The sequence below is a fragment of the Mustelus asterias genome, chromosome 19 (genome assembly GCF_964213995.1).
Source record: "Mustelus asterias chromosome 19, sMusAst1.hap1.1, whole genome shotgun sequence".
Taxonomy (NCBI): domain Eukaryota; kingdom Metazoa; phylum Chordata; class Chondrichthyes; order Carcharhiniformes; family Triakidae; genus Mustelus; species Mustelus asterias.
Window position 1 is genome coordinate 59,326,371 of NC_135819.1, and position 249,913 is coordinate 59,576,283.

The 249,913-nt window shown below is 42.1% G+C and overlaps 5 protein-coding genes across 17 annotated transcripts; 3 read left to right on the forward strand and 2 right to left on the reverse strand.

The window, feature by feature from the left end:
* The first annotated feature begins 62,342 nt into the window (after positions 1-62,342).
* Positions 62,343-143,772, forward strand: armc10 (armadillo repeat containing 10). Of its 4 annotated transcripts, XM_078235647.1 has the most exons (7): positions 62,372-62,755; positions 70,531-70,676; positions 71,266-71,400; positions 78,267-78,443; positions 84,550-84,621; positions 122,789-122,987; positions 143,606-143,772. In XM_078235647.1, exons 1-6 carry the CDS (start codon positions 62,527-62,529, stop codon positions 122,954-122,956), a joined length of 927 nt encoding a protein of 308 aa, XP_078091773.1. In that variant the 5' UTR covers positions 62,372-62,526; the 3' UTR covers positions 122,957-122,987; positions 143,606-143,772. The 4 variants fall into 4 exon arrangements, with proteins under 4 accessions (XP_078091772.1, XP_078091775.1, XP_078091773.1 ...); XM_078235646.1 differs by lacking the exons at positions 122,789-122,987; positions 143,606-143,772 and adding an exon at positions 91,752-93,643 and having other exon boundaries at positions 62,343-62,755; XM_078235649.1 differs by lacking the exons at positions 122,789-122,987; positions 143,606-143,772 and adding an exon at positions 91,784-93,643 and having other exon boundaries at positions 62,343-62,755.
* Positions 93,960-148,382, reverse strand: napepld (N-acyl phosphatidylethanolamine phospholipase D). 8 transcript variants are annotated; one of them, XM_078235639.1, is made up of 5 exons: positions 146,776-148,382; positions 143,929-144,244; positions 138,661-139,307; positions 132,120-132,234; positions 93,960-95,278 (listed from the first exon to the last, which is right to left on the reverse strand). In XM_078235639.1, exons 1-5 carry the CDS (start codon positions 146,946-146,948, stop codon positions 95,153-95,155), a joined length of 1,377 nt encoding a protein of 458 aa, XP_078091765.1. In that variant the 5' UTR covers positions 146,949-148,382; the 3' UTR covers positions 93,960-95,152. The 8 variants fall into 8 exon arrangements, with proteins under 8 accessions (XP_078091765.1, XP_078091763.1, XP_078091769.1 ...); XM_078235637.1 differs by having other exon boundaries at positions 147,078-147,220; XM_078235643.1 differs by lacking the exon at positions 146,776-148,382 and adding an exon at positions 145,961-146,354.
* Positions 148,383-148,433: 51 nt separating this feature from the next.
* pmpcb (peptidase, mitochondrial processing subunit beta) lies at positions 148,434-170,597 on the forward strand. 2 transcript variants are annotated; one of them, XM_078235634.1, is made up of 13 exons: positions 148,434-148,577; positions 155,457-155,597; positions 162,705-162,791; positions 163,854-163,983; positions 164,325-164,523; positions 164,603-164,682; positions 166,184-166,299; positions 167,087-167,230; positions 167,825-167,985; positions 169,936-170,021; positions 170,106-170,194; positions 170,312-170,387; positions 170,467-170,597. In XM_078235634.1, the coding sequence occupies exons 1-13, from the start codon at positions 148,476-148,478 to the stop codon at positions 170,529-170,531; spliced, it is 1,476 nt and encodes a 491-aa protein (XP_078091760.1). In that variant the 5' UTR covers positions 148,434-148,475; the 3' UTR covers positions 170,532-170,597. The 2 variants fall into 2 exon arrangements, with proteins under 2 accessions (XP_078091760.1, XP_078091761.1); XM_078235635.1 differs by lacking the exons at positions 148,434-148,577; positions 155,457-155,597 and adding an exon at positions 159,137-159,304.
* Positions 170,592-217,174, reverse strand: dnajc2 (DnaJ (Hsp40) homolog, subfamily C, member 2). Of its 2 annotated transcripts, XM_078235633.1 has the most exons (18): positions 216,914-217,174; positions 212,102-212,182; positions 211,012-211,202; positions 202,130-202,205; positions 199,716-199,814; positions 199,312-199,453; positions 193,702-193,782; positions 190,847-190,912; positions 189,577-189,668; positions 184,519-184,640; positions 181,958-182,107; positions 176,521-176,609; positions 175,607-175,676; positions 174,537-174,718; positions 173,789-173,889; positions 173,214-173,324; positions 171,054-171,208; positions 170,592-170,728 (listed from the first exon to the last, which is right to left on the reverse strand). In XM_078235633.1, the coding sequence occupies exons 5-18, from the start codon at positions 199,804-199,806 to the stop codon at positions 170,657-170,659; spliced, it is 1,524 nt and encodes a 507-aa protein (XP_078091759.1). In that variant the 5' UTR covers positions 199,807-199,814; positions 202,130-202,205; positions 211,012-211,202; positions 212,102-212,182; positions 216,914-217,174; the 3' UTR covers positions 170,592-170,656. The 2 variants fall into 2 exon arrangements, with proteins under 2 accessions (XP_078091759.1, XP_078091758.1); XM_078235632.1 differs by lacking the exon at positions 212,102-212,182 and having other exon boundaries at positions 216,914-217,151.
* A 2,275-nt stretch (positions 217,175-219,449) lies between these two features.
* Positions 219,450-242,122, forward strand: psmc2 (proteasome 26S subunit, ATPase 2). Its single transcript, XM_078235636.1, has 12 exons — positions 219,450-219,609; positions 224,812-224,849; positions 227,671-227,752; positions 231,904-232,003; positions 233,476-233,607; positions 236,352-236,424; positions 237,872-237,967; positions 238,208-238,372; positions 238,707-238,794; positions 240,389-240,591; positions 240,984-241,080; positions 241,840-242,122. The coding sequence occupies exons 1-12, from the start codon at positions 219,537-219,539 to the stop codon at positions 241,995-241,997; spliced, it is 1,305 nt and encodes a 434-aa protein (XP_078091762.1). The 5' UTR covers positions 219,450-219,536; the 3' UTR covers positions 241,998-242,122.
* The last annotated feature ends 7,791 nt before the right edge of the window (positions 242,123-249,913 follow it).

Sequence of the window (249,913 nt, forward strand, 5' to 3'; positions counted from 1 at the left end):
TCTCTTCTCCCGAGTTAATACTCTAACTCTCTACAGTTTAAAAATCCAACAGACAGTAAATTTCCATTGAAAGGAACCTCAGGTGCAAAAATCATCAACTTCTGGAAAAGATAGATTATGTTTTTAAAAAGAAATTGTCTCTGACATTTGCAGTTTTACATGGGCTTCAATTCAACACGTGGGATCTAAATGTAAACCTGCAAAAATTTCTGCTGCAGCCACAGATACCAGCAAAGAACTCATAAACAGAGAGCAGTGGGACAAGGGATCAAATTTGGAAAGATGTGGTAAATCAAAAAGTAAGGCAAAAGAAAAAGATATTTTTGGAACCAAAGAACCATAGAATCCCTACAGTGCAGAAAGAATCCCATCGAGTCTGCACTGACTCTTCAAAAGAGCACCGCACCCAGTCCTTCCCCTCCGTCCTATCCCCATAACCCTGCGAATTTACCATAGATAATCCACTTAACCTACACACCTTTAGACTTCTTATGGGAAATGAAAATCAGACCATGACAGTAAGGGATAGGGCATACAAATATAACAGCACAGCAATAGATGTGACTAGACATTATGAAAAGAATAAAAGGATGAAACTATGAATGCAAGAAGTATTTGAAATGCTGCCTTAAATAAAAACAAATGAAACTCAAACATCAAACTAAAACATTATTAAGAGGATCAATAATGCACTTTAGTCCCACAGTGCCCACTGTGAACGGAAGGCCTCAACGTTGCCAGTGGACACCGTGTGTTCCCTCTCTACGGACACCCACCCATGAATTTAGCCACGGTAGAGGGACAGACAGTTGTAGTGGATGACCACCTTGGTCGCCAGCTGTCTGGACCTATTGATTGCAAGTTTAATCAGGCCCAGGATCAGCTTCATGAGAAGGTCCATCTCCTTGACCGCCCAGGTGCCTGTAACTTGTTTTAGCAGTCAAACATCCTAACATGACCAGCCCAACAGAGTTGGTTTCAGATGATCATGGCCTCGATGCTGGTATTCCTATCTCCTTCAAGGATGCTGGTGTTTGTACCCCTGTCCTCCCAGCTGATGCGAATAATCTATTTCAGACAGCGTTGATGGTATCTTTCCAGGGCCTTGAGGTGGCACCTATATGTGGATCAAATTTCTGAGCTGCATAGAAGAGTTGGGTAGATGATTGCTTTGTACACGAGGATCTTGGTGTTGGTGTGAATGTCCCAGTTGTCAAAGACTCTTGTCCTTAAGTGTCCAAAGATGGCGCTCATGGATTGGATACAATGCTGGATCTCCCCATCGATGTCAGCCTTAGATGAGAGGTGGCTCCCGAAGTGGGAATGTTCCACTGATTGATCTCCATTGATCTCGATGGAAGGAGAGACCGGATCTTGCCCTGAGTGGGTTGGCAAAGGCCTTGAGTCTTCTTGACCTTGAGACTGAGACCAATTCTTCGATATGCTTCCATGAAGGTGGCAAGCATGGCTTGGAGATTCTCTTTTGAGAGAGCAGAAATGGCAATGTTATCTGCATACTGAAGTTCCACGAGCAATATCAATGTCATTGAGGTTGAAAAGTTTTCCCTCCATCCTGTGGATGGTGTCCACTCCACTGGGAAGGTCTTGACAAGGTAAAGGATGGTGGCGATGAAGAAGAAAAGTGTGGGGACGATGACACATCCCTGCTTGACTCCAGTCTTGACCTCAAAGGTTTCTGTCTTATTTCCATTGGTGAGGACTTTGCTGCATCTTGTCATGGAGGAGTCAGAGGATGTTTCTCTGGACAGCTGGCCTTTGACAGGATCTTCAATAGCAATTCCCGATGGACTGATTCAAAACCCTTGGTCAGATCGATGAAGGCCATGTAGAGTGGTTGATGTTGCTCCCAGCATTTCTCTTGAAGTTGTTCAGCAGTGAAAATCATGTCTGCTGTTCTACAGTTTGGTTGGCAGCCACACTGGCTTTCCGGAAGAATTACTTCAGATACTGGGAGAAGGCCGCTAAGCGAGGATTTGGACAATGACTTTCCAAGCAATAGAGAGTAGGGAGATTCCTCGGTTCCCAATCTGCTTTGTCTCCTTTCTTGAAAATGGTGGCAATGACCGCATCCCTGAGGTCAACAGGAATTTCTTGTCTGTCCCAGATTTTCAGGAACAACTGATGGAGATGATGAGTGATCTCTTCTTCCCTTCAAGTTTGAAAATCTCCATTGGAAGAGACTACTAGGCCATAGAAGGAAACCACTTGCATAATAACATTCCTAAGCCTTCTTTGACGAGTCAATTATGCCCATTAAGTCAGTATTGTAATGGATAATTCTGCCACTGATTGGTGCCCACTAGTTAACCCTTTGGGAGGGAAGCCCCCAAGTATTAAACTCCATAGCTTGCACTCAGCTTTCAATAACAGAGAGATGACACAGGTTTAGCCCCCAATAAAAGGGGAAAAGATTATAGACTTCAGCAAGCAGCCCTAATGTGGCAAGTGTTGTGGCAGTAATCTCCCCACTCCACCCAGAATGTCAGCCCACAGGGCCAGTCAATGATTGCATGTGCCCTCAGTCCTCACCCTTGAAGGGTTCTGCGGGCCACTAAGGCTATCCAAGGTAGCTGCCCATCTGTCACGTGGAGTTGGGACCCCTCTGTGGGGTCAGAGCCATTGTGTGAAAGTAAGGGAATGAAGTTCATTGGAAAAATGCCTACATAAGGGAATGTCCATGGCGTATGTTCCATGTCTTGATAGGGCAGGGCATTGACAGGACTCCTCATTCCTCATAAATCTGTTTCCTCCCTTTCAGTTCTTGTAGTGTGATGATCATGGAGCCAGTGGAGTTGGCTGTACTGATTGCCATGGATCAAGAGAGACAATGTCAACGTGCAACGGTACGCCAACAGGACCTGCAGCCTTCAGAGGAGTGGGTGGCAGGACGCGCTGAGTTACCAGAGCAGGACCTCACATGGAGCTGGTTCAGAGGTGATACTACAGGGCATGGTCTACTGCAGGAAAATGACCTACCTCCAGATGAGGGGGAACCAGTGCTGGTGAACCAGGAATTGGAGCCACATCGGCTGGGAGGTCACCCACTGCCTGAGACCCTGAAGATTACAGCCATGCTAAACCTTTACACTAAAAGGTTCATTTCAGGGCAGCACGGTGACCTCTGCGACATCTCCCAATTTGCTGCACATAAGTGTATATGGGAGGTGACCGATAAGCTCTTCGCAAGGGCTCACAACTACATCAACTTTCACCAGGATCAGACTAGCCAGGATGCTAGAGTCATGGGGTTCTCCCACATAGCTGTCATGACCCAAGTTCAGGGTATCGTTGACAGCATGCACATAGCTTTGTATTCCATGGCGATCTGGGGCACCTTTCATCAACCACAAGGGATTCTATTCCCTCAATGTGAGGATCGTCTGCAACAATGACAAGCACATCCTGCAGGTGTCTGCTTGCTTTCTAGTCAGCATCCACGATAGCTGCATTCTGGCCACTCGCAGATCCCAGCAGTCTTCGAGGGTGACCAGTGGCTGGAGAGATGGCTCCTCGGGGGCAAGAGGTACCCCTTCAGGAGTAGGCTGATGAGGTCAGTGCGGACACTACAAACGCGGCTGAGACTCATTGTGATAAGGTTCATGCTGCTACACATGCACTGGTGGAGCAGATGATCAGCCTGCTGAAGATGTGGTTCTAATGCCTGGGCCAGTCAGGGGAGTCCTCCAGTACAGCCACCAGTGGGTCTATCAAGGTATGCCATGTACTCCACAACCTGGCACTGGAACGGGGCAAGGACCCGGCAGAGGAGATGGAAGACCATCACATTTCCTCAGATGAGGACGTCCAGGAGAAATTCCTGGAGGAGGTTGAGGAAGGAGCTTGGGCAATGGCCAGGGCCAAATGGGGTGCAAGGGTAGGAACACCCTGATAGCCTCTTGTTTTGAGGGCTATAGTAGGCAGATATGTAATAACCAAAGCAGTAACTTTCTTAGTATGCTGCCAGCAAGACGTTTCCTCACAGATTGCTCCTTTCATGGAATGGGCGCAGAAGCCCAATAACCAAATGATGCTGGAGAATGATGATGACTTGCAGTGAGGACAGAACAATGCTCCTCATGTCTCCTGCGAATGTCTGACTCCTGTTTGACAGAAACCGGAGCGTGACCTACCACTGAACAAGGTAATCTGTGAGCGATGAGACACTGATTGATCCATCTCTGTTGATGCTGCCTCTTCTGAGATTAGGGATGCTGGTTTGGCTCTGCACTCATGGTGCAAGTGGACAGACTCAGACAAGCTTTCAGCTGATGGCTTCTCATACTGAAGAATGCTTTCACAGATGAAAAACCTCTACGTTGGCCTGGGGGTTTTGGGGCACCATTGGTTTGCAGGACCAGAATTCCTTCTAGTGCCGGAACCCTGGGACGTTTCTGCCTCCGCCTCTTATAGATCATCAGCAGTGGGACGCTCACCAATGAGTGACCCAGAGCCTGCCTGCTACATATTCCCACTAAGGTTAAAGTTAAAAGTTAAAGTTAAAGTTTATTCATTAGTCACAAGTAAGGCTTACATTAACACTGCAATGAAGTTACTGTGAAATTCTATGAGTATCTGTGCTGGTTCTTTCCAGGGGCCAAAAGTATAGGCTGGTTTGTCGACGGTTTGACCTGCAAGGGAAGTGAGATGTCATTACTGCATGACAGGGGTATACGGTAACTTAACTCATGTGAGGGTGGTGCCATGACTGGATTTGTAAGGGGTTTTCACTTTTGTCTCTTGCCCCCAACCCGCCCTCAGCACAGGTGCAGTCCTGCTTTTTACCTGGACATCTCAAGGGCTCTCTCCTCAAAATGAGTGAGGGGCTTCAACTTGGGCATCATTCTGGCCGGCTATGCTCAAGCTCAATGAGACAGATGGTGAGAATGTCGGTAGGATGCATGCCAGGTCAGATGGTAATGATGCCTGGCATGCATTGTAGGTGATTGGGAGCAGGGCTGTGAGGAGGAAAGGAGCCACTGGGGGGATGAAGGGGGTGCCGGAGGGTGAGTGGTGGGACCCCATGAGATGACTGTGAGTGAGCTCCCTGTGTGAGTGGGTGCATGGTGGCAAATGAGGAGAGTGACTTATCTTGGCTGCACAAGGAAAGTCATTCATCTTTTTCCTGCACTCAATCTCATTCTCTTATGTAACGAGCTAGCGCTCACTAGCACTGCCACCGCCTCCCATGTGGGGTTGGTGATCTTGCTGGCAGGTTGCCTGCCTGTCCAATGGTACAGGAAATCACACCTCTGCTCCATCCCACCCAGCATTTTGGTCAGGGCTCCCTCTGAGAATCAAACTGGCTGCCATCCCCCTGATTGAACTTGGAACAAAGTGTTGGGGAGTACTGTGGAGGTGTTTAATAGATGCCCCCACCTGATTGTTCAGATTAAGTAATGTCAGGGCGCGTGAATCAAAGGTAGGCTGCCACAAGCGCAGCATAAAACTCGTGAAATTCGTTTTGAAGTGGCTGAAGAGACGGTGACTTTTCTCACCAGCAACATCAGTGGGTTCTCTCTGGTTTTCTCGCTGAAACTGACATATTCCATCTTTGGTTCAAAAATAAAAAAATTCCGCCCTCTACTTCCAGTCGCTCAGCCAGTTTCAGATACATGTTTCTACTGTCCCTTTTATTCCATGGGCATCAACTTTGTTGATAAGCCTGTTATGTGGCAAATGCATTTTCAAAGTCCTCATTACTCCTCTCTCTGTTATGTCATCAAAAAATTCAAGCAGGTTAGTTGAACAAAATTTGTCCTTAACAAATCAGCACACCTTGGGACCAGGAAAGGAAAATGGGTGGTCAATAGAGCAGAAGGAATAGGGTCAAGGGAGCATCAGCTTCATTGCATTGCCTAGATAAGCTCTGAGAGGGCATGAGGGAAAATACCTGAGAAATAAGAAAAGATGCAATTCAGGGAAAAGACATCAGGGCAAATATGGCCCAGTAAATGAGTGAAAGGGAGGGAAACTTGGATAGAAATTGTCCAATTAGGCAAATGCAGCATGGATTCATGAAAGGCAGGTCATGTTTAACTAATTTACTGGAATTCTTTGAGGACATTACGAGCGTGATGGACAATGGGAAGCCAGTGGATGTAGTGTATCTGGATTTCCAGAAGACATTCAACAGGGTGCCGCACAAAAGGCTGCTGCATAAGATAATGGTGCACAGCATTACGGATAATGTATTAGCATGGATAGAGGATTGGTTAACTAACTGAAAGCAAAGGGTGGAGATAAATGGATGTTTCTCCGGTTGGCAATCAGTGACTAATGGAGTGCCTCAGGGATCAGTGTTGGGACCACAATTGTTTACAATTTACATAGATGATTTGGAGTTGGCAACCAAATATAGTGTGTCAAAGTTCGCAGATGACACTGAGATGAGTGGTAGAGCAAAGTGTGCAGAGGACATTGAAAATCTGCAGAGGGATATAGATAGTTTGAGTGGGCAAGGGTCTGGCAGATGGAGTACAATGTTGGTAAATGTGAGGTCATCCATTTTGGCAGGAATAACAGCAAAATAGCCTATTATTTAAATGGTAAAAAATTGCAGCACATTGCTGTGCAGAGGGACCTCGGTGTCCTTGTGCATGAATTGCAAAAAGTTGGTTTGCAGGTGCAGCAGGTAACTAAGAAGGCAAATGGAATTTTGTCCTTCATTGCTAGAGGGATGGAGTTTAAAAACAGGGAGGTTATGTTGCAGCTATATAAGGTGCTGGTGAGGCCCCACCTGGAGTATTGTGTACAGTTTTGGTCTCCTTACTTGAGAAAGAATGTGTTGGCACTGGAAGGGATGCAGAGGAGATTCACTGGGTTGATTTTGGAGTTGAGAGGGTTGGCTTAAGAGGAGAGACGGAGTAGACTGGGACTATGTTAATTGGAATTTAGAAAAATGAGGGGGGATACATTTTTAAACAGTAAAGGAATGAATGGTTATGGTGAGCGGGTGGGTAAGTGGAGCTGCGTCCACGAAAAGGTCAGCCATGATCTTACTGAATGGCGAAGCAGACTCAAGGGGCCTGATGGCCTACTCCTGCTCCTAGTTCTTATGTTCTTATGAAACGGAAGAGGCAAATGATCAAATTGTCCCAATCTTAGCAACATGCAAGATTTCAAGTCTAAAAATCACTGACTTGAAATTGACAAACTCTAAGAAACTAGCTGTTGTAGTTATTTTGACCCATCCCTGGACGAGGGCCTCAGTATTATGATTCCAGCTGGGATACCCCCAAATTGTTATGATCCTGGGCAAGAAGGAATAAACTGTCTCCCTGCCTTTATTCAAACTCTTTGGTTGGTAACAACAAGATTAGTTTTTAAGAAAGGATTTAGAATCATAGAATCCCTACAGTGCAGAAGGAGGCTATTCAACCCATAGAGTCTGCACCGACAACAATCCCATTCAGACCCTAGCCCCATAACCCCACTTGCTTACCCTGATACTAAGGAGCAATTTAGCATGGTCGATCAACCTAACCCACACATTTTTGGTTGTGGGAGGAAACCAGAGCAGCCAGAGGAAACCCACACAGACACAGAGAGAATGTGCAAACTCCACAGTCACCGAGGGCCGGAATTGAACTCGGGTCTCTGCAGTTGTGAGGTAGCCGTGCTAACCACTGTCCTGCCTTCCCTTGCAGATATATTTTTCCAGTTGGAATGTATTTATGTTTAAAAACCAGCCAATTTAACCAGGGCTTTCTTGAGTTGACGAAAGAATGAGTGTATTTGTTACTAAAACGAGAGAAAAAAATAACAAAACACAACATACATACCCACAGATTAGAAGTGAGTCCAAAGATACAAATTAAAAAGATTAACAAATCTGTCTTTGACTTGTCGGTGAGCAACACTACGGCCATTAAATTGAGTGATTCCAGTAGCGTTGACTTTGGCAGTTGAGTGTTAATTTGGATATTTTTGGTTCTGTTTCTTAGCTGAAGGATGTGTCCTGTTTCCTTTTTGACTGTGGTTTTGCTAATTTGCTTCCAGCAATCAGAGAGAGTGAGTTAGCAAGACTTCTCACCTGCAAGAGCAGGGGTGCTTAGGTATTCTTTAGCTGTGACCCTCACAGCACACACTAGCACAGTAGAACTGGAACACCACACAGCAGGCAGAGAATAGAGTTGCAGTTGTTTTTTCTTGTGCATTCCTGGAAGAGGAAAAACACAAACATGTGTGGGATATAACCCACAGGAGATCGTTCCTGCTGAGATGGTAATCAGCTTCCATTATCTCCACAGTTTAGTTTGCATTGAATCTTTTCCTTTGAAATGTCTATCTGAAAAAGGGTGCAACATTTTGTCAACTCTCTTGGGACTGACTATAAGCCACATAGAAATTCCAGCAAGTGCTTACTTTACAGTTACTACTCGGTGGTTCTGAGCCTTTTTTGCAGAGATTGGCTCACAATATTTATTTCAGCCAGGTGGTTCAGCAAGGAAGTCACACCAGCCAGATTCATGACAGTAAATGAAGAGATAAAAACCTTCATATCTGACAAAGGAAAAGACACGAGTTTCATGAGCGATAATGAATGGCTTAATGATTTAACATTCTTAGTTGGCATCACTAAGCTTTTTGCAAACTTGAATGAGAAACTGCAAGGAAAGAATTAGCTTGTCAACAGACTGTATGAGCATGTCCATGTGCTCATTCAGAAGTTAGAATTGCTTCAGAAACAATTGGCTTTGAATAAAGTTGTCTCAAAGCCCTCATCAAGGCTTGCTGAGGCAGTGGACCATGAAAAGTATGCTGCACTGATTGTTGGCTTGAGAGATGAATTCATGCACATCTTTGTATATTTCAGAGGGCACTGCGATGAGATGAAATTCATTTGGAACTGGTGCTCCTTAAGTGTTCCAGATGGCACAAATTAAGATGCAGAATGGCAGTGTCCTGAAGAGAGCTTTTGCAAAAATGACCCTCTGGCATTTTACAGACATTATGTTGCCTCAGATTCATAACCAAGCCTGTTAAGACATGCCCATTGTTTCACTGCATTATTTGGCAGCACATATTGCTGCAGGCAGCTTTTTTCACAAATGAAAGCATCAAGTCAAAATCAAGATCACTGTTGACAGGCAAGCATTTATCTGAAATACTCCACATTAGCACCTCAAGTGTGCAGGCAGACATTAACTTCTTGTGCAAATAAAAGCAATGCATAATGTTTCACTGAGCCCATGTTCACTGTGCTGTGGAGAAGGTGAGCTCATGTAGATCTTAATCATAAAGATGCAAATTTCTGTTGCTTGAGGTAAATTTCTAATCTGGTTGTTTCCCTTTTCTCCCAGAACTTCAACATGGGGAGCCACTGCAGGCAAGGGAAGAGTGGAAATGTGATCCCTCAAATAAAGAATACCATCAAGATCATTACTGACAGATGGGCATCAGATCTGGGATATGCCATGGCGCTACATCAAGTAGTCATGATGTGGAGATGCCGGCGTTGGACTGGGGTGAACACTGTAAGAGTTTTAACAACACCAGGTTAAAGTCCAACTGGTTTATTTGGTAGCAAATACCATTAGCTTTCGGAGCGCTGCTCCTTTGTCAGATGGAGTGGAAATCTGCTCTCAAACAGGGCACAGAGATCAAGTTACAGAATACTGATTAGAATGCGAATCCCTACAGCCAACCAGATCTTAAAGATACAGACAATGTGAATGGAGGGAGCATTAAGCACAGGTTAAAGAGATGTGTATTGTCTCCAGACAGGACAGCCAGCAAGTCCAGGAGGCAGGTTGTGGGGGTTACTGATAATGTGACATAAATCCAACATCCCGGTTTAGGCCGTCCTCATGTGTGCGGAACTTGGCTATCAGTTTCTGCTCAGCGACTCTGCGCTGTCGTGTGTCGTGAAGGCCGCCCTGGAGAAAGCTTACCCGAAGATCAGAGGCTGAATGCCCGTGACTGCTGAAGTGCTCCCCCACAGGAAGAGAACAGTTTTGCCTGGTGATTGTCGAGCGGTGTGCATTCATCCGTTGTCGTAGCATCTGCATGGTTTCCCCAATGTACCATGCCTCGGGACATCCTTTCCTGCAGCGTATCAGGTAGACAACGTTGGCCGAGTTGCAAGAGTAGGTACCATGTACCTGGTAGATGGTGTTCCCACGTGAGATGATGGCATCCGTGTCGATGATCCGGCATGTCTTGCAGAGGTTGCTGTGGCAGGGTTGTGTGGTGCCGTGGTCACTGTTCTCCTGAAGGCTGGGTAGTTTGCTGCGGACAATGGTCTGTCTGAGGTTGTGCGGTTGTTTGAAGGCAAGAAGTGGGGGTGTGGGGATGGCCTTGGCGGGATGTTCGTCTTCATCAATGACATGTTGAAGGCTTCGGAGGAGATGCCATAGCTTCTCCGCTCCGGGGAAGTACTGGACGACGAAGGGTACTCTGTCCACCGTGTCCCGTGTTTGTCTTCTGAGGAGGTCGGTGCGGTTTTTCGCTGTGGCGCGTCGGAACTGTTGATCGATGAGTCGAGTGCCATATCCTGTTCTTATGAGGGCATCTTTCAGCGTCTGGAGGTGTCTGTTGCGATCCTCCTCATCCGAGCAGATCCTGTGTATACGGAGGGCTTGTCCGTAGGGGATGGCTTCTTTAACGTGTTTAGGGTGGAAGTTGGAGAAGCTCCACTTCTCCAGCTCCACTTCTCCAGCTTCCACCCTAAACAGCTACGGCATCTCCTCCAGAGCCTTCAACATGTCATTGATGAAGACGAACATCTCACCAAGGCCATCCCCACACCCCCACTTCTTGCCTTCAAACAACCGCGCAACCTCAAACAGACCATTGTCCGCAGCAAACTACCCAGCCTTCAGGAGAACAGTGACCACGGCACCACACAACCTTGCCACAGCAACCTCTGCAAGACGTGCCGGATTCAGCCTCTGATCTTCGGGTAAGCTTTCTCCAGGCGGCCTTCACAGCGCAGAGTCGCTGAGCAGAAACTGATAGCCAAGTTCCGCACACATGAGGACGGCCTAAACTGGGATGTTGGATTTATGTCACATTATCAGTAACCCCCACAACTTGCCTCCTGGACTTGCTGGCTGTCCTGTCTGGAGACAATACACATCTCTTTAACCTGTGCTTAATGCTCCCTCCACTCACATTGTCTGTATCTTTAAGATCTGGTTGGTTGTAGGGATTCGCATTCTAATCAGTATTTTGTAACTTGATTTTGTGTCTCTGTGCCCTGTTTGAGTGCAGATTTCCACTCCATCTGACGAAGGAGCAGCGCTCCGAAAGCTAATGGTATTTGCTACCAAATAAACCTGTTGGACTTTAACCTGGTGTTGTTAAAACTCTTACTGAGTACATCAAGTACACAGGCTGGCACTGGCTTCTTGTAGCAGACAAAAACAAGGGTAGATGTCTGACTGAATGAGAAGGAAAATGATAAGTTAGTTTTCTCAACTGAAGCCTATTTGTAAAGGTGCAGATTTTTATGTGGACACATGGGAGGATAAATTTCCACTTATTTGATTCGGTTCCCTTTTCTTCCCAAAACACACATGCACATGTACATACTTTTAGGTAAATTAAGATTCAACAAGAAAAAGCAAATGGAGTTGGAATGTGTGTTGATTTTTTAAAGATATTTTAACACCTGACCTGTAGTAGCTTTTGGCACAATAAAAAACATCTTCTTACTTGTTAAAACTCCAGAAAGCCCATCTGAGTTCTTTACAACCAGCACGTAAATACTTAAATACATACATTGAATTAGCACATTCATCCTCGGTTGCTTAAGGTGGTGAATGGGGTGCCCATCAAGTGGGCTGTTTTGACCTGGATGGATGACCTATAGAGTATTGTTGGCACTGTACTCATCCAGGCAAGTGGAGAATATTCCATCACATGCCTGACTTGCACATTGGAGATAGTGGACAGGCTTGGGGAGTCAGGAGGTGAGTTACTCTGACCTCCTGCCTCTGACTTGCTCTTGAGGCAAGGACTGAACTGGACCAGCATATGGCTGGTCCAGTTCAGGTTCTGATCAGTAGTAACCTCCTCCAGGATGCTGATGGTGGGAATTCACTGAGGGTGATGTAATTAAATGTTATGGGGAGATGGTTATATCCTTTCTTATTGGAGATCATCATTGCCTAGCACTTGTGTGGTGCATATATTCTCTGCAATTAATCAGCTCAAGCTTGAATATTGTCAGGTCTTGCTGCATATGAACATAAACTGCTTCAGTTCTGAGGAGTTACAAATGGTAATTATAATAACTAGAGGCGACTCAATGTGGCTCCAACAACAATAAGCGTTTAGTAAACTATGACAACTATTTACACTCTCAGGGTCTGACAGGAGCATCACACAGGTCTGTTCCCTTCTCCCTGGCTTCAACTGAACTCCTCCAAGTCACCAGGATGCATGCCCTTGCTCCCGAGTGGCTTGGCATCCCCCACTTCCATTCCATAGGGTTCGGCCCAATCACATGGCCCTCAAAGATCACCCTTTAAAGGGACCACATTACCACACTCCTGCCCTCTCACACTTGCGTACACCTCTGAACAAAAACAAAAGCGAATACACCATTACACATAGGCATACAGATACAACATCACATTAACATCATATTAAGGAAAGTCCATGCACAGAATCAGTCTGTCTGGAGATTTCTGGACGCTTGGGGAACGCCGCAACTCTGAAAACGGTCCTCCAGCAGCCAATGATCTCTGTCTGACAGAAACAAAAGGCTAGCTAATCAGCTCCTCAATGCCTTCTTCCTCCTTGGTTACCAAAGTTGGAGACTTCCTTGGCTCCACAATGGCCACAGGTAACCCTGGTTCCATGGTTGGTACACATGAATCCACAAGCAGGACACAATTATTGGTCCCCAGTGTCAGGCCCAGATCTCTTCTTCAGATGATCCACATGCTTCTCCACATGGCAATTTTGTACTTCCAACATGTACAAAATTAGTTCTATTCTTTCTACAATTTTTCCTGGTACCCAGGCTGATCCACTGTCAAAGTTTCTAGCCATGACTTAATTGTCGACCTCGAACACTTTGGGTGTGATCTTATGAAAAAAATTCGAAGTGCTGAATGAGCAAGAAAATGAAAGTGAATGGCACTGGTTTTTCAGCAAGCCAAACTTATGGCACTTAGTGCAATAAAAGGGCCTCAATGCAATTCTCACCACCATTAACCCTCTGGGCACATAACTTGCCCAAAGTGGCTGCATTGTACTCCATTAACAACAGAGGACTGAATATAAGCACTAACGATAGGCACACAGGCAGTCATAACAGTAAGATGGCACCTAGACAAACAGCATTCCCTCCCCCCCCCCACCGCTGCTCCCCACTGAGACACTCCACGGTAACTCAGAGGAAACCTCCAAGGCCAGCACCAGTCAACCAACACAGGCTTCCACCACACAATCCACCAGTGCAGATACTATCACTACGGTGGGACAAGTTAGTGGTGAGGCTTCTGGGTCACTCTCTGGTGCGCATGGCACAGCAGTTGATGTACATCGGGTGGGGGTGGAAATGTTCAAGGCCTCAGGTGCACGGAGGCCTGCTGGAGGCAAGGAATCAGTTGCCTCCAAGCCAGGTGCCGGGCCACAGCAATTAGTTCTCCCTAAGCTGCGGGAGATGCAGCAGCAGAGCCGGGGAGTGCAGGAGGGGCTGTCAGCAACACTGCAGAAGCTGCAAGGTTATTGGGAGGAATACCACAGACCACAGGTGCAGGAGATATTGCTGGCATTGCATGGTACCCAAGCCAACACTGCAAGGGTGACAGTGGAAAGCCTGGGTCAGGAAATGATCGCCATGGGTTGCAAAGTCCAAGGAATGTCTGAGCAACAGAGGGCCATTCCCAAAACACAGCAGGTATAGCTTAGGGGCTCAGGTGCACTCTTCAGATCTAGTGGGTCATGGCTGTGGTCTTCAAGAGCATGGCCCAGTTTCAGGTTGCACTTGCTGCGGGCATGGAGAGCTTGGCCCAGACTCAGAGGACCATCATCAAGGGCCTGCACACTATGGGCGAACACATTTGGGCCTCCAGGATTGGCAGGGCCAGGTGACGCTCGGACTTCTGGAGCTAAGTCCAATTGCTCTGCCATCCCATGGAATGACCCAGAGGAACATTGGCACGCCGAAGGAGGAGGAAGCGCTGGAGCCCATGCTGAGGCCTTCCACCCAGTTGACTCTGGCCGACACTAGGTCTTCCAAATCTGACCTTCCCGACACCTTTCAAGCGAATGAGGTTACATATCTGAGTTTCAAGGTAGATGCCAAGGGGTTGCATCCCCTCAAGGACGTGATGAAAGAAGTACCACGGCCTAGGAAAGTGAGAGAGTTGAAGTCCTTCCTAGAGATGGTAATTATTATGGGCGATTCCTGCAAAAATGTGTTCATGATTCTGGCCCCATTACACCAGTTTCTGAAGAAGCATCAGTGATGGAAATGGGGAGAGGCTCAAAATGAGGCATTTGCTAAAGTAAAGCAAGCCTTACTTTAATTAACACTACGCATACATTTTGATCCAACCAAATTGTTGGTATTTAACTCTGACGCATTGCCACATTGAGTGGGAGCAGTCCTTTCCCACTAGATGTCAGATGGAATAGAAAGGCCTGCTGTATTCGAATAAAGAACCTTATCCATTGCTGAACAGAAATATTTTCAAATTGCTAGAAAGCCATGCAGTTATCTATGCTGTGAAGAAGTTTCACCAATATATATATGGTAGGTCCTTCACAATTGTACAAGATCACAAGCTACTGTTGTGGTTAACTCTGAGGACCATCATCGAGGGCCTGCACACAGCGGGATGAACAGGGTGGCATGGATACGTCAGTGACATCAATAAGTTGGAAGGGGCCCTGCAGGTCCTGACCCTCCAAGAAATTACCCGCCAAGAACATCACAATGGAACGCAGAACACAGCTGACCGTCTCCACCTCTGATGTACATCCTGGGGAAACATCTTGACGTAACAGTAGTTCACGTATGATTAAGAAGCTGTAGGATCACCAAAAAGGCACAGTTGAAGGATTGCACTAGTTAGGTTTAGGGAAGTAGCACTGTTTAGAATCAAGCACACCTGCTTTATTGCGCTGTTAAATATCACCACCTAATGCTATTGTTCTGTTAGTTTCACCAATAAATGCTATTGCATCCCACAGCTGTGACTAATCTGTTTGTGATTCGCCTCCCACAGGGGTGACCATGCCCCGACCATACCCAGAGAGGCTCAGAGCGTCGTTCTGCAAGAGAGAGGCCCTTTGGCCCACCGAGTATGCAATCCCCATTTCCCAATCCCTGTGCTAGATCCCTGACTGGTGTGGAACTCCAAGCGCTCATTCCAAGCTGTCCCAGCAGTGGATGCCCTATGGGCCCAGCACCCACCGGATCTGGGAATGCCCCCTACACCCCAAAACCGGACACCATCCCCCACACACCCCGGGCATTGAACCCTCAACCCTCATTCAGAAAGGGCAGCAGGCGCCAGTGTGCGGTCATAGAATAGGTAGGGGTCAGACTTGTGTGGCACCGGGGCTGCATCACAGTGTGTCGCATACTGAGTCACCATCACCCTCTTGCCTGGACCAGTAACTCAATAACAAGGCCAACCGATGCCCTGTTGTGATGTCAATGGGATCTATGGCGGGAGGCATAGACAGGGGTTGGACCAGGATGGAAAAGATCTGCTGCAACCTGTCGATGATGGCTTGATAGACTTAATTAGCCAAAAATATAGCCATTTTGAATATGCATCAACCATATATGTCCCATGAAGAGTCCAGTAAAATCTATGTGCTAATGCAATCATGGCCGCCTGGCCACTCCCACAGATGCATATTTGCTGATAGCAGTAATGATAATTCTTGCACTGGCTGACCATTTTTTAAATCCCCTTGTCTATATCAGGCTATCAGGCATAGCTTTGGGCCAGTTCCTTCATCCTGCTCTGTCCAGGGTATACATCATGCAGCTCCTGTAGTAAAGGCTGTCGTTACCCCTGGGGTGGCACTATAACACAAACGGCAATCTGCAGCGGCACTGGTCTATCCGCTCGGAATAACCCCAACAGTAGCTTGTGATCTTGTACAATTGTGAAGGGCCTACCATATATATATTGGTGAAACTTCTTCACAGCATAGATAACTGCATGGCTCTCTAGCAATTTGAAAATATTTCTGTTCAGCATTGGACAAGGTTCTTTATTCGAATACAGCAGGCCTTTCTATTCCATCTGACATCTAGTGGGAAAGGACTGCTCCCACTCAATGTGGCGATGCGTCAGAGTTAAATACCAACAATTTGGTTGGATCAAAATGTATGCGTAGTGTTAATTAAAGTAAGGCTTGCTTTACTTTAGCAAATGCCTCATTTTGAGCCTCTCCCCATTTTCATCACTGATGCTTCTTCAGAAACTGGTGTAATGGGGCCAGAGTCATGGACACATTTTTGCAGGAATCGCCCATAATAATTACCATCTCTAGGAAGGACTTCAACTCTCTCACTTTCCTAGGCCATGGTACTTCTTTCATCTTGTCCTCGAGGAGATGCAACAGCTTGGCATCGACCTTGAAACTCAGATATGTAACGTCATCTGTTTGAAAGGTGCATTTCACACGTCTTAAGCAGACACCCACTTCTTTAAACCTTTTTAGGACCTTTTCCAGGTTTGCCACGTTCTCCTCGAGGGATGCACTTGTAACTAGGATGTCATCCAAGCATACCACCACTTTGAGGATTCCTTGTAATAAGCTTTTCATCACGCATTTAAAGATGGTACAGGCTGATGAGGCACCAAATGATAATCGAGTGTACTAACATAATCCTTTGTGGGTATTAATGATGACCAGTCTTCATCCAGCTCAAGCTGTTGATATGCCTGAATCAAATCTAACTAGATGTACTTAAGGCCTGTGCTAGTTGGAGGAACTGGATCCGGTGCTGAAACGTCGCAACAGACCCATGAGGGGCAGGAAACATCGAGCTTCCTTGGATTTAATGGGTAATGAGCTCAATGAGGCCCATGAGGTGGCCTCTTGGGAGTATGTACTCCCTGATTGGGGTAATGATGCACTTCAGTCCCACGCTCCTGATCTACGGACACCTGGTGAAGGGGGCGGAGAAGGAGGAGGAGGACCTCCTCATGAACCTGCTCCTGGGCCTGGCGAGGTGTGTCATCTACAGGTCCAGGCAGCGGGCGATCGAGGGGGTCTTTCAACCTGACTGTCTGCCCCTTTACCGCACCTATATTCGCGGCTGGGTGTCCCTGGAGAGGGAGCATGCAGTGTCCAAGGGCACAGTTGATGTCTTCTGTGCCCGCTGGGCACCGCAGGGACTGGGTTGTATTATTGAGCCCTTTAATCACATTTTAGTTTAATGTTTTAAGTTTCTTTTCCGCTTTGTCTTTTGTTTCGGGCGGTTCCCCTCCCTTTAGGGAGCTGTCCCTTTTGAGTTGTCTCTAAGTTAAGTTGATTTTGTTTATTTGGTTGGACATGAAAAGGACCCGATTGAGGTAATGATTGCTTGTCCAATCAGGGATTCTCACCTTTGTATATAACGAGAAGTGTCAGGTCTGCTGGTACTCCGGATCCTGACTTTGTACCTGAAGCACTCTTAGGAATGGAAATAAATTTGTAAGTAAAGGGAATTTCATCAAGGGACATTGGCCTCTGAGGGGTTATTTCAGTATCACCTTTCGTTTTTGCTCCATAGTGATTTGGTACCATGAAGAAATAAGCTTTTAAGTTTATTTATTAGTGTTACAAGTCAGCTTACATTAACACTGCAATGAAGTTACTGTGAAAATCCCCTAGTCGCCATACTCTGGCACCTGTTCAGGTACACTGAGGGAGAATTTAGCATGACCAATGCACCTAACCAGCACCTCTTTTGGTCTGTGGGAGGAAACCCATGATGTGGAGATGCCGGCGTTGGACTGGGGTGAACACAGTAAGAGTTTTAACAACACCAGGTTAAAGTCCAACAGGTTTATTTGGTAGCAAATACCATTAGCTTTCGGAGCGCTGCTCCTTCGTCAGATGGAGTGGAAATCTGCTCTCAAACAGGGCACAGAGACACAAAATCAAGTTACAGAATACTGATTAGAATGCGAATCCCTACAGCCAACCAGATCCTAAAGATACAGACAATGTGGGTGGAGGGAGCATTAAGCACAGGTTAAAGAGATGTGTATTGTCTCCAGACAGGATAGCCTGCTACGACAATGGATGAATGAACACCGCTCAGCAAGGCAAGACTGTTCTCTTCCTGTGGGGGAGCACTTCAGCAGTCACGGGCATTCGGCCTCTGATCTTCAGGTAAGCGTTCTCCAAGGCGGCCTTCACGACACGCGACAGCACAGAGTCGCTGAGCAGAAACTGATAGCCAAGTTCCGCACACATGAGGATGGCCTAAACTGGGATGTTGGATTTATGTCACGTTATCAGTAACCCCCACAGCTTGCCTCCTGGACTTGCGGGCTATCCTGTCTGGAGACAATACACATCTCTTTAACCTGTGCTTAATGCTCCCTCCACCCACATTGTCTGTATCTTTGGGATCTGGTTGGCTGTAGGGATTCGCATTCTAATCAGTATTCTGTAACTTGATTTTGTGTCTCTGTGCTCTGTTTGAGAGCAGATTTCCACTCCATCTGACGAAGGAGCAGCGCTCCGAAAGCTAATGGTATTTGCTACCAAATAAACCTGTTGGACTTTAACCTGGTGTTGTTAAAACTCTTACTGGGGAGGAAACCCACACAGACAAGGGGAGAACGTGCAGGCTCTGCACAGACAGTGACCCAAATCGGGTCCCTGGAGGCAGCAGTGCTAACCACTTTGCCACCAGTCAAACCTTCAATATATTGCCCCAGCTGTTAACTCTGGGTCAAAGAGCTCTAGCTTCCCAATCAGAGGCATATTTAGGGTGTTTATACCTTTTTTCTTCTTAGTCTCTGCGATCACTTTCTCCCCTTTCTAACTACCCACTGCGATCTCCCAATGATTGCCATAGCTTTTCCTTGTCATCAGGAGGTGACTCGATGTGGCTCCAATATCAAAACAAGTTTATTAAACAAAGATAACTATTTACACTCTCTGACAGAAACATCGCTCAGATCTGCTGTCTTTTCCTCCCTGGCTACAACTGAACTCCTCCCAGTCACCAGGACACACGTCCTCATTTCCAATTGGCCTGGTTTCCTGTGCTTCCATTCCATGGGGGTCCAGCCCTATCACACGGCCTGCAAAGGATCGCCACTTAAAGGGGCCATGTTCCCACAGTAATGAACATTGTGCAATCATCAGTCATCAATCAAACCATCACCATTTCTGATCTTATGATGGAGGGAAGGTCATTGATGAAGCAGCTGAAGATGTTTGGGCCTAGAACACCATCTGGGACCTTACCTCCATATGTAAAAAGACCAAGGCCTTTTTCACGTACTCAGGCTTGGACCCTCAACACCTGTTTCCTTGCCTATAATAATGTGGTGGAACAGGAACTTCCAGTTCAAAATGAACATTCATTTCCTTACCTGTTATATTGGAGGATTAGGAGTCCATTTAGCACTTGACAAACAAGGACTGCACAGTTAAATTTCTAGGTTGTGATGTTCACTGCATGGTTTACAAATTGCTCTGCTTATGTTAATTAACGTCCATGTTTAGATAATGTAAACAATAATTTTAATCAGTTAAGACTTGCAGATATTTTGGATACAGATTTGAATATAATATAAATATATGCAATAATTGGAGATTAATTACCTCAAAGTACTCTTGGGTACTTCTAGTATCTCTTGCCAAAGTACTCCACTCTTTTAAAATGATCTTGCACAAAAGCTGGTCACTGACATGCTGTAAATGTTTCACTGCCACTAGAACAAGAATAAATTATGTTATATATTTATTTGTGCAATATTTTAACCTACAATAAGATTGCGCCATCATAGAATACTTTAACTGATTTGACCCAAAACGATGTGTGTTTGCAGGGTTTTTAATACCACATATATGCAAGATCGCACTTATGGTAAGTTACAGGTCTCTAATTACATAAGTATCATTTTAGGAGCAGGCAAATTGTAACTGCTCTCCAAACTATAATTTTGGGGTGCAGGTATCTCAATCCGATAACTGCCTCCTTTGAAGATGCCTATTGCATGGCAGAGCATTTAGGGGTCATTTTCAACAATAAAAATAGTCTTCCCTTCAATCACAATCAGATACTAAGATAATACCCACCACCCAATAGATAATGGTGATCGACGTTCTCATATTTGATTATGCACATTGTGGGAAATTGAAGAAAGTGTAACATAAATTTAAAGATGAGAGCTTGTTTTGCTGAATACAATATAGCAGAATACTTAGCAAATTAACCAACAAAGAGTGCCAAGCAATGATGGTAGAAAACAGGAGCTAAAAGAACCATAAACCTCATAACAACAAGAGGAAGCAAATAGACATAGGTACCCCTTCACCTCCCTCCCAGAGCATGATTTAGGGTCCCTCTTGTCCTCACTTTCCACTCCATCAGCCTCTGCAGATAAAGGATCCTTCTTCACCACTTCTGCCAACTCGAACATTATGCCACCACGAAATACATCTTCCCCTCACCTCCACTGCCAACATTTCACAGGCACCACTCCCTCCATGACATCCTGATCAACTCCTACATCACCGCTAATTCGTCATCCTTCTCCCATGACATCTTCCCTTACAACTGCAGAAGGTGCAACACCAGCCCCTTTACCCCCTCGCACGCTCACTCCAGGCAACAGGTTGCATAGTAGTTAGCACTACTGTCTCACAGCTCAGGGACCTGGGTTCAATTTCAGCCTTGGGTGACTGTGAGGAGTTTGCATGTTCTCCCCATGTTTGTGTGGGTTTCCTTTGGGTGTTCCAGCTTCCTCCCACAGTCCAAAGATGTGCAGGTTAGGTGGATTGGCCATGCTAAATTGACCCTTAGTGTCCCAAAATGTGTAGGTTAGATGGAAAGTCAATGTTTGGGGTTGCAGGAATGGAGTGGGGGAGACAGCCTGGGTAAGATACTCTGTCAGAGAGTCGGTGCAAACCCAATGGGCAGAATGACCTCTTCTGCACTGTAGGGATTCAATGATTAATCATAAGGCCCCAAACACTCCTTTATGGTGAAGCAACATTTCATTTGCTCCTCCTTCAATTTGGTCTACTGTATTCACTGCACCCAATACAGCTTCCTCTATATTGGGGAGACTAAATGCCGACATCTTAGCTCAACCCACAATCATAACCCCAACCTTCCTGTCGCCTGCCATTTCAACTCAGCATCTTGCTTTAATGCCCACATGTCTGTCCTTGACCTGCTGCAATGCTCCAGTGAAGTCCAATGAAAACTGCAGGATCAGTATTTTATCTTTTGATTAGATATGTTACAGCCCTCAGGGCGCAACACTGACTTCAACAACTTTAGACTGTGACCTTTCTCCTCCATCTTGACCATTTTTTAAAAAAGAATTTATATCCAAAACATCTTTTGATCCAATGCAAAAAACCCAACCTCCTCCCAAAAAGGCCATCTGTCACCTGTTCTTTAATTTTATATTCACTGAGCATTGACCTTTATTTTCCCATTAACACATTCTAATATCTTACCTTTATTCAACCACTAGCACCTTGTCCTGCCACTAACGCTTCCTTTGACTTCTGACCTGCACATCTTTGCTGCTATCTCTCTTAGCTCCCACCAATCACTTACCTTCTACTCTCCTGCAGCTGCTATACCCCCTCTTATAGAAACATAAAATCCCTACAGTGCATAAGGACGCCATACAGCCCATTGAGTCAGCACTGACTCTCCGACAAAGCATCCCACCCAGGCCCTAACCCCACATATTTAACTTGTTAATCCCCCTAAACTATACACCTTGGGACACTAAGAAGCAATTTAGTATGACCAATTCGCCTAACCTGCACATCTTGGACTATGGGAGGAATCTGGAACACCCTCAGGAACAGTACATAATCCATCACATTTCTACCTCTAATTCAGAAGATATCAAGAAACTGCTGATGGCACTGGATATTGCAAAGGCTATGAGCCCTGACAATATTCAGCAAAAGTCCTGAAGACTTGTGATCCAGAACTTGCTGTGCCCCTAGCCAAGCTATTCCAGGAATGCTACACCACTGGCATCTACCCAGCAATGGGAAAATTGCCCAGATATATCCTGTACGCAAGAAAAGCCAATTATCGTCCCATCAGTCTACCCTCGAATGTCAGCAAAATGTTGGAAGGAGTCATCAACACAACAATTAAGCGGCACTTTTGCACAAACACCTGCTCATGGACAACCACTTTCGGTTCTGCCAGGCTCACTCAGCTCCTGACCTCATTACAGTCTTGGTTCAAACATGAAAAAAGGGCTGACTGCCCTTGACATCAAGGCAACATTTGAGCAAGTATGGCACCAAGGAGCCTTAGCAAAACTGGAGTCAACGGGGATCAGGGGAACACCCTTCGCTGGTTGGAGTCTTACCTGACACAAAGGAAGATGGTTCTGGTGATTGGAGGTCCAAGACATCACTGCAGGAGGTTCTCAGTGTAGTGTCCCAGCCCCAACCATCTTCAGTTGTCTTATCTATGACCTTCTACCATCATAAGGTCAGAAGTGAAGATGTTTGCAGATGACTGCACAATGTTCAGCACCATTCGCGGCTCCTCAGATACTGAAGCAGGTCATGTCCAATGCAGCAAAACATGGACAATATCCAGGCTTGGGCTGACAAGTGGCAAGCATGGTGGCACAGTGGTTAGCACTGCTGCCTCACAGCACCAGGGACCCGGGTTCGATTTCCAGCTTGGATCACTGTCTGTGTGGAGTTTGCACATTCTCCCCGCGTCTGCGTGGATTTCCTTCGGGTGCTCTGGTTTCCTCCCACAGTCCAAAGATGTGTGGGTTAAGTGGAGTGGCCATGCTGAATTTCCCCTTAGTGTCATGGAGACTTGTTAGGGTAAATGCATGGGGTTATGGAGATAGGGCCTGGGTGGAACTGTGGTCGGTGCAGACTCGATGGGCTGAATGGCCTCCTACCGCACTGTAGGATTCTATGATTCTCTGAAGTCCCAGGCAATGACCATCTCCAACAAGAGAGGATCCAACCATTGCTCCCTGACATTCAATGGCATTACCATTGCTGAATCCCCCACTATTAACATCCTGGGGGTTTACCATTGATCAGAAACTGAATTGGACTAGCCATATAAATACTGTGGCTACCAAAACAGAACAAAGGTTAGGAATTCTGCAATGAGTAACTCACTTCTTGACTCCACAAAGCCTTTCCACCACCTACAAGGCACAAGTCAGAAGTGTAATGGAATATTCTTCACTTGTCTGGATGAGTGCAGGTCCAACAGCACTCAAAAAGCTTGACACCATCCAGGGCAAAGCAGCCTGCTTGATGGTTACCCCTTCCACAAAATCCCTCCACCACCGACAAACAGTGGCAGCTACAATCTACAAGATACTCTGCAGGAATTCACCAAGTTTCCTTAGGCGGCACCTTCCAGACCCACAATCACTACCATCTAGAAGGACAAATGCTGCAGATACCTGGAAACACCACCCTGGAGATTCCCCTCCCCATCGATCCCCATGCAGAGTGGCAGTGGACCCCCAACCGTCCCCATTGATTGCCTCATGATGGCAGTGCCAAGATGCCCCCCCTGGGCATTGGCATTTTGCCCTTGGGTAGTGCTAGGGGCACAGGCTGGGGGCACATGTCAAGGGGGCACCACCACCCCTGCCGCCCGACCCCTGGGGGTCCCAATTGCCCCCCTTCACTCCATCAGGGTCGTCCCAATAGTTCCCCTAAAGTGAGGACTTTCTGTAAACCTGCTGGAGTGAAATACTCTGGTGGGGTGGGAGAGGCTAGCGGGCCTGGAGAATTCAGTCCTTGGCCCGCTGATCACTAATTACTTACCTGGTGTTCACACCGGTTTCCAGCATCGATCTGACGGCGCCAGAAATCCGGCGCTGGGAGATGAGCGCATGCAGCGGGAATGCATGCGTGAATCCCGCGCATGCCTGGACGTGAGATTCTCCCACCACGCTGCACTAGAAAATTAGTGCGGCATTGTGGGAGAATCGCCCCCTATGTTTCAATCTGCATCGGGTACACACAATGAAGGACCAGATATAACCATTAACAGCAACAGTCTCAAGGTTGTAGAAAAATTCTCATATTTTGACAGAATGCTCTCTAAGGATGCCACTATTGATGAAGATATCAACACACATCCAGAAAGAAATTTCTGCCTATGGCAACTTTGTGATCATGTCTGGAAGCAACATGTCATTAAGCTGAAGACTAAAATCAAACTTTACGAGGTCATTATCCTTACCACTTAGCCAAATGATGCAGAATCACATTAAAGCTCTGAAACACTTTCACCAATGATACCCAAGGTCCATCATGAAAATTCGATTGTAGGACAAAATCACAATGAGTCCCTTCTTCATGTTGGACTCAACAGCAAGAATACTATCCTACTAAAAATTCTCCATGACTCCAGCATGAATAATTGCAGAATCCCCAAACAGATCTTCTATGGGGATGTTGTAGGGAATTTTCAGTCAGGGAACATGGTTCCTTGGCTGTGTGGTAGTCCCCCTCTGACATTAGCTAGACAAACAAGCAAAGAACAAAGAACAATACAGCACAGAAACAGGCCCTTCGGCCCTCCAAGCCTGCGCCACTCATGTGCCCAACTAGACCATTCGTTTGTATCCCTCTATTCCCAGTCTGTTCATGTGGCTATCTAGGTAAGTCTTAAACGATCCTAGCGTGTCCGCCTCAATCACCTTGCTTGGCAGTGCATTCCAGGCACCCACCACCCTCTGTGTAAAATACGTCCCCCTGACATCTGTGTTGAACCTTGCCCCCCTCACCTTGAACCCGTGACCCCTTGTGTTCGTCACCTCCGACCTGGAAAAAAGCTTCCCACTGTTCACCCTATCTATGCCCTTCATAATTTTATACACCTCTATTAGGTCGCCCCTCATCCTCCGTCTTTCCAGGGAGAACAACCCCAGTTTACCCAATCTCTCCTCATAGCTAAGACCCTCCATACCAGGCAACATCCTGGTAAACCTTCTCTGTACTCTCTCCAAAGCCTCCACGTCCTTCTGGTAGTGTGGCGACCAGAACTGGGCGCAGTATTCCAAATGTGGCCTAACCAACGTTCTATACAGCTGCAACATCATATGCCAACTTTTATATTCTATGCCCCGTCCAATAAAGGCAAGCATGCCATATGCCTTCTTCACCACCCTCTCCACCTGTGCTGCTACCTTTAAGGATCTGTCGACTTGTACACCCAGGTCCCTCTGTGTGTCTATACTCCTGATGGTTCTGCCATTTATTGTATAGCTCCCCCTTACATTAGATCTACCAAAATGCATCACTTCGCATTTATCTGGATTAAATTCCATCTGCCATTTCTCTGCCCAATGTTCCAGCCCATCTATATCCTGCTGTATTCTCTGACAATGTTCATCACTATCCGCAACTCCAGCAATCTTTGTGTCGTCCGCAAACTTACTGATCACACCAGCTACATCTTCCTCCAAATCATTTATATATATCACAAACAGCAGAGGTCCCAGTACAGAGCCCTGCAGAACACCACGAGTCACAGACCTCCAACCGGAAAAAGACTCCTCCACTGTTACCCTCTGCCTTCTATGGCTAAGCCAGTTCTCTACCCATCTAGCTAACTTACCTTTTATCCCATGAGATTTAACCTTTTGCACCAGCCTGCCATGATGAAAGGTATGTAGTTCTTCCCTGAGCCACAATATTGGCAACTTTTGAAAAGCTCTTTGAGAAGCTCATCAAATTCACCGAGATATTCAAGGCAGCTTAAAAAAAACCTCTTCGAGTTGGCAATGATAACTCATCATTAGAGATAGTCCCAAAGAAGACAGCAGTTTGTCTGTGGCAACAACATGTCTCAGCACTTTCCTCCAATAAGAATACTCCTTTTTAAACTGAGTCGATAATGCAGAATCAATTCATCCAGATAATTTACATCTTTGAATGAACACACATGTAGCTTTAATATGAACTTTAGAAGTTTCATGATCAGCAAGATCTCTTGCAACATTTCTCCAGTTAGAGTACCATTCAACAAATGTGTGTTTCCCTTTACCAGGGTCAGGGAATACTTTTCAAACATAACAGTGGACTGCCTTAGAGGTTTCCAAAAAAAATCAACCAATTTCTAGCTTCCGTCATATCATTTCTCTTCACCCTCAGAAAATAGGATTTAAGAAGACTTCTGCTGTACTTTCAGCCTCCAAAGTCAAATTATTTTCTCAAATTTTCCATATATTTTCTGGTTTATTTAAAACCTATGTTTTCTGGTTTATTTAGCATAAAAGATTCATACCCAATGTGACGGATTTTGGCCATAAGGCATTGTCTTCAGGGTAGGTTTCTTCCCTCACTTCAACAGAAGAAATATCTTGTAGCTACATTGTCATTTCAGATGCCACTATTTGTTCAACTTTTTCAGGCAATGTGGTTTCTCCAGAAATCAGCAAGACTAAGTTATCAGATAATTCACCCATACTTTTGGTAGATGAGGATGAATGTGCAGTTTCGGCACTGTTCAATAGTTCAAACATTTTAAAGTGAAATGACAAACTGTCTAGCTTCGTCCTCTTGCCTCGCTTTCAATTTTCTGCGTTTTTGACTGCCAAATTGATAGTGCGCTTCATATTAACTAATGTTTCTTGATTCTAATGAATGTGAATTTTCTGAAGCAACAGGCTTTTCTTGACCTCCTCCAAACTGGAGGTTGACTCGACGATGTTACCCTGAGTCCCAACCAGCTAGCTGGCTTATCACCCTTATGGCTTTTTTCACCAGTTTGCCCAGCCCTGGAGGTGCCCCGCACCTCAACTCGGCAACCTTACTTCATTGCTGGCTGCCTGGCTGTGCCCTTCCCAGGCCTCCTCAGCCCTGGCCTGGGCATCGAGTTGCCCCTGCTCCCCTCAATGACGGCTTGCTCGCCAACTCACAAAAAAGTTAGTTAAGTAAATACAGGAGATCTTGGCATGATTGCTGCCTCTCTCCCTCCTATTCACTTCAACGTTCAACAGTGTTTTCTGAATTCAGGGCTAGCAGTCTTTGCATTGTCCCCACAGACACTGGCCAGTCTGCCACTGCCACCGCCCCCGCCCCCCTTCCCCCCCTCCAACCACCATTGGTCGGGGACTATGAGTAGAGATTGCACAGGGTCATCTAGATTCTAGGCAATGTGGTTTCTCCAGAAATCAGCAAGACTAAGTTATCAGATAATTCACCCATACTTTTGGTAGATGAGGATGAATGTGCAGTTTCGGCACTGTTCAATAGTTCAAACATTTTAAAGTGAAATGACAAACTGTCCTTTGGTTCTATTCTCTCCCCACAGATGCTGTCAGACCTGCTGAGATTTTCCAGCGTTTTCTGTTTTTGTTTCAGATTCCAGCATCCACAGTATCTTGCTTTTATCATGACTAGTTATCTCTGTGCTGCACACCATCTGTAGAGTTGCTGAAGGTGTTTTGTAATTTGGCATCTTTTACTGTTTCCATCTGGAGTCTGGATGAGGCGTCTGGTCTGCTGTCAGCGTTGCTGGATCACCCAGCCGCATCAATGATGCAGTGAAGTCACAGCCCAGAATGAGCGGCCTGGAAATGGCCAGCAACAGTGGAAGCTGCTAAAGGACATCCAGCTGCTCACTGTTTTGAGCCGGGCATACACGTTAATTAACTGGAGTGGAGGATTCTTGTATGTAAGTAATGAGGGGGCAACCGCCCACCACCTCCTTAACTTTGGAGATGATGAAGTTGACCCCCCGCCCCAGTAGCAGACTACCCAGGCCGGGGGAATGCAAGTCATTTCCAGATTAATGGTCCCAATGCGACCACTGCCTGTAGGAGCTGAGATGCAATATCTCATACTCCTGCAGGAACAGCAGGTTGGCTTTAACCTTGGAAAGGTAATCCACCTGGCAAAACATCATACAGTGGATTTAACACTATGCACGTTAGTGGAAGCAATCTTTATCCCCATTTTAACATGTAGCCTCACGCTATTCAAGGATACAATATGTGCAGGACAGGGGTGTGCAAACATCCCTCATCAGCCTGAACCAGGAGAAGGTCTTTGACAGAATATTGCACACCTACATGATGGATGTGCTCTCCAAAATGAGGTTTGGGGACAGAATCCGCAAGTGAATTCAACTGCCCTGCACAAACATCGTTAACACAGTTTCAATCAACGGATGGGAATTGGAAAGCTTTCAAATTAAATCTGGACTCAGGTAGAATTGCCCTCTCTCGTCTGTCCTGTTCGTGTATTGCATAGAACCCTTTGCTGAGCCCCTCAGGAAAGATAAAATACAGATGGAGCGTGAGAAGGTAAAATCCAATACTGCTTAAACAAAGGAGCTACAAATTGATGAGAAAGGCGTTAGCTAAGATAGATTGGGAGCAAAACCTTTATGGTGGGACAACTGAGGAACAGTGGAGGACTTTGCCTGTGCAAAGAAGGTCTGGAGAGAGATGAGGTGGTTCTAGTCGAGGTTCATCCTGAGCAACTCTGTGACTCAGATCTCTGTGCTCTATGGGTTGTTCCCAGGGACGCACTCTGAGACAAACATCAGCTGTTGCTGGAGGATCATCAACTCAGTGAAAGAGGTTCTTTGGTCTACCTGAAACTTGTTGATCTTCCAGTGCAAGGAGTTGTCTCCAACCAAGTGTTGCACACTGGCATATTCCAAAGCCCTGGACTACGTGCTGAGGCACACGTGCTGAGACACACAAGCAACTTGGGGTAGTTGCTGCGGAGGCACAATGGGAAAGGTCACTGTCTAAGACCTTTCAGCCATTCAGAACTGAGGACAGTGGAATTGGAACAGAAACCCTCGGGCTGTATGTCTCATAGAATGTATACAGTGAATATTACATGTATCACAATTGTATGAAAGCACCTCAAAGTGCAACTTGCTCTAGCTGACAACTTAAGCATCTTTGCACCATTTGCAATGACCATTTTGAAATGCCTGTAACATTTTTTTGAGTGTACTGAAGCACCTCAGGATTGCAACATGATGTGATGGCCATTTTGAAATATGCATAATGTTCTTTCAGATATTTTATCAATAATGTATAATTTTGAAATCAAAATAAAAAGTTTGAGGTCTGAGCACCCATGTAGGAGGTCGGCAAAAGATCTCTGAACTGACAGGGAAGGATAAAATTAAAAGAGGAGAAATATAGGGGGATTAGGATACAGAATATAGGATTCTCCCATTCTGACCTGCTCATTTTTTGGTGGATCAGGCCGGGAGATTCGTGCATGTGCCGATTCGCGGGATTCGCACTGGGGGCTTGGGGGCAGGGCCAGCTGGGGGCGATCGATGGGGATGGGGTGCCACTCTGCAGACAGGATCGGTTGGGGCTGGAGGGAGGACAGCGATCGGGATGGGCTGGGTGAGCAGTCTGCCGGTGGTCTGCCTCCTGTGTGTGTGTGTGTGTGTGTGTGTGTGTGGGGGGGGGGGGGGGGGGGGGGGGGGGGGTCTCAGGGGAAAGGATCTGCCGGGGTGGAGGGGGGAAGAAGGGGGCTGAAGATCAGGGTGCTCCGAGACGGGAGAGGGTCGGGGCTGGCTCGGGAAAGGCCGTGGGGCCGCGATCGTGCCGTGGGGGGGGGGTCCTGGGCTGGTCGGCGATCGAGTTGGCCAGCAAATTGCAGGCTGACAGTTCAGGGCCACTGTGCATGCGCAGAGTTCCGGGACTGTCACACTCTGGCGTGAATAGGCCCCATCCCCCCGAGCTTTTAATGACAATCACAATTGTGACCTCTGCATTGCACAGAGTGAGGAGATTCGAGTCTGAACTCCCACTGAAAAAAACAATTGTGATTTACACCACTTTTCTGTGAATTCAGCACTTAGAGCTTTTTTGGGAGAATCGCCCCTTAGGTTTTTCCTGATTTCACACCACCAAGGAATGCCTTGCTTCCATCAAATATACTTCTCACCTAAGATCAATCATAATTTTCATTTAAGAATTTACTTTAAGTAAATGAGCAAGTAACTGACCATAAAACTAGTCTTTAAACAAAACCTTTAGCACATATGAGCAGAGAAATATTAATTCCAGTTCTTTATTATATAAAATGGATTTCAACTCACAAGCTTGTTGCCTCTTTTGGAACTGCACCCATTTCATCCATGTATCAAATGCCCCTTTTAATTTGTTAGTTCTATCAAAATGTTCAGCCTTTATTGCATATTGGAGCATTTTCATCTGCCACCGTTTTATGTTTCTGATATACAACTGCCATCCACTGAAGAAAAAAAGGCAGAAAAATAAAGAAAAAATTATTGCTTGTAACGAAGAAGAGCAAACATATAAAACACAGTACAGTAACCCTGGACATAGCATGTTGTAATCTCTGTTCCTTAACTATTTTCAGCTAAACTCCACCAAAAATTCTCATTGGTTTTGCCATCCTATTAAGCTGTAAACACTGAAAACATTAATTAAAACACAATGCGATATACTGTAGTGGACATCACCAGAAAACAAAGAAAAATCAACAAGTGTCTAATGCAAAAGTATTCCTTTTCTTCCTTTAGTACACAGATGTTTACTGTGGGTTTGACATATCTTCAGATTAGAAATCGCCTTGAGAAAAAACATTAATGAGTTTTCCCAATGATTCATCAAATTTCTGGACAGGATTTTCCTGTAGGTTTCAGGACTTGTTCAAATGGGATTCAGAAGCCTGCACTGTGTGGGAATGCCACTCACCTGTGACTTTCCTGAATTAGTCAATTAATGGTCAGACCGTAAGCTTGCTGTCCAATTAAATCTGACGTTCTCCTGCTTGCATGCAGCAGGTGGACTCCATGGCAAGTAAGTAAGAAAGAGGGTATCTCTAAATGAGGCCAGGCAGGTAAAGAGGACTTTAAAACCTACCTTGTGCACTAGCTCCCTTGGTCTGCTGCCAGGTGACTGACTTAAGTTTGCATTGGGAAACCTGCAAGCCAAACTTGCAAACTTCCAGTCAGCTTTTGCCAGTAGATCTTGGCAGGACTTAAAAAAAACTTTCATGGGATCTGGGCATTGACTACGCCTTTATTTATTGCCCATCCCTAGTTGCTGTTGCCCAGGAGAAGGGTGGCAGTGAGCTTAATTCTTGAACCACCACAGGTCCACGTGGTGTAGGTATACCCACAGTGCTGTTAGGAAAAGAAGTCCAAGATTTTGGCCCAGTGACACTGAAGGAACGGTCATATACTTCCAAGTCAGGATGGTGTGCGGCTCAGAGGGGAACTTGCAGGTGCTAGTGTTCCCATGTACCTGCTGCAATTGTCCATCCATATGATAGAAGTCACATGTTTAAACTTTTTGATCAAAGGAGCTTTGATAAATCACTGCAGTGCCTCATGTGGCTGGTAAACATTGCTGCTACTGTGTGTCAATGGCGGAGGGAGTGAATGTTTGTGGATGGGGTGTCAGTTAAGCAGGCTGCTTTGCCCTGGATGGTTTGTGCTATCTGAATGTTGTTGGAGCTACAGTTATACAAGCAAATGCAGAATATGCCATCAGTCGCCTGAGTTGTACCTTATTGGTGATGGACAGGTTTTGGAGTGTAAAGAGGTGAGTTACTCGCCACAGAATCCGCTGCCACGGACCTGCTCTTGTAGCCACAGTTTTTTATATGGTGGTCCAGTTCAGTTTCTGGTCAATGGGAACCCCAGGATGTTGATAGTGGGGGATTCAGTGAGGTTAAGGCCATTGAACATCAAAGGGAAATAAATGGTTGAATTCTCTCTTGTTGGAGGTGGTTATTACTTGGCACTTGTATGGTGTGAATGTTACTTACCACTTGTTAGCCCAAGCTGGAGGTTGTTTAGATCTTTTTTGCATTTGGGGATGGACTGCTTCAGTATCTAATTATCGTTAATTGGCTTTGTGTGGGTGGGTGGGCTTTGTGTGGGTTGCCCTACCTACTTCATATGCTGGAGGCCAGATGGATGCAGCCTGCCAACTAATATACCAGTGCTAATTTCTGTGCCCTTTCACCTCCACACTACCCCACTGGGGCCTAAAATTCCTGCTTCAAGTCTTTGACATGGAACTTGAAACCACAGTCTTCTAACTCAGAGGTGAGAGTGCTATCACTAAATCATCACCGACACACACCAACATGCTGTGAATAATTAAGTGGCACTGCAACAGCTGGTGTAAGAAATGCAAACTTTCAAAAATATTATAGAATTATTACAGAATTAGTAGGCATTGTTGTTACGCGTTTCGTTAAAGGACAAAGAAAAGTACAGCACAGAAACAGGCCCTTCAGCCCTCCAAGCCCGTGCCAATCATGATGCCTTAAATAAACAAAAAAAAACCTTCTGCCCTTACTCAGACTATATGCCTCTATTCCCTCCCTATTCATGTACCCATCCAGATGCCCCTTCAATGTTGCTAATATGCCTGCTTTCACCACCTCCTCTGACAGCGCATTCCAAGCACTCACCCACCATTCTCTACGTGAAAAACTTCCCCAAAACATAGAAGCATAGAATCCCGACAGTGCAGAAGGAGGCCATTTGGCCCATCAAGGTTGCACTGATAGCAATCCCACCAAGGCCCTATCCTTATAAGCCCATATATTTACCCTGCTAATCCCCCTGACACGAAGGATCAATTTAGCATGGTCAATCCAGCTGACTCACATATCTTTGGACTGTGGGAGGAAATCTGAGCACCTGGAGAAAACCCCGCAGACAAGGGGAGAATGTGGAAACTCCACACAGACAGTCATCCGAGGCCAGAATTGAACCCGGGATCTTGGCGTTGTGAGGCAGCGGTGTTAATCACTGTGCCACCATGCCACATCTCCCTTAAACTTTCCCCCTCTCACCTTAAACCTGTGCCCCTTGTAATTGACATTTCCATCCTAGGAAGAAGCCTCTAATAATTTTGTAGACCTGTATTATGTATCCCCTCAACCTCCGTCTTTCCAGTGAAAACAATCCCAGTCTATTCAACCTCTCTTCATAGCCAACACCCTCAAGACCAGGCAACATCCTGGTGAACCTTCTTTGCACTCTCTCCAAACCTTCCACATCCTTCTGGTAGTGTGGTGATCAGACTGTATGCAATACTCCAAATGTGGCCTAACCAAGGTTTTATATAGCTGCAACATGATTTGCCAACTCTTGTACTCAATGCCCCGACCGATGAAGGCAAGCCTTCTTAATTACCTTGGGGTACCTTTGTTGCCACTTTTAGGGAACTGTGGACCTGCACGTCCAGATTCCTTTGCATGTTAATGTTCCTAAGGGTTCTGCCATTTACAGTATAATTCACACCTAAATTTGATCCTCCAAATGCATCACCTTGCATTTGTCCAGGTTAAACTCCATCTGCCATTTCTGTGCTCAAGTCTCCAATCTATCTATATCCTGTTGTATCTTCTGACAATCTCTGACACTGTCAGCAATTCCACCAATCTTTGTGTCATCCGCAAACTTACTAATCAGGCCACCCACATTTTCCTCCGGATCATTTATATATACCACAAACAACAGAGATCCCAGCACTGATCCCTGCGGAACACCACTAGCTACAGACTTCCATTCTGAAAATCACCCTTCCACTCTCTATCTTCTATCACCAAGCCAGTTCTGTATCCATCTAGCCAGCACACCCTGAATCCCATCTGATTTTAGTTTTTGTACCAGTCTGCCATGTGGGAAGCTTGTCAAACGCCTCACTAAAGTCCATATAAACTACATCCATAGCCCTTCTCTCATCAATTATTTTGTCACCTCTTCAAAAAACTCAGTCAAGTTGGTAGGACATGACCATCCCCATACAAAACCATGTTGCCTGTCACTAACTATTCAAGGTACAATTTAAATATTACAAGTGAACCCTGTACGCAATTGTCCAGGCCCACTTGCCTCTGTGGCCTCTCCGATGAAGGTTCTCAATGGTGAGGATCACATATGGTCCTCCTCAACGCGGACCAGACACGATAGCCTCTCCGATATGACCGGAGGGTGTCCCCCCCGGAGGTCGGGTGCAGAGGGTTGCTCCTTGGGCAGTGCCAGCCTGGCACTCTGGCACTGCTCGCCAGGCGCCTTGCACTACCAGCAGGCACCAGGCAGTGCCAAGGGTGTAGGGCATGAGAGGGGGGCCCAACTGGAGGAGCCTGGTTTGAAGGGCCCAGACCGATCAGGGGTGGACACACTGCGCACTCTGCAATCGGAGGGGGGGGGTGGTTGGCAATGCTGCGCGCTCTGCAACCGCGATCATCTGGTCCATGCACAGGGATTGGGGGGATTGGACAGTCCGTGCACAGGGTGGGGGATCAGCTGTGAAGGCCCACTATAGCCACTATAGCTGGAGGAGGCAGTGAATGACAGATCCCTGTGTTCACAAAACACAGAGATCTGCACATGTGCAATGGCGCCCTCTGCTGCTATTTGGCAGCATTTGGCAGGCTTAGGCCACGCCCCCTCCCCATGCTGGGTGTAAACAGATTTTGCTTCATTGTTTTCACAGAGGTAAGATTCGATTTTCAACTCGCCCAAAAAAACAGTGCAATTCTCTCTTGTTTTCAGATTCATTTGGCACTTAAGATTTTTTTGGTAAGATCGCCCCAGCATTTTCTGTTTTTGTTATGGCCAACCACGCCTGGATAGTGCTGTCCAAAGCCAGGCTTGACCTGGAGATGCCGGCGTTGGACTGGGGTAAATACAGTAAGAAGTTTAACAACACCAGGTTAAAGTCCAACAGGTTTATTTGGTAGCCAGGCCTCCAGGGCCAGGAATTGTTCAAGGTCGTCCTACAAGGGTACTTGCAGTCTCCTTCACTGAAATTAGGCAGATGTTTACCAACCAGGCTGCAGGCACTTCAAAATCACAACATTGGAACTCTAAGGCAGGCTAGTTGACATTTTTACACAATTTGACATGATTTAATTTATAAACTTGGTTTGGAATGTTTCTTTTGTGCTGACTTTCATGTCTGCATTGTGGCCAAGAGGACACTCTCATAGGCAATAACGGAGGGAAGATAAGGTCTGCAACGGTTGGTGAATGGGGAACTGGGTAGTAATTTTGGGTATCATATTCAAATGAGCTCTTCACAGACAGCCCACATGGATAGGGGCTGTCTTAGTTGCTTCATTCCCCTCATCCTCTTCCACATGCTCCCAATCCTCAGTATATGTCATAAGGTTGGTGGTAAGGGCTGTTCCCTCATGATGGCAAGGTTGCCCAATACGCAGAAGATCATCATGAATCTTTATATCCTCTCCACAGACAGGGCCTTCAGAGTAGACCAGCCAGTTAAGTTTCCCAAGTTCATTTTTATTTTGGGTGTCAGGATGATATTCAGGTCTGCACCCAACTGTTGGGAGTATCAAGTCTTTCAGTTGCTCTTTGTCAGAGCAAACCAGAATGGAGCTCCCCTCTGTATACCTTGATCAATTATTCATGATGACACGGATATTTTGTTAAAGGAAGGATTTCTAATTAAACTAACCCTGGCTTGCTTCAAAGAACTTCACTAGGACTTGGAATTTTTTAGACTGTAGCACCCACAGAAATGTTGCGGAGACCTGGGAAGGCTAGCCCCTGTCACTCCCATCTTACCTGGAGTGTACTTCAGGGATCTGAGGAGCTGCAGCAGTGTGAGTTTTCTTGAGGGCAGGAGATAGAAGGCACCTGCTTGAACCAATCAGGCAGAGCAGCAGCATTGTGATCCCTTTAACCTGGAGACATTAGAACAGGAGGATCCAGGATTTGAAAAGTACAAGACAGGGAAAGCTGCATGTTTGTTCCACCTACTTCTCTCCAGCAAAAGAGAATGAAATGTTGAGGACCTGAGTGATCTCCCTTAGATAACAGTGGACAAAAAAGTGAAATGTCACAAGGAGCCAGATGAATAAGACTTCAAAGCCGGCCATGGCCATTTTCACAGCCACTGGCACTGCAGCTTTTGCCGTGTTCTGAGATTGCAATTATGGCTGTAGCAAGTGGAAAATTTCAGTAAAGATGTCATTACTGAAGCATGTATGTGTGACACATTGTGCCTTGCCATGGTTCAGGTAACAGAACTGCATAACCTTCTGATTCAGAGGTGCGAATGCTACTGCTAAATTGTGGCTGACATCTAAAATTTAAAATGTTCATCCTGTCATTTAAACTCCTCTATTGCCTTAGCCTTCCCTGTTTCTCCAGATTGCAAATCCTCCCTCTGGAAATCTCCACACCGCTGATTCAAACCTTTTGTGATCTCCCTCTCCTTTCTCCTCACCATTAGTTCAGTTGCCGAAGTCCTACTCTTTGGAATTCTATCCACAAACTCCTTCAACTCTCTTGGCTCATTTCAGACCTTCCTTAAACCTCTTTGACTCATGCCTTTATTGTCCTCCCCCAATCTTTCCTTCTTTGTCTGAGGGCAGAATTTTCTCAAAAAAAGATAAAGTGGCGCTTTAGGTGGGAAAATGACAAAGAAGCTGCCAGCTACAAAGATGGCTTTCCCTGCCATACTGTTTGGCACATAGCTGAAAAAAAATGAAAGAGCATATCTGACCAGATCACATTGGTGGGGCAGGCTCTCATTGAGCCCATGCCGTCAGCAATTTCAGTTGTAAAAGATCGGGGTCCATTTTTAAAAGGTGTCCCAATACAAGAAGTTAAAAATGTAAACTTACCCGTCCCACCCCAGTCCCATGGAACACCATCCCTCTCCCCCTTGAGCCAAACGCTCACCTGATCTCCTCTGGCTCACCAGGTGCAGGGTGTGGGAGACAAAAACAAAAAATGCTGGAAAATCTTAGCAGGTCTGACAGCATCTGTGGAAAGGGAATAGAGCCAACATTTCAAGTCTGGAGGACCCTTTGTCAGTGATGCTCCACAGATGCTGTCAGACATGCTGAGATTTTCCAGCATTTTCCGTTTTTGTTTCAGATTCCAGCTTCCGCAGTATTTTGCCTTTATTATATTGCATGATATCTTTGATTTGATTTATTATTCCCACATGTCATACAGTCAGAGCATACCGTTCAAAGAGAAGGAAACAAGAGAGTGCAGAATGTAATATTACAGTCATAGCTAGGGTGTTGAGAAAGATCAACTTAATGCAAGGTAGGTCCATTCAAAAATCTGACGGCAGCAGGGAAGAAACTGTTCTTGAGTCGGTTGGTACGTGACCTCAGACTTTTGTATCTTTTTCCAGACGGAAGAAGATGGAAGAGAGAATGTCTGGGATGCGTGGGGTCCTTAATTATGCTGGCTGCTTTGCTGAGGCAGCGGGAAGTGTAGACAGAGTCAATGGATGGGAAGCTGGTTTGCATGATGGATTGGGCTACATTCACAACCTTTTGCAGTTTCTTGCGGTCATGGGCAGAGCAGGAGGCATACCAAGCTGTGATACAGCCAGAAAGAATGCTTTCTTTGGTGAGAGTTGTAGCTGACATGCCAAATTTCTTTGTCTTCTGAGAAAGTAGAGGCGTTGGTGGGTTTTCTTAACTATAACGTCAGCATGGGGGGACCAGGACAGCTTGTTGGTGATCTGGACACCTAAAAACATGAAGCTCTCAACCCTTTCCACATCGTCCCCTTTGATATAGATGGGAGAATGTTCTGCTCTATGCTTCCTGAAGTCAATGACAATCTCCTTCGTTTTGTTGACATTGAGGGAGAGATTATTGTTGCCACACCAGTTCACCAGATTCTCTATCTCATTCCAGTACTCTGTCTTGTCATTGTTTGAGATCCGACCCACTATGGTAATGTCGTCAGCAAACTTGAAAATCGAGTTGGAAGGGAATTTGGCCGCACAGTCATAGATGTATGCTTCACGCCAGTGTCCTCACACCGATTTGAACGCCAAATCTTATGGGAGTGGACCATCGGGCGTAAAGGCCTGATAATTATATTTAAATATAGTCAAGTGGGGATCCCAACATTCAACGTTGGGATTTTCGTTGAATTATTGGTGTGGGGCAGGGCCAATTGGATTGGAAAATCCTGCTGGAGCAAATCACGTTTTGGGACTCTTGCAGGATTTCCTGCTCCCACCCCCAATTGCACTGCTCAAAAATGGGGGCACAAAATCTCCCCCCTTTGTTCCTCCTCAGGTCTAGAGAAGCAACTTGGATTGCTTCTCGATATTATAGAAACATAGAAAAACTACAGCACAAACAGGCCCTTCGGCCCACAAGTTGTGCCGAACACATCCCTACCTTCTAGACCTACCTATAACCCTCCATCCTATTAAGCTCCATGTAGGTGCTAAGTAAATGCAGGCTCTTCTCCTTTACACCAACTAATAATGAATATTTTATCTGCACGTGCAGTTGCCAATAGAATATTCATTGTCACCACACTTTCTTCTAAACATGGATGGGAAAAACAATGCTGGTTAGATAAATGAAATTGAAGACTGCTAAAATATAACAAGTATAATTAATAAAGCTGAGTGATTTGTTTTGTTGTCCTCATCAACAAATGTAACCATATGGAACTACAATAAAGGAATGCCACACAGACAAGTCAGTCTTTATAATGTACTAAAAGGAGAATCATATCAACTCTATCAAGGTCAAAATCTTTATTAAGCAAGGATATTCATGATGATTCTCTGTTGGCAATCTGGCGGTATCACTGAAGAATTATGCTCAATAAGGAAGAGATTTATATTTTCTAGTGATTTTGTTTTCAGTTATAAGAACCAGAAATCAAGTCTGATGATTTTCTTCATTTCTATTAAATAGTTCCTTCAAAAATACTCACCAAAAGCACTTCCTCAATAAACTGTATGAATGAAAGAAATGTGCTCTCTCATACAATTCTGGAGCAAGCTGCAAAAATAATTTGCAAGGTTAAATAATTATTTTTTTTAGTCTGACCCTAAAACATTCTACTTTATGAAAATGCATAGCTCTAATTTTAACTAGGAATGCCAGGTAAGTGTGAGGCTTACAGGGCTAGTGGCAGGCTTATGTTAAATTGCTGCATGAGACCCAAGCCATTTTAACAAATACTTCATTAACATAATGCATAATAGAAATGGCATGCGACTGGTGAGCAGAGAAAACAATGGCCACCAGCAGGGACTCACAGGAACGGTCACCTGCTGATGGATTGATAGAAGGCAACAGATCAGGCTACACACCAGGTGCCAGAAGATGGGATTAGAATGGGCAGCTACCTTCTTTTCAACTGGTGCAGACACAATGGGCTGAATGTTAGAAACCCTACAGTGCAGAAGGAGGCCATTGGGCCCATCAAGTCTGCACCGACAACAAGCCCACCCAGGCCCAATCCCCGTAACCCCAGATATTTATCCCACTAATCCCTCCAAATGAATGATTTCATTCTGTGCTATAGCTTTACTAAGGTTTCTATAGTCTCAGATACTGAATGAGAAAGAAACCCATATTTCCACAATGATTTTGCTATAAAAACCAAAAGTCTAGTACAAGAGATGGTTACACTAGAAGGAAACCTGGAACAGAGAAGGTCCAAGGGTTACTTTTGGAGTCTGGGATGAGATTCCTTGTTTCTCCTGGTTTACATGAAAGTCTTTTAAAAATGTCTTACTTATCTTTTATGCCAACTTTCCTGGGTGTAATTAGTACTGCACTTGAGTCCTGTGACCTGTGATTTTGTCTCAAATCATGACTTTTGCACTTTAATGTGACCCTCACTACCTGAGCCAATGGGGTAGAAGCTACTTATAACTTGTCTATTAAAATGGCTCGGGATATGAAATTGATGGGAAGTAGGTGAGTTGCACACTATTGTGATTTTTACTTCTAATTCCCCTGCATCCCCAGATTTTGCTGTCATTTGGCGCAGGGGTTAGAATTAGAGTTTATCAAAACCTGAATAATACACATCTTGAAAATTACACAATTGTGTACTTTAAATTAAGATACATTATGGCTTTTACAGTTCAGACTGGTTAAGAAGGCTGTATAAAAGTCTAATTATGTCATCTTAAGGAGGAGAGACAAAAAATATGAATATGAATCTAGGACAACAAAGGATTAACGTAACAGCACAAAGAGAAAGCCAGAGGTGGACAAAGATAAGGAATGATACACATGCATAGTGGTTTATATTCACTTAATCGTGCACAAAAAATATTATAACTGGCAAGTGTGAAATATTTCTCAACATTTTAATGATAAGGTTTATGTATACAACTGACTTGTAATTTCAATACTTATAAATTAAAAATTTTAATTACTACTGAGTCGTAAATAGTCATTTGACACTCACCCTATTTTTCTATGTACAGGTCTAGGGAATAGAAAACTGATCAGCTGCTTACCACCTCACCTGACTCCAGATCAAAGAGATAACTTAGATAACTGCCTATCATTTTGGCCATACGTTGCTTGAATTCGTCATTGATAAACATATCCCTAAATAATAAAAGAGTAAAATATTAAAAGTCCAATTAATAGAATAACAATCTGCACAAAAAGAATGCAAGTTGTAAGATGCAGACCTGGGTGTAAAACTAATGTTAAGGAATTAAACATTATTTTCATCCAAAATTTTACTCTTTTACAAGATTTCATCACCATGTATCCTCCAGCTAATGAACTTAAGAAAACCTGAGGTATTGCCTGCTCTATGTTCCACAACTACAAAATTAACTCGTATAACTTTACTGAGGTGAAATGGCAGTGTCAAAATAACACAATAATGCATTTCATTGAAACACCAATACAAAGCACCAGAAAGGTTCCGGTGAGGTACCTTCTCTGAGGTAAAATTAGTTCAAACTCACTCTGAAGAGATTGTGGATCCACTGGTTATGATTTTGAAAACTTCCCTACTTTCTAGCATGATTAGCAAATGTAGATTCTACTATTTGTAAGAGGAGGGAAAGAAAAACAGGGCACCACAGATCAGTGAGCCTGTCATCAGTCATCGGGAAAAACTTGGAATCTGTTATTAAGGAAGTCTTAACAATGCACTTAGAAAATCATAGTTTGATCAGACAAAGTCAATATGGAATTGACAAATTTATTAGAGGGTCATAAGAGGGAAGATTGACAAGTAGGAGGGTCAGTTAAAGAAGATATAAATGGGACAGTCAGCAAGCATGAAGATTGGTGAATGGATGGGAGCCAGTGAGCAGGAAGGTCGGAGATTGGGAGAGCCAACTAGCAGAAAGGAGGAGATAGACAGGAAGTATGTTACTCAGAGATACTAAGTTATTAAGAGTTAGATTATTTTTATCCATTCGTGGGACGTGGTTATAGTGCTCATTCCTAATTGTCCTTGAACTGAGTAGCATTTCAGAGGGTATTTAAGAGTCAACCACATTGCTGTGGGTGTGGAGTAACATATAGGCCAGACCAGATAAGGATGGCAGATTTCCTTCCCTAAAAGACGTTAGGCTCCACAAATGCTGCCTCACCTGCTCAGTTTGAACAACACTTTTTGTTTTTTAATTTTTTAATTTTGCATTATCCATAGTATTTTGTTCCAGATAATGTCATTAGTCTGAGGCATTATAAATTTGAAGTTATGACACCTTTTTAATGAATAGATTTGTAATGTATGGAATAAACACTATGAGATATGGCAAAATCTAAACTATTTTATACTAACTGTAATTCTGAAAATACTGTTTTCAACATCTTGCAATTAAATTTTGTAAAACATAGTGTAAATTTTACACCTTGTTCATAGTTAAATTATAAATTGGAGCATTGTTGAAAGTTAACTGTCCTCAATTTGCAATTAGATATTGTAATGATGATTTAAAGCACCCACCAGTTCAACTCCAGGTGTCTTTCCTTTGTCCTGTACCAAAACATAAGTATTATATGAAATAAATATAAATGTCCAATAAAGCTAATGAGCACCGTTATCTCTCAATTTTGTGATACTGTTACATTCATTCACAAGCTAAAAAAAACCAAAACAAAGTGCACTGCAGTGCAGTGAGAAAAGACATTGGTCAGAATTTTACGCTTCCCCCACTAGCGGATTCTCAAACTGAGGGACAAGTCTGGGGAGTTGAAATTGCATGGATGTGATTCCCTCAGAGTTCCCTCTCTCGTCAACCAAGTAGCAATTTTAGGCTTGGGCAGGTAGGGCCTCAGATGGGAAGCCAACCCTTACCCCAGTTAAGGCCCTTAAGTGGCCACTTAATGGCCACATAAGAGCCATATTCTGCCAGTCTCAAATTTTAGGTTGGTGGATAGATGACAGCTCAGAGGTAGAAATGCGTAAATAAAGATAGTTGCATCTGAGACAGTAAGGGGCAGGAGAGGGGGAGTGTCTCCATCAGAAGCCCCGTTCTGACTGGGGGACACTCTTCTCTTAAGGTACAGTGACCTCCAGACCTCCCTACCCCATCCAGCCTCTGCTCAATATTCCAATCGCTTCCCCTGCAGCATGGTGCCTGGAAGTACTGGAGGGCTGCCGACTAATCAGATAGGCTGGCAGTTCTCCAAGGCGGGACTTTGTTTGAAGTGAGGAGTGGAAGTCTCACCTTATGCCACTTAACGCTCATTGGAGCATAATATAGCATCAGAGATGCTTTTGTCATGGCAGGGGGGTATATTCTCGCTGCCAACTCTTTGCAAAATTCAGTTCATTGATAATTTTTTAAGGGCCTGATTTCTTTTTCAGTATGCAGAAAAATATCTGTCAAATAAAATTTCGAATTATTTTGGTAAATGCATCAATGTCAAAGGCTTCCTAGAATAGTCAGCAACAAATTGAGTGCATCTAATGGAATTTAGTTACACACCAGGACCAAATTGCCCTCTATTAATAGCATGGATAATAAAATGTCTTAAGGTTTGACTTTATATTTGTTATATATTTAAAAGGGTTGCATTAATGCTTTAAGACCGGATCATATGATTTGATGGTGATGTCATTAGGCTGTTGCCACAGATTGCTGTTTTACTTTCAGTTTGTACTCTATACAGGCAAGACCTCCTGGAATAAATCTGTTGATGTTAGTTTGAATCTACGTGTGCAAACCATTATTTTTCTTTCTGTTTAAACACACAGCCTCTAACATAGTTAGGACTACAGAAAGAAAACTGGCAATGAGTCAGGATTTTGTTTCACAAAAACATCGAGAAAAGATCCTAGAAAGAAGAAAATAATCATGTGGCTCCTCACATTTCGAATGTTAGAAGGCTGGGGAAAAGTCAACAACAGGATTAAAGATTCAAGTGCCAGTGAAGGAAGACCAAGTAAGAAAAAAGCTCTCTGTGTGGTTTTAAAAGAGGGGTTTTTCTTTTCCCAATCAAAGAAGGGTGAGATTCCAGGCAATATCTGGCATATTTGAAAAAAAGAAATGCTATGCTGTACAGCTGGGTTCATTTGGAAAAAAAAATTAAGTCAACAGTCTCCACGGTATATAAAGGAAGTGCTGGAAGACAGTAAAAAATATACTGAGTAGTCTTGAGTTGCTAGTGCCTGCAAAAGAAACGGCACGTAACTCAGGATCCATAGGGCCTTTCATGAGGAAAATGAATCATGGAATTCTTATGTACAGCATTTTCAGTACTTTGTACAAGTGAATAAAATTGCATACAAGTTGCTCGTACCAGCTTTTCTTAGTACAATAGGAAGTAAAACCTTTAATTTGCTCCAGAATTTAGTTCATGCAGCAAAGCCAGGAACCAAAACTTATGACGACTTGACAAAAATCCTCGAACAGCATTACTCTCTGGAGGAATCAAGTGGAAGGTGAACACATTGCTCAGTTTGTGACAACATTAAAAAGGCTGGCACAACATTGTGAGTTTGGTGAGTCATTATAATATACTCTTTGAGATTGTCCAATTTGTGGTCTCCAAAATGAGGCCATCCAAAGATTGCTTACTGAACATGCTCTGACTTTAAAGACAGCAGTAGAAATTGTAGTGCTGATAGAACTGGCTGCTAAAGAGGCTTCACAATTTGGTGCAGGAATGAAGATCCACAAGTTAGGAACTGCCCATTAGAAGTAAAAACAGCAACAACATGTCACTGATGTGCCAAAAGAGGCCTTTTAGCGAGTGAATGCTGGAACAAGGATAGCCAATGCAAGAATTTGGCAAAATGAGTCATATTGCAAAAGCTTGTTGGGCTAGACCAGCTTCCTTTGAAAAGAATATTCAGAAGAAGAATCTGGATACCTTCAAGAAGAACGAGTTGAATTCTCAAAAATAATTTGCAACATGGAAGAATTATGACTGTGAAGAAGAGAATATCCAGAAATATGATGAAGAGCTCTAACTGAATGATTAGTCCATACAGGGTGAATCACATAGATTCTGGGTGATTCCAAAATTAAGTGGACAATCTATTAGAATGGAGGTTGATACTGGTGCTATTATGTCTTTAATTCCTGAAACTACATACCAACAAAGGTTGAAGCAACGGGCGGCACAGTGGTTAGCACTGCTGCTTCACAGCTCCAGGGTCCCGGGTTCGATTCCCAGCTCAGGTCACTGTCTGTGTGGAGTTTGCACATTCTCCTCGTGTCTGCGTGGGTTTCCTCCGGGTGCTCCGGTTTCCTCCCACAGTCCAAAGATGTGCGGGTTAGGTTGATTGGCCAGGTTAAAAATTGCCCCTTAGAGTCCTGAGATGCGTAGGTTAGAGGGATTAGCGGGTAAATATGTGGGGGTAGGGCCTGGGTGGGATTGTGGTCGGTGCAGACTCGATGGGCCGAATGGCCTCCTTCTGCACTGTAGGGTTTCTATGATTTCCTTCTATGATCTTCCTTTAAAATCAGTTGATGTGATTTTAAGAATATAACACGGTAAAGATTGTATATTCAAAAGCTTACATCATGGTCAATATAAAGTGAGTGGGAAAACAGTGAGGTTGCCTCTCCAAGTAGTTCCTGGTAATTTTCCAGTTCTACTTGGAAGATCATGGTTGGAGAAGATCAATTTGGATGATGCCAAAGAGAGCTACCTGGATAAATACAAGGTTGTTTTTGAGTAGACATTTAGCTCAATGGAAGGAGTTCAAATGAAACTCAAGATAAAGTCTAATAGTCTACCAAAAAGTCTCAAAGCAGGAATGGTGCCATATGCAATTCACCCCAAGATCGAAGAAGAATTAATATGACTTGTTAACATTGGTGTATTTGAGTCGGTTACAATGAGTGACTGGGCTACCCCCATTTTACCTGTCAAGAAACCAGATGGCTAACTTTGTAACTGTGATGTTTTTAAAACATCCATAAAGCCGCTGCTGTGCATTGATCAATATCCACTTCCTTTAATTGAAGATTTGGTTGCTGGGTTATCAGGTGGGCAAGATTGATATTTAACAAGCATATTTACAGATGCATGTAGCCACTGAATCGCAACCATTGCTTACCATTGTTACTCATAAAAGTCATTTTCATTATAAAAGATTGCCTTTTGGAATAACATCTACACCAGCCCTATTCCAGAGATCGATGGATCAGATTTTAAAGTGGTCTCTCCAGTGTACAATGTTACCTAGATGATATTCTAATTACAGGCTCCAGTGAATAAAAGCTCACTTGTCTAAACAGCTTGCTGGTGGAGGTCCTCACTGGTGAGGATCACGTATAGTCCCCAACAACAGGGACAAGAAGTGATGGTCTCACCTGTGGATCGGAAGCCATTTAGGCCCCCTGGGTGGTTGGGGGCAAGGGCAGGCTGTGCCCCTATTAAGGATTATACAATATCATGGTTTTTATTTTCTTGTTTGTAACTGATAAAAGTTACTGCTAATTTTCTTTCTATGTGTTACAAGTATTCTTAAATAAACTTTGTTTGATAAAAGCTCCCTAGTGGCTCATTTGAATCATACCTGGAGTGAAACATCTTATACTTATCCAAAATTCAAAGTGCAAAACTTATGGTCTGGGCTGTCTTCATAAAACATCTTGGAGCTTCTGACTTGGATTATAACATCTTGAAACATTCTTTCAAAACTTCAAGAGAGCAAGGTTTGTTATCACATCGTGTGAATAGCTTTTTGGCAGCTTATAAAAATGCTACTCACGCAACTACCCAAAGTTCACCTGCATTACTTCTCTTATAGAAAAAGTTGAGAACTATGTTTGATTTGTTATTAGCTCCAGAAACGTCAGAGATAGTAGATCGTCAACAACAATCTCAAGTTGTTAGATGAGTAGTGAGGGCAAAACAACGCTCATTTCAAAAAGGAGATCCAGTGTAAGCACAAAATTATGCCATGAGTAAGAAATGGGTACCAGCCATAGTTTTAGCAAAAACAGGTTCAATTTCTTGCACAGTTCAAACTAGTAAGGTGAACTAGTTTGGTGATGCCATGCTGATCAATTGTTGTCATCCTGAAATCATTTCTGAGAATCATCTCCAGAAGTATCAATTTCTTTAGTTCCTGGTGTTGTGAATACTACTGCAGAAGACTTAGTTCAATTTGAGTTACCTGATGATTTGCTACCATACCATGTGAGAATGATGTAGAATTGTTCCAAGAGAAGAGGTGTCTACTGAAATTGCAAATCATACTTTTAGGGTCAAGACAGCCAATTTTCAGAATGTCATATACAACCAAAGAGGAATAGATGTCCTCCTGATCGACTTTCTTATTGATTGTGTATAATGATTAATGATCCATAGTACTAGAGTATTAATGGTCCCATGTATAACATTGTAGTAATTTGTTGTCATGATCACAGATGTAAAGAGGGAGGGATGTCATATATTTAAAAGGGTTGTAATAATGCCTTAAGACTTGATTTGATGGTGACGTCATTAGGATGTTGCTAAACTTTCAGTTTGTACTCTGTACAAGACCTCCTGGAATAAATCTTTTGTTGTTAGTTTGAATCTACATGTGCAAGGCACATTCTCTTTTTGTTAAAACCCACAACCTCTAACATAGTTAGGACATTACAATACTCACGGAAGCAAAGATTGATATTTCATTTGGTTTTGTAGTTCTTTAATTTTCTCTTCCAAAAATAGTAATGGATCATCAGGACACTGAATAAATAATCCAATCAGCAATGCCTATTAAAAGACAAAAATATTAAATAAATAACAAATTAAGATGAGTCATGCAGCTTTTCTGTAATTAATGTGCTTATTACACTTTTGGGTGGGCTTTGTTTGGCCTTGCAGTGGGGAATGTTTTCTGTTCAGAGAATCTCAAATTATTTATATCCACACAAAGAACTGAGCACAAATCCAAGCATTTAGTGACTTTACAAGGTCACTGCACAATATTTGGCATCACCAAGCTCGATTTGCAGCATGATTTTGAAAATATTCCTTTTTTAAATTCATATAAATGCATTTTAATTAAAAAACAAAGGAACCCTGGAAATGTATCGCTTCTGAAAGAAAGTAAGCAGGTCAGGGCTGCACCTTCATTAGTGAAGTTTCGCAAACTGTGACCGAGCTAACTCAAGTTTGAATTTGGCAAACCTTTTTTGTTAAACAAAAATCCATACTGTGTATTATTTTCATCACAATAAGGCAACATACGATGCTAGGATTTTTGAAAATTGTCACCATGTGTTGGTAGCAAATCAAGTTTCCACATAAAACATGCTTGGGATTAAATTTTTTTCAAATACAATTCTCTGATCCAAGAAGCACTTGAAATTCTTTCACGAAGCAATTCCAATCAACTAGCAGTTATATCAGATAACTGCAAAAAGATGGGTCTCCGGTGGTGGATCAAGATGCCTAACTGAAATATTCTGACCACCACTGTTAATTAGAAATGGACTCTGATTGGTAGAGGTGTTGCCATGGAGAATGCATGAAGTAACTGATAACCATCAGTTAACTGCCAAGTTTTGTTTAAATTCAAACCAGGCAAATTGCCTGAGATTGGTCAAGGCATTATTCTGAGGCATGACTAGAGAATGGCTGCCGCTGATTTTGTTTAGTTGAAACAGGTGCACTGTTTCAGCTAAACAAAGTAAGCAACAGCCATTGCCTGGTTCATTCCCCAGGGCAAATGCCTGGACCGATCTGAGACATCTTGCTAGGTTTAAATTGAAACAAAGATTGGCAGGTAATTGTCAGTCGCCAGCTGACTAGTGCATTCTCCATGGCAATGCCTCTATCAATCAGAGTCCACTTGCCAACCAATTAGCATTCTGATCTCATGAAGCATAAATTGTTGTTCCTTTTACATTGGCTGAGTGCAAGACGAAAAGTTTTGACGTGTCGTTTTCAGCAATAGCCAAGTTCTGTTCTACCAAACAACTATTAAATGTTTATTTAATTACTGCTTTAGAATTGCTGCGAGGTAAACACTTTAATCCAAAAGAGATTATTTTAATTTAAAAATTGAAGGTTGAAATCCAACCCCAAAGAGGTGAGCACCAAATCTAGACTTTACTCATGCAAGTGTATTACTGAGTGCACAGCATTATCAAAGGCTGTCTTTCAGATGATACATTAAATAAAAGCCCCATTTGTCCTCTCAGGTGAAACATTCCATTCGAAGAAGAGCTGGAATTGCTTCTGCTTCTCTGGCCAACATTTATCCCTCAACCAACATCACCAAGAAAAAAATGGTTAGCTGGTTATTATAACAATGCTATTTGTGGGATCTTGCAATTTGCCAACAGTCTGCTCTTGTCTTGCCAGTACAACAGTGGCTACATTTCAAAAGTACTTTGTGTAGACCAAGTGGTCACATGATGATGTGGCTACTTAAAGTTGGAAGCACGGGAGTTCTCCCAGGATCACAGGTAGAATGGAAGCATGTAAGAGCTGCTGAGAGTACTTAATAAACTATCGTTGTTAGAAGTCCTTGGTTGCCAGTGATTGGAACCCAACATTTTTACATGGTATGAGGAGTTGGCAGTATGGCACAAGGACTTGACCGCATAGGCCTGGCAGACAACTGGGCCAAGTTTGAAAAAGAGTGATATATCCACTGTGGTGAGGGATTATTGGAAAAATCTAAAAAGGTACAAGCATACATATTCATCCGGCAGTAAGAATCCTGCAATAGCAAGCAAGAATAAACAAAAAAAACTTTTCAAAGTAAAGATGTAATAAAGATCCTTCGTTACACAACCACTTGGGCCACACCCTCAGCCACAAATGCCCCCACCAATCCCTATCTGCTTCCAATTTCTACTGGGTCAGCTAACCACCACAGCATGTTGCCATTGATTACATTGTAACAGATTCCCCTTTCTCTCTCTTCAAATTAATTTTATGTAACCATCCTCCAATATCTCAACAATTTATCGGTACCCGCACCTCCATTAGTAAAACAATCGGATGATTGGAGATTTGCACTAACCCAGTTTAGCTTTGAAACCTCCTTGTTTTCCAGCATTTATTTAATGCTGGCCAAATCAATTCTCAGTTGCTTTTCTGTTACATTTTTTGTAGAGTGAACATTATCCCACAAGACCGATTGTCGACATAACACTCAATTGATACTTTCTTTCAATACGTTGCAGAATCACAGAATCCTACAGTGCAGAAGTGGCCTTTCAGCCCATCGAGTCTGCATTGATGCATGAAAGGCCCTGACCTGCCCACCTAATCCCAGTTGCCAGCATCTGGCCCATAGCCTTGAACGTTATGGCGTGCCAAGTACTCATCCAAGTACTTTTTAAAGGACGTGAAGCATCCCGCCTCCACCACCCTCCCAGGCAGTGCATTCCAGACCGTTACCATTCTCTGAGTAAAACGATTTTTCCTCAAATCCCCCCTAAACCTCCCACCCTTCACATTTAACTTGTGTCCACTCGTAACTGACCCCTCAACTAAGGGGAACAGCTGCTCCCTATCCACCCTGTCCATGCCCTGCATGATCTTGAACATCTCAATCAGATTGCCTCTCATTCTTCTCTGCTCCAGAGAAAACAACCTCTCTTTATAACAGGCAACATCCTGGTGAATCGCCTCTGCACCCCCTCCACTGCGTTCACATCCTTTCTATAATGTGGCGACCAGATCTGCACACAGTACTCAAGCTGAGGCCTCACCAAAGTTCTGTACAACTCCATCATGATGTCTCTGTTTTTGTAATCTATAACCCGATTGATAAAGGCGAGTGTGCCATATGCCTTTTCATCACACTATTAACCTGCCTTTCCGCCTTCAGAGATCTATGGACAAACACGCCAAGATCCCTTTGTTCTTCGGAACTTCCCAGCATCATACCTAGTATACTTCTTTGTCAAATTACTCTTTCCAAAGTGTATCACCTCACACTTTTCAGGGTTAAATTCCATCTGCCACTTATCCGCTCATTTGACCATCTCGTCTATATCTTCCTGACACATATCTTCCTTGGATTATCTTCCTATAACCCGAGACACTCAACCTCACTGTTAACCACCTGGCCAATATTTGTGTCATTGGCAAACTTACTGATCCAACACCCCCCCCCCCCCAACAAAGTCATCTATGTCATTTATATAAATGAAGAACAATATGGTCCCACCTGTGGTACGCCACTGGTCACTGGCCTCCAGTTACTAAAGCAGCCGTCTATCACCACCCTCTGTGTTCTGCCACTAAACCAATTATGAATCCACCTTATCAGATCACCCTGTATCCCATGTGCAATAGCCTTCTTAATAAATCTCCCATGTGGGACTTTGTCAAAGGCTTTGCTGAAATTCATGTAAACTACATCAACCGCAATGCCCTCATCCACACACTTTATTACATGCTCAAAAATTCAATCAAATTTGTTAGGCATTACCTCCCTCTGACAAAACCATGCTGACTATCCTTGATCAAACCTTGCCTCTCCAAATGGAGATAGGTTCTCTCCTTTAGAATCTTCTCCAGTAGTTTCCCAACCACAAACGTGAGACTCATTGGTCTGAAGTTCCTTGGCTTGTCTCTACAACCTTTCTTAAACAGTGAGACCACATTAGCTGTTCTCCAGTCCTCTGGTACCTCCCCGGTGAACACAGTAAGAAGACTTACAACACCAGGTTAAAGTCCAACAGGTTTATTTGGTAGCAAAAGCCACTAGCTTTCGGAGCGCTGCTCCTTCGTCAGGTAAGTGGGAGTTCTGTTCACAAACAGGCATATAAAGACACAAACTCAATTTACAAAATAATGGTTGGAACGCGAGTCTTTATAGGTAATCAAGTCTTAAAGGTACAGACAATGTGAGTGGAGACAGCGTTAAGCACAGGTTAAAGGGATGTGTATTGTCTCCAGAAAGGACAGTTCGTGAGATTTTGCAAGCCCAGGCAAGTCATGGGGGTTACAGGTAGTGTGACATGAACCCAAGATCCCGGTTGAGGTCGTCCTCATGTGTGCGGAACTTGGCTATCAGTCTCTGCTCAGCGACTCTGCGTTGTCGTGTGTCATGAAGGCCGCCTTGGAGAACACTTACCCAAAGATCAAAGGCCGAATGACCGTGACCGCTGAAGTGTTCCCCAACAGGAAGAGAACATTCTTGCCTGGTGATTGTCAAGCGGTGTTCATTCATCCGTTGTCGTAGCGTCTGCATGGTCTCCCCAATGTACCATGCCTCGGGACATCCTTTCCTGCAGCGTATCAGGTAGTCAACGTTGGCTGAGTTGCAAGTGTATGTACCGTGTACCTGGTGGATGGTGTTCTCACGTGAGATGATGGCATCCGTGTCGATGATCTGGCACGTCTTACAGAGGTTGCTGTGGCAGGGTTGTGTGGTGTCGTGGTCACTGTTCTCCTGAAGGCTGGGTAGTTTGCTGCGGACAATGGTCTGTTTGAGGTTGTGCGGTTGTTTGAAGGCAAGAAGTAGGGGTGTGGGGATGGCCTTGGCGAGATGTTCGTCTTCATCAATGACATGTTGAAGGCTCCGGATAAGATGTCATAGCTTCTCCGCTCCGGGGAAGTACTGGTTAACGAAGGGTACTCTGTCCGCCGTGTCCCGTGTTTGTTTTCGGAGGAGGTCGGTGCGATTTTTCACTGTGGCGCGTCGGAACTGTCGATCGATGGGTCGAGCGCCATATCCTGTTCTTATGAGGGCATCTTTCAGCGTCTGGAGGTGTCTGTTGCGATTCTCCTCATCCGAGCAGACCCTGTGTATACAGAGGGCTTGTCCGTAGGGGATGGCTTCTTGAACGTGTTTAGGGTGGAAGCTGGAGAAGTGGAGCATCGTGAGTTTATCCGTGGGCTTGCGGTACAGTGAAGTGCTGAGGTGACCGTCCTTGATGGAGATGCATGTGTCCAAGAATGCAACCGATTCCGGAGAGTAGTCCATGGTGAGTCAGATGGTGGGATGGAACTTGTTGATGTCATCATATAGTTGTTTCAGTGATTGTTCACCATTAGTCCAAAGGAAGAAAATTTCATCGATGTATCTAGTGTATAGCATCGGTTGAAGGTCCTGTGCGGTGAAGAGGTCTTGTTCAGTCCTGTGCGGTGAAGAGGTCTTGTTCAAATCTGTGCATGAAGATGTTGGCATACTGAGGTGCAAATTTGGTCCCCATGGCTGTTCCGTGTGTCTGGATGAAGAACTGGTTGTTGAAGGTCAAGATTCTTCTGAGGAGGTCGGTGCGGTTTTTCGCTGTGGCGCGTCAGAACTTGAGATTTGAGAACGTGAGATTTTGCAAGCCCAGGCAAGTCATGGGGGTTACAGATAGTGTGACATGTTGTGAGACTTCTTACTGTGCCTACCCCAGTCCAATGCCGGCATCTCCACATCCAGGCTGTTGTGGGAGGCAAGGGAGGAAATTGCAGGGGCTCTGACCCTAATTTTTAATTCCTCCTGGCCACCGGGTAGGCCGCACCGACCTCTTCAGAAGGCAAACACGGGACACGGCGGACAGAGTACCCTTCGTCGTCCAGTACTTCCCTGGAGCGGAGAAGCTACAACATCTTCTCTGGAGCCTTCAACATGTCATTGATGAAGACAAACATCTCGCCAAGGACATCCCCACACCCCTACTTCTTGCTTTCAAACAACTGCACAACCTCAAACAGACCATTGTCCGCAGCAAACTACCCAGCCTTCAGGAGAACAGTGACCACGACACCACACAACCCTGCCACAGCAACCTCTGCAAGACGTGATAAGACTTGATTACCTGTAAAGACTCGCATTCCAACCATTATTTTGTAAATTGAGTTTGTGTCTTTATATGCCCTGTTTGTGAACAGAACTCCCACTTACCTGATGAAGGAGCAGCGCTCCGAAAGCTAGTGGCTTTTGCTACCAAATAAACCTGTTGGACTTTAACTTGATGTTGTGAGACTTCTTACTGTGTTTACCCCAGTCCAACGCCAGCATCTCCACATCATGACCTCCCCGGTGGCCAGGAAGGAATTAAAAATTTGGGTCAGAGCCCCTGCAATTTCCTCCCTTGCCTCCCACAACAGCCTGGATGTGGAGATGCCGGCGTTGGACTGGGGTGGGCACAGTAAGAAGTCTCACAACATGCCACACTATCTGTAACCCCCACAACTTGCCTGGGCTTGCAAAATCTCACTAACTGTCCTGGCTTGATTACCTGTTAAGAATTGCATTTCAACCATTATCTTGTAATTGATTTTGTGTCTACATGTGTCCTGTTTGTGAACCCAACTCCCACTTACCTGATGAAGAAGCTGCATTCCGAAAGCTCGTGCTACCAAATAAACCTGTTGGACTTTAACCTGGTGTTGTGAGACTTCTTACTGTTACAATAGCCTGGGACACAATTCATCCAGACCTGGAGATTTGTCCATTTTTAAGCCCGCCAATACCTCCAATACCTTGTCATTCCCCATGATAATTTTCTCTAGAGCCTCACAGTCTCTCGCCCCGAGTTCCATAACTACCTCCTCGTTCACATGGGTAAAGACAGATGTGAAATTTTCATTTAACACTCTACCAATGTCCTTGCCTCCACCCACAGATTACCCCCTTGGTCCCTAATGGGCCCTACTCTTTCCCTGGCTATACTCTTCCCATTGATATACTTATAGAATATCTTAGAATTTTCCCTACTTTTACCAGCCAGAGCTTTCTTATATCCCCTCTTTGCTCTCCTAATTGATTTCTTAAGCTTCATCCTGCACTTTCTGTACTCCACTAATGCTTTCGATTTTTAAAAAGCCTTAAAAAATTCTGTTAATGTGTCAGACAGATATATCCCCATATCTACTGCCTCCACTAATGTTAGGGTTTTGGCTGCCAATGTACTTTTGACCACTGTGATGTTAGTGTACCTTTAAGAGTTTTTAAAAATTCATGTTCTCAGCCTTAGGTGTTGTCATTGCTGGGAGGAGAAAAAAAACTGTGGGCAGCTCAGGTGACAGGGATTTCATTTTGGAAATCGGTTTGGAGCTGCAGGTTTGAGTTTTTAGTTTTAGAAGGGACAGCAAGCTAAAAAGAAGTGTTTTCCCTCGCTTCCTGTTGTTTTGAAAATTCTGTTGATCAGCTGAAGACAAGATTTTGTTTTCCTGAAGGGTGAAAACCTGCTATTGTGGGGGGCTGGACCAGAGTCTCTCTGGAGTTTTGGGAAGCTGTCTTGTCTTCAGACTGTTCTGAGTCTCAAGAGCATTTGACTGCAGAATTCAACTAACAGCCTCGAATGTCTTCTCAGAAAGTAGAGGCATTGGTGGGCTTTCTTAACTATAGTGTCGGCATGGGGGGACCAGGACAGGTTGTTGGTGATTTGGATACCTAAAAACTTGAAGCTTTCAACCATCTGTACTTCATCCCCATTGCTGTAGACAGGGGCATGTCCTCCACTTCCTGAAGTCGATGACTATCTCCTTCATTTTGTTGACATTGAGGGAGAGATTATTGTCGTTGCACCAGTTCACCAGATGTTCTCTTTCCTGTACTCTGTCTTGTCATTGTTTGAGATCCGACCCACTACGATGGTGTCATCAGCAAACTTGAAAATCAAGTTGGAGAGGAATTTCGGCACACAATCATAGGTGTATAAGGAGTACAGTAAGGGGCTGAGGACACAGCCTTGTGGGGCACCGATCGCAGAGGGAGGAGCCAAATCCCAGACCACAGAGTTTGGAGATGGGGTTCGTAGGAATAATGGTGTTGAAGGCTGAGCTGTAATCTTCCTGCATCAGCTCAGTTGTTTGACTTTCCACTGGCCTTTCAACCACAGTAGGCATCACTCCCACCTGTGATCCAGCTATATGGTTACCCAAGATTACCTGTACCCCTGAAGAAGGTAATTTCTCTATTACTCCTATCACCACTTCACCACTTTTCACCAGACTCTCCAACCTTACCTTACATGATGGAACATCATTCCCTCCACCACTAATTCCACTTTTCTGGCAATACTCCTTCCCAACTATATATCTCCTCATCTCTCACCATTAAAGATTGACTTGCTCCTGTATTCCCTCCAACATACCAACCGTCAGTAGCATAAAGCTGAATTTTAAATATTCCTCTTAAATATATGTATATTTATATCAATTGCACTACTATCATCACACTTAGTACACACATGGGACTTCCAGCTTTTTACAATCAGTCCCCTATACCCACAGTCCAATGACCTGGCGGAATGAGCGGCATGCTCAGCAAAACATCTACTAGAAAAATGTGCTTGAGATCTTACAAGTTACTCTGCTGCACTCCTTAGCCTGCAAAACTTGCCAAGGCAGCGTCTCTGTCCTCATCAGCTCAGCTACTGTTCTCCAGACACACCAGGACCACAACTCCTACTGGCAAGGCTCTCTTGCAACCCAATGTCAAAACCAATGTGAGTGGTGTCCTGATGGAATGCCAATTAAGAGGGAAAAGCTTGTAATGGCAACAAACTCGGCCCCCGAACATCTAGTCAAACGGTCCGGATCCCGACCACATGTGGCCATGACCAGTTGGCAATATACACCGCCATGCCCTGCATCCAAAAAGCTACATGGTAACCTTGGACGATGCCCATAATGCACACAGTTACTTTTAGCGCACAGTGTTAAATCTCAGTACCATCAGTTGTCTCATTAAACGGGGAAGATGTAGACTGGTCATGCGATGACACTAAAGGGTTACATTGTCAGAAGCCCCAGGGTTTTCCCTAGAGTGTGGGGCAGAGTGGAAGCATATAAGAGCTGCTCACTGTACCTAATAAACCATTATTGCTTGCAAGTCCTTGGTCATTAGTGATTGCAACCCAGCACTTCTACAGGTCAAGGTGGTTCTGCGGCCGTGGACGGCACAATATAAATGCAAGTCCTTTATTTTAAGTGCGCAAGTTTGAAACTAATAACAATTATAATTAAACTTGCCAGAATGGCAGAAACGAGAACTGCGGACGGGAAAATGGAGGCAACATAATTTGAACGTTTGTTTAACGGTTTGGACAAACTTTCTTGCAGTGATTTCATTCCGTTTGCTTTGGCTTTATTGAGGTTCCAGCGTGTTTTCTGTCCGTCTAAACGCAAGAGAAACAAACGGATTTCTTGTAGGGAAAAAAAATAGCAACGAATTACCTCATAAATCTGTGGAAGTGAGTGTGATTTGATGTAGTGTTTTAACGCAGGATCTGCGAACGGTAAGAAGACCACCATGTCTGCGGCTGGAGCTTCCCCACTGAGGCCGAGGCGCTGGGGGTGAGCACGCGCCTGTTTACTGTCGCTATGGCAACAAGCTTTGAACAGCGAAAACCAACTGTCATCGCCACAATTCGGGGCCAAGAGATTTCCCGTCTGATCACCGGCCTTGTTTCACTTTTTATTGAGACTTTGGTGTAAAAACAGTGCACAATTTATTTTCATCAGAAACACATCCTGTAAGTATATACGGGGAAGTGATGGCCGAGTGGTATTATCGCCGGACTACTAATCCAGAAACTCAGCTCATGTTCTGGGGACTTGGGTTCGAATCTCGCCACGGCTGATGGTGGAATTTGAAATCAATAAAAAAATATCTGGAAATACCATTGTCCGGAAAAACCCATCTGCTTCACTAATGTCCTTTAGGAAGGAAATCTGTCGTCCTTACCTACATGTGACTCCAGAGCCACAGCAATGTGGTTGACTCTCAACTACCCTTGGGCAACTAGAGATGGGCAATAAATAAATGCTGGCCAGCTAGCGACACCCATGTCCCACAAATGAATATTTTTAAAAACACACCAAAAAATGTGGCAGTTGAAGGACAGTTTATTTGATAAGTTAGAGGAGACTTGGTTCAGACGTGCGAACACGCAAATAGGATCATACCAATTAGCAACAGTATCTAGCTATCCATTCAATAAGATTATGGCAGATCTAATTGTAGCCTCACTATCCTGTCTATCCACAAAAATTCTCTTTGTTAGTCAAAAATCTGTCTACCCTGCCTTAAAGAAATTCACTGACCATGCCTTTGAACAAAAGAACATGAGAACTTGTAGGCCATCTGGCTCCTCGAGCCTGCCCCACCATTCAATAAGATCATGGCTGATCTTTTCGTGGACTCAGCTCCACTTACCCGCCCACTCAACCCTTAATTCCTTTACTGTTCAAAAAATTATCTATCCTGGCCCTAAAAACATTCAATGAGGTAGCCTCAACTGCTTCACTGGGCAGGGAATTCCACAGATTCACAACCCTTCCACCAGTTTTTGAGGAAGAGTTCCAAAGACTCCCAGCCATTTGAGAGAAGTAAATTCTCCTCATCTCAGTCCTAAATGGACGACTCCTAATTTTTAAACAGTGACCATTAGTTCCAGATTCTCCCACAAGAGGAAACATCCTTTCCACGTTCGCTTTGTCAAGACCCTTCAGGATTTTAGATGTTTCAATCAACTCACCTCTTAATCTTCTAAACTCCAGTGGATACAAGCCTAGTCTGACCAACCCTTTGGACGTTCATTTAATTCACTAACCAATTTAAATCACCATAGCAGCATATCTACAATTGGCTGTCATCATTCTATTCAAATAAATTAAAGAGTGTCATGATTAAACCAAGACCAGCTACTCCCCAAAAATAAAATCAGAAGCACTGCATAAAGCAGCTCCATCTATTCTAAAGATGCGCAGGTTGAGTTGATTGACCATGCTAAATCGACCCTTGGTGTCAGGGGGCCTAGCAGGGTAAATACGTGGAGTTACGGGGATGGGGCCAGGGTGGGATTGTTGTGGGTGCTGGCTCAATGGGCCAAATGGCCTCCTTCAGCACTGTAGGAATTCTATAATTCTACGTTGAGAAAAAGGTTACATTTCAAATTGATCCATTCATCACAGCTGAGCTGATGAGCTCTCAGTCCAAAGGACCATCTGTATGTTCTGTTGTTGGTGGTGACAGAACTTTGGCATTTTCAGGCTACAAAAAGATATAGATAGGTTAAATGAGTAAGCAGAAGTCTGGCAGAGGGAAATGTAGAGAAAAAGTTAAATTGTCAATTTTGGCAAGGAGAATAAAAAAGCATGTTATCTAAATGGTGAGAGATTGCAAAGCTCGGTGTTCTAGTGCATGAATCACAAAAGATTAGTATGCAGATACAGCAAGTAATTAGGAAAGCTAATAGAATGTTATCATTTATTGCAAGTGAAATTGAATACAAAAGTGGAGATGTTACTTCAGTTGTACAGGGCACTAGTGAGTCCACATTTGGACTGTTATGTACAGTCACCTTATTAAAGTAAGGATGTAAATACATTGGAAGCAGTTCAGAGAAGGTTAATCAGATAAATACCAGGAATGGGCAGGTTGTCTTATGGAAAAGTTGGTCAAACTAGGCTTGTATCCACTAGAGTTTAAAAGAGTAAGAGGTGACTTGATTGAAACATCTAAGATCCTGAAGGGTCTTGACAACGTGAACGTGGAAAGGATGTTTCCTCTTGTGGGAGAATCTGTAACTGGTGGTCACTGTTTAAAAATTAGGAGTCACCCATTTAGGACAGAGATGAGGAGAATTTACTTCTCTCAAACGGTTGTGAGTCTTTGGAACTCTTCCTCAAAAGCTGGTGGAAGCAGAGTCTTTGAACAGATTTAAAACAATCTTTACTTTTGAGACAAGTAATCCTCCAGTAAGAAAAATTCCTCCTTTTGGTAAACTTGAACCCAACGATACACGCATAGAAGACTAGGCCCAATAGATAGAGTGCATGTGTTACTTTTTTCAGGCCACCAATATTGACGGTGACGAGAAGCAGAAGTGATTCTGTCGGAAGCATGTGAGGTCCCAACCTTCAGTGCAATTAAAAGCCTGGATGCCACTTACTCAAAAACCTTTAATGAATTGGCGGATTTGGTTAAAGGCTATTGTGACACAAAACCCTCCATAATCTTCCAGCGATACCACTTTAACACGGCAGGACGAACCCCTGGGGAATCTGTCACTGAATTTCTGAATCAGGTTATGAAAATTTGAAGAGTACTGTGAATTTGGGCCACCCTTGAACAACATGTTGTGAGATAGACTGGTCTGTGGAATTAACAATATGACAGTCTATGATGTTAGTGTACCTTTAAGAGTTTTTTAAAATTCATGCGCACACCCTTAGGGATGTCATGGGGGGGGGGGCAGAAAAAAAACTGTGGGCAGGTCAGGTGACAGGGATTTCATTTTCAGTTTCAGTTTGGAGCTGCAGGTTTGAGTTTTTAGTTTTAGAAGGGATAGCAAGCTAAAAAGAAATGTTTTCCCTCTCTCCCTGTTGTTTTGAAAATTCTGTTGGTTAGCTGAAGACAAGATCTTGTTTTCCTGAAGGGTGAAAACCTGCTGTTGTTAGGCGCTGGACCAGAGTCTCTCTTGGGAAGCTGTCTTGTTCTGAGTCTCAAGAGCATTTGACTGCAGAATTCAACTAACAGCCTCAATCCCAGTATCACGTGAGCATTAGTCTGCGCTGTGTTAAACACATGAGAAGGGTCTTTTGTCTATGGAGGTTGGTTTTGATTGGAACAGCTTATACATATTCATTACAGGTTATACATTATCATGATTGTTTGTAATTGATAAAAGTTCTTGCTAATTTTCTTACTATACATGTTAACTATATTCTTAAATAAACTGTTTGATAAAAGCTCCTAGTGGGTCATTTGAATCATACCTGAAGTGAAAAATTTCATGCTTACCCTAGCCAAATTCAAAATGCAAAACTTATGATTCAGGTGGGCTTCATAAAACACTTTGGAGTTTCTAACCTGAACCTTAATAAGTCCAAAAATAATTATTGGCATAACCTAATTTGGATCTAAAGAAGGAAGGCCCTCATGCAATGTCCATTCCTCAACTGAGAACGATGGGATCAGTAAAATATCACAGAATGCCGTACAGCGGTAGAGCCCTAGTCACATCATCAGGCAGTCATGGAAGGGCAGGGACAGCCTTCAGACTGCTAGGGAGCATATTCTAGAAGGTTGTAAATGCCAGTCGATGGGCTATTACAAATACTTCAGAAGACCATAACTGAGGCAAAGATATAAGGACAGTTAAAACACATGACTATTTTGCAAAAAGGCCAAGGCCAGTACCTGACTGTACCTTGCAGGCATGCCTGCAACCAGGAACAATGCAATTAAAATAGAGTATGAAAGGAAGCTAGCGGGGAAAGTAAAAACTGACTGTAAAAGTTTATTTCAGTATGTAAAGAGAAGATTGACAAAAACAAATGAAGATCCTTTACAGTCAGAAACAGGAGAATTCATAATGGGGAAATAAAGAAAAGGCCAAAGAATTAAATTTGTACTTTGTTTCAGTCTTCACAAATGAAAACATGAATAATGTACCAGAAGTTCTGAGAGAAACAAGTTTTAGTGAGGAGCTGAAGGAAATCAGCATTAGTAGAGAAATGGATTGGGAGAAATTAATGGGATTGAAGGTGGATAACTCTCCAGAGCCTGATAATCTTCATCCCGGAGTACGTAAGGAAGTGCCCCTGGAAATAGTAGATCCATTGGTGGTTATTTTCCAAAATTCCTTTGGACTCTGGACTGGTTCCTACAGATTGGAGGGTAGCTAATGTAAGCTCACTATGCAAAAAGAGAGGTAGAGAGAAAACAGGGAATTATAGACCAGTGAGTCTAACATTGGTACTGGAGAAGTTGCTTGAATCCACTATCAAGCATTTCATAACTCAGCATTTGGAAAGCAATGGTATAATCAGACAAAGTCAGCAGGAATTTACAACAGGTAAATCATGCTTGACGAATCTATTAGAATTCTTTGAGGATGTAACTAGTAGAGTTGACCGAGGAGAACAAGTAGGTTATTTAGACTTTCAGAAGGCTTTGGACAAGGTCTCACATAACAGACTACTATGTAAAGTTAAAGTGCATGGGATTACAGGTAATGTCTTGAGATGGATAGAAAGCTGATTAGCAGATAGGAAGCAGAGAGTTGACATAAATAGTTCTTTTTCTGATTGGCAGGCAGTGACTAGTGGGGTACCGCAGGGATCTGTGCTAGGACTCTAACTGTTCACATTATATATTAATGATTTAGAAGGGGAAAGTAAATGTATGATCTCCAAATTTGCAAATGATACAAGGTTGGGTGGGAGGGTGCGCTGTGAGGAGGATGCAGAGATGCCTCAGCATGATTTGGACAGGCTGAGTTTGTGGGCATCTGCATGGCAGATGCAGTACAATGTGGAAAAATGTGAGGTTATCCACTTTGGTAGCAAAATAGGAAGACAGATTATTACTCGAATGGGTGTAAACTGAGAGAGGTGGATGCTCAGCGAAATCTTGGTGTCCTTGCGCATCAGTCCGGCCAAAGGGCATCTTGGTGTGCTGCAAAACCCTATGGCTCTATAGAAGGACAGTAAGAAGTTTAACAACACCAGGTTAAAGTCCAACAGGTTTATTTGGTAGCAAAAGCCACACAAGCTTTCGGAGCTCCAAGCCCCTTCTTCAGGTGAGTGAGAATTCCCACTCACCTGAAGAAGGGGCTTGGAGCTCCGAAAGCTTGTGTGGCTTTTGCTACCAAATAAACCTGTTGGACTTTAACCTGGTGTTGTTAAACTTCTTACTGTGTTTACCCCAGTCCAACGCCGGCATCTCCACATCATGACTTCTATGGAAGGATCCAGAAACAAACTCCAGAACTGGGGTCAACAACAAAAACAGAAAATGCTGAAAAACTCTCAGCAGGTCTGACAGCATCTGTGGAGAGAGAATAAAGCCAATGTTTCGAATGACTCTTTCAGATTCCAGCATCCGCAGTATTTTGCCTTTACCCAGGACCATGGCATTGGCGGTGACTATCAGAAGCCAGAGGCTAGGATCTCAGCTGAGTAGCAACTTCTTAAATGTGTGGGGCCTGACTCGTTAATGCAATGTCAAATGGCAATATTTTCAAGGAGCTTTGGCTCTCGTTGCTAAGTTGTTGTGTAAGGCCGTGCATTAAACTCCGGATACATTTTCAGTCGGCCTTCTGGGATGTTCTGTCTGATCCCCACACACACAGGCTGGTGCCGGGCGACCTCAGGTTTCACATGTGTGTAAATGCAGCTATAAGGACCAAATGCTGCTGCATGTACTAACCATTGCGTTTGGTGGCAGTTTGGGTGCCGGGAGTGGGTTTGCGGGCGAATCCTCTGTCGGGTGTGCAGATGGGCGCTGTGGATGAGGGGAGATGGGCCTTTCGGCTGGCCGCGGGGCTATTCGCGGGAGCTGTCGGATTCTACGCCCTCTACAAACTGACAACGTTAAACCGACACCAGGAGGAGCAGATGGGCCGAGGTGGCGGCCACCGCCAGTCACAGAAACAGAAGTTGGTCCAAAGAGTGTCTAGCCTGAGACTGGCGGCTGATAACCGAGGAATTGCCCATTCTCAACAGGGTAAATGAAGTCGAAGCGTGGAAGGAGAAAGAGGCATTCATCAGACTAAACCCCTCTCACCGCCCTTACACATTACTCCCCCTGAAGAAAGTGCGGCGTAAATACTACCACATCTTGTAATCAGGAGGGCGGAGAGATGGCAGATCGTTCATCGACACTCCCATCTGATTTTTTCAATCCTGACCTGATGACAAAATCTCCCTTGAGAGGAAACTAATCGGTTTGAAACAATTAAAGGAGGAAATAGTATAATCTTAATTGTTTTTACAGTTAGATGAAGGCAGTGGAGAGCTTTCTGGATGCCAGAATTAAGGCACCAACCTACTTGTACACGCTAGCAAGGTATAAATAACACACACTAGATAACATAAATGTAGAAAAAGTCACGGGATGGTGAAGTTAAAGTAAAAACAGTGAGCCCTTGCGTTAAATTAACGTTACGGATAGGAGAGGGTTCATTTAAACAGCACTAATTTTTCCTCATCACCCATCCGTAAACAGAAAGGTGATTTGATTTGCTTCCCACTTTGTAAGGGATGGCATATTTTCCCAACCCCTCACTTTTTGTGTGATTCAATGTTCTAGTAATAACCCCACAGCAAACTCAAGATAGGATGAACGCAAAGGGTTAGTTTATTTGCACACATTCAAAATACAGGAGGAGGGTCACAACATTGCCTTCACACTCAGTAAAGAGAGGGCAAGGGAAAACAAAAATTTACAGTACAGAGACAACAAGAGTCATAAAGGTTTACAGCATGGAAACAGGCCCTTCAGCCCAACTTGTCCATGCCACCCTTTTTTTAAACCCCTAAACTAATCCCAATTGCCCGCGTTTGGCCCATATCGCTCTGTATCCATCTTACCCATGTAACTGTCTAAACGTTTTTTAAAAGACAAAATTGTACCCACCTCTACTACTAATACTGGCAGCTTGTTCCAGACACTCACCACCCTCTGTGTGAAAAAATTGCCCCTCTGGACACTTTTGTATCTCTCCCCTCTCATCTTAAACCTATGCCCTCTAGTTTTAGACTCCCCTACCTTTGGGAAAAGATATTGACTATCTAGCTGATCTATGCCCCTCATTATTTTATAGACCTCTATAAGATCACCCTTCAGCCTTCTACGCTACAAAGAAAAAAGTCCTAGGCTATCCAGCCTCTCCTTATAACTCAAACCATCAAGTCCTGGTAACATCCTAGTAAAACAAAGAACATAAATATTGGTTCATGTGGGTTCCAGAATCAAAGTCCAGTGCGGTGTTCATTCAAGAGGTCTGTGGGCAGAAACCTGATGCTGCATAATTTATTTTTCCGGTTGTGTTGATTCCACATGATGAAATAGGCATGCAAAGATGAATTAGTCTTGTAGGCGATGGAACTTCTAGCAACAGAGGGTAAATGGGGCCAGGTGTCAAGCCTGGGTTAGAGCTTCTTCACTGTGGCCTGCCAGTCAGATGTTAAAGCCAGTGACCGAGGTTACGTGACCTTACCTCTCCAAGATGTCTTCAGCAAAGGATGTTTGTCCAGTGTTTGGAAATTGACTTTGTGTCCAGGCTGATGATGTCTCAGCCATTATGGGTTAAAAGGAGTGTTTGAGAGGCTATTGTCTTAATAGACGTTCTGTCTCCACTGACTAGCCTGGGTTATCAAATACAAATGTCCTTCATGCAACTCTTTTTGAAGTTGGGCTGCACAATCCACAGGTGGTCATTGGTAGTTTCTCAGAGATGACAAGGTATGAGTTTCCCTAAAACTTAACTGCATCATGCCTTCTTTTGTACAGGGGTCAGAGACAGATACAGTTTCAGCCATTTAAAAGGTGTTTGTTCAATTTTAAAAGCTTTAGAAATAGTAATAAGTATGTCTATATATATATTATAAAAAATATCTGTGTGGTCTTAGTCCCCTCACAATAAGGAAAAATGTGGAAAAGCTTGGTCATTAAAATGTGCTTTGAGAGGTTTTTTAAAAAAAATTAAGGTTGTGGGATTTAGGTCAAATGTTCTGTGCTGTACTGTTCTATGTTCTATGTTCGAGAGAGGAGGGACGAAGCTTTGCCACTAATGATGGAATAGCCACAAAGCTGGTGGTGGTGGTGGTTGTGAAGTTTGAGGAAGAGTGATATAGGTTGGGGATAGATTGCAGAAATGGAATGGGACAAAACCATGGAGAGATTTTAATATTGCATTGGGGTTGGCAAATATATGGTGCAGATATAAGACAAATGGGGCATTGCTGTAGGTGTGCTATCTGCTTTTGATCGGTGGGGGTAAGTCCTCAAGTCGAGTCATTGTTGGCCTGTGAAAGAGAGGTAAATGGAGAACAGGCAGCACAGTGGTTAGCACTGCTGCCTCACAGCACCAGAGACCCGGGTTCAATTCTGGTCTCAGGTGACTGTCTGTGTCGAGTTTTCACATTCTCCCCATGTCTGTGTGGGTTTCCTCCGGTTGCTCTGGTTTCCTCCCACAGTCCAAAGATGTGAGGGTTAAGTTAATTGGCCATGCTAAATTGCCCCTTAGTGTCAGAGGGATTAGGAGGGTAAATATGTGGGGTTACGGGGATAGGACCTGGGTGGGATTGTTGGTGCAGGCTGAATGGGTCAAATGGTCTCCTTCTGCACTGTAGATTCAATGATGTGAACGCTGTGGTTAGCCATTTTCAAACACAAAAGAGCTTGAGAAAAGGAAGATGGGATAATGCTCAAAGGTCACAATTATGGAAGGATGGCTATGGAAATTACATAAGAATACCAAGAAGTTTTATGCTTTTGGTCTTGACCAGTTTTGGGAGAATTTGGGGGAAGATAGAATGGATTTTAAAAATCTTATGCAAACTTTCTTTCTGCTATGAAATTTATTCTTCAGTATATGCAGGTGATTTCTGCAATCCCAATGTTTACGCTGTCAGTTTTTGTTATTTTCATTATATTTGATGAATAGAAGACATAGCCCACAAAATACATTCGCTGTACAAATTAAACACCCAGCATAATTTTTCAGCTTAGCATAAAAGTTTAATATAATAATAAATAAGTTACAATGTTGAAAAAGGTATGCCTTGAATAAATTACTGTATTAATGCCTGACTGGCAGTTCAATCTAATTGAAGAAATGATCTTGAATATCCATTTAACTAATTTGGGAGTTGCAAGTGAATTTAGACGTGGAGCATAAATCCATTTTTGCTTTGCAGTCCTAAATCTGAATGAATGTGTAGAGCAGTGTAATTCTTCATTTGTCATTTCCCAACATGTCAGCTAACTCTTGCAGTGATGGAGTGGCTGATGTCAATTTGTGAAATGATCTTGCCATACATTTCTGCCATCAACAATGAACATAGCTTCAATTTTTGGGGGGAGAATGAAATTGGTTTTAAATTTAGACTGTGAGAGAGGAGGAGGGGAAAAATCACCAAGGCTTGAGATCTTGACCGACATCCAGTGACTCCTGCTAGATGTGCTATTCAGATATTTGTGGATTTATTTGTGTTGCTGTGCAAAGTTTAATAGCCTGTTGAGCTCACTACTAAAGCTGATGGACTAATAATGGCAATGGCTTCACTACAAGGTGGTGTCCTCCCACTTTTGAAATTATGGCCTGGATTTTCATCCTCGGGGTGGGTAGTAGGAGTGAAGTTTTGGCCTGCCCACTGAGAGCAAATGCCCACAAAGCTGGGATCTTCATTGCCGGGAAGGCAGCCATGGGATCTGCTGGTTGTAGAAGAGGGCTATTTAAGAGGCCCATCTAGGTGCTTTGGGTCTTCGTCCTAGTTAAAATAAAAACACAAGAGCCCTACAGCACTCAACCCTCGCACCCGCTCACTCTGCAAACACTCTCCATGCCCCATTCATGTGACCTCATGCCCCCATGCCAAGCTCTGCCCTTTCACCCACCCTTCCTATGGACCCTGATGGCCCCATGCCAAGCTATGGCTCTTTCATACTCTTTGACTCTAGACAGGGTATAGTGCATCAATGAACCTCTTAGTGATGGTAGGTTGTTTTAAAAAAAGCTTTGTAAAAAAAATTATAAGTTTCTCCTGTATTGGGGAAAAGGTTGTTTAACTACAAGCTAACAAAAATATCAATCATCCAAATCCTTTAAGATATCAATAACAAAAGCCACAAACCCATGAAGCACTTATTAAACAGACATTGTGAAATTGACAACAGAGATCAGAGAGCCTAACCTGTCATTCAAACAATGTTTTTTCTCTGGGGATTAGTTGTTTCAACAAGAGGAGTGGAGCCCAGACATCCACTCCTCTTGCTGAAACACCTGTGCTGCAGAGAAAACATTGTTTGATTGACAGTTCAGGCTCTCTGATCTGCTGTTAATTTCATAATGTCTGTTGTGACCATACTGTGCTATTTGATATATTTGATGTGTAAGGTGAGGCTGCTTTAAGAGGCAGTGCTTTGTTACAAGAATCCATTTGTCTGGGAAACCATGCAGCTCAAGTGCTGAGAATGCAGAATAATAACTGATTTTAGCTAGGAATGTGTTACTTTGTAGAGTTACTGGACCTTTTGTTTATTTAGGTTCTCCTGGACTAGGTAACAGAGTCATGTGATTTTTGGGAGGAGCTAAACTTGCAGGAAAGATTAGTTTTATTTTCATATTAAAATACAAGCAGTTGCTGCCTGGACTTGCCAGAAAAAAACAAGTGTCTCTCTGCCTGCCTCCCTCTAGAGGTTTCCCGAAAGCTCCAGGACTGTTAACCTAAGTCACAAGCACGTATGCCTGTATTTTGCTAATTTAATTATGAAGAGGGGTTTAAGTCTGTAAGGGAAACTTTGCTTGATTGGAACTCATTGTAGTAGGTTAGCAATTAAGAATTGTATCTTGTCATGTTTAAGTATTGTTCAATTGTTAAAAGCTAAGCTAATTCATCTGTTATAGTTAAATTATGTTGCTAAATAAAAATTGTTTGATTAAAACTCCTTGGTTCGTCAGTAGAATCGTACCTGGAGTGAAACATCCTATCCTCATATTAATACCAAAATAGAAAATTGTTGGAGTCTAGTCTGTCTTCCTAATAGGATCTGGATGATTGACATTTTCATTCGCTTGCAAAAAAACTTTTTTTTCAACATAAGAGAACATTATGAATGAATTACCTTTTGCACATCCTTCTGTCACTACAGTGTTCATTGGTTTTAGGCAGAGCTGGGCATTAGGGGAATTGGTGGAAAGGGATAGTTTGGCATTTGAGGTATGCAGAGACCTTTTGAACTCACCTTTTAAAAGCTCCTCTTGTGCAGATTTGTGTCATGACTCCTATGAGGGGCTATGAACCACAACTGTTTAAAAACTTAGCCTGACTCCATAAAAACTGCAAAGGACTAGGGCATGTCTGTCTCTGCAATGGAGCCCGCCAGGTCGGGAGTGTCGGATGTGGGCTTGTGATAGGATTCAGGCTTTAAAGCCGTTCCAGAATATCAGGCATCCTAGGAATGGAGTTGTGAATCCTGGAATCAGAACCATTCTGCCATTTTTAAAGGGCTTCTGAATCATCCCTACTCAGTGAAAGTCCAGGCCTATACTCCAGTAAGGGGTCATCAAGTGGAGAAAACTGATGAGGAAAAGAGAACTTAAACTGGACTAATTTCACCATATGTATCCATCATCAACAGCTGTTAATAAGAGGATTGGATACAGTACTTTAATTAAATACTTCTACATTTTTTAAATAACATGGTTTAAAGCTAAAGTGTGCCTTAACTCTTCACAGGTTCTCTTTCTACAGTTAGTGAAGATAGAATCATGTGGCCTTAATGCAGCATAAGATAATGCTACAGTATTCAACCGGTACAATAACAATAACTGGTTACAAACGTTAGGCAAGATTGTACCCACTTTCTCCCTGCCCCAGATTCTCCAGTAATGAATTCATGCCAAAACCTTTTTGAAAAGTAATCCAAATGCCACAAAGCGAGCTAGCTGCAAAGCAGAAGTGCCATAACCCATGGTCAAATGTATTGATCCTGCTGCTAACAGTGCAATTTATCTTTCAACTCAACACCAATGTGATCAAACACAATACAAAATTAGACTAAGTAAATAAAGTAAGCCAATTTGTTTATCAAGATGGTTACAAATTCAACTGGCTTTTGTGTGAATTCAGTAGATATCAAGTAATTGGCAGTCTATGATTTTAGGTGGATACTATCAATTGGTTGCTGGCTCATCAACTGTCAGAAGTTCTGAACTCTTTCAGCTGCACCCACAATGTTGGCAAAGGAGGAGTTGAGGAAAGGGAGACTTAGTTGTCTTATCAATGATTTTGATTTTTTGATTTGATTTATTATTGTCACATGTATTAGTATACAGAGAAAAGTATTATTTCTTGCACTCTACACAGACAATGCATACCTGCTATACAGGAATGCTAATTTATCACCAATCAAAAATATCTTAAAAAACTAAAAATTATTTTAAATTCAGTTTCAGATTTATGTTTGCAGCTAGAGTGGTATATTTAAAAATGCGACTTAAATTTACTTGTAAATAACATTTTAAAGAGGGAATATTCAATTTTTGCTGTTGTATTTAATACTTACATTCCTTGAGATATTATATATGCTCATGTATTACTTTTTTGAAACTGGATACACATCTTTGAAACCTAAATTAATGATCAGAATTTTAAAACTGTAATGAAAACAATAATTTATTTGAGCAGATTTTTAATTGCAGGTATTTTCATCTGCTCTTTGGATTGTGTTATAAATGTCTATGGTCTCTTTCAATGCAGAACTTTAAGTGGCCATTAGTACTAAAGTGACTGTCTGAAGCCAAGATTTTTCTTTTATTCATGTCACATGACTCCATGAATCAATCTCTCAAAGGATCAGGCTGCTTCCCAAGTCATCAGCTTTGTATTAAACAAAAGAACAGGATTGCTCATTAAAAGGGAATTTGTGTCACTAATCAAGAGCTTTGGGTGGCTGTGTCAAGTTTCACAAAATCCACAAAAACTGTTAATAAAACCTGCTTCTTCAAATGCAAGATCATAAATCATGCCACTGCCAGATCTGCAGCTCCATTACTTTCAGTCTAAGTGGCAATGCCATGAAGAGAAATTTAACAGCAGCAAATGTGTCACTGCCATTGATTTTAATAAGGGCAAAGCTAAGATTATTATTTCCCGGCTGTTTTCAACGAAGGATAACAGTGATATAATTTCCAGAAAATTATGGATTGGTCATTTTCATATATCTCTGGAAGCCTCTCTGCTGAAACTGTGGATAGACCATTAGAATAGCACAAACAAATTCTGTGCTTTTTTTATTACTCATATTCTGGCCTTTTGTAAAAGCTTCAAGGTGGCTGAGCTCTTTGTGGGAACAGTTATTAACATCTTCTGCCTTGTTCCTGCCCAGTTGTATAAATCAGCTTGGAGTTTATCAACCAAACACAGAAAGTTAACTCGGGGTCATTTAAGTCAATTCTTTCCGAAAATGTTCATTGCCATTGTACTTGAATTTAATCTTTGGCTTAGATTGCTTTCTTGACCCTCATCAGTTTTCGACAGAAGTCTTTGGGTGGGATTTTCGTTCCAAAACTGTAAAATCAACAGACTTTTCTATGTTCCACCCCTTGCCCGCTCCGATTCCCGTGGAGGACGGCTCGGTAAAATTCCAGCCTTTTTTTTCACACATTCCTATCCAAAAATTGAGAACTCTTCTCGGCAGAAAAAGAATAACAAAGTGATTGAAGGCTTCTTGTTTTAAAAGGATTTATGTGCTGTTTCCTCCTCTCCTCTCAGAATGTGTGCTTGCAAAATCTGCAGATAGCTTGGAACAGCAACATCTACAAGTGGTTCTGAGCTTACTTCAGGAGACCTCTGATTCTTCCACTCGAGAACTAACACTGGTGACTCTCGGTAACAGTGCTGCGTTCACTACTAATCAGGTACACCCAGTTAGATTTGTCATCCATTTTAAAAAGTTAAACAAATTTTAAGGATCAGTTCTGACATGAAGATGGTAAAAAAAAAGAGCAATAAAATCAGAAAATGCTGGATAAACTCAGCAGATCTGGAAGCATCTCTGGAGAGAGAAACAGAGTTAATGTTTCAAGTCGAAATGACCTTTCTACAGGACTGAAGAAAAGTAGAAATGTAAAGAATTATATAGTTGGAAAGGGGGTGGAAGAGATGGGACAGAATAGAGGAATAGGGATAGGTTGGGGCAAAGGAGAGATTGACAAATTTGTCAAGAATCTAAGACAAAAGGGAGTATTAATGGTGCCACTAAGGGATGAAGAGTACTAATAGTGGCAAAAAGTAAGATAGCAGAATGTGTTAATGGAAGCAAGGTGGCCATGTGGGCGAGGGGTCGGGATGTGTTGTGGCAGGCCAGGGAGCTGAAAAGCAACTAACAACAAAGTACAAAATGTTGGGAGGCTGGTCTCATGTGAGTTTACTGTGCAAAGTTGCTGTATTTTCCTAATATTAGAATGTAAGAATTCTTTATATTGACTCTGGCCTTTATATTTTCAGGATCTGATTCGCAGCCTTGGTGGTCTCAGTGTTGTTGCAAATTGCTTATCTGATGAAGTCACATCAGTCAAAGTTAAGGCAATGAATGTCCTGAATAATCTCTCCATGAATGTTGCTAACCAAGTAGAGCTGAAGGTAATGAAACATTACTGTGTTTAAGTTAGAAAAATGTCTTGCAGTGTGCTAACTCAACAGTAGAACTGCTTCCTCATTTTTGTATCCAACTGTTCCAAAATGCATGATGACCATGAGGTGCAGTCATTTTTTTCCACAATTTTAAAATTTGGGTAAATGTAGATGCCCAATTTGTGTACAAGGTTCCACACAGCAAACAAGTGATTCATCACATAATCTGTTTTAGATTATGCTGGTTGAGGGAGAAATGTTGGCTCGAACACTGAAAGAAGTCACTTCTCCTCTTCAAATCGTGCCTTGAAATCCTTTACATCCATCGGAGTAGGCAGATTAGGTTTAGCATAGCATCTGAAAGAAAGAATCTCTGAAACTCAGTGTTCCCTGGGTCTTATTACATTGACAGCTGGGGTAATGTGATCAAGACCTAATAGAGCTTGAACACATAACATTGTGACTCCGGTCACAAATGCTACCCAGAAAGTCAAACCAATACAAACTCCAAAATATTTAGAAACTGTATATTCTATAGGCCCAAGAACAGCATCAGGCATACCTAAATAAAATGAGGTGTCAACCCTGTGAAGATGCAACATAGGACTTCTTGCTTGCCAATTGGCATAAGCAGCAAGTGATAGGTGGAGCTAAGTGATACCACGACCAACAGATCAGATCTAAGCTCTGTAGTCCAGCCACAGCCAGCCATGAATGGTGGTTGACAATTAAACAACTCGCTGGAGGAGGCGGCTCCACAAATATTCCCATCCTCAATGATGGAAGAGCCCAGCACATCAGTACAAAAAATAAGATTGAAACATTTCTTACGGTCTTCAGCCAGGTGTGCCAAATGGATGATCCAACTTGGCCTCCTTTGGAGGTCCCCAACATCACCGATGTCAGCCTTCAGCCAATTTGGTTCACTCCACATGAGATCAAGGAACTGCTGAAGGCACTGAATGCTGCAAAGGCTATGGGTTCTGGCAGTATTCTGGCAATAGTCCTGACGACGTGCTCCAGAACTTTTAGAAACATAGAAAAACTACAGCACAAACAGGCCCTTCGGCCCACAAGTTGTGCCGAACACATCCCTACCTTCTAGACCTACCTATACCCCTCCATCCTATTACGCTCCATGTACTCATCCAGGAGTCTCTTAAAAGACACTATTGAGTTCGCCTCCACCACCACTGACGGCAGCTGATTCCACTCGCCCACCACCCTCTGTGTGAAAAACTTACCCCTAACATCTCCCCTGTACCTACCCCCCAGCACCTTAAACCTGTGTCCTCTCGTAGCAGACATTTCCACCCTGGGAAAAAGCCTCTGAGAGTCCACCCGATCTATGCCTCTCAACATTTTATACACCTCTAATAGGTCTCCTCTCATCCTTCATCTCTCCAAGGAGAAAAGACCGAGCTCCCTCAGCCTATCCTCATAAGGCATGCCGCTCAATCCAGGCAACATCCTTGTAAATCTCCTCTGCACCCTTTCAATCTTTTCCACATCCTTCCTATAGTGAGGCGACCAGAACTGAGCACAGTACTCCAGGTGGGGTCTGACGAGGGTCTTATATAGCTGCATCATTAACCCCGGACTCCTAAACTCAATCCCTCGATTGATAAAGGCCAGCACACCATATGCCTTCTTAACCACCTCCTCCAACTGTGGGGCCAATTTCAGAGTCCTATGGACCCGGACCCCAAGGTCCTTCTGATCCTCTACAGTACTAAGGTCCCTAGTCAAGAAGTTCCATTACAACTACAAACTGGCCTCTACCCAGCAATGTGGGAAATTGCCTAGATGTCCTGTACAGACGACATATCCAACTGGGCCATTATCGCACTATCAGTCTACTCTCAATCATTAGAAAAGTAATAGAAGGGGTTATCAACAGTGTTGTCAAGTGGCACTTGCTTAGCAATAACCTGCTTAGTTTGGGTTCCGCCAGGGCCACTCAGCTTCTGATCATTACACCTTTGGTCAAACATGGACAAAAGAGCTGAATGCCAGATATGAGGTGAGAGTGACTGCCCTTGACATCAAGGCAGCATTTCACTGAGTATGGCATCAAAAAGTACTAATAAAACTGGAGTCAATGGGAATCAGGGGGAAACCCCTCCGGTCTTCATACTAGCACAAAGGAAGATGGTTTTAGATGTTGGAGGCAAATCATCAAAGCTCCAGGACATCACTGTGGGAGTTCCTCAGGGAAGTGCCTTAGGCCCAACCATCTTCAGCTGCATTTTCTATCCTGCACCTAAAAAGCAGGACAAATCAAACCTGACCAATTACTGCCCCATCAGTTCACTCTCGATCATTAGTAAAGTGATGGAAGGGGTCATCCACTATGCTATCAAGTGGCACTTGCGGAGCAATAACCTGCTCAGTTTGGATTCCATCAGGGCCACTCAGATCTTGACCTAATTACAGCCTTGGGTCAGACATGGACAAAAGAGCTGAACTTGAGGTCTGTCCTTGATATTAAGGCCACATTTGACCAAGTGGATCGGAGCACTCAGGGGAAACCCACAACACTATCCAGGATAAAGCAGCCTGCTTGATTAGCACACCATCCAGAAATATTCACTCCTTTCACCACCAGTGCACAGTAGTAACAGCGTGTGCCATCTACAAATGCACTGTAGAAACTTACCAAGGCTCTTTGGACAGCATCATCAGTAGCACGGTGGTTAGCATTGCTGCCTCAGCACAAGGGACCCGGGTTCAATACCAGCCTTGGATGACTGAGTGGAGTTTGCATATTCTCCCTGTGTCTGCGTGGGTTTCCTCCAGGTGCTCCAGTTTCCTCCCACAGTCCAAAGATGTGCGGGTTAGGTTGATTGGCTATGTTAAATTGGCCCTAGTGTTAGGGAATTAGCAGGGTAAATATGTGGGGTTTCGGGAATAGGGCATGGGTGGGATGGTTGGTGCAGACTCGATGAGCTGAATGGCCTCCTTCTGCACTATAGGGATTCTATGGATCTTCCAAACCCATGAGCACTACTATCTAGAAGCAGAAGGGCAGCAGATAATGGGAACACCAACACCTGGAAGTTTCCCTCCAGGTCACTCACCAACGTGACTTGGAAATGTATTGGCCTTCCTTCACCGTCGCTGGGTCAAAATCATGGAACTCCCTCCCTAACAGTGGGTGTACCTATGTGTTGCAGCAGTTCAAAAAGCAGCTCATCACCATCTCTTCAAGGGCAATGAGGAATGGGCAATAAATAGTGGCCTTGCCAGCGAAGCTCACATCCCTTGATTTATTAAAACAAAACTCAAGGCGCGATTCGCTAGCCTCCCCTCAGCATATTTCTTGGTGACAGGAGGCAGCGCGCTGTTCGATGTTGGTGGGATCTTCTGATCCTGCCGCTGTCAATGGGAATTCCCATTGAAGCCACCCCATTCTACCAGGAAACCCACAGCAGGGGGTGCGTCACTAGCGGGACCAGAGAATCCCACTGGCATGAACTGCCAGAGGATTCCGGCCTCAGTGTTTTTAAATATACACTGTTTGGCTTGGGAGCCTTAATCCTATTCATGAATGAATTTGGAACCACAAGTAGCCAAATTAAGTGGTTGAAACAAATTCGAAGGACAAGTCTCCAACAGTAGTTCAATACTACATATAAATCTAGATTACCAGTGTTAAGTAAGAATGTCCCTGTGCATATCTTTCCTAAAGGACAACAAGGACAGGAAATCTGCTCTCTCAGTTCTCAATTTTGCTGTTTCACCAACTGCCGGTAAATGCAGATAAACTGTTATGGGTAACTTTCTTTTTTATCCTGTGGAAAGTGTCTGCCTCTGTTCCTGGCTACAATGCATAGATTAGTAATGTGCGGTCAGTTGCAGACATGAAGCTTCCTACCACCATATAGCAGAGTATTAGAGTTCTCCACTATAAAGTCCAGATTGCGAGAATAGGAAGATCGAGGAGCATTGAAGGGTCAGGGTAGGGATTTTAGGGGGACAGAATATTTGAAGGAAAATAAAAGAGTTACAATAAAGGAGAACAAGGGTCCAAGTGGGGTAAAGAAAGAAGATAAACTGGAGTTAAAAGTGATGCGTTCTGGTCTAGAGTGGCAGCCAAATAGTGCACACAAATGAACACAGAAAACTCACACGACACAAGCCTGGTTATGAAGCCATTTAGGCTACATAGTATGTGTAGACTTTAAGGAACATCTTGAAGGAGGAGAAAGACTTGGGGAGGGAACCCCAGTGCTTAGGACTTTGACATCTCCAGTGATAGAGCAATGAAAATCGAGCATGCACAAGAATTGGAAGAGTTCAGCGATCTGCAACAGTTGTTGGGCTGAAGGTGGTTACAGAGGTAGGGAGGGATGAGGACATTGGGGCACTTGAAATGGGAATTAGAAATTAAAAGTTGAAGTGTTGCCAGGCCTGGAGGCAGTTAGATCAGTGAATACTGGCTGATGGGTGAATTGGATTTGAAGTATTAGCTTACACTACAAGTTAGCAGACTTCCGAATAAGTGAAATTTATGGAAGATCAGCGGATTGATTGAGGTAAGATAAAAGTTCTGCTCTGTATATGGGTAAGAAATTTGAGGGTGCAGTTAAGTAGATTGATGGCTGCTGGTGTAAAAGAAAAGCCAAAGGTTAATCAGTAAGCAGCTTGAAAGTGAAATTATAAATGAAACTGAAATACTCCACTGAGCAAGCGCAGCAGAAGTTATCAATTTTATTTAACAGTCTTCCTCTGTAGGTTCAGTGAAAGGTCTAGCTTGGTCTAATCCTTGGTCTAACTGGACTCTCTGATGATTTACAACATCAAGGCAGCTCCTTTTAATGTGCTTCTTTCTTTCCTCTTACACGCACACTTCCTTTATCAAAGTGACCAATCAAGAGGACTCATTTTATTGCTTTATTAAGACAACATTCTAAGTGTCAGTCACCTTAAGCAGCCATGTCACGCACTTGTAGTGAGCGAATTATAGTTATTCAACAAACACCAGATTTGCTTATTAGCTGTTGCATTCATTTAAATTTGCAGTAGACCAGAAACCAGCAGATAATATTGCAAAAGAAAAATACTGCGGATGCTGGAAGTCTGAGATAAAAACAAAAGTGATGGAAATACACAGCAGGTCAGGCAGCATTTGTGGAGAGAAATAGAGTTAATGGACGAATTTTACCACTGTGGTGGGGGCAGTGCCTTAAAATGTGGTGAACCATTCAAAACTCCACTGACTTGGCAGGAATGCAAGGTCCCAATGTTTCAGGTTGATGACCTTTCTTCAGAACTGAAGAAGGATAGGAGTATAAGAGTCTTTGAGCCAGTAAAGGGGGGAGGAACATGAAGAACAACAGGGTAGGTCTATACTAGGGTGGAGGGAAGGATAGATCAGTTAATAAAAGAGTTAATGATGCAAAAGTCAAAGAGAGTGGTAATAAGTATAGTAAGGAAACAAAGAAGTAAAAGGCTGTATAGCAACTATCTGATTGCAACGTGAAGGGATAAAGAAAGAAACAAACCAGCAAAAAAAATCCTCAAACTATCCTACAAAACAAGATGGAACAGAGGCAATGATCTACCAGATAATAAGGCCTTTCTTTTAGGTCACTCCCAGGTACTGTTTATCTTAAGCAGACAGAGTAACTTGTGCATTATGGCTGGGTCTGTAACCTTGACAACCAAGGATTATCAGCTCCAATCATAATTGAAGCCAGCTGCCAGTTATATCTTTTGTTCTAAAAGTGCCTGTATGGACTTCACAAAATACTTAGCAGTAACTGTTTTTCCCAGAGCTCATTCTGTGGTTTAAAGACAAATTTTAAGGCCATTTATCTTGCAGAATTTTTAAGTGTGTTTAGTTTCAGCTGTAGTTTGGAATCAAAATCAACTTTTCGAAAAAGAAATTGTCTCTGACAAAGAGCTATTTACTGCTGGCACCCCAGAAGTTGTTGGTCAGTTAAGTTCAGCACTGCTGCCATTGTTAATGTGAGAACTGTAGGTTTGCAACTGATGCCACTTTTATCAAGTTAAAGGAATTTTATATGTCCCAGCCTGTAGCACAATTTCTCAGGGCTAGTTCGCTCCAAGGTGATTTTTAGGCAAGTTTTAAGTTTTGCTGTCTGTTCTTTACAATTGAACAGCTACCTAAAATTCAGAACACTAAAGTTGGGAAATCCTGTTTTAAGAATGACCAAATTACCAGAAAATTCACGTTTTCAAAGAAAAGCTTTTATTTAAATGCAAGTGTGTCAGAACCCAGACACTCCCTAAAACTCAAAAACAGTTTGTTTTTTTTGTTTTCAGTCCTCTTCTTCCATTAGGGACCTGCCTTGCTTTTGTGCCTTTAGTATCACATCATGGAATGTGTTTACCTATTTAGTAAGGAGCTCTGAGGCTCTGTTTTCCTATGATGCTTGAAACTCATAGGGCGATAGGGACATTCCTGCTTAACATTAGCTCTATAACACCACTGGGTCAAATCCTTCCCAGCTAACTTAAGTACTCCCAAATGGGAAGGATTGTTTGTTTAGAATCTGGAAGAATGACTGTGTAACAACTATATTTCAGATCTATCATAATTAATGAATTATAATAGTACAATTGTCTTGTTTCTATATTTTACTGTGTTGGATTTATAGTTTTTCGAGAGTACAGTGGACAATATTAAAGGTACCTTTCTCCCACTGCATCTGTATAAACTTATCAATTTCCAAACACGCCAACCTGTGATCTCTTTCTGGTAAGGATGCATATTTAATGCTTAAATAAATTGAGTTTTGTACTGTATATTTAATTTATTTTGAGAAATTAGATATTTAAATGTAACTATGTGCTGTCCAGTTAAAGGACATTGACACACATTCTAAAAAACACAATATTTGTTATAGATTTGGATCCCTCAAATATTGGAGATCGTAGAAGCCACCACATTAAACTCTGAGTTGCAAGTAGCTGGCCTTCGAGTGCTGACTAACATATCTGTTACCAATAATTATCATCACATGATGATCAACTCTATTCCTCACTTTCTTAAGCTACTGGTAGAAGGAACTGAAAGTGTAAAGGTATGACTTGCTGGCTGCTGAAATTTTGGCTTTCATAAAATAAAAATGATGTGTTCAAGGGTACAACATTGTTTATTAACTATAATCTGTTCACTTCAGAGTGGCATAGGAGATTTAATAAGGTGGAAGACAGACTGTAGCATTCTTCCACTCTCGGCACACAAGAATAACATGGTCAAATGCAGAATAAAGATACTTTTACTGTACCTGAGCAACATTCCTCAATTCTTTCTTCAGGAGGTCACTCCAAGACATCTACTTTGCCTGTTTGAACTGAGCCCTTTCAATGCAAACCATCCTGTGGCTTCTGTCAATGAGGAACCACTTAATGCTTAAATAAGGGGTTTTTTAATGTTGCATTCTTGTACCCATTGAGTTATGATGAGCCAAAAATATTTGACAGCTGAATTCCTACTGCCATTATAATGATAGATTCACTGAATGAAATGTACTCGGGGAATAAAGCCCACATCATCAGAATGCCAATGCAAAGTACCTGATTAGAATTGGCATCCAGGAAAATTAGATAGAACCATAGAAAATTACAGCTCAGAAACAGGCCTTTTGGCCCTTCTTGTCTGTGCCGAACCATTTTTTGCCTAGTCCCTCTGACCTGCACTTGGACCATATCCCTCCACACCCCTCTCATCCATGAACCCGTCCAAGTTTTTCTTAAATGTTAAAAGTGACCCCGCATTTACCACTTTATCCGGCAGCACATTCCACACTCCCACCACTCTCTGCTTGAAGAAGCCCCCCCTAATATTCCCTTTAAACTTTTCTCCTTTCACCCTTAACCCATGCCCTCTGGTTTTTTTTCTCCCCTAGCCTCAGCGGAAAAAGCCTGCTTGCATTCACTCTATCTATAACCATCAAAATCTTATACACCTCTATCAAATCTCCCCTCAATCTTCTACGCTCCAGGGAATAAAGTCCCAACCTATTCAATCTCTCTCAGTAACTCAGCTTCTCAAGTCCCGGCAACATCCTTGTGAACCTTCTCTGCACTCTTTCAACCTTATTTACATCCTTCCTGTAACTAGGTGACCAAAACTGTACACAATACTCCAAATTCGGCCTCACCAATGCCTTATATAACCTTACCATAACACTCCAACTTTTATACTCGATACTCCGATTTATAAAGGCCAATGTACCAAAGGCACTCTTTACGACCCTATCCACCTGTGACGTCACTTTTAGGGAATTCTGTACCTGTATTCCCAGATCCCTCTGTTCAACTGCACTCTTCAAAGTCCTACCATTTACCCTGTACGTTCTACTTTGGTTTGTCCTTCCAATGTGCAATATCTCACACTTGTCTGCGTTAAATTCCATTTACCATTTTTCAGCCCATTTTTCTAGTTGGTCCAAATCCCTCTGCAAGCTTTGAAAACCTTCCCCACTACACCTCTAATCTTTGTATCATCAGCAAACTTGCTGATCCAATTTACCACATTATCATCCAGATCATTGATATAGATGACAAACAACAATGGACCCAACACCGATCCCTGCGGCACACCACTAGTCACAGGCCTCCACTCAGAGAAGCAATCCTCCACAGCCACTCTCTGGCTTCTTCCATTGAGCCAGTGTCTAATCCAATTTACTACCTCCCCATGTATACCTAGCGACTGAACCTTCCTAACTAACCTCCCATGAGGGACCTTGTCAAAGGCCTTGCTGAAATCCAGGTAGACAACATCCACTGCCTTCCCTTCATCCACTTTCCTGGTAACCTCCTCGAAAAACTCTAATAGATTGGTCAAACATGACCTATCACGCACAAAGCCATGCTAACTCTCCCTAATAAGTCCCTGTCTATCCAAATATTTGTAGATCCTATCCCTTATCACACCTTCCAATAACTTGCCCACCACCGACGTCAAACCTACTGGCCTATAATTTCCCGGATTTCTGTTGGAACCTTTTTTAAACAACGGAACAAAGATTGAACAAAGATTATTACTATTAGATTGGTGCAGAAAATTGGTGCAGAAAATTTCACCACAGGAACTTGAGTTCAAATTAAGCCCGGGGGCTGATAAGATAAAAGTATCCCATATTCTGTCTGTCAGGGTTCTTTTTTTGCTTATTCTTTCACAGAATGTAGATGTCGCTGTTAGACCAGCATTTATTGCCTACCCCTAAATTGTCCTTGAGAAAATGCTGATCAGCCACCTTGTACCATTATTTAAGAAAGGGTGTGAGGGATAAGCTGAAAACTATAGGCCAGTCAGTCTGACTTCAGTGGTGGGCAAGTTATTAGAAACAATTCTGAGAGACAGGATAAACTGTCACTTAGAAAGGCATGGATTGGTAAGGGATAGTCAGCATGGTTTTGTTAGGGGAAGATCATGTCTTACTAACTGAATAGATTTTTTTGAGGAAGTAACAAGGAGGATTGATGAGGGTAGCACACTGGATATTGTCCACATGGGTTTCAATAAGACATTTGACAAGGTCCCACGCGACAGACTGTCAGAAAAGTGAGATCTCATGGAATATAAGGGAAAGTGGCAGGTTGAATCCAAAATTGGCTCAATGACAGGAAACAAACTGTAATGGTCGATGGATGTTTTTGCGAATGGAAAACAGTTTGCACAGGGCTCAGTGTTGAGGCCCTTGCTGCTTGTTGTATGTATTAATGAGTTAGACTTAAACTGGGTGGCATGATTGGGAAATTTGCAGATGACACAAAAATGTGCCATGTAGTTGGCAGTGAAGAGGATAGCTCTTGACTCCGGAATGATATCAATGGTTTGGTTGAGTGGACAGAGAAGTGGCAAATAGAATTCAATTCGGTAAAGTGTGAGACAATGCATTTGGGGAGGGCAAACAAAGCAAGGGATTATTCAATAAATGGAAAGTTATTGAGAGACTTTGGAGTGTGTGTACACAGGCTCCTGAAGGTAGAAGAACAAGTGGACAAGGTGGTCAAGAAAGCATTTGGAATGCTTTCCTTTATTGGGCAAGACATTAAATATGAAAGCAGGGATGTAATGATGAAACTGTATAAAATGCTGGTTAGGCCACAGCTTGAGTATGTGTACAGTTCTGGTTAGCACAATACAAGGACATAATTGCTCTGGAGAAAGTGCAGAGGAAATTTACAAGAATGTTATCAGGGCTTGAAAATTGCAGCTATGAGGAGAGATTGGATAGGCTAGGGTTGTATTCCTTAGGGCAGAGAAGGCTAAAGGGTGACATAATTGTGATATACAAAATTATGAAGGACCTAGACAGGGTAGAAAAGAAAGACTCGGTTCCCCGAGTTGAGGGGTCAGTTACCAGGGCATAGATTTAAGGTGATTGGTAGAAAGATTAGGGGGAACATGGGGGAAAAACCTTTTCATCCAGAGGGTGGTGAACACGTGGAATTCACTGAATTTATGCTCAAAAAGTACCTGGATCTTCATCTGAAGAGATGTACCCTGCAAGGCTTGAACCAGGTGGTGGAAAGTGGGATTAAAATGAGGAGTTATTTTCCTTTTTCACTTTTGTGGCTGGTGTAGACATTGGGCTGAATGGCTTCTTCCTGTACTGTAACCTTTCTATGGTTCTCAAACCACTAAACTCCATGTGGTGTAGGAATAGCCACAGTGCTGTTAGGAAGGGAGTTCCAGGATTTTGAACCAGCGACAGTCAAGGAATGGCAATATAGTTCCCAATCAGGATGTTGTGTAACTTGGAGAGGAACTTACAGATGATTTTGTTCCCATTCATCTGTTGCCCTTGTCCTTCTAGGTGTTAGAGGTCACGGGTTTGGATAGTGCTCTCAAAGGAGCCTCCTAGACAGCACAAACTGTTGCCAATGTCCATTAGTGGAGAGAATGAGGTGGTGGATGGGATGCCAGTCAAGCTGCTTTGTCCTGGATGATATCACGCTCTTTGAATGTTGTTGGAACTGCACTCAATCGCAGAATTGTTATGGAACAGAAGGAGGCCATTTGCCCCATCGTGTCTGCACAGGCTCTCCAAACAAGCATTGTGGCTTTTAGTGCCTTCCCCTGTCTTTTCCCCATATCCCTGTGCATTGTTTCTGTTGAAATACTCTTGTAATGTCCTCCTGAATTGAACCTGCCTCCACCACACTTCCAGGCAGTGCATTCTAGACCTGAACCACTTATGTGAAAAAGCGTTTTTCTCACATCACATTTGCTTCTTTTGCAAATCACTTTAAATCTGTGCCCCCCCCCCCCATTCTTCTTTCTTTTACGAGCTGGAACAGTCTCTCCCTATCTACTCTGTTCAGTCCCCTCATGATATTGAACATCTCTATCAAATCTCCTCTTGGCCTTCTTTTCTCCAAGGAGAACAGTCCCAACCTCTCCAATCTATTCTCATAACTGAAGTTTCTCAACGCTGGAACCATTTTTGTAAACATCTTCTGCACTCTCTCCATTGTTTTCACATCTTTCTTATAGTGTGGCACCCAAAACTGTCCCCATATTCCAGCTGAGATCGAACTAGTGTCTTGAATAAGTGCAGCATAACCTTCATGCTCATGTACTCTATGCCCCTATTAATAAAGTTAATCAGTACTATATGCTTTATTAACTGCTCTTTCCACTTGCACTGCCACCTTCAGTAATCTATGCACATGTACACCTAGGTCCCTCTGTTCCTGCACTCCTTTAAGAATTTTACCCCTTATTTTATATTGTCTGTCCGTGTTCTTGCTACCAAAATGCATCACTTCACACTTCTCCACATTGAACTTTATTTGCCAACTATCTGCCCACTCCACCAACTTGTCAATATCCTTCTCAAGTTCTACACCATCATCTTCACAGTTTACAGTACTTTCAAGTTCCACAAACATTGACATTTCCCCTGCAAACCAAGATCGAGATTATTCATATATATCAAGAGCAAGGGTCCCAATACCGACCCCTGGAGGATATCAATACAAACATTCCTCCAGCCCAAAAGATATTCATTGACCATTACTCTCTGCTTCCTATTTTTCAATCAATTTTGTATATAGGCAATTGACCCCTGTCTTATGCCTTGTATATGGTGGATAGGCTTTGGGGAGTCAGGAGGTTAATTACTTGCCACATAATTCCCAACATCTGACTTGCTCTTGTAGCTACGTCGTTTATATGGCTAGTCCAGTTCAGTGTCTGGTCAATGGTAACTCCCAGGATGTTGGTTTGGGCAGTCTCAGTCTAGTTTCTAGTGAGTATAAGACTATCCACACAACTATCCTAATTTGGTATCAAGGACAACAGATTGGCTGATGTGGGAAATGGGAATCAAAGTCTCTTTGGAGCAGTAGGAATGATGTTTCCTGCCTAAGGCACATTGTGGGAACTGCGTAAAGAGGATCTAATCTTGGAGTACTTTATGTTGACCGTGGGTGTCAATAATTATATTCCTGGGTACTAACATCCTTTCATCTTGTTGATGATAATGCATAAGTTTAAATTTAAAGAAAAATATTGTATTTCTGTAAGCACATTTCTATCAGATGCTGTACTTTTTGATGGAGTTCTCTCAATAAACTTCTGTGCTTCTAGATTGTTGTAAAACATTGGTCTTTAACCATAAACAATTATGTAAAATCAGATCATAGCACAGAAAGTATAACTTCAAGATGTATACAGAATTACGTACACTGTTCTATTAAAGGTTCATGCAACCTAGGCAAAACAAGTGTTTGATGAGCAGTAGCATAATTATGTAAATTTAGATTAATATATTTTGGTTTCATTGGAAGCAGAGTCTCTTTGATGATCAGTGAATTATTCTTAAGTAGTTAAATCATACAGATCAGGAACATCACAGGTTTGATACACAGCTGGGGCAGTGATAGGAAGCAAGGGAAAGGTAAATTGATCAGGGTTCCAATTTTGATAGCTTTCCAATTGCCCCTGCTGCAATTTTGAAGTCATACAAGGACAAAATACACAGCTTGGTTGTGATGTTCCATCACTTCAAATGGCCTGTTCACACTTGTGAAAACTCACGTGAAAAATTAATTATTAGAGGATGACTGGTGCCTGATGAACTACACACACTGAAGCCTCAAGTGATAATGGCAGGTGAGTTTTTATAAGCGGCACTTTTAATGATTTTTTAATTTGTTTATAAACAGGTTCAGGTATTAAAAGTCCTGGTAAATTTGTCTGCAAACCTAGGCTTAACTCACGACCTACTCTGTGCTCAGGTAAGATGGTAATGTTATTAATTGGAGCTGCTTTGCAGTTGAAGCTTGATTTAAACTGGATGCAGATTGATAGAAGAAACCTTTTACTCCATATCTAATGGTTCATAGACATTGTCGGTCTTAATGTAACACTTTGTTCAGAATGATCTTCACTTTTATCCATTTACATTGTTTTACGTTTGGTGGGGTGAAGATCATGATTTCCAGAAAGTTTGAACAGATGTCCAGTACATACAATTTTAAACAACTTTACTACCAGTTTAAATTTTGAGTTCACCTTGCAATTCCAATATTGATTTGGTATCCTAGATAATTGACATCGATATCAAAATATAGCAGAAATGAAGAGAGTAGCTAAAGTGAATGTTGGTCCCTTGGCAGATGAGGCTGGGGAGTTAATAGTGGGAAATGCAGAAATAGCTGAGACACTAAATCAATATTTTTACCTCAGTTTTAAAGGCAGAGGACACGAGTACCATCCCAGTAGTAACAGAAAATGCAAAGGCTATAGAAAGGGAGGAACTTAGTACTATCATTATCACTAGGGAAAAAATGCCGAGCAAACTATTGAGATTGAAAGCAGGCAAGTCCCGTAGGCCTAATGGCCTCCATCCTAGGATCTTAAAGGAAGTGGCTTTGGAGATTGTAGATCCACTGGTTACAAAATTCCAAATTTCCTTGGATGCGAGAATGGTTCCTGTGGATAGGAATAATGCTAATATAATGTCCTTATTCAAAAAAGGAGGAAGGCAAAATGTAGGAAACTATAGGCCAATTGTTTAACATTTGTCTTTGGGAAATTGCTAGAATCCATTATGAAAGAAGTAATAACAGGACATTTAGAAAGTCAAAATGCAATCCATGGTTTCATGAAGGGTAAATCATAAGAACATAAGAACATAAGAAATAGGAGCAGGAGTAGGCCATCTAGCCCCTCGAGCCTGCCCCGCCATTCAATAAGATCATGGCTGATCTGACGTGGATCAGTACCACTTACCCGCCTGATCCCCATAACCCTTAATTCCCTTACCGATCAGGAATCCATCCATCCGCGCTTTAAACATATTCAGCGAGGTAGCCTCCACCACCTCAGTGGGCAGAGAATTCCAGAGATTCACCACCCTCTGGGAGAAGAAGTTCCTCCTCAACTCTGTCTTAAACCGACCCCCCTTTATTTTGAGGCTGTGTCCTCTAGTTTTAACTTCCTTACTAAGTGGAAAGAATCTCTCCGCCTCCACCCTATCCAGCCCCCGCATTATCTTATAAGTCTCCATAAGATCCCCCCTCATCCTTCTAAACTCCAACGAGTACAAACCCAATCTCCTCAGCCTCTCCTCATAATCCAAACCCCTCATCTCCGGTATCAACCTGGTGAACCTTCTCTGCACTCCCTCCAATGCCAATATATCCTTCCTCATATAAGGGGACCAATACTGCACACAGTATTCCAGCTGCGGCCTCACCAATGCCCTGTACAGGTGCATCAAGACATCCCTGCTTTTATATTCTATCCCCTTCGCAATATAGGCCAACATCCCATTTGCCTTCTTGATCACCTGTTGTACCTGCAGACTGGGCTTTTGCGTCTCATGCACAAGGACCCCCAGGTCCCTTTTCACGGTAGCATGTTTTAATTTGTTTCCATTGAGATAGTAATCCCATTTGTTATTATTTCCTCCAAAGTGTATAACCTCGCATTTATCAACGTTATACTCCATTTGCCATATCCTCGCCCACTCACTCAGCCTGTCCAAATCTCTCTGCAGATCTTCTCCGTCCTCCACACGATTCACTTTTCCACTTATCTTTGTGTCGTCTGCAAACTTCGTTACCCTACACTCCGTCCCCTCCTCCAGATCATCTATATAAATGGTAAATAGTTGCGGCCCGAGTACCGATCCCTGCGGCACGCCACTAGTTACCTTCCTCCAACCGGAAAAACACCCATTTATTCCGACTCTTTGCTTCCTGTCGGATAGCCAGTCCCCAATCCACTTTAACACACTACCCCCAACTCCGTGTGCCCTAATCTTCTTCAGTAGCCTTTTATGGGGCACCTTATCAAACGCCTTTTGGAAATCCAAAAACACCGCATCCACCGGTTCTCCTCCATCAACCGCCCTAGTCACATCTTCATAAAAATCCAACATGTTCGTCAAGCACGACTTTCCCCTCATGAATCCATGCTGCGTCTGATTGATCGAACCATTTCTATCCAGATGCCCTGCTATCTTCTCTTTAATAATGGATTCCAGCATTTTCCCTACTACAGACGTTAAGCTGACCGGCCTATAGTTACCCGCCTTTTGTCTCCTTCCTTTTTTAAACAGCGGCGTAACATTAGCCGTTTTCCAATCAACCGGCACTACCCCAGAATGCAACGAGTTTTGATAAATAATCACTAACGCATCCACTATTACCTCTGACATTTCTTTCAATACCCTGGGATGCATTCCATCCGGACCCGGGGACTTGTCCACCTTCAGTCCCATTAGTCTACCCAGCACTGCCTCTCTGGTTACATTAATTGTATTAAGTATTTCTCCTGCTGCCAACCCTCTATCGTTAATATTTGGCAAACTATTTGTGTCCTCCACCGTGAAGACCGACACAAAAAACTTATTTAAAGACTCAGCCATATCCTCATTTCCCACTATTAACTCCCCCCTCTCGTCCTCCAAGGGTCCAACATTCACTCTAGCCACTCTATTCCTTTTTATATATTTATAAAAACTTTTACTATCATTTTTTATATTAATTGCTAGCCTAGCTTCATAGTCTATCCTTCCTTTCTTTATCGCTTTCTTAGTCTCTCTTTGTTGTTTCTTAAATTTTTCCCAATCACTTGTTTCTCCACTATTTTTGGCCACTCTGTACGCAGCTGTTTTTATTTTAATACTCTCCTTTATTTCCTTCGTTATCCACGGCTGGTTCTCCCTTTTCTTACAATCCTTGTTTTTTGCTGGAATATATTTTTGCTGAGAACTGAAAAGGATCTCCTTAAAAATCCTCCACTGTTCCTCAGCTATCCTACCTGCCAGCCTGCTCTCCCAGTCTACCTTAGCCAATTCATCCCTCATCCTATCATATTTCCCTCTGTTCAAACAGAGGACACTGGTTTGGGACCAAACTTTCTCCTCTTCCATCTGAATCAGAAATTCGACCATATTGTGGTCACTAGACCCAAGAGGGTCCTTCACAATAAGATCCTTAATTCTACCTACCTCGTTACACAATACCAGATCCAAAATAGCTCGTTCCCTCGTCGGTTCCGTAACATGCTGTTCAAGGAAACTATCCCGACAGCATTCTAAGAACTCTTCCTAATTTACTTGAATTCTTTGAAGATGTAACAAGCATGATGGATAATGGGGATCCTGTAGATGTCACATATCTGGATTTCCAGAAGGCATTTAATAAAGTGCCACACGAAATGTTAATACACAAAGTTAATTCACGTAAGATTAGGGATAATTTATTAGCTTGGCTAGAGGATTGACTAACCAACAGAAAGCAAAGTCGGGATAATTTTTTTCAGGTTGGCAAGATGCAAGTACTGGGGTGTCACAGGGTTCAGTCCTCAGGCCCCAACTATTTGCAATCTATATAAATGACTTTCTAAATGTCCTGTTATTACTTCTTTCATAATGGATTCTAGCAATTTCCCAAAGACAAATGTTAAACAATTGGCCTATAGTTTCCTACATTTTGCCTTCCTCCTTTTTTGAATAAGGACATTATATTAGCATTATTCCTATCCACAGGAACCATTCTTGCATCCAAGGAAATTTGGAATTTTGTAACCAGTGGATCTACAATCTCCAAAGCCACTTCCTTTAAGATCCTAGGATGGAGGCCATTAGCCTATGGGACTTGCCTGCTTTCAATCTCAATAGTTTGCTCGGTATTTTTTCCCTAGTGATAATGATAGTTCTAAGTTCCAGGAATAATAGGCACCATAGCTAAATTTGCAGATGACACTGAAATAGGTAGGATTGTAAATTGCGATAACAAAATAAGAAATTTACAAATGGATATGGAAAGCTTAAGTAAATGGGACAAAATTTGGCTGATGGAGTTTAACATTTTGTGTCTGTGTGAGATTATCCATTTTAGTAGGAAAAATACAAAGGCAAATTATTATCTAAATAGAGAGAATTTTCAGAGTGTTTTGGTGCAGAGGGATCTGGACCAAAGTATGCAGTACTTTGCAGGTACAGCAGGTAATAAGGAAGGCAAAATGGAATTTTGGCATTTATTGCTAAAGGAGTATAATATAGAAATAGTGGTGTTGCTGCTACTGTACAATGCATTAATGAGACCATACTTAGAATATAGTGTATAGGTTTAGTCTCCTTACTGAGGAGGGATGTAGTTGCATTGGAGGTGGTTCAGAGGAGGGTTCACAAGATTGATCCCAGAGAAGAGGGATTTTGTCTTACGAAGAGAGATTGGGCAGTCAGGCCTCTATTCCCTGGGGTTTAGAAGAATGAAAGGAGATGTACAAGATGACAAGGGGGATTGTCAAAGTAGACGTGGAGAGGATGATTCCTCTTGTGGGGCAATCTCGAACAAGAGGTCATGGTTTTAGGATAATGGGTGACAGATTTAAAACAGAAATGAGGAGAAATTACTTCTCTCAAAGAGTCATAAGTCTGTGGAATTCACTACCGAGTGTGGTGGATTCTGGGACATTGAATAGATTTAAAGAAGAGATGGATAGACTTTTAATTAGTAAGAGTTTGAAGGGCTATGGTGAATGGGCAGGAAAGTGGAGTTGAGGCCGAGATGAGATCAGCCATAATCATATTAAATGTGGAGCAGGCTCGAGAGGCTAATTTGCCTACTCCTGTTCCTAGTTCTTATGATTCTTCTGAATAACTGAAAATGTTATTGTATGAGTGTAGGATTTAGTTACCACTGTTCCTTTTTGATTAATCAAGTGGTTAGTACATGTGTAAACCCAGAGTCTTCCGAGAAAGCCACACAGATACAGTTTGTTTATTCAGTGCTGTGTACCTTCTCTTCACCTACCAATTTACAGCGAGCTCAGGCCCAGATGTGTGAAAACCAAGGCGTAGAAACAAGTGTGCACATATTTACCAATAGATATTAACCAGTTAAAACAGGTGACAAATTACCTGCAGCTTGCATATAAAATGTGAGCAATTACCACCATCCTCCTCACACAACATAACCTGTAAATTTTTTGGCATACAGAACTTTGGGTTGCACAGCACCAAGCAGTTATTGCTACCGTGGCACTGAATCCTAGACGTATGAACGTTCTTATACCTGGTCTACTGATAATGTCTTCCAGCAACTGTCAGAAAATTTGTTTATATGATGGGTGTCTGTCTTTAGTATGGTGGAAAGATCTTGGAGAAGAGGTTGCAATATGCAGGGCATCAACATCTATTTTCACATACTAGCTGTTTAAACTGGATACTTGTCTAGGAGTTTTCACAAAGGGTGTATACCTCTGAGTAGGGTTGTCAGCTGTGGAGGCATTCCTGGAGATTTGATGTCTGCAAATGTCATTGCATTTGCCTACAAAGATTGGATCCCCTGTGGTTGATTATGTTTGTTTGTGGTTTTGTGCTACTATCTGTTGTGTAAGAACTGGCAGTTGATGAGGGGAAACCACTGGCTCCTAGCTCTGCAGGGAATACTGGGCTCCAGGTCCACCTCATTCCTCCAGTTCCCCCATCTCTGCCTGAGCTTAAACCCCCTCTCCAAGACACTAATACCGCAAGGGCTATGGGCCCTGATAATACCATAGAATCCCTACAGTGCAGGATGTGGACATTCGGCCCATCAAGCCTGCACACTCTCTCCGAAAGAGTATCTTATCCAGGCCCACCCCCTGCTGAAATGTTCAGCACCATTTGTAAGTTCTTGGATATTGAAGCAGTCCATATCCAAATTCAGCAAGACCTGGACAATACCCAGGTTTGGGCTGACAAGTGGCAAATAATATTTGTGCAACACAAGTGCCAGGCAATGACCATTTGCAACAAGAGAGGATCTAACCATCACCTCTTGACATTCAATAGTATTACCATCGTTGAATCCCCCACTGTCAACATCCTGGCTGTTACCATTGACTAGAAACTGAACTGGACTAGCCATATAAATACTGTGGCTACCAGAACAGGTCAAAGGCTAGGAATCCTGTGGCAAGTAACTCGGGACTGTCCAAAACCTGTCCACCATCTACAAGGCACAAGTCAGGAGTGTGCTGGAATACTCTCCACTTACCTGGATGAGTGCAGCTTCAGCAACACTCAATAAGCTGAACACCATCCAGGACAAAGCAGTCCGCTTAATTTCAACCCCATCCACAAACAATCAACCCTCCACCACTGACAGTGAAAGTCGTGTGTACCATCTACAAGATGCATTTTAGGAACTCGAGGTTCTTTGGGCATCACCTTCTAAACCCATGACCACTACCATCTAGAAGGACAAGATCAGCAGCTATCTGGGGTATCCAAGTCACTCACCATCCTGACTTGAAAATATACCACCATTCCTTCACCGTTGCTGGGTCAAAATCCTGGAATTTCCTCCCGAACAGCAAGAATCTCAGGAATCTTTTTGTATATTTGCAATGGGTTTCACCCACAGAATCTTCTCCCATATTGTCACTAATAAAGTAGGCATTCAAATGGCGACTTTATTGTTGGGATAATTTCCCAATTAAAAACAAAATGAGTTAAAATATTTTCTTCTGTTCATTATGCAAAATTAACACTATTTATTGCCTTAATTGAATAGACTGCAGCTTCCTTTAAACTGAATCAACAATATATCCTAATTTTAGCCTCCAGAACTTATTATGCCACACTTGTAGTGGTTTTTCTGACCGAGATGGCCAGTTATTGTGGCTATTAAATGCTGGAACAAAATTCTCTGATTACAAGTGGTCTAGACAAAGACTAGCTTCAGAAATGACTTGTGTTTGGGACATTTACAGATGAGCCATTCCCAGTTTTTAAACCAAGGAAATATACATATGTCTAATATCCAGTTTTCACCACGATCAGAATACTTGGGGATCAATTGGACCCTTATTTTAAAATGTAATTTATAAACTATGCTGTGAATTCATTTATACTTTGTTCTAGGCACCATTGTCGTTCCTTTTATTGTTTGACAGCTACGTAAACAAAGATGTACTTCTACGACTGCTGATATTCGTGGCAAATCTGAAGGAAAATTTGAATCTGTTGCAGGGCTCTGTTCAATATGAAGTGCAATCTCTTCATACGGTACTATTTGGGAATCCAACACCATTTTCTCATAAACTTGCAATGCTCATGTTGTACCAAGATAATGAAGTGAAACAACAGGTTGCTAGAATTCTTATCAAATGATCTTAGATATGTTTTCTTTGTATTATTTACTTATCAGTTTTATGTTTTAATGACTATACAAGCTAAAAGCATCAATTTGAATGCAAATACTGAAATCCTACAGTAATTTAGCAAACCAGGTTTTATTCAATGTCTATATATTGCTTTTGGGTAAGCTGAAGTTCCAATTCCCATGAAAGTTATTCTTGGGCTAATGCTGTTTTGCTGTTACTTTATTTGTATAAGAGTAATAAGGTCTTAGTTTTTTTGGGATTATGTGTAGAGAAACATTAAAAGTTTTTGTCTAACAATTACAATATTTTTACATGTGTATAGTGACTTCAGGATTACTGAAGTATTGTTATGAATCATTGTAAACTAATGTAATATAATAGATTATGATGTATTTGTTTTGTCTAAACATTTAATTTGCTCCACTGCCCCCATGCCTTTCTTGATTTTGGGATGTTAAAGGTAATGATGATTGGACAAGTTGCAAAGACAATTAAGTAGGGAACAATCTCCTGTGTAGTTCCCGGAATTAAATTTTAGCTGGGCTGGCCAAGAATGGGGAGAGGCAGCAAATGGAACTAGTGAATCCATACTTCACAAACTGAAGATGACATTCAGATTTAGGATGGCACAGTGGTTAGCACTGCTGCCTCACAGCGCGAAGGACACGGGTTCAATTTCTGGCTTGGGTCACCGTCTGTGCGGAGTCTGCATGGGTTTCCTTCCACAGTCCAAAAGACGCGCTAGTTAGGAGCATTGACCATGCTAAATTCTCCCTCAATGTACCCGAACAGATGCCGGAGTGTGGTGACTAGGTGATTTTCACAGTAACTTCATTGCAGTGTTAATGTAAGCCTATTTGTGACACTAATAAATAAAAGATAATGGGTCCCTATAAGAATAGGGAAAATCTATGTACAAATTAACTGATGTTAAAATGAGAAAATGTAGCAAAACCACAAGTAAATAAACAGAGGCACATTAATGCATCAAGAAAAGAAAGAGCATTTGCTGAAACAAGTTTAAAAATCAACGTTAAGACTGTACTCTCATTCTTGCTTTTTTGTACATTTAAGATTAAATATATAGTAAGCAAGATGAAGATTTTTCAGACACAGAGCCAGATCTTTAGATCTGTAGCAGCAGTGGATATCCAACCTTTAGACAAGAAATCCATTTGCCTCTTGTGTTCGAGACATTTAATAGTTAAAAGTTACCTTGTGTTTATTTATCCAAACAAAATTTGTAGCAAAATAGTCACTGCTATAGAATTTTTCCATCAGAATAATGTGTTATTACTGAAAAGAAGCACTGACTCGAGTAGGACCACCACATTTTGAAAGTCATAAAGGAGTTCCCATCAGAAACCATCAGCTGGAAAATAGCTTTAACATATTAGTGTTTGGGAGGATAACGAGAGTCAATGAAGTTGACATATTTCTGCACAATGAAGTAGCATGTCTATCAGAGATGTATAGACCCAGAACATTGTAAACTATTAAGGAAGTAATTTTAGTATATGTGAAAATTCACAATATTTTCAACATATCTTTTGATTAAAAGAGTGTATGATGTTTTACAGAAACTATTACCTTTACAAACAAATAAACAGCAATTTAAGAGTCATCATTGCTCTTAGTTTGTTAACCCATTCTAATTTCTCCTCCTTTTGTGCCTTATCACATTATCTGAATGTCCTAAAACGCTTCATCTCCATTCAGGTATTTTTTGAAATTCAGTCAGTCTGAGTATATCAGGCTTCCACATACCACAAGCTGCAAGAATGCCCAGTTAATGCACTAGTCATTTGGTGGTGTGAACTTCTGAGTCCTCAGTGTTGTTTAATTTGCCAGGGTAACCATTGTTCTTACACTGAAGTTACAGTGGTTACAGAAAAGTAGCCTTTTGTATTTATGTAAAGAAAAAACTTAATCTTTTAAAGAATAAGAATGGAGACAAAGACACAGAAAAGGGAAAATAGAGACTTTAATTTTTGTTCGTGAACAATGTCATTGAGAGATCAGCTGGAATTTTTTCTCAATTTTTACATTTTATCACATTTTTATGTATACTAAAAATATTTCACCTCAGCTCCTACTCATTTCTAATGGTGCATACACTACACCCACACAGTCCTTAAGTGTTAATCAGTTGGAAAGGAGTATTAGAATAGTAGCTACAAAATATGTAACTATTAGCCATTCAAACTTTTTAGATGGGAAAATATTCCCAGGATAGATGTACTTCCCACAGTGAAAGTAACATCCATCCCTCTGAGAAAATTGATTAAAAACATTTAAAACATCTGCCTGAGAGGAGACAAAGTATTTATAAAACAGCCAACAATACAAATTGAGGTTAATTAGCATATCAGACTGAGCCAGGGTTCCAGCAAAGCACCTTTGAATTTACTGGGTAGCCCTACCATTACTCTTTCCCTTCAGTCTTGCATCTTCCCCATACAATGTAGCATACTCTTATTTTCGCAATGACAACCAATCATATTGCTCATGGCCACAGATCATTTATTCAAAAAGATTCACTGATAATCCGCATCTTTGTACATCTACCTGACCACCAATGCATCTATAGTGTCAGTACAATTTCTGCTTATTAAAGAGGCACTTGGCTCAAGGCCAACTTTCCATTTCACGGTCATAATTCAAGCTGCACTGAAATCACTGCATGTATAGTATCTAGTTACAGTAAAGCTTTACGCATTTCACATGCTCAAAATATCCATTTATTTAAAAGTGTGCAAACTTAAAACATTTTTGGCAAACGTGCAGGTGGCAGGTTGAATGCATCTACAATGGAAGACAATCACGGGTTCACTTTCGGCAGCTCACACACTGCAAAACCCACATTTATCCAAAGCGATCAGCAATAAAATAGCATCTTTTGGTAGTTTGATAAAACAAACACTATATAGACTTCAATTGATAAAAATTTTAGGGGAAAGAAAATTCACTTTTAAAGCAAGCATACATGATGCTTGTTTGTAGAATATGTGCAGAGAGATTAAAGAATTGTGACAATTCGTAAACTAATGGCACTTCAATTAAAATTCAGTCCAAAATTAAAAACAAAGGTTATCAGAAAGGCAAGCCAAGTTCCGCTTGCTGTGTGTGAAACACCTTACACTTGAACAGTTTGTATTTTCATTGAAAACCTTCGTCCTCACTCAAATTCTTTGATTCTCCATGCTTTAAAACAAAGAAATCCTCTGGTTTCAATCCATATCTTTCTCGAGCTTCCTCAAGTTTTCTTCGAGGTTCCAAGTAGTACTAGAATTAAAAAAATCTTTTATTAGTTCATACCATAGTTTTGAAAATCAAGAAAGGAGACAATAACGAGGACATTGATGCCAATAAACAATTCAGCATTTCTGTATGATAAACTACCACCTCTTAAAGATATACACTTTATTTTTTACTATTTTATATTCTCTACTCACAATCCCTTCCATTCCCACTTGAGGTCAAGAAGGCACCCTTGAGACAAATGACGAAGTATAAAGAGCAGGCTGGAGTAATTGGATTGCTGATTTTTCTTTCCAAATCACTTTCAAATCTTTCACACTTAACCTACTTTGATGCCAATATTGACAATTGGTCATATGGGAAATTAATTTAGCCGATCCTGTCTTACCACTTTGTGGCAAAATGCATTGGAACATCAATCAGGTGCATCAGCATTTGGTCTGTCATACTTCAGAACTGAATCATTTGAATCGTTTGTGAAACAAGAAAATATTACAAGAACGTTTTGGAGATACAGAAGCTTAAGTTGAACAGTCCCCAAGAATGGACAGGAACTTGTGATGTGCCAATACCTTGCATCAGTTCAATATGATGCAGGTGGCAAGGCACCTTCTGGCTGCCTGCTTGTTCCTATGATTATAGAATGGAGCTAGCATCAACTATGCTGCTGAGTGGCCTCACACCTCAGCAGGAATCTACTGGTGAGAGGCTTGCCTCAGTTAGAGGTAGTCTGCGATAATTAAAGCCAGTCATTACCTCTTCAAGGGGAGGTGCATCACTGCTGAAGCAGGTAGTGGAAGTCCTTGTACAAGTCATTCCAATGTGGGAAAAGACTGAACAATGGCACAATATGGGAGAAAACATGCTCCAAGTTTCTTAGATGCTGCACTGAAGGCCTTAGTGAGGAGGTGCAATGGAGAAGTGTTATATTCACAGAAGACCCTCCAGACAACTGCTCAGAAGACAGTGGAACGAGATAGCTGCAGTGATTAAAGCCTGGAATTTGCAGCGTTGCAAAAAAAAAAATCAGTGACCTCACTAAGTGGTTAAGATCAATTAATTCATCTTCAAATGCCATATCCCAACAACTGCACTGCTGGCCATAGACAGTGCACAATGCACCATATCCCTTCAGTCACATAACAATCTCTCTTAATCAGGACTTCTGCCTAACATTTATCGTTGCACTTGCATTGCTGCAGGCCTTATATTCACATCTCACAACTTGCTCACGCTGCCAGCTATTCAACTATGACAGTTACATTAGTCAAACAGATAGCACCATGTCATTGATGTGCTTCCCACTTATCACTGCTGCTATGCAAGCTCAAGCTGCCTCCTTTATGCAGATGCTATTGAACAAATGAGCTTGCTGGGTGTCACTGTAATACAGTAATGAAGATGATTGCTGAGGCACCACCCCAGGATAGTGGCAGTACTTCCATGGAGCACGAACCTCTGTTGTCTCTCAGGATGACCCTATTCATTTTTCCACCATTGCAACTCTGCTAATGCTCTTGCTGTTTGGTAAATTAGCCAGCCCATGGTGCTGCCATCCATGTCAAGTTACAGTCTGACGGCAGGCTTTCTAGACCCAGAGCTTGCTCAAGGTTGTCCTGCAAGGCCATCTGCAGTCCCTTCCAATTAAAGTCAGCAGCATTCAACCAGCCACCCTGCAGTCACAGGAGTAATACCACAGACTAGAAAAGGGAAAGGTGCACACAGGCACTAAGGGAATATGTAAGGCTGTGCTTTCATGATGGTAAGGTTATTCAGCATACAGACTAACATAAATCTTGACATCGGAGGTCTCCTCTAGGGTGGTCTAAGCTGCAGAAATGTTCTAGTAGAGGAGTGTTCTCCTCTATCATTCCAGCACTCAACTTTCCTTGAATTCATACTGCGCACATATTGCACACAGGAATCGTGGGCCATGTCGTCTCTAGCTACCCTTTGGTTTGTGTGGTGGCACAAATGCAGATGAACGAAAAACATAGTGACTGCTGCCAGGATATCTTGACCTGCAAGATCCACAGCCATGGTCACACACCAACTGGTAAATGAGGAAGTGGAATCCCTTTTGAGGCACAGTACAGGTGCCCATAAAAGGAAATGGATGCAGTCAATCACACACTGTACCTTGGGGAAGCCGACAATCTTTGCAAAGTCTTATGATCACTCTGCTTCCTGCTCGCTGGCAATGAAATGTAGTCTCTTTGAATGTGACATCCCTTGCACAGCTGTGAATGGTAAAATATTGTATATTGCAAATATCTCCAACTCCAGCTTAGAAGGAGCCCAACACACAAAATGTCATTGCCATGGTCACTTTCACAGCCAGTGGCAATGTGAACCAAGCCAAGTCTGAGGTTGCAGTTTTGGTTACTACAGGTGGCCAAACACCTGGGGGGTTACCATTGACCAGAAACTGAACTGGACCAGCTACGTAAATACTGTGGCCAGAACAGGACAAAGGCTAGGAATCCTGCAGCGAGTAACTTACCTCCTACCTCCCCAGAGCCTGTCCACAAGGCACAAGTCAGGAGTTTAATGGAATACTCTCCATTTGCCTGGATGGGTTCAGCTCCAACAACACTCAAAAGCTCAACATCATCAGCTTGATTGCTACCCCTTTCACAAATATTCACTTCCTCCACTACCGACAAACAGTGGCAGCAGTGTGTACCATTTACAAGATACACTGAAAGAACTCACCAAGGTTCCTTAGGCAGCATCTTCCAAACTCTCAACCACTATCATCTAGAAGGACAAGAGCAGCAGATACCCGGGAACACCAGCTGGAGTTTCCCCTTCAAGTCGCTCACCATCCTGACTTGGAAGTACATCGCTGTTCCTTCATTGACATTAGGTCAAAATCCCGGAACTCCCCATCAGCACTGTGGGTGTACCCACACCTCAAGGACTGCAGCAGTTCAAGGCGGCACCTCATTACCACTTTCTCAAGGGCAATAAATGCTGGCCTAGGGTAAGGGGATTCAGAATGGCTTGGGACCAAAGATTAGCAGATTGGGGGTAGATAAGATCGGAGTAGATAGGATACAGAAAGAGTTATAAAGCACCTGAAATATACTGTTTGCAAAGAGGTACATATAACCACTATTAAGAGAATTTAGATGTATTTTTGAAAACGTATTTTGTATTAAAGCATATATCTTTGTTAACAACAATACTCGCAAGGCATGATGCAGCATAGTTAAGTAAAAAGAGCCACATTCTTTAAAACAATACTGCTGCTGAGCAAAGAGAAAAAATCAATTCTCCTCAGTAGTCTCCAGACAGCCCTTATGAATGGGATACACATTGAACCAAGGACATTGGATAAGGGGGTCTAGAAAACATCAGGAGATTGAGTAAGACCCTTAAGGACCACTAGTTGATCACGCAGTCCCATGCAGTCCAGGAGTAGGTGTCATTGGCCAAGATATATAATCTACACTTATAATGATTGGCTCATGCCCAGCTGGGGTGGGCAAATAGCTTTTGAAATAATATAATTTCAGACTTGATTTGGAACTGCTCCGAATCGCTCTCCCTCATACAATGACCAAACTGGGAAAATAAAGAACGTCTTTTAACCAGAGTACTGTCTCTGCGAGTCTGTGTGTTAGCTGAGCCATAATTAAGAGGTGAAATCCCCCACGTGAAAGCCAGCATAATACATAGTTTCCGATAAATACTCCTACAGATTGGCACTGTGAGCAGGGTCATTTGCCGGATTCTAGTGGCATGATGCATCTCCTATGTGGGTGAGTACTGTATTATTTATCACCTAGTAGATAGAGGAATCGTGTATCAGGCCCCAAAATGATAAGTTGAGTGACCCAAACAAAATTTTTTAAAATAGGAAGCTGCGGACTCATGTAGTATTGAGTAAATACATTGTGCTTAGTGAGTGGGGGAACAAAAATGGACTTTTGTATCACCCTGATTGATTAGCAGAGCAAGAATCGCCATGTGAAAGAAAAGGCGTTAGGGGACTAGAGCCGTGTGACGGAATGATGACGGCCAGTCAAAAAGCAGGGAATCTCCAGTGGGAACCCGAGGGCAGTTTGATACAAACAGTAGTAATTGAGCATAAAAAATTAAGAAAATGATAGAAAGAGGGTATGATACGGAATCTCCCCAAACCAAGCAAAACCTTGGTGGCTGGGACAGACTAAAAACAAACCAAAAATGACAGCCTTCATACTAACTGCCATGATGAAAAACCGTTTCCAGAAGGAGGCGCATTGTAAGCAATTAGCCACTATCAAAGCGGCACATTCAGAAATAACACCTACACCCACGAGGGGATGGTGGCAGGATCACTCTACCCCTCACTCCCTGGGGTGGGAGAAAAAGGGGAATGGCATCAGGGGTGGCAGAGGGGAGAGATGGACTGGGGAAGCTTACCAAAGGAAACCGCTCGGCATAATGATAACCCCCCCCCCCCCTCCCTATAATATGAAGACCCCGTCCGCTCCCATGGTGCCAATTCAAACCACAGTAAAAACCCCTGCAGCTGGGGGAGGAGCAGCCACCACAATTCCCCATCAATAGTAACTGAAAAACAGATGTTCATGGCTAAGCTGGGCCCATTGCTCTGAAACCACCAGAATTCGGCTTTTTGGGAAGTCATGGATGAATTAGGGGAAGTTCATGACCTAACTTTAGATGATGCAAGGCTGCTGGTAAAGGGGAAACTGGCCCAGTCAGTGTGGCAAATGTTGCCCGCAATTGCAAGCTTTTTCCGATTTAAAACAAGCTATGGTAAAAGCCCCCGCCTTGGGGCTGCCAGAATTCACTGAACCATTCCACATCTTCTGTCAAGAGAATGGTGAGATTCAAGCAGCTGTAGTGGCCCAACAACATGGGGATAGACTAAGACCAGTGGGATTCTATTCTACCCAAATGGTTGCCAAAGGCATGCACCGACGTGAGGGGGCCCTAGCACGTGCCTTGTGGGAAATAAGCGCTTCCGAGCCCCTCACCCTGATGGGGAAAATAATCCTCCATAGTCCCCATACTATTGTCCAACTCTTGGAAGCTGGAAGACTGAAGGGAGTTTCCAATGGGAGATGCTCGAAGTGGGAAGTGAACATTTGCCAGGGGATAGACGCGTAGAAGTCAGTAGAGATACAAGGGAAAATCCCGTAGGAGGACTGACAATACAAGGAACAGAGCATGAACGTGTAGCAGAAGTGAATGAGGAAACAAGTGGGGGTTTGGCAGAGGAACCACTTGTGGGAGAAGGGGTGGTTAACCTATATGTGGATGGAGCAAGAAAGTATGTCAAGGGAGAGCCCTGAACCGCATGGGCAGTGGTGGATGATGAAGGTACCGTGATTGCAGGAGAATAAATCCCTTGGAACAACTCGGCTCAGGTAGCTGAATTGTTAGCCCTGACCAAAGCCTTGGAGTAAGGCAAGGGAAGCGAGTTAATATCTATACTGACAGTAGGTATGCTTTTGGTGTAGTACATGACTACATGACAGCCTGGAGTCATTGAGTGGGGGATACATACAACACGAGAACTTAATCAAAGACTTAATTCAAGCCGCCCAAAGCCCCTCGGAAGCAGCCGTCATTTAGGTACAGACCCATTGAAAGATTGAGCGTCAGGCACAGAGGGGCAATAGTTGGGCTGATCAGACCGCAAAAGACTTAATAGAATAAGGTTGGGTATGGATACGAACTCCAGGAGTAGCAGCCATGCAAGCCAGATAGTGCAGACATCAATGTGGGACAGGTGCAGGAACAAGTGCTAGAAGAGAAGGAAAGGTGGAAGAATGATGGAGGACAGAAAGGCCATAATGGAATATGGGAGGGAGGGAGGGAAAAATAATAGCCCCAGATGCTATACAAAAATCCCTACTGAAAATATACCACGGATTAGCTCACACAGGGAGAGATGGTATGGTTAAATTGCTAAAAGAATTTTGATAGTGGAAAGGCATGGGAAAGGGTGCAGTGAAATTCTGCCAGCAATGCATATAGTGCGCCCTGGCAGACCCTCTGCACTCAAAAACCAGGTAATCACTCAACAGCAGCATAGGGATTGGACCAAAATGACAGAAGAGGATACACCTAAATTAACCACACGAGGGGGTATGGTGATGGTGAAACTTATGACAGGCAAAAAAGGGCTAGGGGTTCGATGGAAGAGATCCTATGCAGTGATTGTTGCAGGACAAACATGTGTCCTGATCAATGAGAAGCCCAGCCCAGTGCGGTGGCAACACTGGACACAGTTGAAACCATATCCCAATGAGTAGTCCTGTAATCGTAAACATCTGCAGACTGTCCCAGTGGAAGAATGAACCCATAGAATAGGGGTTATTATGGCCCTTGCATCCGCTGCACTAATAGTAGGAATAATTTGGATTTGTAAATGGGCCACTGGAGTAGCCCAGGTCATGGGACAAAGGAACCAAGGGGATGCAAGGAGAGAAGAGATAGAAATGGTGCAATTAATGTAATACTAATCAAGAGCTGGAAGGGTACTGCTGGCTAACCTGCTACCTGGGAGGCCCCCACATCTGTCACTTCGCCAAATAGGATCTCATCAGACTCATCGACTGAACAACATTGAATAACTGACATGTACCTGAATATAACAGGATTGTTATGTTAATCTGTAAATAATAATGTTACTTACCCCTTCGTTCAAAGGTACTCTAGCAAAGAGGATACTGGCCAACAACTAAAGGACATAATTATATGGGACCCGTTAGGGCAAACAGTGGGACATTGTCAAAACCATGTCATTAATGTTAGTAATATAACAGAACCGGAGGGGGTATTGAAGGTCGAGTGCGTGGACCAACTAATTGCTAGGTGCCTCAGCACCACACAAGGTCATAGGACTGTGAAAATATGTGGAGATCAAGCGCAATGGCTGATAATTATGAAGGAGGGCAATGAGATCAAGGTTGCAAACCGACATAAGTTCCCCAAATGGGACCATAGGAATTGTACAGACACGAGGTGAATTTTAAACTGTTGGGAGGTAGAAGCATCATGTCAAGGGGCGCTATTGGATAGAGACCACACCCAGGAGGTGGGCCAAGGGCCAGGAAAAACCATTATATGTACAAAGAGGAGAACAATGATCCAGCAGGTAATGACCCAGGTACTGATCGCCTATTGTCCACCCAACTAAAGAGGATAAGCGCTCCCAAGTGTGATGAGGTTATTGCAAATTTAACAACAGCACCCGCCACACCACGCCCTGTAGACTTTAATGAACTCTAGAAAGCACCAAACACTTATATAATCATAGCAGTAGCCAGTAAAAATGATTTGGAGGGTAATTGATGCGCACCAAAAATGGGGCACTATGGATCCAGATTTTGTGCTGATGAATTCAAAGTACCAGGTTGTAATCCCTGATTATTACATTGTGTGGCACAAACATTCCCCCATACCAAAAAATTATGTTTTTAACTATATAAAGTGTGTCACAATTTTAACAATACTGCCCACTTCCTTCCGTTAGGGTACTGGACTAGAACCCCAAGTTACATTAGGAAGCCAGACCAGACACCAACAATCTTCCTTTATGGCATAAATAAGAGGATAGGATACTTCTCTCCAGGAGTGATTCCCCTGACAAAGTATGGATCTTTTATAGTAAAACAAACTTTATTTAATAACACTGTAAATATAATTACAACAAATGAAGCTGCTTAACCATCAAGAACCATAGAACCAAAGAAAATTACAGCTCAGAAACAAGCCTTTTGGCCCTTCTTGTCTGTGCCGAACCATTTTTTGCCTAGTCCCACTGACCTGCACTTGGACCATATCCCTCCACACCCCTCTCATCCATGAACCCGTCCAAGTTTTTCTTAAATGTTAAAAGTGTTTACCACTTTATCCGGCAGCGCATTCCACACTCCCACCACTCTCTGCGTGAAGAAGCCCCCCCTAATATTCCCTTTAAACTTTTCTCCTTTCACCCTTAACCCATGCCCTCTGGTTTTTTTCTCCCCTCGCCTCAGCGGAAAAAGCCTGCTTGCATTCACTCTATCTATACCCATCAAAATCTTATACACCTCTATCAAATCTCCCCTCAATCTTCTACGCTCCAGGGAATAAAGTCCCAACCTATTCAATCTCTCTCTGTAACTCAGCTTCTCAAGTCCCGGCAACATCCTTGTGAACCTTCTCTGCACTCTTTCAACCTTATTTACATCCTTCCTGTAACTAGGTGACCAAAACTGTACACAATACTCCAAATTCGGCCTCACCAATGCCTTATATAACCTTACCATAACACTCCAACTTTTATACTCGATACTCCGATTTATAAAGGCCAATGTACCAAAGGCACTCTTTACAACCCTATCCACCTGTGACGTCACTTTTAGGGAATTCTGTATCTGTATTCCCAGATCCCTCTGTTCAACTGCACTCTTCAGAGTCCAACCATTTACCCTGTACGTTCTACTTTGGTTTGTCCTTCCAAAGTGCAATAGTTGAACAATATTTAAAAATGAAAGGAAGCAATCTTATTTTCTAGCTTATGATTGTTCCAGTTTCATATAAGCCCCATTCATGCATTAATTAACACCACTTTTAAATAAATAGTTAGCAAATCCAGGCATATTGTTATAAATTGTGTTAACAGTCTTGAAGCTTTAAGAGAGATTTTGCGGAGTGAGTTGAGTTCTCAGCAACAGCCTGCACATGCCTCTGACTTTACAGACCTCCAAAAGCAACTGCATAAGCTTCTTTCTCCCTGCTACAGACCCAGCTCTGCACAGTAACCACATTATCACATGACCCTGTCAATCAACTTACCATGGAATCTTTTGTGTAAACAAAAGTCCATTGGCTCAAAGTAACAAATTCCTACCTGAAATTAGTAATTTAAATTGTTTTTACAACCCTGGAGGTAAATGTTTTCCAGACACTGACTGCTTGTAGAATAAAGCTGAAATTTTAAACATTCTACAGAAGCATTAAAAAAAAAATCTATCTATAGGAACTGCCTATTATCATCACACTTCCAAGATGGGGTAAATTTGGGGTTCTGCCTGGATACAAGGCCCTTGTGATTCATGTTGTCGAGGAGATAGAAATGCTTGCACTCTCAAAATCTAAGATATCCCAAAAGGTTCACAGACACAGTTTGTCTACCAGGAACAAAGAGAGAGAAAGAGAACTAAAGGCCGTATATCTCTGTGGCTCACCATGCAGGAATGTGGTGGGCGGGGGGGGAGCTCACACCCAGATTGAAAAGACCAAATTGGTGAGGCTGGAATATTTGCTTTGCTTGTGCTGGAGAGAAAATCTCCAGGAAAAACGCTAAGTGTGACAGACAATTCTGAGGTTAAAAGTTAACACTGGAAAAGAATTGGAGGGAGATACGTGCCAGCTAAGAATCACTTTGGACTATGTCCAGGCAAATTAAATTCAATCTAAAGTATATCTGTAAAGTGGGATTTTCAGTTGTGTTAAAAGTAAAAGGGGACGGTTCGGTTTTGTAGTTTAACGTAAAGTTGCCTGCAAAAATAATGTTTAGCCAACTGTGCTTTTAATCTGCTCGTAGCATTAAATCTTAAAATGCAAAATCTTATCACTTCAATTATTAAATATACATGACTTTTTTAAAAATATCACTAGAGATCATAAATAATATAAAAATGGGAAAATGGCACAGAAATGACCATAGAACTTTCCATGGAATTATTTTACAGTACCCTTAAAATTAACTTAGATACAGTTGACCTTCAAGTAACCCTGGATACTCATTTTATAAAGGAACTAATTATGTGTAGCATTCTGCAGGCATGATCTTTGCAGAATGGCACGAAGGATGAAGTTATGTCATTCCCTCTCAGTTTCCCCCCCATCTAGTCAGCGGCACACTGGTGAGCACTGCTGCCTCAGTGTCAGGGTTCGATTCTGGTCTGTGTGGTGTTTGCACAGTCTCCCCGTGTCTGCGTGGGTTTCCTCCAGGTGCTCCGGTTTCCTCCCATAGTCCAAAGATGTGCAGGTTAGGTTGATTGGTCATGCTAAATTGACCCTAGTTTCAGTGGTATTAGCAGGGTAAATATATGGGGTTAGAAGAAATCATAGAAATCATAGAAACCCTACAGTGTAGAAAGAGGCCATTCGGCCCATCGAGTCTACACCGACCACAATCCCACCCAGGCCCTACCCCCATATCCCTACGTATTTACCCGCTAATCCCTCTAACCTACCCATCTCAAGACACTAAGGGGCAATTTTAGCACGGCCAATCAACCTAACCCGCACATCTTTGGACTGTGGGAGGAAACCGGAGCACCCGGAGGAAACCCACACAGACACGAGGAGAATGTGCAAACTCCACACAGACAGTGACCCAAGCTGGGAATCGAACCCAGGTCCCTGGAGCTATGAAGCAGCAGTGCTAACCACTGTGCTACCGTGCCGGGTTAGGGGGATAGGGTGGGATTATTGTCAGTGCAGACTCGATGGGCCGTATGGACTCCATTTGGATTTCATGATTCTATGAAGTGCAAATAATACATAGCCGGTCGACAAAGATTTTGCTTAATGGATGACTACCTGTGCAAGTCAGTTGATTGGATGTAATGAGACAAAATGCAGTATCAGGAACTGAATTCAGAAACTGTACAAATTGCTGTCCACATTTTTAGAGCCTGTTAATCTATTGTGAAAACGTAAAAGTTTTCTGGGCGACCTCTCTACACACATCCTGGATCTTAGACATCTCAGTGGACAACCTAGTTCCAGGACATTTGGAAAGAAATACTAGTAAATATCCAGGACATAAGTGAAAGGAGTTCCATGGAGATGCCCCCCCCACAATCCCCACCCTGCCTATTTTACTCATTCTAATTGAAACATCCTTAGTCCAGTGGTTCCCAACCTTTTCAGTAACATGGCACACTTCAACTAGACAAACAATTCCACCCACTTTTTTCAGCTGAAGCGATTGCTCATAAACACTTACATTTACTCTGGTTACGGTCTCACTAGAGAGGTTTGCAAGATACAACTGTAATTCAAGTTAGAAAAGGTAATAATACCATTAATTAAGAAAGAAGGGAGAGAGAAAACAGGGAACTACAAGCCAGTTGGCCCAATATCAGTCTTTGCGAAAATGCTATTTAAGAAAGTCTTAACCTGCACTTAGAACATCATGATATGAACAGGTACGGTTTTAGGAAAGGGAAATTAAGTGTAACAAATTTGAGTGTTTTTTGAGGATGTAACTAGTAGGGTTGATAAGGAGGAACCAATAATATTATTGTGTTTCCAAACAGCATTCAAATAAGGTGCCACACGAGAAAAAGGTGCATGGAGTTGGGGGGGTAGCATATTAACATGAATAGAGGATTGGTTAATGGGGACGAATTAGATAGTATGAAACAATCCCATATTCTTAAACTGGTTTTCAATGCATGGTTATAAGAGGCCCACTTCTCTACCACAGAAAGCTGTTGGGACAAGTTCATCAAATATGTTCAAAAGGGAGCTGGACATGGCCCTTGCGGCTAAAGGGATCAAGGGGTATGGAGAGAAAGTGGGAGTGGGATACAGAAAGTGCACGATCAGCCACGATCATATTGAATGGTGGTGCAGGCTCAAAGGGCTGAATGGCAGGTGCACTTCAGACTCCCACACATGCCCACCGACTGTACTGTTGCACGAGTGTGATGATGCTGCGTCACATGCCCAACATCTCCTCGTGCAATTTCACACGCTTCTGGATGGGGCACAAGCCTGCCCCGAAGTAAATTCTGGCCAGAATGTTTTCTTGAAAACAACTGTTGGGTATTCTTTGCTTCAAGCCAAAATAATCACTTCTGAATTTATGCACTTCTAATTTATGATTATCTAATTACAACATACTCCATATGAAGCAAAATATAGGTCTCCACAAGACTATTTTAAGGTATGATCCTGAGATTTCTTGAAATTACTATTTATGAAGTAGTAATAACTGTAAATTATGTCTTGGGCCAAACTCCACAATACACACATTGTATTTTTTAAAATGCATAGTTTTTGTGTATGCTCATTTGCTGAAATGCAAATTCCTTATGGAGCTTGTATTATAGCACATGGTGTGTTGTGAAGTTCTCAAAAATGTCTCCTCCAGCACACAACTGCACTCTGTTATAAAAAATAGCCCAGACTTTGTTGGAACATGGTGTGTTCTGTTAACTATTTTTCCCCCTCCCCATTTAACCCAAAAAAACCCCAAAATTGCCCTGCAAATGTGAACTAATAACACAGCGAGGAATTTGGGATCTTGGTGTACAATGGGGCAACAATCTATCTCCTTAACTCATTTAAAGGTTGAGAAAGAAAGGATAACAAAGAAGGAATTATGAATCAAATCAGGTAGAGAAAGAGAATTGGATTAAAAAAGAAAAACAAGATGAATGAAAACTAATAAGAGAAAGAAAGAAATTGAAAAAAACTAACAATACTTTATCTATCAGAAGGAATGAAACTCCACAGTTTAAAATTGTACTCTCTCTGGGCTGGAGAGATTAGACACAGTAAGAAGTCTCACAACACCAGGCTAAAGTCCAACAGGTTTATTTGGTAGCAAAAGCCACTCGCTTTCGGAGCACTGCTCCTTCGTCAGGTGAGTGGGAGTTCTATCCTATTGTGAATATTTTGTATTGAACTCACTGTACAGTGACAGAAAATCTGGCTCAATATCCCACGCAGCTAGTACTGTTCAATATTATAATGATAATTTCCAATGTTATCCCAAGGTGAGTTTACAATATACATAGGATGAGCAGTCTTTTGGAGATCACAAAGCCAAAATACCTGTCTGTTTTCATTCATAAGAATAAAGTACTCTCACTGAGTGACCACTCTGATGTTTTCTTCCAATCAGGTACAAATTGGGATGTCACTCAGATTGTCAAATTTAAATATGATTCTTACAGGCAAATAATCAACCTCTCATTCTACAGTTCATCATTTACATTCAGATTATAAAAACTAGATGTTCATGTTCTGACTAAAATACAATGTGGTAAAGAAACATTTAACCATTTTGTTACACAAAACCACTTGAAACGTCAGCTCTTTTCTCTCCTTACAGATGCTGCCAAACCTGCTGAGATTTTCCAGCATTCTCTCTTTTGGTTTCAGATTCCAGCATCTGCAGTAATTTGCTTTTATCATATTTTTGCTGAATGTTTGGAAATGCACTGAATCTTATGTTCTAACAATTTTCTCTACCATTTTTTTCCATTCTTCTTCTGAAGCCACAACTGCTTGCTTAATGTTTCCATAATGACCGATTTGCCTTCCTATACCTCTCTTGAATCATTGGTACTCACAGAGCCTTGACTGTGTGGATTGATAGAGGTGATATTTGGATGAGAGAGGCACCACAACGGAGTCTGATCCTATCTTGACATTAACGCATGTAGCCACACATTTCCACCAGGGGTCACTGAAGAGTGACAAAACCATAGTGGGCATTCCCTTCCCTTGCTACCAGGCACTGAGGCCTAGTGTTGCCTCCCTAGGTCTGAAAGGATAATCTGGTCATTGAAGAAATTCACTGAGCGAGTATCCCTTACTATAAGTTTCTCGTTTTTAAAAAATGTCACCAACATTGGGACATGTGAAGGAGGCTCTGGGTTTGCACAATTCCTTCTTTCTACTGGTGAGAGTACTGGGTGTGGGGGAGTAGTTTTGTGCTGACTGCAGAGCTGCTCACAAAGCAGGTACCAATGTCATAGCAAGTTCAAATAACAAAAGAACACTAAAGTATTTTCAGCAACAAAATCAATTTGCTTAAATTTTGCTTGTTCAGATAGAGTAAAAATGCTATGCTTTGACCTTCAAAACCTAGGTATAAATTCAGTCCACATTGAAGAGCTGAAAAATTCTCTTTGCTGAATGTAAGAGGGCCATCTGAAATGAGCTCTCACAAACAAGCCAAAGCAGCCTACAGAATTGAAAATACGATTCAGGAAGGCTGTAAGGACGATTTATGTGGAAATTCGGAAGAAGTGTCCAATTTGTTTGACCCTTTAAGGATTTATTAAGAATGGGTTTATTATTGTTACATACCACAGGCAGGGGAATGTTCCTGTTGGTGCAGAGAAACAGCAGCTTTACTCTTATATCCAGCTGTGTTACATCAGACCTTGCAGCACCTGACGCTGACAAAACTGACATCTTCATTCACTCTAAGAAGCATAACAATCTGTGTTTTAATTTTCTACTGAACACTAAAATTGTTAGGAAATCCAGTCGCCCCATGATAAGTTGGATGTACTGGTTTTATTATTTCTCCAAACATTCGTGTGCAATTTTGAGTAATTTCTAATTATCGACTATATCCCAGAAACCAGTTCGTTCAATCGGGTTTTTACTTACTATAACTCACATAGTACAAGCTCACACAGTAGTTTATGTTCTAATTTGCAGTTTTAATGCAGAAACTCATACATTATTGACCAGTTGGCATCATTCCTGTTTGTGAAATATAATGAAGGACTGGATTTTCACCATTGATATGGGAAGTTTGAGGGCAGGGCAGGATGAGAATTGGGCCTGCTGCCTCCTGAGACAGTTCAGAGATGGCCACAGAGACAGAACAGTGCTGGGGTGGACCGGTTAGAAGGCCCGGCTCAGTTCAAGCCTTTGACTCAGTCATAGAAAAGGCAGTTTAAACCTTCTGGCTCTCATCTCCTTGGTCCCGACCCATCCTCCAAGCTCCCCACATCCTCAAACCACATCCATGCCCCTCCTATTCCCATGCTTCTATAACTCCATGTCACTTCCATGCTAGCTCATACTCCATGTCATTTCCATTTCCCCTCATTCTAGGTTACCTCAGCTCACACCCCCATGTCACCAATACCCCCATGTCACCTCCATTACCACTCATCCAGTATGCACTATGGGCAGTCAGAGGACCTATGTGGAGATGATAAAAAAATAAACTTTTGACCAACAGTTTTAAGAGATTACACTTTTAACAATCTAAGAGAGCTCTCTCTCATACACACTTGATATTGAAAAAACTCATTCATGAAACCCATTCAATAAATTTAAATCCTCTAGTGATCATACTACAGCAAAAACAAACTGCTATTCACTAGTCAATTCTTTAATAATCCCTTAAAACTGTTGATCAAAATGTGAACTCTGCCCTTTGCTGAGATCAGTGGTTTTGGAGCTTCTGAAACTCAACCAAGCATTCATAATATACTTAGCTGTAATAATATTCCTTGGGAAATATCAGCAATGAAATCTGTTGGAACTTGAGAAGCCTTCGGTTCCCCATTGCTTTCTCTATGGCATCGCCAAGGCCAGAGTTGACTTGCCAACAAATCAGCACTTACATCTCCTGTAGGATAAATTGTGATCATTTGAAATTCAGCAATTTTGCATTTGTCCTGATGAGTGAAAGGTGAAAGCCTTCAGCAACATGTCTGTCCTGTGAGCAATATTCACGTTCTGTACTATGTGACAGATGGCTTTTTCCCCCCCCCTAACTTACACAAGATGGCTTGTCAATCAATGCACTCCAGCTGCCAATGTCTACCTTTCAGAACCCCTTTCCCCCTGCCCAAAACCACCCCCCAACCTCCAGTTCCCCTGCGGCGACCCTCTCTGCAGCCTGGCAGCAGCAGAAGGGCACACAGGCACTGCATTTACCTTCTTGATCCCTTCCCCACCCCCTCATGCCAGTCCACGAATGTCAAAACCACCACCAATGCCCGGTTGGTGCAGTTCCTGCTGGGGAGGTGGGCGCATCATGGGAGGCCGCTGAATCAGGCTTCTAGCCTGCTAATGAAATGCAAACCTGAGGATTTGCCCCCCCCCCCCCCCCCCCCCCCCCCCGTGCTCAAGCTCTTGGAAAATGAGGTGTGCTCGTGCATTAATTTCAAATGACCCTGCTCAATTCAGATTTCCCGCCTATGCACATCCCCGCCATCAAAAATGGGCTCTGCCAGAAATAGAATCCTGCAGAGCAGGAGGCGGCCATTTGGCCCATCAAGTCTGCATCGACTACAATCCCACCAGGTCCCAATCCCCATAACTCCATGCATTTATCCTAACTGATCCCCTGACACTAAGGGGCAATTTAGCAAGGCCAATCAACCTAACCCGCACATCATCGGACCGTGGGAGGAAACCGGAGCACCCGGAAGAAATACACACAGACGTGGAGAATGTGCAAACTCCACACAGTGACCCAAGCTTTGAATCGAACCTGGGCCCCTGGCGCTGTGAGGCAGCAGCTAACCACTGGGCCACCGTGTCATCCCAGGTGCGGGACTTCTGCATTAGAGTTTTGCCTGCCATTTTTCAAGCCTCAAAATCAGTCAAACTCCGTGAAAATCTGCCCTCAAATCTCAATATAATAAATACCATTATCACAAAGCATTACAGCAAGAGTTCCTCCTATAACTGCCACTATCAAAGAAGAAACAGTCAAATGCAGCAAATCTTCTCTCAATGGGCCAGATGCTAGTGCAGCCTAATAAATAGGAAAAGCAGTCTAGGAGGTGGATTAGAGAGGCTCAGAGATGGCTTACTTGCCTCTTTTCCTGTCATGTTTGGGAAGGCACTGACTCTCAGCTTAGAGGTTCTCTGTGTTGACAAAGTTGAGGTAAGGAAATCAGCACGTGTCTGTGGGGGAGGGGGGGGAAATGCAGGGGAGAACTTCACTCCATGGTGCAGTGTGCAGGGGTTCTAACATGGGATATCCCCACGCTTTATATTCCACAAAGTGCCTGTTCTAAGTCAGTTATCCTGCTGCATGTGAATTTTCATTTTATTCAGTTACTGAATGTCTGAAATCATTTCTGCAAGTCAGAAAGTAGGCCAGAATATGCCCAAGCTTTAACTAGCAGCCTTAAAGGACATACTAGCTACTAAACTGTATGCAGTAAATCAGCTTTTTAAATAGTGTTGCTGATGGGTCTTTGTTGCCAGTGAGAAAAGGCTTGCATTTATATAGTGTTTAACATGGCCATGTTGTGGGTAGAGTCCCTGCCTCTGAGCCAGAAGCTCCGAGTTCTAGTTCCACCCAGGTGCATTCATAATGTGGTCAAACAGATCGAGCACAAACCTGCAAAATCCTTCCAACACACCAATGGCTGGTGTCAGAAAGCGACACTCCTGGTTAGCCATGCTTGATGTGGAGTGGCCTCCTATCAAGCTATAAGCCCCTGGCGACAGACTAGCGATCTGTTCCAGGAATTACTAGCCACAGAAACAGATGAAAGTCTACCTTAGTGCACCACTAGGTGTGGGAAGAGAATTGGAATTATATGGCCACTGGATGTTTCAAATGCTTTACAACCAATGTAGAATTGCTGAAGTGTATTTTCTTTTATTCATTCAAGAGATGTGGGCTTCACTGGCTTGGCCAGCATTTATTGCCCATCCCTCATTGCCCTGGAGAAGGTGGCAGTGATAAAAGCAAATTACTGTGGATGCGGGAATCTGAAACATAAAGAGAAAATGCTGAAAAATCTCAGCTGGTCTGGCAGCATCTGTAAGGAGAGAAAAGAGCTGACGTTTTGAGTCCAGATGACCCTTTGTCAAAGTAGTAAGTTGCCTTCTTGAATCACTGCATCCATGTGGTGTAGGCACACCCACATTGCTATTGGGGAGGGAGTTCCAGGATTTTGACCCAGCAACAGCGAAGGAACAGTGATATATTTCCAAGTCAGGATGGTGAGTGGTTTGGAGAAAAACTTTCAAGTGGTGGTGTTCCCGTGCATCTTCTGCCCTTGTCCTTCTAGATGATAGTGGTCATGGGTTTGGAAGGTGCTGCCTAAGGAGCCTGGGCAAGTTCCCGCAGTGCATCTTGTAGATTGGACACATTGCTGCTATCGTGCATCAGTGGTGGTGGGAATGAATGTTTGTGGCTGGGATGCCAATCAAGCGGCTGCTTTGTGCTGAATGTTGTTGGAATTGAACTCATCCAGGATCGTATTCCATCACACTCCTGACTTGTACTTCATACATAGTGGACAGGCTTTGGGAAGTCAGAAGGCGAGTTACTCGCCGCGGGATTCCTAGCCTCTGACCTGCAATTTTGTAGTCACAGTATTTATATGGCTAGTCCATTAAGTTTCTAGTCAAAGGTAACCCCCAAAATGTTGATAATGGGGGATTCAGCAATGGTAATTCCATTGAATAAGAAGGGATAATGGTTAGATTCTCTCTTGTTGGAGATGGTCATTGCCTGACATTTGTGTGGCACAAATGGTACTTGCCACTTGTCAGCCCAAGCCTGGATATTGTCCGGGTCTTGCTGAATTTGGACATGGACTGCTTCAGTATCTGAGGAGTCACAAAAGGTGCTGAACATTATGCAGTCATCAGCAAACATCCCCATTACTTTATGATGGAAGGAAAGTCATTAACGAAGCAGCTGAAGATGGTTGGGCCTAGAACACTCCCTTGAGGAACTTCTGCAGTGATGTCCTCGACTGAGTTCCAGAAACTACAACCTTCTTCCCTTGCGCCAAGTAGGACTCCTTGATGCAACACACGGTCAAATGCAGCTTCAATATCAAGGATAGTCACTCTCACCTCACCATTTCAGCTCTTTTATCCATGTATAAACAAAGGCTGTTAACAGGTTAGGAGCGGAGTGGCCCTGGTGGAACCCAAACTGAGCATCAATGAGCAGGTTATCGTTAAGCAAATGTCATTTGAAAGTGTTGATGATCCCTTCCTACACTTTACTGATGATAGAGAGAAAACTGTTGGGGCAGTAATTGACTGGATTGGATTGGTCCTGCTTTTATGTACTGTACATACCTGGGCAATTTTCCACATTGCCAGATAGATGCCAGTGTTGTAGCTGTACTAGAACAGCTTGGCCAGGGGTGCTGCAAGTTCTGGAGCACAAGGCTTCAGTACTATTGCCTGAATATCGTGGGTCCTGCAACAACTCTATGATTTTATTTAAATATATTAATAGACGTTTTAAAAACTTCTTGCACACACCCTCGGACCCTTACAGAGTAGCCCGATCGAACACTTGTGGGCACCAGACATCTACCATAGAAGGAGTGTGTGCCATGCGCAATCCTGGACACCTCTTCTACCAAAAGATTTCGAGGTCAGTCCAGACAATGTAGGGAGTGGTTTATTCGAAGGGCTGAGAGAGTAGGGCGCTGTAGAAAAAAAATGGAACTCAAACTATTTTTTAAATCAAGAAAAAGGTTCAAATATGAATGAACAGGAAAATGAATAGGAATAAGAAATTAGGGAATCTATTGTTGATACATTGACAAATGAGAATCATAATTTACTTTACATGCTTGCATTGTATTCAATGTACAAATACAGTTAAATGATTTTCCCACAACAGTTACTTAACTGTTTCCAGTATTTCAATGTAATTGATTATATTCTGCAGCAGATAAGGAAATACTAATTTTAAAAATACACTTATCTACAAAAAAGTATTTTCTTTTCAAACTGCCTATAATTTGTTAAATTGTCTTAGTTTCATGGTAATTAGGGCACATCATGACTAGCTCAAACTGTGTATAACTACTGTCTGCTCCACCTTGGGAACAATGACTGCTTTGTAAGAAGCCTGAAGTTTTGTGCTCTTTGTGAGCAATACAATTTCACTTATTTTGTTCCCAGATTTAGGCTTTAGGATTGTTTCCGAAGAATAATCCTTTGGTCAGTAATATGCAACTAATTCGGTGTTACCCTTAATTTAGATAAATTCGTCCTAATATTAGGAATCTAATTCTGGCTTTTCTGCATTGAATGGCAATTGCCTGATACAGGATTCAAATTAAAACTAAAGAAGTAGCTCCATAGCAACACACTTTACAGCAATTTTGTCTCAGAGACAACAGTGGTTCTTGCCCATGTACAAAACAAGAGCTCAGACAATTTAGCACATACTTAGACGTAATCACATTCCACGCACATAAATTCCACTGACCAGGAATTATTTTATTGCTTTTGCTAAAAGTCAGTTTGCTGAAATTGATAATTTCACCATTGACCCCCTAACCCCAATTACAATGGAAAGAAAATCATGTTATAATGTCTAATGATTTGTTTAGTTCATTTATTAGTGTCACAAGTAGGCTTACATTAACACTGCAATGAAGTTACTGTGAAAATCCCCTCGTCACCATTCGGGTACACCGAGGGAGAATTTAGCATAGCCAATACACCTAACCAGCATATTTTTCGGACTGTGGGAGGAAACCAGAGCACCTGGAGGAAACCCATGCAGACATAGGGAGAATGTGCAGACTCCGCACAGACAAGGCCAGGAATCGAACTCAGGTCCTTGGCGCTGTGAGGCAGCAATGCTAACCACTATGCCACCCTGGGGAAAGTCATTTGATTGTTTTTCAAAGTAATTCTTCCAGTTACTCAATCTTCCTAGCCTAATGTTTCTTCTGACTCAAGAACGATGCCTACTAACTTGATTCCTGATATTTTTTTACCAATGCCCCTTTGACCACTGCTTGGAGGGTTGAATTAAAAGACATCTCAGGTCACTATGAACTCTGTGCATGTTGATGGTGAAGGGAGATTGTTATAATTCCCATTCTCTAATGTCAGTGTTCCAACACTCAGCACTAAAAATCAGTAAATTTTCTACAATTGTTTTTTAAGCTTATTAGTGTCACAAGTAGGTTTACATTTAAACTGCAATGAAGTTACTGTGAAAATAGTGTTTCCTACATTCCCACAATAACTACATTTCAGAAGTACTTCACTGACCCTACAGCACTTCGAGGTATCCAGGGTTGTGAAAGTTGTGATATAAACGCAAGCTTTTCATTCTGACTGCCCACCGACCAACAGCAGGGCAGACCTGACCCAACATTAATTAGATCCTGTAGATCATGAAAAATGTCATCCTATACCTCTCATAAGCCACTTTCCATTTGTTTCTTTTCCTCAAATGGTTCCCAAAAGTCAAAAGGCAGTGGTCAAAACATCAGTTTTGGGTGAGTTTATGGATAAATAGCTCATTACGCACTGGCTTCCAGGGATGGAAAATGAATCTGTAATTTTGATGTTAGGATGGTAGAATGTAGGTAAAATGGTCAAATTGGTCATCTCAGCTCTGTCACCAGAGGGAGGTGAAGTTTACGGGGGGGAGGGGGGGGAAGGGTGTGTGTGTGTGGGGAATTGTCATGATCAAACTCAATCAATTGCATTTCCCAGCGACTGCGCGTAATGAAACTGGCAGAATGGCAGAATACTTGGACTGATTTCATAGCTTTAGAAAGTTGTTCCCGCGCTAAGGAACGAAAACACAAAGATTAATGTAAAAACTATCCTAGTGCCAGGATAGAGATTGTATTTAGGCAAAGCTAAGTGGCAGTGCGTGGGCAGTTACTCATACAGAAGAGCTATTGCAGCTTGTAACTGATAGCAAGGCAAAGTCAAGGAAGATGGTTAAGGAATTCAAATGGGTTGACAGAGACCAGGAGATTGAGGACAGGGGTTTACAAAACAACTCATCGTCTTCGGTGACACTGACAAGTTAGCCAACTAAACAAGCAGATTGGAGCAGCATTTTGACGTGTGGTCAGAGGAGGGACAAAAGATTAAACACAATTGTGAACTTGCTGAATTTACAAGTGCTCAAAAGAAGAATATTCAGACTGTGGAGGTTTGTGGAGCCATTGGAACTGCCTGCCGAAAATTATCAACATTATCGTAAAATGACCTGAAATATTTAGGGAATTTTCTCCTTTGCATTAAGTGTGAAATAAAACAGTTATTATTTGAAGGGTAGGCTTAGGTTAAACAAGTAATAACTCAGTAATGCTGTGCAACAGATTAATTCATTGAAACATGGCAATCAGTTTCAAAAGTCAAGGTAACTATGGAATTACTGAATCCTCAGCTATATTTTGCAGCATACATTCCCTGACTCTTCTTGCAAAAAATAGTTTCACTGCCATTCCACAACAAACCTAATCTCCCAAAATATTTGACCTTACAAACCATAATAAAGTTGAACTTTACAAAGGCAGAATTCACAGGAGCTATTTTTAAAATACATACTCAGTTCCCTGCAGTGTTTTAATGCTAGGGGACTGACCTTTTAAGTATAGAGGTCTCATGGCCAATTTTTGACTCTTTTGGGTGTGGCAGAGTCAAAGTCCATCAGGCCACCTGCTAATTAAGATAAATATATTCCTCCGATTACCCACAGGCTTAAAAAGAAAGCAAAATGTTTGCAAACAGGCAGTTTTGCAAAAACTTTAATTCCTGTTTTGCAAAGTCATAAACTCATTTAAGCAAGTATAGTAATGAGGTAACATTATACCATGGATACATATGTCAACTATTCTCTTATGACATAGACCAACTTGCACGGTGTTAAAGGTACAGTCTATAAAAGTGGTGTAAAGCGAGTATCCATACTGCTAGAATATCTGCCAGCCTGGTCTCGACCACTAACGTGATTATCAAAGGGTGGATTATACTTTAACTTTAATGTTGCTTCCCACTAATAATGCAATGGTAATGTAAATAGTAGGCCCCAATGTGATACAGGAACTATGTTGCGTGAAATTCCCTAGAAAAAAAGAATTCTGCTTCTGTTTAGATGTCAATTGAGGCCTTTGAGACATTCAACTTACACTCCAACAGCTGCTTCATCTTGCTGACTGTCATGTCCTGCTACCGGGGCCAAGAGCAGGAACCGATCCCGCTTCTCAGGCGGCAGGATCCTGGGGTGGCATATTGCTGGCACGGCCAATGAACAGGTTGCTACTGGGGCTGCTAATTCAGGAGGGGAGTCCACTTGCAATTTCTGCTGCTAGTGGTGACCAATGCTGAGGCTGCAGCTATAGGACAAAGTAAACAACCCTGGTGAACAGACGTAGAGGAGAGTTGTGGTACACTGGCAGAACCTTTGCTGCAGGGGTGGCTGCTGGGTGGGTTCTCCATGACCATGAAGTAACCATAAAAAAGACCACTCCCCTTAGAAACCAAGTGGGAGGCTGCCAGGGTTTACCTTGTAGTCTCCCCATGTGGCAGCTGGCTCTACAAATGTGGGAGAAATGCCAGCAGGTTTGGGAAGTGACTCTTGATTTGACCATTAAGCTGTTCAATTGGCTGCCCAGTTGGTGGTCACACCACTAAGGTTCGTGCTAGTGGCAGTATGCCCAGTGGCAAGATGATGTTGGGCTCTCCCCCACCCCCGCAACACCTTCCATCGCCCTGATACCAGCCCCTACCCGTCTCCCAGGCTGACCCCAGTTGGCTGGGAAAGTCCAGTCCAAGTGTAGTATTAGTGCTAATTTTTTCTCCTTTGCAGCAACACTAAAAGTGTGCAGCAAAACTGCTCTAACAGTGATCTCCTCAACACAGTCAAAAGTTCAGAATTCCAAAGAAATAACTTCTACTTTTTGTGTGTGTTTCTTCTGGTATTTCCAAGAACAATAATTGGAAGGATTTTTGTTTTTAAAGTGGAGCTCATTGTGGTAGGAATTTTGTTTCTAAATGAAGGAAGTATGAATTTGAATTGTGGCAAGTGTCACGAGTGGAAAATCATATTATTATAAAGGCATCAAAAATTAGAATTAAATGGGAATAATCTCCATTGGAATTAATGACCTTGTGTTTTCATTTTTTTGAGTGTTCTGCTGTAATTAATCTGCTCCACGTGTGCTTGGGTAGCAATGACTTTAAAATACCTTCCCAATGGCTCCTCATCAACTGTAAGCCAAGACAAGGGCTGACAGGCTATTTATTCCAGTGGGGCAAGGGGTTAAAGGGAAGGCAAGGTAAAGGGACTGGTCTTGTCATCAGCCAACATTTATAGACATTCACAACAAGGAATGCACTGCAACAAAAACAGAAAATGCTGGAGAAACTCAGCAGGTCTGGTAGCATCTGTGGAGAAACGGTTAACGCTTAAGAGTCCAATATGACTCTTCTTCCTAACCAATCTGGTGAACAACCCCAGTTATTTTCCTCTTGTCAATATGCGGTTACTAGGAAAGCTTTGGGATTTAGAAAATTATAAAAAGACAGTAAATTGAAGGTACTGTACAAAAATAGATGACTGCCAATATGACTTTTAAGATTCTTTTGTGCCTTTAATCGTACTATTAAGCAAAATATTGAATATGCTAGTCTTAAGAAAGAACTTTCTAAAATTTAAAATTCATGATAGGAAAGAATAGCCCCCAAGAAGACAATGTTGTCCATCTAGTTGGCCCAAGTGTCTAAGAAAAATATCCCACAATAGCTCTCGTACACCCCTTTTCCCCCCCAGATACTTGTACAATATTTTCTTGTATTTGCGTGCAGAATCAATCCCCTTGCCTCTTTTAGAAGGCTGCCCCATATACACACAATCCTCAGCATAAAGTAGTTAAACCACCTTTTTAACCTTTATCTCCTCATTTTAAAACGTGTTGTTAGATCTGTGACTGTTAAACCTATTTGGCCCCACATTTGCTCGTGTCTGCAAGGGTTGTGCCTGACTGGGTTGCCTCTGAACACTATGATTTTTCCAGAACAGCCAGTTAATGGACAGAGGGTGGGCTCACTTCCTATTAAAGATAGTGGACGGGCTCCTGATGCAGATGTTGGCTGCAGTTAATCGAGGAAGGAGGTGCCCAAAGTGGAGATGCATCCTCTCCAACTTTCTCAAAGATTAAATTTAACATGGCCACTACAGGGAGGAACTACTCTACAGGATAACCTGTGGCTGCTACTGTGTTCAGGCAAGCTTAGAGGCCCACCTTGCCTGCTTGAATGCTGCTCTCTTGATCTGCCTCCAGGCAACTAAAACTGTTCTCTGCCACCGCCACGAACCTAAAGGCAGATCAGAAAATTCCAATCGATCTCCTTCAATTTGCCCTTAATTAGTTTAATAGGTTATCCGCCATGTACAAGTGTGTAGCCCTGCTTCCCCGCTCACCCACCTCCAGAAAATGGCTGAGGGGGCAGAATGAACCTGGAAATTGCTATATCTACTGCCTCCCTTTCAATGTAGATCTGAGATTTGGGAATATACTAAATCTTTAAGATTGCATTTTTTATTGACTTTTCCAACAGTATTAGTCAATCAAAGGCGAAAAATTGTGCGCACAAAAATGTAATTGGTTTCACAGACCTGGAAAATATCGTCAAGATTTTAGCAATGGTTTGAGCTGAAAATTTATGCAATTTTACAGACAAAATGAGCATCCCAATTGCGCATTACTGATATCAGAAACACGCATCATCTGTCATTATAAACTGCCTAATAATCAGCCTCTTAATGGAATACCTTCAAAGATGATCAATAAATTGCACCCTTTTAACACTGCCAGTAATGCGCTATAGATAATTATCCATTTCCCACAAACATTCACTAAGTGACAATCTAATACTGACATTCTCTCACTATCATTTATTTGTTGACATAAATACAGGTGGTTATGGTTAGCAAATATGTTTTCAAATGATTTTTCCTCCGGACCACACCACCAACCCCTTATAACACTCAATGCACCACAGCACTATTGCGCACCCATCAATAACCAAAACTCATGCCTAACATTTAGATTCTCCACCTCGCCCTCACACATTTAGCAATACTGTCAGCCTCACATTTACCTCTTTCAACTTTCACATACTTCAACTCTTTAGCAGGCACATTACCCAAACACAGTACAACATACTGATATTCGGCCCTCCCACTTTCCAGACAAGGTCGCACATAACTGCAGGAAGCAACAGAGAAGCAACTGGGGACAGGCACGCATTCATACAGGTGCTAAGACCGATGGAGAAAACGATTCTCCACATCACGGGGCCAGCTGTGAGGAAGGCCATTCTATCTGAGCTGATGGGAGACTCGTTGCTATGCAAGTGCAGTTTGGTGCCATGCCAACTCAGACTGCAGGTCTGAGTGTTGAAAGGGGCATGCAGGCTCTCACAGCAGTGCAGAAAGCTGTGCTCCACTAGACTACTAAAATTGCAGAATGGTCACCTCAAGAGGATGGCAGTGTATCTATTGTGTACAGTCTGCTGTTCTCTCTCTGAATTACATCATTAACCTACTGCCATTCTGTCATGTCCCTGCTGTTGCCTCTCAGCCAGCTAACAGGCTGCAGTCACCTCTGCCAAGATAGTGTAGTACATGACCAGGCCCTCAAAGCCAAGAGCTGCTCAAAGGTGACCTGCAAAGCAGGATCTGGTGATCCCATTAAATAGCACTAGTAAGAGGTGGGGGAAGTCTGGGAGGGGGATTGAGATCTCTTGTGCAGCTGAACACATGCAATTGAGAAAATTAAAAGAAGTTAACAGGGACTGCAAGGAACAAGATGGCAGTTGAGCGCCAAATCAGTGTTAAACATTGTTTGACCACTCTGCATGCTTCTGTGCACACATGGCACACCCATGCTAGCATTCTACAGACAGGGAGTGACACAGGGGCTAAGCGTCCAGGAGTAGTACAGCCAACGTTTTGAAATTCTGGGCTAGTAGCACTTCTTGCTAGTAACACCGTACTAGCAGTGTTTTAGCGGAAATCTTCAGCCTATATATTTGCCAGAATGAGTCACTGGAAATGCTGGCAATGGAATATATCTTAGAAATCTTAGAAACCCGACAGCACAGAAAGAGGCCATTCGGCCCATTGAGTCTGCACCGACCACAATCCCACCAAGGCCCTACCCCCATATCCCTACATATTTACCAACTAATCCCTCTAACCTACGCATCCCAGGACACTAAGGGCAATTTTAGGATGGCCAATCAACCTAACCTGCACATCTTTGGACTGTGGGAGGAAACCGGAGCACCCGGAGGAAACCCACACAGACACAAGGAGAATGTGCAAACTCCACACAGACAGTGACCCAAGCCGGGAATCGAACCCAGATCCCTGGAGCTGTGAAGCAGCAGTGCTAACCACTGTGCTACCATGCCGCCCAATATATGTTTAATTTTAATTCATCCAACTAGTCAGTGAATTGAGGTAACCTGTTGTACTCAACTGCTGTTCTGCTGCGAACAGCAAAGACCACGGAACTTGTTAAATTCCTCCTATGTGGCGTTCAGTAAAAATGATTCAGCGCAGTGGATTTGTTTGTGTCAATGTTGCTGCCTGCCCAAGATAGGCAGAGTTAGAGTCGGGTAGGACAGCCAAATTGAAAGCAAATGGAGTTCATCAATGAAATATCAGAATAACCAATGACGTTTTTTTTCCCTTTTCTTCTTCCTACTTCTCTCTTTTCCTTTCCCTTCTCTTACACCTCCAAATGGAAGTTCATTAAATTATTGCTGTGCTGTAAGCTATTTTCTGTACTGTTGTTATTCATTATGATTGTGTTAAAACTTAGAGGAAAAAGAAGAATGATCAGACTCAAGCTGCTGCTCAAGACCTAATGATATGGGTTTTGCTGTTTTCATTGAAGTCACTGCAGAGGTCCGTGGGTGCATTGCTAGCAGAGTGGCACAAGACTTTTAAATCTTCATATCTAAAATAGATCTGTAGTGGTTTGCAGATGATTCTGAAGAGTCAACGTTCTTTTTTTTGGTTCTGCTTTACAGAGGGAGTCTTGCTGTCAGTACCTTTTATCAAGAGTCCCAAGCCCACAAATGCCTGCAGCCAGACTGGCACAGCAATATTCCTGGATGTGGCCTCCTAATTGGCCACCTCTGAGCTCAATGTCCTCACGGGATGTAGAAGCTGCTGGCCCATTCATTGGAAGAATGTGAGGGCATCAAAAATGAAGCCATCTTTGGAGGGGTCAGTATAATTCTAAAATATTGGATGGCCAAGGGAAGCTAGCAACCTGCGCATGTGGCAGGCGGGAGGGACTGCTTCACCACCAGTAAAATACCAGTGGGCCCTCTAAATCACAGATTGGTCACAACAAAGGAGATTATTCAACCCCTCATGTCTCTGCTGGCCCTCTGAAAGAACAATTCACCAAATGCCATTCCCCTGCCTTTTCCCAGTAGCCCTATAAATTGTTCCTCTTCAGATAATGATCCAAGTCTCTGTTAAAAGCCACGACTGAATCTGCCTCCACCATACGCTCAGGTCGCGCAGTCCAGATCCTAATGACTTGCTGTATAAAGATGTTTTTCCTCATGTTATTGTTACTCCTTTTGCCAATCACCTTAAATAGGTGTCATCTGGTTCTCAATTCTTTCACCAATGGGAATAGTTTCTCCCCTCTACATGTCTAGACCCTTCAATATTTGAATACCTTGACCAACTTTCCTCTTAACCACCTCTTCTCCAAGAAGAGGAGCACCAGTACGTAACTGAAGTTCTTCATCACAGGAACTATTCTTGTGCATGTTTTCTACACCCTTTCTAATTCCTTCATATCCTTCCTATAGTGCGGTTCGCAGAACTGAATGCAATGCTACAGTTGAAACCGAACCAGCATTTTATACAGGTTTATTGTAATTTCATTGCTTTTATACTCTATGCTCCTATTTACAAAGCCCGGTATCTCTTGTGCTTTATTAGCTGGTGTCTCAACCTGCCCCGCCACCTTCAATGGCCTGTGCATATAAACCTTCTTGTCCATCTGCTGCTGCACCACCTTTAAAATTGTACCATTTTATATCACCCCACCCCATTCTTCCTACCAAAATAAATAACATTACACTTCCCTACATGAAATGTCATCTGCCACTTGTCCACCCATTCCACTAACCTGTCTATGTCCTGTCCTTTTGAAGTTTAACACAATACTTCTCAAAGTTCACAATGCTTCCACGTTTTGTGTCACCTGCAAAATTTTGAAATTGTGCCCTCCACACTAAAGTCTGTCATTAACAAATATAAGAGCGAGCAGAGGTCCTAACACTGACCAGAGGGGAACCTCTCTATAAACCTTCTGCCAGTTAGATAAACGACCATTCACCACTACTCCCTGTTCCCCGTCACTTGTACATTTTAATATGTTGCTACTGTCACTAAATTTCCCTAATAGAGGCTTTAATTATTTAAATCGGTTGCCTGCCTCACTTCAGCCTACAGGAACTGTATCATAGTCAATGATTCAGGAGCTCTTCCACCATCAATACCTTCAGCAGCAACATCCTAGTTAATGCCTTCAGGAAAATAGGGGAAAAATGACAGTAAAATTAATTTCTTTTAAAAGGGAATATTTCTACATTTAATTTGGAGAAAGAAATTATACTCATAGATTTTGGGAGTTGCCTAATCTTACAGCCATTGCGGAGGAGGAGGAGATTTGGAGATTCCCTCCAGGTGGAGAGAAAATAAGGTCTATTAAAATATGAATGTAATTCACCACAAGGACAGTGAATATAGCTACTTGGAATGTGCATGATGCAAATAATCATGTTTAATACAACAGAAAATCTGCCCAGACTTGGGTGCAATAATAGATAATTACAAGAGATACACCCCTGAGACAGATAATTACAAAGCATGAATATTAAGCTGCTGTATTCTCTAGACAAAGAGCTGGTTTGAGGAAGAATGCCCCTTTCTCTTTGAATTATTTAATTATGGACCTAGTTAGGCAATTAATTACTCTCAAGGTGAGGAGGTTGCATTAATAAATTCTCAGGAAGTAGGAGATACTAATCAGAAAAATGGCAGAATTAAATTCCTCATGCATCTCAGCAATTTTAATTTTACAGATCAAGTTTTGCATGCGCAGTGCCCCATAATAAAGTGGATGTTTATTGGACTGTTGAACCCTGCCAATTTATAGATCTACAGTATCCTGTGAACATCATATTCCATTTTCAACAATGCAACAGTCCGATATAGTCAAACCCTGATCCTTTCCTAGCTCCCAAGATATTTAGTTAGAAGCAATATACATACTAACATTGATATTACATTTTGAGATTACATGCCTTTAATTTGTACCTTGTCACAATGTTTCGATTTCCAAAAGCTGTGCATTTCCTTATGGGTGATGTGGAAAAACATGGTGAGGGACTGATCTTACACACAAGATCCCAGATTAAATTCCTAGTCTTGTGCTGAGTTAGTTAATCTCAATCAGGCCATTAGTGGAAACCTGATAATTAGCCTCAAAATTCTCAAGCTAGGCGAGGAGGACAGAAAGCAACCCGAATCCTATTCCTGATCATTACGCAGTCTTCTATTTTTCCATTCTATTCTAAATATTTAGCCTTCATTCAGGAATTTAGCCTTATAATAAGTGTTGGCTCTAACCTGGAAACTGGTGGAATAGCAGTGTGAAAGGCAATAACATCTGCTGGCAGAAAGTGGGTGCCTAGGGTTCTAGCAAATTTTCCTGCTTTCCTCCTCACTTATTGTGGAAGTTTCCTCAGACCACCACCTTCCAGAAGGTTGTGGTGATTGACCCAGTGACTGCAGCAGTAAGGCTTCAAATTATTTGAATGCTCAGAAAAGGCAACTAGGGGACTCCTCTTCTTCCAAATGAACTTGTAACCCTAATCTTTTTAGGCCTTGGTTCTTTGCTTTTTCTTCAGAGCTGCACTGTCCTCTTTAAATTCCCTAACACCTTTTCTAGTCCCACAGCATGAATGTTGGAATTTTGTGACCTTGGATAGACAAGCTGTCGCAGTAGATACCACTTGGGGCCTATTTCATGTTACTAGTGACCCCCTGACCTGGGAAAATGAATTGGGGGGGGGGGGGGGGGGCGGGGGGGGGGGGGGGGGCGGGGGGGGGGGGGGGGAAGAGGTGAAAGAATGGGCAGATGTTTCATCCCACTTCTGCCATGCTGCACTATGAAAAGTAGTCATGATGCGGAGATGCCGGCGTTGGACTGGGGTAAACACAGTAAGAAGGCAGTGCTCCAAAAGCTAGTGGCTTTTGCTACCAAATAAACCTGTTGGACTTTAACCTGGTGTTGTGAGACTTCTTACTGCACTATGAAAAGCCAGTCCCAATTCAGCAGGGTGCCCCACCCCATTTCCACAAACATGCAGCTCCAACAGGGGATGCTGCTTAGCAATTATAATCCATAGTCAAGTTTTCTTTCCTCTCCTTATCCTCGGTTGTTGAAGTCAACTTCAATGGTTCCTGCTGCCATCCCAGCTGAAATCAGCTAACTCAGCAGACTGGGGAACTTCTGCTCTGTTTGGCTCAGCTACCAGTGGACACAATGAGCCACTCAAGGACTCATCACTTTCCTGTCCAGCTGTGTGGAAATAAGGACCCTAATCCTTATTTGGATGGTCTACACCTTAATCAGAAGGGGACCAATATCCTGGGGGGTAAATTTGCTAAGGCCATGCAGGGAGGTTTAAACTGATTCGGGGGGGGGGAGGGATCCTGAGTAGTGGGGCTGAAAGTGAGGGATGCATGGATGGGGACTGCAATGCACGGCATTGCAGAGGTGGGGTGGAGCAGGGTTTGAAATGTGTATACTTCAATGCCAGGAGTATTCGCAATAAAGTGGGTGAACTTGCAGCGTGGATCAGTACCTGGGACTTCGATGTTGTGGCTATTTCAGAGACATGGATAGAGCAGGGGCAGGAATGGATGCTGCAGGTCCCGGGGTTCAAATGTTTTAGTCGAAGTAGGGAAGGAGGTAGAAGAGGGGGAGGGGTAGCATTATTGGTCAGAGATTGTATCACAGTGTCAGAGAGGAGGTTTGATGAGGACTTATCTGTTGAGGTAGTATGGGCGGAGATTAGAAATAGGAGAGGAGAGGTCACCCTGTTGGGAGTCTTTTATAGACCTCCTAAAAGTTCTAGAGAGGTTGAGGAAAGGATTGCGGAGTCAATCCTGCTTAGGAGTGAAAGTAATAGGGCAATTGTTATGGGGGATTTTAACTTGACTAATATTGACTGGAATTGTTATAGCTCTAGCTCGTTAGAGGGGTCAGTTTTTGTTCAAAGCGTGCAGGAAGGTTTTTTGACTCAGTATGTAGACAGGCCAACTAGAGGTGAGGCTATATTGGATCTGGTGCTGGGAAATGAGCCAGACCAGGTGCTAGACTTGGAAGTTGGTGTGCATTTTGGTGATAGTGACCACAATTCGGTTACGTTCACCTTAGTGATGGAAAGGGATAGGCATGAACCTCGGGCCAGTGGTTTTAGCTGGGGGAAGGGTAATTATGAGGCTATTAGGAGAGAATTAGGAAACATAGGTTGGACTAGGAGATTACAGGGACTGGGAACGTCCGACATGTGGAGTTTTTTCAAGGAGCAGCTACTGCGAGTCTGTGATAGGTATGTCCCTGTCAGGCAAGGAGGAATTGGTAGGGCTAGGGAACCGTGGTGCACCAAAAAAGTTTCTTTGTTGGTTAAAAAGAAAAAGGAGGCTTATGTTCGGATGAGACGTGAGCACTCGGGTAGTGCACTAGAAAGCTTTAGATTGGCTAAGAGGGAGTTGAAGAGCGAGCTTAGAAGGGCTAAAAGGGGACATGAGAAGACTTTGGCGGATAGGGTTAAAGAGAATCCTAAGGCGTTCTATAGGTATGTCAAGAACAGAAGGTTGGTTAGGGCAAGTTTAGGGCCAGTTATAGATGGCAGAGGGAAGTTATGTGTGGAACCGGAGGAGATTGGTGAAGCATTGAACCAATATTTCTCTTCGGTGTTCACGCAAGGGGACATGAATATAGCTGAGGAGGACACTGGGTTGCAAGGGAGTAGAATAGACAGTATTACAGTTGATAAGGAGGATGTGCAGGATATTCTGGAGGGTCTGAAAATAGATAAATCCCCTGGTCCGGATGGGATTTATCCAAGGATTCTCTGGGAGGCAAGAGAAGTGATTGCAGAGCCTCTGGCTCTGATCTTCAGGTCGTCGTTGGCCTCTGGTATAGTACCAGAAGATTGGAGGTTAGCGAATGTTGTCCCATTGTTTAAGAAGGGGAACAGAGACTTCCCCGGGAATTATAGACCGGTGAGTCTCACTTCTGTTGTCGGCAAGATGTTGGAAAAAATTATAAGGGATAGGATTTATAGTTATTTGGAGAGTAATGAATTGATAGGTGATAGTCAGCATGGTTTTGTGGCAGGTAGGTCGTGCCTTACTAACCTTATTGAGTTTTTTGAGAAAGTGACCAAGGAGGTGGATGGGGGCAAGGCAGTGGACGTGGTATATATGGATTTTAGTAAGGCGTTTGATAAGGTTCACCATGGTAGGCTTCTGCAGAAAATGCAGATGTATGGGATTGGGGGTGATCTAGGAAATTGGATCAGGAATTGGCTAGCGGATAGGAAACAGAGGGTGGTGGTTGATAGTAAATATTCATCATGGAGTGCGGTTACAAGTGGTGTACCTCAGGGATCTGTTTTGGGGCCACTGCTGTTTGTAATATTTATTAATGATCTGGATGAGGGTATAGTTGGGTGGATTAGCAAATTTGCTGATGACACCAAAGTCGGTGGTGTGGTAGACAGTGAGGAAGGGTGTCGTAGTTTGCAGGAAGACTTAGACAGGTTGCAAAGTTGGGCCGAGAGGTGGCGGATGGAGTTTAATGCGGAGAAGTGTGAGGTAATTCACTTTGGTAGGAATAACAGATGTGTTGAGTATAGGGCTAACGGGAGGACTTTGAATAGTGTGGAGGAGCAGAGGGATCTAGGTGTATGTGTGCATAGATCCCTGAAAGTTGGGAATCAAGTAGATAAGGTTGTTAAGAAGGCATATGGTGTCTTGGCGTTTATTGGTAGGGGGATTGAATTTAGGAGTCGTAGCGTTATGTTGCAACTGTACACAACTCTGGTGCGGCCGCACTTGGAGTACTGTGTGCAGTTCTGGTCCCCACATTACAGGAAGGATGTGGAGGCTTTGGAGAGGGTGCAGAGGAGGTTTACCAGGATGTTGCCTGGTATGGAGGGGAGATCCTATGAGGAGAGGCTGAGGGATTTGGGATTGTTTTCGCTGGAAAGGCGGCGGCTAAGAGGGGATCTTATTGAAACATATAAGATGATTAGAGGTTTAGATAGGGTGGATAGTGATAGCCTTTTTCCTCTGATGGAGAAATCCAGCACGAGGGGGCATGGCTTTAAATTGAGGGGGGGTAGTTATAGAACCGATGTCAGGGGTAGGTTCTTTACCCAGAGGGTGGTGAGGGATTGGAATGCCCTGCCAGCATCAGTAGTAAATGCGCCTAGTTTGGGGGCGTTTAAGAGATCCGTAGATAGGTTCATGGACGAAAAGAAATTGGTTTAGGTTGGAGGGTCACAGTTTTTTTTTTTAACTGGTCGGTGCAACATCGTGGGCCGAAGGGCCTGTTCTGCGCTGTAATGTTCTATGTTCTATGTTCTAATCAATTTAGGAGACACACCCTGGTCAGTGATTAAGGAGCTACACACTTACGCCATGATGTGTGGCATGGTGTAGCGAATATCTCATTTCATAAGTTGCATACTTTAGAAATTAAATGATAAATCATAGAAATCATAGAATCCCTACAGTACAGAAAGAGGCCATTCGGCCCATCGAGTCTGCACCGACCACAATCCCACCCAGGCCCTACCCCCATATCCCTACATATTTTACCCACTAGAAATCATAGAAACCCTACAATGCAGAAGGAGGCCATTCGGCCCATCAAGTCTGCACCGACCACAATCCCACCCAGGCCCTACCCCCACATATTTTACCCACTAATCCCTCTAACCTACGCATCTCAGGACTCTAAGGGGCAATTTTTAACCTGGCCAATCAACCTAACCTGCACATCTTTGGACTGTGGGAGGAAACCGGAGCACCCGGAGGAAACCCACGCAGACACGAGGAGAATGTGCAAACTCCACACAGACAGTGACCCGAGCCGGGAATCGAACCCGGGACCCTGGAGCTCTAATCCCTCTAATCTACACATCCCAGGACACTAAGGGGCAATTTTAGCCTGACCAATCAACCTAACCCGCACATCTTTGGACTTTGAAATGCAGATGAATGAATTGAGAAACTAGTAAACAAACCAAGGGTAATACGTTCAAAGGCTAATCTGTGTTTAGCTAATCAGGTTAGAGATGAAAGTGAGAAAACTGAAGCAATGGATGAGTCATCTTGGAGTTTGCAGCTATATAAAACCTTGGTCAGGCTGCATTTGGAGTATGCAGTTCTGGTCACCACACTACCAGAAGGCGTGGAAGTTTTAGAGAGAGTGCAAAGAAGGTTCACCAGATGTTGCCTGGTCTCGAGGGTGTTGACTATGAGGAGAGATTGAATAAATTAGGATTATTTTCACTAGAAAGACAGAGGCTGAGGGAGATCTTCCCTGCTGCTGTCAGACTTTTGAATGGACTTACCTTGCATTAAGTTGATCTTTCTCTACACCCTAGCTATGACTGTAACACTACATTCTGCACTCTCTCGTTTCCTTCTCTATGAATGGTATGTTTGTCTGTATAGCACGCAAGGAACAATACTTTTCATGATATGTTAATACACGTGACAATAATAAAATAAAATAAAACCAAACCTGATAGAGGTCTATAAAATTATGAGGGGCATAGACGGGGGGCGGGGGGATCAGCTTTTTCCTAGGGTGGAAGTGTCAATTACAAGGGGACACAGGTTCAAGGTGAGAGTGCAGGGGTAGCGTTTCACAGAGAATGGTGGGTGCCTGGAATGCACTGCCAGAGGTGGTGGTGGAAGCAGGCACATTTGCAACATTTAAGAGGCATCTGGATGGGTACATGAATAGGTAGGAAATAGAGGGTTACAGGCTGAATAAGGGCAGAAGGTTTATTTTTAGCTTAGTTAGGGCATCATGATCTGTATGGGCTTGGAGGGCCAAATGGCCTGTTCCTGTGCTGTACTTTTCTTTGTTCTTAGAGTTCTTGGTAGGAACAGGAGGTCTACAGTTACCTCAATAAGGGATTTAAATTATTCATGTAGTTCCCATGTTAAAGAAGCTCAAAGCACTTTTATAAACAAAGGGCTTTCTGAGAGGAACCACAAGTCTGGAAAGAGGGCCATTAACTCTATTAGGGATATAAGTTATTAATGTGGGTCACAGAATCAATGGGTTGTTTTGAAGTAAAATATAATTCATTTATATATTTGGTTGGAGCAACTGAAATTATGCCATGTTGTCATGGGGAGCTGGGCTGTGGGAGTTAGGAAGGTTTCTTTGTTTTAATTTATCCCTGTGTGTTTACTCACTGAAACAGATGGTCAGCAGTCAGTTTGTTTAGAGCTAGAAGGCAGAACTGCCAGCAGCTGTGGGAGAAAGCAGTCTGTGTCTATCCAAAGTCAGGGCAAGGAGCATAGAGGCCATTAGGGACCCACGCATGTTCCTGATTTTTTAAAATCACTGAGCACGAACACTGAGGCCCAAGCTTGAATTGAGAAGACCACAGTCTACCATTTTGAAGGAAAGTTGGAGGGTCACTTAGCCAACAGTTAATGGAGGGAAGCCCATGAAATCTCATACCTCAGAGAATAGCTGGAACACGGGATAGATAAAAGTGAATTTCAGAGAGCTGTGGCATACTTGGTTTGATTTCAGAAGGAGAAGCAAATGAATCCTCAAGATCTTGTAAAGTATAAGGGAACTCTTGGGTGGAATTGGGAAGTAAAATGAGGATCTGGATTTATACTCTTAAGTCCTGATAAACTTTAGTGTGAAGTTAACAGTGCCTGCTTGGTTTCATTTCTTTTGTTTAAAAATATGAAAGCTTGTGGTGGAGCGTAGTTCTTTTAGTTAATCATGGGGTATTCAAATTTCTCTTTAAATGTTAATAATGTCTGCCGAGATCATAACAATGGTTGAACAGTCAGTCAACACAAACTGCCCAAGGTTCACACGTGGAATGGTACTGGATAAAATAGTAAAGATTGCAACTGCCATTTAAAGTCTTGCTTCCAATTTAAATTGTATGGAAATTACTATGACAATCAAACTCCAAAATAAACTTTGCGCCATGAGTTCAGAAATTTAGTGTCTGCAAATGGTACTTTGATAGACAAAGTACTTACCTCATTGGCTAAAGCAAATGTTCCCCAGTGTATTCCTACAGACTTCTTTGCTTGAACATCTATATGGATTCTCACAGCCTCCTCTGGGTTCACGTGATTATACTTCATAAACCATCTGGAGGAGAGACAAAAATATAGATTGGTAAGTCAGGAACCTCAAAGTGAATAGGAGCAGAAGCTGCACATTGCTGTGTTAAATAAAATGATGTATTACATCCCCTTTTCCTATTAGTTACAAATTTGATCAGGTTTATTAGAGCATGATAGAGAAATAGAGGAAGAGACCGAGAGAGACTAGATTGGCTAGTGCATGTACATACTTTAATTGCTATCCTCACAGTGAGAAATTTTCCTGTCTGGCTCACCACGGGAATTGTAGCGGGCGGGGACGGACCATGCAAAGGTCCATTGATCTCAGGTGGGATTTTCTGGTTTTGGGGCGAGCACAGCCAAAATATCGCACCTACTAATTCAACTTGTTAATCTCAGTTGTCTATGTACCAAAACTAAACTGACCAACATAGATATACGTCAGGACACAAGAACTAGGAGCAGGAGAAGGCAATTCAACCCCTTGAACCTGCTCTACCATTCAATACGATCACGGCTGATTGCTTCTTGGCCTCAACTCCATTTTCCTGACCGTTCTCCATAACCCTTCAACCCAGTACTAATTAAAAATCTATCTCCCCCTTAAATTTACTCAATGTCCCGGCATCCACCACATTCTGGGGCAGTGAATTCCAGATTCATAACCATTTGAGAGAAGTAATTTCTCCTCATCTCTGTTTCAGATCTGCTACCCCTTATCCTAAAACTATGACCTCTTATTATAGATTGCCCCACAAGAAACAATCTCTCCACATCTACTCTGTCAACCTCTTTATCATTTTATATACTTCAATTAGATTTCCTCTCATTCCTCTAAACTCTTTCGAATATAGACCTAAACTGTTCAATCGCTCTTCATTAGACAAACCCTTAATCTCTAGAATCAATCTAGTGAACCTCCTCTGAACCGTCTTCAATGCAAGTACATCCCACCTTAAGTATGGGGACCAAAACTGTACACAATACTCCAGATGCGGTATCACGAATGCCGTGTACAGTTGCAGCAACACTTCCCTACTTTTATATTCTATTCCTTTAGCAATAAATGCCAAAATTCCATTTGCCTTCTTTATGGCCTATTGTATCGGCATACTAATTTTCTGCAATTCATGCACAAGTGCACCCCAAACCCTCTGCACCGAAGCACTCTGAAGTTTCTCCCCATTCTGGTACTAAGTTGTCCTTTTTTTCTGACCAAAATGGATAACCTCACACTTATCCACGTTAAACTCCATCTGCCAAAGGCTGGCCCATTGACCTATCCATATGTAAATTTCTTATTTCCTCATTGCAGCTTGCTATCCTACCTATTTTAGTGTCATCTGTAAATTTGGCTATAATACCTTCTATCCCTGCATCCAAGTCATTTAGATAGATAGATTTTGAATAGTTAGGGCCCGAGGATTGAACCCTGTGATACCCCACTAGTTACATCTTGCCAACAGAAGACCACCCATTTATCTCAACTCTCTGCTTTGTTGGTTAGCTAGTCCTCTATCTAAGCTAATAAATTACCCCTAACCACATGTAATCGTATCTTTTGTATAGTACCTTATCAAATGCCTTCTGGAAGTCCATATATACAACATCCATTATCCACTTTGCTTGCTACATTTTTAAAGAATTCAGGCAAATTAGTCAAACGCGATTTATGATCTACAGCTTGCGATGGCTATAGTGCACCAGATTTGCAAGCCACTCTCAATCCCTTCAATTCTGTATACAAGAAATTCGGCCTGTCCTTGAATGTTGCTATATCGAATCATCCCACACCTGGTCTGTCAAATATTCCACCTATTTGTTGGAGACGACTCTGGAATATGTTGAGCACTTCCCAATACCTTGGCAGCCACATCTCTCAAAAGACCACTGTTTACCAGAAGACCCAATATCATTTCAGCTGCGCCTGCTCAGCTTTCTACAAACTACAGCAGTAATTGCTTGGCAATATAGGCCTCCGCAAGTCACCAAAATCCTAGTGTCCAGAGCATTGCCATCACTGCACTCCTGAGTAACTGAGTAGATGTCACCCTCAAATCAAGGGACAGCTGACTATAAGCTTGCAGCATTAATTTGCTTGCTTTGCATTTGATATTCCCAGAATTCTATTAAATAAATATGCAACATGGGGATTTCAGGTTCACTGTTGCCCTAATAGAAGCCCAAATACATTTGTCTTGCTCCATACTTCCGCAAGTTCTTAAAGAATCACTCTTCTTTCAGCCGAGCACATACTTGCTACTAAATGGTCCCATGAAGTAAATTAATGAAGATCTGCACTTATCCCTGCTACCATAAGCAAACACGTAAAATTACCTCCATGGCAAATAATAAAATATGCATTTCTAAAGTATATTATCACATTAAAATATTCCATAACATTTTACAAAATTAATTATTTGAAGAGGTTTGTCTTTACGTACACAAATGCAGCAACAGCCCATAAAAAGACAAATAATTAATAACCAGGTTTTTTTGGTGGACTGTGTTGAGGAAAGAACAGTGACAAAGACACTGGGGGAGTTCCAGGCTTTGTTTCCAAAAGGGATTAGGGTATTCGCTAGGCCTATCTGAACTACTGGATCAGCCAGACGGGATGTCATTCTAACTTTGCATTCAATGGATGGCATCTCCAGAGTCTCGGTTTAATGTCCCAACCGAAAGACAGCACCTCTGACAGTGCAGCACCCACTTGACGTTGCACTATTAAACCTAGAATTTGTGTTCAATTATCTGGAGTGGGATTGAACCCACAAATGTCTGATTCGGAAGCGAGTTCCACCAACTGAGCCACAGCTGTTGATCAAACGGAGTCCCTCGCTTTTTGAAAGAAAATTATTAAAAGGCACGGAGGAACAAAAAGATAAATGGGATTTGAAGCTCCAAGGTGAAGCTGGCAATGGCAAAAACATGATGAGCCTCCTTTTGTGCTGGAATTTCTGTGATAAAGCACGGTATTATAGTGGGGCCACTACTAATACATTTATTTGAATTTACCAGACCGTTTACAAGTCAGAATGACTAGACTATAAAATGAGAGAGATTAGAAATGCTAGACTATAAAAGAGAGGGATTAGTTAGTACACTGCAAGGACTGGTCAGAATTCACAGCTTGCTCTTTAGTATAAGATCCAGCTGATGATAATCTTTTTAGTATCAAAAGACTCCACTGTGGACTGAACAAAACTTCAGATATATTTCCATGACTGCATGCCATCAACTGAAATTCCTCTCTGTTAGCATGAAAGTAATCTGCAAGGTACATAAAAATAAAAATATACCAAAGCATGCAGAGAAGAAAAATAAACCCACGCAGCTGCTGTGAATATCATTACAAGCACCAAGGAGAAATGGGAGTGGGGGGAGCAGCAGGAGGGATTCCAAAGTGCCACAGAACCAAAGGACATTCTTCTTTATTTGCATGGAATCAGACAGATTGGGAGTTAAATGTCCAGTTGCAATTGTTCCTGATTGTCTTTCAACTCTGTCATGCAGCAGAGGGACACAGAACTTGGCCATGGTCTGGATAGACTTCGGCACTTTCTGCTCATTATTGCAGGAAATTGCTGTCTTCCCACTAAAAGGTCAGTGATACAACGGGTGAGGTGATGGGACTTCATATACTGGTGTTATCCATTCCTTCCAGCCCTCTAGTATAAAGTTGGAGACTTCTATATCCAGTGGAATGAGGTGTACTGGTTTCCAGAAGGGTGCGAGTGGACTTTCCAGAGGGCCAGACTACAGAAGTGGCCTGGACTTTGGAAGAAGGGCTGACCCAGAAATTCAACTATGCACCCATTTTGGGCTGTTAAATGACCTCCTTTTCCTTCATTATGGCGTATAGGAAACACACACCCACTATGAAACAACAGTGTGCTATTTGCCATAAAGATGAAGGTCAAAGGAATTGGCATGCAGTGGGCAGATGGGGCCCCAAGTCTGGCAGATCACCCCGTTCCAGTTCCACCTTCCACCAAAAGACCAAATTCCAAAATTCACAGGTGCTTCTACACCTTTAAAAGATGCTCTCAGTTCTTCTGGTGAAGCAGCAGTGGTACTGCTGCAGTAGCAGCAGGAACGTGCTCTGACTTGGCAACAGGAATTCAGTCCAACATCTGCCCTGCACCCTCAATGGCTCCTAAACAGGTGAGTGAACCAGCGATGTCAGAACTGTCACTGGGAGCAGGATCCCAGCCCTTGCCTCTTACAGAACATGTAGGATGAACCAAGATAGTTTTCTGTTTTTTGCCACTTATCTGACATGGTGATAAAGAAACTCCCTTCCTGCAGAGGCTACTGGAAGTTAATTCAAAAATCACACTTGCCCTCTCTGTCCAAACCTACAAAAATATACTTTGTGGGTTTTTAATTTGTTCATGGTTTAAATACTGTTTTCATCACACCAGGTACCAATGTAATTGTGTGTATTACAAAGGGCTATGAGGAAAGTAGATGAATGTTGGAGTAGTCAGAGTGACAGTACGGATATCCATTCCATTCTCATACTGTACAGCCTCTCTCTTTAGCTCCCTTGATGATGTTAAAACTCACTCTTTTAAAAAGAAAGCAAAATTAAATTAATAGGAAATCAAGTTTTATTGGTGTTAGTTTCTTTTCTCTCTCTCGATTTGGTCTCCATGCAGCATATTATATTCCCAAAGAAAGCAACCAGCCAGCCCTTTGCCAATGTCACTTTACACGGCAGTGATAGCGGAATGTAACACTAACCCAAGGTGAACATTTTCTGCTTCGTCTCCCCAGAGGGGTAGTGAGTTACCTTCAAATCAACCTTTCCCCCCTATAACACATCTATGATTGGCAGTGAGGAGAGTGTCACGAGGACTGATTCCCATTCCACTTCATATTGCCGCCAAAGTTTTTTAAAAATCAAAATTAAATTTAACGATAATTTTTTGGTAACAATTTGCTTTTCACACAGGTGCGATGATGGTTGTTGCTATTTAAATGGAACAATTAAGTGCAATGGCAAGATATGTTGTGGAAAGATAGCAAACTGATAAAGGCACTGAATGAAAATGAACCTGTTGGACTTTAACCTGGTGTTGTGAGACTTCTTACTGTGCCCATCCCAGTCCAACCGGCATCTCCACATCATGAAAATCCCATGATTAGTATTCCAGCTTCCCCCCTTCCTCACTTGTATTCCTCATGATTTTGTCCTTTCTCTTCTGCTGAAGGTGCTGATATGCATTCATGATTCCATTGCTGATACCTTAGCTGGAATTTTATTGGTGTGGTGGGAGTAATCCGGCCTCGGCCATTTGTCAGACACTCAGCATCTTGTGGCCATCTGCCAGCACTTAGTTGCCATTGGCATTGTCACTTCAGAGGATTGGTGCCCACCCCAGGAGGTGCCAGCCAATTGGGGCCGACAACTCAGCAGCATCACAGGGTACAGTAGCATTGCTGGGGCCGCACGTAGAGGATGCCATTGAAGCAGTCTTCCCAAACAGGTAGGTAGGGTATAGGGGCGCAGCTGGTGGATGTAGTTTGCCAGAGGCGGCCAGTGACATGTGGCAGGACTATTTTTAACTCTCATTTGCCTTGGCTCTGGGGGTTGGAAATCTAGCCCCAAATATCAGCAGGAGATGGAACATCGCAGCGGTGCTAAATCCTGTCTTTACCTAGTGTCCACGTATGTAGAGGTCTGTTCATAGCAATCAAGAGTTGATTCCCCACCTCACCCCACCCAAATCCAAGGGGCACTTAAGACAATTTTAGCTATTTTTCTGCTACCCAAGATCAGCAAACTCAGCTCAGACTGGGAACAAAACCAAGGGACTTTCTTGATTGTATGTGTCAATTTCACACTAGGTACTTCACTTACCAACTAAATCATAGCTTACTAAAAATATCTCATTGTAAGGGGTGGCAACACGCTTGGTCATCCACACCAAATAAAATGTTTTCAGGGAATGGTAGAATTTTCTGTATACTTGGTCACATTCTAACAGACCATGCCAATGAGGAATGTCTCACGCTAGTTCCCCGAGTAAAATAAAAACCAAAAGCAGCTCAGAACTATTCAGCCCATAATGTTAGAAATGTTTTCTTTTTGGTAAATGTCCACTCAGAAGTCATTGGCTTTGCACTGTCACCTTGCCATGGAAAGAAAATGATGAGATTCTTCCTTTGAAAAATGGCAATTTCAGCAATGAGTCATGTTTGTTTGATATTCTTTGACACCAGCATAGATTTAAGTGGCAAATTATTAATACTGGTGGAGTAAAATCATCAATTTAACTAAATTATTGGACTGGATCAAACTAACTAAACTGGAAGTAATTAATTCTGACAAAAAAACAAAGAAATATTCTCCAGCAAGTCAATCCATTCAATGCAAGTGACCATCAAATACACATCATTTTTTTCAATAACTAAAAAGGGAAATGATGCAAGATCGACATACCTTGGCTCGTAGGCTCCAATGGGAATGGCAGCAAGGTCAAATGGTCCATATCGCTTCCCTATTTGTTCAAAAGCCACACAGTAACCCGTATCTCCAGCAAAGAAAAATCTGTTCCAAGGTCCCAGAACACACCAACTTCCCCACAGCACCTTGTTGTCATCTGTGACAGTCCGTTTGCTCCAGTGTTGCACAGGTGTAAACACAAACGTGACCTCATCATGTCCAGGGACACAGTTTTCTTCCCACCAGTCCAACTCGATTATGTTTTCACAGCCACACTTCTGCATCCAGTCTAAGAGACCCAGTGGTACAAACCACCTCAAGTCACTCCCAAATCGCTCATTAAGACTTAGCACTGTATTGTAATCCAAATGATCATAGTGGGTGTGACTGATAACTACCGCATCTATTTTGGGTAACTGCGCCACTGTGCAAGGTGGGTTTCGGAAACGTTTTGGTCCAAAGAATTGCACAGGTGAAGCTCTCTGGCTGAAGATGGGATCGGTCAGAAATGTTAGTCCTTCCATTTCCACCAACAGTGATGCATGTCCCAACCAGGTCACTCGAATTCCATTCCCCATATTCCCGACCAGCTCTGGGTTTTTGACAAAGTACGGTTCTATTATGGGCAATCCATCGTCAAGCTCCTAGAGGCAGAGAGAAAAAATATTGAATGAGTAACTCCAGCTATAGTCTCTTTATATAGATTTAACTGAGTCAACTAAACCTTTTTTTAAAAACAAAAGCCATCCATAATAACCAGCTCTGAAGGTGACTTTAGATGGTCTTCAGATGACAGCTGGGCCCTTTAATTCAGGCATCAAAATCACAAACTGGACTGTTAGGGTGGTCACTGCTCAGGTAGACTTTAGGAATACTTCTGATACATTAGAAATTTAATTTTTCTATTTCCCTTTTAAATAACCTGCCAAAACTTACAGGTGAAAGACCACACATGAATAATGAATGGTGCCTTAGGAGACAATAACTAGCACTTGGAGATGTAACCCAATTAAGGATTTAACAGCTTCGGGAGACAAGGGAATTCCAGAATACTGCCACGGTTACGTTAAAGGAATGATGGTTTATGTCCAAGTCAGAATGGTTTGGAGGACATAGTGATCTTGGTGTCTTAGTCCTTCTTGACGGAACAGATTATGGGGCTAGAAGTGCTGTTAAAGTAAACTTGTTGCAATGCATCCTGCATGTTGCATTTACTACAGCCAGAGTGTGCCAGTGGTGGAGAGGCTGTATATAAAGTTTAATGGCAGGGTGGAGTATTGGACTCGATCAGCACCCCTGCGGTGTTGAACTTCTTCAGTGATGTTGTAGCTGCACATATTCAGGCGAGTGGTACATATCTCTATCACCATTTTGACTTGAGCTTTACAGATGGTAGAGAGCATTTTGGGAATAGCTGCGTTTGCTGCCAATGCGGTGTATGCGCAGTTGTAACGTTTACTCCATAACCTCTGAGCAGAGATCAGTATCAAAACCAAGCATTTATACTAACGTTACAAAATTTTTTAAAATGCAGGAAGTTTAACAGAAATAACAAAACAAAACTTGACATAGTTGAGCAAGAAACTAAGCGGATGTACTGCTTTCCCCTTGATATCCAACTCGATTCAATGCAAGAGGCTCGTCACGGCTGTTCTATACAGAGCTTGCATTATTCACAATTTTTTTTAAAACTCTCAGCTTATGTAATCAGGCAGGATAAACAAAGTTTATCTGATTATTTTAATCAGATTATTTTAATACATCCCTCTATCACAGAAGTTTTTTTAAAATTAAGGACAGGCTTTGCTAGCACTGTCTCTGACCAATTACATAATTGGTTTTCAGCATGTGTGCAGACAGTGTGAATGTGCTGATGGGTATTGGTGGCCCTCTTGTGTTGGCAGGAGACAAAGTGTTTGGAAATGAGTCACTCAGTGCAGAACATCCAGCCTCCGTCCTGTTCTTGTAGCCACATTATTGATATGGCCAGTAGTGTTAAAGTTTCAGGTCTATGGTAATCCCCAAGTTGTCGATAATGGGGGAACTCAGCGATGGCAATGATGCTGAAGGTCAGGGGAGCTGGATTAGTATTTTTTTGATGGAGATCTTATTATCTGGCAACCATATGGTACGACTGCTATAAGCCCAAGCCTAGATGTTGCTCAGGTTTTGCTATGGACTGGCACAGATTGCTTCATTACCACAGGACCTGTAAATAAAACGGAACACTTTTCTATCATCAGCAATTTGCCCTCCATTTCTGACGTTAAGATGGAAAAAACGTCATTGATGAAGTTGCCAAAGAAGGTTGGGCGGAGGGCACATTGCAGAGGAACTTCTGTAATGAGATGCAGTGACTGAGGTGGCTGGATACCCAGAAATATAACCATCATCTTTTGTGTCAGGAGTAACTCCAACTACTGCAGCGTTTGCTACATGACCCCCATTCACTTCATTTTTCCAGGGCTCCTCAAAGCCTTACCTCATTTCTGGCATTCTATATTTGCATCTGTGCTTGAATCAAGTTAGTTATAAAGGGTTTCAGAATCTGGCAGGACTCAAACTGACCATCACTGAGAAGCTTATCAACGAGTACATTTTGCTTGCTTACACTGTTGATGTCTTATTCCACTCTTGTGATGATTGGGAGGCTGCTAATAGGATGGTAATTGCCTCGGCTAGATTTGTCCTCATAGATTGTAAAAAATCATCCAAGTCCATTCATTGTCGAGCAGATGCCATTTTAATAGCTGTAGTGGATTACTTTAGCTAGGGGACTGGCTAGTTCTAGTATGGAGGTCAGCACGGCTTACCAAATAAAGCTCACTCACCATGAATGATGAATGGCCTTCGATGCATAGTTTATACTATAGTTGTTATGTGTAAGAACATGCTGTAAATAAACAATTGCAAAACATCTATTTACTTAGCCAAAGGTGAGAAAAATTACTTTATATTTTTGGAGAAGTTTCCTTTGATCTTAATGCTTAATTTTCTTTGATATTTATTCATTCTACTGACATTCAGCAATACTGTGTCAAAATGGAAGTGCTAGCAACAACAACTTGCATCAATAAAGTTTATTAGTGTCACAAGTAGGCTTACATTAACACAGCAATGAAGTTACTGTGAAAATCCCATAGCTGCCACACTCTGGCGCCTGTTTGGGTACACCAGGGGAGAATTTAGCACGGCTAATCCACCTAACCAGCATGTCTTTTGGACTGTGGGAGGAAACCGGAGCACCCGGAGGAAACCCACGCAGACATGGTGAGAAAGTGCAGACTCCTCACAGACAGTGACCCAAACCAGGAATCGAACCTGGGTCCATAGCACTGTGAAGCAGCAGTGCTAACCACTGTGTCACTGTGCCGCCAGCACCTTTTACATAGTAATAAAATAAAGAGAGTTTAGAAATAAATGACATCAAGCCAAAGAAGGAGACGTTAAGGCTGGTGAACAAATGTTTAGGTAAAGAGGTAGATTTTAAGCAGCGTCTTAAAGGAGCAAAGCAAGGTGAAGAGATTAAGTTTGGGGAGAGAATTCTAGAGTTTAGAACCCAGACAACTGAAGGCACAGCCAAGTAGATATAAAGCATTAATGAATGAGTGCATGTGGTTGCTGTTTTAACCTATTTTAATGTTTACAGCTGGTTTACACTGGAAAATAATACCACATAATACACAGGAAGATAAGATTTTTCAATTGGATATAGTTGGTACTGGCCCTAGAAGTGTTCATCAGCTAACAGGGGTTTAATTATTATTAAGGCTGGCATTATTTTTATGATAGTGTTTGTGTCAGTAAAGCAGTGTGTGTGTATAGCATTCTTACCTTCTGTTTTCTCTGACATCAAATGAAATTCTCACATCCCAACTGCTGTACACATTTGTCTTCCACCCCACTCCTTGTAGTGTCAAAATAATCAAGCTGTTTTCTACTCTCTCATTCATCCCAAGATCTCAAACCTCTGGAATCCCTTACTGTTATGAATCTTCTATCCTCCTGATAATCTACAATTGCTTAAAATCTAACCATCACCTCATCCCCAGTTCTAGTATGTCTCCAACAATTCTCCTAATCTGTGTGGTATCCTATATCATGACCCTAGGCCCTTCACCCAAGTTTCTTTTGAAAAAAAAATTAAATGACATGCACTTTTAACAAATAACATCTTCCAGTTAGTCATACCCAGTGAGAAATATCACTTCGCCTGTGAACCTTTTGACCCAAAGACCCAAATTGAAGACTCACATTTTGCTGGTATAGGTGGTATGTAATGCTGTAAGTGTCAATGCACGAACATAAATACAACGTAACAATGCTTGTCTTATTCCCTATTTAAACCACTCTAACCAAAAATAAACTGCAACTTAACACTGACTTGCAAATCAACATAACTCACCGTATGTAGCATTATCTTAAAGGGTAGTTTAATTTTAGATGAACCACCAATCCAAAGGTATGAATTTAACATTGTAGGTTTGAACTGGAAAATGTTACAAATAAACATTCTTAAAAGAGAACATTCACAGATTCATTCTTATTCACTTCCTGAGCAAGAAAACTGCACAAAGTAACACAGATCCGATTAGTTTTTATGGCCAAACTATTTGATAATCCTCCTCTCCCACGCCAGTCTCTAGCCTGTCTCCTCCGATGACCAGCATTCTTGCCTTTTTCTTTGTTATTTATACCTCTTCTCTGAACTTTCTTCTTTCCTCCTGGGCTCCAATACATTGACATACATCTGCTTCCTTGTCCCTATATCCTTACTCCATTGAAATCACAACTCTGTTGCTGAATATAACTCATTCTTTTACAGCCAATCCCCCCATATATCTTGATCTTCCTTTCTTCCAATGATCTGCCAAGGTTGTTTTAAAATCAAACCCAGCTTGGCATCACCTAATCTTTGAACTTTGCTTTCTCTTCTGTCTAGTGCCCAGACGAGGAACTATGCAAAGCAAATGGATCCGAACCAGCCCCACTTTCTACTCTGTGGCATTGAGTGATAGAACTCCATCAATGAGTGCCACCAGATCACCTTCATTTTCATGCATGAGGATTGCAAGTCACTCCTTGAAATAAAAATGATATTTCAGCAGCAGGCATTATCATGTATTATGAAAATAACCAAAATGCTGCTTCATAATGCTGCACCTACTTTTGCCATAGGATCATTCACTGAGGATACAATTCAAATTATAAATCATACATAAACAGTTTAAATACCTATGATCTATATTTGGTCAAACGACTCACCGCTTTTGAACGTGGGATGTTTGTGTGGTCCTTCTCCATCACAGCAAACTTCAGCACGTTGGTGAAAGCAAGGTCATTCCAGGTCGGCCATGGATTGACAAATCTGCCATCTTTTCCTCTTTTGGATTTGGTCACATCTTCTTCCAGACGGTAATCCAATCTGAAGCTTTTCCTGGAGGATCGGGATGATGAACTCCCTCTTACGTCCCGGCTCACGTTTCCCGGTCGTTTCTTCACAGCTTCCTTTGGATAATGACTGCTGGAAACCTGTTCTTCAAGCTTCACATCCATGTTCCCTTCAGCTCCGTAATGCAATCTAAAAATGTGGTCACGTCATAATTACTCAGAAGGCAGTTCAAGTCTCCTCAAACTTCTATAAACATTTATTCATAGATCTATAAAGTACAAAATCCCAGCGTCACATTTCTCTAGTTATGTGAACCAAATAATGATTTAACATTAATTGCCACCTTCAGGTCCATGTGTAGTTGCAGATGTGGACTGATGTCAATTAGCAGCAGAACTCCAGAGTTAAGAGGCAGATCTGAATTTAATTGGTGCACTAATGCCAAATTATGAGAATTCCCCCCAGGAAGCCATTTAACAACAGCTTAAAGCTCGCAACCTGCAGCATCATAAACATTGCCAGATTTTGGGGGGGGGGCTCTCTGTATAAATTTACTTCTTCCCCCCCCCCCCCCATAGAAATTAAAACGATCATTCCTACCGACGTTCTCCTAATATTACAAAACAACTCAGTGGCCTTTGCGCAGGGGCCCCAGCATCTCAGTGGAAGCTGCAATTGAGGCAAATCGGTGGTAAAAACTCGGTCCAGCAATTGCGCATCGCATTCCAGCAACACAAATCGACCATCAAGACCAGCACTTGAAATGGCACTGCGGTAAGGCTGCTCGGCAACTCGGGCTTACAACTGCTTAGAAGATGAACGATTCACAGTCGTCTGATCCAAGCTGGCCAATTTTAGATAAGATTGTGTTTTCCTTACAATAAAAACGCTATTTCATCTGCCCGTGACATGGGTGTAACACCGAGATAGCCTCAGCACCACGCTGATTTTCATGGACATACCTAAACCGGCATTCTGCTGCTCTCTCATGTTTTACATAACATGGATAACATTAACAAGGTGAAGCTATAAAACACACAAACTTTCCGATTGGTAAAATAAACAAATACTCATGTGATGTTACGCTCTGCATTGAAAAGCACCCTGGTTAATTGTCACGGTCCAAGCTTAAAGCCGCCGAACAATAATAAAAACACAAAGTTCACCGCAAAGGCGAGGAATAGTTTCTCATCTTACGTCGTTGCATCTAGACAAAACAGAACGGTTAGCTCCAAAAGCAGCAGAGAAGCGAAGGCAGAGCGCAGAAAAGAAAGGGAAAACATTGTGGACCTTGCTGAATGAAACACGGTGTGTTGGGAGTTGGAACTGATCCAGTGGAGGGGGTGGCACCGCCGCGGTCTCCCACTTTATCCACTTACTGTAGCTTTGCCCCCTTGTTGCTCCCGCCCGGAGATGGTGTGACAAGAGGAACAAGTCGGGACTCTGATGTCAGCCTCGGGCCAGTGCCAACACGTGATCCCTGCAAAGCAGCCACTCACCACTGGAAATGCTGAGAAATGCTCTTGTCAGAGGCACAAAGGGAGATATTCTCTGCATCCCCACAATCTCCATTCAAATAAGCCACAGCGCCAACTATAAACCACCCCCAAATTCCTCGCCATGGTTCACTTCCACTCTTGCCAAAAAGTAGCTTTAAGACAACAGCTATGAAACTGAGCTGCGAGATTCTGCAGCCCCGCTTTTGACATGAAAAAAACTGCACACACTCGCACGAAACAAGTCGAATAAAGTTGCCCCCGCCCCCCGGGCCACTTGTTGAATTTCCACATGCCAAAGGTCAGACTTGGGCAAAGTTTGACATTGGATCGGAAATTGCGAAAACGTCTTCGAAAACCGGGGGGGACAAAGAAGAATTAGTAAGGGGGAAATTTCCCAGTCCTTTACCTTATTCTCAAAAGGTATTATTGTCGGTTGCGTTCGATGTAAAAAGGGTTAGTTCCGAATGCAAATAAAAGGTGAACATTAAAATATAATTTCACACTTAGAACGACTGAAAGCTCCCCCTCTCAGAGAGTGTAGGTAATATGGTTAATCCTCCGTCCCCAAGGTCTCGGGGTTTACTGAACTACCCCCGCCCTTTCTGTCTCTACACCTCTATTTTTAGTTAAGTTATACAATAGCGACTGGAGGCAGCCCCTCCACTAAAAAAAAGTGGAAAGGAAATTATTCGACCAGTTTTTTTTTGAAAGTCCGGTTTAAAACAAACTTTCTCCAAGTGATTCTTCAAAAAAAAGAGTGCAGTAGTCCTTCCAGTCTGGGTGCAACTCAAACCTGAATGACCGCAATTTCCTTTGTTGAAACTCTTCCCAAAAGGTTGCACACGGTGTCAAAACTGTCACAGGGATTAGCACCAAAATCTAGCGTTGATTCAGTTGGCCAGGATAAAAATATTTAAATGGGTTGCAAGTTTAAAACAATACTGAAAAAGCGTCTAAAAGTTAGGGGAGAGTCCATCAAAGATCAGCATAACACGTAAAGATTCGGTGTGTTGCAATACTTTTTAAATCGAGTTAAGTTTCTCTGTTAATGTTGTTAACCAGGATCTATGCGAGAATTTTCTGAGGCCGCTGCTGTAACATAGGGGGAGGGAATGAGATCATTTCTGAATCACGAAAAAAAACAGCATTTGGGGTGAAAATTGACATTGCCACCAAATATGAATCCGCCCAGTTAAATGGTGAGGAAGGTTAGAGAGTCACCTGGGGTAGCAGCGGGATTTTCCCTCCGCCAATCCGCCTCCTGGCTCACTCTGTCCGCACTTCAGCGAGTATCTGTGGATGAAAGTCCCTACTTTAGCCGCTGCTGTGACACAGACAGCCGAGAGAGGCCGACAGATCACTAGGCACGTAGTCCCAGCCCTCTCGCCGACCATCGCCTCTCACAGCACAAGCCTCGACACGTTATCCAGATCCTTTTTTTAAAGAAGCGTGTTAGGACGACAAGACGCGGTCAAATAACAACAATCCGCAAATTTGCCAAGATCAAACCCCACACAACCTACAAGCATCCGGAAACCACAAGCCACGTGTGCTGGCACCCAGTCTCTCCTGAAGAAATCAGGTGGCAGCTCCAACCCTGTGCTTCCATTGTCCAGTTTAACCAGAGGTTACCATTCTCAACAACCACCAACTCGGCTGACCTGTTTTGTGTGGCTCTGCGATCCCCCCCCCGCCCCGTTCAAATTATGATTTTTTTTAAAAATGGACAGATATTTTAAGATTTGCTTCATTGTTAATGGGCTGTTTCCATAAATTGGGAAATATTTCTTCTAAAAAGTTAAATCTGACGCCTTGTGTATATTTCGTGCTGTAAATTTATAGTTTTTATAACAAAATGCTGACTTTTTCAGCGACGCTCACATCTCAGGGAGGAATAGAAGGAATAAATTATGCACTCATAACACTTAACAATCTAAACCAATAAGAATTCTCAAAACACCAGGTTAACACCAATATAAACCAAGATTTTTAACACCTTAAGCCTCATTAGCGATAAGGTCGTTCATTACTAGGACATTGCCAAACCTTTGATCCAAACACTGATATTTGAAGTAAATGCTATCAGAATACAACTATTGTTTAATTTCATTTCATACTTCCAAATTATTCATGCCCTAAATTATGACAATATATATTGCAGGACACGGTTGTATAGGTACAGATAAGTTATAACCTTGTGGCGTCTGCCTAAACTCTGACTAAGTGTATTTATTTTTAATGTAATTTTATTCCCTTCTCAGAGTTACAAAGCCAATGTGCAAAGTGGACAAGGCAAGCTCCTAATCCATTTACTTGATTACTCCAAATAATTCAAATTGAATCTAATTAATGGTCCCACAATAGGGACATACTCGATCCAAGCTGACAAGAACAGGCATTTTACACCCGATCCCTGGAGCCTACACTTGATCTTACCCAAATGTATTTATTGAACAGGTGAAAAATACTTACAATCCATTTAAACTCAGAATGCACAATTTGTAATTGTGTCAGACACAATATTCAGATTGTCACGCAGAACAATAAAAACTCACCCAAATGCTATTTCAAAACTAGCGTCTACTTTTTAAATTAAATATTTCGCGATAAATATTCATGCCTGAAATGTAAAATTAATCTTTTGTGACTTTGTAAATGTGCCCAGAACAAACACAGTAAGGAGTCTAACAACACCAGGTTAAAGTCCAACAGGTTCATTTGGTAGCAAACGCCACTAGCTTTCGGAGCGCTGCTCCTTCGTCAGGTGAGTGGGAGATCAACAGGAGAGAATGTGTATCCACTCTTGCGCTTGTACTCGGAGCTCCCAAGCAGGGCCTGCCCATCCATCAAAGGGTCCCGTGGCTCGATTGGAACGTCCTGTGCGTGGCCGCCTGCTGGTGACGTAAGACCAGGGCGTGCGCATGCTCGGTGGCGGCGGAAAGATGGCGGCCTTGTTGCAGCGGCTTAGCTGCGTCGCCGGACAGAGGTTCCTCGGGAGGGTTTGGGCCGGTGGCGAGCGGCAGGTAAGCTCGGGGATCAAGCGGCACAACTCGAGGATCAAGACCGGCCGACCCAGTTGTTGAAAATGGGGAAACTTTTCTTTTGAACTGGCGATTTGGGGCTGGGGAATGAGCGCGGTTAAATGTGACTCAGGCCAGGCCAGGCTGTGGTTTAGTGATAGTTTTAAAGAAGGGAATGGGAATGTTTGGTTGTTGTAAACGATCTTGTTATGGGCTTCATGGCGAAGTAATAATTACTGAATGGAAACCAAATTGAAGTTCCACTCCTGAATGGTGACAGATTAACGCCAGTTTTGTTTTGAATATGTTATTTTATGTCTCAGTTATAAATGGCATTGAGGTGTAGGGGTGAGACAGCCATAGTCATGCGATTATGCCTTCAAGCTCCATCTCATTGACTCCACTGACAGAATTCCTACAATGTAAAAGGAGACCGTTTGGCCCATTGCAACATCATCAACTCTCCAAACAAGCATCCTGACTTAGTGCAATTTATGGAATCCCTACAGTGCAGGAGGCCACTCGGCCCATCATGTCCGCACCCACCCTCTGACAAAGCATCCTACCAGGCCCTATCCCTGTAATCCCACATATTCACCCACCATTACCCCAGCCTACGCATCACGGACACCAAGGGGCACGACCAATCCACCTAACCTACACATTTGGACTCTATGAGGAAATCTGAGCATCCAGAGGAAACCCATGCAGACATGGGGAGAATGTACAAACTCAGGCAGTCACCCAAGGCTGGAATTGATTTGATTTAATATGGTCACATGTATTAACATGCAATGAAAAGTATTGTTTCATGCGTGCTATACAGACAAAGCATACTGTTCATAGAGAAGGAAACGAGAGAATGCAGAATGTAGTGTTACAGTCATAGCGAGGGTGGAGAAAGATCAACTTAATGCAAGGCAAGTCTATTCAAAAGTCTGACAGCAGTAGGGAAGAAGCTGTTCTTGAGTCAGTTGGTACGTGATCTCAGACTTTTGCGTGATGGATTGGGCTATGTTCACAACCTTTTGTTGTTCCTTGCGGTCTTGGGCAGAGCAGGAGTCATACCAAGCTGTGATACAACCACAAAGAATGCTTTCTATGGTGCATCTGTAAAGGTTGGTGAGGGTCGTAACTGACATGCCAAATTTCCTTAGTTTTCTGAGAAAATAGAGGCGTTAGTGGGCTTTCCTAACTATAGTGTCGGCATGGGGGGACCAGGACAGGTTGTTGGTGATCTGGACACTTAAAAACAGGCCTCTGGTAATGTGAGGCAGCAATGCTAATAACCATTTGGCCATGCCTTTTCCCTATACCCCTGCACGTGGTTTCTATTCAAGATTCTAATCTAATACACTCTCGAATTGCCTTGTTTGAACCTGCCTCTACCACACTTCCAGGCAGTGTATTCCAGATCTGAACAATTCACTGCATGAAAAAGTATTTTCTCACATCACGCCTTTTGCAAATCACTTTAAATCTATGCCCTCTCATTCTTGATCCTTTTATGAGCAGGAACAGTTTCTCCCTACCTACTCTATACAGTCACCTCAGGATTTTGAACATATCTATCAATTCTCCTCTTAGTCTTCTCTCCAAGGAGAATAGTCCCAACCTCTCCAATCTATCCTCATAACTGAAGTTTCTCATCACTCGAACTGTTCTTGTAAATCTCTTCTGCACTCTCTACAATGTGTTCACATCCTTCCTATAATGTGACGCCCAGAACTATACAATATATTCAAGGTGAGGTCTAACTAGTGTCTTGTATAAGTTCAGCATAACCTCCTTGCTTTTGTACTCCATGACCCTATTAATAAAGCCCAGAGTACAGTATGCTTTAACTGCTGTCGTCACCTGTCCTGCCACCTTCAATGATCTATGCACATATACATTCAGGTACTCTGCTCCTGCACCCTCTTAAGAATTTCCCCCCTTATTTTACATTGTCTCTCTATGTTCCTTCTACCAAAATGCATCACCTTCTCTGCATTGAACTTCATCTGCCATCTATTTGCCCACTCCATCAACATGTCTATATCCTTCTGGAGTTTTACACTGTCCTCTTCACAATTTACAGTACTTTCAAGATCTGTGTCATCGCAAACTTTGAAATTGTCCCCTGCATACCAAGATCTAGATCATTAATGTATCTCAGGAAAAGCAGGGGTCCCAATACCGATTCCTGGGGAACATCACTAAGACCCCAAGACGTAGGAGCAGAAGTATGCCATTCAGCTCATCAAGTCTGTTCTGCCATTCAGTGAGATCAGGACTGATCTGATATGATAATCCTCAACTCCTGTTTCCTGCCATATCGTGAAGCATCCAGTACATTTTTGTTTATAAGCTGTGAGTATATGCACAGTTTCCAAAACAAAAGCACATTTTAATGAAGCATCACTAGCTGCGTAGTCCTGACCCGTTGAATATGTTCAAGGATGAGATAGATAGATTGTTAATCAGTAAGGGAATCAAGGAATCCATCCTGATAACCACCTAGTAATAAATTAAACTCATCACATATCAAATAACAATGGGATAGCTTTTCCAAACCATTGCATCCATAGATTCTTACAATAAGAAGTAGGCCGTTTGGCCCATCGAGTCTGCGCCACCATTCCATGAGACCACGACTGATCTGACAATCCTCAAATCCCCTTACTGATTAAAAATCTATCTATCTTATCCATGAACTTACTCAACGACCCAGCCTTCACAGGCATCTGCTGTAAATAATTCCACAAATTTGTTACCCTCTGACAGAAGAAATTCTTCTTTATCTGTCTTAAATGGGTGACCCCTTACTCTAAGATTATGCCCTCTGGTCTTAGACTCTCCCACAAGTGGAAATAACCTCTCAGCATCTACCCTGTCAAAGCCCCCTGAGAATCCTGTGTGTTGCAATAAGGCTGGCTCACGTTCTTCTAAACGTCAATGAGTACAAGCCCAACCTACTTAACCTCTCATAAGAAAATCCCTCCATACCTGGGATCAACTTAGTGAACCTTCTCTGGACTGCCTCCAATTCCAGTATATTTTCCATAGAAATATAGGAAGGAGCCTGAGTAGGCCATTCCCTTTGAGCCTGCTCTGCCATTCAATGCGAGCACCGCTGCTCCTCTATCTCAATGATGCCATTAAAATCTAAAAATTATTTATCACTTTTTTAATACATTGTGTGTTGTCTCCACTGTCTTCTGTGGTAGCAGATTCCACAAGTTCACTACCCTTTTGAGTGAAAAATATTTCCTCATCTTGGTCCTAAATGGTCCATCCTGTATCCGGAGATTGTGTCACCCTGGTTCTAAATTTCCCAACCAGGGAAAACATCCTCCCTGAATCTAGTTCATCAACATCCTGAGGGTTACCATTGACCAAACACTGAACTGAACTAGCCATATAAATACTGTGGTTACCAGAGCAGGTCAGTGACTAGGAATCCAGTGGCTAGTAACTCACCTCTTGACTCCGCAAACCCTGCCCACCATCTAAAAGGCACAATTTAGGAGTGTAATGGAATATTCTCCACTTGCCTTGATGATTGCAGTTCCAACAACACTCAAGTGGCTTGTATAGTTTTAGCAAGACTTCCCTATTTTTATACTGCATTCCCTTTGAAATAAAGGCCAACATTCCATTTGCCTTCCCTTTAGCCTGCTGAACTTGCATGCTAGCTTTTTGTGATTAATGCTCAAGGACCCTCCAAATTCCTGTGTTACAGCTTTCTGCAGTCTTTCTCCATTTAAATAACATTCAGCTCCTTTATTCTCCCTACCAAAGTGCATAAATTCACATTTTCCTACATTATATTCCATCTGCCAAGTTCTTGCCCACTCACATAATTTGCCTATATCTTTCTGTAGACTGGAGGATGACGAGACTTGCCTTCCCACCTATTTTTGTGTCATCCGCAAACTTGACAATAGTACATTCACTTTCCTCATTTAAGTCATTAATATATATTGTAAATAATTGTGGCCCCAGCACTGATCCCTGTGGCACTCCACCAGTTACAGGTTGCCATCCTGAAAATGCCCTTCTTATCCCAACTCTCTTGTTTTCTAGTAGTTAGCCAATCCTTTACCAATGCTAATATATTACCCTGACATCATGGGCTCTTATTTTATTTAGTAGCCTTTTGTACGTTACCTTATCGAACACTTTTTGGTTCCCCTTTATCTATCCTGCTCAGTACGACCCCAAAGAATTCTAATAAATTTGTCAGGCATGATTTCCCCTTCATGAAGCCATGCTGACTCTGTTTGATTATATTACATATTTCTAAATGTTCTGCTGTTACATCCTTTATAATGGATTCTATAATATTTTCCCAGAGCAAGTGTTAAGGTAACTGGCCTATGGTTACCTGTTTTTTGTCTCCCTTCATTTTTGAATAAGGGTGTTACATTGCAGTTTTCCAGTCTGCTGGGACCTTTCCAGAATTTATTGATTCTGGGAAGATTGCTACCATTATCTTTGTAGCTACCTCTGTTAATATCCTAGGATGGAACCCATCAGGCCCAGAAGACTTACTGACCATTAGCCTCAATTCTCTAGTGATAGTTCTCTTTCCACCCCCCCCCCCTTGATTATTTTTAGTATTTTTTGGAGTGTTATTAGTGCCTTCCGATAAGAAGACTGAAGTAAAATATTTATTTAACTCCGCTGCCGTTTCCTGGTTCTGCATTATTACTTCCCCAGTTTCATTCTCTAAGGAGCCTGTGTTTCCCTTGTTATTTCTTACCTCCACCCATATGGATTCTCCATCTTCTGATCCAAGATCATTTCTTGTGAGCATACTTATTCCATTTTGTACCAACAAAGCTACCCCACCACCTTTTCCTTCCTGCTTGTTCTTACGAAAAGTCACGTACCACTGAATATTTAGTTCCCAGCTTAAATCTCCTTGTAACCACATCTCTGTAATGGCTATAAGATCATACCCATTAACATAGATTTGTGCTGCTAACTTACTTATTTTGTGCCAGATCTGACATTTAAGTAAAGAGCCATTAATTTTGCCTTTTTACCATCATTTCCTCTTTTGACTGTATTTGCTGCTGTTTTTATGTTTGTACATTCTGGCCAGAATTTTACCAGCCCGCCCACCACAGGAATCAGAGGGGGCGAGGGGTGGAGCATGGGAAGGTCCATTGACCTTGGTGGGATTTTACGGTTTCGGGACAAGCGAGGCCATAAAATCCTGCCCTCTGTTCATTCCTGTCGCACTCTGGGTACTATAACCTAAAAATCTTCAAATCTTCCTATTATTTGGCCACTTTTGTATCCATGTTACTACTGTCTCATTTATTCCACGAGGGTATAACTTTTCTCACAAGTCTGTTATGTTGCATTGTATCAAACGCCTTCTGGGAGTCCATGTACACCACATCAACTGCATTACCCTCATCAAATTTTTCTGTTATCTCTTCAAAAATTCCAGCAAGTTAACTCAACACGATTTCTATGCTGGCTGTTCCTAATCAACCCACGTTTTTCCATGTGATTACTAATTCTATCCCAAATAATTATTTTTTGAAGCTTGCCCAGCTCTGATGCTAAACTGACTGGCCTGTAATTGCTGGGGCTATCCTTACAATCCTTTTTTGAACAATTCCCCATTCCTCTGGCATCTTCCCTGAATCTTGAGAAGACTGGAAGATTATGGCCAGCACCCCTGCTTTTTTCAATTTCACTTCCTTCAAAATCCTTGGATGCATCTCATCCGGTCCCGTTGCCTTGTCAAATTTAAATACCGACACTTCCTCCTTATCAATTTTGAACCCTTCTAGGACTACAGTTTCCTTGTCTGTCATCATGTCCTGGGTAGCATCTACTTCTTTGATAAAGACGGATGCAAAGTATTCATTTAATATTTTGTCTATGCCCCCAGCCTCTGTGTAAATTCCCTTTTAGGTCCTTAATCGGCCCTATGCCTCCTTTTCCCACTCTTTTAGAAAACTTTGGAATTCCCTTTAATGTTGGTTGCCAGTCTTTTCTCATAGTCCCTCTTTGCTTCTCTAATGTGCTTTTTCATCTCCCCTGTGAATCTTCTGTATTCCTGTTGATTCTCAATTGTATTTTCTAGACACCTATCATAAGCTGTCATTTTCTTCCAGGGGGCTCAGGATTTGTTTACCCTACCTTTCCCTCTCTAGGGAATATACCTCGACTGTGTCAGGAGCATGTTTGTTTTGAAGACAGCCCATTGTTCAGCTGCAGTTTTTCCCACTAGCCTTTCATTCCAATCTACCTAATCCAGCTCCATTTTTGTCCCCTTGGCATCGGCTCCTCTTGAGTTAATTATTTTTACTCTGTGTTGCCTATTATTCTTTTCTATCATCCGAAACGTTTGGGATACAATGATCATTGTCTCTGAAATTTTTCTCCACCAATGCATGATCTACTTGGCCCACCTCATTTCCAAGAGCCAGGTCCAACAGTGCATCCTTTCTTGTTTGGACACGTACTGCTGTAGAAACATTTCCTGAACACTATCTCAGAACTTTTGCCCCCTTTCACTGCCACTGTTCCAGTCTACATTTGGATAATTAAAGTACAAAATCTAGGCTGACACACCAGAGTTGTATGTAGTGAGGGAGCACTGTTGTGTTTTTTTGGATGAAATGTTTACCGTCTTCCTCGGATGAATGTAAAATATCCAGTGGCACTTCATGAAGATGAATGGTGGCGTTTTTCCAGTATCCTGACTAATTGTCTAATTGTTTAATTCATTGCTGTTTATGAATGATGCTGTGTGGAAATTTAGTTTTGTAATTAGTCATTAGGAACACTGTCAATTACAAATCTTTTTTGTAACTATTTTTCTGCAACGATTTTGCCCTTTTATTAAAAGATGTTTTTGCCTTATTATTTTAGCCCATCCTACACAACTGGAAGCGATTCCAGGCAACTCGAGCAGCAGTTACACACATTCTGAATATTCCAGAAACAGAAGTCACTGTTCTGGAAAATGGACTACGAGTGACGTCTGAAGACTCCAGTCTTCCAACATGTACAGTGAGTACTGAGCTAAATTGAAGCATTTTGTATTAGTCACTTGCTTTTTAGAAACCAGGGATTGAATTGCCAAGTTGTGTATACCTGTTGGTACTTTATTGAATTATTTATATTCAGGATGTCTGAGCTTTTTCCCAATGACCATTTGATTGGTGTACCTTGGAACCTATGGACCACCTATAATTTTGCTATAAGCACACAACATTAAGCATGTTTAGTAAATATAAAATATTTACATTCAAAGGTTTCAGTTTATAGACTACCATCAACTGACCTACACCTCTGTTCTCTGTTTGAGCGACACGGTGGCACAGTGATCAGCACTGCTGCCTCACAGCGCCAGGGATCCAAATTTTATTCCACCCTTGGGTGACTGTGGAGTTTGCACATTCTCCCCATGTCTGTGTGGGTTTCCTCCGGGTGCTCCAGTTTCCTCCCACAGTCCAAAGATGATCAGGTTAGGTGGATTGGCCATGTCCCAGGATGGTTAGGAGATTGACAGGGTGTGTCTGTTGAGCTGGGGCGGTGCTGGACTTGAGTCTGATGCTCTGTCAAAGGGGGTCGGTATGGACTTGATGGGCCAAGTGGTCTCCTCCGATTGGTGCACTGTATAACTTCAACTCTAATCCTTTGCACTTCTTCATTCCTGTATCACCTGCAAACCCGGTGGCCATCGGGCTGTCGTTGCAAACGTATTGGATGGGAAATGCCTTTGGATGATACCTATATGACCGTCAGAAGGCATTTGATGTTGTTTTTCATAAGAGCTTGTTAGCTAAAGCTGAAGCTTGTGAATTTGAATGCAAATTATTGCCCTGGTTAGGAATATGGCTGTGTAGAAGGAGACAGATTAGGTCAATGAGTAAGTACTCTAATTGGCAGAATGTTATTAGCGGTGTTCCACAAGGGGATGTGTTGAGGCTTCAGTTATTCACTATTTGTTAACTTAAATGATGGGACAGAATATGATATCCAAATGTTCTGATGACAGGCAATATTGTAAGCAGGATAAAAAGAAGCACATTTCAAAAATATTGGAAAATTCAGTGAATGGGCAAAACTGTGGTAAATGGATTTCAGTGGAGCCAAATGTGTTGGACCTAAAAGGATAGAACGGGGTACTTTCTAAATAGTGAAAAGTCTGAAGGTGGACAGAGACTTGGGTGTCCAGGAACATAGATCATTAAAATGTCATGAACAGGTACAGAAAATCAAAAAAGCTAATCAAATCCTTGCCTTTATGTTTAGAGAACTAAATACAACAAAGTGGAAGTCATGCTTCAGCTGTATAAAGCTCTAGTTAGACCAGACCTGGAGTTATTTGAGCAGCTCTGGGTGTCACACCTTAGCATGGTAATATTCTGGTAAATCTACACAGCACCCCTTTGGAGGGAGTGCTGCGTAAATTTACTAGAATGTTACCTTGACTCCAATGGTAAGCTACAGGAGAGATTAAACACATTAGAATTGTATTCCCTGAAAATTAGAAGCTTAAAGGATGATTGATCAAAGCTTTCAAGATATTAAGAGATACAGACAGGGTAGGTAGAGATAAACCTACCTGTTAGTTGAAAAATCAAGTGGGCATAGTTTTTTAAAAAAATTAGAGCCAGAGGAAATGTTGCTTCAATTAAAGGTGATAAGTTTGGAACTCTTCAACTCAACTGCAATTGATGTTAGGTCATATGTTAATTTTAAAATTGAGATAGATTTTTGTTAACCAAAGGTGTTATGGGATATGAGGCAAGGACATATATAAGAAGTTAGATTGCAGATCAACTGTGATTTCATTGATTGGCAGAGAACAAGGCCAAGGGGCTAAATGGACTATCCTTTTCCTATGTCCCAAGAATCCCAAGGTATTAGGTTTAAAATTCTGTTCTTGTCTGTAAATGCTTCCATGTCCTTGCTCCTTCCTTCTCTGCAATCTCCTTTGGTTCTGTGTCCTATCCTGAGTGCTCTGCTCCTTTGTCTCTAGTTTTCATCCCACCACTAGGGGCAAAACATTTGCCCACCTGGTTTGCTGCTTTGGAACTCCCTCCTCAAGCATGCTACCTTTACTACTTTTAGAAACCTATTTTGTCACTTGTTCTAATCCTTTCCTTCCCGACTGGCATCTGTCTCACTCGCATCTGTTTGTGAAGCTTCTTGGCCATTCCTTGCCTTGAAGGCAGTGTGTAAATGTTTGTTATGTTCGTCCAAACTCTTTATCTTTCTCCTCCTGAAACCTTGCTGCACTTGCCAACCATAGCAGTGCAAATCTCCAATCAGATTGATACCAAGGGTAGGTTCCTTCCTCCTCCTCCCTTAACAATCCAGGCTGCACCCCTGGCATACTAACTGATACCTGATACAAAATGCTTATGACATGGAAATTGGCACAAAAAAAATCATGATGGCAGGGCAAAGCTGGAAGCAAATCAGATCCAGCTCAAAGAGATGAGAGCCCCAAAAGATATCAATAGAGATCAGTCCCAATCTAACATCTAATATTCTGTGTATGGGAAAAGATTCCTCACAAAAATCAGACTTTCTAATCATATAAAAATCGACAAGCTGTATCAAATAGAAGTAAATCATAAGGCTGTCACCATCGACAACAATGGACAAACCATCATCATCACTATGATCAAAAATAAATTTCATTGTGAGCATATCACTGTCAGCAGGGAGTTTCTTTGGATAGCTAAAATAATCAACACAATAAGTGAAATATTTATAAAAATGTTGAGGGAAAGGAAATACAAGAAAATTGCCATTTTTACTTGCTTTTCTGTTTGTGTGTTGTGTTGCCTCAACTTCTGGTTGCTTGGAGACCTTTGTCCTGGCTCATGCTGACTACTCCCTATCCTGTGGTTGAGATTCAAAGGGCCCACCAGGGGAGAAAAAGGTGCGCTGCCCTCCTCAAGATATTCTAGATCTAACCGAGCTTCCAAATTCTTATAGATTGCATCTTCCTTTGTCAGCTCCTTGCGGTCTCCAGAATTCTGCAAACATCCGCAGCAACAGTTTTGAAATTGTTCAGTCATTATGTGTTGAACCTGATATTTCAGGTTTGGGGTCACTATAGCCCTGTTTTACCTATGATGAGCGCTGCCATTTTGACTCTACTTGCTTTTACTCTTTAACTTTGTCTTTAAAGCTGTATATATCTCCTTGAGTCTCTCTCCTGGTGAAACTTGCATCCTGCCTTTGGTTTATTTTCCTGGGTGTTCATTCCTCCTCTACATTAGCTAATGTAATAATGATATATTACTTCATTTCCTGTGATGTGGCTCACACGCTTAAGTGAACTATTAATTGGCATTGCTGCGCCCTAAAGGATATGATTCACCAACCAAGCAAATAACTTTGCTGTTGCTGGGTTGCTGTATGTTGGAACTGATATGGGTTCATTAGGGTTGCTTTATAATTGAGCCTGCATGCTCTATGAGTTGTGTTTTGTCTTTGGGATGTTGCTTTTCTTTCCTGTCTCCAAGGAAAGGTTTGTGAAAGAAAATTTCAGATTGACAGTATTTATTTATTTATGTCACAAATAGGCTTGCATTAACACTGCCATGAAGTTACTGTGAAAATCCCCTGGTCGCCACACTCCGGCACCTGTTTGGGTACACTGAGGGAGAATTTAGCATGGCCTACGCACCTAACCAACGCGTCTTTCGGACTGTGGGAGGAAACTGGAGCACCCGGAGGAAACCCATGCAGACGTAGGTAGAACATGCAGGCTCTGCACAGACAGTGACCCAAGCTGAGAATCAAACCTGGGTCCCTGGCGCTGTGAGGCACTGTGCCACCACGCTGCCCTACAACTGTTCCTGACTGCCATCAATTCTGAAGTTGATGATGGCACCCCACCATGTTGGAGTTTCTTTGGAGAGCAGCTGATGATAAAGAAGGGAGAAATAAACTACTTGATCAATCTTAATGTTGTAAAGCTAGGGAGTCCTTTTGTAAATAAGAAATATCATTTTAAGATTATATCCGGCCTTGGTAAGATCACTTCTGAAGTACAGTATTGTGTGCATCCAGTAATCACACTCATCTTTCTTTGTACTGGGTATGACTTCAACCAGTGGAAAATCTTCCCCTTGTTTCCATTGACTTCAATTTTGCAAAGGCTCCTTAATGCCACATTTTGACAAAATTAGTCACTCTCACTTCACCTCTGGAATTTAGTTGTTTTATCCGTGTCTGATGCCAGGTGGCCCAGGCGGAACCCAAACTGAGCATCAGTTTCAAAAGAGTCATCTTGAACTCAAAATGTTAACTCTGTTTCTCTTTCCACAGATGCTGCTGAGTTTTTCCAACACTTTCTGTTTTATTTCTGATCTCCAACTTCTGCAGTATTTTGCTTTTGATTTAGATATACAGCTCACTGTTCCTTCGTCCAAGTCGTTTATGAATATCATGAAAAGTTGAGACCCCAGTATTGATCCTTGGGGAACATCGCTGGTCGCATCCTGCCAATCTAAGAACATCCCCATTATTGCTACTTTATCTCCTAATCAAATACCTATCCAGCCCAATATACTGGTTTTAATTCCAAGCATTCTTATTTCACTACCTCAATCAATCTAATAGATATTTAATCTCTTCAAATATGTTGACTAAACACATTAAGCACCACTGTCTGTTCTCAAAACTACACTTGCTATTTCTAATTAACTTCTATCCTTCAGTATAATCCCTTAAACTTCATTGTTTCAAGTAAATTCTCTATATTCAAGGTAAGATTTACAGAACTATAATTTAAGTGCTTCATCTTCGGTTTCCTTTTCTTTTGAAAAAATAGCCACAATTTACTTGTTCCCACGCTCCTGGATGTAACTCAATCCTTGGATATGTACAGTTTTCTTTGGATAATAGGGCAGATTACCAAAAGTTTGATCAAAGAGGTAGGTTTTAAGACGTGTTCTAAAGGTGGGTGGAGGGGTTTAATGAGGGAATCCAAAGCTTACGGCCTCTGTAGCTGAAGGTATGGCTGCCGATCATGAAGCAATTAAAATCAAGGATGCACAAAAGGCTAGAACTGTGATGCTTTTGTGCCCCTGACCAGAGTGGGTGACACAGTGGTTAGCACTGCTGCCTCTCAGCACCCTGGAACGGGGTTCAATTCTTGCCTCGGGCGACTGTGTGGAGTTTGCACATTCTCCCCATGTCTGCGTGTGTTTCCTCCGGGTGCTCCGGTTTTCTCCCACAGTCCAAAGATGTGCGGGTTAGGTTGATTGGCTATGATAAATTGCCCCTTAGTGTCAGGGGGTCTAGCAGGGTAAATATGTGGGGTTACAGGGATAGAGTCTGGGTGGGATTGTTGTCGGTGCAGGCTCGATGGGCTGAATGGCCTCCTGCATTGTAGTGATTCTATGATTCTGTAACTGGATGAGCGCAGCTATGGAAGCTTATAGGACTGGGCAAATTTATAGAAATGGCAAGGGGTGAACCATGGAGGGATTTAAAAACAAGGATCAGCATTTTAAAATTGAGGCATTGCTTAGCTGAGAGCCGGTGCGTGGCTGCAAACACAGAGGTGATGGGTGAACTGGGCTTGTTGCAGTTAGGATATAGAGAGCTAGCTAAATTTGGGATGAAATGAGATTATGTAAGGTGGAAAATGGGAGACTAGCCATGAGTGCACTGGAATAGTGCAGTCTCGAGGTAACAAATGCATGGATGAGGATTTCAGCAGCAGACGAGCTGAAGCAGTGTGTGAAATTGGGCAGTGTTAGGGAGGCGGAAATAGATAGTCTTGATGATGGTGTGGTTAGTTGGTCAGAAGCTCAGCTGGAGTTAGATGTGACCAAGGTTGCACACAGTCTGGTCCAGCCTATGGTTGGTTGCCAGACAGAGGGATGGAGTCAGTGGTTAGGAAACTGAAGACAACTTTTCTCAATATTTAATTGGAGGAAATGGCTATTCATCCAGTATTGGATGTCAGACGAGCAGTGTGACAAAGTACAGACAGGGGAGAGGTCAAGAGAGGTTATGAGGTAGTAGAGCTGGGTGTCATCAGCATGCCTGTGAAAACTAATGCCGATTTTCCAGATTATGTCACAAAGGAGACAGCATGTAGACGTAAAATAGGAGAGGGCCATGGATCAAACCTTAGGGGCCCCAGAGGCGATTGTGTGGAAGCAGAAGGCAAAACCATTGCAAGTAAGTTTCTGAGTATGACTAGGTAGATGAGAATATAACCAGGCGAATGCAGTCACACCCAGTTAGACGACAGAGGAAAGGCAAACAATGAGGATGGTTTGGTCAACTGTGCCAAAGCTATAGACAGATCGAGAACACAAAATAGGGGCAGGAATAAGCCATTTGCCTCTACAGGTCTACTTCGCCAGCCAACAAGATCATGGAGGATTTACCTCAACTCCTCTCTGTACTAAAACTATATCTCTTAATTCTCTTCGCCAAAAATCTATTCAGTCACATAGGAGACAGTTTTCCTATTGAAGTTATCTGCACTAGTTCCTTTTCCCTGCATCGTTCAATAGTTACAGAATTCTCTCTTGGATATCATGACTGACAGCTTCAACAGACATTAAAGTATTCATTAATAAATCTGTATGAAAAAATGATCTTGCCAGTATTTAATGTTTTAAATACTGATTATGATTTTAATGCCAGTGGAAATATTTTACTCTCATTCATAATTTTAAACACTTCTACCGCATCTCTCCACAACTTATTCTGCTTTAGTGAATTGAGCCCCATGCTTTTTTTTTTGAAAAGTCTCTTGCCTAAATTATCTCATAGCTGGCAGCCTTCCAATAAGTCTATGGTGCAGCAGAGTCCCATTTGTCGTTTATGGCTTTTACCATCTATAGTCTGCCTTTTAAATGTCTGTGCTCTTGTATAATTTTCTTATTTCATAGAGTTTTTTGTGTTGAGGCAGCAATTCTCAAATATGCCACTGCATGTCTGACCAACTGATCCACGCACCAACCCTACAGCTCAACTGTGTCTGTAACTAGAATACAGACGCAGACTATGTAATGACCGGTTAGGGGAGCCTAGATTACCCGTAGGTATTCTTGTGAGGGTATTATTTGGTTTTCATTAAAGGATGTATGCTTCGTCCTGAGTAGTGTTTGTTGCTTTCTGTAGGTTGGCCTGTGGATTGATGCAGGGAGCCGCTATGAGAACGAGAAGAACAATGGAACCGCTCATTTCTTGGAGCACATGGCTTTCAAAGTAAGGCAACACCTGCCATTAGGGTTTTCAGCCTGTATTCATAAAGTTTTTTAAAAGTAGCAACTTTCATTTATATAGTACTTTTTCATGTAGTAAGATGTCAGTGAAGCTTTATTAAGTGACAATCAGACCTGAGCTGGAGTTGGGGAAAGGGTGGGCTTTGAGGAGCTTTTTGATGTTGAAGCAAACTGGAGTGATTTGGGAATTAAAGCAATGGGAATAAGACATCAATATTTTCATGAGTGACAATGGGAGGGGACAGGGAGAAGGGACATAAACAACTAGAATTGGAAGAACTGAGATTGCAAGCAGGAATTTGGGACTCAATAGGGTTGCAGAGGGAGAGTGGAGTGAGAGTGTGTAAACATTTGTGTTCAGGGAGGCGGGGGCAATAGTATTCACCAGGTTCAGGGTTTGCTAGTGTGTGCAATAATCACCAAGCCAAACAATAGCTTCCGCTATGGAGCTCTCTGAGCCCTCTGCTGAATACTGTCAGACGGCAGTCCTCAGTGATGTGAGTCATTGATTAGGGTGCAGAGCAACTGCAGTCTGGGTTCCTTGCAAGGCCCTACTTGTGCCAATTTGCTGCGTAAAGGCCTTGGCCAGTGAAAAAACAGTTAAGGAACGCCCAATGTTGGTGTGGCAGGTTGAAGCCGGGTGGGCGGGCTGTGGGATCTGTGATGAGGACGTAGTCTTTAATGATGGTGTATTGGTTCCATTCTTACTGCCATAGTGCCTCTGCTGTTGTCCCTTGGTAATTCAGATAGCTCTGGGGTAATGGGTGGTGAGACTTCGCATGGGATAGTTGGAGTTTTTGTGGAGTGGAACATGGGAGATTGATGGGGAGAGCATTGGAGAAGTTGAGCTTATAAATGATAAGAGATGTTTGTAGTTTTCAGCAGAGACAGGTTGTAGAGAAGGGCAATTGGATTGTCAGCTTTGGGGGGTGGACTAGCTGTTGAGTTTGAAGCTCAGTTTAGGGTCGGACCTAGTATAATGGCTGTTCTTTCTTCGCAATTCAATACATTGCCAGTAAACCTAATCTTCCTCCTCCCCCCACAGGGCACAAAGAAACGCTCTCAGCTAGACTTGGAACTTGAAATTGAGAACATGGGAGCCCATTTAAATGCATACACATCAAGAGAACAAACGGTGTATTATGCTAAAGCATTTTCTAAAGACCTGCCCAGAGGTGATTCAATTAATGTCTAATTAGCTTTTGAACCTGAATGCTATATAGAACATAACGTTCTCTTACTTTAAAGAGAGCCATAGTTCAGTAAATTAAATTTCTTTTGTGGCCTGTAAACTGGAAGAGATGCATCCACCTGCATCCCACACACACAGAATAATGTGCTCTTTAATCTGAATTCATTGTGACTATTGCATTATATTTTCCTGAAACGATAATAATTTATCTGCTGTTAGAACACAGTGTGCTGCATAATAATGTTACAGGATTCAATGACAAGAACTTGGTCATAAAAAAATCAGATTTTAAAAATAAGTATGTTTTTGATGCTTTGCACTTAGCTGTAGAAATCCTCGCAGATATTATCCAGAACAGCACCTTGGGAGCAGCTGAGATTGAACGTGAGCGAGGAGTTATTCTAAGGGAAATGCAAGAGGTTGAAACCAATCTTCAGGAAGTAGTATTTGACTATCTGCATGCAACAGCCTATCAGGCTACAGCTTTAGGGCGTACCATTTTGGGCCCTACGGAAAACATTAAGTATGTACTTGTGTCCTTTTTAATAGTCATCTTGAAACCTTCTTCCTAATAAAACTCACTAGAATAATTGTTGTAACAGATCTATAACTCGGAGTGACTTAGTGGAGTATATCACAACGCACTACAAAGGACCAAGGATGGTATTGGCTGCTGCCGGAGGTTAGAGCATTTTCAGTCTTCTCTTCTAATAAGCAATGATCTTCTATTGTTTAAAGTTTTAAAGTTTATTTATTAATGTTACAAGTAGGTTTACATTAACAGTGCAATGAAGTTGCTGTGAAAATCCCTCAGTCACTACACTCCGGAGCCTGTTCGGGTACACACTAAGGGAGAATTTAGCATGGCCAATGCACCTAACCAGCATCTTTTGGACTGGGGGAGGAAACCCACGCAGACACACGGAGAACATGCAGACTCAACACAGATAGTGACCCAAGCCAGGAATCGAACCCGGCTCATAGAATCCCTACAGTACAGAAGGAGGCCATTCGGCCCATTGAGTCTGTACCGACCACAATCCCACCCAGGCCCTATTTCCATAACCCTCATTTACCCTGCTAATCCCTCTGACATTAGGGTCAATTTATCATGGCCAGTCAACCTAACCTGCACATCTTTGGACTCTGGGAGGAAACCCACAACAGGGAGAAGGTGCAAATTCCACACAGTCACCCAAGCTGGGAATCGAACCCAGATCCCTGGTGCTGAGGCAATGGTGCTAACCACTGTGCCACTGTGTCGCTGCATCACAGTGCTGTCAGGCAACAAAGAATACAGTTTTGGTGTAGTTGGTCGATTTAATTTCCTTTGTTATTGTTATGAACATTTATTAAGGGAGGGTGTGCTATTGAATGTAAAGAAAAGTTTATTGGGAAATGCTATTCTTGAGCATCAGCTAAGGAGATTAATATGAAGCTTAATATGCCATTTACATTTTTGATTAATATTTGTAGAAAATGGTTTGATTTTAAAGGGATTGTTGTTTGATTTACCTTTAAGATTTAACTAAGTCTAACTCTGTTTGCATTTTCCTTTGTTGCTTGTGATTGATCTGTACACTCAAAATTCCATTCAAGTATATAATGTACTGTGTAACTGCTTTCTTTTTATACTTAACTCCAGTTGTGTACCCCAAGTAGCTGAGTTTATTGTGTGTGTAAATCTGTCTCTCAGATGAAGATGATCCCAGATTCAATCCTTGGTTTGTGCTCTGTAGGGCAGTTAATGTTGCAGGTTTGAGAGGAAACGTCAGCCTTTGTTCCCGCTCCAAACATTATCTGTTCCCTGCTAGAAATGCACATATGTGAATATCAGTTGAGGATAGGATTGGGTTTTACTGTACTGCTCCCTGCAGTTCATTAGCCTGTGACACTGTCACAGCAGACACATGAGTAATGACCAGTTGGGCAAAAGTACTGAAAGGTGATCAGTACACACAAACCCAGCCAAACAAGGAATCAATACCTTCAAAAGGAAGGGAAGAAATAAATGTCTTGACGAACAGGTATTTAAGTTGTATATGTTTTGTTTAAATTGCTTCTGGCCTGGTGATCAGCTTTACATTGCAAGTACTGTATGTCTGGAAAAATTGAATATTTTACTGTATGTCTGCCAGGACATTTTTTTTTCAATTCTTTAAAGTTTGAATTCCTCCTTGCAGGAGTGGGCCATGAAGAATTGGTTGACTTGGCAAAACATCATTTTGGTAATCTATTAACGACCTATGACGGTAATACCACACCACACCTGCCTCCCTGTAAATTCACAGGAAGCGAGGTATGTGAACAAAGACATAATACTTCAAACTTTGCATTCTGTTGCAAGACTGAGAATATGGGCAGGTGATTTGGTTCGAATTCCCTGTGTACAGTTTGGTCACAAGTGGTTGCTACAAAATTGGACTTTGTTCCTTCTCTTTGTGTGTGACTTTGCACAATTCCTTGTGAGTTTGCAGAGATCTGCAGTGTCCTTGTAGGATTGAGAGCGTGATGCAACATGGAGTGCCAGCCTTTGTCAACAGGTCTTTTCATCTTTCCAATTGTTATTTGTCACTCCTTCATCCCGTGCAGCAAAACAAATGTATTCATTTTTGAGATCAAATTAGGAAAGCAAAGAACTGAATTAGTTCCTTAATCAATCAAAGGACAAAGTTTTACTTTATTGTACAACTTTGTTAGCTTGTATGCTCAATGTCAGCTAGTAGGAAGGCAACCTCTAATTGTGTAACAATTATTGGTAACTATTTTGATGTATTAAATTTATTGTATTATATGAATCTCATTACGTTAAGAATTTCAGTAGGGAAGAAGTAAATCTTCCAATTCAATTGAATTGAGTGATTGACTCCAGGAACTCCTTATTCTTTGATGAAAGTTGTGAATTTCAATGTACATAGTCATGTCTAAGATTGTAGAGTGTTAAAATGCACAACTCCAACACACTTAGACTTGGTACAGATATTGTATTTTTGGGCTTCTTCAAATTTTCTTGACATGTTTCCTCTTGACATTTTAATAATTGCAGCAGACTTGTATCGAAGTGTTAATGATTTTGTTTGTAACAGATTCGTGTAAGAGATGATAAGATGCCATTGGCTCATATTGCAATTGCTGTTGAAGCTGTTGGCTGGTCACATGCAGACACCATTCCTTTGATGGTGGCAAACACCCTGATTGGTAACTGGGACCGTTCTTTTGGTGGTGGTGCAGTAAGTATCGGAAAAATCCTAACAGTTTTTTTTAATATATAGCTTTTAATAATTTATACCACCATTCTATACTTGTGAACAGTACCTTTGGTGATGATAAAGCTAAACTGAGAATTCTACAGTGACAAATTCCAACAGCGCCTAAAAATAAACCTCTGATTACTTTGCCAGGCCACATTAAAGACTTCTCTCTCTAATTTACTTAGCTCCCTTCCTGAAAGTGTTAACTACACAGGGAGCACCAAATAGACTCTGGTAGAATCTTACCAATCACTGGCTAAATAAAACAATATTTTTTGAGTGTAATTTTCTGATTTCTGCTACACAGCCAGTTTGCAAACCTGTTTGCTGTTTTTTTTTCTCTATCTATTTCACAGTTGTTTATCACGCATGGGCTGTTGCATGGGTTTAGGCAACCCAAGATCCTCAGCATTAGATCACACCACCATGGACCATACATCTAGTATTTAAGTAGTTTTGAACACCTTGTGAAACTGTTCTACTCTTATAGCCGCTGTTCAATTTTTAAAAATTGCTTTATAATTATGTTGGCTTTCTGAATAAACAATTTACTCTCCTTTTTAAAAAAAACAGAACCTGTCCAGTCAGATGGCACAAATCGCTTGCCAGGGTAACCTCTGCCATAGTTTCCAATCATTCAACACCTGCTATACAGATACTGGTCTTTGGGGGCTTTATATGGTCTGTGAGTCTAACACCATTGACAGCATGCTGCATTTTGTTCAGAGAGAGTGGTAAGTGAGTGTCTATAGTGCATCACAAGTCTTTGCTAATTGTCATGACTATCTTCATGTAATCTCTATCTAGCTATTCTTTTCACAGAAAACTGCAGTATGTTTATTTTGTGGAACTAAAGCTGCCTTAAATACAGAATACTTTAAAGGTCAGGGACTATTGTGCTCATTTCTATCGTCCAATATACCATCAGTGCTTTAAAATTCGATATTCTTCCACATAGCATTCATACAAAACTTAGTTGTAGCAAATAGTTACTAGAGTAAGGCTTTGAAGACATGGAAGCTGGACACAGTTATGTGGGAAGACTGGAGATTATTCTATTTTGAATAGAGAAAGTTAAGACATTTGATAGCTGTTTTTAAAAAATGAACCTCCAGATTAGAGACACTGCAGACATTGGAAACTCTTTTTTAAAAAAAAACCTTTTGCCCAAAGAGTGGTTAGGATTTGTATTCATGCTAGTAGTGCTTTTCTTTCTTGTTTTAATGCTTCAGCAGGGATTCCATTTGTGCCTGATGACTTGTTCTTTAGCTCAGCTGAAGCATTATTGGCACGAATACAAGACCTCATTTATTCAGGAGGAGAACATGCCAGGAGATCTGATGGCGCAATTGTGACCACCTTCAAGAAAGTCGACAGGTCTGACTACAAAGGAAATTCCCTGCCATCAACCACGATGAAGATCATTGCAAGAGTCCTCCTTGATCACCTCCCCGTGGCTGACTAGCTGCTCCTAGTGTCCTAATGAGGATTTCACCCACTTAGAGTCAGAGGTTTACAGCATGGAAACAGGCCCTTCGGCCCAACTTGTCCATGCCGCCCTTTCTTTTTCAAAACCCTTAAGCTAATCCCAATTGCCTGCATTTCGGCCATATCCCTTAGGGGCACAACAAACAAAATCTTCACCATGGAACAACTACAAGAGAAATACACGGAACAGGATCAGCCCTCCTTTGACCCAAAGGCTTTCAACACTGTCAATTGCAAGGAATTATACAACATCCTCTGTTTCGGCAGTCCCCCAAAAGTTTATCACAATCCTCCACCTGCTCCACAATGACATGGAAGCCATGGTCCTGACCAATAGATCCACCATAGACCCAATTCACTTTCAAATTGGGATCAAGCAAGTCTTGTTGCACTGACACTCTTCTCAATCTTCCTTGCTGTGATGCTTCATCTCAGCCTCAGCAAGCACTGGGAAGGAGCTGAACACGTGTCGCACCTAGAGCAAGTTGGAGCCATGTGGCGACTCGGGCACCCCACCCACCCGCTCCTCCAACCCCCTACCTGTGACAGACTCATCAGGCACCTGGGAACTCTGTGTGGAAACAAGTCACCCTTGACTCTAAGGGGCTGCCTAAGTAGGTGGTTAGGATTTGGAATGCACCACCTGAAAGGCTGGAGAAAACAGTTTAGTAATAGGATAAATTCTTGGAGAAACAATCGCAGGAATGTAGGGAAAGAGCAGAGGAGTGAGACTAATTAGATTACTATTCAGAAATACAGATTTGAAAGGCCAAATGGCTTTCTTTTGTATCATTTCTTTAAACAAATATCCCTGCAATGCACAGAATGGTGATCAATAAAGTTTGTTAAACGGCAGGCATTCTATCAAGTGTATTCATTCTAAATTCTTCAAGTGAAGAATCAGTTAACATTAGTGCTGCAACTGTACTGAGGCTTTGTCATCATTACAGAAGTGCTAGTGGAGATAGTGCTGCTGCACTATTCAATCTCAAACCACCTTTTATAATCCTTGTGTAACAATCAGACATTCACATGCTAAAAATGGTAGGTACAAGTTAACTGGGAACAACATTCCAAAAACCCTTTAATCACACCTCATATTGCCACAGGATATTTTTCACATGTTGAAACCAATAATGCGAGTCAATGGAGTGACAGAGACTTTATATGCCACTAATTAAGTTTTTCTATTTCAGGATGAGATTGTGTACCAGTGTTACTGACGGTGAAGTTGCTAGAGCCAAAAACCTCTTAAAAACAAACATGTTGCTGCAGCTTGATGGTAAAAACAAGGTTGTTTATCTATTTGTAGAATTTAATATCCATGTTTGTTTAAAATATTCATTTGGAATTTCAACATTTGCAGGATCAACACCAATTTGTGAAGATATTGGAAGACAAATGTTGTGTTACAATAGAAGAATTCCAATCCCAGAGCTTGAAGCGAGGATTGAGGTAAGTGAACATATTTCTCTGTCCATCCCCCCCTCTTAGTATGCAGGCATTGGTGTTTTAAGTTTAACGCAACTATACTTTGTGTAAACTAAATAGTGTTTTGCATTTTTGAACTAGGCTGTTGATGCCAATACAGTAAGGGATGTATGCACCAAGTATATCTACAACAAGTGCCCTGCAATTGCTGCTGTTGGTAAGTGGACATCATAACCAATGTAATTTTCCTGCAGATGGTTTCAATGTTTTGTAATGCTGTTTATTTTTTATTCCAGGTCCTATTGAACAGCTCCCAGATTATAACACAATATGCAGTGCAATGTACTGGTTGAGTGTGTAAATAGCAGCAGTTATAAATGTGTACATTTCTATTCTATGAATAATAAAGAGAGACATTTATACTTGGTTTTGTTGTTTTATTATCAAATAATCACATGCACAATGATAAAAGGGAGTGGCAACATCTTATTTCTTCGATCTAACAGTATTAACTTGGTCTTGTGCGGCTTTCTTTGCTTTGACCATTTCAACAAGTTCCTGTTAAGTAGGAGCAGAAGTTTGAAATCAGAGACAGCAAATGGTCAGACATATACACAATTTAAAACAGCTGAAAGGACCTTGCAAGTCTAAATTTTATTAAAATTCAATAGATGGGGGTGTTGCTGGCTGGGCCAGCATTTATTGCCCTAATTGTCTAGCAAACCACTCAGTTCATCAGTCACATGTAGGCCAGACCAGGTAAAATTGGCAGATTTCCTTCTCCAAAGTTTTGACAATGGTTTTCATGGTCATCCTCAGACAGGGTTGCAAACCTGCTTTATTTGAGTCATTTATAAAAAGAGCTAGAACAGATTTTTCTTACCTTGTATCTCTTCATGCAATCTTTCTTTGTCCTTCCTGGAACAGTCGCTGCTATCTTTTCCCATCGCTCAGGGGTGTTTACTGGATAGGTCTTCAATGCTTGTTCTAGAAGCTTCTGCTCTTCTGCTGTCCATGGGTTAATGTCACCACCGGGCGCTGCGGGGAAAAAAAAACAGCATAATCTCTTCACTAAGGTTTTACACCAGTAGTGGGGGATTTTGGTTCTTCTAGTGAGAAGCATCTTAAACTTCATGTCTCATTTCTTTCTTTTGAAAAATTCTATAAAGCCTTCCTTTGATTTGTTCACATCAAGGTCAGAATTGTAAAAAAGACATTGAATTCAGATTGGCGTTATTACTGGAATAAAGCAAAGTTTTTTTCCCATCCTTTTCTCTCAAAGGTTACTGATTTATTTTAACGCCAATTTCCTGCTTTAGTCATGCTTGTGAGCCACGGTCTCCAAACATCCAGCATACTACAATGGCAGGTAGCAGTCAAACAGACTTTATTCTACTACCACCCATGCACTTTCCAAAGGTGAAATCAGAAGCAGATTCCTTCCCAGGAGTATAGACGTGAATGCACTGAGGTAGAATGACTAAGGACTTGACAGTGATTATTAACCTTCATAATTTTGAAGGTACTGAATTTTATTTCTCTCCTTTCACGGAACTAGATGCTAAAGTGGTCCACTACCCAGGAATCATTCCAATCTTAAAAGGTACACTAACATCACGTAAGAGTTTTTAAATTCATGCTCACAGCCTTAGGTGATGTCATTGTTGGGAGGAGGGAAAAAAACTGGGCAGGTGACAGGGATTTCATTTTTAGAAGGACAGCAAGCTTAAAAAAAGTGTTTTCCCTTTCTCCCTATTGGTCAGCTGAAGACAAGACCTTGTTTTCCTGAAGGGTGAAAACCTGCTGTTGTTTGTGCTCGGCCAGAGTGTCTCTGGTGTTTTTGGAAGCTGTCTTGTCTTCAAACTATTCTGAGCCTCGAGCATTTGACTGCAGAATTACCTGAGCAACAGTGTTAAACCTGCGAAAAGGGTCTTTTGTCTATGGGATTGATTTGATCGTACAAATATTTAAAGGTCATACATTATCATTGTTTCTTGTTTGTAATTGATGAAAGTTCTTGCTAATTTTCTTACTATTCATGTTAACTATATTCTTAAATAAACTTTGACAAAAGCTCCCTCATGGGTCACTTGAATCATACCTGAAGTGAAACATCTTATGCTTATCCTAGCCGAATTCAAAACACTTGAGTTTCTAACCTGAACCATAACATTTAGTTGACCCAGGTGGTCAATGAATATGGAGGATGTTTTTCTTTTGCATCTGCTGTTGCAGTATAACATTTTGGCCACTCAGGGAACCTTTTTCTCTTGTACCTTATTGTATTTTTCATTTAATAGCATATGGTTTCAAGACAACTTTTCAGGTGCCAGTTGGCTGTGATCTAATTGCCCTAGATGGCCTGAAATTCAATGTGCATATTCTCACAACAATGAGTAAATTAGCGTAGGGATTGAAATGAGTGCAAAAAACTCCAATGGATGAGATGGTTTGTGTTCTGCTAAAGGCATGCTGAGTCTTGCAAACCAGGCAGTACTGAATTCAATACCTAAGCGATATGAAAGGTGCCCATGAAATTATACCTCCGTGGGAGTTGATGCCTTCAGAAGAGGACAGCAACTAAAACTGGAGAAACTCAGTATCGGAATCATTTTTTAAAATATGAATGCGCTTTCAACATTGGATTGTTCTTTTTATAAACTGAATCCTGAAGACCCTTACATGTGTAACAGTGGATACACAAGTCATACAGCTGGACATATATTGAACTTTTTGCCATGTTTACTTACACTAAAGTATGATAGGTGAAGTGATTACGTTACAATTTGAATATTTTGCTGTAGAATAAACTTAACAGATGGAAGCAGTCATAACATGTCCATGAAGCAAACCAAGTTATGGAGAGCTGCATTTATTAATTCATTCTCAGTCTGTTTTCCTTTCCCATCCTCCAAAAAATAATTAAATCTAAACTTTGGGTTTCAAGCTGAAGCAGAAAGTCTAAAGTTGAGAAATCTGCATATTGTTACATCTTTAAAAAATGAGAGTTATTTTCTCATTACGTACTGTCCCCATTCCTTACCCTCAAACCTCTCTGAAGGAGTTGCCTTATCCAGTGCTGCAACTGCTGTGCTGTGCTCTTTATTGAATTTTTCAAATGCTTTTTTATTAATTTCATCTTTTTGTAGAGGATCTGAAAGACAAATAGGGATAATTAAAAAGCTACCCAAACTTGATGGATAGAACATGGTCCAAAGGAGAATGTTGTGTTGACAGATGAACTCAAAGTTTAATCAAAAACTTTCATATTCCTTTCTTTGGGTCTCTCTATATTGAAAGTAATGAATAGTGCACATGTACAGATAGACTTCAGAAAGCTCAGGAATGAACAAAGCAATTGAACTTTTTGTAGTACAACTGCCCAGCTCTACAACTCAAAGCAACACTAAATATCCAAAAGATGACAAATTCAACTACATGAATGTTTGTTTGACCATAATCAGCATTTACTTGGTAACTCTCTCTCCCTCCAACTCGTGTTTCACCGTCTAAACATCCATTGAAAGCTTTTCCATTTTTTTTTATCGTCACTTTCAAAACTTTTGTCAAATGGTGGATCAGGTTATGCTGAAGACTGAAAGGAGATCCTGTACTTACCAAGTTTTTGTAAATTCTTGGCTTTGTTGATTACATCCTTGGCCGTCCTTTTGATTCCACTTGTTGAGTGTGAATTAATAAAATTAGCAATTACTTCCCACCTGAAAAAGAACGGTTCTGTATGATCACAGGTAGTCACTAGGTTTTTAAAAATGATTGGCAGATGTACCTGTGCAACTAGCTATCCAAACATACATTTCTGATGTGGTGATTGAAATCATTAATTATTAATCTTTCATTTTCAACTGTTGACACGTCTGCAGGCTAACTATGGCCATATCAGATGAACACAGAAGTGATAGCATCTCCCACAGCCCCCCACATAAAAATAGTCACGTCAACAAGATCCAGGAAAAAATGAAGCACCCTTGGAACAATAATTCAACCTTCAGGGCATGAAAGGTACAGAGGAAAAAATTCCCTTAATTACAGAAGGCTTCCAAGTCCTGTTCAGCAGGGCGACCAAGATGTGTGGCAGAGGTAGAAAATCAAGAACGTCAAGGAATCAACCCAATTCAGTTCCAAAATTTGGAGATAGGAAGTTGTTAATCTTGACCTGTTGCTAAATACAGGTGAAATAAAGACAGAGTGGGAGATATTTTGCATTTAACTTTACATTTAGAAAGCAATGCTTCCAAAAGCATTTTAATTTCTCCAAATACTTGCGCTGGATTTTCAGTTGCAACCAGCACGACACACATAAAATAATTCAGTTATTTATTCAACATTTTTTTTTGCTATGCGTTACCTTGTATTAGTTCCAGCAGGAAAGATATTTACACCTTTTATCAACAGCTGTAAGTCTTCTTCCAGCCAGGTTTTGCTTCCTCCACCATATCCTGTGGCATGATCAGAGCTTTTCGCAGCCTGGCGCATTCGTGCCTCAGCTTCCTCCTTCTCTTTTGCCAACTGTGCGTTCACCTCTTGGATCTTTAGAATAAGTTTAAATTAGATTGTTGCTCATTCAATATTAGGTTTTCCTCAAATTCCTATTCAGTCCAATTGTTCGATATCAGCTTTTCCTCACCTGGATTTGCTGGGATGCTATCACTCAGTACTTGTTGGAATTAGTTATTGAACCAGATCAAGTACAGAAGAAGGAACGGAGGACAAGCATGCATTCTTCAAGTTTTTTTAGTTGCCATTTATAAAAAGAGGCACGTTAGCATGTCAGCACAAAAGGCACTATAAATACTTGTAAAAGAAAGTAAGCTGGTCCCAATCACCAAATTATTGCCTGGTGTTTTCTTTTGTGGCAAGTAGGTGGCGTACATGTATTATTTTTTTTAATGATCAAACACTGAAAGCAAACTGAAACTCAGCTAAGTAAGGTATGTAAATAAAAAACAACTACCAAGATACATGAACAGACCAAGGGTAAACTTTGCTTACAGCAACCACACAAATTTGGGTCAGTGTCAACAGTCGTCATATTTCATGTATTAATGCTACTTTGCTGGGGCTGCAGTTTGAGAAAGAGTTTTTAATCAAATCCAAATACATTTCACCAATGTCCTTAATTTATCACACTGAACTGCTCCCACCAAGTGTTTCCCCTTTCCAGCTCATCTTACAAAGCTCTCTTCAAACACAATCCAAGTGTGAAAGTACAGATTTGGAACTGCCATAGAGTTGAAGTACAGACCACTTGGCTGAATAGGCCCAAGGGGCTGAATGGCCTACAACTGTTGTACCCGGCAAATGTTATGGACCACAAGTAAAAGGTAATCAAACTGAAATGTTAACGCTGCTCCTCCAAAGATGCTGCCTGATCCGCTGGGTGCATCTAGTATTTTTTGTTTTAATTATGGATCATACCTGTTTCTCTATCTCAGCTTGGCCTTCATCCTTTGTACTTGATGCAAGCACTTCATTTAAGGCTTGGAGGCTGAAAAGAAATAAGACATGAAAATACATTGGAACCTACTAAATAAAATGCCATGGTCAGGTTTTCAGGGATCAACTGTAAAACCTTAATGTTACTTTTGGGTGGATTTGGGTGGAAAGGGCACAGGTACAAAACAGTAAAATTAACACCTATTCAGCAGGGAGGTGACAACTTTAAAGCTTATGCATGTATTTTACAATTTAATGTAAAATAGATTGCTGCTCTTTCTTCACCAAAAACCAATTTGGTCATAAAATTTAAAAAGAAGTCACTCCCCGAAGTGTTTGAGGCACGCTCAAAATTAAGTTAAAACAGCAGCAATTAGAAGGAGTGACCAAAAGCTTGGTCAGGGTTTCAAGGATAATGTTAAAAGGAGAAGGGGTGATGGACTTCCTACCGTGGAGTGGAGAGAAGGGAATGCAGTTTCAGCAGCAGATGGGCTCAAGAGGAGGAAGGAGGGGGAGAATGTCAGATGTGGAAGTCTTTGTGACACACAAGATACAGAGTGAGGGGCTCAGCTCAAGGTCACTTAGGATGCTGAAGCTGTGGACACTCTGGATCAATCTGAAACAATGGCCAGGAAGGTGGATGGAATTTGTGACATGGGAAAAGTACTGAAACACTATTGTGTGCTAGAATTTCAGATTTTCGGTATTTGTAACAATTTATTTGCTGTTTGTATTCCCCTCAAGGAAGAATCAAGGGAAATGCTGAATTACATATCTTCCAAGGATACTTGAGAGACAAGGAGCAGAAGTATAAAGTCAAATTTTACAAATAAATTGAGAGCAAATTATTTACATTGAATCATACAGATAAGGAATTTTAAAATAAAGATTATTACCTCATTAGTTCAAGTCGATCACAGAGTTTCTCCACTTCTTCCATCATTTTCACATTTTCAGTTTGATCATCAGTGAAGTAGTTCCAATTCTTTGAAAATAAGAAAAAGTTTCACTTTTCCAATAAGTCAGCACTGATTATAACGACAGATGTCAGTTATGTTGATGTTAAATTCTCAGAACCACTGGTAGTGATGGCAGCAGTACATACACAACATGGGTAGCTGCATGAAGATACTAGGTACACTCGCTGGAACAGCACAGCCATAAGAACAAAATCAATGGCTCAAATTGCAATCCATCATGAGCTGAAAGCCAAGGCAGTGGGTGAGGATGCTACGATTGGTCTTGAGCACTACATCATTAAAGGGGGCTGATGAGAGCAGGGAAGAATATCAGCTCGTTGCCACTTCTGATCCCTATCCTTTCAAGGATAGGGCGAGATTCAACAATTCTGCCCCTCAACAACCAGCTAACATTTCTGAGCTTCTGATAAAAGAATGACCTCTGGGTAGGTACAGGCTGCTGACACCCTAGGAACTTGACCCAAGTATGAAGAAACAGTACAAAACTTTCTTGAAGTGATGCACTGATTTAAAGCCCCAAAGACACTGTCTTGAAACTTATAAAGAGGACATTCTTGTTTTTAAAAGCCTTACTTTAGTTGTGAATAGTCTGAAGGTTTTTGATGTTATTTTTATGGATGGCTATTTTTTTAAATTTATAGGTGGATAAAAATATCTGCTGTGTTTTATAATAAAGGTGAAATGGGTAGACATATGCTGAGCCAGTGATGATTTTATGGTCCAGATTTCCCAAATTCTTGGTGTAACCCGGTAACTGAGATCCGAAAAGTACAACGCTGGGCATTTGGTGAACAAATATGGTGATCTCCTGAAAAGCAACCTCATATCCAGCATCCACTATAGTGTTCCATATGGAGTCCAATGTGCAGTTCTGGTCTGCTCACCTAATTATGGCAAGGTGCTCACTGCTTTTGAAACGATACGGAAAAAGATAAGACAAAGGCAATTCTAGATTTTAACTTAAATTCATTAAAAGGTTTGAAAGAAGTAGAGGTTGACTTCTATAGAAAAGGAAAAAAAACTCTAAAAACATTAAATAGATTCATGGAAGGGAAATCGACAAAGCTGATAGATTCAAATCTTTCATTATGGTGACGGGCTTAAACACAAATAAAATGAAGGTAAGTCACTTAATTTACATAAAGGGTAAGAGCTGTGCACAAAGTTAGTACTGAGGTATTGAAACTGGCAGTATAAATCACCTCAAGAAAAGTAAATGCATTTCTGGAGAAGTGTGAGAGAAATGGTGATGTGATGAGAAAGGTACTGGGAGGGGTTGAACACGTTTGGACAAATAACCTCTGTTGCTGCCCATAATTCCCCTGTAAAAAGACAAGACAGAACTGGAAAATTGTCCGAGGCAATTCACAAATATTTATAAAACATGCTGAACAATGAAGGAAGAGACCAGAAGGTACAATTGAAGGCTAAGTTATAGAGATAGATTTTGAGACGGTTTTTAAGAGAGAGAGCTGCAGAGGGAAAGGAACAAAGCAACCATAACCTCACCAGGTGAAGGGAAGGTGGGGGAAGGTGCACAGAATGGAGAAGTTAGAGCATTCAGAAAGTAGTATAGAGCTGGAGAGGATTGTGGAGATTATACAGGACAGAAACATGCCATCCTAAATCTATCCAGTCTGTGTAATGGTTAATATTCTGCCCGAGACCACAAAGTGGGGCAAGGGCATGGGAGGTCGTACAGATCGAGATGAAGATTTTGAATTGATTATGTACAGGACACTAACGACAGGGAGATGGGTGAGTTTTGGCAGGATAAATTTTGGACAAGTTGCAGTTTGAGGGCAACAGGGAATAGGAAGAAAAGAAGCGTTGCAGTACAAAGAACAAAGAACAATACAGCACAGGAACAGGCCCTTCGGCCCTCCAAGCCCGCGCCGCTCCCCGGTCCAGGATTGAATCCTGAATCCAGGATCCCCGCCCAATTTTCCAGCCTATCTACATACCAATATCCTATCCACCGAGCTGTCCCTCACAGCTACGATGCTTTGTTCATTACAACCTATTAACTCACCCCCACCCCCCATTCCAGACCATGTGATCTCCAGGGAGAGGCGAAAACCCAGAGTGAAAAACCCCAGGGCCAATATGGGGAAAAGAAAATCTGGGAAATTCCTCTCCGACCCCCTGAGGCGATCGAAACGAGTCCAGGAGATCACAATGGCCCTGATCGGAAAATGCTTCCCAACCCTAGTCATTTCCACTTCCACGAACACCATCTGAATTCCCTGCCCCCGAGACAGGTTCCCAACTATCCACAGTCTCGCTCTGTACTGACACCAGCAAGATGATCATAGAATGAAGCCTTGAAATGAGAAACAAGGAACAATTAGCCCGCGCCGCTCCCTGGTCCAAACTAGACCACTCTTTTGTATCCCTCCATTCCCACTCCGTTCATATAGCTGTCTAGATAAGTCTTAAACGTTCCCAGTGTGTCCGCCTCCACCACCTTGCCCGACAACACATTCCAGGCCCCCACGACCCTCTGTGTGAAATATGTCCTTCTGATATCTGTGTTAAACCTCCCCCCCTTCACCTTGAACCTATGACCTCTCGTGAACGTCACCACCGACCCGGGGAAAAGCTTCCCACCGTTCACCCTATCCATGCCTTTCATAATTTTATACACCTCTATTAAGTCTCCCCTCATCCTCCGTCTTTCCAAGGAGAACAACCCCAGTTTCCCCAATCTCTCCTCATAACCAAGCCCCTCCATACCAGGCAACATCCTGGTAAACCTCCTCTGTACTCTCTCCAAAGCCTCCACGTCCTTCTGGTAGTGTGGCGACCAGAACTGGACGCAGTATTCCAAATGCGGCCGAACCAACGTTCTATACAGTAGTCAAGTCTTCATGTGACAAAGGCACATATTGAGGATTTCAATGGCAAGAGACTGGGATACGTGTGGAGATGGGCAATGCTACAAATGTGAATGTACACACCCTTAGTGACAATCAAGGATGTGAAATTTAAAGCTCAGCTCATGACTTTATAGCTCACCAAACTGTTAAGTCCAATGGTATGGCTCAAGAGTGCAGGGGAACTCAGAGACCAGGACATTACACATTTTGGTCTCAATGCTCAATCTTGTCAAGTTGAACGGCTTGCTGTCAGCACTGGCATGCATTTGTGATACTGAAAGCATGGCAGCATGGTGAAAACTATGCCAAAGAGACTTGGCGCAAGGACACCACCCTGCTTTACTCTGCTGCTGATCTTGGTGCTCCATTGTAACTGATGAAACGCTGCATGTTCTTATGGAAATAAGAAATGATATCCAGGTGGGCAGCCTATTTTCCACAGCAGTTTAGAGAGTCTTGTCTCTGCCGACAAAGTCTATGAAGACAATGCAGAATGATCTGCGCTGTTTGTGGCACTTCAGTAACTGCCAAAGTGGGAAACTGTCAATTCTGAAGCCACAGAGAATTTTAAGGTAGATGCGTGCTGCCAGAATCTTGCAATCTGGTCAGAGCGAGGTGAACAAAGACCTTCTCCACAACATTTAACAAAGTGATATCTCGATATTCTTGCAGTTACTGTGATCTCCCTTGTTTTTGTACAAGGTGATTATTGTTACATCCCACATGTCTTGAGGCACAATGTTTCCTTCCAGCAGAGATACAAAAATTCACGGTGATGCTGCCCGCAGTACTGGTTTCCCAGGTGAATGTCATCACTTCCTGGGGCTTTCCTGGCAAGATGGTCAATGGCCTTTTTGAGCTCTGCCTTGGTGGGATCGCTGTCCAGATCCCACATGATGGGAACAGCTGAAATGGCACAGAGACTTCTTCAGTGCCAACTTCAGTGATAATATTGAAACACAAAGAAAGTTTTTCAATGTTTTTGGCTCAGGCTGTTTCAGTACTTTGATAAGTGGAGGGGGGGTTGATTGGAGGGAGAGATGAGCTTCCAGCTGGAAAGCAACATGCTCAATAACTCAGGATAAGGTTAGAAAGGGGTTTGTATTTAAAAAAACAGGGGAGTCAAAAATGGGTCATTTTGAAGAGCGTGGTGATACCACATTGGTTTTGAAGGACAGTAGAATAGTGCTAGAGAAAAGGAAACCAATAATAATATCAGATAACTCTGGGAGTCAGGAGTCAACTGGAAAATGAATCAAGAGAAAAGCAAATCAAGCGATGTCTCATTAGTTTAATTTGGAGAGCGTGGTGAAGAATTGATAAGCTGGAGAAGAGCCTCCTGAACTAAAATGTGTAAAACATGGAAAACACTTTGACATAGACGTCCTGGGACAAAGTTAATCATACAGATATTCATGAGGTGGCTATCCAGACAAAATATTTATCCAATCAAACTTCTTCAAGCTAGTCTAGACTATTAAATACCTGGTAATACTGTTTCACAATGCATTAATGAGGTTTGAAATATCTTGTTTTGCAATTTGTCAGCTGTAATTGTAGATGATATATTAAGTTTAATGATAGCATGCAGGCATATCGCATCAGAAACAACATAGTTGCTGATTCAGCCATTGTGTAACTGATACCAACATAGGAACATCTGGTGAGAAGTAGAAAGTGAAAGAATGGAAGCCTGGGGAGCGATAAAAATTTACAGGAAGGGATTTGGAAATGACCTGGAAAGCAAAAACTCAGCTGTCTCAACTTCTGTAAAGACTGTTAGAATAATTCTGAAGTGCAGTAATATACACCCAGGGATTAGACATAACGTATATGGAGAAAATTGAAGAAGTGGATTAATGGTTAAATCAGTAAACTATTCATTAAGAAATAGAAAGAGGATTAATTGGTTAGTGGGGACAGAAAACTAAAAGACTTGGAAACCATTTGTTCATGTGCTACCCTGATGGCAGACAGCAGAGACAGTAAGAAAGCCTGGTCAGGTTAAATATATTTCATCTGGCTCTTCTACATCAAAGAAAAGCAATTGCTTTCCTCTGGGATTGGAAGACAGGAGTTGAAGAGATGAAAGTGAATGTTAGCTCAGTGTAAACAGCGTGCTTCATTGTTGCTTGCACTTCAAAGGATATTTAACAAAGTATATATTAATCTCAATTGTGATAATATGTTGGTTGAGAGACATTGTATTATGAAGTGTCACATATTAAAAAAAAGCTATTTCAGATTCTTTTAAATTCAGCATGGTCTTCGTGCTGTGGAAATATACGGTAACATTTATCGGATTGCCTGCTCCCTACACACAAACTTCGTTTCCACAAATGTACATCAGGAAATCGCACGTTGAGCCCCTCATGATTTTCAAACAATTAAATTTTCTGAAAATCATCTTCATGTTCACAACGAAGTCCACAGAAATGACCAGGAACGCAAATTAAAATAAGAGCGCACCGCACCTTACAGACTGTACGCAGCTTTTGCCTTTCTTTCTTAATTGCTTTCTTCTGTATTTCCTTTTCCTTCTTTGTTTGCAAGGCCTGCTGTCTGGCTTCTTCTTCTTCTTTCTCTTTGGCCAAACGGGCAACTTCTAACTCAGCCTGCTTTTGCTTTTTTATAAAAAAAGAGAACAGAGGTATTTTAAACGTCTTTCTAAAATAGTATAAAATGCTGAGATAAAGTGGTTTGTGCAAGTAAAATTTACCAGTGCATTACGGATTCCTTAATCTGATCTCAGTTCAACTTAAAAGCCCAAATCAAATAACAAAACACAGGGAAATGGATCACGTATTTTGAAATATTTCAATATTAGTGTCTAAATATTTTTATCCTAAATATTTACAAAACTATAAAATCACAAGAGTGCTGGACAGAACGTTGGCCTGTATTTCTTATTTAATCTGGTACAGTGGCTAGAACCAGTTTCTGACTCTATTCTGTTCCTTTACATAGTTGCATTATACTTCCAAGACCATAGAGTCATTTGAAGCAATATTTGTGTGGCTTTTCTATATCCTTCATCCATGCTTCTATGATGGATTTACAATATCGATTTAGCACAAATGGATGAAAAGCAGACTTGTTTTTTGTGACTTCAAGATATCCCAAAGCACATTACAACCAATTAAGTACTTTTGAAGTAATTCACTGTTGTATTGTGGGGAAGCACACCAGGCCATGTCTGTCTAGCAGAATCCCACAAACAGCAATGGGATAATGGACAAATCTTAAAATCTGTTTTAAGGGATGTTGGTTGAAAGATACATATTGGCCTGGACATCTTGGTGAACTCCACTACTTCAGTTGGTGCTTTAAGATGTTTTACACTCACCTGATAGGGCAAATATCTTGGTTTACCAGCTTATCTGAAAGAAGGCACTTCCAAAAATGCAACACTACCCCAGTACTGCACTGAAATGTCAGTCTAGATAATGTGCTCAATGTTCCTGTTGCTGAACATCACTGGGAGTTGCAGCAAAATTGTTGGCAGTGGAAGACTTTTCCTGTCTGGTTTGGAAGTCTCAATAATAATGTGCAAACTATCCCAAGAATATGTTTTACCAAGAATGGAACTTATTTGGTTTTATGGGTCAACTAGAGGGCACAGCCTCAAAATAAGGGGGGGGCCGGTTCAGAACAGAGTTGAGGGGGAACTTCTTCTCTCAGAGGGTAGTGAATCTCTGGAATTCTCTGCCCATTGAAGTGGTGGAGGCTTCCTCATTGAATATGTTTAAATCACGGGTAGATAGTTTTCTGATCGATAAGGGAATTAGGGGATATGGGGAGCAGGCAGGTAAGTGGAACTGATTCGCTTCAGATCAGCCATGATCTTGTTGAATGGCGGGGCAGGCTCGAAGGGCCAGATGGCCTACTCCTGCTCCTATTTCTTATGTTCTTATGTTCTAACTGTCCCGAGTCCTAGAAGTCTACAAATACTCCAATATAGCTACTGACAATGAATTCATGGTCAGATTGAAAGCATGGTATAACAGAAAGGTGTCATCTTAATTTGGATTACAATTTATTTCCCATCCTTAGTTGCCCTAGAGAAGGTGGTGGTGAGTCAACTTCTTGAACTGCAGCAGTCCATGGCACGCCCTCAATGCTTTAAGGAGAGTGTTCTAGACTTCTAATCCAGTGATGATGAAGGATCGGCAATTTAGTTTTAAGTCAGGATGCTGAGAGACTTGGAGGGGAATCTGAAGATGGCTGTGTCCCCATGTATTTGCCATCCTTGTTCTTGGGAAGTTGCAGGTTTGCAAGGTGTTGTTGAAGAAGCCTTGGCAAAGTTGCTACGTTTGTTAAAATGGATCCCTCACCTTCTGATACATTTCTTAGCCTGTTCCAAAGATTCCAAGACAAACCTAGGGGATGTTTTTTGACTGCAGAGAGTTATATTTTTCAAGACATTTTTTGATCCAATTTAAAGTATTTTCAACAAAAAGATCAGACTAATGATAATGGAAGGCTTTACACTATTACTACCTCATATGGTCTATATTAGGATAATTAAAGGATTAAGGGGGGGTAAGAATTTCTCCGTGTTCAGCAGAACTTTTTTGATCAGTGTGCACCAGTCCACCAAAGGAGGAGGCATTGCTAGAATTGGTTCTGGGGATTGAGGTTGGTCACGTGTCAGTAAGGGAGCATTTAGGAACAGTGGATTATAGTATCACATTAGCTATGGAAAAGGACAAGCAGCAATAAAAGTAAAATACTTAATTGGAGGAGGGCCACTTAGTGAAGTGAGAATGGGTAAATTGGAAGCAGAGATTGACTGGCCATTTGGAACAGAACGCCTTTAAAGAGGAGAATGCTCAGGTACATTCAAGATATGTTCCCACAAGGGTAAAGATAGGGCAACAAAAACCAGAGATGAAATGCCTTCCTGCAGCTGACAACTCTGGTATGGTATGATTTTCTCAGGATGTTTGTTTTTAAATTATTGCAGCAGAAATAGAGTTGTAACACATTCAAAATTAAACCGGATGGACACTAACTACCAGCTCTTAATCCTTACTTTCTCTTTTTCCTCTTGTTCTTTTCTTTTTGCTTCAGCTTTTGCCTTCTTTTCTGCTTCTTTCCTTGCCTTTTCTTCTTCTTTAAACTTTTTTATTCTAGGGTCACAGCTGTAAGCAGTATCTATCAAGCAAATCACCACATAAAATGTTGTACTTCACCACTCTATGGCACTTAATGCTACAGAATGTCACTGGTATATACTGACAATACACTTCCACATGTGATAGACTTACAGATCAACAGGCACCACAATTAAACCCAAAAATGTCAAGAAACAGATACTATAAATTATTTTGAAAGGGAATTAGTTATTTGAACCATACTATTATAGGAAAGGGTTGTGCACAGCAGTAGGTTCAGGCTGGGCCACATGAAGACACAGACTCAACAGGCGCGATCTTACCACCCGTTCACGCCACTCTCCCGCTGCACTGAGGTCAGAGAATTTGGCAGTCAGTCAAATCTCCATTCACTGCCGGGATGGAAAGTAAAATCACACTGGCGTGAACAGTGGTAAGATTCCAGCCAGTGGGTTCAATGACCCTTCCCTGTGCTGTACCAATCTATGATTCTAAAACGGGTGAAGGTGTTACATGACTGTTCATTTCCTTTTAATCATCTGAAATAAACATTTGTTACATAAAGCATCAAGTGCACAGGCAGCATTAAATGGCTGTCAAATAGCAATAATGGTTATACTGAAATTAATGTGTAATGTTAGAAGGCACTTCTGTATAGCACACTATCATGTCTTGAAATGTTTCACATTTATGAATTTTTCAGCCACCATGAAAAGGAGACAGCGAAGGCCCATGATCAGCAAAGTGACGCTAGTTCAATTAGGAATATTGACAACCATGACACTTGAACTCTCTTATGCTTCATCAAATAATGCCATGGTTTATTTTACATCCACTTGAATGGGCCATTTATTGTCACCCGTAAAAGGAAGGAACCTCCAATAAAACAGCAGGCTATACTTCTTTGAAGTATCAGCTTCTAGATATCCAAAGATGTGCAGGTTAGGTTGATTGGCCATGCTAACATGCTAAATTGACCCTTAGTGTCAGGGGGATTAGCAGGGTAAATACATGGGGTTATGGGATTAGGACCTGGGTGGGATTGTGGTCAGTGCAGACTCGATGGGCCGAATGGCCTCTTTCTGCACTGTAGGGATTCTATGAGCTAAGGTGTAGGGCTTGAACCTACAAATTTCAGATTCGGGCAACATTACTTCCCATCAAGTGAAGCAGACACTCAGTACATTTGCTGTTTGTCCCTTTAGCCTGCCATTCCCTAACTTCTTAGTGCAAGAAAAATTCTCTTTGGAAACAGTTTATCTTAATATACTGCATATCTTTCTAGTATATTTGTTATAAGGAACAAACAAATATTTGACCCAGAGACTACAAAACTATCTTTCCACTTTATTCATGTTCAGTCATGGATTTGAGCCCTGAAGAACAGGTCCCCAAGACTGGTGCAATTCAAATAATATCCCAGTTATTTAACCGTTGCCACTTGCAAACCTAAAATATGATATCCACAATACATACAAACATTTTGTCCATAGATTAGTTCTTAACACATTCGGGGCGGCACGGTAGCACAGTGGTTAGCACTGCTGCTTCACAGCTCCAGGGACCTGGGTTCGATTCCCGGCTTGGGTCACTGTCTGTGTGGAGTTTGCACATTCTCCTCGTGTCTGCGTGGGTTTCCTCCGGGTACTCCGGTTTCCTCCCACAGTCCAAAGATGTACGGGTTAGGTTGATTGGCCATGCTAAAATTGCCCTTAGTGTCCTGGGATGTGTAGATTAGTGGGTAAAATATGTAGGGATATGGAGGTAGGGTCTGGGTGGGATTGTGGTCGGTGCAGACTCGATGGGCCGAATGGCCTCTTTCTGTACTGTAGGGTTTCTATGATTCTATGATTCTAGTCCTTTCTCAATCTAGAGCAACCCATGCCTTATTTCACTGCTTATCCACCTTAACTGTTTTTTTAATTTCTACTTATACATGGAATGTGGACATTACTGGCAAGACCAGCATTTATTACTCACTCCTGGTTACTCCCCAGAAGTGGTGGTGAGCGGTCTTCTTGCTGCAGTGTGTGTTGTGTAGGTATAACTATTATGCTGTTAGATAGGGAGGTCCAAGGTTTTGACCCAGCAACAATGAAGGAATGGCGACACATTTCTAAATTACATTGTCTGAGATGTAGAGGAAAACTTGCAGGTAGCAATGTTCCCATGTGCTGCTGCTCTTATCCTTTTGGGTTATAGAGGTGATAAGTTTAGGAGATTATGGCAAAACTTTAGTGAATTGCTGCAGTGCATCTTGGCACACACTGCTGCCACTGTGCACTGGTGATGAAGTGTGTGAATATGTAACATGGTTAATGGGGTGCCAATCATGTGGGCTTAAGATCATAAGAAATAGGAACAGAAGTAGGTGTTCGACCTGCTCCACCATTCAATAGGACCATGGCTGATCCGATATTCCTCACGTCCACTTGCCTACCCTTTCCCGTAACACTTTATTCCATAACTAATCAAAAATCTGTCTATCTCGGCCTTAAATATACACAAGGGTTCTGCCCCCACACAGTTCTCAATGCAACGATTAAAAAACTCTAGCCTCAAAGAAAAAATTCCTCCTCATCTCAGTTTTAAATTGGCGCCCCTTTATTCTGAGACTACGCCCTCTGGCCCTAGACTCTCCCATGTGGGAAACATCCTCTCAGCATTTACCCTGTCAAGCCCTTTAAGAATCCAATATGTTTCAATATAATTCATCTCCTTCAATCTTCTCAATTCCAATGAGAAGAGTCCCAACCCTGTTTAACTTTTCCTCATAAGATAATCCCTCCAAACCGGGGATCATCCTAATGAACCTTCTCTGAACTGTTTCCAATGAAATTATGTCTTTCCTTAAATAAGAGGACCAAAACTGCTCACAGTACTCCACAGGTGGTGTCACCAGTACCTTGTACAGTTACAACAAGACTTCCCTACTTTTATACTCCAAACCTTTGAAATAAGGGCCAACATTCCATTAACATTCAGGATGACCTGCTGCACCTACGTGCTAGCTTTCTGCATTTCATGCACAAGTACCCCAAGTCCCTTTGTGTTGCAGCTTTCTGCAGTTTTCTCCATTTAAATAATACTCTGTTCTTCTGTTCGCCCTTCCAAATGAACAACTTCACATTTTCCCACATTACACTCCATTTGCCAACATTTTGCCCACTTAATTAACCTATCAATATATCTTTGTTAGCTGTTTGCATCCCTCTCGCAACTCGCCTTTCCACTTATTTTTGCACCATCTGCAAATTTGACTACAGTACATTTGTTTTCTTCCTCCAAGTCATTAATATATATTGTAAACAGTTGCGGTTGCAGCACCAATCCCTATGGAACCCTACTAGCTACAGATCGCCAACCTGAAAAAGAACCCCTTATCCCCTCTCGCTGTTTCCTGCCCATCAGCAATTCTTTATCCGTGTCAATACACTACTGCCAATACTATGGGCTCCTATCTGATGACCTCACCTTTTGTGAGCTACCTTTTCAAACACAACACATCTACTGGTTCCCCTCTATCCATTCTGGTTGAGATTTCCTCGAAAAACTCATGAAGCCATGCTGACTCTGCTCGATTAGATTATGATTTTCCAAATGTGCTGCTATTACTTCCTTAATAATTGATTCCAACATTTTTGCAACAAAAAAAATTAGGCTAATTGGCCTATAGATACTACTTTTTGCCTCCCTCCCTTTTTGAATAGGGGGTGTCACATTGGCAGTTTTCAATCCTCTGGTACTTCTCCAGAATCCAAGGACTTTTGGAAAATTACAACCAATGCATCTGCTATCTCTGTAACTGCTACTTTTAGGATCCTAGGATGCAAGCCATCAGGACCAGGGGACTTACCTGCCTTTAGCCCCATTAGTTTATCTAATTCTACTTCTTTAGTGATGGTACTTAATTCCTCTCCTGTATTCTTTAGTATGAATGGGATGTTTGAAGTATCTGCCGCTGTTTAACTCCTCTGCCTTTTCCTTGCTCGCTATAATGATCACCCCAGATTCATTATCTAAGGGGCCTATGTTCACTTTGCCTCTCTCTTCCTTTTTATATATTTAAAGAAGCTCTCATTGACAATTTTTATATTCCTTGCTAGTTTGCCCTCATAGTTTATTTTCTCTCTCTCTATTATGTTTTTAGTTCTCCTTTGCCGGATTCTGAATTTATCCCAGTCTTTGGGACCATCACTGACTTTGACATGAATATTGTTAAGAGTGTTGTTGGAGCTGCACAATTCCAGGTACACGAAAAGTACTCATCATATCCCTGACTTGTGCCTTGTGGATAGTGGAAAGGCTGTGGGGAATCAGGAGCTGAATCATTCACCACAGAATACCCAGCCTCCGGCCTGCTGATATAGCAACGCTTAACGATGCAGCTGGTTTCAAGTTTCTGGTCAATAGCGGCCCTCAGGATATTGATCGATTTTTGACAATAGTAATGTCTCTCTTGTTGGAGATGGTCATTGTCTGGGTAACAATTTAGTGACACGAATGTTACTGATCACTTATCAGCACAAACAGTTGTTGCCCAGGTCTTGCTGCACGTGCACACACTGACTGCTTAATTATCTGAGCAACTGTCAATGGAACTAAACACTGTTGAATATTCACCCATTTCTTTTTCAGCACCTTATTACCAACAAACATATACTAATCATCAAGTCATTTTGCCTTGCCCATCACTTAATACATTTGCATGGTGGTGCAACTGAGATCAAGATAGCAAAAAGCAGGTAGCAGAGGGAAAATCTAAGTCTGCAGAATCTTGTCTTATAAAATTGTACATTCTACTCTGATTAACTCAAGTTACTTCTTGCTTTAAATTAACCAGTAATTCAAATGAAGCAATTAAACAAATAGCACAGGAAACATTTTACACTTGAAAATAATTAACAGGTTATTCAAAGCAACTTCCAATTAACAGGAACTAGTAAAGACGTTTTCAGAAAATCATCTCAACTTACCAACTAGTGTTCTTATCCTATTCATTTCTTCTTTCTTTCTTTGTGCTCGAGCTGCTCTGTTCTGCTTCTCAATCCACTTTCTCTCATCTCGGCTGCAAACAGAAATGTCGCAAAGCATTGATATATCATTGCTGTTCTTTAATCCAGGGTTCCAAACTATGTTGAGTTTGTGCTGAAACAGTTCAATCTGTAAATACATCTGCACATTTAACTCTCAAATCTGCAACTATAGAGTCATCAGGTTTGCAAAGTTGGACCAAAAAAATAAGTGGAACAAAAGTAGAATTAATTAAATTACAAACAGCTAGAAACACACGGCAAGTCAACCTGCTTCAAGCTTTGAAAATTCAAACTATGAACAGCTGGGAAAAGCAAGCTATGCTTAATGGTTAACTTTTGCAAAAGCAAAATGGAAAATTACCTTCCACATTAAAAACAAATCACATCCTTTAATAGTTGCTATCAATTAGTTGCGGGTGCTAGTTAAAATATTACATGTTGATAGCCCAATCTCATCCCTTTCTCCAAGTATAAATCAGGCTTGGGATGGCATTGTGGTGTTCTAACATACAACGACATAGATCAGAATGACTCCTGTTTATGTTTTCAATTCTCACTTAGCAAGTTCCAATTTTTTCCAAAGAAAAAAAAATCAATGTTGATAAGAACGTGTCACCTACAATTGCATCATGGTAAAAGTTGAAGCTGAAAGATGAAAGTATAAAAACTGTGTAAACTCACTCAGTGGGTGTATCTGATACATGTCATGCACAGATGAGAAGATTCATGTTACAAAGCCTAGACCATGCAAAATTAGTTGAACAAAGCTGAAACTTTGGCAGAGGCTCCAGACTTGGTCTCAGCCTCCCCAGAGACTGACAAACGGAGAAGAAACCAGACAGCAAGGATTAATGCTTCCAAGCTGGCCTCAGAAATTCCTACTAGAAATGGGAATATGTGGCTGCTGATTGGATCTCATTCAAATGATCCTATAGTTAACCATCCTGCTAAGGTCTCACACACAGAGATTGGCCATTGGGGAAGAATATGCAGTGACACAAAACAACAAAAAAAGTCCCAGCATGAGCCACTGCTTTGCTTTTTGTTTGCTGGGGCTGGGGGCGGGGCAAGGAGGTCCGAAGTATGTCCATCCAAGTTTATCCCAAATCTAGCCTCTTTCAACGTGGGCAAGCAAAGTTTCTGTAATGATTGGGCCAAAGGATTTCAAAAAGCCTTGAACAAAGCCATAAAGGGGTAAAAGATTGCATACCATTCTGCTTTTTCTTTTTCTTCTTCGTCCAAGTAAGAAAATTCCCGCCAAGAGTCAAAGTTATACCTGAACAGAAAAGATCTTGAGCGTTAACAATGAAGAAGAAACTCAAATCAAGAAAATACACAACAAGATATTGCAAAATGACAAGAGCATTTTGTACAAAGAGAAGCTCAACCCAATACCATAGCAATTACCAAGCTGTGCAGTCTGGAGTGTTCATTCAGGCAGCACTGACAACACTCTGAATATCTGAAATAAAATCAGAGAATGGTGGAAATAATCAGGAGGGAAGGCAGCATCTTTAATGTTTCCGGTCCTGATGTTTCATTAGGTTCTGACGGAAAGTTAACCACTTGAAACATTAACTCTGTGTCTCTCCCTACAGATGCTGCCAAGTCTGTTGAATATTTCCAGCATTTTGTTTCATTTTAAATTTCCAGCATCTGTAGCATTTTGTTTTTGTACTCTGAAGTTCAGCTAGCATATCTGCAGTCTGGAGAACAAAATTGCATCTACACAGCAGCTTTGCACATCTTTCGCATGACCGAAAGCTCTTCACAGCTAAGGGATTGCTTTGCCAAGTGTAGTCACTTGTATATTGCAAAATGCAGAAGCCAATTTGCACACAGCAAGGTCCGAGAAAGGGCATTGGTCGGAACCATTTATTTTATGCTAATCAAACAGCTAGGGGCCTCAGTCAAATATCAAGTACCTTCAACAATACAACACTCCCTCAGCATTACAAAGAGTTAACCAAATTACATGGAGTATAAATCACAACCTACTGACAGGGAGGTAAATGTGCTGCCAACTACATCAATTACACTTGATGCACCACATGGAGAAAATATATTTTTTTAATAGGGGAGAGAAAGAAAGAAATTCATAAGCTCTTTATCTCTACAGAAACATCCTACAGAAACATAATAACTTCAGAACATTCAGAAACATTCAATTATACTTGCACTAAGAGAAGAATAACTACAGTGAAGAAAGTGTGCACAGAGGAAGGAAAACATCACAATGTGTGTTTGGGAATCAATTTCCCTTTAAATTATCAGAATCTATTTTGGGGGAACTGCACTTGCAATATTCAAAATTTAAACACATCCTCATCATTCATTATAGGCTGCTGATAAATCTCTGATACTTTCAATAAACTTAAACTGAGAACCACAGTAGCAATTTAGTGCCACACCTAAAAGCTAAACTTATTCATTGACCATCTTCATAATGTTATTCCACCAGTTAGTGGAACTGTCGAACTGTGTGCATTTTCAAGCTTTCCACATTCCATTGAAATGTACCAACTCCAAGTTATAAAAGGATCAGGAATCAAACTTACTCTTTGCGGTTGTTTTTGATTCAATCTGCTTCCAAATTGTGTTGCAACTTTAAGCTGCCATCCAGTAATTATTGTTTAATAGCATGATGTCATGCTACAAATCAATGTTGTGATTGTGTGATCAGCTTATGATAACCAGGTGAGCACATTGCTTAAGTGACTGCCACAATTTACAAAACATCACTCAGAAGCATCGGGAATTTAGTCCATGTTCTAGAAAGAACATGAAGACTTTGTTGAGATCACAGAAAGAGAATAAGAGAATGATTCTGGGGTGATTCATTACAACTGCGTGGAGAAGCTGGGAGTTTTTCTCCTTAGGCCATAGGGAAATTTGATAAGAGCTGCTTAAAATCATTGAAGGGTTCAGATACATGAAGAGAAACTGTTTCCAATGGCTGAAGAGGAAATAACCAGGAGTCCCAGATTTAAGGTGATAAGATTGGCAAATTAATCAGAGGCAACAGAAGGAAAACATTCTTTTAAAAATGCAATGAGTGGTCAGGATTTGGAATACACTGCCTAATAGCATAGTGTAAAGTTTCAATAGCAGCTTTAGAAAATAAATTTGCTAAATACTGGGAGGAACAAATTATAGGGATATGGGGGAAGAACCAGTTGCACTAATTGCATTGCTTTTCAAAAGAGCTGGCGCAGATACAAAAGGAAAAATTGGCATCCTTCTGTGCTGTATTATTCTGTGATCTTATGAAACATGCAACATAGTGAAAGATATCAAGAACCTGCATCTATACAATGCCTTTCATGATCTCAGAACACCACAGATTTCCTCAGTCAATAGATAACTCTGAAATTCACTGTTCTAATTTAGGAACACAAAGCAGCCAAAAATGTGCCCCACAAACAGCACAAAGCTAAATGGCTAGGTAACATGTTTTTAGTGATATTATTCGGAAGTGTTAGGCTAGATTACATGCTCAAGTTTCTGGAGTGGGGCTTTAACCGATAATCTTCTGATTTAGAAGTGAGCGTGCTATCACTGAGCCTAACCTGACACCAAAATTAAGACACTAATTTTCAAGATATTGGCACTGAAATAAGATGTGTTGACCTGACAATTTATTAACTGATTTTTTCGCAGTCCAGTACTTTTAATGCCAGGTGTATGTTTTATTAATTAATTGCAAAAAAATGTGGGGAATCATTTAGTAATTTCCAATTACTGATCTGATCTACAGCGATAACCAAGCTTAAAAGGCAGCATGCAAGACAATTATCTGATTGACTGCTTACTTGTGACAATAATAAATAAACTTTAAACAAGGGAAGCTTTTCTTGATAGTGCAGCAAGCTCACTTCCCAGAACCTGCACCTAACTAATTAACTCTCTTCCACCATCTTAAAACTTCCTCATTCCTTTTGCTAAAATGCTGTAAAATAACTTGGGACATTTTGTGCCTTAAAGATACAAGTGCACAAGTCAAGGCTGCAGCAGTAAATAAACACTAACTGTCTAAAAGACGCTACAAAGTAAAATAAAACTTACCAGAATGAATAAAAAGAATCTACTTCTTCAATGGAAGAATCCAAATTGCCCAGCTTTGGGACATGTTTCTTTTTGGACCATCTGAGAACAACATTTATGTTTGTCTTAATCAAGTGTTAGCAAAATACAAGGCAAATCTTATAAATGACAAATGAAGGTAAAATAAATATCAATATTACAAAGAAGCAGTGTTAAACCACATTCAACAATTTGCATCTGAACAACTAGAAGCCAGATTCAAATTGAGAAATAAAGTACAGGAGACGGCAGATTTACAAAACTCGCGTTGGGTAAAAATGAATCTTGAAACTAGGATGCCGATTGAACAATGTATTATATCAACTTACACACTTCATTCAAAAATAAAAAGGACAAACAAATTAACAATATCAGTGAGTTTAATATCAATAGAGGCCCAAAGAAAGAGCTTGGTTTTTAATTTTATTAAGTGAGAGGTGAAGAGCAAATTACCCCACACTGAAAGAATAGAGCAGAGAGTGACAATAGTTTGGTAGTACAGAACTTAATATTGCTGAAGAGAGACACGTATTGTCAAAACTTCGTGTCTTGCACTCATCAGGACAATTCATAAGAATACCAAATATAAAGGGAACAGCAACTTATACTGCATGAGACAAGAATGCTGATTGATAGGTAAGTGGACTCTGGTAGAGACATTGTCATGGAGAATGGACCAATTAACCAATGACTGTCAAGTATGGCTTACTTATGCATGCTAGAAGCTACGTATATTAATACACAAGGTCCTGTGTCCTTTGCAGACAGAAATAACATGTACACATATTATACCTTTTTCAATTAAACAAAAAACAGGCATTATCTGGTTCATTCCCCAGGGCAATGCCTTAACCAGAATCAACCTGTCTGGTTTGAATTTAAACAAAACTTGGAGGTTAATTGTCAGTCATCGTTGACTGGTGCATTCTCCATGGCAATGCCTCTACCAATCACAGTTCACTTGCCAAACAATTAGCACTCTCTTTTCCTGCAGTGTAAATTGTTGTTCCCTTTACATTTGGTATTCTTGTGAATTATCTTGAGTGCAAGATGAAAAGCGAGGACAACATGTGCCTTTTTTCAGCAATAGTAAGAGAGAATCTATCAATGAATACATTTTTCTTCCAGTCACCCTAATCAGCAAACATTGTAGTCCTAGTTATATTTTGGAAACATTTTATTTACAGTATTTCAGTTTTATTCATGTTTGAGTGAATCTACTGATGTGATCAAATTAAAGAGTTGTCATTCCATCTTTAAGAGCAGATTGCCAGTTCATAAGTAAGGTCCTTCTGGATAGATTGTTAATTCAGTTATAAAGCTAGCATCCAATTTTGAATTTTTATCTCTGGTTCTGCAATGTAGGATTTAAAACAACATTTTATCCAACCAGTAGCAACTAAAGAAAGAAAAGTTGTGAATGTGGAACAGGTGCAAAGACCAACAATGTTCTCATCGGCATTCCAGAACAATTGCCTTTCAAATATTTTCTAAAGAGGGAAGGTGATCAGCCAGATGTCGTGGTACATGTCGGTACCAATGACGTGGGAAGGAAGAGTGAGGAGGTCCTAAAGAGCGAGTACAAAGAGCTTGGAAGGAAGTTAAAAAGCAGGACCCCGAGGGTAGTAATCTCAGGATTGCTACCTGAGCCACATGCCAGTGAGGGCAGGAGTAGGATGCTTGGGCGGATAAACACGTGGCTGAGGAACTGGTGCAGGGGGCAGGGTTTCCAATTCTTGGATCATTGGGACCTCTTCTGGGGCAGGTGGGACCTGTACAAGAGAGACGGGTTACACCTAAACTACAAGGGGACCAATATACTTGAAGGGAGATTTGCTAGTGTTATTGGGGAGCGTTTAAACTAGATTTGCAGGGGGGTGGGAACCAGAGTGCCAGAGCAGATAGTGGAGCAGGGGTAAAAAGACAGGTTAGTTCAAGCAAAATCACAAATGGAAGGGTAGAGTGTGGTGGAAATAATTTTTCGAGGTGTGTCTATTTCAATGCCAGGAGTATTGTGGGGAAGGCAGATGAGCTGAAGGCGTGGATAGACACGTGGAAATATGACATTATAGCCATTAGTGAAACTTGGCTACAGGAGGGGCAGGACTGGCAGCTCAATGTTCCAGGGTTCCAATGTTTCAAGCGGGATAGAGGCAGAGGGATAAAAGGTGGGGGGGTGGCATTGTTGGTCAGGGAAAATGTTACAGCAGTACTCAGGCAGGATAGATTAGGGCGCTTGTCTACAGAGGCCCTATGGGTAGAGCTGAGAAACAGGAAAGGTATGACCACATTAATGGGCTTGTATTATAGACCACCCAATAGTCAGCGAGAATTGGAGGAGCAAATCAGCGGAGAGATAGCTGACAACTGCAAGAAACACAAAGTTGTGATAGTAGGGGATTTTAATTTTCCACATATAGATTGGGACTCGCATACTGTTAAAGGTTTAGACGGGGTAGAGTTTGTAAAATGTGTTCAGGAGAATTTTCTACATCAGTATATAGAGGAGCCAACTGGAGAGGATGCGATATTGGATCTCCTATTGGGAAATGAGTTAGGGCAGGTGATGGATGTGAGTGTGAGGGAACACTTTGGATCCAGTGATCATAATGCCATTAGTTTCAACCTGATCGTGGATAAGGATAGATCTGGTCCTCGGGTTGAAGTTCTGAACTGGAAAAAGGGCAAATTTGATGAAATGAGAAGGGATCAGGGAAGTGTGGATTGGCACAGGCTGTTCTCTGGTAAGGATGTAAATGGAAAGTGGGAGGCCTTCAAAGGAAAAATTTTGAGAGTGCAAATTATGTTCCTGTCAGGATTAAAGGCAAAGTAAATAGGAATAAGGAAACTTGGTTCTCGAGGAAGATTGTAACACTGATTAAGAGGAAGAGAGAGTTGTATGAAATGTACAGGCAGCAAGGAACACATCAGATGCTCGAGGAGTATAAAAAGTGCAAGAAGCTACTTAAGAGGGAAATCAGGAGGGCTAAAAGAAGACATGAGGTTGCTTTGGCAGACAGAGTGAAGGAAAATCCAAAGAGCTTCTATAGGTATGTTAGGAGCAAAAGGATAGTGAGGGATAAAATTGGTCCTCTTGAAGACCAGAGTGGTAGGCTGTGTATGGAACCAAGAGATGGGGGAGATACTAAATGGTTTTTTTGCATCCGTATTTACTGAGGAAACGGGCATGGAGTCTACGGAAATAGGGCAAACTGGTAGGGAGGCCATGGAAGCTTTACAGATTAAAGGGGAGGAGGTGCTCGCTGTCTTGAGGCAAATCAGAGTGGATAAATCCCCAGGACCGGACAGGGTATTCCCACGGACCTTGAGGGAAGCTAGTGTTGAACTTGCAGGGGCCCTGGCAGACATATTTAAAATGTCAGTATTCACGGGGGAGGTGCCGGATGATTGGAGGGTGGCTCATGTTGTTCCGTTGTTCAAAAAAGGTTCCAAAAGAAATCCGGGAAATTATCGGCCAGTAAGTTTGACGTCGGTGGTGGGCAAGTTATTGGAAGGTGTGATAAGGGATAGGATCTACAAATATTTGGATAGACAGGGACTTATTAGGGAGAGTCAACATGGCTTTGTGCGTGGTAGGTCATGTTTGACCAATCTATTAGAGTTTTTCGAGGAGGTTACCAGGAAAGTGGATGAAGGGAAGGCGGTGGATGTTGTCTACCTGGATTTCAGCAAGGCCTTTGACAAGGTCCCTCATGGGAGGTTAGTTAGGAAGGTTCAGTCGCTAGGTATACATGGGGAGGTAGTAAATTGGATAAGACACTGGCTCAATGGAAGAAGCCAGAGAGTGGTTGTGGAGGATTGCTTCTCTGAGTGGAGGCCTGTGACTAGTGGTGTGCCGCAGGGATCGGTGTTGGGTCCATTGTTGTTTGTCATCTATATCAATGATCTGGATGATAATGTGGTAAATTGGATCAGCAAGTTTGCTGATGATACAAAGATTGGAGGTGTAGTGGACAGTGAGGAAGGTTTTCAAAGCTTGCAGAGGGATTTGGACCAACTAAAAAAATGGGCTGAAAAATGGCAAATGGAATTTAACGCAGACAAGTGTGAGATATTGCACATTGGAAGGACAAACCAAAGAAGAACGTACAGGGTAAATGGTAGGACTCTGAAGAGTGCAGTTGAACAGAGGGATCTGGGAATACAGGTACAGAATTCCCTAAAAGTGACGTCACAGGTGGATAGGGTCGTAAAGAGTGCCTTTGGTACATTGACCTTTATAAATCGGAGTATCGAGTATAAAAGTTGGAGTGTTATGGTAAGGTTATATAAGGCATTGGTGAGGCCGAATTTGGAGTATTGTGTACAGTTTTGGTCACCTAGTTACAGGAAGGATGTAAATAAGATTGAAAGGGTGCAGAGAAGGTTCACAAGGATGTTGCCGGGACTTGAGAAGCTGAGTTACTGAGAGAAATTGATTAGGTTGGGACTTTATTCCCTGGAGCGTAGAAGATTGAGGGGAGATTTGATAGAGGTGTATAAGATTTTGATGGGTATAGATAGAGTGAATGCAAGCAGGCTTTTTCCGCTGAGGCTAGGGGAGAAAAAAACCAGAGGGCATGGGTTTAGAGTGAAAGGAGAAAAGTTTAAAGGGAATATTAGGGGGGGCTTCTTCACGCAGAGAGTGGTGGGAGTGTGGAATGAGCTGCTGGATAAAGTGGTAAATGCGGGCTCACTTTTAACATTTAAGAAAAACTTGGACGGGTTCATGGATGAGAGGGGTGTGGAGGGATATGGTCCAAGTGCAGGTCAGTGGGACTAGGCATAAAATGGTTCGGCACAGACAAGAAGGGCCAAAAGGCCTGTTTCTGAGCTGTAATTTTCTATGGTTCTATATGTTTCTAATGTAATGTAATTTCATGTGCCAATCATAAAATCATCATTTTTCCACACTATTTTAGGTAAATTTGCTTACTTCCTAGATGCTTCCAAGTTCTCAAAGGAGTCAAACAACATAATTTATCAAATGCATTCATATTGCTTGCATTAAGAATAGTGCAAAACTAGGCTTTAAAATGCCTAAATGCGCTGTGCAAATCGAAAACTATCAGCTTCACCAAGTGGAAATACATTATTGTCCGCCATGTGGCTTTAATCCAGTTGTATCCATCACAAGGCAAGTAAAATTTTGATAGTAATTTTGAATATAAATCTTTGAGACAATTGGATAAATAAATGTTTCGGAAATTGTGATAAGGGATTACTCGGGCATAAACATGTCACTGAACACAATCTGCAACTTCCTATAGCTCTCTCAATCTAATACAATGTAACAAGAATTCAACTTCTTAACAATACTACTTCATGCATCTTATAATGAAGCTTACAGTTATGGCCCAAATGGAGTGAGCTATCTATCTTACACTAAGATTTCATTTACATTTTAACGGACAGATTTTTGAGTTGTGAAAGCTATATTTTCAGATGTGCACAATTTAGCTTGCGTTATTATGGTTTAATTCAATTTGTTCTCCTCTTGCTAAGGATCTATTCAAGGAAAAATAAGTCACTATCGAGATTTCAATACGTTCAAATATTCCACAGCAAAATAATTGGAGATTTGTCCCTCACCTGGCATTCCGTTCAAAAGCTGAAGAAAACACCTCAATGAAGTTCTCTTTTGCCTCACTTTTAGAAGGTATTGCATTGTCAAACGTAGGATCTACACTGTCAAATGCTCGGCGTTTCAAGGGATCTGACAGTATTTCGTTGGCTGAAATATTAGGAAAATGCTGTTAACAAATGAAATAGTGAACATCTCAACTCATGTAAAGATCAACCAACAGATAAAATTAGCCACAATTAAATCCCCCCCCATCGCTTTTACAGTCAAATTATAATTCAAAATTTTTCATAAATTTGTTTTCTACGTTAAAGCAGGGGTTTAAAAATCTGACCATCAGATAACTTTTTAACAATAACATTAAGGACATTTGCACAAATTGTTTACTTCTGATCCACACATATAATCTTACCTTTTGTAATACATGTAAAATAGTCATTGTCCCCTTCACCTATCTGCTCTCCTGTTGCTTTCCTTTTGTCGGGATGATGTTTCAATACCATTGTTTTATCTGAAAGAGAATACGGTAGCTTAAAATTGATTTACTTTCCTTCCATTTAATCATTTCTGAGCAAAAACTGTTTCAAATATTTAAACATTGCTGAAGACTGCATTTAACGAAGGGTCGGTCAGTGGGGGCTGGGTGTTTGGGTGTCAATCGGGGTATCGAGTGGTTGGGGGTGGAGTCAGCACTATAGATATCCAGGATTAAGAAGTGGTTTTCATTCTAACTTGAGTAACCGTTACTGTAAGACCCCGGGAACCACCTGAAGTTTGCGATTTAAATTGTACTTTCAAGTGGTTCCGATTGCAGGGCAAACACCCAGTGGAGGTTTGAACTTCCAGGGCGATCCTTACCCAGGGACTTCGGGAGGATTCAGAAGTTATGAGCCACTATTCATTTCTTAACTTCCTAAGCTAGCAGCATGGTAGCAGATCTTAACTCCAAAAGCCAACTATTATGAGCATCACTCAAAAATAGCTCCTATATAAATGAACTCCATAAGGAATTGCAAGTACATTTTTAGAGTTTTAAAATAGTGGTGAAGCAGGGACATAACAGATTTGCAAGCATGTGTGTAGAAACTAATATTTGGTTTTATTTGAAATAGTACTTAACTCGCAATTGGTGGTCTTGTTTTGAAAGTCTGGTTAAAGATTGGATTGTCAAATATACTCTTGTCCAACTGCAAGTTACTAGCATCCTATTTCTGCTGCCTTAGATTAGAATTTTTTTTTTTAAGTAGCAATAATGAAAATGTATCAGTTTTCCTTTTGGTGCCGACACTGTTTCGACAGTTTGGACACAGAGGCCTATGAAACTTTGCTAATTTTTAAATGGGAATCCCGAGTACAAAATTTTGAAAACTGCCCATGATTGCTGGTGACATAACTAGGGTCCTAGCTTTAAAGAATCAATGCTGGAAAGTTCCTGAGTTTATGACTATATCTCCAATGCTGATAAGTCTGATCCAAGTTAAAACTCATTTAAGCTATACTGCCAGTGAAGCCACCAAATACAACATTAAAATGTGTATGTTTCTCTACCCCACGAACGATAATTGTTCTTGGTGGGGAAATTATTGTTGCTGGGTCACTTATGTTGCACTGCATTCACCCCAGATGGTCAATCAATACACGATAAATCTGCTTAATTTCTTTGAATTAAAAGGACCATTGCACAATATTATAAAACAAATAACCACAATGATTTTAGAAACATAGAAAAACTACAGCACAAAACAGACCCTTCGGCCCCACGAGTTGTGCCGAACATATCCCTACCTTCTAGGCCTACGTAGAACATAGAAACATAGATATTGACATCTAAAAGTTTTCAAAAGCAAGGTTTGAAATTGTCTTCAGAAAACTTGGCCAAGCACACAACTCAGTGGCCCAGAAATTGCCATCAAGGTAGCTAAAAGTGCTTGCTGTTACTTGCATGCAATATCATAGCAACTTCAGGCAAATACACAATTAAACAGGAAAATTCAAAGATTGCTATCTGCGAAGCACCACCCTGCCATTAGCTTAACAAAAACAGCATCTTGATGTCTATGTCATCATTCAACTGCATTGAACAGCATAACATTCCTGTATTTGCATGGCAGATATTAATTACACTCAACAGAAAGTTAGGGCTTGTCCATTTCAGTCCAAGCACCCTTTAATTATTAACTTCCAATCAACCTCTCGGACGCTGAAAACTGTTACAAGTGTGGAATCTCATTCCTTTCGATTTTGATTATCGGAGTTCTCTTTTTTCTCAATATAATTTTCTTTCACTCTCTTCCCAACTTGGGCATCTCTGTTCAGACCGTGCACTATGAATTTCACAAACCTTCAGTCTGATTAGTTAAGTGGTTAAAGAGATGGTGTTTTTTCCTCATCTAAATCCCAGATGACCTGTAGAAGGCACCAGACCATTTTCATATCACAGGCCCAACTATTTGCCGCGCAAAATATTGGCAATATTAAACAAGCATGGGACAGTCTAACAGCAGGCACTGTTCAATGGCCTGTCTCAGCGATTTCTGGGTTAATATCAAAAATATAAAAATGCATCAATTAGATTGTCACTTCCAAACAATGCTGTTATATCAAAAATTAATGTATAGCTGTTCTCACCTACCCACAAACATCAAAGGGTCGACAAAACACTTTTACACTCACATTCCAACTCTGTATATAGATTAAGGCTGAATAAAGACAAGTTTAAATCCCTTGAACATATAATATTAAGACAGGTGCAAGAATAATAAAGGTGCAAGAAAAACAGACTCAAAAGTGAACGAATCCTTCAGATTGTATCAGAAAAATACTTACGTGCAGCTTTGATTTGCCTCTGTGTTGCTTTGTATCGCAAATGTGCAAGCCCCAGAATTGCATAATGATCTTGATTCTATGAAAGGTACAAAAATCAACTGTCAAATTAACAATGAAATGATACAGACATCTCAGATGAACTATAAACCATTCCACTCAGATCAGGCTGAGTTACTGGTATTTAATAGCTTCCTGTTTACCTGATGATTTACAAGCAAACTTAAGCTTTTAACTACCTTTGGTGCTACACTGAAAGTATTTCTCCAGGATATTCTGCATTCCCACTGCTTGACAGCACAACTTCTATCACCGTAACAGAGGAAATGAAAGCCAAATTGCAACACATTTACTACTTTCACAAAGTCTTATTTATTAAAAAGCTTAATTTGAAGATAATTATCTTTCCTCACTTCCAATTCATCTTAGGATCCAAGGTCAACCAGGATCGCTATTAGACCTTACAGAACTAATGATGCTTAAAATCATGTGCTATTATTAGCCTACTCCAAACAGTGGAAGGGATCAGATTCAGTTAAGCATGGGAAAGCATATTGTAATTGCTTCATAGTACAGAACCTTAGTATTGCTGAAGAAAAGAGACAAGCTGTTGAAGCTTTTCATAGATAGATAGGATAGATAGGAGGTTCTGTGGCAGCAAAAGAGACTCACGGATGGTATGTTGTCTACCTGATGCCAAGGTCCGTGACGTCTCGGACCGTGTTTTCCGGATTCTTAAGGGGGAGGGGAAACAGTCACAAGTCGTGGTACACATTGGTACCAATGACATAGGTAAGAGAATCATAGAAATCATAGAAACCATACAGTGCAGAAGGAGGCCATTCGGCCCATCGAGTCTGCACCGACCACAATCCCACCCAGGCCCTACCCCCATATCCCTACATATTTTACCCACTAATCCCTCTAACCTACACATCTCAGGACACTAAGGGGCAATTTTTAGCATGGCCAATCAACCTAACCCACACATTTTTGGACTGTGGGAGGAAACCGGAGCACCCGGAGGAAACCCACGCAGACACGAGGAGAATGTGCAAACTCCACACAGACAGTGACCCAAGCCGGGAATCGAACCCAGGTCCCTGGAGCTGTGAAGCAGCAGTGCTAACCACTGTGCTACCGTGCCGCCCAAGGGACGGGGATTTAAAACAGGAATTTCGGGAGCTGGGCTGGAAGCTGAGAGCCAAGACAAAACATGTGGTCATCTCTGGTACGTTGCTGGTGCCACGTGATAGCGAGTTGAGGAACAGGGAGAGAGTGCAGTTAAACATGTGGTTGCAGGGATGGTGTAGGAGGGAGGGTTTCAGATACGTGGATAATTGGAACACTTTCTGGGGAAGGTGGGACCTGTACAAACAGGACGGGGTGCACCTGAACCAGAGGGGCACCAATATCCTAGGAGGGAAATTTGATACGGCTCTTCAGGGGGGTTTAAACTAATTTGTCAGGGGAGTGGGAAAAGGAGTTGTAGTCCAGAAGTCAGTGTTGAGGGTGGTGAGGTATTGGGGAAGGTATCAGGGTCATGGGTGGGTACCGGTAGACAGGAAGGTGGGTTGAAGTGTGTCTACTTCAATACAAGGAGCATCCGGAACAAGGTAGATGAACTTGGGGCGTGGATTGGTACTTGGGACTACGATGTTGTGGCCATTACGGAGACGTGGGTAGAACAAGGACAGGAATGGTTGTTGGACGTTCCGGGGTATAGATGTTTCAGTAAGTGTAGGGAAGCTGGTAAAAGAGGTGGAGGAGCAGCATTGTTAATCAAGGATAGTTTAACGGCTGAGGAAAGGCACTTCGAGGGGGATCTGCACACTGAGGTAATATGGGCTGAGGTTAGAAATAGGAAAGGAGCGGTCACGTTGTTAGGAGTTTACTATAGGCCCCCAAATAGTAATAGAGATGTGGAAGAAGAAATTGCTAACCAGATTATGGATATGTGTGGGGGTCACAGGGTAGTTGTCATGGGGGACTTTAACTTTCCAAATATTGATTGGAACCTTTGTAGGTCAAATAGTTCGGATGGGGCAGTTTTTGTGCAGTGTGTGCAGGAGGGTTACCTGACACAATATGTGGATAGGCTGACAAGAGGTGAGGCCACATTGGATTTGGTACTGGGAAATGAACCGGGCCAAGTGTTAGATTTGGTTGTGGGAGAGCACTTTGGAGATAGTGACCACAATTCGGTGTCTTTTGTTATTGTAATGGAGAGGGATAGGGCCGTATGGCAGGGCAAGGTTTACAATTGGGGGAAAGGTAATTATGATGCGATTAGGCAAGAATTAGGGGGCATAAGTTGGGAACAGAAACTGTCAGGGAAAGGCACTAATGAAAAGTGGAACTTTTTCAAGGAACAAATACTGGGTGTCCTTGATAGGTATGTCCCTGTCAGGCAGGGAGGAAATGGCCGAGTGAGGGAACCATGGTTAACGAAAGAGGTGGAATGTCTTGTGAAAAGGAAGAGGGAAGCTTATGTAGGGATGAGGAAACAAGGTTCGGATAGCTCGATTGAGGGTTACAAGTTAGCAAGGACCGAGCTGAAAAAGGGGCTTAGGAGAGCTAGGAGGGGACATGAGAAGTCCTTGGTGGGTCGGATCAAGGAAAACCCCAAGGCTTTTTACTCTTATGAGAGGAATAAAAGAATGACCAGGGTGAGGTTAGGACCGGTCAAGGACAGTAGTGGGAACTTGTGTATGGAGTCAGTAGAGATAGGCGAGGTGATGAATGAATACTTTTCTTCAGTGTTCACCAAGGAGAGGGGCCATGTTTTTCAGGAAGAGAAGATGTTACAGGCTAATAGGCTGGAGGAAATAGATGTTCGGAGGGAGGATGTACTGGCAGTTTTGAATAAACTGAAGGTCGATAAGTCCCCTGGGCCTGATGAAATATATCCTAGGATTCTTTGGGAGGCAAGGGATGAGATTGCAGAGCCTTTGGCTTTGATCTTTGGGTCCTCACTGTCCAAGGGGATGGTGCCGGAGGACTGGAGAATGGCGAATGTTGTTCCTCTGTTTAAGAAAGGGAATAGAAATGACCCTGGTAATTATAGACCGGTTAGTCTTACTTCGGTGGTTGGTAAATTGATGGAAAAGGTCCTTAGAGATGGGATTTACGACCATTTAGAAAGATGTGGATTAATCCGGGATAGTCAGCATGGATTCGTGAAGGGCAAGTCGTGCCTCACAAATTTGATAGAATTTTTTGTGGAGGTAACTAAGTGTGTTGATGAAGGTAGTGCAGTTGATTTCATATAAATGGATTTTAGTAAGGCCTTTGATAAGGTCCCCCATGGTCGGCTTATGATGAAAGTGAGGAGGTGTGGGATAGAGGGAAAGTTGGCCGATTGGATAGGTCACTGGCTGTCTGATCGAGACAGAGGGTGGTGGTGGATGGAAAATTTTCAGATTGGAGGCAGGTTGCTAGCGGAGTGCCACAGGGATCAGCGCTTGGTCCTCTGCTCTTTGTGATTTTTATTAATGACTTAGAGGGGGGGGGCTGAAGGGTGGATCAGTAAATTTGCTGATGACACCAAGATTGGTGGAGTAGTGGATGAGGTGGAGGGCTGTTGTAGGCTCCAAAGAGACATAGATAGGATGCAAAGCTGGGCTGAAAAATGGCAAATGGAGTTTAACCCTGATAAATGTGAGGTGATTCATTTTGGTAGGACTAATTTAAATGTGGATTACAGGGTCAAAGGTCGGGTTCTGAAGACTGTGGAGGAACAGAGAGATCTTGAGGTCCATATCCACAGGTCTCTAAAGGTTGCCACTCAAGTGGATAGAGCTGTGAAGAAGGCATATAGTGTGTTAGCTTTTATTAACAGGGAGTTGGAGTTTAAGAGCCGTGGGGTTATGCTGCAACTGTACAGGACCTTGGTGAGACCACATTTGGAATATTGTGTGCAGTTCTGGTCACCTCACTATAATGAAGGATGTGGAAGCGCTGGAAAGAGTGCAGAGGAGATTTACCAGGATGCTGCCTGGTTTGGAGGGTAGGTCTTATGAGGAAAGGTTGAGGGAGCTAGGGCTGTTCTCTCTGGAGCGGAGGAGGCTGAGGGGAGACTTAATAGAGGTTTATAAAATGATGAAGGGGATAGATAGAGTGAACGTTCAAAGATTATTTCCTTGGGTGGATGGAGCTATTACAAGGGGGCATAACTATAGGGTTCATGGTGGGAGATATAGGAAGGATATCAGAGGTAGGTTCTTTACGCAGAGAGTGGTTGGGGTGTGGAATGGACTGCCTGCAGTGATAGTGGAGTCAGACACTTTAGGAACATTTAAGCGGTTATTGGATAGGCACATGGAGCACACCAGGATGATAGGGAGTGGGATAGCTTGATCTTGGTTTCAGATAAAGCTCGGCACAACATCGTGGGCCGAAGGGCCTGTTCTGTGCTGTACTGTTCTATGTTCTATCTTGCACTCATCAGGACAGATGCAAGAATGCCAAATTGATTAGTTCACAACTCAATTGATCAAGGCATTGCCTTGAAGAACGCACCAGGGAACTCTGACCCCCTCCCGTTTAATTCAAAAATCATGCAATGCCTGGACATGTGTAATTCTTACCTCGCTCAGCAAGGATTGCCCAAGCGTGAAATCACACCTAACATTAGACATTATGTTCTGAGTTTTGCAAGCAGGGTTTGGTTAAGTATAGAATCCCTTCAGTGCAGGAGGCCGCCATTTGGCCTATCGAGCCTGCATTGACTCTCCGAGAGCATCCCACGCAGGCTCTATCCCCGTAACCCCATGTATTAACCCTGCAAATCCCCCTAACCTATATATTTTGGACAATTTAGCATGGCCAATCCACCTAACCTGCACATCTTTGGACTGTGGAAGGAAACCAGAGCACCCAGAGGAAACCCACATGGACACGGGGAGAATGTGCAAACTCCACACAGACAGTCATCTAAGGCTGGAACTGAACCCGGGTCCCTGGCATTGTGAGGCAGCAATGCTAACTACTGTGCCACCGCTGCACCCTGGTCAGTAAGCTGCCTACTGCAAACAGCCAAAGGGACGTGATGTTTGATATGATCCTCCGGGTATTGGGACATATGCCCACATACCTGGTATTGTAATTCATATGCTACATTACTTATTTGTATGATAGTCAAATCATCTTGGTTTGATAGCAGCATCCAGTTAGTGGAAAATACTACTTGCAAATTTTTAAGATAAATTCCCCTGAAGGGCAAGGCGAGGAAGATTTATGCCCTTTTCAGGTCTGAAAGTCTTAAGCACATTTGAGAGTATGCACAATACACAGTGAGCAATGATCTGTTCAGGGAAGCCATTATTGCAAAGGATAGCTTTGGTGCACACTATTTCAGCATCACGCTTGCATGGTGAGTAAATGGCTCGGGTCCTATTTAGGTGATTGTCAATAAGGCCAATCTTATAGCACCTGGAGCTGTAGGAATCCCAATGTGTATATTGACCAGTGAAGGTAGGCTTGTGGTAGATTTTTGAGAAATCTTTAATAGATTTCTCAACTAGCACATTGAGGAAAGGGAGCACATTTAATCTCTCCATTTCAGAGGTGAATTTGGGTGCAGATTGTAGCATTATAGGTGTACCAGGAAATTCTTACATGGAGTTGCAGATCCAAATACAGCAAACATATTAGCTATGCGTCAGAATTATGCAAGGGATAGGTGGTCAGGGGTCATTCCAATGAAAATGTGTTTCTCATGGAAATCGACAAGAGAGTTAGTGAGAGCTGGCTCCACAGGGATCCCATGGCAATGCCATCTCTTTGGGCATACATCATGTCATTAAAGCCGAATTCAACTGTGCAAGTTGCTTACTTCATAAGTTCAATGAATAGATTCAGAAAGTGGTAGCACCTCTAGCTGCCATGATATAGTGACGCAGCACATTCAGCGATTAGACTCGCAGGTATGTGAAGAACTCACTCAGAACTGGTTGTAGCAACCTGAACTAGTCATAGATAAGGTGTATTGGGACATCACCCATGTCTTGGCAGCCCATAAATACATGGAGGCAGTGAAGGTGATACATAGATGATATGTTTGCTATATTTAAATCTGCAGCGGCACACAAGAATTTCCTTATACACCTTAAATGTTTTCCATTCTGTAGCTCAAATTCACCTTTGAAATGGAGCAGTCAAATGAGCTCTCTTTCCCGGATGTGCTAGTTGAGAAATCTAATCGATACTATGTACCACAAGCCTAATTTCACGGGTCAATTGACATGTTAGATTCCTACAGCTGCACAGGCTAGAAGATTGGCCTTATTAGCAATCTCACAACTAGAGTCCAACGCCATTTGTGCACATCAAAGCTTTCCTGTGGGATAATGGCTACCTAGAATAGATCATTGCTATATATTAAGCATTCTCTCAAATGGACCCCAAGATCCACTCTCTACCCGAGTATACGCCCAGGAGGCAAAGTAAGTGTCCTGCCAGCCTCAGTCATTTCTCTGTCACAATGCCCAACAGGTACCTCTGACCAGTTTTCTGTAGCACTTCTTCGTTGATAATATTGCCTCTCCATGTGATGCCCAGGATCTTACATAGGCAGCGCTGGTAAAGAAATTCAGCTTACGTGACACCTTTGCGTTTTCTGCCATGTTTCGCAGGCATAGATTGTAGTTGGCACTTCTATGGACATGGAGAGTCGCAGCTTCACGGCCATGTTGATGGTGTTGGACACCAGACCGTGTGCAGCCGATGGAAGACAGATGCTGCTTTGCTAATTCTTGTGTGGACGTCGATCTCTACATTATTCTGCCTGAAGATATTGCGTCCTTGGTAGGGGAATACGTCAACGTTCTTGACGTTCTGTTGTCCAAATGATACTGCGAGGGCCTTGTTGCCATTCAGTCATCATTATCTTGGTTTTCTCAAAGCTGACGCTTTGACCAACCTTGGTGCCACTAATCTCAAGGCAGGTGATCACGTCTTGGGCGCATGCAATTCTTTGGCCAGCAAGGCAAAGTCATCTGCGAAATTCCAAGGACATCAACCGGCGATGTTGCCACAGGATGCCAAAGTCTGCATCCACCATCACCTTCCTCATGGCGAAATCAATAACCAAGAGGAAAAGAAATGGAGAGGGCGGCACGGTAGCACAGTGGTTAGCACTGCTGCTTCACAGCTCCAGGGGCCTGGGTTCGATTCCCGGCTCGGGTCACTGTCTGTGTGGAGTTTGCACATTCTCCTCGTGTCTGCGTGGGTTTCCTCCGGGTGCCCCGGTTTCCTCCCACAGTCCAAAAATGTGCAGGTTAGGTTGATTGGCCATGATAAAACTGCCTCTTAGTTTCCTGAGATGCGTAGGTTAGAGGGATTAGTGGATAAAATATATAGGGATATGGGGGTAGGGCGTGGGTGGGATTGTGGTTGGTGCAGACTCGATGGGCCGAATGGCCTCTTTCTGCACTGTAGGGTTCTATGATGATTCTAAGTATGCAGCCTTGCTGTACTCTTGTAATGATGTTGAAGAAGCCTGTGATGCCCATGCTGGTCTTACCGTAGCCTCTGGAGTCACAGGATAAGGCTTTGTCGACGTTAACACATCGCTCCAGTAATGTATTTATAAAAACCCAGCTTGAAAGGTTTAAATAAACCGTGCATTTTCTTTGCTATAGAGACTCCTGTTGCTTGCCAGTGTGCTCCACACAGGTGCATGCTATGCATCATGGAATGATTCCACTGAAAATGGGAGTCCCAATTTTAAGTATGAGAACTGATCCAGAGAAACCATACTACAAAGTGGGGATATAGGGAAGGATGAGACTGGGAATATCATGCTAGGGAAAAGGAATGCAATGCACTATATCGAGATTGAGATATTCATTCATGGCAAAAATAATAATTAAAAGTAAATGGCATGTTAATAAGGCGGTTCAGAAAATTATATAGATATAATAATTGATCAAACAGCCAATGTATTATCTTTACCAAGGCTATTGGTTATAAAAGCTAATAGGAGCAGGATTGGGCCATTGAGCCCTTTCAGCCTGTCCTATAATTCAATGAGATCACGGCTGATCTAGATTCAAACTCCATCCATCGCCATTTCCCTCAATACCCTTGGCTAGGAAAAATCTATTGATCTCACATTTTAAATCATCAAGCTTTTTGCACCTCCAGCTCTTTGTGGGAGTACCACACTTGTACTATTCTTTGCTTTAAGAACTGGTTCCCAACTTCTCTCATGAATGGTCTTGCTCTAATTTTAAGGTTATGTCCCTTTGTCCTAGACACCCCCAATAGTGGATAAAGTTTCTCTATCGACCCCCATCAGCTCCTTTCAAAAATCCTAAAAACTTTAATCAAACTATCTTTTAACCACCCATATTCCAGGGAATACAAGCCTAGTTTATGCAATTCCTCCTCATAACTTAATCCTCAAAGCCCCTGGTAACATTGCGGTCAGTCTGAGCCACAGTCTTTAGAAGTAGTTTATTTCTCCAGTTGCCTCCTGACCTGTTGACTGTTTCCAGATTTATTATTCATTTCTTATTATAGTGCCCAGTTATGGTCACCAAACTGTCAAAAGCTGAGGCAGCAAAGATTCACTGGAAAGAAATGTATTTTCAGGGGAGAGGTAGGAAGTACAGCCTGAGATTTTAAAGAAATGAAACCCATTATAAGGTAAAATAATCAAAATTGGTCAAAAAATTCAAAACAATGTGAAAGGAATAGAAAAGCAAAATGCTCACACTCCTGCATTGAAAGTTATGTAACTCGACAATGGTTTTGTGTGTGTGTGTGTGTGTGTGTGTGTGTGTGTGCGTGCGTGGAGGGGGCGGGGGCATGCACGCATGTGCAGAGGAGGCGATTTTAAATACTGTCCATACAACAATGTTTAACAAATGAATACAAACCTTCCAATCCTTTGGGTCAAGTGTTTTCAGCAATGGATATTCCTCCAATTGTAATTCTTCATCTTCCGACTCAGAAGATGATTCTTTCTCATCTTCCAGCTCATGAAAGGAGGCTGACACATTCCTCGCCCGGCGCTTCACAAGAGCTTCAAACCATCTTCCCACTGGTTCCACCGGACAAAGCACAGAAGCTGCAAATAAAGAAAAGAAATTGCTTGAAAGGCCTTGCTGCATGTAACTATTCTTATTCTACCAATCTCAAATAAAAACTTTAACTTTTTAAGGGTTTAGTCAGGGTTATTGGGGTAGTCGGGGTTCAGTCAGGGTTATTGGGGATAGTCAGGGTTTAGTCAGGGTTCTTGGGGGTAGTCAGGGTTATTGGGGGGTAGTAGGGTTGGATGATTGGTGAGTTGGTTGTGTAGTTACCCAGGTGTTAGACTAGGCTTTTATCTGTCTAATATTTCTTGGTAACAACCCAGCTAAGTACCATGGAAGTGTCCAAAGTCTCTGATTCTAGCTCAGAGTTGGAGACGTTTGCTCAGAGGCTCGGGGAAAAAGCCCATCAGAGGTATAAACTTCCCGGGCAATTCCCATGTATGTCTGCGATCTGGACATCCACAGGGTCTTGATGTGCATCTTCAGTCATACGTCCAGTCTCCGACAATCTTGAGACTAGAAGATGTGGACCATGTTGTCCAATGTACCCCATTCTTCCAAAAGCTTTACCAATAACCCCTCTCTTAGACTTGGCATCAAAATCCATGCAAGGGTGTGCAGATACCGTACTTACCCACTAGTTACCCATTAAAAAAGGAAAGGTTAGGGCTGGTGCATTCAGGAACAAGTGAATTTTTGATTTTATAATAAGTCTTAATTACTTTCAGGTGACCTCTCTAGCAGTGAAGACTAACTTTTACAAGTGTGGAGTCTCATTCTTTCAAATTGCAATTATTGGAGAGCTTTTAAAAATATATTATTTTTAACGTTTTCTTTTTGTCCTGATATCTCTCAACCCCATCTTTCGTTTACTCTATTTATTTTGCTTTCTGTATGATGTTGCAATGAATTAAATATTCCAATTTATACTTACTGGTTTAGACTATGCATGCCTCAGTGAGGATTCTTCAATCTGATGTTGTTGCTTGCCCTGCTCACAGACGCCACAGGTCCCCTGTAAAGGGCGCCAAACTGGATCAGACGCCTGATGACAGCAAGTTGCCACTCAAAAGCCCGTGAAGAGTGTGTGGGCAGCTATCAGTCTAGTGAACAGCAAGTGCCATTCTTTCGCAGCTGAACGCAAAATCCAAGACAATGTCTACCCCCAAGAAAAAGTACATTACCGTAACATCCCTTCACCAGATACTTTCATAATTAAAACTGGGAATGCATACCCAAGTCAGAGTACACTATTGTAACATCTCAGCCATTCCTGTAACTGGTACAGGAGTTAAGGCTGCTCTACAACTTTATGCCACTTCATTTCTCCTTGCGAGGGTTGGGCTGGATTCTCTGTTGTTGTTGAAAGTCATTTTTTTTTTACAGAATACTGAAACCTAGCTCACTGAAAGATGCATTTTCAGAATAAGTCTTTGTAGTCCACAACAAAAGTCATTAGGCTTCCTTCAATTTCAAAAACAAAACACATCAGTACACTACATTTAAGTCTGCTTGGGGAATGGAATCATTTTTAATATTTCATCAGAAATCACTCGAGAGCTCATTGACCAAATTTCAGTTCCATCATCCCAAACACCAGAATGTCTAAATTTTGCGTAATAACCATGTGATTTTCTGAAATAGATTGTCAATGAAGTTAACCAGTAATAAACCCAACAACACCTGTCCCATAACATTCAGTGGTAATAACTACAATGTTGAAAAACGGGTACCTTCAATCAGGTTCTCAGCACTTGAGCAATAAATGGATTGACTTAGTCGGACATATTTTGTCCCTGTTAGCAATATGATGGCGCTCCTATGAACCATGGTTTATTCAAATGGGGAGATACTCATTTATTGGTTTTTTAAAAAAAACAGAATTAAGTTTGCAGTTCCTGTTTGAGAGATTTTCTGAGGTCACTGTTTTAGATGTCAACCTTGGCTAGGTAGTAGGACATTTGCCACTGAGTTAGAAGGCTGTGAGTTCAAGACGCATTTGAGTACATAATCTCAGCTGACACTTCAATGTACTACATAGGGAGTACTGCACTGTCAGAGGTTAATCATACCAATGTCTGCCCTTTCAGACCAGTGTAAAAAGATCCCGTTGTGTTATTCAAAGAACAGGAAAGCTTTCCTGGTGTTCTTACTAGAAGTTATCTCTTAACCAACGCCACTGAAGCAATTAGATTGGACATTCTCATTGCTGTTAGTAGGATCTTGCTGTGTTTCCTGACATTACAGCAATACATATGCTTCTAAAGTTATTGGCTATGAAACACTATATATCCTGAACTACTGCTACATAAATGCAAGTTATTTATTTATTCGCTTCTTTGCAGCTCAGTGGCTTGATGTTGAATCTTTGCACTTCACAGATATGGTAGGCTCAGCATTGTTTAATAACCTGCTGAAAGCTACAGGAGCAGCTAGATTTCCGCAACAGGAAAGGGCAAACATGGTTCAGATTCTGGGGCGGCAATGGCAGCAAAACTGTCAGCATTCACCATATTGCTCTTTGGAAATTGACAGCAATTTCTGGAGTTTACGCACACACTGTTAAACACAGAAATCCAGAAGCTGCTGCCAGTATTTCCATGCTTCTCCGAACAGTGTACTGGTGAAACCATTGCCTGTAATCATTTGGAAATTACTGAACTAATGAGAACCTGCCCATTTTCACCATTAATCTCATTGTAAAAATCCTTTAAAAAAAATTACATCTTGTTGAACAGGTTGTAACTGTGTTTTTAATGATATACTAAATTCATAATTACTTATGAACAGCCTCAATGGATGTGAAAACCTATCTGTGGAATGTCAAATCTCTCCATCATGATAAAAAATTCAACACATTAAAATCATTGTTTTTAAAGTTTAATATTTTGGTTTCTACTTTAATCTCACATTCACGTCGCAATCTTTATTTTTCTCTAAAATGATATTTAAAAATTGAAAGATAATCAGTGGTTTTTTTTAAGCTTCCTTGTTTGCTGTCTATGAGAATACTCCCCCATGAGTGGTTGTTTACCCTGATGACTGAGATTTCCTTAACTTGGTGCCAGATTCAAACTAACAGTGTGAAAGGGGAAAAGCCACACGACAAAGATTGCCTGATTTTAGCATGCAGCTTTTTGAGGTCAGCAACAAGCACCAACACATTGCCGCTGACCACAAAATCCAGGCCATTCCATGTCCATGCGAGTGGACCGCTATATCAAGCTCTTCTTCACATTGGTGATAAATATTAATCCAAGTACTATGAAACAAAGCTTGAAATTTTGTATACTTTAGAAAGAAACCCAGGAATGAAGTTTATTGAAGGAGAATAATTCAAATATTACCAGTATTTAAAATATAACCTACAAAATATAACTCGCATTTTTAGTAAAAGTTATTAAAACTCTTGGCAGGAATATGATTGTAGGAAGCAATTGTCATATTCCAATGGTAGCCTTATTGGAAAAGTATTTTATGAACCTCTTAAATAGATGCAGTGTGCCTTTCAGCTTGTGCAGACTATTTTTAATATATTCCTATTAGGTATGCTATTCACTACACAGCTCAGCAAGGGAACCAAAAAAGTGTGGTTAATTAGGTCACTGCATTTTAATTAGCTCAGTCCCTGTTTACTGATCCCTCCAGTCTTTTATATTCTCAATGGTAATTCATAGGGTAGGATCAGTAATAATTATTGTCTAGTCAGATTGTTATTGTTAAGGTTAAATGTGCAGCATATCTTGCTCAGTTTTTAATGAAAAAAACACTGCAAATCTTTGTATTTTTTTCATCATGAACACTCTCAATTAACCTACCATTGAAAGTGTAAAGCAATCTATAAAATTATTCAAAGAAATAAGCTGCAAAGATCAACAGATAATTGGGTAAATTTAGTTAATCTGAATTAATTTGTAAGCCTCTGCTTCTACCCCCATCAACTCCTCTTCTGCATTACTGCAAACCTTCAGATCTGTCACCCCCATCACTCTGTGCTTCCTTCCCCCATCACCCTTACCACACTTTCCCATTTCACCTCCTACATTTTTCATCTGTTTTTGCCAAATTAGCATTTACAAAGAGCGCAGATTAATAGACACGGACACTACCAAAATCAAGTTTGGAGGTGATCAAAGTATAGATGGTTTTAAGGGCAGAGACCGAACTTGAAGATGAAGTGAATAATATTGTAAGTGTAGTAGCAAGCGGTGGTGGTAGTGTTAAGCTTGTTGGTTTTGAAGTTCAGCTCTGCAGGATTCCAAGGTTTCACAAAGTCTGTTTGAACCTGAGTAAGCAGCAGAGTTGAGGTGAAGTCTGCAGCAAACTTTACAACAAGACATTGGCTTTGGTCTTTCCAATTCAGTTAGTAGCTCCACCCACAAGTCTTTTTTCATCCATTACAATTATTGGTCCAACTTTTCTGACCACAAAGGGAACACTTATATTGGCTCCCTTTCTAAAGCTTTTTCAAAGAAACTGAGTACTGATAGGTTTTGGTCATGAAAGAACTATTTCCCTCCATCTCAAATCAGTATTGCCACAAAAGAACAGTTTCCCATCATATCAAATTAGCATAAAACTCATGTCAGGTCAAGAATTCAATAGTTGTCCCATATATTAACTCTTCTAGTTCTCCCGTTGCAATTTTGGAAAGAATGCAAAGAAATACTGGCCGTCTGGCGATCTTTCTCCTATCTACAGCCTCCAACATATCATCACAACGATTCTCTTTTTCTACTTTATCAACACTACTGTGGTCAGCAATGCACTGAACATGGTCTCGTCCACTGAAGTGCCAAATATGGTACCTCACATGCTTCTCTGTCTCCTCAGTATTGAAACCTAGACTGATTGTACAGCCTCCCACATTAAATCGTTCTTTTCCAAAGATTCTGGAGCTTTTCCCTTTCTTTCCTCCCACAATCTCTAGGTTTTATATTCAAGCATGGCATCGCCTAATCTATTTCCTCCTCTTTCTTACACTTTCCAACTATGATGATTTCCTCCACTAGGGGCCTTGGAACTTTGTGATTTTCTCAATTTAAAACTATAAGTTCCCACTATTCCATATTGATTAAAATAATGATAGTCGCATAGAACAACTGAAATGTCACAAAAATGGATTTAGTAAAGTGGATATGCTCAACTTAATAACTTACATCTATTAAATTTGCTCCTAAAGTTCTTGTAACATTTGAAAAACAGGTTTAGTTGTAATAATTTGAAAACATCAATATTTTGCTTCATTTAACTATCCCTTGCTACTGGAAAATTTAACAAAAGCATGAAGCGCCTTCAAATTTTATTTATTAGTCACAAGTAAGGCTTACATTAACACTGCAATTAAGTTACTGTGAAATTCAATGGGCACTATGTATTACAGATCACCACCGGCGTCTTTGGAGTTATCACTTCCATCCTCACCAAGATCAACAAATATTCTAAATGTCGCGAACTCCAACACAGTCTTGGAAAAGCTTTCTGAAAGTGGAGGAACTTAACACCGCTTTACAACTTGGTAATTCAATCACTTGGTCGAATGTGGACAAAGCCTCTGTGAATCAGGCCAGTTTCAAGCTGTGTTCAAGGACAGGAGAGTGCACACTGCCAGCCTGACTCTTGCTTTTACTTTGATCTTTTGGTCCCGGGGCCCAGGATGGACAGAGGCGCCTCTCTCTCTCCCTCCCCCCGCACTCGCACCCCGCCCGCACTCGCACCCCGCCCGCCCCTCGCCACAAACTCTTACCTGGCAGGCTTTTAAAGACGGCGGTGGAAAGGCCCTCCTGCGCCTCGCACAGCATCATTAAGCCACTCGCTGCCCGGTCACACAAGCTCCGTCCACGGGACCATGAAACAGGCTGCGAGCCTCCTTCCCCCCGCTCCGGCTCCGCTCTGAAGCAGACAGCCGCCGGCTCCGCATGGACGCAACAACCGGCCGGCTAGTGCCCTCACACTAACACTTCCGGGTCACCTCCGTGTACAACACACTAAACCAGTCCGGCCGACTGCGCAGCTCTTCAAAGAAACGTTCCGGAGAACAATCCGACTCCTGGAGGCGGCAAGGATTGTAAGGAGTCTCACAACACCAGGTTAAAGTCCAACAGGTTTATTTGGTAGCAAAAGCCACTAGCTTTCGGAGCGCTGCTCCTTCGTCAGGTAGACTGGGAAATCTGCTCACAAACAGGGCATTCGGCCTCTGATATTCGGGTAAGCGTTCTCCAAGGCAGCCTTCACGACACACGACAGTACAGAGTTGCTGAGCAGAAACTGATAGCCAGGTTCCGCACACATGAGGACGGCCTCAACCGGGATATTGGGTTCATGTCACACTATCTGTAACCCCCATGACTTGCCTGGGCTTGCAAAATCTCACTAACTGTCCTGTCTGGAGACAATACACATCTCTTTAGCCTGTCTTGATGCTCTCTCCACTCACATTGTTTGTATCTTAAAGACTTGATTAGCTGTAAGTATTCACATTCCAACCATTATTCTGTAAATTGAGTTTGTGTCTTTATATGCTCTGTTTGTGAACAGAATTCCCACTCACCTGAAGAAGGGGCTTAAGGCTCCGAAAGCTTGTGGCTTTTGCTACCAAATAAACCTGTTGGACTTTAACCCGGTGTTGTTAAACTTCTTACAGTCATGATGTGGAGATGCCGGCGTTGGACTGGGGTGAACACAGTAAGAGTTTTAACAACACCAGGTTAAAGTCCAACAGGTTTATTTGGTAGCAAATACCATTCGCTTTCAGAGCGCTGCTCCTTCGTCAGATGGAATGGAAACTTCTTACAAACAGGGCATACAGAGACACAAATTCAATTTACAGAATAATGATTGGAATGCGAGTCTTTGCAGCTAATCAAGTCTCCAAGATACAGACAATGTGAGTGGAGAGAACAGGTTAAAGAGATGTGTATTGTCTCCAGACAGGACAGCTAGTGAGATTTTGCAAGTCCAGGCAAGTTGTGGGGGTTACAGATTCCGGTTGAGGCCGTCCTCATGTGTGCGGAACTTGGCTATCAGTTTCTGCTCAGCGACTCTGCGTTGTGTATCGTGAAGGCCGCCTTGGAGAACGCTACAAGGATTGACAGAATTGCAATAACTCTTACAAATGCAGCCATAACAATAACTTGCATATATATACGTAGAATAACCACCTTCAGGCACTTCATGGATACAAATTGGCACCCAACTAAAGAAGGAATTATTGAATGGCCAAAGGAGGAGAGAGAGAAGTGGTTAGGGAGGGAATCCCAAAGTTTTTAATGGTTAAAAACACACTTGGCAGGTACTGGGCAAAGGCGATGCATAGGTCGATGGAGCTGAAACATTATCCCTCTACACTAACACTGCCTATACCTGCTGAGATTTTCTCCTCAACATTTTTTGTGTTTTTATATTAGAGGAATAGAGGAATCTGAGGGCGGAAGCAGGTTCCAATATGGGCAGCAGTTAGCTGAAGGCCAACCAAGGGATTGTTGGAATAATCGAGCCTGGATCAGGTAACTAGGGAATGAATGAGAGTTTCAGCGGCAGATGAGCTGATCAACCAGAGGTATGAAAGTAGGCCGTCTTTGTCAGAGAATATGGGTTCAACAGCATATCTGTGGCCATAGGATGCCATGGTTACAAACTGTCGACTTCAACCTGAGATATGGGCCGGACGGTAGAACATAATTGGAGCCAAGAATCAGGCGTTTGTGGCATGATCAAAGAAGATAGCTTTGATGTTCCCAGTGAACTGGATGAATTTGCGGCTCATCCAAAACGTGATCGACTTGGACAAAGTAAACTGATAATGCAGAGGTTGTGGAGTTGTCAAGTGAAGTTGCTTATTTATTTAGCGAATGCAAAGTCTCCAAGCCAAGCAGAGAGTGGTTGAGCTGGATGGGCTGCATGATATGGAGGTTGATACAATATGTTTAGATGGTGACACGATGGGACAGCATGCAAGTGAAGGAGAGGGGAAACAAGGATGGATTTGTGGATGATCAGAAGCCAGGGTGATCAGAGGCCATATAGAGATAGAGTGGCTAAGATTGAATGGCTAACACTCTTATTCATATTATGCAAATTGACTATCCACTTGGAAGAAACAACAACTTTTTTTTAAAAACTACAGAATGTTCCACTTGCAATGCAATAAAATGCTTTGATCAGTACTAACTACTGTCGCCTCTGTCTGTCCTCGGACTGGAACTATGATGTTCCAGTATGTGCTTTGCCAGTCAGAAAGATGGCGACGCCAGGACCAAATTGTCACAGACCGGATATTGTCATGTGGTTTCCGGTGCGGTGCATTCTGGGGGCTGGGCCTTGTGAAGTGCTGTGTAACGCCGCGGCTCTGAGTGGCGGCTGTGGTTATCATGCCGGATTACCTGGGAACCGATCAGCGCAAAGCTAAGGAAGAAACGAAAGAGGAAGATAAACCGATCCGAGGTGAGTGGCAATTTAAACCGGTGATGACCCCGAGGCCTCGGGGATGGAGTTGGGGGAAGAGTCTGGGCACCAGAGGCCCTGTTAGTGAGGCGGCTTGGGCCTAATCTTACTGATGTCATTCTAAAGATATGAGGATAAATCTTCGGGCATTGCCTTCCCCTCATCTAAAACCTGGCCTTTTAATCCATTTCTGTTTGTGGGATCTTGCTGTGTCCAAATTTGCAGTCGTGTTTTCCCATTTTACACCAGTGACCACAATCCCAAAACATCCCAGTTTGCTGTGACATCCTTGTCATCTCTTGGGGTCGTGAACCGTGGTGTATAAATGCAAACTCGTTCATTCTGTCCTTTTATTTAAGTGGCAGCCTCACTACTGTTCATACATAATGTAAAATGCCCCAATGGTCACAAATTCCTATTGTTAAGATCTCTGGAGGGACCGAAAATATTTAAAAAGAAGTTTGATCATCCAGTTAATAGCTGGAAGAATGACATGTCAAGAGTTCATGTTTTAAATCTTTTACTGCAACAAATAATTAAAAGCACTTCTTTTTGTGGACAACCTATTTGTGAAATGGCACAGAAGAACATTCCCATTTTACACTTATCACGTTCCACAAAATGACACTCCTTATAGCAAAAAGTCTGCTTGTTTTCAGCTGCTGTGAGTTTCTGTATCTTTGTTTAGGTGAGTAGTAACTTTGACCATCTCTAGGTGTTCTTTGGTTGGTTATGGGCGGCACAGTGGTTAGCACTGCTGCCTCACAGCGCCAGTGACCCAAGTTCAATTCCGGCCTCGGTTGACTGTGTGGAGTTTGCTCGTTCTCCCTGTGTCTGCGTGTCTCCGGGTTCTCCGGTTTCCTCCCACACTCCAAAGATGTGCAGGTGAGGTGGATTGGCCGTGCTAAATTGCCCCTTAGTGTCAGGGGGACCAGCAGGGTAAATATGTGGGGTTACGGGGATAGGGCCTAGGTGGGATTGTTGTCGGTGCAGGCTCAATGGGCCGAATGGCCTCCTGCACTGTAGGGATTCTAATTCTAATTGGTTTTCAGGGTTTCTTAAATTCACCACCAGCTATAAAGCCTGTTCAATGATTCTTCTTGCCCATGTCCTTGCCAGAACAAATGTCCTGGAATCCGTAGAAAGTTGCACAATGTGTCTTTTCGACTAGAGACCGTTTTCATCCCGCATCCATCCAGCTGTGATTAGCTCACAAAGTCAAGCAACCGCTTCTCTCTGTTCACCACACACCTCTGGTCTCTGTGATAGTCATTGATTTTGTAGGGAAGCCTATAAACTGATCCCAAAAATGTCTTCCTCTTCCCCGTGACAATGTGAAACATATTAACCTTGCATCAAGGTAGAAATGCTAATTAACTACCGTGGATCCCAAATCCCTTTCAGCTTAGAAGTAAATAGACATTTTATAACACAGCTGTGTACAGCATCTTTCTGGGACTTTGGAAGACCTTGTAATCTCAAGGACTGAAACCATTGTTTCCAAATGTAAACACCTTGCACTTTCCAAATGTAAATACCTTGCACTTTCTTCTCAATAAAACAATCTAAGTCTTCCTAGGATCTCTAATAATCAAACTGCCCAAGCTGCATAACAGTTTATATGACTCCCTTCATTTACCCCAACTGGGTAAATGTCTCGGGGGCAGGGAATTCAGATGGTGTTCGTAAAGCAGAAGTGGAAATGAATAGGGTTGGGAAGCATTTTCTGATCAGGGCCAGTGTGATCTCCTGGACTCGTTTCAATCGCCTCAGGGGGTCGGAGAGGAATTTCCCAGATTTTTTTTTCCCCATATTGGCCCTGGGGTTTTCACTCTGGGTTTTCGCCTCTCCCTGGAGATCACATGGTCTGGAATGGGGGGGTGGGGGTGAGTTAATAGGTTGTGATGAACAAAGCATCATAGCTGTGAGGGACAGCTCGGTGGATAGGATATTAGGATGTAGATAGGCTGGAAAATTGGGCGGGGATCCTGGATTCAGGATTCAATCCTGGAGCGGCGCGGGCTTGGAGGGCCGAAGGGCCTGTTCCTGTGCTGTACTGTTCTTTGTTCTTTAAAGCAATGGTCCCAAAATATAATAGATCTCTTAATTAAAACACTGTTGTGTTACCACCCGTACATAGCTTAGTTGCAGATATGTACTTGTAATTAATAGATTTAGTGGTTCTGAACATATTCATTTTTTAGACTTTTGGATTCCCTCAGGAGATCAAAATGTGTTTGGATTTTGAATACAATAAAATATAGACTTTTGAGAGTTAATTTGCCTTGACAAAGTTGGAACACAACAAAGATGTATTGGTTTAGTGGGTAACTGCTTACTTTATACAGACCAGAGAAGATCAGGTTTGATCCTCAGTCAAACAGCAAAAAGACAATCAGCCAGAATTGCCATTCAACATCTACTGTTTGAAGCCATGTGATAACAGAATTAGCAAGAACACTTGCTGTCACTTGCTCCTTGACCCATTGCCTACCAATTAGGGACATTTAACATATTTTGTTCCTAAGTGATCTTCTGATAGACGAGTATTAATAGGTGTAGTTAATGTATGGAAGCTTGGCAGAAAATGTGAAGATTCTGCTACATTTGAGATCTGTGAATGGATTCATGGCTTTTGCCTATGTATGAACATGGGTGTGTATATAGAACTGTTATAAATTAAAATTGAAAAAGTGTGGGGTGAAGGGGAAGCCACTGAGTTGAGAGTTCTATGAATTGGTGGGCAGGATGGGTGGGTGGAGATGGGGTAGGGGAGCAGACAGTAATGAGAAGGATGATCTAGTTGCCAGAATCAGAACTGGGAGAGACAGCAGTATTGATAAAACGGTTTTGTATGTTAGGAGGGAGGGCTTTTTGAATAGATTATTGCCTGTTGATACTTTGTAATGTATGCAGTTACACTGTATTTTGATTTTTTTAAAATTTAAAAAATATTTAAAACTATCATTCCCGGTCCTTGTTAGTTCTGCGGAATGCCTGAGATAGGAAATGAATAACATAAGGTACACTTCATTGAAAAAAAACCGTTAGATGATGTTGAAGAAAGAACTTGCATTTTTATTGCACTTGTATGGTGCTTGACCCCTGTGCATGAGAAACATGCGTCTGATGTCAGGCTTTCATTCTGTTTGATTGGGACTTTAGTTATCGGCCCATCCCCCACTTGTTTTAAATGGGTTGTCATCACAGCAAGTTCTGTATTTCTGGCATTACTTTGATTGAGTCTAATAGTTGAGAGGATTGTTGTTTTATTGGGGAATGAGTCCTTGAAAGTCTTGATGTGAAAAGCATAGCAAAGAAGGTGGCCATCTTTGATGGTGAATGCCTCCCACCTATTAAAGTCCATATTGGATGAGTGGAAGTAGCCAAGTAAGCAGCTTGAGTCTTCCAGGACCATCGTACTTTGGAGAAATTATATAATAACTTCAGTGACACCTGCATACACTGTTATGTACGTGTTAACTCTTCAACGGTAGAAGGCACAGGCCAGATCTCAATGTTTACCTTTTGGATTGTCAGGGAATTGGGAAACAGAGGCCAATTATTATATCATTATTTCATACAAAAGAATCTGTAGCGTTTAGTTAATGAAGCAAATGCACATGCAAACTACTGAGTCAAATTGTGGTGTTCCATAAATGCCGATGTTTTTTCTTTCTAATCTTGGTTCATAACTCATCACTTTTCAGTCGTGATCAATCTTGCTTTTGTTTCTGATCCCGATGTCTTACGGACAGGAGGAGAGCTAATTTAAACAGCATTAATTTTCCTCTCACCACCTGTTCGTAAATAAGGAGGTGTTTTGATTTGATTGCCTCTTTATAAGAGGTGGTGTATTTTCCCAACCCCTTGGTTTTGGGTGTGATCCAAGTTTCTACTAATAACTCCACAGCAGACTCAAGAAAGATGAACTCCAAGGGTTAGCATATTTGCACACATTCAAAACCTGTAAAGAGGGTCACAACATTGCCTGCACATTCAGACAAAGCGAGGGATAGAGAGAAGAAGGTTTTACAGTACAAAGATCACAGAGAAAATCATGTGAGTTCCAGAGTCCAGAATCAATGTCCAATATTCCTTCACAGAGATCAGTAAGCTGAAAACCGATGTTGAAGAATTCACTTTTCACTGGTGTGGACTTCAGAAGATGAGAGGCACGTAGAGATGAATCAGTCTTGTAAGCGATGATATAGAACTTGCAGTCGAAGCAGGGTAGACGAGGCCAGTTGTCTAACCTGGCTCAGAGTTCATCCAGTGCTGCTGGCTATTCAGATATTAAACCTCAGAGTTTTTCAGTTCAGCAAGCCAATATCCAAAAATGCTGGAAAATCACAGCCCATCTGACAGCATCTGTGGAGAGAGAATAGAGCTAACATTTTGAGGCCGGATGACTTTCACCATCCCAAAACTGCCAAGTAGCTTCTTTTGTTCAGAGGTCAAAGACAGACATAGGTTCAGCCATTTCAAAGGTCTTTGTTCAGTTTTAACATTTTAGAAATATCTGAACATATCTGTATATATTTTACAAAATACAGTGTCAGGTCTCAGTCGCTCACAGTGTGCTGACCAAACCTGAATGCTCTGTCAACTGGTGCGTGCTAAAACCTTGGAGTAAGTGAAGACTGGTTAGGTTAGATGGCTAGAGTGTGATGCAGAATGACGCCAACAGTGTGGGTTCAATCCCCATACCAGCTGTGGTAGTCCCAGGAAAGCCTGCCTCATTGCTTTGCCCCACGCTTGATGCAGGGTGATGCCGTCAACACGTTTAACCAGTTGTCACTCCCTAACGGAGTGGATATGGCTAATTTCCTTTTGACTTGTGTAAGAACAGAAGTAGGTATGTCACTTCTCATTAAAGTTGAGATCATCTGTTCAGCTGCTGCTTCTCTTTTTTTCTTTGCCCACCGAACTAAATCCCCCCCCCCCCCCCCCCCGCCCCGCCATGCTACACCAACCTCGGACTAAATCTGTATCTCCGACTCTCCCAAAGCCCTCACTAAGCTTGGGTAATAACGTCCTAAATATACAAGCTTTTATTTTAAACTGATGACATATTTTTGCTGGAGTTTTATTTCTGAATATAGATTTCAGTGCAATCATCAAATACATTACTTTTTAGCTGAGTAATTAGTTATTTTTAGTTACAATCATTTCTGATTATACTTGCCTTTTTGGTTGCAGCATTAGATGAAGGGGATATTGCCCTCCTGAAGACCTATGTAAGTATCCTGATCTGTTCAATTGCCATTTATACATTAATGTAATTTTTAAAATCATTTTGATGTGCATGCATTGTTTGTTGCTGTGCGCAGTGTTTATAATTTAGTTCCTTTGATTCCAATGAGTCCTGCTTGCTGCTAGCTTTCATAGAATCCCTACAGTGCAGAAGAAGGCCATTCGGCCCATCAAGTCTACACCGACAACAATCAGAGCTGTGCCTCGGTTAACCCAGAACTGGTTAAATTATTATATTGTTCACAAGCTGAATTCAACTTGATCAAATTAGGATACAGATTGTTTGCACTCGGTCACAAAACATCAATATCCTGCCTTCATACAGAGTTGATGACGGAAGCACTTAACATTTAGCTTCCAGGCTCTATCCAGTTTGGATACTTGATGCTTTCTACAATCCCCCGCCAAAGGTGTTCAACACTGTCACCAGAGGTTTATCCGCAATGGTGGATACATCCGTCCATCTGAACCACAAAAATGTCAAGCAGATCAATAATAAATGTTGGACCCAATACCAGGTTCAGACCCAACACCAGGTTCAGACCCAACACCAGGTTCAGACCCAACACCAGGTTCAGACCCAACACCAGGTCCCACACCCAGGCCTTATCCCCGTTACCCCACATATTTACCCCGATAATCCCTCTAACCTACGCATCTCGGGACACTAAGGGGCAATTCAGCATGACCAATACACCTAACCCGCACATCTTTGGACTGTGGGAGGAAACCGGAGCACCTGGAAGAAACCCACGCAGACAAGGAGAGAACGTGCAAACTCCACACACACTGACTCAAGCCGGGAATCAATCCTATGTCTCTGGAGCTGTGAGGCAGCAGTGTTAACCACTGTGCTGCCCATCCTGATGATTCAGCAGATTTACAGTTAGCAGGTGAACCATAAAGAAAAATAATAAAGTCTCACATTCTGTCCTATGGTCCAAACCAAATTGCAATTGAATTCATGCAGTTGATATATTGCCTGTGTTAAATAGGGGAATGATTACCAACCGGGATCTCCCCATTGTGATTGCTATCCAAAAGCCCCTTCAGATACTCTATATATTGAACGTTGAGTGGGGGTATGATTTGGTTTGACTGTGATACCACAAAGTTAAATAACTTGCACTGAAACTTGGCAATTTGGGTGATGTTCAGGCAGGTCACTTTGGATTTGGAGCTGGAACATAGATAGCAAGGAGTGAATGACTTCGGAGGAATGGGCACAGCAATAAACTCTCAAACAAAACAAAAGTCACATTTAAATGATTGGCCAAAGTGGAGTGAAGTGGTTGCAGTGAATTAGTTTTTTTTTCCCTTCTTCTTTGGGAATCCTGTTTTTCTGCTCATCCCTTTGAAAATCAACCTCCATTAGGAAAGAAATGAGCTCACCAACTAGGGTGGGTTTTTACTTGCTTGGGCCGGTATCCTGGTGATCAGGTGTGGTCGCCTTTTGGCAGTGGGTTTTCAAGTTGAAAAGCATACTTTAACTGGAGGGTCGCGTAAAGGTTGCTGTCTACCTCCCTACATTGACCTACTGGCAAGATCTCCAGAACACTGGAGCCAAGATCAAGACGTGAGTGAATCTCATACTGAAACTAGCAGCTGCGCCTGGGGTTAACGCACTATGTACTGCTTCACTTGCTCAGCAAAGTGCAACTCCTCAATCTAGCCCAGGAGGTGCAGCACAAACGTGGTAGATATCCACCTCCAGGATGTCATGATGACTAATTCTGGGACACTGCTCAGGTGACTTCCTGGGCTCTCCTGTTGTCCGTAGGGAAAGCATCCTTCTCAAAAAAAACACCACCGGCTGACAGCTAACTGAGCACACCCATTGTCACAGCATCTCAAAAACAAAACCAATCCATTCACTTGTCTAAAATACTGTAGTCTTTACCAGAACGCAACTGCTCCATCTCTTGATGGCACATCTGGTTGACTGCAAACATCAGCAATGCAACCTGGATGAAGTACCAGGTTTCAATCTTCCACGGAACATCTGGAGAGCCCTCAACCACTTGAGGAAATATGGGGCCAAGTGCTGCACAGGTGCTGCATGATGAACAGCTCAAATTGTTCCTGTATCCATCCAGGTCAGGCTGTTGCCCATATGCTGAACTTCTGCCCTGAGAAATCCATTCCTGGTGGCATCACACTCATTCACACTGAGTCAGCAGAAGCCATTGAATGGATTATAAACTCAACATCAAACTATAACTGTTTCTCTAGCCATGTGAAAAAGGAAGAAAAACAGTTAGCGTTGGTTTCTCATTTCTTAGAACTGTTTGCATTGAGATTGTATGGAAGAAGTGAGGTAAACAAAGATGACCTGGATTGTTTTTTGACTTAAAACGTTTGACAATAATGTGATCTTGATGATTTGTACAGGCGCATAATGTATATCCCAGCAAGACTGCATATTCTCAATTGTAGCACACAACTATACCATTAACACATTTTGAGTTATTCAGATTTGTGTACTTCTGAGAAGCCAAGTTACACAGTAAAACTGGAAAAATTGGTTTATGTATGATTGAACGAACAAAGAAAAACTTACAAAACAAAGGGACGTTTTACTGAGGATGATTTGTCTTTCTTTCATAATGTAGACTCCCAAAATCATTAGAAAAGTTAATTTATTTTTTAATTTTCTAATAAAACTGTACGGCATTGCATACCAAAGCATCAGATTTAATTGACCAAAATGAGTGGTCGTATTAATATCTGGTTAATGGGTAGTTCGGTGCCTTATTTTGTTACAGAGCTTATGACCATCTTGTGTCCATTTTTCATGTTTTGTAGGGTCAGAGTACATATTCCAGACAAATCAAGCAAGTAGAGGATGATATCCAGCAGCTTCTCAAGAAAATTAATGAGTTGACCGGTACGTTTTAAATATAACCTCACAAGGCAACTTGCATGATTAGACCTGGGAATGGGCTGCATCCAGTTCTGGGTGCTGCACATTAGGAAAGATATCAAGGCATTGCAGAGAGGAAAGAAAATCACGAGAATGGTTCCTGGAATGAGGAACCTCAGTTATGGAAATAGATTGGGGAAGATAGGATTGTTTTCCTGGGAGAAAAGTGGCTGAGAGGAGACTTGATAAGAGGTACTCAAAATTATGAGGGAGTCTGGCTAGAGTAAATAGGGAGCAACTGTTCCCACTCATGAAAAGATCAAGGACGAGGGCACAGATTTAAGGTAATTGGCAAAAGCAATATGGGAAAAAGCTTTTTCATTTAGCAAGTAGTTACTGGCTGGAATGCACTGCCTGAGAGTGTGGTGAAGATAGGTTCATTCAGAAGGGCATTGGGCTGTTACCTGATGAGGAAGAATGTGCACGGATAGGGGGAGAAGGCAGGAGAATGGCACTGAGGGAATTGTTCATTCAGAGAGCTGGTGCAGACATGATGGGCCAACTGGCCTCTGTGCTGTAACAATTCTGAGATTCTGTAAATAGCTGATGAGGTGCTTGTATCCACCACTGGATTCAAACATTCAGATAGAGAGAAAATTTGTTCAATGTAAAGTTTGCGGTTGGCAATCTTTTAATTCATGTTGTCAATGTATATTGTGTTTGATCCAAATAGTTTATTTTGAAAGCTATCTTTAGATGCAGAATTGCATTAGTTTTCAAGTGCGTGGCTTTGGACTGATCTGACAGAGAAATCACAACATTTCAGTAGAATTACAATGAGCTATTTGTTGATATACAATTCCAACTTGGATCAGCTGGTATATACAAAGGACTGGGTTTAGTATTATAATTTACAGGGCTCTAAATGTCTCAAGTGATAACATAAACTGCTCTTAACCCCATTGCCAAAATACATTTAATTAGTCTGCTTTCTCTTCCCTCTCACCAGAGTCACTGAACTTTTTTTCATCTGCTTCTTTATTTCAAATGTGCTGTAATATTTATGTATACATCTGAAAGCCTGTTTGTTTTTGGCTGAGTCACAAATGAAAGTCATGTATAAAGAATTTCTTTATTAAGCTCCCTTTGTACTTATGCTTTTGTTTGGTTAGAATGATGGTGTTGATGGGTTACTATAGCTGAAGTATCTAGGCTACGGGGCACAATCACATTTGAATCATGCCCCTATGTGCCCTCCAGTCGGCTGGCATCAGCAGAAGAACAGCTAATTTGCACAGAGTCTGCAGACAATGATGTCTGTCTACCCCATGCAGCTGCCTGAGAGAACCCAAGCTGAGCACTTTTGCTACATCCAGTGTGCACAGCTACTTCCTGATATCTCATTAAATTAATCAAATGGGCTTCCACATTGCATTCGTGATGGTTGGGGCTTCCAGGAGAAAACCAATAGATCACCTAGCTACACTTCCACCTGAAGATGGCTGCAAATGCTTCAGCCTTGTCTTCTGCATTCAGGTGCTGGGTCCTGTATTAATTGAGGATGGGAACATTCCTCTCAGTTGTATAACAGTCCACCACCATCATTACAATCCCTTTATGGAAGCATAATCCAAAATTAGCAAATTTACTGAATTTCTGTCAAATGAAGAAATTAAAACAAGATTCCACTTTTTTAACACCAATCAGAGCCATTACAAATGAATTAACGAACAGATGGTCAATCAAGTCAAATCTCATTTTAAATAATCGATTCAACAAAGATGCGTCTTACCCAACTGCAACTCTCATCACTCCCTGCACAACTGTGGCACTGCATTGCTACACAGTTCCAGAATATGCTGTTCTTTACTCTTAGAGGATAGATTAGGAATTTATCAACAGTTCTCACCTCTGAGCTCCGTGGGTACAATTATCATGAGCAAGACACATTTGTATGCACCTTCACTCCCTCGCAACACAACAGTCCAGATGGTGTAACTTTCCAGAATTCCTTTTCAACTAACCAATCAATAACCATTGCTTCGTGATTTGACCACATGGGAAAGTGCACCATTTTTTAGCCTCTCCGAGCTAATCACACAGCCTTCCAGGTTTTAAATCTTTTTAACCATCTCACAAAGTACCTCCTCCAAGTGGTTCTGTCACCCCTTCTGTCAAACAGGAAAACTGATCTTTTCCAGAGTGATTTTTTTTTTTCTCCTCAAGAATTCTCAATTTTCCTCTTTCTGTTTGTGTGTATGTTTGTACACTGATCACCTTCACCCCCTGCTGCTCTCCTTTGACTGACTTACTGTTGGTGCTGCTTCCCGGTCAAGGGTCACCAGATTATCAGATCCCTTTATAATTGATGCAAACTCTTAAAAGTCTTTTCAAACATTAAGGACAATCACAGATTCCAAAACATTTTAAAGAAATTACAAATTTCCTTGCAGTACACTTCAGGTCAGAGGTCCTCGCACCATTTATTACAGGATATGGCAGCTTTGATCCATTAATAGTGGGATTGCTGTTAGCTTTGTTTTAGGCAGATTTGTTTGACTTCTTGCTCACTTGATTATGCTGCAATCTTCTACATAAAGAACTCCATTTTGTAACGTTTTACAGTATTCTGTCTAGATTGATTGGAGAATAAAATTAAAAGTTGTCTAGTTATTTGAAATGCCAGCCCTGTCAGGATATCCTTTCTTGAAACTAATCCCAGATTTCAGTAAGTTAGTTGTTCATCTTGTGATTTTGGTTATATCAAAACTCCTAGCTGCTCTGAAAGAATATTGTTTTAAATATTGTGAATGTTAACATTTGCATTATGCATAACATGCTAGTAGCCGTTTGAAAATTTTCTTGACACCATCTGAAGCACGTCTAATTGAACATCCTTGTAAGTTCTGTTACTTCCTACCTAAGATATATATATATATATATATATATATAGTATTAGAATCATAGAGGTTTACAACATGGAAACAGGCCCTTCGGCCCAACTTGTCCATGCCGGCCCTTTTTTTTAAATCCTTAAGCTAGTCCCAATTGCCCGCATTTGGCCCATATTCCTCTATACACATCTTACCCATGTAACTGTCTAAGCGCTTTTTAAAAGACAAAATTGTATCCACCACTACTACTACCTCTGGCAGCTTGTTCCAGACACTGACCACCCTCTGTGTGAAAGAATTGCCCCTCTGGACCCTTTTGTATCTCTCCCCTCTCATTTTAAACCTATGCCCTCTAGTTTTAGACTCCCCTACCTTTGGGAAAAGATATTGACTACCTAGCTGATCTATGCCCCTCATTATGTTATAGACCTCTTATAAGATCACCCCTCAGCCTTCTACGCTCCAGAGAAAATAGTCCCAGTCTATCTAGCCTCTCCTTATAACTCAAACCATCAAGTCCCGGTAGCATCCTGGTAAATCTTTTCTGCATTCTTTCTAGTTTAGTAATATCCTTTCTATAATAGGGTGACCAGAACTATACACAGTATTCCAAGTGTGGCCTTATCAATGTCTTGTACAACTTCAACAAGACATCCCAATTCCTGTATTCAACGTTCTGACCAATGAAACCAAGCATGCTGAATGCCTTCTTCACCACTCTGTCCACCTGTGACTCCACTTTTAAGGAGCTATGAACCTGTACCCCTAGATCTCCTTGTTCTATAACTCTGCCCAACACCCTACCATTAACTGAGTAAGTCCTGCCCTTGTTCGACCGACCAAAATGCATCACCTCGCATTTATCTAAATTAAACTCCATCTGCCTTTCGTCAGCCCACTGGCCCTATTGATTAAGATCTCGTTGCAATCCACTCTGCCACCAATCTTGGACTCTGTTACAAATAATTGACATTCAAAAGAACACCAGTGGACTGCGGTAGTTCAAGAAGGCTGCTCACAAACACCATCGTAAGGGCAATTACGGATGCACAACAAATGCTTGTGTTGCCAGTAGACACTCGCATCCAGTGAAAGAATAATTTTTTAAAAAAGGATTAAAATTACTTTGAAGACAGTAGTTGGATTTTTTAAAATCACAATCTGAAATACTTTTTAATACCTTTTCAGGAGTGTTTTTTTTACATGTGGAATTTATTCCAATTTTACTTTGTTCAAAGTAATATATTAATACATTTTAAAAGACTCAACTCTTCTGTGTAGGTATCAAAGAGTCTGACACTGGTCTGGCTCCTCCAGCGCTATGGGATCTGGCAGCAGACAAACAGACTCTGCAAAGTGAGCAACCTTTGCAGGTTGCAAGGTATGAATTTTAAAATACTCAACCTCAAACTGAAGAATAAAGTTCTGAACTTCCCAAATATTGTTGAGACTTTTTCTTTCATGCCATCTGGAATTCTAACCTTTAATCCTCAACTATTTTTCATTCCTTGTGAACAGGTGTACAATATAAAATTGGGACGGATATTGTTTTGGCGAACATGGAAAAAAGTATTGCTTCTGCTTGGGAAGTCATTGATGAGGCATTGTTATATTAAAATTGTGATTGAAGGTGAAAAGAGAGGTTGGGCGTTTTTATTTTGTTTACAGCGTTGACAGAGGATGGAATGCTTTGTGATGGGAAGTAGGCGAGGCAGAAACAGTTGCAATTTTAAGAAGAGTTGATAAACAATTGAAAAAAGAAAGATGCAGGTTAGAACAATGCATTTGTTTGGAATGTTTTGATCAAAGGACAAATCACCTTGCTCCTATGGTAGCAGATGCAGCTCAAGATAAACTGAAAACTAGTAGTTGCTGGAAGCAACAGAGAATCAAGGAATCCTTGATACTAATTCAAAATCATATGGCCTATTACTAAAGCATATAACTCTTAAAGAGCAGAGGTGTGTAAGGAACAGAAATGTTTGTCCTTGCTGTACTGACACTAATGCACATGAACTTTTAGAGACTGACATCCTCTGTTTTCCTCATTCTGTGCCATAACGGAACTAAAATGTTGTGTAAATGTCCGTGTTTGTGATATTGTTCACATAATAAAGACTACATTCTGAGTCTCAAATTCCAGTTAAACCATTTAAATCTTAGAAAATGTACATGAGGGAGCAATTAACTCGATTAACAAGCTCCTCTTGAATTTAAAGATAAGGAAGTTGATTCTTTCTTGATTGCCAATGATCAAATACTCCAAGGAATAAGATGAATGAGAACTGTTTTCTCCCTTGATAATTCACATTTTTACTGTTGCTGATATGGACAGTCTCCCTATCACCAGCCTTCGGGGCACCCCTTGCATATTAATTATTTCACAGGAAACTAAAATCTCAGTATCTGAGCAAATTCAAAAATACTAATTAATGAATCATAAAAGTCCTGTCTTCATTTACACCTACAGATTGCAGTACTTCAAATTGTTGTGAGTTTGTGACATCACAAACAGCATAAAATAACTGATCATTCACTCAAATGATGTATATATGAAATTTAATAAAGAGTATTATATTTTTTCTTTTCTTTGGCAGTGTACCAGTCTAGTGCACAGTGGGACATTGACCTCAATTTTAGTGTCATTAATTTTGGGTGATCCTGACTTCCAAGCAGAATGTGAATGGAGGAGTTGTCACTTGTTTTGACTGTCATGCTTTGGAAGATGTGTTATGAGGCTGTTTAAGGGGAATCTAACGTTGCTACAGATAGAAATCCAAGTCTATGATATATTGTCACTGCTGAAGCTTAATTAAAAGATGAATAAAAATGCTTTTTTTTTTATTTTCCTAGATGTACAAAGATCATTAATGCAGATTCAGAAGATCCCAAGTACATCATTAATGTGAAACAGTTTGCAAAATTTGTGGTTGATTTGAGTGACCAGGTGGCTCCCACTGACATTGAGGAAGGAATGAGAGTTGGGTATGAACAAAATCTTTTGTTCTCCGTGTGTGCTAGCTGCTGTGCACTTCTTGTCTTTTATACATTTAAGTTTATTTAGTTTTAGACACTCATAGAATATAGAACAGTACAGCACAGAACAGGCCCTTCGGCCCACGATGTTGTGCCGACCTTCATCTGAAACCAAGATCAAGCTATCCCACTCCCTACCATCCTGGTGTGCTCCATGTGCCTATCCAATAACCGCTTAAATGTTCCTAAAGTGTCTGACTCCACTATCACTGCAGGCAGTCCATTCCACACCCCAACCACTCTCTGCGTGAAGAACCTACCTCTGATATCCTTCCTATATCTCCCACCATGAACCCTATAGTTATGCCCCCTTGTAATAGCTCCATCCACCCGAGGAAATAGTCTTTGAACGTTCACTCGATCTGTCCCCTTCATCATTTTATAAACCTCTATTAAGTCTCCCCTCAATCTCCTCCGCTCCAGAGAGAACAGCCCCAGCTCCCTCAACCTTTCCTCATAAGACCGACACTCCAAACCAGGCAGCATCCTGGTAAATCTCCTCTGCACTCTTTCCAGCGCTTCCACATCCTTCTTATAGTGAGGTGACCAGAACTGCACGCAATATTCCAAATGCGGTCTCACCAAGGTCCTGTACAGTTGCAGCATAACCCCACGGCTCTTAAACTCCAACCCCCTGTTAATAAAAGCTAACACACTATATGCCTTCTTCACAGCTCTATCCACTTGAGTGGCAACCTTTAGAGATCTGTGGATATGGACCTCAAGATCTCTCTGTTCCTCCACAGTCTTCAGAACCCTACCTTTGACCCTGTAATCCACATTTAAATTTGTCCTACCAAAATGAATCACCTCACATTTATCAGGGTTAAACTCCATTTGCCATTTTTCAGCCCAGCTTTGCATCCTATCTATGTCTCTTTGCAGCCTACAACAGCCCTCCACCTCATCCACTACTCCACCAATCTTGGTGTCATCAGCAAATTTACTGATCCACCCTTCAGCCCCCTCCTCTAAGTCATTAATAAAAATCACAAAGAGCAGAGGACCAAGCACCGATCCCTGCGGCACTCCGCTAGCAACCTGCCTCCAGTCCGAAAATTTTCCATCCACCACCACCCTCTGTCTTCGATCAGACAGCCAGTTACCTATCCAATCGGCCAACTTTCCCTCTATCTCACACCTCCTTACTTTCATCATAAGCCGACCATGGGGGACCTTATCAAACGCCTTACTAAAATCCATGTATATGACATCAACCGCCCTACCTTCATCAACACACCTAGTTACCTCCTCAAAAATTTCTATCAAATTTGTGAGGCACGATTTGCCCTTCACAAATCCGTGCTGACTATCCCGGATTAATCCGCATCTTTCTAAATGGTCGTAAATCCCATCCCTAAGGACCTTTTCCATCAATTTACCAACCACCGAAGTCAGACTAACCGGTCTATAATTACCAGGGTCATTTCTATTCCCTTTCTTAAACAGAGGAACAACATTTGCCACTCTCCAGTCCTCTGGCACCATCCCCGTGGACAGCGAGGACCCAAAGATCAAAGGCAAAGGCTCTGCAATCTCATCCCTTGCCTCCCAAAGAATCCTAGGATACATTTCATCAGGCCCAGGGGACTTATCGACCTTCAGTTTATTCAAAACTGCCAATACATCCTCCCTCCGAACATCTATTTCCTCCAGCCTATTAGCCTGTAACACCTTCTCTTCCTGAAAAACATGGCCCCTCTCCTTGGTGAACATTGAAGAAAAGTATTCATTCATCACCTCGCCTATCTCTACTGATTCCATACACAAGTTCCCACCACTGTCCTTGACCGGCCCTAACCTCACCCTGGTCATTCTTTTATTCCTCACATAAGAGTAAAAAGCCTTGGGGTTTTCCTTGATCCGACCCGCCAAGGACTTCTCATGTCCCCTCCTAGCTCTCCTCAGCCCCTTTTTCAGCTCGTTCCTTGCTAACTTGTAACCCTCAATCGAGCCATCTGAACCTTGTTTCCTCATCCCTACATAAGCTTCCCTCTTCCTTTTCACAAGACATTCCACCTCTTTTGTGAACCACGGTTCCCTCACTCGGCCATTTCCTCCCTGCCTGACAGGGACATACCTATCAAGGACACCCAGTATTTGTTCCTTGAAAAAGTTCCACTTTTCATCAGTGCCTTTCCCTGACAGTTTCTGTTCCCATCTTATGCCCTCTAATTCTTGCCTAATCGCATCATAATTACCTCTCCCCCAATTGTAAGCCTTGCCCTGCCGTCCGGCCCTATCCCTCTCCATTGCAATAACAAAAGACACCGAATTGTGGTCACTATCTCCAAAGTTCTCTCCCACAACCAAATCTAACACTTGGCCCGGTTCATTTCCCAGTACCAAATCCAATGTGGCCTCACCCCTTGTCGGCCTATCCACATATTGTGTCAGGAAACCCTCCTGCACACACTGCACAAAAAGTGCCCCATCCAAACTATTTGACCTACAAAGGTTCCAATCAATATTTGGAAAGTTAAAGTCCCCCATGACAACTACCCTGTGACCCCCACACGTATCCATAATCTGCTTAGCAATTTCTTCCTCCACATCTCTATTACTATTTGGGGGCCTATAGTAAACTCCTAGCAACGTGACCGCTCCTTTCCTGTTTCTAACTGCAGCCCATATTACTCAATTGCATTAATGTTCATTTTATACAAACTGTGACACATCTTAAAATTTTACAGTGTGGATCGAAACAAGTATCAAATTCATATTCCGCTGCCTCCCAAGATTGACCCCACGGTTACCATGATGCAAGTAAGTCCAACTTGCAGTTATCTTGTGTCTTTAACATGATCAAACATTCCAAGTTGTATTGCAAGAATGTAATCCAGATTCAGTGCTATTCACACTGAATCAAAGAAGAACATGGGAGGTAGGCTTTATGGACCAGAGGTGCACTGGTTTCGGAAGTGAATTCTAGAGCTTGGGCTGAAACAGCCGATGGCAGGGTTGTCACTGGTATGAAGAAAATGGGATGGGGGGGGGGGTGTCAGTAGAGGCCAGAGATGTTGGAACGTACAGTTCAGCAAGCAGTAGGGCTGGAGGAGATTTGGGAGGGATGATGCCATGAGGAATTATGAATTTTAACGCAAGGATTAAAAAATTAAAAGGTGTATGAGCGACCACAAAACACTGGAAGTCAGTAGTGCACATGGGTGATAAGTGAACAGAACTTGGTGCAAGTCAGCACCTTCCTAACTGTAACCCCTCCCACCTTGAAGAATAAGAGCAGCAGGTGCATGAGAAGGCCACACCATCATTACTTGGAAACGTATCACCATTCTTTCATCATTGATTCAAAATCTTCAAATTGCCTACCTAAAAGCACCCGTGGATGCACCGAGACTGCAGTGGTTCAAGAATGTGGCTCCGTGATGAGCTTACAGATGATCTGGTTCAACCAGGGACAATGGCCAGGAAGAGGGATAGAATCTGTGGCTAGTGAGCAGATTTTGTATCATCAGGCCAAAGGCAGTTGCTTCGGTCTTTTTAGTGTTTAATTGGGAATTTTGGCTCATTGAGGAGAAGCGACCAGAGAATTTGGTTGCATTCAGTACAGTTTTAGTGGTTACCTTGGATAAATTTATAATACTCCAGACTCCTCTAATAAAACTGTGTGAGAAGGTTAACTAGATATTGTCAGTTTCAAAACACCATAATAAGGTATTATTGTCAAGACTAGTGTTCCTTTTCACGTATAAATAATTCAGAAATGGAGCTTTCAGATAGGTTTTTTTAAAAACTTACCTAATGTCCTCTGTAATCTTTCTAGCTGAGTATTGAGTGAGTTATTAATCCCTTCAAATCTACAGTCAGTATATGACGATGCAGTCTTGACATTTGTCATTATATTTGGAATCAAACTTCAAATGTTTAAGGAACAGTTATGGCTAGGGGTTTGATATTATTAGTGCCAGACAAACATCTTATTTCAGTTTGCTGGTTCCATTAAACAAATAGAGCTGTGTCTTCTGGAAGAATGAGCACCTTAATTTTGTAAACTAGCCTGGAATTTTTATTGTTCACTACTTGCCATTTTTTTCTCAAGGTCCTTAATTAACCAAGTGTTTAAACCTGTGGGACTGTAATAATTTGACCACCCTTTACTCGTTTCCACAATGCTAATGACATGTTGTAAAAATTGTATTTACTGGGTAAATGTGAATCAGTTCAAGTAATTAATTCTCCAGTGCATTTTCAGGTGGAAGAAAAGCCAGATGTGACCTACAGTGATGTCGGTGGCTGCAAAGAGCAGATCGAGAAATTGAGGGAGGTAGTGGAAACTCCTTTGCTGCACGTAAGTACATATCTGATGTGAAACAACACAGTAAATCCTAAGCAATTTAAAGGCAAACAACAGCATTGTGGAAAAAGTGAGGATGTAAATAAGCAATTAACTGGGACAATGTACACTTTTTCTTTGGATTGCTTTTGTTATTTTAATATCATGGCTACTACAGCTTTGTCTACCAATTCTGCGAAGTGAAAAGCTACACCAGCCAAGAAAGAATTATAATAATGTCCTTTTGACTTTCAGCCAGAGCGTTTTGTGAACCTTGGTATTGAACCACCAAAGGGAGTGCTGCTATTTGGGCCACCGGGAACAGGCAAAACTCTCTGTGCACGAGCTGTAGCAAACAGAACAGATGCCTGCTTCATAAGAGTGATTGGATCTGAACTGGTGCAGAAGTACGTTGGAGAGGTAAAAGACTAACTTTTATTACACTTCTCTTGAGAACCAAGTCCTATTGGAGTAGGTGTATATGTAATCTATACTGACAGTGCAGTGCAGTGCTTGGATAGAGCTTTTGTCTCTCGAGGATCTGTCCTATACACAAAACATCAAAGCAAATATTTAAATTTTGATCACCCATTTCAGCTTTATTCTAACAATTACTCTGTGAAAATTTAAATTGCTAATTTCTGATTGCAAGCAGTTCATTCTAGTTAATAATTTGCTGAATCATGACCTCTATCACGTGATTACAGAACTAGAATTGTTCTAGATAAACTTAACAACTTTTTATTGCATTTAGGGTGCTCGGATGGTTCGTGAACTTTTCGAAATGGCCAGAACAAAGAAGGCTTGTTTAATATTCTTTGATGAGATTGATGCAATTGGAGGTACTTGTCCATCTTTTCTTTAAAGAAGGGAGAGTTTTAAGACTAAATGACAATTTGAAAATGTATGAATATAGTTGGTTTGTGTGAGGAGATTTAATAAGTAAATAGACCGAGCAAACAGTTGTATCGTGTCATTAGACAGCGACGGTAATCTGGAAACTCTTCATTTACTTGAGTAAACTTTGGCAACATCAGCACAATTGTAAATTAGTCCAATTAATAAGTTTCCTTCCTGAAATCACAAGCAGCCAACTTATCAAATGATTTTAAATCTTTTCAATTTAGTGTTGTGATTTGATAGAACCAATCTTGAAGAATATTCTATAAACTAGGTTAAGATCAGTAGTTCAGTTTTATAGAATGATCTAATTTTTAGAGGTTTTCAATAATTTGTCAGTGTTCAGAATGTTTTGATAAGTTTCTATAATAGTGTACCTAATTACAAATTGCACATTCTTTTTTTTTGAATCATAGAAACCCTACAGTACAGAAAGAGGCCATTCGGCCCATCGAGTCTGCACCGACCACAATCCCATCCAGGCCCTACCCCCATATCCCTACATATTTTACCCACTAATCCCTCTCACCTATGCATTTCAGGACACTAAGGGGCAATTTAGCATGGCCAATCAACCTAACCCGCACATCTTTGGACTGTGGGAGGAAACCGGAGCACCTGGAGGAAACCCATGCAGACACGAGGAGAATGTGCAAACTCCACACAGACAGTGACCCAAGCCGGGAATCGAACCCAGGTCCCTGGAGCTGTGAAGCAGCAGTGCTAACCACTGTGCTACCGTGCCGCCCCTGTGCTACCATGCCGCTCCTCTTGTGTGAGGAGATTAGGTTTTAAAAGCTAAGTGAATATACTGAACCATAGGGATCATTTAAACCCCAAAAATAGGTGGGTTAGAGTCGAGTGAGATGGAAACAATTTTAAAATTTCAGACCTGACCCCAACCTACCTTCATCTCAGCCAGTTCTGTGTTTAATGGCAGTGAAACAGAAGGAACAAAATCCTACTCTCAGAATGGGTTGGCTGTGTAAATACAAACTATCTAATAGGCTTAACCCTGGCCTGCTGAGTTTCCCAGACCTCCAGGAAACCTGGCGGCTCAAGGGAGGCAAGAACAGAGAAAAGGCCTGCCCTTTCAACACTGCATGTGGGTCAAGATGAGCAGGAGTGCTTCCTCCCAACCACCAAATGACCGACTTTCCTGCCATCAAACCCCCCACTCACAGCTGTGGACTCCCTACCTGCTCCAGTGAAATCCTCCAGAGTGTTCCCTTTCAATCAGACTGACTTCCAGTGGTAATTAAAAGAAAACAGACATACCCTGTGGAGTCAAAACTACATATGAGAAAACCCAACTTTCAGAATTTCCAACCCCATTATGAAATCCACCCATCAATATCTGGACCTAAAAAGTCTCTTCTGGTTGAACACACTTAAGATGTTGAGCACCACTGCAATTATAAAGTGACACACCAACATTTTTTTTTAAAAAAGCTAAATAGCCTCTTTTTTTTCTGTATTTCAAACCGACTGCCACGTGTGCATTAGCAGTTGATGATTCATTCTCTTTCCTCCAAGGTGCCCGTTTCGATGATGGTGCTGGGGGTGACAATGAAGTTCAGCGAACAATGCTGGAGCTCATTAACCAGCTCGATGGTTTTGACCCGAGGGGCAACATTAAAGTACTGATGGCCACAAACAGGCCTGACACCTTAGATCCAGCTCTGATGAGACCGGGACGTTTAGACCGCAAAATTGAATTCAGTTTACCAGATCTTGAGGTAAGGAAACATGGCACCAAATACAGTGGGAAAATTTAAGCAATGTTTCCGTTTTTATCAATGATTGCATTATTTCGATTTACAAGTTTGCTCGTTATTGAATGAAGTTTCATGACATTTGTTTCATTCTTTATATCCTTGTACAAAAAGCTGTCTTTGTATGAGTTGTAAATTAGTGAAAACATATTTTATACACGTATAAAATTACAGTTGTAATATTGTATGTTAGCTCCCACCTTAATTCCAGACAGTTTTACCCTATAAATGTTTCTGCCGTAATTAAAACCATTACATTTGAAAGGCTGGGCATTTGGAGCTCTGCAACAGTCATTGCTCTGACAGAGCCCACGACTCCCTAGTTTTTAATAATTTTTGTTTGATTTTCATTTCAGGGCCGAACTCACATTTTCAAAATTCATGCACGTTCCATGAGTGTGGAGAGGGACATAAGGTTTGAATTGCTTGCTCGACTGTGTCCTAATAGTACAGGTGAGTTGAGCAAAATATCGTATAATGCAATTCATAAAACACTATAATTTTCAGTGCCACGTTACTTCGATCTGAATGTTACAGGTGATTTGATTTTGATTTATTATTGTCATATATATTGGTATACAGTGAAAGGTATTGTTTCTTGCGCACTATACAGACAAAGCATACCATTCATAGAGAAGGAGAGAATGCAGAATGTAGTGTTGCAGCTAGGGTGTAGGGAAAGATCAACTTAATGTGAGGTAGATCCATTTAGAATCATAGAATCCCTACAGTGCAGAAGGAGGCCATTCGGCCCATCGAGCCTGCACCGACCACAATCCAATCGAGGCCCTATTCCCGTAACCCCATATATTTACCCTGCTAAAAGAGAAGTCTGGTGGCAGCAGGGAAGATGCTGTTCTTGAGTCGGTTGGTACTAGATGGTATTAGATGATGGAATTTGACCTTGGATGCTACTTCTTTAGACATTTTAAATACCCTTTGATTGTAACAAAGTCTTGAGGTTGCTGGATAATGCAGTGTCCTTTTATCTCTGGGATCCAGAAACCCCTGATTCAAAAGCAGGGAGTTACCAACTGACCAGAATGCTGCTGGGATTTTGGACATGGTGAAAATCTCCCTCTGTTGGCTTTACAGGTCCTGCACAAAATTACTTTGGCCAGCCCTGGTTAACCATTATATAGTGACTATGATTGAATAACATGCAATGAAGTAATGTTGTTAAGCCTCCTGATATTCTCCACTACTTTGCAGGAGCTGAGATCCGCAGTGTTTGCACTGAAGCCGGAATGTTTGCTATTAGAGCACGTCGAAAAATTGCTACTGAGAAAGATTTCTTGGAAGCTGTGAATAAAGTTATCAAGTCATACGCCAAGTTCAGTGCTACTCCAAGATACATGACTTACAATTAGTGTGTGACTGTACTATTTACATTCTGTAACCCTTTTGTGCTTTTGACAAGTTGTAACAAGTTTGATGAAGATGTTTTCACAAATTAGTTGCTTAATTCCAATAAAAATAAAAACTTTGAATTTAATGCACTAGTCTGGTAACTGCTACACACATTGATTGTAAAAGATGCAGGATTTTATGCTCCACTGCCAGTAGATATGGGGAGTGCTGGGTTGGAGTGGGGAGCAGCTTGTAAAATCCAGTAGGCAACCTATCGCCTGTCCCCAACTTGTCTGAAATTTTACAGGGAAAAAGGGAATTCTCGGATGGCAACCTATCCTCGCGCCTATTAACTGTGATTGGGGGGGTGGGTGCACCATGTGGGAAGCCAGTAGTTTCAGCAGTGCAGGTTGCTGTCAGGTGGGTGGGGGTGGTTATGGAACCTCCTTTCATCCCCAATGGCTACTGTCCCCTTTACCTTCACTCCTGGTGGCTCAAACCAGGCCCCTCAACTGTCTCGTCAAGGTTGATGACTCTCCAAGAAAGTCATGGCTATTGCTGTTTAACGATGTCTGGATATCAAAGCACCATAGTCAGGATCTTGCTCATGACTTTTGAGAGTTATTTCAGTGCTATGAAAAGGGCAGAAATTAGATTTGAAGGGAATTTTAACATGGTGTTATAGGGGGAAAAATAGAGTAAAATGGTTCAGAATGGGGAAGTAATTGGTAAGGACGACAAATAGGTTAATGGAGGGAGTAGAAGTCAACATCAGTTGCTATGGGAAAGTGGAAGAAATCAATGGAGAAGATGGATCTCAAATGAGCTCAAAAATGGACAAAATCAATTTTCAGGGACAATCTTGAAGATAAATATATTAAGTCCTTGTTTATCAGTGCGCACAACTCCAGCGGGGGGACAAAGCAGCCAATGAACATCCTAGGAAAGAGAGAGTTGAGGGGAATAAGCTGGCTGAATTTGTTCTTAAAAATTTCTCATCCAACTCCACTCTGCCTCCAAATAAGATGTTGCTATGGCTACCTGTTTGGGTCTGCCTTTTCGTGGAGTGCATGAAGCATTCTTTGTTCCTTTCCCTCTGACTTCCTGCTCACTTTATTTATGGCAATTAATGATTTTATTGGTGTTGTTCCTTGCTCTCGTCCTGAACTGGAAAAGTTTGTTTCCAATTTCCACCCTTGTTTTCTCTCTTTCACATGGTCAAACTCTGACTTTTCCCTCGCCTTCGTCAAATTTTTATTTTTTTTAAGAATCCCTACACAGTAGAAGGAGGCAATTTGGCCCATCGAGTCTGCACCGACCACAAGCCCACTGAGCCCCTGTCCCTGTAACCCCATGTATTTACCCTAGCTAGTCCCCCTGATACTAACTGGCAATTTAGCATGGCCAATCCACCTAACCACATCTTTGGACTGTGGCAGGAAACCGGAGAACCCAGAAGAAACTCACGCAGACGCGGGGAAAATGTGCAAACTCCACACAGACAGTGACCCAAGCCGGGAATCGAACCCAGGTCCCTGGCTGCTGTGAGGCAGCAGTGCTAACTGCACCACCATGCCACCCATTCTCTGTCTCCATTTCTGGGAATACCAATCAACATTTACAATAAAAAACTAACTCCAATAGCTACCCTTTAACTACATTTCCTCACACCCCACCTCCTGTCTGGACTCCATTCCATTCTCCCAATCTTTCCACCTCCGTTGTATCTAATTAGATACTGCAACTTTCCATGCTGGCACTTCCATTATATCTTCAATTCTCCTCAACTGAGGATTTCCCTCTCCTTTCCCCTCAGAACCACAATAGTTCCCCTTATCCCCTGGCCTTGTACAATGAAACCTTTTGTCATTTAATATCTCCTATCTTCCACCACGTCGCAGCCCTTTTGTTCTTATTATTCCCCCACCCCCACTTTCACCTGCTCAAAACCTGTGATATTTCTAACTTTTCTCAGACCTCGTGAGAGAGTGCAGACCTGCTGAGTACTTCCAGCATTTTCTCTTTAATTAGACAAGAGGTGATGTTGGATGCTCAGTAGACCAAGGCCTCATGGGACAAAATTAGTTCAGAAAGGGCACACGAGTTTAAGACTGGAGCCTTGAAGTTTCACCTGGTGGACTGGAGGGAAGTGAAATTTTATTGCTTTAATTCAGTTTAAATGCAATCTGAACTTTGCTATTTTTCTGAAGTGAGCAATGAAAGTAATTACAGTGCACAAGACAGATTATGCCCAAAGGATTTGATGAGTCAAGTATTGAAACTGAAAGGGAATCAAAGCAGTTTAATAGTCCAGGGCATCAAAGTTATAAAAGTTGAAAATTTACAGGCTGATAAAATTCAAGGATGGAGGTTTTCTTCGCTGGTTTGCTTTGGTCACAAATCTCACCAAAATTAACCCCTCACTCTGACCTCCAAACAAAATATCCTATCTTTTGGTCTGCATTGAATTGTGAGCCTACAATCTCACATTCAGAGGAATTCCATCTTATATTGCAACCTCATAAAAGAATGGAGCCTTGCTTATAAATGTTGTTAAAGCCACTTTTTGAACAATGTTGTGTTGTGTATTTGAGTTATACTGTTTGTAGGAGGCTACCACTGGTCTTGTCATTGGTAGTCATGATGTGGAGATGCCGGCGTTGGACTGGGGTAAACACAGTAAGAAGTTTAACAACACCAGGTTAAAGTCCAACAGGTTTATTTGGTAGCAAAAGCCACACAAGCTTTCGGAGCTCTAACCCCTTCTTCAGGTGAGTCGGAATTCTTGTCATTGGGCCAGAACTTGCAAAGCAGCCTTAGTAAAATTTTATTAAATGTTTTGAGGAAATATGCATGAACATTCACAACATAGTGTTTTAAAACAGTTACTTTAAAATAACATATAACTCAGAAGCCTATATCTTTAACATAAAGCTAGCAACTTGTACCAGTAAATACTGCATTTTTAAAATGTTATTCTGTATACCCATTGCTTCCATAAACAAGAACATGCAGATTCTATACAAAAACATGATTTAAAAACATCAGTACACAAAGGATTCCATTGCGTTACAAAACCTTAGAACATATCAAATTTGTCAGATGTTGCAAACTAGGTACACTTGTGCAAAAGAGTCACAGGTTGACAATCTTGCAACCTCTCTGTCAGAATTTATACAACATGTAAAAAATATTTAGCTACACAAGGTGGTGTTTACTTTGTGTTTAGACTTGTCTTGAATGATGCTATCAAAAAGATTTGATTGGGGATAAAAGATTGAAGGGTATTGTATAATGAGCCATATTAATCTTCAAGTATTTTGAAAGGAATGGTTTTGAATAGTTCATTTTACCTTAACTTCAAGCATCATTTGAATGATATGTATTGATTATAGATTTGAAGGTTTAGCTGTGCTTTTTTTATAACCTACTGTTGTCAGCTGAGGTCTTAAAAGCTGGCAGATCTTTGCTCACAAGACTGCAACATCCAACAGATTTGGGAGGGAAAAGAACTACCCCCCAACCCCCAACTTCAGGAAGACAACAATTGCAACCATATCTTCAGGAAGGAGAGATAAATCATACTGCGAAAACTATTGAGGTATTTCCCTCTTTGTCAATTACAGGGAGTAAGATTTACAGCACAGAAAGGCCCTTTGGCCCATCATGTCTGTGCTGACCTTTATATTCTAAACTCATTTTCCAGCACTTGGTCCATAGCCTTGTATGCTATGGCATTAAGTGCTCATCTAAACACTTAAATGTTGTGAGGGTTCCCCTGACTCTACCACCCTTGATGTGGAGATGCCAGTGTTGGACTGGGGTAAACACAGTAAGAGTTTTAACAACACCAGGTTAACACCATGTTGGACTTTACCTGGTGTTGTTAAAACTCTTACTGTGTCTCCCACCCTTTCCAGCAGAGTTCCAGATTCCCACCATTCTCTGGGTGAAAAAGCTTTTCCTCAAATCCATTCAAACTCTATGTGCCCTGGTTATTGACCCCTCTACTAAGGGGAAAAGTTTCATCCTATCTCTCTCTCATAATTTTGTACACTTTTTGTACACAAGGGAAAATCCTTACATTCATTTTCCTGAATAGCCTGCTTCCTATGGCTGAGGAAATGCTTGAGAGACACAATGTGGCTTTAGACGTTGCAGATAAACCTCCCACATGGCCTTTGTTTCCAGACAAACCAAAATGTTGCAAACAAAACCAAGGGACCCAGGTTCAATTCCAGACTCGGGTAGCTGTCTGGGTGGAGTTTGCATGTTTTCCCTGCATCTGCATGGGTTTCCTCCAGGTGCTCCAATTTCCTCCCACACACCAAAGATGTGTGGGTTAGGTGGATTGCCTATGCTAAATTGCCCCTTTGTGTCAGGGGGACAAGCAGGATAAATAATGGGGGAGGGGCAGATATTACAGGGATAGGACCTGGGTGGGATTGTTGTTGGTGCAATGGGCCAAATGGCCTCCTTCTGCACTGTGGGGAATCTATAACAACTCGTAATTTGCATTCACTCATTGACTCAGTAAGTTGCAAGGCTCTTTGGCTTGTGCTCCAGCATTTTGAATATATAAGAACTCCATCAGATCCTGCAATTGCTTCCTGATGATATGACAAACTGGCTTGAGTGAGAGATCGGAAACAGATGCCATCAAACCCCAACTGGGGTCAACGGTGTGATGGCTGAAATTTAATGTGTTTGCATTTTAAATTCAAGTTCAATAGCAACTTGTATTTATATAGCACATTTAACCTAATAAAATATTCAAAGACAATTAAAGTCAATCTTTGTAGCATTGTTATTTAATAGATATGCTGTAAAATTGCTCAAGGGTAGTCCAGGGCTTGAAGGAAAAGGTTTTTAAAGTTTACTGCAATCTCATCAGCTAAGCAGCCCCAATGTTGTAAGTTCATTTATTTCATGCTGCTATTCCTCAAGTCTGAGGCCAGGCAGTCATACCCTGCAAACAGATGGTCATCTTTAATGTACAATGAATAGATTAGCCAGTACACAGCCAAACCATTTTCACGAAACATTGAGTGAACAGCTCAAACTCCAAATTTCAGATGACATTATCTATGGGTTTCAATAACTGCAGTTGAAATTCAGGTTTAAGTTGCCAGTTGGGGGCTCCCTTGTGAAACTTATGCAGCTTCTCTCCCAAGCACTGGCAATGTTCCCCTTCTGGAGTTGGACAGCCATAGGCTGGGAGGAAAAAAGCCCAGATCTGCAGAGGTCAAGGTGTATTGCTGAAGCCCATATAGTCTATGGAGAGATGTCTGTGCCTTGATAGCAAAGGAGGGATTTAGAAACAGAGGGTTGGGTGCAGTGACAGTGAACAATAGTGTACAGTGAGGGAGCCAGCCACAATTACCGTAGGGAGGCTGAAATTGAATTTTCTTTTGTTGTTGCAGCTGGTGTTGCCAAACAAGCAGCACGGACCATGTAACTGTTCTTACCTAGACATCGCTATGAAGTGAAATTAAGAATTGAAAAGATCACAAACTATTTTAGGATTTCTGAAATCACTTTGGCTGTTTTATACAGAAGCCAGGCAATCTTCTTTGTTTTGTGTGGAACCTCTATGCAAATTGACTGTTGCAGTTGTTGGGATGAAATCCTATTGTTATTTGTGATGAAAGAAAAATTAACAACTGCTTTCTTGTCATCCTGTCCAAGTTGAATTGATGTTTCAACATCAGCATTAGGAGAAAGGAAAACTACAAAGACAATAAATAGCCCTTCCCATAACTAGCTCTACTGCAATGCTTTGATTGTAGCATCCATTCTTTCAAAAGCTGACATGCAGAGAATCATACATGCAACTTTAACCATTTCTTACTTCATATGCAACTGCTGTATGCCAAAGATCGGGATCTCTACTGTTGTTGACTGGAGGGAAGTCTTGGCTCACCGCCAACTGTTCACCCATCACACATCATTCAGTAACACCTCTGTTTGTTTAACAATTCCCATGCTACTCTATAGATTATGGGAATGTAGATTAGAATTCAGATAAGCACAGTCAATGCTCAAGATGATACAGGTTTGCTTAAAACAGCACAGCAAACATTCACTTACTGGGGGGATTGGAAGCTGTGGGGTCTGGAATACGCTGCAGGAAAGGATGTCCCACGGCATGGTACATTGGTGAGACCATGCAGACGCTACAACAACGGATAAATGGACACCGCTTAACAATCACCAGGCAAGTGTGTTCCCTTCCTGTCAGGGAACACTTCAGCAGTCAAGGGCATTCAGCCTCTGATCTTTGGGCAAGTGTTCTCCAAGGCGGCCTTCACGACACACGACAACGCAGAGTCACTGAGCAGAAACTGATAGCCAAGTTCCGCACGCATGAGGACGGCCTCAACCAGGATCTTGGGTTCATGTCACACTATCTGTAAACCCACAGCATGCCTGGGCTTGCAAGATCTCACTAATTGTCCTGGGCTGAAGACAATTCACACTTCTTTAACCTGTACTTAACCCTCTCTCCACTCACATTGTCTGCACCTGTCAAGACTCACATTCCAAACATCATCTTGTAATTGAGTTTGTGTCTATATATGCCCTGTTTGTGAAACAAATCCTGCACTCACCTGATGAAGGGGCAGTGCTCCAAAAGCTCATGCTACCAAATAAACTTTATTTGGACTTTAACCCGGTGTTGTGAGACTACTTACTGAGCTCATGGTTGGTTTGATTGATGGCTTAGCTGTTCAATACTTGGCTAGTGAGCTGAAGAAACAAGTCAAGCTCCTTTTGCCTCCACCCCAGCTAAGGCATAGAAGCTAGAGAATCTGGTAAAGAAGCCAGACACTGAAAATTAATGCTTTCTCATGGTAGTGGCGATCACATTCAGAATTCCTCATCAAAAGATTTAGTATAACTGGACAACGAGACACGTTTTGTTTTGCATTATACAGACCATGTTACAATCTTTAATGTTCATTGCTTTGTTCACTGACTGTAGCATAAATCAGCTTGATTTATATTTATTATCTCTCCCACTTTCAGTGGCAGGAATAATGTTTTCATGCCTATTGGTTTCTCCATATCTCAAAAAAAACTTGATTTCAATGGGGTAGGGCCCAAGCAAGTGCTGACTAGTTTTTAATGAAGATACAGATCTGGATCCTGGAATATTTTAATAGATCTTAATACTAGGAGATATGTTGAGAGTTGTTTCAATTAGGATGTTGTTGTGGATTATCTCAGCTATTGTGGTAATTTGTCACAGCTGAAAAACATGTAGAGTTTTCAGAACAGGTTTTTAGTGCAAGCTAGCCCCAAGGCTTTCTCAGTGATGTGGAAGCTTGAGATTTTGTTTTCAAACATAATTACAGAGTATCACTCAGGCACAGAAAAATGTCAAGGAGGAGCTGGGTAATTATAGTTAAAACATTGAGGTGGTAACGTGTGCTCTTCACATTTTAAATATTCATTTGTGGGATGTGGGCATCGTTGGCTGAGCCAGCATTTATTGCACATCCCTAATTGCCCTCTAGAAGGTGGTGGTAAGCTGCTTTCTTGAAGGGCAGTTTGTGGCATAGTAGTTAGCACTGCTGCCTCAGAGCACCAGGGACCCAGGTTCAATTCCCAGCTTAGGTCACTGTCTGTGTGGAGTTTGCACCCACAATCTGAAAGACATGCTGGTTAGGTTCATTCTCCCTCGCTGTACCCGAACAGGCACCAGAGCGTGGCAACTATGGGATTTTCACAGTATCTTCATTCCAGTCTACTTATGACACTAAAACAAAAATCACTGCACAAGATTTTTTTTCACAATTGTGATACAACTAAGTGGCTTGCTGGGTCATTTCAGAGAGCATTTTAAGAGTTAACCACATTGCTATCGGTCTGGAGTGACACACACACCAGGCCAAGACAATATACTTCCTTCTCTAAAGGTAAACTAGAAGTT

Bases quoted from the DNA above. Each gene is read 5' to 3' on its own strand.
- pmpcb (XM_078235634.1), top strand. From the start codon at position 148,476: ATGCTCGGTGGCGGCGGAAAGATGGCGGCCTTGTTGCAGCGGCTTAGC. The intron at 164,683-166,183 runs GTTAGAGCATTT...TCCTCCTTGCAG, and splicing joins GGTATTGGCTGCTGCCGGAG to GAGTGGGCCATGAAGAATTG. The intron at 170,388-170,466 runs GTAAGTGGACAT...TTTTTATTCCAG, and splicing joins CCCTGCAATTGCTGCTGTTG to GTCCTATTGAACAGCTCCCA.
- dnajc2 (XM_078235632.1), bottom strand. From the start codon at position 216,971: ATGATGCTGTGCGAGGCGCAGGAGGGCCTTTCCACCGCCGTCTTTAAA. The intron at 173,325-173,788 runs GTAAGTACAGGA...TTTGTCTTTCAG, and splicing joins CAAGAATTTACAAAAACTTG to ATCCTCTACAAAAAGATGAA. The intron at 171,209-173,213 runs GTAAGGAATGGG...TTTTCCCCGCAG, and splicing joins TCCTTCAGAGAGGTTTGAGG to CGCCCGGTGGTGACATTAAC.
- psmc2 (XM_078235636.1), top strand. From the start codon at position 219,537: ATGCCGGATTACCTGGGAACCGATCAGCGCAAAGCTAAGGAAGAAACG. The intron at 232,004-233,475 runs GTATGAATTTTA...TTATTTTCCTAG, and splicing joins CAACCTTTGCAGGTTGCAAG to ATGTACAAAGATCATTAATG. The intron at 237,968-238,207 runs GTAAGTACATAT...TTTGACTTTCAG, and splicing joins TGGAAACTCCTTTGCTGCAC to CCAGAGCGTTTTGTGAACCT.
- napepld (XM_078235639.1), bottom strand. From the start codon at position 146,948: ATGGTCGGCGAGAGGGCTGGGACTACGTGCCTAGTGATCTGTCGGCCT. The intron at 144,245-146,775 runs GTGACTCTCTAA...CCACATTTTTAG, and splicing joins AAATCCCGCTGCTACCCCAG to ATTGCATTACGGAGCTGAAG. The intron at 139,308-143,928 runs GTGAGTCGTTTG...CTCTGCCTCTAG, and splicing joins ACATCCCACGTTCAAAAGCG to GAGCTTGACGATGGATTGCC.
- armc10 (XM_078235646.1), top strand. From the start codon at position 62,527: ATGGGCGCTGTGGATGAGGGGAGATGGGCCTTTCGGCTGGCCGCGGGG. The intron at 70,677-71,265 runs GTACACCCAGTT...TTATATTTTCAG, and splicing joins CTGCGTTCACTACTAATCAG to GATCTGATTCGCAGCCTTGG. The intron at 78,444-84,549 runs GTATGACTTGCT...GTTTATAAACAG, and splicing joins AAGGAACTGAAAGTGTAAAG to GTTCAGGTATTAAAAGTCCT.